Source organism: Mauremys mutica, chromosome 15 (assembly GCF_020497125.1).
Source record: "Mauremys mutica isolate MM-2020 ecotype Southern chromosome 15, ASM2049712v1, whole genome shotgun sequence".
In the NCBI taxonomy this organism is placed as follows: Eukaryota; Metazoa; Chordata; order Testudines; family Geoemydidae; genus Mauremys; species Mauremys mutica.
The window spans coordinates 3,439,103-3,718,265 of NC_059086.1; the positions used below are offsets into that span (position 1 = coordinate 3,439,103).

General features: G+C 56.6%; 7 protein-coding genes across 14 annotated transcripts; 4 read left to right on the forward strand and 3 right to left on the reverse strand.

Moving 5' to 3' along the window:
* The first annotated feature begins 4,135 nt into the window (after nt 1-4,135).
* Nucleotides 4,136-99,995, forward strand: PAK4 (p21 (RAC1) activated kinase 4). Of its 5 annotated transcripts, none has more exons than XM_044988693.1 (9): nt 4,136-4,259; nt 70,979-71,202; nt 85,805-86,500; nt 87,647-88,123; nt 90,421-90,554; nt 92,826-92,952; nt 95,662-95,787; nt 97,936-98,070; nt 99,508-99,995. In XM_044988693.1, the coding sequence occupies exons 2-9, from the start codon at nt 70,999-71,001 to the stop codon at nt 99,661-99,663; spliced, it is 2,055 nt and encodes a 684-aa protein (XP_044844628.1). In that variant the 5' UTR covers nt 4,136-4,259; nt 70,979-70,998; the 3' UTR covers nt 99,664-99,995. The 5 variants fall into 5 exon arrangements, with proteins under 5 accessions (XP_044844628.1, XP_044844629.1, XP_044844626.1 ...); XM_044988694.1 differs by lacking the exon at nt 4,136-4,259 and adding an exon at nt 26,822-26,843; XM_044988691.1 differs by lacking the exon at nt 4,136-4,259 and adding an exon at nt 46,062-46,258.
* Nucleotides 99,996-111,209: 11,214 nt separating this feature from the next.
* On the forward strand, nt 111,210-121,791 carry LOC123349902 (sushi domain-containing protein 6-like). 2 transcript variants are annotated; one of them, XM_044988177.1, is made up of 5 exons: nt 111,210-111,471; nt 114,758-114,902; nt 116,290-116,502; nt 118,472-118,619; nt 119,858-121,791. In XM_044988177.1, exons 2-5 carry the CDS (start codon nt 114,794-114,796, stop codon nt 120,165-120,167), a joined length of 780 nt encoding a protein of 259 aa, XP_044844112.1. In that variant the 5' UTR covers nt 111,210-111,471; nt 114,758-114,793; the 3' UTR covers nt 120,168-121,791. The 2 variants fall into 2 exon arrangements, with proteins under 2 accessions (XP_044844112.1, XP_044844111.1); XM_044988176.1 differs by lacking the exon at nt 111,210-111,471 and adding an exon at nt 112,828-112,985 and having other exon boundaries at nt 119,858-121,790.
* Nucleotides 121,792-123,021: 1,230 nt separating this feature from the next.
* On the forward strand, nt 123,022-129,082 carry NCCRP1 (NCCRP1, F-box associated domain containing). Its single transcript, XM_044989082.1, has 6 exons — nt 123,022-123,359; nt 125,371-125,439; nt 126,485-126,572; nt 127,428-127,523; nt 128,197-128,338; nt 128,711-129,082. The coding sequence occupies exons 1-6, from the start codon at nt 123,164-123,166 to the stop codon at nt 128,849-128,851; spliced, it is 732 nt and encodes a 243-aa protein (XP_044845017.1). The 5' UTR covers nt 123,022-123,163; the 3' UTR covers nt 128,852-129,082.
* Nucleotides 129,083-132,537: 3,455 nt separating this feature from the next.
* On the reverse strand, nt 132,538-133,305 carry SYCN (syncollin). Its single transcript, XM_044988883.1, has one exon. It carries the CDS (start codon nt 133,196-133,198, stop codon nt 132,800-132,802), a length of 399 nt encoding a protein of 132 aa, XP_044844818.1. The 5' UTR covers nt 133,199-133,305; the 3' UTR covers nt 132,538-132,799.
* A 17,736-nt stretch (nt 133,306-151,041) lies between these two features.
* Nucleotides 151,042-161,916, reverse strand: LOC123350381 (cytochrome P450 2C23-like). Its single transcript, XM_044988935.1, has 9 exons — nt 161,673-161,916; nt 160,763-160,925; nt 159,767-159,916; nt 159,144-159,304; nt 158,272-158,448; nt 156,373-156,514; nt 155,436-155,623; nt 154,429-154,570; nt 151,042-152,260 (listed from the first exon to the last, which is right to left on the reverse strand). Exons 1-9 carry the CDS (start codon nt 161,844-161,846, stop codon nt 152,073-152,075), a joined length of 1,485 nt encoding a protein of 494 aa, XP_044844870.1. The 5' UTR covers nt 161,847-161,916; the 3' UTR covers nt 151,042-152,072.
* Nucleotides 161,917-176,503: 14,587 nt separating this feature from the next.
* Nucleotides 176,504-188,936, forward strand: LOC123350682 (leucine-rich repeat and fibronectin type III domain-containing protein 1-like protein). Of its 2 annotated transcripts, none has more exons than XM_044989358.1 (6): nt 176,504-177,032; nt 181,355-182,741; nt 184,704-185,251; nt 187,389-187,508; nt 188,298-188,461; nt 188,688-188,936. In XM_044989358.1, the coding sequence occupies exons 2-4, from the start codon at nt 181,375-181,377 to the stop codon at nt 187,457-187,459; spliced, it is 1,986 nt and encodes a 661-aa protein (XP_044845293.1). In that variant the 5' UTR covers nt 176,504-177,032; nt 181,355-181,374; the 3' UTR covers nt 187,460-187,508; nt 188,298-188,461; nt 188,688-188,936. The 2 variants fall into 2 exon arrangements, with proteins under 2 accessions (XP_044845293.1, XP_044845292.1); XM_044989357.1 differs by having other exon boundaries at nt 176,504-177,028.
* A 34,674-nt stretch (nt 188,937-223,610) lies between these two features.
* Nucleotides 223,611-276,708, reverse strand: LRFN1 (leucine rich repeat and fibronectin type III domain containing 1). 2 transcript variants are annotated; one of them, XM_044987969.1, is made up of 4 exons: nt 276,301-276,708; nt 238,849-238,906; nt 227,985-229,393; nt 223,611-225,139 (listed from the first exon to the last, which is right to left on the reverse strand). In XM_044987969.1, exons 3-4 carry the CDS (start codon nt 229,358-229,360, stop codon nt 224,314-224,316), a joined length of 2,202 nt encoding a protein of 733 aa, XP_044843904.1. In that variant the 5' UTR covers nt 229,361-229,393; nt 238,849-238,906; nt 276,301-276,708; the 3' UTR covers nt 223,611-224,313. The 2 variants fall into 2 exon arrangements, with proteins under 2 accessions (XP_044843904.1, XP_044843905.1); XM_044987970.1 differs by lacking the exon at nt 238,849-238,906.
* Nucleotides 276,709-279,163: the final 2,455 nt, after the last annotated feature.

Sequence of the window (279,163 nt, forward strand, 5' to 3'; positions counted from 1 at the left end):
GGCACCACTGGGAGAGGGGCTTGGGGGAGGGCAGAGAGCAGAAAGTGGGTGGGGGTCTCAGGGAGGGGGCGGAACGGGGGTAGGAAGAGGCAGGGTGAGGGTGGGGCCTCGGGGGAGGGATGGAGTGGGGGCAGGACCCCTGGGGAAAAGAAAACGTCCGTGCGTATGCCTTTTTCACCCGTTAGCCAGTGGAACTCACTGTCACATGATCTCCTGGAGGCCAAGAGTTTAGCAGGATTCAAAGGGCGAGCGGGCATCTCGACTGAGAACCCAGCTCGCCAGCGGTAGCCTCGTTAATGCTGCACTTTAAAAAAGATCCCTAGGTAGGCTCTCGTCCAAACAGAAATGAATTCAGGGAAGTCCGATGGCCTGGGTTATGCAAGAGGTTAGCCTGGCCCCTTCTGGTTCACAATCTCTGAATGAGGCAGCTGAGTACAGAATGGCCCCAACATCAAATACATTAGATGGGAGGGTTGCATGGCTGTACAGGTACCTGGGCAGAATACAAGCAAATTCATTACTGCGAGGTCTGCAGATCGCCAGGGCTTGGTTTGCCCGTCTCTGGCAGAGAGATGGGAAGAGGAGCGAACACTCTGCGTAGGCAGTACAAGAGAGGCGCCTTCCTAGCTAAGGCCCGTGAACTCTTTAGGCTGCCGGTTTCCCCAGAGAGTTGAGTACAAGAGCTGGGCTTCAATTCTGCCTTTCCATGGGGTCCTTTGAGCTCGTTAGCACAGTTCTGTGTGGGGCCCTGATGAACAGGACGAATTAGGAAAGTATTCCTAGAGCTTTGGTTAGGTTTTGCCAGGGCTATAAACCCTCATGCTTCAGGGCATGAGCTGACCTCTAACTATCGGGGTCAGGAGGGGACTTCCCCTGGCTGCAGGTGACTCCAGAATTGTCCACTGGGTGGGGAAAGGTCTCTTGCACCTTCCTCTGAAGCAGCTGGGAGGAGGCGGAAGCCTGGGCTAGGGGTGGATCCGTGCTCCGAGCCAGCCTCTGTTCCCAGTAGGGTAGGAGCCGCACAGAGCTGGTCGGGAGAAGCTGGTCCCTGCTGCTGGGAGCAGTGTCCAAGGCCTGGCGGTGCTGAAATGAGGCCCCTCCTGCCCCCCCAATCTGGAAGGAAACTCCGGCATGGGGATGAGGAGCCTGTTCCACTGCCACCGCCGTCCCTGTGCCCTGCCTGCCCTGGGCTGCGGTGGCAACTCCTTCCTGGGGATTGGGGGAAGCAGGGCTCCATGTGGGACTGGGATGGGGAGGTCACGTTAACAGAGGTGAACCCAAAAGGGCATGAAAAAGTTTGGGGCCCACTGATCTAGGCTGGCCCCCTGCATAACACAGGCCTTTATGCAGTGACCCTGGTATAGACCCCAATGACGTGTGCTGTTCCCATCCGGGCTGCGAGGCGGGCTCCATCACTAGCTAAGATGTGCTGGATGATGCTACCGCTGTCTCCTGTCCTAACCCTAAACCCAGGACCTCCAGTCTCCAGGGCACTTTCACCAGCACTAACGCCAGCTATCGCTAGGTCAGGGGTAGGCAACCTATGGCCCGTGCGCTGAAGGTGGCATGTGAGCTGATTTTCAGTGGCACTCACACTGCCCGGGTCCTGGCCACCAGTCCGGGGGGTTCTGCATTTTAATTTAATTTTGAATGAAGCTTCTTAAACATTTTAAAACCCTTATTTACTTTACATACAACAATAGTTTAGTTCTATATTATAGACTTATAGAAAGAAATCTTCTAAAAACGTTACAATGTATTACCGGCACGCGAAACCTTAAATTAGAGTGAATAAATGAAGACTCGGCACAGCACTTCTGAAAGGTTGCCGACCCCTGCGCTAGGTTCTCCACATGGGGGCGGAATTTCTCTGCTGCTGAGCATCTCAGAGCGACCTTACGGAGCCCAGGAAATTCATCTGCAAAAGCCCCAGGACTTTGAAATCTGGCTGCCAGCGAAGGCACAAAGGTTGGCAGAGAGTTGGCAATGACCCACGCACACCTAGGAGAGAGGCATGGGCAGCGTGCCCCAGCCAGGGGGCTTTGGGGATTTTATTAATCAGTCATCTATTGCTGTAGGGTTTTCTTGCTAAAAACAGCTGTGCAATATGTCCAGTGAGGCATGGGTGGGGGAGAGGGGAGGGTGGATGATCCCCATAATATCTTGTTTCAGGGGGAGCCGTGTTAGTCGGTATCCACAAAAACAACAAGGAGTCCGGTGGCACCTTGAAGACTAACAGATTTATTTGGGCATCAGCTTTTGTGGGTAAAAAGCCTCATTTCTTCAGCTGCATAACTAGTCAGTGCATAATAATAATAATAATTAATAACTAGTTATTACCCAGCTCTTTTTATCCTGTGATCTCAAAGCACTTGCCAGTGGTGGGTCTAATTTATCACCCTCCCTCCCTGCAAAAAAACCCCACTCTGATTTTGCAGATGGGGAAATTGAGGCACAGAGAGGGGCATTGATCTGCCACAAGTCAGCAGCGGAGATGGGTATGGAACCCAGGCATCCTGCCTTGCAACACCCCCTCTCCATTCTTTTAATCATCCTGACTTGTAAGCCCCTTTCTAACCACCAGAGCCCACTCCCTCCTAGAGAGAACAGAACCCAGGAATTCGGATCCCCAGTCCTCCCCCCCCCCGCTCTAATAGCTAGGCCCTACTCCTCTCCCAGAGCTGGGCATAGAACCCAGGAGTCCTGGCTCGCGCCCCGCTCTCAACCACTAGCCATTTTGCAGCTCATTTATTTATGGTATAAGGCACCTATATCATTTGATTATTTATTTGTATTATGGGACCCTCTCGGTGCCCCAGTTGTGACCCAGGACCCCGTTGTGCTAGGTTGTCTGGATGCCCATAAAGCCCCATCTTCTCTCTCTCTGCTAGACAGAGTCCCTCCAGGACCCAGGCCGCACAGTACCTGCTCTGTGATTAAGCAGGGGCTGTCGCTCATCAGGGCTGCCAGGCTGGCACTGAATTAACTCCAGTGACAAGCAGATGACTATTATTAGCTGCCATATGGGTGGCTCATTCTTTGCCTTGCACTGTCAAAGTGCTTAATATAGCAAGTCGGTTAGGGCTGATTGCTGGCAGGAACTGCTGCTGGGAATGGCTGGGTTCTCAGGGGCAGTGCCGGCTGTGTTGGTCCTAAATACAGCCCAGGTGGCAATGCCCTTTGGATCGTGACTTTCCCTTCGCCCAATCAGCCTCATGACCCACCTGGGAAGTAGGTATTATCTCCACAGTTTACAGAAGGGGAAACTGAGGCACAGGCAGGTGAAATGACTTGACCAAGGCCACACATCCAGATTCCCAGTTCCCTCCTCTAATCTCTAGACTGCAGGACACCTGGGTTCCGTGTGTGCTGCTGGGAAGGAGTGTTGTCTATTGACTGGAGGAGGGTGGTGACTGGGATTCAGTGACTGGTCAAATACTATGATAACACCACAAGGGTTTGCAACCCCGGGGTCTCACATCTCAGCTCATGACGATGTATCATGGTGTCATGTTTCAGCCGGACCAAGTGACTTCAGGACCCCAGGTGATGCTGTCGTATCAAGCCACGAGGCCACGTTTCCAAGATGATGTTCTGGTGGGATCAAATGACCTCAGCAACAGCACCATCGCGCGCCGTGATGACAACCCCCTGTGGCTGGATGACGTCACGCCTTTTGGTGATGACCTCAAAGCACAACATGACGACACCCTGTCTTGCTCTGAGGACATGATTAGGGTGCCATGGCAACATCACATGCTCAAAATGGTGGCACTGCTGTCACAAGATGACCCCTGCCCCCCCCCCGTGGCAGTCTGGGAAAGGTCAGTAGGAGCCACCCTCCATGGCCATTCCCTCTTCCCGGACTGAACCCACACTCCACAGAATGGGGCGACGTCCCCTTTAAGAGAATGCACGCCCCCTTTTCCTCCTCCCATCAATCAGCCTCTGCTCCAGCTAATCAGAACGCACAACGCCGCGAGCTCTCTCTTCCCCCTCCCCCGAGTGGGCAGTGCCCGCAGAACGGCATCGGTTCTGGCCAATCAGAGGTGGAGATTGGGAGGCAGGGGCGGGTTTTCCTCCTCTCCCTCTCAGGAGGCGGTCCCTGTTGCCGGGGGAACGGGGCAGAGCAGAGGAAGGCGGAGGGGGGGGGGGTGTCCCCGGATGTTGGCTGGTTCCTAATATGGTGGCTGCGGCGGCGGAGTGACCAGGAGCTGGGGGGAGACAGCGCGCGAGCCCCCGCCCCCGCCCGAGAGCAGGTGTGTGTGGGGGCAGGGTTGGGACGGGGGGGGGGGAAGGGGGTTGAGATGGGGGCACAGTTGGGGGAGGGGGCATGTGGGGGGGAGCTGGGGGATTGGGGGCTCGGGAGGGGGATCAAGGTGGGAGGAGGGGGTGAGAGAGGAGGAGCTGAGGGGTATGTGGGAGATTGGGGGTTGGGGAGGGGGTGAGAGGAGGGGGAGCTGAGGAGTTGGGGTAGGGGATCAAAGTGGGGGAGGGGGTGCGAGAGAAGGGATTGGGGGCTGGGGAGGGGGATCAAGGTGGGGGAAGGGTTAAGAGGGGAGAGTGTGGGGGTTTGGGGGCTGGGGAGGGGTGAGAGAGGGGGAGCTGAGGGGAGTTTGGGGGCTGAGGAGAGGCTGAGAGAGGGGGAGCTGAGGGGAGTGTGGGGGTTTGGGGGCTGAGAGAGGGGGACCTGAGGGGAGTGTGGGGGTTTGGTGGCTGTTTAGAGGCTGAGAGAGGGGGAGCTGAGGGGAGTGTGGGGGTTTGGGGGCTGGGGAGAGGCTGAGAGAGGGGGAGCTGAGGGGAGTGTGGGGGTTTGGGGGCTGGGGAGGGGGATCAAGGTGGGGGGAAGGGGTAAGAGGGGGGAGCTGAGGGGAGTGTGGGGGTTTGGGGGCTGAGGAGAGGCTGAGAGAGGGGGAGCTGAGGGGAGTGTGGGGGTTTGGGGGCTGGGGAGGGGCTGAGAGAGGAGGGGCAGTTGAGGGGGATATGAAGGCATGGGGGTGGGGGAGCTGTGTGTGTGCACGTAGAACCCCACCAATCTGCGGATGTTTGTGGACCACGTTCGCGGATCGGCACCGGATACAATTTTTTGTGCTGGCGCAGGGCTGTGTGTGGGGCTGGGGGAAGGGGGCATGTGAGGGAAGTGGACATTTGAGAGGAAGGGAGAGTTGAGGGTGGGGGTGTAGAGGGGAGCTGGGGGCATGTATGAGGCGCATGTGACTGGAGGGGGCAGCTGGGGCAGAGAGGACTTGAGGGAGGTGAGAAGAGGTACGTGGGGGGTTGTGAGGCCACTGAAGGGGTAAGTGAGGGGACTGAGGCATGTGAGGGTACTAGAAGGGGCTGCATGTGTGTGTGGCTGGGCAGGGTGAGGGACTCGGGGGTTGTAGAGGGGGGAGATGAGGGTGTAGGTGAGTAGAGAAGAGGCCCCTGGATGCTCTGGCGGTGGGTGAGCTAGAAATGCTCATGGAGGATGGATGGGGGGAGGAATGGCAGAAAAGTCGGGGCTCTGTTATATGTGACATGCTGCTGCGAGGGGTGGGCAGGACTGTTCCAAGTGATGCATGACACCGTGTCAAAACCATATACCAAATATCTAGCATCTGTGGTCGCCACCGCTTGTGTGGCAGGGGACCTCGGAGAAAATTCCTGTGCAGTGCCTCTCATGTGAGGATCTCAAAATGCTTAGCAGAGTTGGGTGAGAAACTGAGATGCAGAGAGACAGCGACTGGCCTGTGTCAAATGGGTGCCGGAGCTCGGAGTACAGGAGTCCGGATTGCTGTTGCTGTGATAACACGTAGTGAATACAGTACTTTAAAGTACCCTCTGCAGCTTTGTATATTCCACCATAGCTACGCTTCCGAATGCAGTCAAACCTCACTTAGTTGAACGAGAAGAGGGAGATGTGGAAATGAATACGTAGGGGATTTTACTGTTGAGGGGTGTTACTTTGTTTCGGGCAAATGGGAATATTGGATAACCAAGGTCTCCGCAAAATGCGGCTTAGAGGGCAGACAGTGCTATTTATCCTGAAAGGTTATGCTGATATTTTTCTCTGGTGGGGAAAATCAAAGCAGGGGGAAATAGGGAAAATGGGACGGTTACTGCTACAGAAACACTCTATATAAAACTTTCCAAGCCCCCAGATGGCTTGTTGGAGTGTTCTTGCAGAAGTTGGCTCATTTCCTCTGTGTTTGGTAACTGTGCTGTGTATGAGAGTTGCTGGGAACAGCTGTCTCCGTTAGGAGATTCTAAGCTTCAATTAGCCTGAGTGGAGATGCCACTAATTGTTAGCAAGTGAAATGCAAGTGTAAATTAAACGTTAAGTGAGGCTCAGCCTGCAAACGCTGAAGGTATTTTATTTAGGAAATAAATATATAGACATCAGTATCCTAGAGTAACAAAGGGAGAGAGCTTAACCTTCCTGTATAGGCACATTGATCGGCAGATGTGCTCTTGGATATTTTTGCCGTCACTGTTGCTTTTTATGACTGACATTTCAAAGTGGACAGTGTCCTGGTTCGTAACTCAATCCACGCTGATAATTAATGCATTCAATATCTCTGGCTGGCAGGAGCTGCCACATACGGTGGATGCGTTGGGTTAGCAGTTACAGCCACTAGAAAGCGGGTCTGAGAATGAATCCAGCTCTGTACACTAGCTCCACGTAGCTGTTGCAGTTGGAAGGAGCAGATCATAAGAACACTTTTGAAATGTTAATTGGTTGCTTTTCCAATAGCTTTTATTTTTTCTAAATATTAGGTCTGTAAATGAATCCTGGTTAACTCATGCGATTAACTCAAATTAATCGTGATTAATTGTAGTTTTAATCGCACTGTTAAACAATAGAATACCAATTGAAATGTATTAAATATTTTGAATGTTTTTCTACATTTTCATATATATTTTACAGTATTCTGCATTGTAATTGAAATGAAAGTGTGTATTTTTTATTACAAATATTTACACTGTAAAAATTATAAACAAAAGAAATGAGATTTTTCAGTTCACCTCATACAAGTACTGTAGCGCAATCTCTTTGCTGTGAAAGTGCAACTTACAAATGTAGCTTTATTTTTTTGTTACATAACTGCACTCAAAAACAAAACAACGTAAAACTGCAGAGCCCACAAGTCCACTCAGTCCTACTTCTTGGTCAGCCATCCCTAAGACAAACAAGTTTGTTTACATTTACAGGAGATAATGCTGCCCTCTTCTTATTTACATTGTCACCAGAAAGTGAGAACAGGCATTTGTATCGCACTTTTGTAGCTGGCATTGCAAGATATTTATGTGCCAGATATGCTAAACATTTATATGCTCCTTCATGCTTCGGTCACCATTCCAGAGGGCATGCTTCCATGCTGATGACGCTCATTTAAAAAAAAAATGCATTAATTAAATTTGTGACTGAACTCCTTGGAGGACAATTGTATGTCCTCGGCTCTGTTTTTCCTGCATTCTGCCATATATTTCATGTTATAGCAGTCTCAGATGGTGACCCAGAACGTGTTCATTTTAAGAACGCTTTCACTGCAGATTTCACAAACGCAAAGAAAGTACCAATGCGAGATTTCTAAAGATAGCTACAGCACTCGACCCAAGGTTTAAGAATCTGAAGTGCTTTCCAAAATCTGAGAGGGGCGAGGTGTGGCACATGCTTTCAGAAGTCTTAAAAGAGCAACACTCCGATGCGGAAACTACAGAACCCGAACCACCAAAAAAGAAAATCAGTCTTCTGCCGGTGGCATCCGACTCAGATGATGAAAATGAAGATTCGTCGGTCCACACTGCTTTGGATTGTTATCGAGCAGAGTTTGTCGTCAGCATGAACGCATGTCCCCTAGAATGGTGGTTGAAGCATGAAGGGACATGTGAATCTTTAGTGCATCTGGCACATAAATATCTTGCGATTCCGGCTACAACAGTGCCATGAGAGTGCCTGTTCTCACTTTCAGGTGACTTTTTAAGCAAGAAGCGGGCAGCATTATCTCCTGCAAATGTAAATAAATTTGTTTGTCTGAGCGATTGGCTGAACAAGAAGTAGGACTGAGTGGACTTGCAGGCTCTAAAATTTGACAATGTTTTATTTTTGAATAGTTTTTTTGTGCATAATTCTACATTTATGCATATCATCGCTTTCATGATAAAGAGATTGCAATACAGGACTTGTATGAGGTGAACTGAAAAATACTATTTTGTTTTTTTCATTGCAGATACTTGTAATAAAAAATAAATATAAAGTGAGCACTGTACACTTTGTATTCTGTGTTGTAACTGAAATCAATATATTTGAAAATAAATGGTATTCTATTATTGTTTAACAGAGCGATTTAATTTTTTTAATTGCTTGACAGCCCTCCTAAATATTTATATTTTTAGTACTAATCCTGAGCACTTTCATTACTGAGCTCTTTGAGCATGAGCAATGCAAACCCCTGGGGTGGGTAGGTATGTAGGTAAGATGATGGTTGAGTTGACTCATGGAGCGCTTGAGGCCACCATTTTCCAAAGTGACATTTGGTTTTTGAGTGCCCCGGGGAGAGGCTTTGGGCTGGACTTTCAGAGGTGCTGAATTCAATGGGAGCTGTGACTACTCAGCGCCTCAAACTCAGGTCCAAAGTGTCTCAAAATTGAGCTTGTCACCAGCTTTGTACAGCAGAACACTAGAAAGCCTCATCTCCTGCCTCTGTCCTCTAACCACGATCTAATGTTACCTCTTAAATAAATCCAGTGCCAGGGCAAGGTGCTGCATTGACAGCCATGGGTGCTCCTCTTTATCCCTGGACAGCACAGGCAATAGCAGGGTAAGTCTTTCTTTTCTCTTCGGCTCGCATGCTCTGACCTGATGGCTAGAGCCCTGCAAATCTGCGGATATCTGCTTTATATCTGCATCCGTGGCTGCAGACGCAGTTGTATTGCTGGCCATCTTTGTGGATTGGCTGCTGAGCCAGATTTTTGTATCTGCACAGGGCCCTTCTGATGGCCCTTCTTCCACTAGGGATGGGAAATGCGCCCATGGGGCATCCTACCTTTGTAGGAGGGGGCAGCAGCCTCTGCTGAGATTGCCAGCAATGCAGATGGCCAGTGCCAACTATGGTGGCAGATCTTATGATGTGGGACCCACCCATTCATTTGAGTTTGTTTTCCGCAGGCCACCAGTCAGCCAGTGATGGCTGGGCTGGCGTTAAGCTGACGAATGGGATACAAAGAATCCTCTCTTCTCTGGGTCACCAGACTCTGAGGCCTAGAAAAAAGGTGACTTCCATTGGAAGTTAGGAACCTAAATACCTTTGAGGGTCTGGGACTCAGTTACTTGCCAGCCGAGAAGTGCCATACAAAACTTGAAAGACTTCAGGATACTTTTTACTTGCACTTAAAAATGGCTGAACTTGGCAAAAATCAGCTGGACGCTCTTCAGGGTTGCGAGTTGACACGGGCAGCATCTTTCACAATGGGCTAGTAAACAGGTGGACGTTGGTTTTTATTGGAAATAACCAGCTGTAAAGAGTGGCTAAAGGAGGATACAAAGGACCTTAGTAGCTTTTGAAAAATGCTTTTTATACAAAAGCCCTAAACACAGTCTGAGATGTCGCCAAGGAATTAGTCATCTGCTGCCAGTAAAAACATGAACTGATCCTGGCACCCTTGTAAGGAAAGTGCTTTCCTTTCTGATAAAGGAATAAACCTGGTAGCTGACTCTATTGATTGTCCTTCCCCCAACCAGATTTGCAAGATGCAAAGTTTTTTTCTTGAAACCATGACTAAATTGAATGGATAAACAGAAACATTATGCGAAGCACCAAAAAAACCCACAACCCTGTAAGGTTTGGATTTGTTGATGGATGAATATGTGGCTGGGACAACATCATGTTACTTACAACGTGGCTTTATAATCTGACTCAAGCAGGGGGTGGTTTACCCAGCCAGGTGCTTCCTTGCATTTGTCTGGTGTCTCTTCTCGAATGTTAGTTTCATGCTTGTTTTGACTTTGCCCTCGCACCTCCTCCCTGCCCTGAAAAGTAAAGCTGGTTTCAGTCATTGAAAGTAGGGTTTATAATGGGAACTGAAACTCAAATATATGATCATAAACCATTACTTGACCTCACACTGCTGCTCGGTTTCGTGTTTGGCATGAAACCAGCCACTGGAGGCAGATCGCAGGGAAGATACCAGTGTGATTATGATCAGTGTCCACTTGCATTACACTTTACTTCCACTGAGTGGAAATGTGGTCTCTGCTCTCCCCCCAAGCCCCCATATTTGTTCCAGCACCCAGATGTTTTCCAGATACCCAGTTAGTTTTGTATTTTATTTGCATGTGTTTGGATGACAGTTGTTTTTGCTAACACTTATCAGCACCACCAGAAGGAAACTCTTAAAAAATAAATAAATACAAATCACTAGGCTTTCTTCTTGCTCCACTGGTGGCCTCGTTTCATGCCTTTACTGCTGCTTTGGGGAACTGCTGATTGTCATGACTGGCTGCTCCCATGAATCTGCAGTTTTGTTTCTTTGCAGGTGTATCTCCAATGGCAAGATGGTGCAACTGACTTCTTTTATGTTTGCTTGTCAAAGAGGGCTCTGGCTGACTTCTTGTTCATTAGCCACATGTCTCGTTGTGACTGTCTCTTCTCTCTGGCCCGACCCTGACATGTAAACTTAGTGTAGATTTTGAGGCCAGTTGTGATCTCCTGCATATCCCAGGCCAGAGAATGTCACTCGGTGACTCCTGTATCTAATACAACAACTTGTGGTTGAACTACAGTATATCGTGGGGTGTCTTTCTAAATCTTGATATGAAGACTCTTAAGTGATGGAGAATTTACCACATCCTTTGGTAATCTGTTCCAGTGGTTAGCCGCCGCTGATGTTAATTTAAAAAAAAAAAAAAAAAAAGAAACCCAGGTTGAACTCTGCTGACTTAAGTTTCTAGCTGTTGGTTCTTCTTCTTTTGCCTTTATCTGCTGGATGAAAAAGCCCAGTATTGGATATCTTCTCTCCACGTAGGTACTTGTAGACGTGATCAAGTTGCCTCTTAACCGTCTCTCTGACTTTCCCGTCCCTCCCGATTGTTTTCAATGGTAATAAAGGTAGGCTCCTATCTGAGGGGAACTGCCACTTTCTCAGTTGGGAAGCATGAGGGAGAAGGAACCTTCCAACCACCCAACACTGTGATTATCACATTTATTTCTTTTTATTATTTTTAAATAGTAAAAAAGACTCTTAGTCACCCTGATGTTCCTTCAGTATAATAATCAGACAGGAATGAGGCCAGCCAGCTCTCTGCAGAAAAGCTCTCTTCCATCTCTTTGTTCCGGATATCACACCCTCAGCCTTCTCCAAAAGCCCTCTCTGGTTGAGTTCTGACCTGGGTTCATCTGCAGGCTGACAACGCTGAATAAAAACAATCACCCAGTAGCACCCACTCTAGATTCTGTTCCTACCCCCTTGGAGGGTTCGGGACCTGAACCGTGGACCTAGAAATGAAATCAGAAGCCCCACCCCACCTCAGTGCTGAAATCATACAGTGCTTTATGACCAGAGAGCCCTTGTCCTCTGCCCCGAACAGCTGAGGTACAAGATATGGGAGAGCAGGTGAGAGGAATTGTGAGATGGATGAGTATCTTGCACGAGTAGACTTAGAGGGGGAGAGGAGGCTCACATAAGCTTCTGTGGTCGTCCAACTAGATGATCCCAATGGTCCCTTCTGCCCTTGGAATGTCTGAATCTTATGAAGGTTGCTTCCTTGGCAAACAGGAAGCCCGAGGGGGTACCAGGCTGGGATGGGGAGGAGAGGATGAATAGTGATGTAACGATCAGGGCATAGACTGGATCAGAGACACAAGGTTCTTCTAGTCCAGTGTCATGTCTCTGATTATTGGCCAGCGCCAAATACTTAAGAGGAAGGTGTAAGAACCTCCCCAGTAGAGCAGATGTGTGATAATCTAACCCCTACATTGGGTCTTGCTCTGGTCTCCTAATGAAAATTGATTTAAGCCCTGAAGCAAAAGGTTTAATACCCTTTCAGTTTGTTAGCACTAACTATGAGAACTCTGGCTATTTTATCCTAAATGCCCATGTTTCTCTGAATCTTGGCAAGGTCCTGACCTCAGCGACTTCCTGTGGCAATGAGTTCCGCAGTCTAATGATTGGTTTTCAATTTGCCACCTTTTACATTTTATTCAGTGCCCCATGTTCACGTGTTACGAGAGGGAGAACAGAAGCTCCTGATATGCCTTTTCTATACAAAGGGAGTCATAAAGGCACAAGGGAGGGCAAGATTCTGAATTCCTCCGAAGGTGAGGACATGGAGGGGAGAGGGAAGATCACCATGACCAGGTAGATTGGAGCAGAAAGGGAGAAAGAGATAGCAATTAAGATGTGATTAGGATTACTAATAATGGAGCACTTTGAGGGACGAGTGGACTTCGGTGGTAGAGAAGCAAAGCAGCAGGACTTCATGAGAGACCAGTTAATGGGGGAGGTTGAGAGAGGAGTGAAATGATGGTTCATGCAAGGTTGAGTTTGGAAAGCCAGGCTGATGGTGGAAATGCCAGCATGGGTAGAGAAAGGAGGTGCAGGGGGGGGATCAGAAAGACTGAGGTAGAGAAGGTAACGGGTGCAGAATACACTCATGTAACGTACTTCTAATACTCTTCACTGTGAAATCAAAGGGAAGGGTTGATTCCTTGCTACTTGATTTTTTTTTCTCTTCAGATTAATAATTTAGGAGTCGGTGGGTGGCAGCAGGGTGGGGTGGGAGAGGAAGTTTATTTTAACATTGGAGTTGAGAGCTGTTTTCTGTAGAGCCTTCGGTTGCTAATTGAGCGCTCGAAGAACCATCTTTTTCTCCCCTCTTTGAACATCTTTGAGAGGAGAAGCTGTCAGTTCTCTGCACCATCTGGATTTGCAACTGGATCTGTCCTGTAGAGCAGTATTTCTCTGCATTGTACAATACATCTTTCTACTTACTGGGAATTTGGCAGCCTCAGTCCCCCTCCTTCAGGATTTAGATTTGGGGTTAGTTCCTCTGTTTCTTTTTTCAGCCAGATCGTTGCTCTGTTGGCTAAGGCCAAAGCACTGACCTCACTCCGTTGTTTCATGCTCAGTCTTTGTCTTTCCTTTTCATTCGAAGCCATAATTCTTTGACTGCTTCGGAGTTGAGGAACTTCCTGACCATGCTGCATAGTTTTAAGGCAACTTCTTCTAGGTCGATTGTGTTGCGAATCTGTGGTCAGCCTGCCTAGAGAGGAAGGAGTTAAATTTCGATCCTTAGTGAATCAAGACACAGGACCCTCCTGGATCACGTCGTATCCCAAACTTATCAAGGATGTTACCGCTGTGCGGCAGTTTTGTCTGTGCATGTCATCCAGGCACGTGAGTTTGGGCCTGATCTTGAAAGCAGCTGGACACCTTTAACTTCCACTGAGGACAGGGAGTGGCAGCTACTCCACACCCCTCCGAATCAGGCCCGGGACTTACTCTGAGCAGGGTTAGAGGGTAAAAATGGCAGAGCCCTGCCTGTACCTCCACTTTTATCACTGCTGTTACCGGTGATGATGCACTGGTGATGAATGAAGAGTTCTACATTTTCCTGCTTTAAATGAGGCCTTACTTCCATGCTCTGATTGTACAGCAAGATGAACAATAGGTTTCTGGGTATTGTTTCACTGCAGAGTTAGCGCGAATCATCAGTACATGAGTTAGCTTAGTGCAGGGATTGGCAACGTTTGGCACGCAGCACCCTGGCGGGCTGGGCCGGTTTGTTTACCTGCCGCGTCCGCAGGTTCGGCCAATGGCGGCTCCCAATGGCTGCGGTTCGTCGCTCCAGGCCGATGGGGGCTGCGGGAAGCCACGGGCAGCACATCCCTCGTCCTGTGCCGCTTCCTGCAGCCTTGATTGGCTGGAGCAGCGAACCGCGGCCAGTGGGAGCCGCCATCGGCCGAACGCAGCAAGTAAACAAACTGGCCTGGCCTGCCAAACGTTGCCGATCCCTGGCTTAGTGTGAATGAGAGCAAACGCTCGTGTAGCGCAGGGTGATCCTGAGCAGCAGTGCCCCATCGGCATTACTAGCGCTTGTTTCGGCAGCACTGGCGCTTCGACCCGGCCCCCTCATGGACCCTGGCTAGCTCGAGTTTAAAACAGGACCTAACTCGAGCCAGAGATTTCTGTGCCTGGATGAGAGTCAGGTTAGGGGCCACACTCGAGTCACGTTGGGCTAACGTTGCAGTGAAGACCAGTCCCGTGTGCCTATGAAAAGCTGAACGAGTGAGTCAGCTAGGACAGGACTGTGTGATTCTGATGCAAGCGGCATAATTAATGCTCGTTATGGGAGTCTTGCCAACCCTCACCCGATCCTGTCAAACCAGAGATACCTCTGCCCTCTGGGAAGTTGCGCTACTGAAATTGAATCTCCCAGGAACGGCTTCTCTTGTAACTGAAGTATTATTATTAGTAGTTCTTTGCACTGTGGGTATCGTAGAAGCTTCGTCTCCACGGTGCCAGGCACCGAGTATTCAAAGCCCCTTTGCCTGTTGGGGGAGTGGTAGCTTATGATCAATTACTTCAGGGCTGGAAGTGGCAGGTCCCTTTTCTGAATGAGCTGCTTTTCAGAAGGCCTTTATGGCTCAGCAAAACAACAGAATAGCAGGGTTGGAAGGGACCTCAGGAGGTATCTAGTCCAACCCCCTGCTCAAAGCAGGACCAATCCCCAGACAGATTTTTACCCCAGTTCCCTAAGTGGCCCCCTCAAGGATTGAACTCACAACCCTGGGTTTAGCAGGCCAGTGCTCAAACAGCACTGAGCTATCCCTCCCAAGGATGCCCTAGTGCTTCCATGAGGCCTAATTATGGCTGCATCGTTTGTTTTGTTTTTGTTTAATAAAAGCTGATTTCCCCTGCGCTTAGGAGAGAACTGGAGGGATAGTAGAAAAAAGTGTCCTGAATTGAGCTGCGGCAGCGTTTCAAAGACAGCTTTATACAGCACAGGTGCAGGCTGCATTGCAAACCAATTTTCTCAGCCAGCGCAATGTGTCTCAAGGGAGTTGCTTTTCCAAAGATTTAGGCAGTTGTTAAAATGGAAGCACCACTGTTCACTCCACACTCTATCCCCAGGCTTAATGGAAATCATCCATTGAGAAGAGTCAGGTGCTTTTGGAAACCGAAATAGCAGGTTGTTGGCCCGAAGAATTCCAGATTGCTAATTTCTTATGTGGGCCTGATGAGGCAGGATCATCTATTAGTCCGGGTCCGAGTGCCACATCAATGCTTTATGGTTTGGGGATGATTCTTTGTCTTTTTGTGAATTTTTTGCGGGGGGGTCGGGGAAGAAGGGAAGTCTGTCTGTTGTTGCTATTCAGCAGCTCCTGCATTCTTTCTGCAGCTTTGAACTGAATCCTTCAAAGCTCTCGCAAGAGTAAATAATTCAGCGTTTGAGTGTGAGTTTTGAGTTCAGTTTACGGGCAATTCTGTTGCAGGTAGACAGAGGTTGTGTGTTGCCTTTCAAGCATCTCCTGAACACGGTAGTGGGGATTTGACTCCGTGTCACGCTTCGGTGGCAGTGTCACCCTGTTTACTTGGCTGGTGCGGTTTGCTCGGTAGTAATTGGTGTTTTTAGGAATCCTTGGTCTCTCATGTAGCTTTCACGTGCTGGAATGTGCTTTCTGACATGTCACTTAATGGAAGAGGACAGGGAGAGAACCCATCACCGGACAGCGGCCGTATCAGGAGGGATGAGCTGGAGTGCCGATGAGATGCGCGTTCGGGAAACTAACTGAAATGCTTTCCTCATGTCCATTTAGAAAATAAATCCAACCTATCTAATTCTCAATTACTGACGGACAATCTCCACTCAACGATATATTTTGCTTTCCACAACCAAATCTCTGTACAACTTTTCACGAGTGATGTACTCGAGTATTCAGATGCTAATATCTAAACTATTGTTAAATCTATTCACCTCAGTTTGGGTTATTGTTGATTATGTACTCTATGTATCATATGACATTTAAAAACAAACTTTGTATTCGTGGCTAATCTAAGCACTATACCCAGATGTACAGACACTCCTTTTCTCAACCTATGTATTATAGAATTTTTTTAACATTAGCTTTAATAAAAATTTTAAATCTAATCCATCACACCACTCAAAGGATTATTTGGGGTCAGAGCGGCATAAGGAAAAAATGTGAAGTCTCCTTGCTAGAGCAGGAAATTGGGGAGAAGCGTGAGTCCACTCCGTCTCTTAGGCCTTGTCTTGCTCAGGGGTGTGAAAAAACACCCCGAGTGCTGCAAGTTTCAGTGCTGTAAAATGGCAGTGTAGACAGTGCACGGGTGCCGGGAGCCGCTCCCCTCATGGGGGGTGGCTTGGTTTTTGTTTACAGTGCTGGGAGAGCGCTCTCCCAGCGCTGCTGCCGTGACTACACAGCCATGTTAAAGACATACCCTTAGTCCTCCTCCTGCTCCCACCTCTGACCTTGATTTACACTGCACGTCACTTCGCTTTTCTGTGCCCTAGTTTTCCCCCTTTGTAAAGGATGGGTCATTCCTGCCCCATGGGGGACTGTGAGGCATCTTTAATTATTGCTTGCAATGCACATAGTGAAAGTGCTGTGGAAGGGCAGTGTAGGAATTACAATCCGTTCAACTGCCAAAAAGCAAAACTACGGACTGTTATGCCAACAAAATCCAGTCCTGCAGCTGCTGCTCTGCCCTGAACACATCCCGTTAAGGTCCTCCTCCGGGACTCCTCGGAAGAGTGAGCTAACTGCTATGTGGGCTGCAGTCAGTAGGAATGTTGCTGGGGGATTCAGGTCAGTGATCTTAAACTCTGAGTGTCCTGCCTCTTTATTTTGGCATAAGCCAGACTCGTGGATATTGCTGGTCTGTGTCCACTACCAACCCTTAGCGCTGGCCTAACACAAAACGCCGCATTGGCGCAGCGTAGAGTTACCGCCTCTCAGGGAGGTGGATTATCAGTGGGAGATGACATAGCCCTGTCTGAGTGTGGGGTGGGGGGGTGAGGTTGGTATAACTCTGTTGCTCAGGGGTGTGGATTTTTCACACTCGTGAGCAATGCAGTTATGATATAGGTCTGTAGCGTAGACCAGACCTATGTTCGATCCCAGGCGTAATCCATCTTCCTCTTTTGTGTGTGCAAGCAAATGAAGCCAGCCCTGCCCCTGGCTTCTTACAACGTACCATCCTGCAAATGGTTGGTGTGCAGAGAAGCAGTGAAGTCAACAGGCTTGTTGAATGGAGTTGTCTCCCTGGATCAAGAACGCAGCAGGAGCAGCAAAGGATTGTGAGTAAGATGTCTGCGTATCCAAAGTGGGGCAGAGACTGCTTATCCTTAGGGCCCTGCCAAATTCAGGCCGTGAAAAACTCGCCATGGGCCGTGAAATCTGATCTTTTGTGTGGTTTTACCCTATACCGTACAGATTTCACAGTGTGGGGCAAGTGTTTCTTAAACTGGGGGTCCTGACCCAAAAGGGAGCTCTGGGTGTGTGTGTGTGGGGGGTGTTGCAGGGTTATTGTGTGTGTGTGTGGGCGGGGGGGGAGAGTCACGATATTGCCACCCTTACTTCTGTGCTGCCTTCAGAGCTGGCTCACCGGAGAGCGGCGGCTGCTAGCCGAGGGCCCAGCTCTGAAGGCAGCAGCACAGACGTAAGGGTGGCAATACTGTGACCCCCTCCCCCTTACAATAACCTTGTGAGCCCCACTCACAACTCCCTTTTGGGTCAGGACCCCTGCAGTTACAACACTGTGAAATTTCAAATCTAAATATCTGAAATCATGAAATTTACCATTTTAAAAATCCTATGACCATGAAACTGACCAAAACGGGCCATGGATTTGTTAGGGCCCTGCTTATCCTGCACAGAGATCACGTTTTGCTAATTTGGCTTTGCCGGTTGGTCAGTCTATATTTTCTGCTTTTGGTAACTAATGTTAAGCGAGCGTTGTGGTGAGCAGACGTCACAGAAGATGGTTTTTAAGGACGGATTTCAGTGCCGGTGAGGCTTGCAGGGGCAGGGAGGGTGTTCCAAGCGGAAGAGGTGTCCAAGGACGCACATGGATCGACAAGGTGGGAAGGCTGGAGTGGAGCAAAGGGGGTGTCGGAGGCGGGCAGTGAAATAGACAGGCGGGGAGTTGGACAGGCTCTCGAAGGGGGGCATTGGGGGCTAACTGTGTGGACGCCTAGAGACGGGCTTTGAATGGGGATGTCGCCTGCTGAGCGCTTTGATGGACAAGTGGGTTCAGTATGGCCCCTGCTTTGCAGAAAGGAAAACCCACCCGCAGAAGGGCAGTATTTCTCCCACGGTCGCCCAGGGCGGTTACGTCCCATCTTTTCCTGTGCCCAGCCTGAGCTTTGCACAATGGGGTCCTGGGGTGCTACCGTAATACACCTAATAGCCAAGCTGGCAGTAGAACCCAGGAGTCCAGTTCCCTATCTGCAGGGCCATACAACCTTCCAAACACGTATAAGGAAGACGATTTGTATGTACCAAAGTGCGTATCTTTTTAATAAGAACGTGGAGTCAGAGACCAACTGACCTGGAGTGGACAAAGAAATGCTTAAATACTGCCTGTTTTCTAATGAAAATGAGCAGTGCTGTCATCGGCAACCTAGTGCCTTAGAATTGTATCCAACCTGCTCGCCCCCCTGCCTTCCCTGCACGCACAATTAGAGGGTGCGAATAAGCTATAATTTTAGTAAGTGATGTAAAGGGCTAATTAAAGGTTTTACTTGGCTAATCAGCTTGCAGTTTAATTAGCACCAAATGGTAATGACTTGCTGAAACATAAATTGACTTCTCGGCTGCTACCAGCTTGTTACGTTATCGGTAATCGCCCGCTTCGGAGGCGTGTGGGCCGCATGAAGAGATGCGCCCCCCCGTGCGGGCATGCTGCTCCTTCAGGGCTCTGTCACATCATTGGGGCGGGGGGGCTCCCGTCACTCTGGAGAAACTGCCTCCGGTGAGTCAGCCTGTTTCTGTTCTAGGAGGGTGGGTTTTAAATAGGTCTGGCTCCCCCTGACACAGTGCCGTGTTCAGGGGGTGATGAAAGCTGCAGGGGTGTGGGTGTTTGTCCGTAGCCTGTTGGACTGTGGAGCTTGCAGGGTGTGCTGTTTGTGAGCCCACCGCAGGGGAGCTGAACATGTGGCTTTGTGAAATGGGCTTGGGTCTCCACCCTGTTCCTGCTGGATGGGCGTGTGCATGTTGTATCAACAAGCATCGACGCTAACGGCCTCTCTCTCAGCGGGGCCGGGGGGCCTAGAACCAAACGCCCTTTTCACCCCCTGAACGGGTGAACAATGTGGGGTGAGGAACCTCCATTTTCTGTTCTACTCCCCTCCCCCAAATCCATTCAAAACACTGCTGCTAAGATTAGCTTCTGGCCTCGTCACTGTGACTGATCCCCTCCTAAGTCCATCCCTCCCACGACATCCAACACACACACGCCGTGTCTGTACTTCAGATCCCTCCGTGAACTAGAGCTCCCCACCTGTCTGACCTGTTATCCCATCACAAGGTCGACTCCTGCCTTTCCTCCGCCGGTGATTGCCGGCTTCGGTCACTTGACTCTTTGCTTCTCCAGCAAGCGCTAGTGTCCTCCCCCCCGGTAGGTTGCCCCTTATGCAGGGGAAAAGCTCCTAATCAAAATCCATAAAGCTGCTATCTTGTCCCGCCTTAAAATTTGCCTCTGCTGAAATGTATACAGAGAAGTGCAGTCTCATAAAGGCAAGGCAGGTTGTGATTGTGTCTACTGATTTGTGCACATCCTATTTTAATCCTCTCCCCACGGCAGCCCGCTGGTGGGGCTGGTCTAAGCTAGCGCTCCCAGCTGTGGATCTGCCCGGGTGGGGAGTTGGAAGGAGAAAGAGGCAGTGTGGAGACACCCACAGGGAATTGCAAAGGGTGTTGCTGACGGTTGAATTTAGAGATGAAGGCTAGTCCCGCGGTTAGGACTTGGAGGACCTGGCTTCAATTCCCTGCTCTGCCACAGACTCCCCATGTGACCTTGGGCAAGTCACTTCACTTCTGTCTCTTCCCCCACCTGTACAGTGGGAACGCTATCCTCCACATCCCACTGAGGCAAGGAAGTGTTAAATGCATTAAAGATTGTGAGGTTGATTGAATTGATGCCGCTGGATTTTACTCCTTTTTGGTTCAGTGCCCTGACTTGCTACTTAGCAATGTTGAAGCCTCATTGCTCCACCAGCATAATGGCTTGGGGAAAAGCTGAGTGCTAGTATATGTGCGTAATTAACGGGCTATTTAGGTGGCATAGCTGGAGATGCCTGTGTCAGATCTTCTTGCATTCTTTGCATGCCTGCCTTCCCCGCCCCTCTTCCTCCCCACAGGCCTGCCTGGCTTTTCCTTTCTGCTGCACAAGTCCAGCCACCGCACTGCTAGACTTGTGCAGCTCCTTGGATCCCGGTGGAGTCACTGGGCTGTGTCTTTCTTTATGAAGTTGTTAGTCACTGCCTCTCGTGTGCTGAGGAGCCAAGCTAGTTCTCTGGCGTTAGCTTTGTTTGGTGAAGTTTGTACTCCTGGTTTCTAGGTGGCCGAATCTCCTCCTGAGATGAAGTCATGAGCGCCTGGCCCCTAGGGAGAGGGCAAAGTGCGTGCTCTGTTTTCCTAACCCGGCCTTTCGGCAGGCTGCGCGACCGTGCTTTGAAACCCAGCTCTGTGTACGGATGCTGTTGTGTGCTCTGGCATCTGTGCAACAAATGTTGGGTGGGGTAAGAATAGCTCCACATCCTTCGTGTGCTGCTGTAAATAAGTCTCTTGCCGCCTGTTGTTGGCTGATTCCCTAATGTGCCATTAATAAGGAGTGTAGCCCTGGCTGAATACTTGGATTCTGGCAGAGGCTGCAGATCCGACTTGCCCTTGTGCTCAGTTCCTCTGCAAATGAGCCCCTCACCCAAATAGCATAATGGGGAAACCGCTCCGAGATGGATAAAACTTCTGTGATAAAAGGGGGAATACAAAGGGGCCAAATTACTCTGGTGCAAACCCTGTGGAATTCCACCAAGGATGAATTTGGCCTTATAGACATGAGGCCTTGAGATTCCACCTGTCTTTAAGAAAGGGAATGCAGCTCGCTCTCGCGCTCTTTCTAGAGCTATAAATAAGCTGTGTATTTATACAACGTTCCCTGTTGGGAGCGCCATTATTCAGGAGAATCCATGTTGCGGGACAGTGGAATTTCCAAGGTTGGGCATTTAGGACAGCCGGGACAACGGGATGGTTCGTAGCTAGAAATATAATGTTGCATTGGGCCTGTGAGGCTTCCGTTCTCCGTTCATTCTGGCCAGGGCTGCGTATGGGTAACGGCTAGAGCAGGACGAGAGCAAATCGGGTGATCGGTTTGTCTTTGGCTTACGTGTGTCTTTGCAATGGCCCACTGGTAAGAGGGGCAGAGCTGGCTGGCGTGGTGTGTAACTGGCGTTGGTGAAAGGGATTCTGTCTCTACCATAATCAGCATCTATCTCTACCCAGTCCTGGCCTTCGAAAAGTAATACTGTTCGGCAATCCCGTTCGGATGCTTTCCATCCCAGAAGGCTCTCAAAGCCCTAATGTTGGGAAGATTAAACCCTGTTTACTAGTAGGGCAACTGAGGCACAGAGCAGGGATGTGACTGGCCCGGGTTACGCAGCAGAGCCAGACGTCCTGATTCCCAGTCCTGTGGCTCACCCTCCTTCCTGTTCAGACACTGCAGCAATCCTGAACTAATCTGTTGCAGCTTTTTGCTTTGGAAAAAAAGTGTGTGATCACACATGGAGAAATGACTTGCTGTGTGTGTGTGTGTGTGTGCGTGTCCCCATCTCCCTTTTTCCTTGTCTCAGTCACCGTGCCAGTTGTGTGGGTGGTATCCGAAATAACCTCTTTGAACCTGCCTTTCTCTGGTTTCATGCCAAATGATGACTGGGACTCCCATCATTTTTTTTAATGAAGAATTTGGATCCTTTTGTATATGTGTCAATGGCTACGTAGCAGTACACGGGGGACTGCTTGAACAAGATCTGTGAAAGTGGTGCCATCTTATGAATATCTAAGAAGTCCTGGTTTTTGTATGTGGTTTGTGGGGGTTTTTTTTTTGCTTGTTTTGCTACAAATACTTCAGCTGATGATAAAAATGTTTGCTTGCCTTATAAAATCATTCAAAGATGATGCCTTTAAAAAGAAAGCTTTCTTGCTGGAAGCTATTTTTGCACAGATCTTTCTCCTGTGTATCTCCTGTAACAGTCTCTCTTGTTGTTGTGGATCATGGTGGTGGTCTTTATAAAACTCAGGAGGTGGTAATAATACGTAGCTCTGACATAATGCTTTTCATCAGAAGCCGAGATGTTAAAAAGGAACTGGTGAGATTGGCCCATCCAGCATGAGATGCCGTATGGGGGCACTCCTGGGTTCTGTTTCAAGTTTACCCAGGGGGCAGTGTCTACACTGGAGGTCGAGGTGTAATTCCCCACGTGGGTAGACGTACTCCTGATACAATAACTCCTCACTTAAGGTACGTCCATACTTACCGCCGGGTCGACGGGTAGCGTTCGACTTCTCGGAGTTCGAACTCCGAACGCGCTCCCGTCGGCTCCGGAACTCCACCACCGTGAACGGCGGTGGCGGAGTCGACGGGGGAGCCGTGGACTTCGATCCCGCGGCGTCTGGACAGGTAAGAAGTTCGAACTAAGGTAGTTCGACTTCAGCTACGCTATTCGCGTAGCTGAAGTCGCGTACCTTAGTTCGACCCCCCCCACCCTAGTGTAGACCAGGCCTTAAAGTCATCCCGGTTAACGTTGTTTTGTTGCTACGTTGCTGATCAGTTAGGGAACGTGCTCGTTTGAAGTTGTGCAATGCTCCCTTCTAACGGCGTTTGGCAGCCGCCTGCTTTGCCCACCGCTTGCAGGGAGAGCGGCCCGTTGCAGCGAGCTGGTGGGGGCTTGGAACCAGGGTGGACCGGCAGCCCCCCAATCAGCTCCCCACTCCCCTACATTCCCTGTGCAGCAGCTGCCCAGCAGGCTGGCAATTGCAGCTGTCCCTCCCCCACATGTGCTGCTCCTCCCCTCTGCCTTGGAGCTGCTCCCCGAGACTCCTGCTTGCTGGGGGGGGCTTAAAGACGCTGTTTTCAGGAACATAACTACAAAGTTAAGTGAGGAGTTACTGTGTCTCTGAGCTAGTGTGCTAAAAATAGAAACGTAGCCGTGGCTACATTGGATACGATTCCATCTGAGACCCCAGATCCATTCTTGAGGCGCTAGCCCCTCCCACCATTGTCCCATCATGGCTCCACTGCTATTTTGTAGCATGTTGGCTCAGGTGGAGCTAGCGCGGGTATGTCTGCCCGAGCTGGAAAAGCAGACCTGGGTTCAAAAAAGAATTGGAGAAGTTCATGGAGGACAGGCCCATCCGTGGGTATTAGCCAGGATAGCTATGCCTCTGACTGCCAGATGCTGGGAATGGACGACAGGGGATGGGAACACTTGATAATTGCCCTGTTCTCTTCATTTCCCCCTGAGGCATTTGGGGGAATGAACAGACAGGATGCTGGGCTCGATGGACTGTTGATCTGACCCAGTCTGGCCGTTCTTATGTCTACACTGGTGCTGGAGAAACATGTGCATTGGGACCGTCCAGTTGCCGTGCCTCAGTTTCCATGTTGTAAAAGAGCTTCCTATGTACTTGCCGCAGAATGGGTGGCGATGGGGTTTAGAACATACCTGCTAAGGTGCTTTGGAAAGGCCAAGTCGTGTTTTCAAGTGGGAGGATATTTGTCTGTGTGGTTAGAATGTGTGCGACATGGTTAACTGTCAGCATGGCTCTTTCCTTTGCCGTCCTTGACCTATGCTCCTGACGCTTCCCTGCCAAAAGCAAGGGCTCTCTGTGGACTTGACTGGAAGCTGATCGGTATATATTCCAATGACCCGGCACGCTGAACATACTGCATGAAGCCTGCGCTTCACTAGCGCTGTCCCTTGCACCAAAACCTCGTAGAGCTTTGACTCAAAAACGCTCCACGGGAGACCTTGAAAAATGCAGCATCTGACTGAATTGCTTTGAATGTGTTCCAGCTTATCTACTCCTGCCGGGAGAGTGGGATGGCTCGCCAGCACATGGAAAAACAGCTGAGCGAGAGGTGGTGGTGGGGAATTGGTTTCATTTATTTTTTTTAAAGTTGGAACAGTGGCTCTTCCTTTTCCATAGACAGTGATTGTGTTTGTTGCGTATCTCAAATCGCTTCATTAACCGTAACTTTCACTCTGTTAACTGTATTGTTTGTCATGGTTATTTGTTGAGTCCTGGTCTGTGTTAGGACACTAGGTTGGTATAATTATGTTGCTCAGGGGGGTGAGAAATCCACACCAGAACCGATGCAGTTAAACCAACCTAACCCCCGGCGTAGACACTGCTAGGTCGATGGCTAGAGCCCTCCGCGGCTACCAAATTTATAGCGCGGATATAAAGCAGGTATCTGAGGCGCTGCAGGGCTCTACTGGGAATGACAACCGCACGTCGGGCTTCCACTCGCAGGAGCCAGCGCCCCAGGCGGGCAGCGCCTCCGGCATGGCCGTACCACCCCCAGCCCTGCCCAGTGGGGTAGGCACCAGGCTCCGAGGCAGCTGTCCCTGGTCGCGCTACTCCGGGAGCATGCGAGCTGCTGGGGCTGGGGGTGGTACAGCCATGCCGGAGCGGGGCTGCGAGCAGGTTTCAGGGGGTCTGCCAGGGCTGGGGCCCAGGACAGAAAACCAAAGCCTGAGCCAACCTAGCTTCTCAGGGTCCCCTGTGGCGTGGGGCCCTGGGCAATTGCCCTGCTTGCTACCCCCCCATAACACCAGCCCTGGCTTGTAATCGACTAGATCTGCAGCAGAACAGTTGTTATGGGCCGTGGAACTTTTATCGGGGGCCTCAAAGAAAAAGGTTGCGAACCACTGTCGTAGCCAACAGGAGCTGCCGAGTAGCAGGCTCTTGCGCCACCGGGGTGTGACTGTGTGGAGGGACAGAGAAGAGGTCCGTGCCGGGTGCATACAGAGAATGAGGCTGTGAGGGCTTTCGTCACAGAGGGCAGTTTTTGAACTTGATCCTGAGATAGTGGGGGGAGGGGGGGTGACGGAGTCGGGAGGGTTGACCTGGGGGTGTTGCGGGGGAGTTTTGCAGGTGCTGGCTGCATGGGGGATGGGATATCCGAGTGCGACTTCACTTCACTGGAGGGATGATACCTGAGCCCAGGAGGGGGATGGGCCAGGTGACACTTCCGCTCAGGAAACTGGACAAAAGGCAGGAGGAGGCGGCTGGAGAGGGTGTCAGTTTGGAGCTGGCTGGGGAAGCGGAGGGAGACCCAGGGCCGGGGTCCAAGCTCCCTGCCCCCCAATATGGACCTGACTGGGGGGGTCCTGTTGTCTGTACCGGCAAGGCCCGTTTTGGACTGTGTTCCTGTCGTCCAGATAAACCTTCTGCTTTCCTGGCTGGCTGAGAGTCACGGCGAATTGCAGGAAGTGGGGGGCGCAGGGCCCTGTGTCCCCCACACTTCCTGACAAGGGGATTGGTAGGGAGGGGTTTCAGGATGATGGCCTGTGGTGATCTGCTCATGCTTTTGGGATACGCGGGAGAAGGCCAGCAGCAGCCTTTGGTCAGGCTGGCCTCTGGGGAGCTGACTTTGAAAGCCTGGGAGAAGGGAGCGAGTTAGATCTTTGGGACAATGTCTGTCATTTACCATATGTTTGTACACTTGGCGCAGTGGGACCCTGAGCCTGCTGGCGGCTCGGTGCCGACTTGTAAACGTTTAAAAGAAAATGCCCGGTGGCAAGTCAAGAAGCGAGGCAGGCTCTGATGAGGACTTCAGCAGCGACGAGTCAAGGCCCTGCTAGTTCTGCATGGGTGCCGTGCGCCGATACCAATGCAGTGGGCAGCCTCAGCGTTTCAAGAGGCGCCCCTGAACAGACGTGCAGCTGGGGCAGGAGGGAGGTTCTGTCTCGAATGGCACTTGAGGGAGTGATGGAACCAGTGGGCGGTTTGACTGGTGTGGCAGAAGATTCCAGCCAGAGACATTCATGCTCACGCACAGCAGTAGCTTTTTTTGGGGGGAGATTGTTGCCCTGCAGTTCATTACATCATCCTGGAGACCTTAAAATCCCCCCTGTCAAGCTCCAGTATACGCATGCAACGTACTGAGCTGTCTGGAGGCTAGCAGGTTCCCTCCGTCTTACCTGGGAAGAGCCTAATTAAGGACTTCGTTGTTAAGTCTGCCAGCCTTTTGCAATGGGAAATATCTCTCATCGGCGTAAGTTCATTGATTTCCATGGAGTTATTTGGATTGAGAGGCGAGTTGGCTCCATGATGGTATAGAAGGGGCGATAGGAGGAGGATACCACACGTCAGTAAAGAAGAAGGGTTGTTGGAAAAGCACTAGCATTTAGAAGTACAGTCTACTGACAGATTACATTAAAATCATCATTACAACATGTTTCGCCTTTGAGGCCGCTGGGAGTGTAGAATTGATTATGCATGAATGAAAGGGACTTTGACTTAATTTGTGATTTCCTGCCCCCCTTAATTTTTGTTGCCAGTGATCGTTTCCAGGCTGACGAGACCTCTCAGTGTAGTTCTGGGTGGATGTGCATGCTGCAGGTGGTTTGGGTTTTTTCGTTTTTTCCCCTTGTCGGTGTTGGTTTCTCTTTGAATGAAACTTGTGCTACCAAAAGGAAAAGGTTGGCTCTAGAGCCAATCAGCTACAATATATCCCTTCCTCCACAGCCGTCTAGATTCTAGAAGGAACGAGAAGCGTCGCCGTATTACACCGGGAAGACGTGGGTTTTCATTTGTGACGGCTTTCTCCTGGCTCAGGTGATGGTAATGCCAGTTTAAATGTATCCATTGCTACAAACCACAGAGTGAGGCTACGCACCAGAATTCCTAAGACGGTCTCTACTCTGGAGACTTTACAGTTCACAGAATGATGGATTTTTAAGGCAGAGGGAGGGGACTGTTGGATCATCTGATCTGACCTCCTGCACAGCACAAGGCGTAGAACCTCACAGAACAATTCCTGCCTCAAGCTCCTGACTTCTGATGGGGCTAGAGTGCGTCTTTTAGAAAGACATCCAGCTTTGAGTTAGAGTCCAAGAGATTAGGTTCTCCACCACATCCCTAGGCAAGTTGTTCCAATGGTTAATTACCCAGACTGTTAAACTGCTTGTTCTTTCTTTCTTTCTTTTTTTTTTTTAAAGAACTGTTTATTTAGGGAGTTTTAACAAGTTTACAAATCCTTGCCATGTAAGTATCAGAAACAGAGCCCTCCTTACAGCTGGTCGCTTTTGTTTTGAAGAGACATTCTACAGGAATATAGTCATCAGGCTTTTTTGTTTATCTGGGTGTTACTCATGCCATAAAATGGCATCCTTAGAACACCTGTCTCATTTCTAGTGATGTTTATTAAATTGAGTGAAATCGCAGTACACACATCTAACAGACCAGGCATGTCTATCCAATGTTAGTATTCAGTGAAGTTGGACAGATGCACTGTTTTTTGGGGGTGTTTTTTGCAGGAGAATGTACTTTGTCTGAGTATTGAATTAACGGTAATCAAATATCAGCCCTCTGTCTCTGCACCTTATTTCTGACCTGAGTTATCCAGCTTCAGCTTCCAGCCGTTGGTTCTCATTCTGCCTTTTCCCGCTCGATTAAAAGAGCTGTCAGAGATCTCTTCCCCGACAGGTACATCAAGTCCCTTCTTAGTCGTCTCCTGGCTAAACTAAATAGATTCAGCTTCTTGAGGTAACACATGGTTTTTCAGATACTGAATTATTCTCATAGCTCTCTTCTGAACCCCTTTGTTTTTGTCTTTGTGTTGTCAAGCTGTAAGTGACTTGCCAGGAAGTTTATGGCAGAGCAGAGATTTGAACCCAGGTCACTTCAGTCATATTTGTTGAGGTTCAGCGCTTATGGAAATCAAACCACATACCCGAATGCACATTTAGGAACCTGACTTTAGGCACCCAAGTATGAAAACTTGGCCTCTTTATAAATACAGGTCAGTTTCCAAAAGTGCATAGTATCTTTGAACCCGTCCATTTTTTGGGAGTCCCACTTGGAATGCTTTAAAGGGTCTGGATTTTCAGAAAACTTTCTGCTCCAACCCAGGCACCTTTCAGGGGTGTGAAGTTGAACAGCCAGAACTTGAAGCCTCCTTAAACCACTAGTCCTTTTTGGAAAAATCTTGGCCAGTGTAATAATTCTCCTGTTTGATTAGGTGCAGTGCAGCAAGAAACCTCTGAAGCTTCCCCAGACTTTGTGCTAGTCACATTCTTTGACCAGAGTTTACAACAGCAAGGCTGTTTTTATTTGGTTTGCCTTCAGAATGCAGCTGTATATAAACAACCCAGTAATTCTCTAATTAAGCCTCTTTGAAATATTAAATAAACTCGTAAACTTCTTTTAAAAAACAAAATTGAATGCATGTGTCCTCTTAAGCACTGGAAGAGACTTGGAAATATGCAGCAGAGGCTGCACTGAGTGTCCTTGGTTTCAGAGACTTGTCTTACCAGCCATGTGAAAGTTAAGGTAGCACACCACTCCACTGCAGCCTTCTAGGGTTTAAATACATCAGCTTCATTTAGGCATGTTGACTAGATCCATGCTTAATGTTAGTGCATGAATTATTTTCTAGAGCCTTGAGGTGCAACCTGTCACCCTTCCCCTGCCCAGGTAGTTAGTCTGACACTACAATACTGGCTTCATGGTATTAGAAGGATTAGGAATTTTACATCACCAGCCAGTTGGGGGATGCAGGGGGGGAGACATTGCTCAGGTATAATGGTGGGCAGGTCTGATGTTAAAAGGGGCAGAGATAGGCGTTATCAATTACGATATGGAGAGACTAGACTGTCTTTTTTTTATGCTGTCCAATAATGTGAAAGGGTCGTGTGACTGGAAATAATGGCCAGAAAACGATGAATAAATAGAAGAGGAAAATTCCTCTAGGCCGGGTGTAGCGAGCCTGTGGAATCCACTGCCAGAAGGAGGCAGTAATGCCCAGTGGAGAGAAGCACTGAAATGGGAGTCAGAAATCCTGGGTTCTGTTCCCAGCTGTGTCATTGACTTATGCTGTGACCTTGGGCGAGTCACCTGACCCTCCAGTCTTTTATCGCTGTACAATGAGGGTAGCCATATTTATTTATTCATCTTCTTTTAAGTGGTTGGCAATCTATGGTTTATAAAATGGTGCAAAAGCATTAATGCCTCATTCTCATATATGAAAACACGTTGGAATGCAAAACTTGACAGTGTTAATACTGATAGTGTCACTCTCGTACCATATTTCAGCCTTGCAAAATGATCATGAAAATTTACACTGCTGGCCCAAAAGCCAGTTGCCTGCTCTTACAACAGCGATGAAGAAAACCCCCCAATATTACTTGCTTCGGTGAAGCGAGGGAATGCGATTTTTGCAAGGTTGCTTTGTGTGTGTATCTGTCCGGGGGGCAGGGGGAAGCGAATACATTTTTAAAATATCCAGCTGCAGTATTTATATTTATCGCTGGGAGCCAAGATAAGGGTAATTGGAGCTCCTGCTTCAGGTTATATATTTGAGCGTCTCCAGGGTACAGAAGGAATCTCCCCACCTCTGGGCGGTATTGTCAAGTGGTATTTTAAGAAACAGGCTAAATATCGGGAAGGATTTCCTGGGAGATGAGAGATGGTGGGAGTAGTTTCCTTTGAGGAAGTAGCTGAAGTCCCAAGACTTAAGTCACTTAAAAGCCGGCTGGGTGAGCGTTGGAAAATGGAATGCAGGCCTGGCCCCCGTCTGACAACAGAAATTACCGCACGACCCCGGGAGGGGGGACCAAAGCCTGAGCCCACCTGAGCCCTACTGCACTGGGCTGAGGGTGGGGGTGGGGGAGTCCGAGTCCCGCTGTGCTGGATGGTGGGGGGTGGGGGGGTGGTCAAAGCAGAAGCCCCAGGAGGGGGGGCCTGTGACGTGAGTCTCGCCACCCAGAGCTTTGAATTTGGCCCTGGGCTTCAGTCCCAGGCCCCAGCAAGTCTTAACACCAGCCCTGGTGACCCCATTACAATGGGGTTGCGACCCCCGTTTAAAACCCCCTGGTTTAGATGTTACTCAATAATTTTTCTTTATCGCTAAAGCTTGTGAATTGGTCAGGTGTGTTACAGCTTTTATTTTATTTTGTACCGGGAGGTTGGCCAGCAGCCTGGGTTTGCTAGCCTAATTGCAAAGCTTGTATTCTTTGCAAACTTTTAAAAAAACACCCCCCCGCCCCAGGCCTTGCACACATGAGCAAACACTGCGATGGGTTGGCTGTTTCTTAGGAAACGACTGATTCTTCTTTGAATAACGTCCCCATGGGTGCTCCACTTCAGGTCTGCATGCGCCTCTCAAGCTGTTGATCAGAGTTTTTTCCATTAGCATCGATCATTCGGCCCATGCATGCGCCCTCTGCAGCCTCTGTGTCAGACACTGAGGGCTTGGCTACACTTACAAATTTGCAGCGCTGCAGCAGGGTGTGAAAACACACCCTCTCCAGCGCTGCAAATTGCGGCGCTGCAAAGCGCCAGTGTGGTCAAAGCCCCAGCGCTGGGAGCCGTGCTCCCAGCGCTGTCCGTTATTCCCCACAGGGAGGTGGAGTACGGACAGCGCTGGGAGAGCTTTCTCCCAGCGCTGGCGCTTTGACTACACTTAGCGCTTCAAAGCGCTGCCGCGGCAGCGCTTTGAAGTGTAAGTGTAGCCAAAGCCTTAGGCCGTATACGGATGTGCAGGCGAACTGCTCTCAGTTCTTTCTCTACTGCCTCGACTTGAGACTAAGCTTTAACCTGCCAGCCTTGAGGATGCCTTGGCTATTTTGTGTTCTTCTTTACCTATAGCTGTTCGTTAGGATTAATTAGTAGTTGTTGTTATAGTTCATTTTCCTCCTCCTTTCCCCTTGGGGAGCCTTGGCTTTCTGGCAGGAGATGCCTAGCTCGCCAGGTTTCAAATGCCGCCTCTCCTATGCCTGTGAGCGGTGTCCATTGCCTGGGGAAGTCCCACGTCTCTCAGAAGAGCAACTTCTGCCTGGCCCTCAAGTCTATGGCAAGGGAGAACAGGGAGATTAAGCTCAGCCTGTTAATGATGGAGCGCTCCCTTTGGTCAGCTGCTGAGTCAGGTCAGGAGATTCTGCCACCACAGCCACCCACCTCCTTTTGGGACAGATCCAGCACCCCTTCCACCTTGGCACAGGCTTCCCTTAAGAAAAAGGGAGGTTGTTGGAGGCTTCAGAGAAGACTTCCAAAAAGAGGAGCACGGTCTCTCATTTCAGGGTGCCTGCTCTGAGAGAGCCCAGGGCTATTGCAAGATCTGTGGTCTCTGAAGCCGCAACCTCTTGGCTCACTACTATTGAATTAAAGGTGCTGGTGGCGCCCGAAAGCCCTGAGCTCCAGAGAGAGAGACATGGCTCTGACAGGACTTTGGTGTTTAGGACAGCAAGTATGAGCACCCACTCTGGTACCGGATAGCTCAGTCCTGCCTTTGGCACCTACCCGCTCTGCCTTGAGCAAGCAATGGTGCCAGACTCTATCGGCACAGTAGCCCCAGCATTGATGGTACTGTCGGCTTCAGCTGCCGTGTTCTCAACTAACCCGTCGGTATCGATTTCCCTACTTGACACTGCAGGAGTTCAGATACACAAGGGCTGAGCCAGCATCCCTGCTCTTCATGGGTACTGAGCGTCTCTTGGTACCGAGACCTCAGTCTCCAGATTACTAGTGTATTATGGTGTCCTTCAAGGATAAGGTCTCTTCATATCCATACCCTAAATTCTTAACTAAGGTTCTTTCGGAGTTCTACCTTCACCAGTCCGTTCTTCTACCAGTGTTTTCCTCCCAAAGCTGCTTAACTCTCTGCCCGAGACCTGTTCTCATACCCTGGATGGTAGAAGGGCACTGGCCTTCTACTTGGATAGGACCAAGCAATTTTGAAAGTCATCCAGGCGGTTCATCTCCCTTGTGGATGGATCCAAAGGTGTCCACAATCTCTGCTCAGACTACAGAGATGGAGATCAGGTGTACGGTCACTTCTTACAAGGCTGCAGCCATTCACCCCCCATCCCTCCCCAGAAGGTAGCAGCACATTCTACTAGATCACCAATGACACCCACAGCATTGCTTAAGGACATACCAGTGTTTGAGATGTAAGGCTGCTGCGCAGCCTTCGGTATGTACGCTGTTTGAAACACTGCAGCTCGATCCACGCTGTCAGATCTGATGCGGCACTTGGTACAGCAGTTCTGTCTTCAGGTCTGGACTCCATGCCGAAGCTCCCTCTGGGGAAATTGCTTGGAAATCACCTGAAGTGGGTTACCCATAGGGATGCTACTGACCTTGTGCAGTAACTGCAGTTCATTGAGTTGTGTCCTCCTATGCAGGCTCTACTTCCTGCACTCCTCCCCCACCTGCTTTACATTGTTCTCTATGGGACATTAGGGGGGGAGAAGGAGCTGAGGGCAGTTCAAGGATATATAGGGATGTGCAGGCCATGTCCAGCATGAGGAGGCATAGGGCTCATGCACAGTCCAGTGAGCACTGATGATGGCCAAATCTCCAGTCAAGGGCTCGAGAGGGGTGTGCACGCCCAAAGTGAAGTATCCATAAAGACGCACATCTCGGAGAACCATAGTTACTGCACAGAGTGAGTAACCTCTTCTTTTCGGGTTTGGTAGTCACTTCTCTGTGCATGATATCTCTCGAGTTAATCCTGCTCCTAAAGTTGCTTTCCTGATGCAGTAACCAGACACTAAGGTCTCAAATCCTTTTCCCCCCAAGTATCACACACTTTTGGATAGTTGATACGGACTGTTTCTAGCATGTTTATCTAAGGATCTCAAAGTTTATTACAAATAGTGGCCTTTTGAGTTAGAGCCGTATTCATCCTGTTTTATACAACAGGAAACAAAAGTCCAGAAGTCAGATGTCCTGGCTGAGGTCACACAGTGAGTCAGTGGTAGAACCAGGAATTGGCCTTTGAAATCCTTTGACTCTACCAGCACTGTTTCAGTGTTGAGTGAGCCTCTGACAAACACAGCCAGAGTGTAGGCGTGTGGTTAGATGTAAATGAGGAAAGGTGAAGTCTAAGGCCAGGTCTACACTGCCACGTACTTTGGTATAACTTGCATCACTCAGGAGTGTGAATGAACCAGCCCCCTGAGCAAGGTCTGCTCCTAAGGGTGTTCTGTGCCAAAAAATTCTGCACACAAGATTTGTCAATAAATAAATGCAGAGGCTTCAGCATGGCAATAGGGAGCACAGACCACTGGCTGCACAAAGATGGGAGATCACCCTGCAGGCCCCCCCCCATCCCCAAGACACGGACTCAGTGGTGAGGCTGCACCTGACCCTGATGTAACACAAGGCCTTCCCCAGAAATACCCTGGGGCCATGCCCCTCTGTACCAGGTGTGGGGAAGGTAGGCTCCACCAGGCAGGATCTAAGTGTGGAGGGGCTCTGGGGGTGGGCTGAGAGGATCTCAGCTGGGGCTCTGGGGGTGGGTGAAGCTAGTTGGCAGTCAGTGGCATGGAGTCTGGTTGTGGGGGCTCAGGGTGGTGCAGCGGTGGGGCATCGGGGTGGAGGTTTGAGTGCAGGGAGCTCAATGGGAGGTGGTCTGGGTGCAGGATGGTGGTGCAGGGGGGCTCCAGATGTAGGGATTGAGGTTCAGTGGGGTGGGGTTTGGGTATGGAGGGCTAGGAGGGGTCTGGATGTACTAGGTGAAGCTTGGCAGGGGTGTCTGGGTATGCGAAGTCCAGATGCACAGGGGTTGGGTGGATGGGGGAGCAGCTGCCCATACAGTGACCCGTCCCCCCACAGCTAAGTAGTGATGGGGGCAGGAAGCAGGGGAGGTGGTTAAGCTTTTTGCAGCTGGGGGAGGTTTCTGGGAGTGGATCTGACACAGCCCCAGCCACTCCTTGCAGGGGAAGAGGCAGTCCCGTCCTTTCCTGTCCCCAGCCCTGCAGTGATTACCTCTCCGCTTGCTGCTCCGGGTGCCGGAAATGATGTACCTGCACTGCTAGGGAGGGGTGCATGACTTCTCCTGCAGCTTCCCTGTCAGAAAGTCATTTTTCTGCGGGGAAGCAAAGAAATCTCCGGGGGACATGAATTCAGCGCACGCACAGTGGTGCAAAATTCCCCCAGGAGTAAACGTAAGTTACACCAACCTAAGTGCCAGTGTGGACAGTGCTATGTCAGCTGGAGAGCCTCTCCCGCTGACACAGCTACCACCTCTCGTGGAGGTGGATTTATTATGCAGATGGGTGAGCTCTCTTGTCAGCATAGAGCCTCTTCACCAGACATGCTAGAGCGGAACAGCTGTACTGGTGCTAGTTTCTAGTGTAGACTAGCCCTAAATCGAAAAGGCTTTCTCTAGCCAAACGGGTACGCTTCAAAAGGCCCAGCTGATTTGGTTAGTCATTCTTCAGCCTTCATTGAGGGTGATGACTTAATGGCAGGTTTCTACTTCTGGGTTTCTCTGGTTTTGGGACCTCCCCCTTTATGTTGAGCGACTTGAAAAGAGGCAGGGCTAGCGAAAGAACAGGTTTCCCACACAGAAGCGATGTCCTTGATCTGCATGTGAGTCACTTGTGAAATCCTTTACTCCCCAGAGCTGTTTTCTAGAGGAGGGAGCAGCACACACTCCCTGGCTCCAGGAGCGTGAGAATCGGTGGAGCTGAGTGAGCTTTTATACAGGCTGTTCGCTGACAGTGTTTTACTGAAATGTGACTTTCTCAGTCTCTGGAAGCCTATAGGATCAGGAAGACCCAGCGGTTCCTGTCTGTGTACACAGTCCAGCAATTCAGACAGCCGCAGCGGATTGCAGCAGAGCTGATCACTTGGGGGAACTCTTAACTGTACGTTAATGCAAAGCCCTCCAGGAAGGGGCTTGTGTGTTTTCTGAGAGAGTCAGCAAGAAGCTTAGTTATTTAGCAGAGCAGGAGGCTGTGTAGATGATATTTGCCCCGAGGGAAAACTAGCAGTCTAGAAAGCACCAGGATAGTGAAATCGGTGCACGTTGCCAGATGACCCCAAAACAAGCTCTCACTTAATAAGCCCTGGTGCTGTTACAATTCCACACAGTACAGCGTTGCTCTTTGCTGTCAGTTTGTGGTTTGTCCGAGCTAATGAGTCTAACGAAGCTTTGCGTTTTATGTAGCTCTTTAAAATATTTTCCCTTTCATCTGAGGATCTGAAGGTGCAGGCAAATATCTATCCAGTCTTTCGCAATGCCCTTCTCAAGCCTCTTCTACACTAGGTATTCTTATACTGGCAAAATCCTCGAGTGTGGATGCAGTTATAGCCGTGTGAAAGTGCCTCTACACAGCTTACGTTGGTTCGGGGAACTGGCAGAAGCTGTACCGGTGTAAACACTTTGATGCTGATATAACTGGATCCACCCTAGGGCTTTTACCAGCATAGCTGTGTCAGTAAAATCCCCCCTCTCTGACATAGCTATGCTGATGAAACTGGGTGGTATAGACCATGCTGCAGTATAACTAGGACTTGGAGTAGGTAAGGCAGCGCTACATTTTTCAGAGGGGGAAACTGAGGCACAGAGGAGGTGTTGCAATGAGTCAGGAACAGAGCTGAGATAGGAACCTGGAAACTCCTGATGCCCTGCCCATTTGGCCATATGCCACATGATGTTCACTTCCTCCCCATGTCAAAGGAGGCCAAGTACTGAGCTAAACTAATTTATTGTCCTGTTTGCTTGCTTATTTATTTTTTTAAAAACCCCATAAATCCTCCTGAAGTCATTTTCCCTTTAGATTTGTCTGTGGAGGGTTCGATTGCTGTTTCTGGCTGCTGATAAAGTAACTCTTCGTTCAAATACATCCCCAGTCAGCATGCGTCTTTGGGGAGGGTTAGAAGCATACTTGCTACAGGCTCCGGCTTGTCGAAATCAGCAGGCTCTTGTGCAGAAAAGTTCTGTGCAAGCATATTCCCCGCACGAGGGCATTAGTGTCTCCTCGTGCGATACTGATGACCTCTTCAGTTAGGGTCGTATCCTCATGTGGGACATCAAGTCTGTGTAGGGACCCGTAGAACAACCTCAGCAGATTGCTCCCCAGCGGAGGTCGGGCATCCGTGGGAGTTACATGGTGCGTGGCCTGTTGTGAGCTCGCACGGACAGATCTGAATGCCGCTGGCTCTGCGCCGGTCCCTACTGGCAAGTGCGGAATGGGGAGGCAAGATGGGTCAGTGACTGTGTGTGGCAGTGAGAGGGTTCAAATGACTCCTGAACACTGGGCTGTCATCGCCACTACTGGGGAACTTCTTGGGCTGGCAAACACACTCGCCCTCGTTGGCCACTTGATGTTAGAGCCCAACGTTTATGTCCGACTGGCTAATATTGTACTTCTGCCCCTGCTTCAGTAGTGCCCTCGTGCCTGGGTAGCCCTTTCCATCAGAGGCGCTCAAAGCCCTTCACAACCGTGAAACCTCACTAGCCCCCTTAGAGATGGGGGGGGGGAGTATTATCCCAATTGCAGCCTTTGGTTGCTGCCCCAATCTAAATATTTACCAAAAGCAATTTTACAGAGCGGGAACTGCAGGCAAAGAGGTGAAGTGACTTGCCCATGGCAGGACTGCCACAGTGCTGCGTAGATCTGCTTTGAGCAGCAGGGTGGGAAAAACGCTTGTGCCTACCTGTGCCCCCTTCTCTCACTTCCTGCTCGGGGATGTCGGCTTGTGAAATTATCTGGGAGGCTCACTTAAGCCAGGGGCGGCCAGCCTGAGCAGGGGAAGGAGCCAGAATTTACCATGTACGTCGCCAAAGAGCCACACTAATATGTCAGCAGCTCCCCCCCACTCCAACCTGCAGCGCCTCCTGCCCGCCGGCAGCCCCACCAGTAAGTGCCTCCCTCCCCACGATCAGCTGCTCTGGTGGGGAGGGGGGAAGAGGGAGGGGGTGGAGTGGGGGCCGGGCCTGGGGCCGAGCAGGGGGTGGAGCACTCCCTGGCACGTTGGAAAGTTAGCACCTATAGCTCCAGGCCCGGAGTCGGTGCCTATGGAGGGAGCTGCACATTAACCTATGAAGAGCCACAGGTCGGCCACCCCCGACTTAGAGGATAATCCTTTTGACGTTATGATGCATCATTTAGGTCTCCACTGGGCACCCTTTGGGACAATTGCAGCTATTGCTTTAGCCACTAGCAGACACTCATGGACACCTGGTATCTACGACATCTGAATGCCTGGTCCTCACAGAAGCTTCTGTGATGGTGGGTCTCCTTGGTGTATCTTGGCACAGCAGGAGTGCAGGCTCTTGAGTTCTTGGAGTTCCTAGCTCAGCTTCCATCTCTTTGTTCCCATGTTTATCTGTCCATGGCTCAGATCTTAGCTGGGGTGGGTGTGGGCAGTCCTGGGATGGGAGATACCCAAAGAAATACCAGGCTTCTACTGAATTGCCAGTGCTGCTTCCAGTATGCAGCTATTTCTCCGTGAGTACTGGACCATTGTGATGCTAAGGGACACATTGCTGCTGGAAGTGTTCTCCATGGAGGTGTCCATGGCCCTCACCACTCAAATACTTGTTGATGGATGTCATTGAAGGCGAGGGTGGGAACAATGGGTTGGGGCTTTGACACTGGGAACGGGGGCAGGGGACTGCTGGGGGACGTATTACTGTGGCTCTTTGGCAATGCACATTGGTAAATTCTGGCTCCTGCTCAGGCTCAGGTTGGCCGCCCCTGCCTTATTAGCAACCACAGGCTGAGGCCAAACAATATTTCGGTCGTTAAATTGTGGTCCCCAGACTAAGGCTGTGTCTACACTGAAGACCATACAGCAGGCACAGTTGTACTGCTGCATCTGCTCCATTGCAAGGTCTCCCGTGCAGTCGCTCTGTGCCAACGGGGGAGAGCTCTCCCATCAGCACAGTTAAACCACCCTCAGCGAGCGGCGGGAGAGCATCTCGTGCCAATACAGCGCTGTCCACACCGGTGCTTCTGTCAGTCGGGGGTGTGGAAAAAACAGTTTTACCAACAAGTGTTAGTGTAGACGTGCCATATTGCAGCGCAGAAAGAATGGAACCTAGAATATCTGCGTTCTCTTTGGACTGACATACACAGTTCTGATCTGCAAAACGCAGCATTAGTGGGGTGAGAGTAAAGTGGAGTCTGATTAAGCCATGCTGGCTTAATGTTTTTATACGTTATTAGTGGATAGGACACTAGACTAGGTCAATTCTCTCCCTGGCTCTGCAGGTTACCTGCTGTCTGACCATGAGCAAGGCACTTTTCCTCTGTGCCGCTATTTCCTCTCCCACTCCTTGTTAAGAGGGTACGTTCTTCGGGACCTCTCAGGGTGTCTACACTGCTGTCATGGGGCGTGATCAGGGCTGGCGGGTGGGGGGGGCGGCGGCAAGTGAGGCAATTTGCCCCGCGAGCCCTGGCCGAGAATCCCTTCCCTGGCTACTCATCTGGTGGTGGTCCGGGGCTTCAGCGGCACTTCGGCAGCGGGTCCTTCAGTGCTGCCGAAGACGCGGAGCGAGTGAAGGACCCACTGCCGCCGCAGACTCAGAGCGCCGCCCGGTGAGTACAAGTGCCGCAGTGGGTGGCGTCTTTTTTTTTTATGGCCGCTTTGCCCCAGGCCCCCTGAATCCTCTGGGCGGCCCTGGGCGTGAGTTGCCGCTCCTGTAGACGTACGGCGCTAGCTTCAATCTAGCTAGCTTGGGGTACCGGCAGCAGCGGCGCCGTGACAGCGTGGCCTCCAGCATGGGCTGGCCGCCTGAGGAATTACCCGGCGTTGTGGGCGGATTCGCACAGCCTGGCTGCCCCAGCTTCACTGCCCCGGTACTCGAGCGAACTAAATTAAAGTTAGCTCGGGTGTGTGTACAGAGCCGCAGTCACACCCTGGGATTGCAGCGGAGACCCGGCCTTGCTCTGGCTATGCAGCGTAGCGCAACGTGGCCCTGAGATCAGGGTACGTCTTCGTAGCCCTTCTCTCAAGTGAGCCTAGCTCCAGTAAAAGGAGCTGCACTCCGGAATCCCGACCGATGCCGCACCCACCTGTGCGTGGCACGAAGACGCCTGGGGACCCCGCCGATGGCTCTCTGCATTGCAGTTAGCAGAGACGCGCCGTTTCTTTCCCGTGGAACTTTGGGAGAACTGGTCTCTTTTCTGGGCGCACAGGGGAATTGTGGGAAGGCATTGGGGGGGTTAGCAGCATAGGTGCCAACTTCCCCTCTTTCCCGTGGGTGCTCAACCCCCCCACCTTTGTCCCCAGCCCCGCCCCCACTCCACCCCTTCCATGAGGCCCCGCCCCTGCCCTGCCCCCATTCCAACCCCTTCCCCAAAGTCTCTGCCCCCTCCCTGCCCTGTTCTAACTCCTTTCCCAAATCTCCGCCTCTTCCCCTGAGCGTGCCACGTTCCTGCTTTCCCGGAGCGACCGACAGCGGTTGGGCAGAAAGCGCTGGGAGGTAGGCGGAGGAGCGGGGATGCGGCGCGCTCAGGTGAGGAGGGGGCGGGGGGACCTTGGCTGCCAGCGGGTGCAGAGCACCCACTAATTTTTCCCCGTGGCTGCTCCAGCCCTGAAGCACCCATGAAGTCAGCACCTATGGTTAGCAGCACTTGAGTGGAGCTAGCCCGCATCCACACTGCAGAGTGGCTGTAGTTTTAGCCTATGTCTCCTGAGGGGCCAGCCAGCTGCGTTCGGCTAAAGGGCTGGCGTGTGTGGCTGGTGTTGAGTTAAGGGCAACACTCGTTATAACCCAAGTTGTCTTCACAGCAGAGTTGGGGCCTCTAGGTGCTACCATGATACCTAATAATAAATAAAGGGAAAGGGGCCATCTAACGAGGTGATGAAGAGGAGAAATATTGTGGACGGTCCCTGGGACTGTCTTCAGAACACTAGGATCACTGGCAAATCTAGGACTTTTTGCAATTTTTTTTTACTAAGTTCATCAATCTTTTTAAGATCTTTGGGATCCGAGTATTTCTCTTGATGTGCTTTTATCTTTCTGTGAATTAATTAGTGGGTTTTTACTAGACTTCACTATGGATGCTGGATGGGTTGTGGGGTTGTTTTTTTTGCTATTGTCAACCAGAAAGAGCAGTTGCAGTGAATGTTTGTATTTATAGCAGCTTTTGAAGCCTTGTCAGCTGGAGACTGTGAATTGTTGTACTGACATAATAGAGAAATAACTTTCCAGGAGGGCAAAGGAGTGATGTAGCTTGTACCTCACTAAACCCATCACAAGCTGAGATACGTTGCCAGCTTGCTTTCTTGTCCTCTTGTATTTCTTTTAGTGGTAGCTTCAGCGAGAGAGAGAGATGCATATAAATATAAAAACCTGTTTTTTGGTAAGGGAAGAAAACAAATGATATGATGTATTCTCAAACCCGCCTGGTTCATGGGAACTTGGGTGGCTCTGGCCTGGAATGGTGCATTTCAATGACAATCTAGTGTTCTGATGGATGTACTGTCAGGCTCTTCAAGTTAACAGCATGTTTAGCTGAAGGCAGTGGCTCTGAATAATTGCCCTGTAAAAAGTGGTCAGCTTTATCCACAGTGCAGTTCTACTGACACGCTCTCCCTCTGTCCTTTCTGTGCCTTTTGGGGTATTACTCAATATTGAAAACAAGAAATCCGATTCCGACTGTACAGCTCTGCCGCTTGTGCCTTTATTTTTGTCTGTAGTCTGAGACTGTTCACAAACACCTCAGAGGGTCGTGAAGAATGAATTTGACACTGTTCAGCGCTGTATTTTAAATCGGCTTAGTGACAGCCCTGCAGATTGCAGTCCTCAGTTCCTAAACACAGCCGGTGGAGGTACAGCAGGGGCCGTGGTCATGCAAGTCTCCCTCCTGTTACACACACCAGCATAACGCAGGTTGTCATTCTCCCTGTGCCTTTCAGCTTGCGTCTTTCTCCTGAGAGCGCCAGCAGAAGGGTCACTGGCTGTGGGCTAGCCGCCCAGGTATGTACGTTGGATCTTGGAAGAGGTTGTACTTGGATGGCTAACCTGTGCCGCTGTGGCCATCCTGTTACTTTTTAGTGCTTCTCTTGAGTAGCGTGTACATCTACCTGACCTGGGAATGACGGCTCCCAGCTGCAGCGTACGTACCCTAATGGACGTGGACACCTGTCGCCTAAGAAATAGGCCCAAACCCACCTGTTTCCTTGATGTCTGCCTATGAACAGCCATTAGATTGCAACAACTTCCAGTCCCTGCTGATCCTTGCTGCATTTGATTTTGTAACATGGATATGAAAGGGATCTATGTCCCCTTGATTGCCTTCCCTTTCTAGGTCCCTGCTTGTACAATGCCAGCCTCCTTCCCGAAATACTTGTTCTTGGAGTATTCAGAGAGTGCTAGAGCATAAGCACATCTGCCTTAGCATCTCCTGGCAGGATGAGGTGTATCGCAAAGACAACCTGTTCAAATGTCCCTGGTATTTAAGTCTCTCAGGCTCAACAAGTAGTGCAGGCCTAGATTGGCTCCTAGTGGGGGTTTCTCCTCCCCTCTTGAAGTGCGGGAGGTTTGGTTTTCATTTGAAAATGATTTTTCTTGGATCCTCCCTCATCTTTCCAATGTGATTCTGGGAATGCTTCCAAGTAACAGTTAAAACAGTCCAAAGGTGGTGTGACCATGGAGGGATCAAAATATAGGAGGAGAGAAAATAAAAGAAGAGGAAAATTAGCACAAATGGGAAGGGACCTGTCCACTTGCAAATCATGACGGACGATTAACGTGCCCAAATATGTGTTAAAAACCAAAACCAAAACACACTTCTCATTTTTATAACATCAAAGGGTCCTGGCCTTGTAAGCTACAAGTTTAGGGTGTTGTCCATTATTCAAAGTACACTTTATTTTCAGTTTATCAAATGCAGTTGGCTGATTTTTAAGCTGCTTTAAAAATGTGGCATTTTTGTTGTTGAGATGGGACTGGAGCACCACTGAATAAGACTTTTTTTTTTTTGTACTGAAACAGTCCTGCTGTGTTTGCTGTTCAGGATTTCCTTAGAGTTCATTTTGTGCTGATAAGACCTCAATGCTGCCACTTTTTCCCTCCCATTCTGGACTTTCTAATGCATTTAAGGGAGGGTGAGGAATTGAAAGCTCAAACTCCTGCATGTTGCAGTGATTCTCTCATACGTGTTTCGCTACATGGATGGCTTGCACAGATGGACACAATGAATTTGCGGGGCTAAAGAATTGTCCGGGCTTTGTTTACAGGATACACCAGCTAATTGGGCCAATCCAGGGGCATTTCCTGTTAGCTCAAAAAAACCCAACAACCTGAATATGGACACAGACCTCATAACATTGAAACATTTTCACATTGGAAGCCTGGCATGCAGGCCTAGAGCCAGAGCTGGCAAGGACTCGAGCAGTTTCAGCTGCCCCTTCTCCCCCCAAGTCAATGGAAACAGTCAATACTCACCACCTCATAGGATTGGCCATTTAGGGCTTGTCTACAGTACCCGGATCGGTGAGCAGCAATCAATCCCGCGGGGGTCGATTTACCGCGTCTGGTATAGACACGATAAATCGACCACTGAGTGCTCTCCCGTCAACTCCGCCAGAACAAGGAGCGCAAGCGGAGTCGACGGGAGAGCGTCAGCTGTCGACTTACCGCAGCGTCTTCAGTGTGGTAAGTAGATCTAAGAACGTCGACTTTAGCTACGCTATTCATGTAGCTGAAGTTGTTTCTCTTAGATCGACCCCGCGCGGTAGTGTAGACAAGCCCTTAGATTGGCAGACAAAGCCATTCTTGGTTTGCTTCCTGTGTGCTGAAAGAAGCTTTAGACAGCCATGAAATCTAAGGCCAAGTGTTAGGCAAGTTCATTAAATATGGGCTTTACATTTCCTGGTTTTGGAGGCGGTTTAAATGACCTCGTTGGTCATCTGGCCCAGGTTTTATCATTTAAGCATCTTAACCTTGGGTTCCATCTCTTTCGTATTTTCAGATCATAAGCTAAAATCTGTGTAGAGCTTCATTTAAGGCCTTGTTTACACTTAGCTATATCAGCAAACCCTCCTAGTGTAGATGCCGTTTATACTGGCAAGAGGACTTTTATGCCGGTATAACTGTCTACACTAAGGCAGTTGGCTATCAGCAAAGGATCGCACACCTAACCAACAGCTATGCCAGCAAAACTTGTAAGTGTAGACAGATCCAAAGGAGACTTTAACCCACTGAGGAAAGAAAGGAGTGTGCTCTCGTGCAGAGGTTTCCAAACCAAGCTCCATGGCGAAACTGGCTGGTTTAGGGGTCCTGGGGAGTAGTGTTGCCTACTGGATCGTGCATTGGACTGGGACCCAGGAGACATGGTTCTGTTCATGGCTGTGCCACTGGCCTGCTGGGTGACCTTGGGCAAGTCACTTCCCCTTTCTGTGCCTCAGTTTCCCCATCTGTAAAATGAAGATGATGGTACTTAACTCCCTTGTAAAGCACCCTGAGAGCTATGGATTCAAAGTGCTATAAAAAGAGCAAAGTGACAATGGTCTCTTTTACAGTCGCTCCAGTTCAGAGAAACAAACCTAAAAATACAATAAACATCCTTCCATGGAAGCAAGTGCAGTCATCGCAACAGGGATAGTATCCCTGCTATCCTCGTACTAATGTGTGGCCGTCCAGGCTGCCGTAGCAGTACTGCCAATCCCCCATGCGTTCAGATATCATGTGTCTGACTTAATTTATTTGGCTGGATTTTTTTTTTTTGCTTTGTTTTCTGGTGTTGAGATCTCTAGGGGTCAGGTTTTTCAAGTTTTTCTCCTTAACCCTGAGGGTTGCTTGGTTGTTCTCTTCCTTCCCACCCCGGTGAAAGCTGTGATTCTTACACTCACTACTCCAGGAGCTGGGGCATTGAGGGGGAAAATGCATAAAATCGCGAGGGTTTGGAACACTGCTAGGTAGACAATTTGGGAACCCCTTGCTCTGATTCAAGCGGGGGCTTCTGGGTTCTGTTCCCAGACCATCCTCTGATTCCTTAGGGGAAGCGAATAAGGTAGTATCTATGAATACCTAGCATGGAAGGGACAAACCACTTCGCGGTTGTGCGGCTCAGTTTCCCTTGCTCTCAAATATCTACAATCCCTCTCTGTGGGTGTTCCGAGGTTTTCATGATTGATGCTGATAGTCTTTTGAGATCAGGTGAAATGTGCTAGAGGTGCCATAGTGAAAGTGTCAAGGATTGACCTGGGTTTTGCTGATTTTATTTTGGGGGCGAGATCCTTTAGAACGGCTGGGTTTTTTTTTTTTTTGTAAACCAGTTATGGGGGGGTCCATTTACTGAGTAGGGAAATACCCCACCAGTGACAGCTGTTGGGCGAGCAGCTGCTTGTGGTGCAGGTGGGGGGAACTTGCCAGCTTTTCCTGGAGGGATTTTCCCCTTCAGTGTTTTCAAGCTGGCCCCACATTGGGTTGCCCTTATCCTCTCCCTCCTTCCTCCTCTTTTGATCCTGATCCACTGGCTAGAGCACTTGACTGGCTGCTTTGTTTCAAACGTTGCTGTTTCATTGGCTGCAGGCTCAAATCTGCTCCACTTCTTGCTGCCTTTGCTTTTTAACCCTTGCCCTTCCAAATCCAGCGGACAGGGTGATGTGGGAACCCAGCTGACTTTCCCAATTTCTGTCAGATCTGGGTGTGCTTTCAGCCCCAGATAAGTGTTTAAAAAAAAATCCTATTAAATTGCTACCTGTCAGGTTATTGCATAGTCAAATGACTGCAGTTCATGCCTGGAACCATGTAGGCAGGTTTTCAAGGCCTGAGATAAAATGTGACTTGTTTTGTTTTCTGTTAAGCTGAAGGGAGAGTTTCCAGTTCTGAGAGGTGGCTGGCGACGTGGCGCCCAGTTAAGCGGGTTGCTGTGGGTATTGGAAGCCGTTCTGCCTTTCCACTCTGGTTCCTTGTGCTAAGGAGTTAATGCTATTCTCGTTCTCTGATTATTTTTTTTTTTTTTTGCCTTAGGTTCAGTTTCTGTTGCTGGCAGCCTAGTGAAGTGTAACTGCAAGATGATGAAGGGAAGGAAAGTCCGGTTTCATTGTGTCGATTGCAGGGAACAGACTCCCTGGGCTGCGAAATGGGCACTTTTATTTGTGTTGCTATGGGGAGCTGCCCATTTCTCTCATCTGATAAGAGGGGGTGGGACCGCAGAATAAGAGCGGAAAGTGAGAACTTGTGGGGGGTAGGGAACTGGAGGAAATACCCTGTTAAAACCCCATTCCACACTCTCTGTGTGTGCACAGATCATATCATGTAACTGTGTGACTGGACGAAGGGGTGAATTGGGTTAAACAATAAACAATTGTGGCTTGTTTTTAATCTTGTTAGGTAGGAAAACTAGAGGTAACTTGGGAGCTCAGTATACTATTAGAGGGATTTGGGGTGGGGTGGAGGATCAGGTCACATCTAAGTCTTCCCACTGTTTGTTTGTGGTTCTCAACCGTGGTCACAGACCTTGGGGCGGTCCGTGGACTCTGTCAAAGGGGTCTGCGAAAGGCTTAGACTAGAAACTGACTGAACAGAATTCAACGCTATATACAGACAATAGCTTTCCAAAGGGGTCCGCACCTGCCTTTGCAATTTTTTGTAGGGGGTTGCAAATGAAAACAGGCCGGGCACCACTGGCCTACAGGCTTTGTCCAGCACTTCCTCTGGAGGGAAATCTGAATGTTGCTGCTCTGTTAGCAGCAGCAGCAGGCAGGGCTGCCACTTGGGGTGGGTGTCTTTTGGGTTGAAAAGGTGGCTTGAGGGGCTGGTCTTGGCTGACTTGTTACACCAGCTACTGTGGCGATGGGTGCGCTATTAAATCCCGAAAGTTGGTCTAATAAAAGATATTACCTCATCCACCTCCTCGCTCATAAATCGGAACACACACAACCCCTGAGGGCTAGCAGAGAAACACAATCCCAGCTGCTCCTTCCCTGTCCTCTACTCCCAATGCAGCAGCTCCCTTGCCAAGAAGTGGGCGGTGCTGCCCCCCCCACACTCCCTTATCCCCAGTGCAGACCAATTGCCATGGATGTGGAGGGAGGTGCCTCAGAAATCTGGGTCTTGCTGAAACTGACGGCATGCATGCAAGCTGGGGTCAGGAGCAGCTGAGTTAGCGACCAAGCCATCAAGGAACAGAGCGAAGGAGGAAATCTAATCTCTTCTGGAGGGGGAGGAGGAATTGTTTGTGTTTATCAACCTTTTTTTTCCCCGGCATTATTTTTTGCTATGTTCTGAGTGAAGGCTCTTCCTGCCTGCCTTGCTCGTTAGCAGAAGGATGGTGAAGGTGAGTGGTTTGCTGCCTGGTTGCTTTATGCTGAGTTCAACACAGGGCGTTTTTTTCATAAGGGAGAGTTGACTCTGGACTGTCTCCTGCCTGACTGGAGCTGGGGGCGGCCGTGTTTCAGAAGAACAAGGAAAGTCTCTCCCCAGCTTGAAGACTGGGAGAAATGGACACCTGTTAGCAAGCTGGCTTTTGGGAGGTGTGTGTGTGTGGGGGTGACTTGTATCTACCCCTTTTTTCTGGAGAATATATTTCCTCTCTGCGATGTGGGTGGGGGTTCCATTTTCTTCCACGCTAAAGTAAAAAAAAAAATTAAAAAACCCACCTCCGCCTTACTTTTGAGACAATAGGCGTGCGTGTGTGTGGTTTTGTTTTTTTTGTTTTGTGTTTTATCCCTGATCAAATTGGGGATGGGGAAAGTTTTCCCTTTCCGTGTCCCCTCCTCAACAGCAATGGTAAAAACAAGAACTGCCCGCCTGATACAGGGCAAGGGTTTGAACTTTCAAAATGAACCCTCTAGTACTCACACTACATTCAGTGTCCGCTGCAACCTGCGTTTAGGTTGATTGTATAGGAAGGCTTGTTAGTGTGTCTGAGTCAATGATGGGAAGAATTTAGTGACTGCTCTTGGGATCAGCTTTTTTTTTTCCATTACACGACTTGGATCTATTTCCATATAATAACTATCCGTACACCTTTTGTCAACTGTCTGTAATTGACCATCTTGATTATCACTACAGAAGTTTTTTTTTCCTGCTGATAACAGGTTATCTTAATTAATTAGCCTCTTAGAGCTGGTATGGCATCTTCTCTGTATGTGTATATATACTCTTCTTATATGTTCCATTCTATGCATCCAATGAAGTGGGCTGTAGCCCATAAAAGCTTATGCTCAAATAAATTTGTTAGTCTCTACGGTGCCACAAGTGCTCCTGTTCTTTTTGTGGATGTCACAAAACATGAGCCTATGGAATCTAGTTGACAGCGATCATTGGGATCAACAGAGGAGAGCAGATTCAGGAGTGATATGTTTTGGGAGCATTGGGTGAAATTTGTGAAAATGGGGCTTTGAGATCCTTGGATGAAAGACTGCAGATGACCAAAGTGAGACCCTTAATTTTTGTCATTGCTCTCCAGAAAAATTAAAACTTCCATATTTTTGCCTGCAGCATAATAGAGTTTGAATGCCATTGAACTTAAGTAGACTGATATTTGGAGTGAAAATTTCCACGAACAAACTCAAGACAACTGGGTAGATCTTTTTGGTGCCAAATTCCTTTTGTGATTATTAAATACACCTCTACCCCGATATACCGCTGTCCTTGGGAGCCAAAAAATCTTACCGCTTATAGGTGAAACTGTTTTATATTGAACTTGCTTTGATCCACCGGAGTGAGCAGCCCCGCCCCCCCAGAGCACTGCTTTACCGCGTTCTATCCAAATTCGTGTTATATCGGGTCGCGTTATGTCAGGGTAGAGGTGTATATGAAGAGGCTGCAGAAGAATAAGGTTGAAATGTTGTGGTTTGCCCTGAATTACCTCGCTGTTCTGTGAAGAAATAACTTTCCCTTCTGAACACTGTTCTAAAATGAAATTTTCCTGGCCCTGAGATCAGGGAAAGGGGGGTGGCCTGTTTGAATTGTCATCCTTTGAATTGTCTGTGGTTTACAGAAGGCCATGTCTCAGAACTGATTAGCTGCTTGAGGGCTGTAGAATGGATGCTGAATCTTCAAAGTAACCCTCAGTGTAGTGACCGCCTTGCAAGGACTTGGTGCCAGGGCTTTTGAACAGCTGCACTGACGGGTGCTTAAGGTCTAGTTAAATTTTTGATAACTCAGCTCTTCTCATCAGCAGATTTCAAAATGCTTTGCAGAGGAGGTCGGTATCATTATCCCAATCTTACCAATGGAGAACTGAGGCACTGAGGGGTGAAGTGACTTGCCTAACATCACCCAGCAGGCCAGTGGAAGTACTGGGAACAGAACTCACGGCTCCAGAGTGACAGTCAAATGCTGTAGCCGCTGGGGCACACTAACAAGGCAGTTTTCCTCGTCAGCTTGTGGTAGAAGGGGGGTGTGTGGTGGGGTGTGGGGAGGTTGTATGTGCCTCTGATATAACATAACTTTTTATTTTGACATGATTTCAGTGAACCCTCTTTGCTATTCTGTCTTATCACTGCAAATGTAACGCGCATGTTGACTTTGTGTATGCTAGACCAGAGAAACTTACAAAGGGTTTCCTACCGGTTTAGCTGAGCTGGTGGAGAGCCATAGTGTGGACAGGGTTCTGGGGGTCAGACCTGGGTTTTTTGGTGTGTGGTGGAGGTTTTTTGTTTTGAATAACATTTAATTAGACAGGTTTCAGAGTAGCAGCCGTGTTAGTCTGTATCCGCAAGAAGAACAGGAGTCCTTGTGGCACCTTAGAGACTAACGTTTATTTGAGCATAAGCTTTCGTGGGCTACAGCTCACTTCATCAACATTTTATTTAATTAGACAGACTTCTCCGCAGGTTCAGCTAAAACTGGCTCCGGCCGCTAGAGCTTTGTCCTCTCTGAGGCACCTTCTGTCTATACTGGTTCTGCTGACCTGATGTTATGTCTGGTTGGATTTCTTGGTAAGCTCAATGGGGCAGAGATTGTCGGTCTTTTTGTTCTGTGTTTGTATGGTGCTTACCACAGTGGGTCTATGGTCCATGATTATCTCCTAGATGTTACTACAATACAAATAACAAATTTCCACAGCCATGAGAAGCAGCAGTAGTCAGGGTAAACTGAGATTACCTACTTCTCATATGGGGAACATGGGGTTTAGTTTAGGTTCGCTTACCCACTTTTTTCAGACGACTACACCATTGAGCACTGCTGATCTTTTCAGAAAACAGAACGTGTTTAAAAACCAAAGGCAAATGTTGCAAATTGCATAAAGTTTTTTTTTTTTTAGGGGTCGGGGGAAGAGAGAACTTACTCCGACCAGTGTGCCTAAATCAGGATAATGCGGATCTATTTTTGGAGTTGTTTTTTGAGCTTCATGGGGATCTGTTTATGATTTGTCCGTACTTATAGCAGAAAACTTACCTACCAATGTATAAGCCCCCAGAGCAGCCTGTTTCCAGGTTAGATCTGATCCTGAAGAACCAAGTTTTTTGTCAGCCCACTGTTTTTCTTGCAATCAAACTTTCTCCCTCTTGATTTTATTATTTTCTAGGTGAAGGTGGTGGTGAACTCTTAGCCAGGGGCAAAACTCTTAACTCTTGGGTGTATGCTGGCAGGAAGGAGTGCGCTGGCTGGTGATATTTATCCAGGGCTGCTAAAAGTGTTGGTTAATGGCTGACTAATTAAACAAGGCAGAGAGATAAAGGGAATGTGACCTGGGTTAGGAGAGCAGGCCGAGGAATGTAGCTCTCACTGGAGCACAATGGGAAAGCGGCTTCTTGGCAGGGTAGGGGAAGGTTTTGAGCAGTTCGGCAAAAATGGTCATGACAATTCAGCAGCTGAGGTACAAAATCTACTTACTGAACTTGACGATGGAGAAGCTAACCTTTCCCTGGCCTCGTCCAAAAAACAATTCCCCCTGGATTCATAGCCACAATGGGCCCTTCTGGCCTTGGAATCTAGGAATTACTTGGGGCAAATTCGATAAACCATAACCTTTTCGAAAAGCCGTGAGGTAGAAGTTTGCAAGGTTAGCTTATATTGCAAAGTTGAATAATTGGGTGGCAGTATCTTATCTTACGGCTCTTAAGAGAGATGCTGATGAAAAGCCCTGTATAAGAGCGTGGTGGTGTTATTAATATACTGTGTGTGTGTGTGTGTGTGTAAAAATACATCTCTGGTAACCTCCCATTTACTTCATTGGAAGCAGGCCTAAGGAGCGTTTTTGAAAATGCTACCCCAAAAGGATAGTGAACTGTGCCATTTGTCTAGGAGGTTTCTGCTTGTAAAAAGAAACTTGACCAAAGATAATAGCAAGAAGCTCTCTTGGGGAAGTGAAAGGAGGGTGTGAGGTGATCACGCTTCATTCAGTGCCTAGTTAGCATCTGAAACTTGTGATGCTGAGTCATTTTAGTGGAAGTGGTGTGAAACTGTTAATGCCCTGCAAAGGCAAGGCAGTTTTCCTGGGTGTTACAAAAGTTGGCCACATAAAACCAGTGTGACTAATAGGGAGGCATAGTTGTGGGTATTGACGCTTTTACTAGTCATTAGCACAGGTGACTCTAGTCAGCAGCCCAGCCGTTAGCCCAGGTTTCGCGGAGCCAGTACCCAGGTAGGTGACAGTAGTAGGTGGCTAGTGTCTGTGGATGCCGGGTCTCTAAAGAGAATGACTTGAGCGTGAGGGCTGGGCGCTCGGTTAAATTTGGGGCTCTTTAATAGGACAAAAGGACATGGTGAAAATCAAGGATTGGATACACAGAGGTTGTCTCCTGCTGCTGCTTTTATTAATCCTTATGTCTATTATGGTAGAGCCTAAGGGCGAGCCAAGATTGGGGCCTTCTAGTGCTTGGTGCTGTACAAACACAGAGTAATAGATGGTCCCTGCCCCAATGAAGGGGCAGTCTATGCTACTCCCTGTGAAGAAACTGGATGGAGGTAGAGGCGTCCGTGTGGGGAAAGATGTTCCCGGGACTCCACAAATACCATCCCGGCTTGCCCTGTGCTCCATGAATACCAGATGGCTTTGAGATTCATTAAAGGATGTGGTGGGTGGGAAGGAGAATCTCCAAGGTTATGGACGTTCTTGCAGGCTAGGAAGGAGGGTCTGTCCAGGTGCCTGAAATACACAAGCAGCTACTGATGCTTTCTCGCTTCAAGGGAGGGGTCAGGTGAGGGACTGCGACACATTGGGATGAATAAAAGTCTGGGAAGTGGGGACAGGGCAGCCGATAGTGGGAGCAAGTTATAGTAACGGAGGCCAAGGAAAGTGTTCACATTGGGCCAGCTGGCAGCAAGCTAGATCCTCCAGTCACGTTTGGGATGAGACACTGGCTATAATCTAGAGAGCACGTTCTGCCCTTTCCTCCCGTATTCTTGGCCCCGCACTTGCAATCTAATTTCAGTCACACCCCGTGAGGCCAGAACTCTGTCCCAAAGGATCAGTTTGGTAGCTTGTTCCTTGCGCTGGATGGGAACAAGAGGCCTTTCTCCAGGGGGGAGGGATAGCTCAGTGGTTTGAGCATTGGCCTGCTAAACCCAGGGTTGTGAGTTCAATCCTTGAGGAGGCCACTTAGGGATCTGGGGCAAAAATTGGTCCTGCTAGTGAAGGCAGGGGGCTGGACTCAATGACCTTTCAAGGTCCCTTCCAGTTCTAGGAGATTGGTATATCTCCTATTATTATTATTATTTTTGTGGTCACTAAAGGTCCGATGGCATGTTCGGGAAGAGCAGGGAACACTCTTGATAGTTTAGGAGATCTGTGTATTGTTCTTGGCTCTGCCCCTGATTCCCTGTATGACCCAGGCAAGTCACTTAATGGCTCTGTTCCTCAGTTTCCCTAGATGCAAAGCTGGGGGTAGTACTCATCTCAGCAGCCCCTGGGGTGGCATTAATGCATTAAGTATATAAAGCTCTTTGAGATCCTCTGACAAGGGTGTTATAAAAGTGCAGAGTATCATTTAACTCCTGTGTGAATTCAAATGTATGTAATTCCACTTACTGAAAATCCCCTGCAGTTTGATTAAGCTACAGGCTTATTCGCCTCCTCTTCTAAACTGTTGTGTAAGCTGCTGCGTGCTGTTCAGCAGCTGCCACGTTCCACCCAAGAGATGGCTGCATTTCAGTGATGAGGGGGAAATGGCTTGTATCCGTATGGGGTTTATAGAGCCGAGACACAATAGAATGTCTCTGCTTTTGTATGGTGGGTTTTTTTTGTCTTGGTACCTGACCTCTTTGTGGTGGGATTGGAAAAGTTTCCAGTGAAACTAGGAGAAGCAGATCCCAGTGGGAACGCGGGAAGGTTAAGTGCTGGAATTCAAGAATAGTGTGGGTGGGATCTCTGACTCCTGGCCTGGGTGGAGCAAGTGGGGCAGGCCAGCTGGTTGAGGCTGGAATGCGATTCAGTCTTGGAAGGGGGGAGGAAGCTTCAAACCAACCAACTGGCTTCAGTGGAAGGAGGAGCAATGAGACACTGAGGAGGAGGGGCCTAAAAGTAATAAATAAAGAACATCCCTGTTTGAAGTTGCTCCCTGTGGCTGCCGCAGAGCCTCCTGCAATACACCCGTGGAGATGAAGTCGGAGGAAGAATGGGCGTGTAAGTTTCTTTTGAATGCATCTTTGCTTTTTCCCTGGCTAACTGAGTCTTGTGCCAGCAATACCCAAAGCTTTTAGCTAGATTTCAAGGATGGGATTTTCTGTGTAATCTCCTTTCACCTGCATGTTCCTTCTAATGTAGCTTGGGGCCTTGTAAGTTGCACAGGTAAAGGCTCTGTGAGCCTTTCTGGCTTGCTCTGAGTACACCTCTCTAAGGCCTGGTGTCCTAGTGGTTGTATCTGTGATGGCCAGACGAATTCTGATTTTGTTAGTGGAGGTAAATGGGGCCTGAGATGTGGGGAACTCCAAACAAGTGACACAGAGACAAGTACAGCCAGGCATACTGCATCTTTGCAATGTGATAAATTGAAGTCTGTTTAAATGTTTCAGCCTGAGTTAGCGGAACGAGAGCCGATCGGACATGGGTGAAGTCAGTGGAGGGGTATCTATGGCACACAGCTTTGTTGGTAGGTGCTGTAATGCAAAGAGGTTTTTTTGGGAGGTGCTCTGTCAGCCTCCAGAGACTGATCAGGCTCTGTCCACGTCCCGGGCTTTGTGCAGAGCTTCTCCATTCTGTGGAAATTGTGGCTCTGATGTGCCTTTCCAGACCAGCCAACAGCTGGATGGGGGGAAAGGAGAATGTGGCTGTTGCATGAGGGCATCCGTCTCCATTTGGCCTCTCATGTAGCACTTTGAGAAACAAATCATTTAAAAAAAAACAAACAAAAATCCCCCAGACAAACAGGTAGTGGCCTGAAACACCAGGCTTCCTTTTGTTCGTTTTTAATCATCTGCTTCCATGTTCTTGATCTGTGTGTTAGTTGTTTGTGTCCGCTGAGTTGGCTGCTTTTATCAACAAACTGGCTTTTTTCCCTGCAGTCGGGCTCCAGCTGCTGCATCAGGGTTGGAACCCACTTTGGTGCTGCAGAGGGGGAGAAATCTGGCCATCAAACCGCTGCTGGTGTGATGGTCTGTCAGGATTATCTCAATTAGCTGCCCCACTAACGTAAAACTAGTTTTCATGCAACCAGGGTAAACTGAAGGATTATTATAGGATATGAAGTGTTCTGCAAAGGTACAGAGAGAAAAGGGTGGAGGACACTTTTTTGATGTTAAAAACCTTGAATGGCTTTAAAAATTAAGTATCAGAGGGGGAGCCGTGTTAGTCTGTATCCACAAAAACAACAAGGAGTCCAGTGGCATCTTAAAGACTAACCAATTTATTTGGACGTAAGCTTCCACTTCTTAAAAACCCACTTCTTAAGATGCATCTGAAGAAGTGGGTTTTTTACCCACGAAAGCTTATGTCCAAATAAATCGGTTAGTCTTTAGGATGCCACTGGACTCCTCGTTGTTTTTAAAAAAATGTAAATAATCTTCTTTTTGCTTTCAGATTTTGCCATTTTGTTTTTGGGCAAGTTAGGCACACGTATTTTGCAGATTTGCAGATTTCCAATGCTGTCACCTGGTCAGAGTGCTGGGAATTTTACCCAGCGATATGCTTCAGTCCAGTGTATCAGCTCGGATCCAGCTGAGAAGCCTCCAGTAATCCGATTAATACATAGAATTGTTGGGATCAACAAGCAGCGTAAGGATTGCTGCTATTTCTGGCTTGATGAGGGGTCTGGCTAGCTGTGGGGGACAGGTAATGGGTAAAGAACTTTTTGATTTGGTGACCTACAAATCCAGAACAGGTCAGTAGTGACCCAAACAACCTGATTGCTCAATGGTTTATGGGAGCTGGCAGCACTCAATGTAGTTCCTCGTGGACAGGTGCCAACATCATTCTTGGCAGGGTCATGGGGATGGAAATACTCTGTCACCATTTGTCCTTCCAGGTCATGGGTGAGGCTCTTGGCCAGAGGGGAGGTTTGCTGTGCTGCTGCCTGGATTATACCTGTTGTATGGATTAGAAGGACTTTCTGTGCCGTCTAGTGCACCGAGTTCCCAATCCATGCCTGGGTGCCTAGGTGCTACATTAACACAAATAATACACAATAATATTAGACTAGACTGGGATTTTTCAACTGCAGATTCAGCTGCCTAACCCCCTATGGGCTTTTGAAAATTCCATCCTTAGGCCTGGTCTGTGCTTAAAATTTAGATCCACCTAGCGACCTATAATAACAGTGAGAGATTCACCCTCCTGAACGCCATAGTTAAGATGACCTAACCCCCCAGTGTACATACAGCTGGGTCAATGGAAGAATTCTTAGATCAACTCAGCTACCGCTGCTCAGAGAGCTGGATTAACTGCTGCGACTGGAAAAAAAAACAAACAACCCTTTCTATCCCTGTAGGAAGAGTCTACATTAGAGTCCCCATAGCGTAGATGTGGCCTCAGTTTCCAGAAGTCTCTATCTCGCCTCTTTTTCACCACCACTAAATTCAGTCTAAAAGCTTTAAGGACCTGATCCGGTCCCGGGCCTGGCTGGTACTTGGATGGAAAACCACCTGGGGATCCCATTTTTACCATTTTTCTCCTTGTCTTGTCCGTCCCCCTGCTCCTTCCACCCCCACAAGTATTCCCTCTGGAGTTAGTGGCATTACCTGCAGGAGTAAAGTTTGCATGCTAGAGGCCTAAACTGTCTGTCAAGTCAGAAGGAGGAGAAGCTCGAGTCCTTATGCAGTTCTACTGCTTGACCAGTAAGTTTAACCGTGTTTCTGTGTGTTGCAGATGCAGATCCATACATACTCCTGGTGCCTCATGATTGCGAATCTGCTTTATGTTCACTGTTAACCCCCCTGACCTCTGTCAGCTAACTAAGACCGCTCTGCCCACCCACTGCTGCTTTGAGGAAGCCAGGATATTTGCAGATGTTTTTCTTTGTCAGGTTAATGCATTCAGCTGATAATTCACCAGTGTCAAGAGTTACACCAGGGACGAATGTGGCTCTGGATTTTTCCTAAGAAGGTGTAGATTTCCTCTTGCTTTCCCCCTTCCCCCCATTACAAACTTTGACCCACATCTGTTTTTTGAGTTAGCTTTTTGTTCAAAAGTGGAAATTCTTACTAGCGTGTTTGTTCATGCTGCAGACTTAACTTGCCTCTTAGAAATGTGCGCAATTGAATCTGGGGATTTTTTGATTGAAATAGATTGCTTTGACAAGCGCCTACATCTCGGTGTCTCTGAGAGACTTGGTAAAGGGGTTGCCGCATACGCTCGCCTACACCAGAGGAGCCAGCCAGATGACTGCACCAACCAGTTGCATTTAATAACTTTTGTATTATGGAATTGGCTAGGATGAGCCAGCTGATGGGTTGTCACCTGTTCTGTAGTTTATTAACTTCCCTCCATTCCTCTTAAGGTGACCAGATGTCCTGATTTTTCAGGGACAATCCTGATTTTTGGGTCTTTTTCTTATATAGGCTCCTATTACCTTCCCCCCCTCCCCATCCTGATTTTTCACATTTGCTGTCTGGTCACCCTAGTTCCTCTTCTGACCCGGGGGTGTGGTGGGGTGTGGGGTGGTGTTTGTTTGGTTAGTGTCCTTACTATGCATTCACTGGATGGTCCATATTGGCTTGAAGATGAGCAAGTGACTATAAGGCCACCAGCGCTGCCTATAAGACTAAGCTTGATAAGTTTATGGAGGGGATGGTATGCTGGGATAGCCTAATTTTGGCAATTAATTTGGCAACTGATCTTTGATTATTAGCAGGTAAATAGGCCCAATGGTCTGTGATGGGATGTTAGCTGGGGTGGGATCTGAGTTACTACAGAGAATTCTTTCCTGGGTGCTGGCTGGTGAGTCTTGCCCACATGCTCAGGGTTTAGCTGATCGCCATATTTGGGGTCGGGAAGGAATTTTCCTCCGGGGCAGATTGGCAGAGGCCTTGGAGGTTTTTCGCCTTCCTCTGCAGCATGGGGCACAGGTCACTTTCTGGAGGATTCTCTGCAGCTTGAGGTCTTCAAACCACAATTTGAGGACTTCAGTAACTCAGACATAGGTTAGGGGTTTGTTATAGAAGTGGATGGGTGAGATTGTGTGGCCTGCATTGTGCAGGAGGTCAGACTAGATGATCATAATGGTCCCTTCTGACCTTAAAGTCTATGAGTCTATAGTAGTGAGCAGAGGGAGTTGAAGCTCAGGTTTGTGTCGATGACCAGATATTTTCTTGTCTGACCAAGGTGGCTGGTGTAGGGAACACTGGATTACAAGGGCTGCGCATTTACCAGCTGCTAGAAGAGTCGCCTTTCAGACAGAGAAACGTATTGTTATACCGAGGGTTTCTTTCTTGTCCGTTTGTTGGATTAACTCCTCTAGGCATGCATGGATCATGATTTTTATCTTGTGTAGGGTTGGGGCCACACTTGGTACTTTTAACAAATGAGAGTTTGGAAAACAGAGTTGAAATCCATCCCCTCAGTCACATTATCAATGGCCAAGAAGATCTCTCTCGTGTGCTCACTTTCGTCTTTGCTCCAGAGTGTACTGTAGCTCATCGGGTTGGATTTCCGTTCCTCCAGATATAACTTGTCTGGTCCAAAGGAAGGAAGAGGATGGTGCTTGTCAGAATCATCTTGGATGGACAAACCCTTCATCTTCTCTGTGCCAGTTTCTGGAAGATTTTTGTTTCAGCAGCGATTTGCCAGCACTTTGAACTGCAACCGGGCAGGACCAAAGCTGTATCTTTGATTTTTAGGGGACACAGATGCTTAATGATGTAAACAGACTTTCATTGTTGCCTGGCTTTGTTTATACCAAAAAAAAACAAACCAAAAACCATTTGCGTCCACGCCATGGCCAGATTTCCTGTGTAATGCCAATCCAGAGCACAGCTCTAAGCTCTCCGTAAAACCCTCTTGAGTCTGCTTTGAACTTCGCGTAGTGGAGTTACTGAAACGGTAACAGACCCTCCAGTGTCAGATTCCTGAGCTGAATCTGTATTTTAAAACCCCCACCCAGAACACTGATCTGGAAACCTGACGCTCTGGTTTAAAAACGGTGCCTCCCCCCCACGTAAAGGGGAATCAGCAAAACTACACCCAAGTACAAGTGCTTTGTACTTCACTCCAAAGGAAGGGGATCAGGCTGTACGGCTCACAGCTGGAACCCCTGGGCTCCCTGGCACCGCGGTTCTGACCCCAGCTGAGTCAGCTCAGCCCCTTTCTTCTTTCGGAAGCAGATAAACTGAGGTCCAGGAAGGGAGTAAAGGGACATAGGACTGGAAGGGCAAGTCCAGTCCCTGCTATCACAGGCAACTCTGTGAGATCATCCCATTCGGAAACATACCAAGCGCCAACTTAGAACAAGTTTGGTGGTTTGCCTCCACTGCAACTGTTGCAAGGTTTATTCCAGAACCTCCCTCCTCTGATGGCTACAAACCACCTTCTCCAGCCTCCACTGATCCCTGAATAGTTTATCCCCATTTCTTCTTGTGCCAACGTCGTCCTGTAGCTTCAATAGCTCTTCTCTCTCCCTGGTGTTTTACCTCCCCCACACCCCCAGTGTATTCGTAGAGAGCCATCTGATCCACTCCCAGCCTTCATTTTGCCAGGGGATCCAGCCTAGCTCTTTTAGGCTGTTCGTTCCCCATATCATCCCAGTCGTCAGTCTCCGCACCTGTTCCCGTTTGGATTAATCTTTCGCGCCGGACGGGTGGGAGGAGTTGTCTCTTGAACAAATCACGCCCAAGCATCGGGAGTGAATATGAAAGATCCCATGGCGGCAGCACCCCTCGTGCGAGCAGTTTTCCCTTCTACTTGTGGCATAAACCTTCCCTCCGTGCTGCATGCAGTGTGTCATGTGCCTTCCTTGCTCAATGGCAGGCGCCTTGCAGTGTGCGTATAGCTTGCAAAGCCACTTCGGCATCCTTTCCGATTAAAGGCCCGTTGCGTTACTTCAGCTCAGTGATACTCAGACTTCAGTGGTCCAGGAGCCAAGAAAGAGTCACCGTAGTGTGAACTGATAGTAAATGAAACAATCTATGTACATACATACTGCGCATGTATGTATAATAATCTCACAGCAAAATGACTGACCAACTATTCCATAATTGGTTAAGAACATAGTAAAGGCACCCGGATTGGCCGGTAACTTGGATTGGTTGGTTGTTAATTGAATCACAGTGTTTTAATACGTGCCGCAAAGAGTCATTTGCGGCTCCCGAGCCTCAGGCTGAGTATCGCAGCTTTTGGGTGCAGTATGTGTGCCCGAAGCGTCAAAGGCCTGTAACTGTTCAACATTAAACTGTTCTAAACAAGGTTCAGGGTGTGCTAGACAGAGACCCCTGCCTGTTGAGTACCATGGTGCAAACGCCATTAGAAATCCGTTTGAACCTTGAAAAACAGATGCAGCATTTGAAATGTAAAGTACTAAATAAGGCTTTTATTTTCACGTCTTGTCCCTTTCTATCCACCCAGAGAGAGTTTTTTTTATTATTTTTTTTAGAAAGACCCCTCCACCCCCCATTTGGCTGTCTCTTAGATGGTTTTACACATGGTAATAACTGTCCTTGTGGGGAAAGGGAAGACATTTCGTTGAGATGGGCTGGAGCTGTTGCTGTTCATCTCTTCCTGTTTCCTAGAAGGCAAAACAAGACCATCACCCACCAGGGGAAAGAAAAGAACAGCAAAGATCGAAAATGCAGCTTCTGTCTCAGGTCCTGACTCTCACTTGCAACCTCGCTGGTGGAGGAGGAATAGGCCCAGCATATGGTCTGATCAGCCATTCTGAGACCTGGCAAGCTGCTGCCAGCATGGGACTGGGGAACAGCTGTTTCTGCAGAATCTATAGTCCTGGCCGGCTAAGCCACATACTAGACAGAAGGCAAAAGGATAGGGATAGGGTAGAGAAGAAATACAGCAAAGAAGGAAAAGAAACGCACCAGGGCAGGGGGTTTGGGGAGATGTGCCGGTCTTACATCCCAGGTGATGGTCAGGATTTAGCCCAGAGGCAGCACTGACATCTGGCTCCCTCTCTCTGGCCCAGTCTAGTCAGGACATCTCTCAGGATCAGGATGAAGACGGTCCATGGTCCTAGGAGGTGGGGGTGGGAGGGTGGCAGTCATATGATGGTGAAGCTCCCTTGTTCCTCTTCTCTTTTCTTTCCGTCAGCCAGCATCCTGGTAGCGTCTCTGCCCATCCATCTCCGTTAACTTCCCCCAAAGTCTGTTCTGTTTCAGAACCCAAAAGGGAACGATGGGTGGACTAGCCCTTCCCCTCATTATTTCGCTCACCCACTAGGCTGAGTTTCTGACACATCAGTTTTCATTCATTGACTTCTGGTCCCACCCCCTCTTGTTTGCCAGGCACAACTTTAACACAGTCCTTGAATTATATCTGTAGGCCTTTTTGTTTGGACTAACCTAGCTTCCCCCTCCCCCCTCTTTTTTGTAGATTTTTCTCATCAACACGTATTGTTAGAAGTCAGTGTGACACTTCATAAACTTTCTCACCGTTGAGCTCACAATTTAAGATAAATTTGTACGCCCGATTCTCACCACAGGCACCATATAAATATCATAGCCCCCTTTGGGAGGAATCTCGTTTTGTGGTGCTGTTTGGGTCATTACCACGTGGGCTTTCCCTTTTTTAGCAGCATCTCCGTGATCCCACAGCATGCGACGACGTGTACATCAGTCAGATCCATCACTGATTCAGTCCGCTAGTGGTGGAGCAGCATATACGTTACAGAAACTGATACTTATTCTTATCAGTTGACTGGGATTTGGAAAACTTTGAGAGCTAATCCTACAAACATGCGAGCCTGGAAGCCATTGGGGCCATTTTGTCTAACGACTGCTCATAGGAGGATTGGGTTCTTGGTTGCTTCAGTTGTCCCCATGCGGAGGAGCGCCCCATAAACATCTGCAAAGCTACCCCCATGTCCTCCTTTTGTTGTCATGCCTACGAACAGCTTGGCAGGAGAGGAACCTGGTGTGCTGTGACCGATACCGTCTCATAGTTTCCTTGTGCGCCTCTGTTTGTCTACCACCTGTTATCTCTTGTCTTATCGGTAGATTGACTCTCCCAGCCCTATAAAGATTACATTTTGGTCTCTCTGTACGTTACCTAGCACAGTCAGATCCTGGGCCATGATCGGGATTCCTAGGCACTACCACAGTAGAAGTAAGTTCTACCGCTGAAGCCTTTCTTACCTACTGTCCATATCTGTGTAGTGTGAGTGTCCCTCAGAAGTTATGTATCCCTTGCTGGTCCTCCCCTGCCAGCAGAGGTAGACATGGACAATCAATGGAATGTTTGCACGGGTTCGTGAGTAGCGTGTATGTTTGCAGAACTAGGCAACCCAAAGAGGGGATGATTTCTGCATTGAGTTCTGAGTACTGCAAAGCCAGTGGTCTCCTCTCCTCAAGGGGTGAGTTCCATAAGCCAGACTCTGTGAAGCTTCTGTCTGCTGCCCGTAGCAGCCGTCCTCCACTAGTCAAGACAGTAGAACCTCAGAATTCTGAACACCTCAGGAATGGAGGTTGTTCTTAACTCTGAACAAAACGTTACGGTTCTTTCTAAAGTTTACAACTAACATTGACTTAATGCAGCTTTGAAATTTTACTGTGCAGAAGAAAAATGCTGTTTCCCCTTCATTTTTTAATAGTTAATGTTTAACACAGAAGTGTACTGTATTTGCTGCTTTTGGGGTGTGTGTGTGTGTGTGTTTGTCTCCGCTGCTGTCTGTGTACTTCCGGTTCCAAATGAGGTGTGTGGTTGACTAGTCAGTTCGTAACTCTGAGGTTCTACTGTGGTTTCACTGCGGGGGAGGAATGGACCTGCCACCGGAGGCTGTAGTCATAGAGGATCCTTCAGTAACTAGGGCTAGGGTTATCAGTAACGTTTAAACTATTAAAATTGTACCGGTTAAACGTTTAACCATTAGGCTCCGCTGCCATCCTTCATGCCCAGGATCTCCTTCCTCTTAGTTAATCGTAATTTTTCACTTACCGGCACCCCCCATTCCTCCCACATGCCTCATAAAAAAGCTTTTACTGTCCTTCTATTTAGACACCTAAATATTTATTTATTTAGGCACCTAAACTTATTTTTATTTAAGGAGCAGAAGTTTGAAAACGTGGGCTGTAATTTTTTTCGCTGACAGTTTCTTGTCAAGTTTGCAAGCAGGTGACACATACAGGACATGAAGTATGTCTAATATCTTAAAGCATCTCTACTCTGGGAGATCCCAGGTGGTGGATACCCCTGGTTTTGTAGGGAAAGTTTAATTTGCTCAGTGGCAACGAGGTCCAGGGGCGCTTCGCTGTTCTAGACATTGTGGTATATTTATGACCGATCTAGTTTTAAATCTGTTTGGCCTTTTTCTCATCAACTATCGACTCCAGAGAGCCACGAACACAGTTCGGCTGGATGCTGCTCCCTGTGCCAGTTTGAGCGTTAAGGAGGACAGGTGTCGAAATGTCACCAGATCTTGGCACGCTTGGACCCGGGCTGTGAAAACATTAGGCAATGCTGCCTGAAGTTGTTCCTGTCACAAAGGAGCAATGCCATGCTCTGGTTTTAATCCAGAAGTCTATCTCCTTTCTTTATACAGCATTGCTCCTCCAGTGCCTGTAGCTACTGCAGAGTCCACTCATCTTCTCCGCTCTCCCCAGGGTCCGGGGCAGAGTGACCCCACCACCCAAGCTCAGCACGAGGAGCACTGAGCAAATGGTCTAGTGATGTGGAAACATCCAACAGCCACAGGAGGGAATAGCTTGTTGTAGGGAACCCCTGTAGGTGTCAGTAGCCATTTGGGGGGTCGGTATTGGGTGGGACTGAGTTGCAGTGCCTCAGAGCCGTCGCAGGGGGGCTGTTTCCTGTGGCAGTCTTGTTACTTGGCGTATGTTGCAATGGGGGGTCCTGGTCTGTCATTTATTCCTGGTGGCTCTCCATGACTCCCAGTTGATTTAAGAGGTTTCTTGAGGGTCAAGTCTTGGTGTGTTTTAGTGGGTAGTTCTAGAGAGTGGGGAGAAGGCAGCCGGGGCTCTGGTGGATTCTCTTTTAGAAGCACTAAAATACACAGACTATGTTGAAGGAGCAACATGCAGCATATCCTTTTGGGAAAGTTCCTCGGTGTCTAATCCTTCTCTTGCTCTTCTGCCAGGGCTGGAAGGTCGAACAGGACAGGGCAGAGGAGATTCCGTATGCTCCATCTGGGCTCAGGAGGCTGTTGCTTTCTGACCACGTTAGTGTCACGGTCTGATGGTTCACGCATACTGCAGACCATCTGCCTGGTACAGCCTGGAGGGAGAAGTGGGTTGTGTTTGCCAAAGATTAGATGGGGCGGATGCACTCTGAGTATCCAGTGCTGAAGACCCTTTTCTGCTTTTTCAATCTGGGACACGTTTTCTCGTGACACTGGGAGACTCCTCTCCTAAAACTCACAATTACGTTCTCCTCCCCGTCCCTTTAATGAGAAGCGAGTGTCCTGAACACCAGCATTCCCAGACTTCAGCTTGGTCTTGGGTGAACTCCCATGACTAGTAACGGAGGGATTCCTGCTCCTGTCTACATGTGGCCGAGATCTTCTCTGTTCTCTAAGCAGCCAGGATGAGAGCTGTGGGAAGAAGGCTTTTAAACGTAATGCTTTTGTGAACGCTTGTACCGAGCACCTTATTGATCCTGCCCCTCTAGGAGCCAGGTTGTAACAGAACGTGGTGCCAGCATCCTTCCGCATTCAGAGCATGTGCCTTTGCAGCTGATATCCAGCTCAATTTCCCAGTTGTGCTACGATGCAGTGGAAACCTGGGCTCAGCCTCAGGTTTGAGCCCCACCCCCATATTGTCCACACACACACACACCTGTCTGCCTTGGGTCAGCGAGCACTCGGGTCCCAGGGCCCATCCAGGGAGGATGGGGGTCTAAGCACAAGTCCTGCTGAGACTCTGGGCCAAACCCTATCGTTTTGCAGTGTGGACGCGGCTCACTCCGCAGAAGGTCTGTGTGGTTCAGTAGCGACAGGTTAGCCCTGTTGTAAGACCTGGCTCCAGCAATTATAAACCCAGGTTTACAACGCAGTGTGGATGCTCAAGTACGGGCTTAAAAATACCAAGTCCCCGTACCTTGGTCCCACAGATATGGGTCCATAATGCAGTGTAGACATACCCATAGAGCCTTTCATCTCTAGGCCACTGGTTCCAATCCAGATCAGGACTGAAACACTGGGGAGCTATCTGGTGGTGGCCTATGTGAAATGAGCTGCTGAGGCTCGGACCAGTTCCCATCAGACAGGTATCCGTATCATGAACAATGCCCACGGTTGACGCTAACGATGTCCCATTGTCAGCCCTCGTTAGAGCTGAGGATTGAGTAGGCCATGGAGACGACTCCCCCTCCCCCCCCCGACCTGTAGAATTGGTCCCTTATGCTCCTAGCTGATATCCTATGGCAGGGGTGGCCGGCTCCGGAGCCACATGCGGCTCTTCAGAAGTGAACATGCGGCTCCTTGTACAGGCACCGACTCCGGGGCTGGAGCTACAGGTGCCAACTTTCCAGTGTGCCGGGGGGGGTGCTCAACCCCTGGCTCTGCCACAAGCCCTGCCCCCACTGCACCCCTTCCAGTCCCATCCCCTGAGCCTGCCTTGTCCTCGCTCCTTCCCTCTCCCCCTCCCCCCCAGAGCCTGGCGGACCTCCCGCAGGCAAGTCGCCGAAGGCTGCCTGACTGCCGCCCTCACAGCGACCGGCAGGCCGCCCCCCCGCAGCTTGCCATCCCGGGCACGCGCTTGCCGCGCTGGTGCCTGAAGCTGCCCCTGCAGGTGGGTGGGAGGCACTGGGGGCGGGATGGGGCAGCTGATGTCTTACTGTGGCTCTTTGGCAATGTACATTGGTAAATTCTGGCTCCTTCTCAGGCTCAGGTTGGCCACCCCTGCACTATGGGCCGGGTTTGCAGGTCTTCCCAGAGGCGGGTGGGTTTTAGGCTTCTGGAATGTCGGATTGTGACTGACGTCAGTCTGACCGGAAACTGACATACTGCCTTCGGGGGCGAAAATCCAGCCTCATCGTTCTACATCACTGGGTGCTGGGCAAGAGCCTGGAGTGCCAAGGAAGTAATTTCCAGGAGCTGCTGTTAATGGCTTCAATATTAACTTATTGTACAGCGCCTAACTGCCCAGGGAAAGCCCAGTTCTCTTTCCGCTCAAGTGGGGGCAAACGTGGCCAGGTTTCAGTGGGAGCAGGAGCTGGCTCAGCGCTTACAGAAATCAGGGACGTGTAGGACTGGAAGGGACCTCTGTAGGTCGTCTAGCCCAGTCCCCTGCACCGAGGCAGCACGTGCGTCTTGCGAGGCAGATGGGATTAGAAACTGCTGCTGGTGAGCAGCTCTGTCCTCAGCCTGCGGTCTGCACATGGGAGGTGTGGCTCTGCTGCTGCCTTGCACCGGGTTCTGGCCCTGCGTCTAATCCTAGTTCCTTCTGGTCCTTTTTACTTAGCTGCTTGGAAGCCAGAAAAGGGGCAAACGGGACAGCGGGAAAGAGCCTGTTTTCTAAAGTTGGTTCCTCTTGGAAAACGCTTAAAGCCGTAAAGGGATTATTCTTGAATTGCTTGATTAGCTTCTAAACGTTGGCACTTTCAAATGTTGGAGATATTAAGTTCTCGCTCGAAATACAAGGTGCCTCGTGGCCCAAGTCCCAGGAATCCTTTTGCCTTTCTCGCTAGCACCTTTCATCCACGTGCTTTGCGACTGCCTCATTCTTGTGAGTTGGGCTAATTACAAGTAGGGAAACTGAGGCTGAACGGGGCAGTGGCTGACCTGAAGCCACATAGCGGCAGAGCAAGAAATAGAACCCACAATTGCTGACTCCAGTCTCTTGTTCCAACCACTAGACATTGTGCATCTGTGCTCCTGGGCTCTCTTCCCAGCTAGCCGCCCTCAGCAAGCGGGCGGCTGGACTCTCTCCCACAGGCAGGGGAGCTCATGCTCTCTGCTCTCTACTCTAAGCAGTGCCAGAGAGGAGGACAGCTCTGCGACGACCCAAGTACAAGCTATTTAATATTGGAAGCGGCGAGTAAATGAAGGAAGAAAACACAGGATCACTTTGACTGGGAATATATTTATCCTGTGCCTTTGAGATCTCAGGGCTCTAGAATAAGACTGGTCTTCTCTGTGCAGATCCAGAGCTGGCAGCCTTGGGATTCTGCTTCCATGTGAAAACGGGGAAGTGACTGGCCCAAGATAGCGCGGTGGGTTGGTGGTACAATTGCAAATGGAACCCAGTAACAAACCCAATATAGATATCAATATTGATCTATAGCTATATTCCCCTTGCAGGTTACTTTTAAGCTATCGGTAGCCTTAAGAAATGAAAATGAAAACGAACATAACGGGCTTCTAAGGGTCTGTCTTCACTGCAGAGTCGGCTTGAGTTAGCTTAGCTGCAGTGAGAGCAGCGACACTCTGAAATAACACCTGAGTTGCCGTGTACACACGGGTACTGCACTCGTTTATATGTGGCACTAGGATTTCTGAGGGCGCATCCATCCCACGATTCTTAGCGCTGCAGAAAGCTGAGCCGAACCAGGCATTCGCCCGCTGTGTGTGTGTGTGTGTGTTCTGGGCACGTGGTGGGGATAGTGGGAAGGCACTGGAGGACCAGCAGCAGTCAAGGGGCGCTCGCAGAGTGGCTGTGTTAGCTGGCAGGCTGTGCCCACTATACGCCTTCTCGGGCCAGCCAGCCCAAGTTAACAGCACTACCAGGGGTGAGTGAAGGGCTACCTGCATGGGGACGGAAACTGAGTTAAGGTCAACACTCCCTGCAAACAAGCCCTAGTCGGCAATCGCACGTGTGTTCATTGCACAGACTCGGCAATGAAGCTGAGCCCTGAGTTGGATGGGTGACACTGAACTCCCCGGTCACCCCGGCAGAGGGCCCTTCAGGTCAGGGTTGGGTGGAGGAAGCTTGCGGTGCCTTTTCCTGTGTACCTGCTCTCTAGATAAAGGCCTTCGCTCTCGGGGGCTGTCAATCCAGCACCATTCACTGGAGCCAGCTTAATTAGCTAAAAAAAAATGATTTTTTTTTTCCTTTGGAAGATTAATTAGTTTTACATTAGACACTGGAGCTGCATATGGTGGCTGGTTCCCATTAATTAAAAATGCTTATTTTTAAGCAGAAAATGATGAGGTGAGACGGGCCAGATTTTGTATCCTGCCGGATCAGCTCTGACTTGAGTTTTCTGGGTGCCCAGATTACATCGAGTATGTGTGCGCGCGCATGCGAGCTCTCTGGGATTGCCCTGGCTGTTTTCTCCTACCGTTGGGTTCGGTTCTATTTCCCAGTTGATTCAGGGCTGCGTGAGTCGTGCAGTCTCAAGGCAAATAGCATCTAGTACTGGAGACAGATCTAATGAGAACGGTCTTGGTGTAATTGCTGGTCCAGTGCACCACCTGAGTGACCATACATCAGAATCCTCTGACGGCAGCATGTCTCCCACCTCTAGCACTTTCCATCTGGGGGTCTCAAAGTTCCTTACAAACAGGACAAACTTTGGCCTCCTAAGATGTCCAGCCTAGAGGAGAATTATCCCTGTTCTGCAGACGGCTAAGCAAAGAAGTTGAGAGGCGAAGTGACTTCTTTAAAGCTGGCCTGCAAAGGGGTTGAAATTTTGGGTAGCCGGGACCTGGATTTCTAATGTGTTGGGGAGGCTGTTAGCTTGCGAGACCTGCTCTCATTCCAAGGCAGGTAGATAGAAGCACATGACCAAACTCCTAGTGCCCGGCAGCAGGGTTTGCGCGAACACTTAATGTGCGGCAGGCCAGCACGGGGCAGATTTACATGGCAGCTTGCTGCGAGCTGACAAATCTCTCCGCCTCCGTTACCCATCTGATGATAGCACTGTCCTACCTCACAAGGGAGGCGTTATGAGGATAAATGGGGAAGATTGTGGGCCGGTCAGGCACTACCATCATAGATATTATGGATGAGGATATAAAAAGAAGCCATCAGTCTGCCTTTGTACCTCGTATAGCAGCATGAAAAGGCACACTCCCTTTATTTAGATCAGTGGTTCTCAACCGGGGGTACAGAGGTCTTCTGGTGGTACATCAACTCCTCTAGATATTTGCCTGGCTTTAGTACAGGCTACATAAAAAGCACTAGTGAAGTCAGTGCACACTAAAATTTCATAGACAATGACTTGTTTATTCTGCTCTATAGGCTAGACACTGAAACGTCAGTACAATATTTATATTCCAATCTGTTCTAATTACACGGTTAAAAATGAGCGAGTCGGCCATTTGTCAGTAACAGTGGGACTGCAACACTTTTGTGTTACGACGTCTGATTTTGTAAGCAAGTCGTTTTTAAGGGAGGTGAAAGTTGGGGTGTGCGAGCCGAACCCGACTCCTGAAGGGCTCCAGTCTGGAAAGGTTGCGAATCACTGATTTAGACCACCTGGAAGATCCCATGGTAAGCAGCAGGAGTAGAGTGTAGACCTAGGAGATGCTGGTTTTTTTGTCGCAATAGCACCTAGAGGCTCAACAGTGCTGGACACTGTGGACATGTGAATCGCAAAGGTGCTGTCCCAGCCCCGTAGTAACCCAGCCAGCCCGCCGTCCTCTCCTGGGTTAGGTGACGTCTCTGTCCCCAATGGGTGGCCGGGGAGAATGATCGCTGCCCGGGACTTGTGTGCTGTGTTTGTTCGGTGTACCAGACAAAACAAGTTATTGGTTCCTCCCTTGTCCTATATGGTGTCTGTGCTCATTTGCCTCCCAGAAACTTCCTACTTGTTTAGAACCACTCCTGAATCAAAACTGGTTTGGTGTGGTCTCTCGGGGCAGCATGGAGGAAACAGGAAGAGCGATTGTCTTGAGCTGTGCTGAGCCTTAAGTGGAGAACTGGTTAAACAAACCAGCCAACCCAGGAGGAAGGAATGAGCTGTGACATGTCAGCAAAGCAGAACAATTGAGGTGGAGGTTCACTGTGTCGCTGTGCAACTAGGTGACCTTTAAATGTCTGCACAGCTGTTCTTATTGGTGCCAGAAGTGTGTGTGTGTGTGGGGGGGGGTACTTAACAGAAATAGATATGCCCCTCTCCTGAGAGAGTGAGCCTGTAAAAACCACACGTGAGAGGGGGTTTCCAGGATCTGCCTCCAAATTAGGCTGACATAGGAAGGAAGTGAGAGAGTTTGAGGGGAAACTAACGAAGATGATGGTGAAACATGCTTGGCGTAAAGCTTCGGAAAATCAGATTTTTAAGCTGGCACCCAGGACAAGAAAGAGAAGCAGGTGGCTGTAGAGGTGAGGCCATTGGAAAGTGAGAGGGTTTGAAGGTGGAAAGACACACGGGCAGGAATATTGTTCTGACCAGGAATGGCATATGAGAGATCCCAAAGGTGGAAGTGGTAGCAGGGACAGGATCAAGGTGAGAGATTTCACACTGTTCCTTCAGTATCAGCTGGTACAGGGGTACAAGTGAGCGGCCAGGAGCCCTGAAAAGCCCCATGTTGCTTTGGCGGTGTAGCAGTTGTCATGTGGCTGCATCATCTTGACTGTGGGATCAGGCAAATGGAGGGACCTTAAATGCGACTGTCTCTGGTGAGGATTGGCTTCGTGGCATCCTGTCTTTGGCAAACAACGCTGCCTTATCTGCCTGTGTGGGGATCGGAAACATGTGCTGCTCTGTCTCGTAAATCTCTCTCTTTCTGAGCTTTGGCAGGACAGACGTAGCACAGAAGGGTTGGATCTCTCCTGGGCATTTCCCATTCATCATCATCATCATCATCTGTCTCGTGCACGCAGCAGGCATCTCCGTCAAAGCAGAACCCTTCAGGCTGCTGAGATGTCTCATTCATGAAGCAGGAGCATGCTCGGGCTATGCTGCTCCCATCTGCCATGACACACACGCCATCTGCACAGCATGGCTCTGGTGGCTCAGTGGTGGGGCTCGTCTCCATTTCTTCTAGCTGGCTGACCAGGTGCTGTGGAGATGAAGTCCTGGCTGTTTGTTTCCTGTCTCCATGTGAGACACTGACCTTTTTGGTTAAGGGTGTGGGGGAGGGTGTATAGGGACGGGAGATGAGACTGTCTCTAAGGCCATGAGCCACGTGGGAGAATTTTAGCTGGTTTGTCCCAGATATTCTGACTTATTAGGCGGAGTGGAGCCCAGTTAGATATTTCCTCCAAGCCTTGGAAGGAGCATGAGGACCAATCCCATAATTGTCTCAGACACTTGTGCAAACCAGATGTATAGATCTGTCTAGCAGGGGGAACTCTGTGCAAGGAAACTTACTCCTCTCCCATGTCAATGGTGGTTTTGTTTGCTCCCTTGTGCTCGGACAAGCACAACACAGCGCCCAAAGAGCTCACAATCTAAGGAGACTTGTATGCCTTACGCTTTCCAAAGTGACTGATTTTTTGAGTGCCCAAGTCAGGGGACTCCTTTAAAGGAACCTGATTTTTGTCAGCAGCGCTTAGCTCAAATTCGGGCAGTATCTCAAGGTGGACACCCAAAAGAGCTAAATCATTTCTGGAAATGTGCCTATGGATCCGTTCTGGGAGATGTGGCGGTGGGGTAGTTCGGCAGCTAGATTGTTGCAAACACAGCAGCAAAACTGGAGACGGAGTACAAATCCACCCCTCACTCTTTTTAAACGAATGCGTGACTAGCTCCAGGCACTGGGAACGAGCGAGAGCCTTTTGCATCTGAGTTACCAGTTCAAATCCAGGCCAGGACTGTAGTGACTAAAAGTTGTTTGCTATCTGCGGACACTTGGACCTGTGTGAAGTGAGTTGGTGAGTCTCCATCCGGTTCGTAGTGGACATGCATCCCCATCTCAAACCTCCCCTGTAGCTGGTGCAAACTGGCCACCCCTGGCTGGCCATCTCAGCAGAGGCTAAGAATTGAATGAGCCTTCACCACTGAGCTCACAAGTTACCCCATCCCGGAATATGGTGGGGCAGTGACCTAAATCCATTCTCTACCTGATTGGTGGCCAAGTTATAACAACTTAGTGCTTAGGACTGTCCATCAAACTCCTTTCCCAAGCACTAAAAATCAGTTTAGGCTATATATAAAAACCCAAGCAAACTCCCTCCTCCTCCGTCTAGTCTGTCCATACATAACTGGGGCAGTGGGAGTCAGGAGATCTGGGTTGTTGTCCCAGGTCTGCCACTGACCTCTGTGTAAACTTGGGCGTGTCCGTTCAGGTCTCTGGGTGTCTCAGTTTGCTGCTCTGGGGATAGTATTTAATAGCCTCTTGAGGCTTAATACTCAAATGCTTTGTGATGTTCTGACGGAGGATGTGAAAGAGGTGGAAATTACCATCTCTGGTCTGTTGTAGAAGAGCATCCCTGTCCGGAAAGGGAGCTGGTAAAATGGTATCGAGTGCAATGGGGTGACACAATTCTAAATCCTGTCTGATTGTATTTAGCTTGCCACGTGGTCCCTGATGGGTGACTTGAGTATTCCACTATACAGTCACCTTCTCGTCTATAAAGGAGCTTGATTTTTGTAGCCTCCTGTGATTCTCAGGCCGTTCCATGATGGTACATGCTCCCCTTCCTCCTTGACGTTTATTTTTCATTCCCCTCTCAGGTCTTTTAGCCAACGTCACCATGTTCAGCAAGAAGAAGAAACGCGTTGAGATCTCTGCTCCCTCAAACTTCGAGCACCGGGTCCACACTGGGTATGACCAACAAGAGCAGAAGTTCACCGGGCTGCCGAGGCAATGGCAGGGCATCATCGAGGAGTCAGCAAAGAGACCTAAGCCACTGGTGGATCCTGTGTACATCACGGCTATTCAGCACGGCTCGCAGAAGGTAGGTGGCCTGGTGAACCTTCACGTGGGGTCTGGTGTCTGCAAGAGCGAGGGGAGTTCTGGTGAATGAGGTCAGGTCGAGAGACACTATAGTCCCTCCTTTCCCTAACAGATCATTGGGGTCTATCTAGGGGTTCATACTTGTAACACAGGAATAACACCCCTACAGGACCCAGGCACGTGCCCTCATAGCTTCAAGAAGTGCCATGTTGACAGCCCTGAAGGAGAAGGGCTTCTTACTAGGAACAGGACAGACCCCCACCAAATCGCCTCTTGCTAGTCACCGAGGGCCATCAGTGGTTCCCAACGTGGGTGGATTTAAGCTGTTAGGGCCAAAGGCTCCGTATTCCCTTCCCTGAGCCACTGGTCCTCCTGGTTCAATGGCGAGTTTAAAGATGTGTGAAGGGAAACACAAGTATTAAACGGCACTTCCCCCTCCTGCATCTCACTCATTTCCCGTTTCCCAGTGCTCGTCTCGTCCGTCAATCCTGTCCTTTAAACTTGGCCTGTGGCCTGTCCGTTTGCTTCAGTCAAGAAGACCCAGCATCTGGAGATCGCTGCTGCTTCCACGCTAACCCTAATTAATTCTTTCTAAACCTATCCAGGTGAACATGTCTAAATGAAGCATTAGTCCTTAGCGGGGAGAAGTTGCCTGCTGTGGCAGTGGCACGAAGGCTCTGGTATTTGGGTCCACTAGTCTTCTGCTGCGCGTTTTCATGCACTTCTCCTCCAGGCATATGATTGCTCATAAAACAGGAAAACCATTGAACTGGGTAAGGCACGGGAAACAAGCAATTTAAAGGCCCGCCTGAGAACCAGAAATAGCGACATCTCCGACTCAGAGGTGTGTGGGGGAGGGATGGAGAAAGCTTTGTCATCTTGAATCCCTCGATTTCCAGGAGTATACGGACGTCTCGCATCTCAAACCTGTGCGTGGGGAATTAGAAGTTCCCAAAGGCACACTGGAGAAGACTGATTGAGAGCCTGAAATGTCACGGAAGAGAATTTCCTATGGCGTATGGAACTGGATGTGCTACCAGTTCAGTCCCTAATGATGGGATGGGTAGTTGGGGGCGAGTGGGAATGCCAGGGGATAGGGGCCATTGTTGGCTAGTGGGTGCAGAGACGGACTGGGAGTCGGGGAGAGAAGTCGAGTCCCAGCTCTGCTCCTGACTTGCTGCGTGACCCTGTACTAGTCACTTAACGCTCTGTGCCTCAATTACAGGGAGGAGGCCTTAAAAAAAACAAAACGGGGGAGGTGGATCGACTCACCTATTTAAAGCACTTTAGACACGCAGGTTAAGAAGTGCCGAGTTCCAGCAATGAGGGAGGTTGCTGGTAAAGACAAGCCTGTCATTTAATGCTCTTCTTGGCTTTGTTTAAACAGCCCTCTGCGTATATTCATTACAGACGGCCAGACTGGTTTTTATGCTCTGTATGCGCCTTCCCTTCAGCAGCAGGGAGTGTGATGGCCGAGTCGAAGCAAGGACTAGGGAGCTCAACAGATGTCAACGTCCCGCCTCAAAGGAAGCCAGCTCCAGTGTGGAGGACAGAGAGTCTTGTGAGAGCATTAGCTGGGCTGTGAGAGACCTGAGTTCAATTCCTGCTCCGCCACAGCCGTCCTGTGTCATCTCTGTGCCTTGGTTTCACACCTGTAAAAGGGGGATCTTTGCAGATTCCTTCCTAGCATGAATGTTAGAGACTGAGAGGGGCTCACATATGGAGGTTAGAGGAGAACTGTAGGCCAAAGTTCTCACTACTTCCAAAAAGTTCTTACTCAAAAGACGGCATGAGCCACCTTGCGTTGCTTTGATATGACATGGTAGCTCCAAGTCCAGCGCCACTCAGGGACCCAGCGCTCAGTTATTCTCTCCAGCAGTTTGTGTGCTGGTTGCGATCTTCCCAGGAGCAGCCCTCGCTTGGAAGTAGAATTGTTTTAAAACCAGAGGCGATTTCTGGGATGGGAACAGTCGATGCTCAGCACTTTGCAGATTAGGCCCAGATGAATGAAGATGTGTTAATGGTATTAAATGGGACGCTTCCGAGAGGTACCCAGCATTGGGAGACACCTTGCTACCGCCGGCCCTGAGCGTGAGAGCTCACAGCACTTGGATAGGTTTATAGTGACCACACGTAAAAGTTTATTTAAGAAAGTCTAGAGATTCAAATGATCGCAAGTAGGAGGATTGGGAACAAATGTTCACATAGAAACTAAAACTGTAACATGCATTCTAGAGCGTAGACCGGGGTAAGCAACCTATGGCCCGTGTGCCGAAGGCGGCACGCGAGCTGATTTTCAGTGGCACTCACACTGCCCGGGTCCTGGCCGCCGGTCTGGGGGACTCTGCATTTTTAATTTAATTTTAAATGAAGCTTCTTAACCATTTTAAAAACCTTATTTACTTTACATACAACAATAGTTTAGTTCTATATTATAGACTTAGAGACCTTCTAAAAAGGTTAAAATGTATTACTGGCACCATGCGAAACCTTCAATCAGAGTGAATCAGAGTAAATGAAGACTCGGCACAGCACTTCTGAAAGGTTGCCGACCCCTGGCCTGGATGTACTTAGCAAGATACTCTCCTGTCTAATGAAGTATTGCTCGCGAGTGTTTTCCAGCCAGGCAGGCTGTGATCCCTTTTCCACGACACAAGCGATGCTCAGCTTGACTCTTCGGGGAAGAAGAACAGGAGTACTTGTGGCACCTTAAAGACTAACAAATTTATTTTAGCATATATCTTCGGGGAAGGATTCAGTTGGGTCTCTTTGCAACCGCCAATATATCAAACCAGTCCTTTGATCTTCCTTCATAAACCAGGGACCGTCCTGCTGCGTTCCTTTCTCTAGATTCTGCTGTCTCTTGTGGATTTAGCAGTTTAGATTAGCTGGTGGCTTAACATGAAAATAGACTTGCATTGTGAGAGAGACAATGACTAGCCAGAGAGAGAAGCGTCTACTATCCCCTGCCTGAACAGAACCTGAGGCATTTCACTACCTGGTGACCAGCCTTTAACATCAAGGCTCTAAGAACGTAACTTTTAGAATATTTGTGTACACACTTTGCAATGGCTATGACAACCGGTGGGCTAACGGCTCTTGGTAGAGAGCTCGCGTGCCACCCTGGGGTGAATTGCTGTCCATATACTTGACCCAGGGGATGCCTGTCCAGAGGGGGACCGGTGTTTGCCCTGCATGAGTTACTGTGGCAACAGGGGAAGAAAAAACAGGGATTATGAGACACAAACAGGTTGAGCTGAGCTAGTTTTGTGGTGGAAGCGAAGATCTCACTATAAACCTATCCAAGTGCTGTGAGCTCTCACGCTCAGGGCAGGCGGTAGCAAGGTGTCTCCCGATGCTGGGTACCCGATGGATCACTTGATGATGATTCCCTGTTCTGTTCATTCCCTCTGGGGCACCTGGCATTGGCCACCATCGGAAGACAGGATACTGGGCTAGGTGGACCTTTGGTCTGACCCAGTCTGGCCATTCTTGCATTCCTGCAGGGCTGGCCAGCCTCGTTCCCTCGGCTCGTCCAGTGAATAATGCTGTGGTGGAGCTGCTCCAAATGCTCTGCGAGTCTTCTGCTCGAGTGGCTTTTCCAACAGCCCTCGGCCTCCCAGCGCTGGCTCCATCCTAAGGGCTGAAAACGGGAGCTCGTTCTAGCCTGGCTCGTAGGTTTCTGTGTCTGCGTGAGGTCGAGTAGCAATGAACCTTCTTCCATCCTCTCAATCCTCCAAGCGCTTCGAGTGAGCCACAGACTCTGCGCAGGAATTGCGCTGCCCGCGTTGAGCACCCGAGCGGAGTCCTGCTGCTGCTTTCTGTGTTACTGTGACACCTAGGAGACCTCCTCGGCGCTATGCAAACAGAGCCAAAAGACAGTGCCTGCCCCGAGGAGCTTGCAATCTAAGGCAAGAGACAGACTGGGGAGCATGAGGAAACAAGGAGACAGTCTTGGTCAGGATGACTGGCTGTGGGCTCAGTGCTGGGACCGCTGGGTTGATGGATTTGCATCACCGTCGCTGCTTTCCAATAGCTTTCAGGGCCTGCCTCTCCCGCTGCCCTCCCCGCGAGTGCAGGTTGCTCAGCACATGGCAGGGTCAGGCCCGTGGAGACGGACTGTGAAGCGAGCTCTGGTATAATCCCTCGCCCAGGTGTCACGGGCTGAGACCCAAGGTAGGGCGGGCGCCTCTCCCTGCTGGGGAGGATCCGTACGGAATCTGTGCCGGCAAACCAGAACCCGAAGGGCAAGCGGGATCTCTTTCCACACATAGGTGCCGACTCCGTGGGTGCTCCGGGCTGGAGCACCCACGGGGAAAAATTGGTGGGTGCTCTGCACCCACTGGCAGCTCGTCCACCCCAACTCGCCTCCGCCTCCTCCCCTGAGTGTGCTGCCGGGTCCTGCTTCTCCCCCCTCCCTCCCAGCGCTTGTGCCGCGAAACAGCTGTTTCACGCGGCAAGCCTAGGAAGCGGGGGGAGAAGGGAGAACGCATTGTGCTTGCGGGAGGAGGCGGGGCTGGGGCTGGGATTTGGGGACAGGTCCAATAGGGGCAGGGGGGTGGAGTTAAGGCAGGGACTTTGGGGGAGGGGTGGAGTCGGGGCAGGCATGGGAGCACCCACGGGCGCAGAAGAAAGTTGGCACCTGTGTTTTCCCACACGCTCAGCTGGACTCTTGCAGCACTGGCTGAGCCAGCACTGGGAACTGCGGAGCCAGGGCTGTGACCGAGGGGAGGGAGGAAACAGCCTCCCTAGGGGAATCAATTGCAGAGACGGGTGGAGGGAGAATTGGTTGGACTGAGGAATTATTTGATCCCCTTCCACACCACACCCACCGGTGCGCCAGAGCCTTCTACCTGCTCTGATCTGCTGAGCTCAGCGGCATGGGAATCCGGTGTTTGCCCTGCATGAGTTACTGTGGCAACAGGGGAAGAAAAAGCCGGGATTGTGAGAGACAAACAGGTTGAGCTGAGCTAGTTTTGCGGCGAAAGCGAAGATCTTTTCCCTCCTCCCCTTCGTTTAATGGGACTGGGTGGAAAATGGGAGTTGCAGGAACCTGCCTTCCACTGAAATCCCTTCTCGGCTTTACAGGGGGGTCCCTCCACCCCGGGGTTAGCAGTGATCCCACCTCCTCAGTAGCATTGGAACATGATCTCTTTGTCCCCGGTTCAGCGGCCCCGACCTGGAGGGTCGTCTGTGATTCCTGCCCTGCTAACCTGCCGCTTAAATCAAGGAAAGTGGCCCGCGGTCTCCTAAAAAGGTAGCCGGTGGCTCCCCCTTCTCTGTAACTGCGTGGACAGCGGTGCTCAGTGGGAGCTTATTACGCAGCCCCAGCCAACGAGTAACGCAAGTCGGGCCAGCGCCAAGTACCAGCCGCTCTGGGTGCGAGCGTTTCGTTAGGGCTACGCCGCCAGCCCGTATACGTGCCAGCGGGGTGCTCCTGACGAGTTCTGAATAGGGCCCTCAACCGGCACTGAAACTGGTGCCACTCGGCGCAGGGATTCGAAAGGGGAAAGCAACAGGCGACCCATGAACCTGTGTGTCACCGAGCTCCGTTCCCACAAGCCCGCGGGAGCGCTGAGGGGGGGAGGAGGGTGGGCAGTGGCTGTGCGGTGTTGGGCTCCACCAGCCAAGCCCGTCTCCTCCTCCTGCCTCTCTCAGCGGCAGACCCCGCAGGGTGGGAGGAGAGGAATAGATCTATTGCAGAGCACCTCGCTACAGGGGTGTGGCACAGGGGAGGGAGCTGTGGGACTCTTTCTGTCCGCCGGAGCATTGTCTTTCCGCTCCAGGCGCCTTTGGAAATCCAGTTAAAACCTCACCCCCCGTGGAGCCCAGGTTTGCAAAAACATGCCTGGGTCAACGGGGGGCTAATGGTTTTTGTGGGTGCCCAACCAGAAGTTTAGTTTACACTTAAAACATATATTGGCCTAGCAACACCAGGCAGGTGCTCAACACTGCTGGAAAATGAGGGCCCTTTCACAGAGGCCCCAAATCCCTAATTACTTTAAAATTGTCTCTTGAGCCACCTGGTCTCAGCAAAACCCTTGGATCAGTCCGATGTTTCTCTTACATCGTTGGGTCCTCTCCACCCCCGTCCCCTTTCTCCTGCACCAGGCTGGGGGTGGTTTTCGTTTGTGGGCTGCAGGCATGAAAGCTCTGCCCTCCTTCATCTGCTGCCGACCGAGCTAAAAATAAAGCCCCATCCCAGACAGAAGAGAAAACAGCCCTGTTTTTTTCGGGTTGCAGAGGCTGCTCCATCTTATAATTTTTGCAAAGAAAATTGCCAGTTACCATGCAGGAAGAGGGTTTTTCGTGGCACCCTGGGCTTCTTTCCAGGGCAACGGAGAGCCGCATGGAAAGGGTGGGCATGGCTGCCATATCTTGGTGGCTCTGTGGACTTGGGGAGTGCTGTTTATCTGCCCCCGCTGAGATCTCAGCAGCCTCCTGGTCTGCTACGGCTCCGATTGCACGTGCTAAGCAAAGGCCTGCTGGGCCCGCAGCACGTGGACGGGAGACCTCCAAGGAAGCTGACCCTAGGGATTGCAGGAAGTGGCATCAGTGCTTTAAGGGAGCGACCTGTGGGAGTGTAATAGTAGCTGGGGCTCCCCCCTCTGGCTTGGTGCTGACCCCAGTGGCTTGGAAGAGTCTTAGAGTTTTTTTAATGTATTATTTATATTGTCACAGAGCTCCGGCATGGGCCAGGCACGAAATGGCTCTTAGATCGAACATTTGGGCGGTGTTATGCAGTTCTCCCACCCCAGGGTGGCTGCATTTCAGTGGTGGGTGAGGCACAAAGGATTGGGGACCAAAAGAGGATTGGGCCAAAAGAAACCTGATGAGGTTCAACAAGGACAAGTGCAGAGTCCTGCACTTAGGAAGGAAGAATCCCCTGCACTGCTACAGACTAGGGACCGACTGGCTAAGCAGCAGTTCTGCAGAAAAGGACCTAGGGGTTACAGTGGACGAGAAGCTGGATATGAGTCAGCAGTGTGCCCTTGTTGCCAAGTAATGGGCCAGTGACTTGACCAAGGCCGAGCAGTGGGTCAGTGGCAGAGCTAGCACTAGAATTCAGCTCTCCTGTTTCTGTTCCTGCAGTCTGATCCCTAGATATGCTGCTGCCATATTCCCTTATAGGGCTGGGATTTGCAACTTTCTTAAGTCTGTGACCAACAAATTAGCCAGAAACTTCTCCTGTGAGACCCACCATGTCCCACAATCCCTTGTACCCCCAACGCTTTGTGGGATTTGGGTCACAGTATGACTTTTGGGTGTGGTGGAAGGGCAAGGTGGGGACTTTGTGGGGTTTTTTTCTCTTGCTGTAGCCCAGTATAACACGGTGAGGTGGCCTGTTTTAGGACCCTGCCTTGGAATGCCAGGGTTCTTCTGCCAAGTCACCTTAATGTCAGGTGCTAAACACTTCGTGAAGATGCCGGGGGTCTTGTTAGCTCCGGCCTAGGATATCAGTGGGTTGGTGTGTCCCTCTCTGAGACAGAGGGAACTAAGGGCAGGAACGTGGGAGTCTGGCAGGGAAAACCCTTGGAGCAGCAGACCTTTAGGGAGGTTGCCTTTATTGTTAAAGATCAAGGCAAACTCCCTATAGGGGCTGAGTTTGGAGCAGGATGTCTTTGTGCACGCTCAGTTCGGAGCAGCGTGGGAACTCCGCCTGCTCACACTTCGCTACAAATTCCCTTTTTTTCTGCCTCCTTTCTAGTTCTCGCCCTGCTGTATTCCTGCTTTGGGTCACATGTGTCTGCCAGAGCTGTATTCCTGTGCTGACAGTCTAGGCTGCAGACCTAACCATGCCCTTGTGTGTCATGCCACTTTCAGCAGCTTTGTCAGCAGCTGTATGAAGCTGGGGATGGGGCATCCAGAAACCCGATACCAGCCAGCAGAAGCCCAAATTCTATTCCCGAGCCCACTAAGCCAGTCTGGCTGGAGCATCGATTTCCTCTGCCTCATCCCTGCTTTCCAGTGGCGCACATTTTCCATGTGCACCAGCAGGAAGCTCTGGTGCTGGCATTATGCGCTTACCCCTCCTCTGCTGGCTTAGAGGAGTGTGCATCCTCTTAACGAGGTGTGGGGGGGGGGGCAGTGATGTGCCCAAGGTTACGCCATTTTCAGCTTGGAAACTCACGAGTCAGTGGCAGAAGGGGGTTAGGTCTTGGGAGTCCAGATTCCCAGCATTTTCTGTGTAACCTCTGGGTCTTCCGCCCGCAGCGTTGCTGGTTTATATTCTCACGGAGCCACATGAAAACTGGCTGCATTGTATGTACAGAGCACAGGGTCACACGGCCTCTCGGTTTGGTTTCATTCAACTAGGCCTCTGGGTTTCCTCTGAACTTCTGGATTAGGTGTGAAGGGGCTTGGAACGCATTGGGTGATTTGCATTGAGCTGTCTCCCCCAAGAGGAATCATAGAATATCAGGGTTGGAAGGGATCTCAGGAGGTATCTAGTCCAACCCCCTGCTCAAAGCAGGGCCAATCCCCAGACAGATTTTTGCCCCAGATCCCTAAATGGCCCCCTCAAGGATTGAACTCACAACCCTGGGTTTAGCAGGCCAATGCTCAAACCACTGAGCTATCCCTCCCCCCAAAGGGAGGGAGAGCCTGCCCACATGAGGAAGCTGGGTGGATTTGTAGGCGCTGAAGAGTTGGATTTGGGGTAGCTTATGGGCTTGTTGATAAATACACTTGGGTATTGTTTGCTGGCTGAGTTCAACCTGCTCCGTTCCCGCGTGGGATGTGGTGAGGCTGGCTCTGATGTAGTGGCCGATTGCTGACTATCTGTGGCCTCTGTTGCCTGCCCTCATGTACGAAGCAACCGCCGCACTCCCATCCTCAAAGAGCTCCCCCCCCCGCAACTCCCCTTTGGCGTCGGATCCGGTGGGAAACTGCCATCCTTGGGTGTTCATAAAGTCCACCATGGACCTGCTCCAGTGCATCTTCGCTCATAGCCTCCCCTCTCTGCCCCTCCGTGCAGTCGCCCTGCTGGGGTACGGGAGAGCCTTCTCTGCAGCATCTGTGGATCGGCTTCCCTGGACTCATCTTATTTGAAATCTGTTGGAAGCCTGTTAGCTCTGATTCCCCTCTGGCTTAAACTGGTGTCAATTGATAGTAACGCCTTGATTTCATTAGAGGTGCACTGGCTGCTTACTCCTGTGAGTGGAGAGTTAAAGTCCTGCTGATGTTTGCAGTTCAGTCATAGCCCCCCTCTGGCCTTATAGTCTGAGATCAACTTGGCTGACCTCCCAAGCCAGAGACCTGCCCCAAATAATTCCTGCTTGAACTGGAGCAGGTCTCTTAGAAAAACAGCCATGATGGAGAGTCCACCACAAGCCTTGGTAAACTGTTCCGGTGGTTAACTACCCTCTCTGTTAAAAAATGTGCACCTCATTTCTGGGCTGAATTTCGCGCTTCAACTCCGAGCCACTGGATCTTATTTAGACCTTTGTCTGCAAGACTGAAGACCCCATTATCCATTTTTTGTCTCCCATATGTAGGTACGTGTAGACTGTGATCATGCCATTCCTTATCCTTTGTTAAGCTAACGCGATTGAGAGCCGAGAGTCTCACTGCAAGGCCGGTTTTCCAGTCCTTGAAATCATTCTTGTGGCTCTTTGGCCCTCTTCAGTCTATTAATGTCCTTCTTGAATTGTGGATGCCTGAACACACACTCCAGCAGCAGTCACACCAGGCCCACATACAGAGCCCTATAACTTCCCTGCTCCAGCTTGAGATTCCCTCTTTCTACATCCCTTTTGGCCACGGTATCACCCTAGGAGCTCGTGTGCAGCCAGTTATCCGCCGTGTCCTCCAAGTCTAGTCCGCTGATGCTAGTGGGATTCATCATCATGGCATGTCCCAGAGGGCCAGAGTCGTCTCGTTGCAAATCAGGCGCCCCCCTGGTTCGATCTCCAAGTAGGACCTTAAGGCGGCCTGACTGTCAGTTTGTCCATCGTTGGCAGTCTTATCTGAAGCGTTTGGCGCCCGTGTAACCGCTGGCCCCATGGCGGCATTCCTCTGTAAACCAGCTCTGGAATTCCTTGGCTTCCATCCTGATCTGTCCGAACCAAGAGCGCCGGTGAAACTGAACCAGTGTTGCTGGAAGTTGTTGCGGGGTTTGGCTGTGGGTATCCTCGTTGCTAATCTTGTCCTGCCACTTACCGTGGAGCGACAACGTCAATCCGGCGTTCCTCGGTGCCCACGGTTCACTGCCGTGCGATAGGGTTGGCATAACTGTGTGCGGTTCTGTAGGACTGTGGCTTTGCAGCTCGGTATCGCAGTGTCCCCACAGAGGCTGCTGACGGGCATGAAACATGACAGCAGCTGCTGCTCCTACATGAGCCTTCTCCACCAGTGCCATCAGGTATTGACGCTGTCAGAGGCTTGCTGGTAATCGTTAATATACAACACCATAAATGTCTGGCCTGCTGGGCCAGACGGATAATGGGTCTCTTCCCCGCAGGGCCTTTGAGCAGAAGGCATTGGTGCAGGCAGAGTAGAATGTAGCTATTGAGAACCTGTTCAGCCGTTTGAGGTTGGCCAGGGAAGGCCTGCTTGAGACGGGGCAAAGGGCCAGGCGTTTGGTCAGACTCGACTCTGTTCTTCATCGCCAGGGACCTCCTCTGAACCTTTCACCTCTGTTCCCCCAGCTGCCCACCAGCCTGGGATCCATCTGTTCACAGCGCAGCCCACAGCCCTTGGTCAGATCTCCTTGCTGTGGTGAAAGAGTCTTCCTAGGCCCGCGGCCACTTGGGGGGCAGGTTCTTCTTGCATCTGCATCCAAGGCCGCTTTCCCTGGCAGCGTGGGACTCGAGCTTCTGCAGACAGGGTTGCTTGGATGAGATTCAGCTGCTCTGGCCAGATTCTTTCCTGTCGGCCACTAGGCAACCGCGCGCTCTGCGTGAAAGACGCTACACGGTAGAAATCTGTGTGCTGTGCAAGCAGAGGCTTGGCGCAAACTCCTGCGTATTGATCTGGCTGGGGAGCAGCTTTGAGGATGGCCTGCAGTACTCTGGGGGTGCCGGCGACCGCGGGGCGGGGGACGGGAGGCGGATTGCCGCATTGCACTGCCATAGGGGCTTAAAAATAAACCCCGTTGTCATTCCGTGTGTGACGCCGCCCCCATAAATTACCCAGTGCTGTCAATCACCCTCCCCCGTCCCCACCCCAGTCGCTGAAAGCAGGGCTGGGGGAGGAGAGGGACGCCGGGAGCTGCCTGGGAGGGCCGTGGAGAGGACTGCAGCAGTGTGCAGTGAAGGCAGGAGCCAGAAGGAGGGAGCAGGCACCTTTGCAGGACATGACTCCACCACGCTGATCTGTTCCTTAAGTGCCTTTTGGATTCCGAGGCTATATAACCACTTGACTGGGGTCCTGGGGATATGATCTGGGTTACTAGAACTTAGAACCTCTCCCGTAACTTTGCTGCCTGTTCCACACCATAGCAGAGGCAGGTATGGCCAGGAGACTTGCAAGAAAAGACCGTACAATCTACAAATAGTCTCAATTTCTTTTGTGCCTCCTGCTTTGAGGTGGCACCTTCTTACGTTTCTGGAGACCAGCGGATCATCGCGGCCTGCGTCCGCCGCTGGGTGTGGGACACTGGTCTTCCAGATATCTAGATTCACAAGAGAAGGAAGTCCTAGGTGACTGGATAGAGCAGGGTCTGCGGTCGGACTCTCAAATATTCCTGGATTGAGGAGGAAGTGGTTAAAAGTCAGGACACCTGCGTTCTATTCCCTGGGTGCCCTTGGGCAAGTCTTACAATCTCGCTGTGCCTCACTTCCTAATCTAGGAAAAGGAGTGTCTGGCCTCAAAGCCTGTCCTGTTTGAAAGGCTTTCCCGGGAGTTATCAGCACCAAGTGGGCTCGCACCTGTGTTACAAGTGCAACAGTCACTGCATGAATTTCCAGTGCTCCCAGAGGCCCTGGCACGGGCAGGTTTCTGGAGGACATGGGCCTCGAAGCATGAAACGGCCTAAATATATTCCACCCCTCCTCTGACCTCTCTTAAATGGAGTTCGAGGCTTCCAACCAGTACCGGGGAGAAGGCAGAGTCCTGCGCAGAGCCTGCTGCAGCTGGATGTCGGCCAGCCTTCCCCTGGGAGAGAGAGGAGCTGCTGCTGCCTCTGCACATTTTGTTAATAGTAAACAAACGCCTCTCCGCGCTCGCGTCCGAGACCCGAGCCAAGGCCCTCAAATACAATCCCCAGAGTCTGCTGGGGCTGCAGCCCTGAGGCGGAGCGGCCCTCGGATCTTCCCTGATGAGTTGGGGATTTCTCTGGCGAGACTTATTCTGGCAGAAGGCCCGTTGGCCTTGCTGGGGAGTCTTGCCCCGCGGACTCAGGCCTTGTATTGTGCATGCAGGGTTTCGTGCGGTACAGAGATGGGGGGTGGGCAGGGGCGTAGGCCAGGAAGGAGGGAGTTGTATCCTTAGCTGAGACTTCAAATGGGAAGGCGAGGCGGAGAGATACAGGAAGGCCGCTCCTGGTAGCGGCTGCTGCAAGGAAGACGACTCCTGTGGCGAGGGGTTGGCCCGCCTGGGGCTGGTGAAGCCGCTGCCTGTAGGAAGCAGAGTTGGAGGCTGAGCTGGAGCTTTGCAGAGGCGGGAGAGCAGCTTGGCACAGGGCAGCCCAGGGAGTTGGCTGCGGAGGCGGTGTGTGCTCCCTGGGACACAGGAGAGTGAAGAAGTGTAAACAAGCCACGGGAGGGAGGGGCGAGGCTCCCTGCAGAGCAGCTTAAAACCCAATTGCTGGGAGGCTTTTATAATCCGTGATCCCAGGAATTTCTGGCCATGGGGCGGCTGGTGACTACAGTGCAAAGTGACTCTGCTTCTGGCTAGTAGGAGAAATTCTTTGCATTCCTCTTCCCTCGGAGGGTCATCCAGGGCTTGACAAATAGCTTCTCAGCACCCCCCTTTAATGAGCGGAGAGTGTCCCCATCCTGTAACCCAGCTCTCACACGGGGCTAGGGTGACAGTCCCGATTTTTGGGTCTTTTTCCTATATAGGCTCCTATTATCCCCCCCCCCCCCCCAAGTCTCCCCCATCCCCCGTCCCGATTTTTCACACTTGCTGTCTGGTCACTGTACACGGGCCACGCCGAGGCTCTGACTCCAGTCCCCTGCTCTAGCCGCTAGCAGAGCCGACATCTCAGCACGCCAGGCTGAGGCACAGTTGACAAGCAGGGATGCAAGTGCTCTGCTCCAGCTTCTGCATGAGGCTTCAGCTCCTCTCCCGCATAGGAGCGGCTGCTGACTGCAAGCCCTCGAAGCTGGCGGTGGGGTGAGATGAGCACCAGATGAGCCGTTGTGGAGACGGTTCTGACCTGAGCTCGAACGCGGCTGGCGGCTGTATTAACGCTGTCTCCATTACAGACCCTGCTCGCCTCTTTGGCCCCGTTTCTCTCCCCTCTCCCTTTCCCTAACTAGCTTCCTGGCAGGGGTCCTAGTGGTGCCAGGACGGGTCCCTCTGCTGCAGCCGCTAGCAGGATGGCTTTGTTTGGGATGACCTCGTGCCTGCACTGCTGTGTTGTTTCTGTTTCCCTATCACCTGCAGCCCTGTTGTGCTAGACACCTCAGAAGTATCTACAGCCCCTGCCACACATTGCGTACGGACCCAGTGATCTTTTCTCCTTTCTGCTGTAAAAGGTCGGGGCTCTGTCCTGCTTCCTCCCACAAGCCTGCTGCCACATTACACCTCTGCTGCTGCACCGCGATCCAGACCTGCGGCACAGCTCTGCTACGCCCTAGGGCGGCGCAACCAAATGGCACTCGGTCTGAGTTACGGGGTGCCTGTGGGTTGTTTTGGTGACGTTTTCGATGGGCACCGTCCCAGTTTGTTTTGTCAGCAAACTACAAACTCAGGTCGGGCCGAGGCACAGGCTGCGGTTTTGTAATGGCTGCGTGTCCCTGCGTGATCAGACAGGCGAGCGAGCCCTTCCGTTTCGTAACTGCACAAACCCGCAGCCCATGCAAAGCGTCTGCCTCTCCTGGCTGGAGTTGGTAAGACAGGGCAGCCAGGTGAGAAGGGGAGGCCGGTGCCATCATCAGACACAGCTGGAGGTGGGGAAAAGTCACGTCCTGCATAAATGGACAGAGATGACGCCGTTTAGATAAAACACGTTCCCATAGGAGGTGGGGTTGGGAGTGTTAAACGCCTCAGGCTTTTCTAACCTGCAGAGAAAAGACATCAAGGAAAGATGTAAAATCCCCCAGCCTAGCGACTGACTGGCTTGGAGGCCGGCTCAGATCTGTCCCAGGTTAGCAGCGAGCTCTGCGGTGACTCCTGCCTGAGATGAGCTGGTGGGGATCTCCTCTCGGTCCGTAGCAGGCACCATACCCATTAGCAGTGCCTCTGCTGGCAGAGAGGCCAGGTGGATAGGACTGGAGACTGTGTGCAGGCTGGGAGGGTGTGGAGGCGTGTGCTTGCACTGGTAGGTGTTAAGAACCTGCCTCTTGGTTGTCCCTGTTGGTGTCGCTCCCAGTTGAGCTGTGTGGCTGCCACCAGGCGTGTCATGTTCACCACCAGACGTTTCATTTTCCTTTTTTTTTTTTCTTTTCTGTGTGTCTGTTTTTTTTCTCCCCCCCCATCCCATGTCCTGCGCGAAGACCATCGTGCGGGGAAACAAAACCGCTAAGGACGGCTCCCTGACCTGGCTGCTGGATGAGTTTGAGAACATGTCGGTGTCCCGCTCCAACTCGCTGCGCCGGGACAGCCCCCCCCTCCAGCCCCGCCGCGACCAGCTCTTCCACCAGAACGGCCTCAACGAGGGGCCGGCCAAAGCCCAGCCCCTCGAGGACAGGAATAAGGACCACAGAGAGAGGACTCGCCATGAGGCCAGGAACGAGCTGGATCGGGACAGGGAGAGGAACCGGGACAGGGAGGAGAACCGGGCCCACCCACAGCAGCCTCGAGGGCAGGAGCCCGGCAGCAAATCCACCAAGCACCCTGGCGGCAGGCCGCCCCCTCCTGAGTACCACAAGCCCTCTAAGGAGGGCAGGCCCAGAGCCCAGGACCGGGATGGCAGGCGGGACTGCCCGGCGGAGAGGGACTACAGCCAGCCGGCCGACCGCGTGGTCAGGAGGGATCGCAACGACGCCTCCGACAAGAGACCCAAGTCCACGTACACCGGGGAGAAAAGCCCGCAGTCCCCGCGGGACAAACGCCCGCTCTCCGGGCCCAATATCCGGACTCCAAACATCCCTGTCTCCGAAGGGGTGATGAAGACAGCTCAGCAGACCGGCCGGCCTTTTAATACGTACCCACGAGCTGAGACTGACCCTGTCAGGGGCACAGGTTCTCAGGTAAAAGTTCCCCCACCCCTCGGGCCATGATCCTGACTATCCGGCAGCTAAGGCTGAGCCGTGTTCGCGCTCGGTTCACTCCCAACCTGCCAGCAGTGTCCCCAAAGCAGATGCACCCCCCCTCCTTTGCTTCAGGAGTTAATCCTCCGCTAAGGGGCTTCTTCCATAAGGCATATCCGCTCTTGATGGATTTAAGGCGTATCGAACCAGGTGTTTCTGGCAGGCTGCTGGCGTGGGTGGCGGGATGGTTTGGTGGCCACCTTCCTGCTTGTCTGGGCGCTTCTGTGCATTGTGGCGCTAAACGTCTAGCGTGCAGCGAAGATGGTTCGTTCCTCTCGAACAGCTGCACGCCCTGCGGCCGATGCTGCCTCCTGCAGGAGCTGGTTCCCTGGACCGCTGCCTCTGAGCCCTGTAGCAAGCCGATACCACCGCTACACTGGTTTCCTTCAGCGGCTGCATGCTCTGCATCACCACTGCCTTGGCTCCCTGTCCTCCTCTAGCAAGCCTGGCACTGCCGCACCGCGCTGTCATCCGGACGCAGCTTTGCTCCCTGTACTGTCTCCTGGAACAGCACCTGTCTCCTCTACACGTGCTGCGTTCTCGGTAGCTCTCCCGCACTGCGCTCCTGCACCTTTCCTGCGGCCGCCGCGCTCCCCGTAGCAATCCTGCACCACCGCTGCTCTGTCCTCCCGGCTGCAGCGCCGCGCTGTGCGTTAGGAATGCTGACGGATGCTTGAGGCCTCTCTCGCGAGGCCGTGTCCAGTAGAACCACCTGTAGATGCTGTCTGGATGTCTGGTTCTCTTTTTCCTTTCCTCGTACCTATTCCCTCTCCCCGCAGCCATCCCCGTGCAGATCTCTCGCTCTGTCTCTCTCGTGCAGCAATAGGTAAACTCTCCTCTCTAATCACTGCTGTCTCTCTTCAGACCCTGTCTCAGCAGCGCTTCCCTGGGAACCCCCTGGGAGGATGCCACACTGACCTCCTTTTCCTCTTCCTCCCTGTACCCTGTTGGCAGGGAAGATTTCAGAGCGGGAACGAAGGCAGTCGGCAGGTGGAGAGCCTGGGGTCGATGCTGCGGCTCCCGGCCCCTCTGGTCTAGGTTCAGCTGCTGATGGGCTGTTTCTTTTTCCTCTCTCTCTCCTTCCAGGCAGAGCCCAGGTCTGCGAGGCCCCAGGAAATGACGTCCAACGGGCCAGTAAGCGGGAGCAGTAGCTCCTCCAGGGTCCACCAGCCAGGCCAGCCGAGGTCCAAAAACCCAGAGCCGCCCCACCCGGGAATCTCCCCACACGCATCAGAGCCCCACTTAACTCGCATCCCCCAGCCAACCCCCCAGCCATCTTATTCCCAGCAGCAGCAGCCGCCGCCGCCTCCCCCCACGGCCTCCCAGCAGCCCCGCTCCCCGCAGCGCGAGCCCCAGCGGGTCTCCCACGAACAGTTCCGAGCCGCCCTGCAGATGGTGGTCGACCCGGGCGACCCCCGGACGTACCTGGACAACTTCATTAAAATCGGCGAAGGCTCCACGGGCATCGTCTGCATCGCCACGGTCAAGAGCACGGGGAAGCTGGTGGCCGTGAAGAAGATGGACCTGCGGAAGCAGCAAAGACGCGAGCTGCTGTTCAATGAGGTAGGTGGCATATCTAACCCACGGGAGCTTCTCCACATCTAGGTGGGAGCCCCACTGCTTCAGAGCCCAGCCCTTCCGGACAGGCGGCGGCGGGGACCGCAGTCCCCTTCGTTGGGTCTCAGGCTTGGAATCCTAAAGGAGAGCAGGCCGTTGGGCCAGGCTTTGCGGCCGCACTGACGCCAGGTGAGCTCTGTGTTCACCTGGAGGCCAGGAGCGCGCCAGGCGCTTGGCAGCACAGCTGGAAAAAGGCCGGGGGGGAGATTGTCAAAAGCGCTTGCGTGCCAAATTGAGAAGTGGCGTGGGATCAGCTTGGCAGTTCTGTTCTAGGTAGGGTCTCGTCCGGCGCTCATCTCCGTAGAGTCTGAGCGCCTTCCAGACGTGCCTTAAGCAAAGTGACTGACATCTGTATGTTGGTTCTGTCATGCTGCCCCCTGGGTGGAAAGTCTGGATTGGGCGGGGGCTGTTTTGGAACGTCCCGTACACACGTGCGCTGCTATCTGTTGGAGAAGGAATTCACCCTTCGTTCCTGAGGGAGTTCGTTCCGCAGTCTCAGAGCAGCCCCTGAAACGGCCTCGTCCCCTGGACAGATGAGCTTTACCCTTATTGCAGAAACTTGTTCATGGTGCCAGCGGGGTGTCGCCGATGACTGCGATCTTCATCGCTGAGTTTTAGTCTATCTTTTAGATACCCTGGGCCCAGGACATTGAGTGCCTTGAAGATAAAGGCAGAAAGGTCTTTGGCCAACTCAAGATGCAGACGGGCGTTCAGCAGGGTTTTCAGAAGCGCCTGAGCGAGTTAGGTGCCTGACCTGCTCAGATGATTTTGAAAAATCTCACTAGGCGCCCGTCTGCATCTTTAGGTGCATCAATTCCTTTACAGAGCCGGCCGATTCCCCCTGAAAGGTGACGAGACGAGATTCAGAAGTCAGTTCTGAAAATCGATGTAGGCTCCCCAGTTAGAGGGTCCCTGCCCCCTTCTCCCCATGAGCTTCCAGTCTGACATTGGCTGTGATGCAAGGAGTTGGTGTGCCAGGCCTTAGCAAAGGTTACGGCCGTAAAGTCACCCAGTGGCAGGTTACGGGTACAGGCACTTCTTGTCCGTTCAGGATAATGGGCTGGGTTATGGCAGCAGTGGGGAGAAGAGAAGGGCTCAGATAAACCTCCAGGCACTGGGAGGGCGAATTTAAAGGAGCAGGGAGCATCGTTTAGGATGATCCCAAGGGGATTAATTAGGAGGAATGGGATGCGGTTAAGCCATGGACTATTTAGGCTGAATCTCAGGAGATGCTTTAGCCTTGGACTCTGTTACCGCAGCTTCTCTCACACTGTGGTCCACACAGTACAGCCTGGTCCCGTGGCGATTGGCTCCTCTTTGTTTCCAGCTGTGAAACCATACGGAGCTAAAAATGCATCGGGCGCAGCTAATATCACTTCTCTGCGTGAGCAACTGCAGCAGGTGCCATTGGGAAACAGGGTGGCCTTGCCTGGAGGGGGGGTGAGGGACAGGGAATGGGAGGGGGCAGGAGGCCATGCTGTATGGAGCTGCAGAAATCGCCTCCCCTTGGGCAGCCCCATTGCCTGAATCTCTTGAATGTGGGCTGGAGAAAGCACCGCACAGTGCACCTCAGGGGAATGGAGCTGATCAAACAGGCCTGGTAATGCGGAGCTGTTAAGGGCCCTTGTTAACCCTGGGCCGTCTGTCTGACCCCGAGCTCCCCAAGTGCAGCCACCCGCTGCTTGAAGGCGCCGCGCGACGTTTCAGTTCGCTGCCTGGCAGAGCCCGTGCGCTCAGCACCAGCCCAAGCTAGCGTAGCGCGGGGGGAGGCAGGATCGATGCTGGCTGCTCGCTGGGCCCTCTCTGCACTACCCCGGCTCAACTGATGGGTTTGGATAGACGCTCCCCATGCGTGCCTAGCATGGGCTCGTTAGGGCAGGACCCCGTTAGCCTCGTTCCTCCCCAGTCGCCGAACCAGCAACGCCCAATCCTCCCCCAGTAGCACCTACTGTTACCTCTCCCTCTGGGACTTCCGTTGCCCACATGGCAAATGCCACAGGGATACAGTCTCCTTGTAGAGCGAGTGCCCCCCGAGCCGATCTCTAGCTAGGCCCTAGGGTGGCATTTCTGGTGGGGTGAACCCTGCCTTTTAGGGAACCACATTCAAGTCAGGTTTCTTTCCCCCTCCTTTCTGAAAAGGTTTTTCCTCTGTACGTCACGGAGCTGCGTCCTCGTTTGCATTGCCAGCCCCGTTCCTCTGCCGGCGCCGGCCGTAACGCCCCGCTCTGCACCCTGCTTTTCAGGTGGTGATTATGAGGGACTACCAGCACGAGAACGTGGTGGAGATGTACAACAGCTACCTGGTGGGGGACGAGCTGTGGGTGGTGATGGAGTTCCTAGAAGGCGGAGCGCTGACGGATATCGTAACGCACACCAGGTACGACGGGGGTGGGAAATCCTGCCCTGGGGCCTCATGCCTGGGCCAGCTGACCCCTCTGAAGCAAGGTCGGCAGCGGCGTGGAAGTCGTAGATAGAAGAGGAGCACTAGGAATGCCACGGGGTGAGCGTGTGTGTCAGGCTCCAGGCCTGTGCCCGGCAGTGCAGACGCCAGGGAAGCCAGGCCGGATGGGTCTCAGTAGCTCCAGCTGAGGAGTGTGAAAAGCTGGAGGGCAGGAGAGGGGAGCCCTGGGAACAGGCAGCTCAGAAGGGAGATGGAGGTTAGGTTCTATTTGCGGGTGTCTCTCCACCGCAGGGTTAACTCGGGTGCTGCCCCAATTCTCACCCGAGTTCAGCGGTGCTGGAAACCCAGGCTAGCTGGCCCCTGCGGACCCGAGCAAGGTTTTCGTGCAGGCTGGTAACCTGCCCACCTTGCAGTGAGGACACAGGCTAAATCCCCGAGCACGGACAATCCTCCAGTGCCTACCCACAGTCCTCTCTGTGCGCCCAGGACAGACACGTTCACTGGGAAAGAGGCCTAGAGCGACTCAGCTTCCTGCAGCATGAAGACCCATGGGATGTGCCCCCCGAAGCCCTAGCGACGCCCCTGGGGGGGAGCGCAGCACCTGAGACCTGAGTGTGGCTGCTTAGACCCGGGTGAAGCTAGCACGGGGACTGTATCGCTCTGCAGGGATGAGCCACCCAAAGAGACTAGCGGCAACCCCAGACAGGCTACATCTGCACTGCCCAGTCAGCCCGGATGGCTGGCCTGGACTCCCTGGGCTGGCCTGGCCCGGCCCGCGTGCGAGCAACCGCTCTGCAGGGCCCTACCCGAGTTACTGTCTGAGGACCCAGCCCATGGGTCTCTGGGAAATACTCCTGGTGTCTCAGCACAGTCCATGGTGGGAGCACTTGTCTCCCCTTCGGGGGAATTGTGGGAAGGGCATTGGAGGGTTATCAGGGCTCCCGCGGTTTAGCCGTTGTCCTCACTTTAGAACAAGAACAAATGGGTATAAACTGGACACTAGGAAGTTTAGATTTGAAATTAGACGAAGGTTTCTAACCATCAGAGCAGTGAAGTTCTGGACCAGCCTTCCAAGGGGAGCAGTGGGGGCAAAAGACACATCTGGCCTTTAAGTTTATGGAGGGGATGGTATGCTGGGATAGCCTAATTTTGGCAATTAATTTGGCAACTGATTTTTGATTGTCAGCAGATAAGTATGCCCAATGGTCTGGGATGGGATGTTAGCTGGGGTGGGATCTGAGTTACTACAGAGAATTCTTTCCTGGCTGCTGGCTGGTGAGTCTTGCCCACATGCTCAGGGTTTAGCTGATCGCCATATTTGGGGTCGGGAAGGAATTTTCCTCCAGGGCAGATTGGCAGAGGCCCTGGAGGTTTTTCGCCTTCCTCTGCAGCATGGGGCACAGGTCACTTTCTGGAGGATTCTCTGCAGCTTGAGGTCTTCAAACCACAATTTGAGGACTTCAGTAACTCAGACATAGGTTAGGGGTTTGTTATAGAAGTGGGTGGATGAGATTGTGTGGCCTGCATTGGGCAGAAGGTCAGACTAGATGATCATAACGGTCCCTTCTGACCTTAAAGTCTATGAGTCTAGAGTGCATGGTTCCAGCCCAAGTTAAAGCACAGCCTAAAATCTAGGGACAGAACCCAGGAGTCCTGACTCCCCAACCCCCACTCGAGCTGGAGACAGAACCCAGCAGACCTGACTCCCAGCCACGCTGCTGGGTCAGCTAGCTGGGCTTAAAACCCCTCCAAACCCAGGCCAGAGGTCTTCCTGTGCAGAGCCCAGGTTCCGGATGTAGCATAGCTGGACCCCACAGGCGAGTCTGAGGGTGCACATCCTGTCCTAGGAGCGGGGTGGGGACCCACCCACCCACCGTGAGGCTGCAGAGTCTGCCTGGCACCCCCGCCCCATTGTGCGTGGGTCTCCCTTGCTGGTCCGCAGTTCTCCGCGAGCCCATTGCGTTCAGGTAGTGATCATAGCTGGGAGCAGCTGCTAAAGGCAGGCTGGGACTTTCCGCCCCAGCTCCGCCAGACTCGCTGTGTGGCCGTGAGCAAGTCCTTCCTCGGTTTCCCCATTTACAAAGTGGTGATAATGCTTCCCCCACCTAGAGTGGGTGTGAGGAGAAACGAGAGCTGGCAAAGCACTTCCCGCCGGTCTGACGCCGGGTGCGACGCCAGGGCAGTTCCCCCTGTTACTGCAAAGCACCGGGAGGCTTGTCAGTGCTCTGAACCTTTCCCTGCTTCCAGGATGAACGAAGAGCAGATCGCCGCTGTCTGCCTGGCTGTCCTGAAAGCACTTTCTGTCCTCCACGCCCAGGGGGTCATCCACCGAGACATCAAGAGTGACTCCATCCTGCTCACCCATGACGGCAAGGTAAGTCAGTCAGTCTCTCTCTCTCACTCTCACACTCACACTCACCCCCTTAGCTGTGCTGGGGAGTCCTGCGTTAACAGAGGATTTCTGCTCTGCGTGGAGCTGGGTGAATCAGCCGTGCCCTCTCCTGTGGGGACGGCGACACCTAGGGGCACATTTTGGTATCTCTGCAACCGATAAATGGCTGCGTAAAGATAACAAGGAGTCCGGTGGCACCTTAAAGACTAAAAGATTTATTTGGGCATAAGCTTTTGTGGGGAAAAAACCCACTTCTTCAGATGCACAGAGTGAAAATTACAGATGCAGGCATTATATACTGGCACATGAAGAGAAGGGAGTTAGTTACCTTTCCAAGTGGAGAACCAGTGTTGACAAGGCCAATTCAGTCAGGGTGGATGTGGTCCACTCCCAATAATTGATGAGGCGGTGTCAATGCCAAGAGAGGGCAAATTGCTTTTGTAGTGAGCCAGCCACTCCCAGCCCCTGGTCCAGCCCAAATTGATGGTGTTAAATTTGCACATGAATTGTAGCTCTGCAGTTACTCTTTGAAGTCTGTTTTTGAAGTTTTTGTTGTTGAAGGATGGCTACTTTTAAATCTGTTACTGAGTGTCCAGGGAGATTGAAGTGTTCTCCTACTGGCTTCTGTCTGTTCCATTCCTGATGTCCGATTTGTGTCCATTTATTCTTTTGCGTAGAGACTGTCCGGTTTGGCCAATGTACATGGCAGAGGGGCATTGCTGGCACGTGATGGCATATATCACATTAGTAGATGTGCAGGTGAATGAGCCCCTGATGGTCTGGTTCGTGTGGTTGGGTCCTCTGGTGGTGTCGCTAGAGTAGATATGGGGACAGAGTAGGCAATGGGGTTTGTTACAGGAATGGGTTCATGGGTTGGTGTTTCTGTGGTGTGGTGTGTAGTTGCTGGTGAGTATTTGCTTCAGATTGGGGGGCTGTCTGTAAGTGAGGACTGGCCTGTCTTCCAAGGTCTGTGAGAGTTATGGATCATTTTCCGGGATAGGTTGTAGATCGTTGATGTGCTGGAGAGGTTTTAGCTGGGGGCTGTATGTGATGGCCAGCGGTGTTCTGTTGTTTTCCTTGTTGGGCCTGTCCTGTAGTAGGTGACTTCTGGGTATTCTTCTGGCTCTGTCAATCTGTTTCCTCACTTCACAAGGTGGGTATTATAGTTGTAAGAACGCTTGAGAGATATCTTGTAGGTGTTTGCCTCTGTCTGAGGAATTGGAGCAAATGCGGTGGTATCTTAGGGCTTGGCTGTAGACAATGGATTGTGTGATGTGTCCCGTCATCACAGCACTGTCTACACTGGGGGTTAGGTTGGTATAATTGTGTCGCTCAGGGGTGTGGATTTCTCCAAATTCTCCTACTTTTTTTACAACCTCCTTTCCTATTGATGTAGAATATGCTTTTCCCATTGTATGGGGAAGACGAGGGGAGCGGGCTGTGCAGGGGAAACCATGAAATTGACTGGGCCCTGCGAACAAATGTGGGGAAAGAAGCGGCGTTTTCTCTAATCTGGTTCAATTACCATCCGTTTACACACGGTTGTAAAAAGTAGGTTAAAAAAACCCTTCAGATAGTGTAAGCTGATTGTGTCCCCTTTAAAGCAGAACAAAAAAAGCTTTTTTTCACATCTACATCTTCAGAGCGTTGCAGAAATGAGCTAAATCTCAGACTGGTAATGGAATATCCATGTTTTCTCTTTAAATAACCCTTCCTTTTTAAAATCAAGCTGTTCGTCTTTTTAATTTCCTACCAGGCCCCAAGTAATTGGCTCTTTTTCCCTTTGTGGCTCATGGCGAGGCTCTGTTCTAGGTCTTAACAGCATGGTTACAAGTCTCTAGTTCACCTTCTTTCAGAACCGAACCCAGCCCACGAGAGCTAGAAACGACTGTGCAATGAAACAAACCAGTCTCTGTTTCCATATGGCACGAGTCTTGGCCTGTCCATGCCTTTCTGGGCAGTCCGTTCGATTCCCCTGGATGCAAATCTGACTTCCTCACGAGCGAATCATACGGAAGCGGCTTCAGTCCCTCGTGCAGATTTGCATTTGGCGTGCTTTAAATAAAAAAAAAAAGCCTGATTGATCTTTCCTTTGGCTCCATTTTCCATCTGACTATGCAAATCCGCCTCATTTCTCAGGGCGTTTGCCATCAGATGCCGTTCAATAGCAGGTTTTGAAATCTCAGTAGCTCCCTGTGTCTCTCCCCGCCCCCCTTCATCCAGAAGGCCCAAACCTATAATACCCTGGCTATTACGGATTCATTGCCTGCCAAGCTTGCTTTTGAATCCGAGCCATTTTGGAGTTCTACCGATGTGAAAAGGGTGTTTTGTTTACACTGGTAAACTCCTGTGAGGCTCTTACACTTCTGACTATGGGGATTGTAAATCTTGTACTTGGGAGATTCTGATCACAGCGGGTGGAGGCTGGGGCGGAATTATGTACTTAAAAACTGAACAACTTTGCCAACCAGAGTTGATCACTGAAATGCTGAGCAGCTTAGGCTGTTTTTAGAATTAAACTTTCTACTCCTCTATGTTGCTGCTTCATGGTTCTCACGTCAGTTGCATTTTTGGTGCCTCTTTCTCGGTGGGGTCAGGGATCGCTCTCTGTGGTGTTGCAGGCCGGTCTTGCAGCTGCCAGCCGTTGTCCCTGTGCTAACCCGCAACCCTCTTGCTTTCCTCTCTCCCTAGGTGAAGCTCTCTGATTTTGGGTTTTGCGCGCAAGTGAACAAAGAGGTCCCGCGGCGGAAGTCGCTGGTGGGAACCCCCTACTGGATGGCGCCAGAGCTCATCTCCCGACTACCTTACGGACCAGAGGTAAGGCCAGAGGGGCAGGGCCCTGGGGTCCACGGGGGAAGTTCATCCTGGCCCCTTCCTGAGAAGGCTCGTCAAAGGGAAGCCACTGCTAGAGAAGGGAGATGGGAGGGTAGCAATCAGGGGCGGCTCCAGGTACCGGCGCACCAAGCGCATGCCTGGGGCAGCAAGCCGGGGAGGGCGGCCTGCCAGTCGCCGTGGATTCGGCAGCATGGCCTGCGGGCGGTCCGCTGGTCCCATGGCTTTGGCTGCAATTTGGTGGCAGGTACGCCAAGGGCACGGGACCAGCGGACCTCCCACAGGCCATGCCGCCGAATCCACGTTCCCAGCAGCACGTTCCCGAAAGCCGCCTACCTGCCGTGCTTGGGACGGCAAAATACATAGAGCCGCCCCTGGTAGCAATGGAAAATGGAAATGACGGAGTGTCAGGGAAACGAACAACCAGGGCCTTGGGCGATCCCTAGTTTAGTGCCTGGGTAATAAACTGGCACCTCATGCTCCCCCCCCCACCCCCCCAAAATCGGGGATACAAACGGGGGCCTCGGCACAGCCAAGGGCGCTCTGATCCACCTGTCGACCCTGCAGGGCGATGCATAGATGGTAAAACCCCAGCAATGCTAAACCCTAGAGGCTGCGGGATGGAAAGGTGGATGCAGCCTTTTAGCTTCCCAGGCCGCAGAGCGGGGCAGCGAGTTCCCAGCAGCTCGTGTGGAATGACCTGGCAGGAGTCAGTCCACATCCCACTGACGCTAACTGGTCCTTGGATCGGCAGCCCCGTGAGGACGCCGGCGGGTCACTGGGTCGCCCGTGGGGCAGAATTTGGTGTGTCTTGTTCTGTGATTTTGATGATGATTGCGGTGTTTGCGCATTTTTTCTAATTTTTGTAGACCGAAAGGTTCACAGTTGTGGGAGAGGTTCAGAAAAGCGCAAGGGGGGGGGGGGGCGGTTCATTATTTAACGACTGTAGAGGTTGAGATTCAAAAAGTTAAAGCTTTATAGCTATTAACCTGCAAACTGCCAGCATCACATGTCAAAAGCGACAGAGTAAATAGCCTTCAGCCAGATTCTCTCATACGTTCTCAAGCAGCATTTTCCTGACTTTGCCTGCCTGTAAATTTCAGTGATCATCTGTGCAAATGTTTTCCCTTGGTTTGTGGGTGTGCAGTGAAATTGACGGTTACACCCTAAAGGGTGGGTGTGTTTTTCTCTCCATGCTCCCAAACCCTGGGGGCTTGTCTTGACTAGGAGAAGCTGATCCTGTAAGGCGGAGTTAAGTCAGGTGTGCTGACTAAGCCTGCTTGCAAGTCTGTCACTTTTCCTAGGCAGGACAAACCCTGCAGAGGCTTCTTGTCTGGTGGCCAGTTATTCCCGTAGCCGTGAAATCCGTCGTCTGCTCCTGGCACGTGTGTAGCGACAAAGGCCACTAGGTGGCGCTGTGTATAACTGCAAACTAGCAGGAAGTGCGTTTGGGTCCTAAAAAGGAAAGTGCTTATGCCGACAGGTGCGGACGCGGATCGTGGTCCCTGTCTTTGGAAGACTCATCTGCTTGCTTTCAATTCATGGCATTCGTTCCTGTTAATCTTAGACGCGTCTGTGTAGTAATAAAGCACTAGACACGCTTACGTCCCTGCTAATCAAGGGGCAGACTGTGTGGGAGGATTCCTGCGGTGACAGATTTAGAAACACACCAGTCATCTGGTGTAGCAGGCGAGGCCCTGGGTTTCGATACCAGATGACTGTTTTTTCTAACATGCAGCTGCCGTCTCTGTCGGATCCAGACTCCAGGCTGCCTTGCCTGGGGGAGTGTGGCCTTAATCGCTCTTTCAGTGAGGCCCTGTGGTGCTTTTCACCTCTGGCGAGGGTACCGGTCTTTCTGATTTAAATAGGACGCCGATGTGCTGCCCAGGGAGCATTGTCTAGCGACTCGAGCAGCATACTGGGCTGGGAGCAATTCCTGGACTGGGCACTTCCCCTCTGTGCTTCAGTTTCCCCTCCCTTTTGTCTGTTCATGCCGTAAGCTCTGGGGGCAGCGACTGTCCGTCACTCTGCGTCTTGCAGTGCCCGGCGCAATGAGGCAGGTTCCCACCCATCATTCCATCGCCAGTCGCTGGCCCTTGGCGTCCCTTTCGCCCATCTCTCCTCTCTTTGCAGGTGGATATCTGGTCCCTCGGCGTGATGGTGATCGAAATGGTCGATGGAGAGCCCCCTTATTTCAATGAGCCCCCCTTAAAGGCAATGAAGATGATCCGGGATAACCTGCCCCCCAAACTTAAAAATGTGCACAAGGTAATGAACGTGCTGGTCATCTCCTCTCCCGAGTTAAGCAGGGTCAGGAACCTGGATGGGAGACCCACAGGTGTGGTCAGCTTCTGCAGTGCGTGGGCCTGGGTCTCCCTCAGATGGGCTTCCATGCGGGGCTGGGTGTCCGCTCCAAACGCTTTAGCAAGCTGGCCTGGTGAACTGGGTTCCTTTGTATTTGGGAGGAGGGGGACACACAGACACAGCCCCTGAGGACGTTGATGTTTCACGGCGACTCTCTCACGTCCGGGAATGAGACGGTTGCAGATCCAGTCCCGTGTGCGAATGTGCCCCTGGTGGGAGTGGCAAGAGCCTGAGGGAGGCCGATTCCTGGCTCTGCCACTGTGCTGCCGAATGACCCTGGGCAAGTCCCTTCCCTCCCTGTTAGATTTCATGAAGCTGTCGGTACAGGGTGGGTGTGGAACAGGATAATGGCAGGACCTGTGGACGTGTAGCAAAACCCTCTGTCTGCATTGTGAGAGAATATGCAACTATGACGTTGTGAGGTCTCCATACACATCATGTACGTGATAGACGTGTGTGCTCGCACGCCTGCCGTTGGCTCTCCAAGTTAGAGCATGGGTGAACCATTGCCATGTCGAGACTCAGTTTCCCCTCCCACCTATTGTCCATTCTGAGCGCTTCGAGGCAGAGACTCCCTGTACGCACACAAGGGAGCATGATCTACCGAAGGGCTTCCCTTGGTCGTGGCCACAGCCGGGGGCTGAGCTCTACGGTTTTTGGCATGCTGAACCATGGAGCCTCCACTTTCTCACGGTGATTGTGCTGCTTTTGCAGCGAGCGAGGCATTAAGAGCAACCACCCGTTTTACAGACTCGCTTCCGGCCGGGGCGGGGAGAGCACCGTGCCCAAGAGAGCCGAGGCAGAGAGCTTTCTGCGTTGTTCTCCACCAGGGAACCCTGCCTCCATGTGCTCCGGCCCCCTCTGAAGTGTGTGTGTGTGGGGGAGAGGGCGCACGGATGCTATAAAACCCAAAGAGAGGAGTCACTTGTTAGCATGGGTCTCTGGTTGCGTGGGGGGCGGGGGGGTGTCTCGTGTGCACTCGGGTTTGCTGTCTGGGGCTGGATTGCTCTGTGGGTAGAGAGGTGTCTTCCAGGATCTGTACCATGTCTGTGACTCATTGCCATGTGACTTCAGAGGCCAGATGACTTGGCACTTAAGGCCTGGGGTGAAATAGGGTGAGCTCAAGAGACCTGTGCCCGGGGGATGGAGGTTGTGCCAGTCCATAACTTCCCCACCTCCAGCCCGTCCACTTCCTGCCTGCTGCAGGGTCCGGGTGGGTGGCCGACCCAGGGGAGCCTAGGGCTGATGTCATGCTCCTCCGGCAGTGGCTTCTCTAGCTCCCAGTGGCACTCGCTCGTCTCAGCCCCTGACTCATGGCTGCTCCTTCCTCCTCCTCTGCAGGTTTCTCCTTCCCTCAAAGGATTCCTGGACCGCTTGCTGGTGAGAGACCCGGTCCAGCGAGCCTCCGCCACCGAACTCTTGAAACACCCCTTCCTGACGAAGGCCGGGCCTCCTTCCAGCATCGTGCCGCTCATGCGGCAGAACCGGATGAGATGAGAGTGCCGGCTGCACCCGAGAGAGAGAGACGCGCACGCCGTCTGACCGCTCCCCACGGGGCCGCCCTGCCTCGGCCCCTGGCCCTCCGTTCTCCAGGGCGCTGCTGCCGTTCTCTTCGGCCGCCGCGGCAGGGACGGCGGCTCCCGACAGCCAGAGCAGCAGCAGGAGCGTCCGGCTCTCTCGGTCCCTCCGGGTTTCCGGCGACGGCCCGTTCCCGGCGGGGCCAGCGGTTCCGCTAACTGGATTTACAACTGTGCCACTACTGTCATGTCTGTGGCAGGAGCTCTCCTGCCCGTCGCACCATACTGCTGAGTGGAGGGGGGTGGGGGGCCCAGCTGGGGGTGGGGGGGAGGTTTTTTTAATGACTTTACAATTTCTGATCAAAACGGTAGTTTTTACACACACACAAAGCCGAGGCGGGGCCGGGAGCGACAGACACTAAGCAGCTCAACACTGGAACGTCCAGCCACGGCTAGAAGCGGCTTTGCCTGGTCCTCTGGCTGCAGGTTCAATCTTCCCTAGGCTGGGCCAGGAGCGGTCGGGGTTGGTAGGAGCGGTTTTGTGTAGCTCCGTAGCACTTGGGTTTCTTCAGTAGGGTGGGCGCCAGCGGCAGGGCCTCCTTCCCGGCGGGAGGGAGGATGCCTCTAGATGCAGTCGGGAAAGCAAACGGCTCCTGGTGCTGGGTTGTTGACAGCCCCAATGTCCCCCTGCCGTCTCCATCCCTGGTGCGTAACTGCTGAGATCAGCCCTGGTTGTGCTAGGTTTGGGGTCTCCACCGCACCGTCCCTCGCAGGAGACTAGAGGCGGTTTCTGCAGGGTCTCCATGCTGCCCCCGGCCCCCCCATGGCAGGCTCTTCCATGCTCGTTCTGCATTGAGGTCCAGACATGTGCTGCTGCTCAGTCCCTGGGATGGGGGGAGCAGTGACCAGGCCCCCGGCCTCTTTGCTTCACAGGTTCTTTTCCATCCAAGTAGCCCAAAGTGCCTGGCTCACCCGTCCCCCGGGGGCTCTAAAACGCAATCCACTCCGGCCCCCGCGGCTAGAACGCAGGAGCCTGGTGGGGAGAGACTCTGGTATCCCAGCATGCAATGCCCCTCCTCAATCTGTGCAGCCTTGCATGCTGGGATACCTGGAGTCTCTGCAGTGTGGGGGAGGGAGGCAGCCCGTGGGGTCAGAGAAACGAAGGGCCCAGCAGCCTGTGGGGACCAGAGCGTGTTGTAGCTCTCTGGTGTAGTCTGGCCTTTGGGGCTTGTTGGCTCAGCTGGGAGAGATCCTGCCCTCGGCGCGGCCCCTGCGTCCAGCTCAGCGTAGGGAGGAGGTGAGCGGGTCTGGTCATTGGGGGTGGGAAGGGAGCTCAGCATCGGTCGGGGGGTGGCCTCCTCTGGGAGCCCGGACTGAGCTGTGATCTCTGACACCAGCCAGGAAAGGGGGGCGGCTTCCCGACCCCTTAGAGAGACTCTTCCATGCGAGGCAGGCGGGCGGAGCGCTGGGGCCGGCGGGGCTGGCGGGCGGAGCGCTGGGGCTGGCGGGGCCCGCGGGCGGAGCGCTGGGGCCGGCGGGCAGCCGCTCTGTGCCAGGGCCAGGACACGGCTCCAAAGGAAGAATCGCCCCGAAGGTGGGCCAGCGTTTTGTTGCTTCTACTTTGCATTCTGCCAGGGGGGCCATGGGGGGGGCTGCTCGGGAGGGTCCTGCGTGTGGAAACTGAGCCATTTTGAGGAGGATCCCCCCCGCCCCCCGTGCACGCCATGCAATGAACATGCTGCACTGCACCGACTCCTCTGCGTGCTTTCTGGGGAGTGGGAGGGGCCCAGGGATGGGCTTTCTTTACCTGCTTTTAGATACTGCAGTTACAGCAACTGGGTCACTGCCTGTTTTCTCCTCTCCGGGAGCCCCCCCAGTGCAGCAGGAGTGGGTTGGTTACAGGCCCAAGGGGCGTCCGTGTTCGCAGTTTTTATCTGGTTTTCCTGGCCACTGGATTCTTCTCTCAGAACTGCACAGCAGTCGTGCTGCTCACTGCAAGAGGGAACTGCAGGGCAACCTGCCTCTAGAGACCGACAGGGGGAACGTGGCTCCCATCGGGTATTTTTATTTGCTGGGCCTGATTTTGCCATGGGTGGAAATTGGCTCCCGTAAGCTCACTGGGTCCGCTTGGGAGCCAGCCCCGCAGTGGTGAAAGTTGGCTAATGCGGGAGATCTTCCAACGCGCTCCGTGCCGGCCTAACGCTGCTCTTACTGAGCCGGTGTCTCGCCGGGGTTTCAGGGAGAGCAGGATTGAGCCAGGCTGCGGGCTCGGCCGGCCGGATGCGTGACCCGTTCTGGCTGCGTAGGGCAACTCAGGAGCTCTGTTTCCTGCGCTTTTCCCATTAGGCTTTAGCCTCACTGTTTTTAAACCTATAAACTAGTTCAGTAAAACACGCTTGCAGGGCCCGGCAGCGTGCCCAGGATGTGAGTATTCACACCCACCCACCCACCCATGACTGCCCGTGAGGCAAAGCTCTCTGCCCCCAAAGCCAGAGCTCCACACAGACGGGTTCTCGGGGTGGGGGTGGGTCTCGTTCGATACACCCCTCGGGCACCGCGCTGCCCCTAGGCTCTCCCCTCTCAGCCCGGGCCCTTCGCCCAACTCCTGCCTGGGGTTGTTCTCAGCTCTGACCCGTTGACACTTAAACTCCTGCCGTTTCTCAGGCTGCTTAAATTGTAGCGAAGCCCGGGGGTGTGAGACAGTCCCGCGCTGTGCAGGCCCCCCGGCCTTGCCACCTCTCACGCCCCTGGTCTGCTCTGACATAAACCACAGCGGCCGGCTCTGACTTCCTTCCTCCCCCTCGTAACCCACCCCCCCCCCGATCTCCCCACACGGGAAAGTTTAACCAATGTTTATCTTCACTGGGGTTTTCAGAGCAAGTACTCAGACCTTTGCCTGACCCGGTCACGGTGTGTTACCGGGGACCCTCGCAGCCCCGTCCTCTGCTGCTCAGCCCCCTAACCTCTCCCTGAGCTTCCCGGGGAGCGCGTGAGCTGGCGGGGGGGACACTTCAGGGCTCACGGACTGGAGCCAGAAGGGCTTTGTGGGTCACAGCCACCACTCAACGGCCCTCTGGGCTGGCTCAGGAGCCTGGGTCTCCTTTGAGCAATGGGACCTGGGGGTGTGGTCGAGCGTCCGCAGGGGGCACAAGGACTGGGGAGGGGTTGTCCTTCCACTGGCACCAGCGTCAGTCCCAGTTTATGCCACTGTAACATGCTGGGGCCCCATTGCCCCCCGAGGCTCCGCTCTGTTCGCTCGCCACTTCTCCGGGTGACCCCTGCCCCCGGCCGAAGAGCTGCTGCCCCTTTTCTGAATCAGTCCCTCGTGCGGGGTTTGTTCACTGACCCACCGGGCAGGCCTGCTTCCCCGCGCCACGGCAGCGCACGCCAGCCGTGGACTTGTGACAATCGGCACAGGCTGTTACGCAGCCATGTAAGACACTAGCTCCCTTCCCGGCCCACATCTTCCGCAGCCACCTTCCCTGTGCAGCAATCCCCTGAGCAACCAGGCTAGAGATGCTGGGGGAGGGCTCCTGGCAAAGCACTCAAAGGCGAAGCGAAGAACTGGTGAACTCTGTCTAGAAACAACTACTGATTTGTTTTCTTGTTACTATTTTTTTTAAAAGAAGCTATTTATAATGTCCTTTTGTAACACTACAGTATTCCTGATTGGGGGGGCGGGGGGTTGGGTTGGACAGATTTGCTGTGGCACTAAACGCTCCTGGCACTGACTCAGCCATGGACGGACTTGTATAAAAACGGAATTGGATCTTGTGCTGTGAGTTTGGGCTTGGGGGGGATTTTTTGTTTCTGGCGGGCCTCGGCCCGGCAAAACTTTTCAAAGAGTTTTGAGGTTCGTGTAACAATTACAGGCTTTCTTTTTTTGGAGGAAAACGAAACACTGGCCTGGTGTGGTTTCTTTGGAGGGGGGTGGGCGGCGTATGTGCAGTTTCACGTGCTGCGGGGGCTGGAGCTGGGGTGGTTAGACAGTGGGCGGGGGGGGGGGGGGAATGGTGCCCATTGCTTGCTCTCGATATGTTACATACCTTCCTGGGGAGAAAACATCGGCTACTCCAAGGCATTTTTAAGCTGGTGCAGCAAGACACAGCCCTGGCCTGGAGGTTGAGGCCAGAGTCCGATTAGAAAGAAGGCAGCGATTTTTAACCGGGCCGCGTGGTTAACCCTGGGACCGAACTGAGGGACGTGCTGTGTTCTCCATCTCTTGACACCTTCAAAGCCAGGCTGGGGCCCAGCCGCACCAAGCCTCTGAGCTGTCACTGATTTCAGTGGAAGCCGGGAGCTGGGCAGGGCTGGCTTTCGGGGGTGAGAGGCTCGGGCTCGCCCCCCAGGGGACAAGGGGGGAAGCCGTCAGCCTCTGATCTCCAGGTGATCCGACCCGGCTGCTCTTGGCCTGGATGGGGTCAGCATCCCAGGCTCCTTTCAAACAATACAAGTGTGTGTGTGTGGGGGAAATCACCCCCCCCCCCATGACCTTTTAAAGGCATCATCAAGCCCTCAGTGCCCGCAGGGTGCCCTTTTAGAACAGAAAGTAACAGTCATCTTCAGAAATACCCTCCAGCCGCCTGTTCCCCCACATGGCTGGGAGGAAGGAAGCTGCAGATTTCCCAACCGGCCTGGGCGGGGGGGTGTCTGCTAGAGGTCCCACCGCACCCAAAAGCGCACGGTGGGAAGCTGTAAATGTCTCCTGACCGGGGAGCCGAGCCTGCCGCTGCCGGGCTCCGACTACGATCTGGCTCTCGCCCGCGCCCGTGGGGCTGCCCTGCTCAGGCTGGGTCTGGAGCCCACAGGGAGCTTAGGGGCTGGGCCAGGCCCATCGCAAAGGCCGCAGGCGCCAGTCCAGCCGTCCCGGTTCAGGCTTGTTTCGGCTGGATGCCGCCGAAGCCCAAATAGCGGCCGGTCCGTGCAGCCTGGAAGCCGGCGCCGGCCGCGCTAACCCGCCTCCTAGAGAATCCGCTGCTCTGTCCTAGCTGCGCCGCCCGCTCTGGTGAGTGCAGGGCAACCAGCCACGGGGTGGAGTCACCCGGCGTTTCACCGGGACCGTGTCTAGGCACCGAGCTCCCAGCACCTGCCGATCGGCCGAACCTGCAGAGCAAGGGGGCCGCTGGGCAACGGAGCCCCCAGCGTCTGCTCCACACCTGGCTCAGAGAGGCTGCCCCAGTGGAGGGCAGGGGCTGGCAGTGGCTACAGCAGCCTCCCCCCACCACGCCTGGCCCCCCGTGTTACCATAACTCAGACATGTGGGGCAGGGGCCCAGGGTGAGATCTATTGACAGCCACCCCTGGAGTTCAAGCCACGCGGCTCTGTCCCTAGCCACAGGTCCCGTCTGCGCTGCAAAGGGCTGGCTTAGCTCCGGCGGCCGGGGCTGCGATCGCTGAGCGGGGCTGGCAAAACCCCCCAGCACCGACGCAGTTATCCCAGCTACCCTGGGCTTTTCCCGCGACAGCTCGTCTCGCTGGGCAGGACGCTAGAATAAGGCACCAGCCAGCGCTGGTATCCCTGGGGCTTTTCGCTGGCCTAATAGCCTGGTGCTGGCTCTGCAGGCAAAACACTCCTGGTGGAGACGGAGCAGCTGAAATTCAGTCACTGGGTCAGCGACCCCAGGGGTGGAGCCCTGGGCTGAAGGGGAGCGCGTTTGTGTGTAGACAAGGCCTCAGTGCTGCAACTTCTCCGTCTCGACCTGCACGTTTCACAACGGCAGCGCGGGTCGCCGCAGCCTCCCGGTCTAGACAGAAACTGAATTCTTGCGGGGAGAAAATCTGTCTCATGAGCGCTGCCCAGCCCCGGCGCAATCGGGGGGCCCTGATCTCCGTCGGGATTTGTACAGAACCTGGCTCCATGGAGGCCCTGAACTCCGCTGGGGCCAGGAGGTGCTGCCAGGATAGAACCATCGTCATCCGAAAGGAGAAAGGCCCTTCCCTGACCAGCGTTAACCACCGGCTTTCAAAGGGAGCCAGATACCACCATGATGGGCCCTGGCTATTGACCTCGTTTGACTAGAATAGACATAAATTAATGTTTGTAATAACCCACCCTGTCCTCACAGGGTGATTTTTAGCAGTAGGGTTATGGGGGAGCGGGGAGCCAGGGTCTGCTGGGTTCTGTCCCCAGGGCTGGGAGGGGAGTGCGGGGTGTACTGGGTTAGAGAGGGGAGCTGGAAGCCGGGACTCCTGGGTTCTGTCCCCAGGGCTGGGAGGGGTGTGGGGGTCTATTTGCTTAGAGCAGGGGAGCTGGAAGCCAGGACTCCTGGGTTCTGTCCCCAGGGCTGGGTGGGGTGTGGGGGTGTATTGGGTTAGAGAGGGGAGCTGGAAGCCAGGACTCCTGGCTTCTATTCCCAGGGCTGGGTGTGGTGTGGGGGTGTATTGGGTTAGAGAGGGGAGCTGGAAGCCAGGACTCCTGGGTTCTGTCCCCAGGGCTGGGTGGGGTGTGGGGGTGTATTGGGTTAGAGAGGGGAGCTGGAAGCCAGGACTCCTGGCTTCTATTCCCAGGGCTGGGTGGGGTGTGGGGGTCTATTTGCTTAGAGCAGGGGAGCTGGAAGCCAGGACTCCTGGGTTCTGTCCCCAGGGCTGGGTGGGGTGTGGGGGTGTATTGGGTTAGAGAGGGGAGCTGGAAGCCAGGACTCCTGGCTTCTATTCCCAGCTCTGTCAGACTGTGTAACTTGGAGGCCTGGAGAGGGGAAAATGACTTACCCAGTTTCCCCACGGTTGGGGTAATAATACTCCAGCTTGGGGACCCTGTGAGGATAAAGTCGCGCCTGGCTGGAGAACTCTGGCTTTGGCTGTAGCTCAGAGCTCCCCAGGAACCTGCGTGTTCTGGGTGGCAGCCGGAGGTACCCTAACATCCTGTGCTGGCCGGGCAGGGCCTCGCACTCGCCTCCTGCCCTGAAGCGAGCCCGAGCGAGGGGATTCCCTGCTGTGCTGCTGGGGGATTCACAGCAGGCAGGGTCCAGTAGCCCCTGACACACAGCGGGAGCCTTGAAAGCCCGGGGAATTTCTGACCACCTGAGGCTTCCCACATGCTAAGAAAAGCCCCTTTCTTTCCCCAGCAGCACCAGCAGCGCTGAGATCTCTCCCAGCCCCTCACTCGCTTTAACACGCTGGGTGCTGGCTGACCTGCAGGGCCGCGGGGCGATCCCGATCCCAACCCAGCTCCTGCCTCACCGAGGCCTTAGCTTGAAATCCCATTCTCCCCACTCGGGGGGTTCTGTAGTCCCCATAACCCCCTCCCCCTGTATCCGTGTCCCCCATTTCCCTTCCCACTAGTAGTAGTGATCTTGGCTGGTTGAGGTCTGTGCAGCGCCTGGCACAATGAGGGCCCTGATCTCGGTTGGGGTCCGGGCTGCACCCGGCACAACGGGGCCCCAATCTCGGGGACTTCAGGTACCACCGTAATGCATGTGCTGCCCAATATTTTCATCGCCTCAGGGAGCGTTGGGATCCTCCCCACATTCCGGTCCTGGCTGTAACAATCTGGGTTCAGGGTGGGAAAGGGGCCCCGTGTCCCAGTTCCTCCTGGGGAAGGCGCTGCTGCATGGGATGTCCCGGCTCTGCCCCCCTGATGCCTCCCAGACCGTGGAACTGCTGGGGCCCAGCTGGATTCAAGGCAGCAGGTTTCAGCTCCTTAGACTCGTGCCAGTGGAGTGGCCGATCATGGGGCGTGGAGCCCGGCCCCGGCATCGGCCACTCAGGAAATCGGCGCCGGGCTAAAGAATTCCAATTTCTTTTCCATATGAAATTTTGAAAAATTTGGGGGGTTCCCCCTTAAATTTCCCATGGAAAATTTTGGTGCTTTTTCAATCGCCTTCATTTTCAGTTTCCCCTAAACGTTGTCGGTAACCGCAGCCCTTTGAAACAAAAGCCCAAGGATTTCACCGGGAAATCGCCCCTGTTCAATGACATTAAACCACCAGAAAATCGTCAGCTGGGATGAACAATGGTCACCTCCAGCAAAAAGCCATTTAAAAAAAAAAATCCTCCGATGAACCAAACCTCCTGGGGCTCTAAGCAGGACTCATTGGCCGTGCCCGGGCTAGACAGCTGGACTGCTTTAATCATCCTGGGGTAACTTGAGGGTCTGTGCCCCACGTGTGGAGCTGTAAAGCACGCACACCTCGTTAGCATGAATTATATTACTGTTGTGCCAGGCGCTGTACGTTTGTATTGCTATTGGGTGTATTACGGTAGCACTTAGGAGCCAGTCATGGACCGGACCCCATCATGCCATGCGCTGTATATTATTATCACTATTTATTATATGTATTACGGTAGCACCTAGGAGTCACGGACATGGACCCCATTGTGCTAGGCAGGAGATACATTTTTACGGCTATTAGGTGAATTACAGTAGCAGCAGGGTGTCCCACTCATGGTCCAGGACCTCACAGGGCTAGGTGCTCCCGTAATACTCCTAATAGCAATACAAATGTACAGCGCCTGGCGCCTTAGGGTGCCTAGGTGCTATCGTAATAGACCTAAGAGCAATATCCCACCGCTGACACCCCGGACCCTGCCCACCCAGGGGCAAGGTGTAAACCCAGGTCAGTTCACACCCAGCGAGCTTTCCTAGAGCGGCCTGGCGGATCAGCCCCCCCTCGGGGCACTTCCCCATTGCCGCCCCATTCTTCGCTCACCAGAGCGATTCCTGAAGGTGACGAGGCAGCTCAAAATCCACCCTCCCCACCGCATCTCTGAGTCCTAGCCCAGATCTAAAAATAGCCAGGCAGATGGCGAGATCGGCTGTGACTGATGAAGGAGGAAACCACTGTCCTAGAGCTTGTGGAAAAAAGCTGTGAATCAGACGGCTGAACCACCCCTCCCCATAACATCCTGTTTCACCACAGTTAGAGTCGGAGCCTCTACCACATCCTTGCTCTGCAGCTTGGGCCAGGCACGTCACATTCCCATTCTCCATACGGGGAAACTGAGGCACACCACTGTCTAAAAACTCAAAAAATAGAACCAAACAAAACCAGAGCATCCAGAAAATTAAACGTCCCCCTGAGCTCTTTCCTTATCCCTCACCTTGCTTGAGATGTGACTCAACAATTCTCCTTGTTCTCGCGCAATGCATCAATTCTCTTCTTTTTAGGCCTTCTCTCAGTGGGGGACCTTGACTGACATCGGCTATTCCGGAATAACCTGACACCGTTTTGTAAAGAAGAAAACAATAGACCAGTGCTTCCCTGGTAGGAGATCAACCCGTTATTCCTCTCCCGGTTAAAACACGATTGTGGTTGGTTCAGAACTGCAGGAAATCCTCCGGTAGCATATTCACAGCCCATGCACCAATAAGCCCAGCTGCATGGCAGAAGTTCTCCCTACCGGATCCCTTGTCTAGGGATAAGAACGTAAGAACGGCCAGGTCCATCTAGCCCAGTATCCTGTCTGCCGACAGTGGCCAGTGCCAGGTGCCATGGAGGGAATGAACAGAACGAGGAATCATCAAGTGATCCATCCTGTCGCCCATTCCCAGCTTCTGGCAAACGGAGGCTGGGGACACCATCCCTGCCCATCCTGACTAATAGCCATTAATGGATCTATCCTCCATGAATTTATCTAGTTCTTTTTTGAACCCTGTTATGGTCTTGGCCTTCACAACATCCTGTGGCAAGGAGTTCCACGGGTTGATCGTGCATTGGGTGAAGAAATACTGCCTTTGATAGCATCAAAATGTGTCTGTTTATAGATGATTAGCAAGCGCTCAAAGAATGATCTGAGCTATACTTGGAAGTTGGCCTCCTAGAGTGATGTCTGTCAGGGGGATAATAGGTTTGACCAATCTAGCTCTACTAGTACAGCCTGCTAGTCTGTGGATGCAGTTATACCAGGATGTAGGTGCCTCCCGCCTGGAGAGCTTATTCCCCATCCCATATAGGAATAGTGCTAACTTGGTGGAGTTGCTTTAACTAGGCCAGAATAGTTCAAACGGTACAACTTTAAAGCGCAGTGAGGCATTCTGAGAACGGAGCTCTGTTATTAATAGCCCGAAACCCAGGTGGCACAGTTAGAAACAACTTACTAACCCACGAGGTCGAATTGATTGAAAAAAACAATTTTTTTTAACTAAGAAAAATTTGGGAGGAAATGAAAAATGTTCGGTTTCCATCAAAAAACTTCCCTAGACTTTTGTTGTGGTTTTGCCATTTTTTTTTCCTTTCAGTTTTTGGCCACCGAAAACTGAGGAGAGGGGTCAGTTGGAAGCCAAAGAGATGTTAGTTTTATTGCTAGTGAAAACCCTCAATTTTGTATTTTATGTATTTATTTATTTTGGGGTTTGGCTGATTGAAAAGTGACCTTTCTAAAGGGCCGGAAGCCAAAAGCGTCGTAGGTTTTTCTTCTAAAACCAAAACGCCCAAAAGATTTTGAGGGAAAAAGGACAATTTCAGGAAAACAAAAGTTTCTTCCCCCAAAAAGACATGTAGGGGTGAAAAAAAAAATGTGGGAAAGAAGGAACTAGCATGAAAGGTTCATAGACCCACTGTGATCATCTGGTCTGACCTGGATAACCCGGGTCCTAGGACTTCTCTGAATGAATCCCTGTTCGAACTAGGCGGCTCTTTTACGACAATGGGCCAAGTGGCGGGTCTTCTTTTGCTGAAGTGGGTCCCACCCCTGGTTGCACCTGGAGGTGTCCCGGCCAGCACTGTCACCAACCCCAAACCTGGATGGGTTATAACTTGCCCCAGGAGTTATAGGGGGCCTTTCCTGACCTATTGTCCCCATGGGAAGAGCTGAGCAGGGAGGGAGCCTTTTGCGGCGCTGCAGGTCGGGGCAGCTGGCACCTCCTGGACGAGTGCTCTGCCCGGGGAGTGGGTGAGGTGCAGACGGGCCCCAAGGGGTGGCGGGGGTGGGTGGGGGGAGCCAGGACACGGCTCTCCAGTGTCCTGCCACAGGGCCAGCCAGCCATCTGTCCTAGGTACCTCGCCATCGGCTCTGAATGCCTCCCGTCCCAGGCTTCCAGGGCTGCAGGGGACTCCGGGAACAGGACACCGGGGACAAGCAGGTGCCCCAGGGACTCTGGGTAACAAAGAATGGGACACTGGGGCTGGGCAGGGTTCCCAAGGGATACTGGGGCCCCAGAGGATTCAGGGTAACAGAGAATGGGGGATTGGGGATAGGCAAGGGCCCTGGGGGATTCCGGGTAACAGAGAATGGTCTGGTCTGGGTGGGCGGGGGCCATGGGGGATTCTGGGTAATGCAGGTGTTAGGGCCCTGGGGATTCTGGGTAACAGAGGCTGGGTGGGGTGGGCAGGGGCTGTGGGGAACTCTGGGTAACGTAGGTGCCTGGGCCCTGGGGGATTCTGGGTACAGAATCGGGTGCTGGGGCTGGGCTGGGTAGGAGCCCTGGGGGATTCTGGGTAATGGGGCTGTTAGGGCCCTGGGGGATTCTGGGTAAGAGAGGCTGGTCTGGTCTGGTCTGGGTGGGCAGAGGCCCCAGGGGATTCTGGGTAATGCAGGTATTAGGGCCCTGGAGGATTCTGGGTACAGAATGGGGTGCTGAGGCTGGGCTGGGCAGGGGCCCTCTGGGTAACTGAGCTGTTAGGGCCCTGGGGATTCTGGGTAACAGAGACTGGGGCTGGGTAGGGTGCACAGAGGACCCAGGGAACTCTGGGTAATGTAAGTGCTAGAGCCCTGGGGGATTCTGGGTACAGAATGGGGTGCTGGGAGCTCATTATGCCAAAGCAAAACTCTTCAGGGCTGGATGGGCAGAGTGATGCTGGGAGGCGGGTGAATGGGGAACAAAGGGAGAAGTGGGACCCTGCTTGGAGCAGGTGAGGATTAGGCTGGGGTGATGGGAGAGGGTGTGTGTGTGAGGGTGGGGGGCTGGCTCAGGCCGGGGGGTGCAGTGACCAGGCTGGGGGGGCAGTAGGGGGCTGGCTCAGGCCGGGGGGGTGCAGTGACCGGGCTGGGGGGCCGTAGGGGGCTGGCTCAGGCCGTGGGGCCGTAGGGGGGTGCAGTGACCGGGCTGGGGGGGCAGTAGGGGGCTGGCTCAGGCCAGGTGGGGTGAAGACACCAGGCTGGGGGGGCAGTAGGGGGCTGGCTCAGGCCGGGGGGTCGTAGGGGGGTGCAGTGACCGGGCTGGGGGGGCAGTAGGGGGCTGGCTCAGGCCGGGGGGTGCAGTGACCGGGCTGGGGGGGCAGTAGGGGGCTGGCTCAGGCCAGGGAGGTGCAGTGACCGGGCTGGGGGGGGCAGTAGGGGGCTGGCTCAGGCCGGGGGGTGCAGTGACCGGGCTGGGGGGCAGTAGGGGGCTGGCTCAGGCCGGGGGGTGCAGTGACCGGGCTGGGGGGGCAGTAGGGGGCTGGCTCAGGCGGGGGGGGGGCAGTAGGGGGCTGGCTCAGGTCGGGGGAGTGCAGGGGGTGCAGTGACCGGGCTGGGGGGCAGTAGGGGGCTGGCTCAGGCCGGGGGTCGTAGGGGGGTGCAGTGACCGGGCTGGGGGGGCAGTAGGGGGCTGGCTCAGGCCAGGGAGGTGCAGTGACCGGGCTGGGGGGCAGTAGGGGGCTGGCTCAGGGCCAGGGGGGTGCAGTGACCGGGCTGGGGGGGCAGTAGGGGGCTGGCTCTGGACGGGGAGTAGCAGTGACCTGGCGGGGGGGGCGGGGGGGGGCTGGCTCAGGCGGGGGGGGCAGTAGGGGGCTGGCTCAGGTCGGGGGAGTGCAGGGGGTGCAGTGACCGGGCTGGGGGGCAGTAGGGGGCTGGCTCAGGCCGGGGGGTCGTAGGGGGGTGCAGTGACCGGGCTGGGGGGGCAGTAGGGGGCTGGCTCAGGCCAGGGAGGTGCAGTGACCGGGCTGGGGGGCAGTAGGGGGCTGGCTCAGGCCGGGGAGTTGCAGTGACCGGGCTGGGGGGGCAGTAGGGGGCTGGCTCAGGCCGGGGGGTGCAGTGACCGGGCTGGGGGGGCAGTAGGGGGCTGGCTCAGGGCCAGGGGGGTGCAGTGACCGGGCTGGGGGGCAGTAGGGGGCTGGCTCAGGTCGGGGGGGTGCAGGGGGTGCAGTGACCGGGCTGGGGGGCCGTAGGGGGGAGGAGGAAATTGACTCGCGCTGGGAATTACCCCCCCGCCCGCCGCTACTCGGATTTTCCAGCCGGCCCCTAGGGCGGAGCCGGCAGCTTTAAAACCCGCCCCCGGGCCGGCTCCGGCTCCGGCTCCGCTTTGCAAGTTGCTCCTGCTGCCTGCTGGGCCCTGGAGCCGGAGCCGCCGGGGGGACTCGCCCAGCGCCCTGCGGGGTGACCCCGGCTCCGGAGCGCCCCGGCTGGGGGGAGACGGGGCCGCCGTGATCCGGAGCGCCAGGACCCGGTGAGGGAGGGGGTGGTCTATCCGGGGGGAGGGGGGACCCCTATGGGGAGCAGGCAGGGACCCCGGCTGGGGCAGAATCTCTAGGGGCGCGGGGACCCCGGGGTGGGGTCTCATGGGGGGCGAGGAGCCCTAGGGGGAGCAGACGGGGACCTCAGATGAGGTCGGGGTGCAGAAGTTGGAGAGGGGAAGAATCTCCAGGGGCGCAGGGACCCCGGGATGGAGGGTGGGGTCTCCAGGGGCGCAGGGACCCCGGGATGGAGGGTGGGGTCTCCAGGGGCGCAGGGACCCCGGGATGGAGGGTGGGGTCTCCAGGGGCGCAGGGACCCCGGGATGGAGGGTGGGGTCTCCAGGGGCGCAGGGATGGGGTTTACTGTCTCCCTTTCTCCAGGGGTGCAGGGATCTCTCCCTGTTTGAGGAGAAGTATCTGACCCCCTCCACTCCCCCGAGCAGCGGGCTGGGCCTGGGACCCTGGGCACATTGGGGTGTGTGGATGCCCCTTGACAGTGGGGTGGGGGAATCGCTTCAGCTATCGCTGTCTGGATCCCCCTTGAGATCCCTTGTCGGCCCGGGGCAGGGAGAGCCCCTCGAGTCCTGCCCTTAACTCTGGCACTGACGCTAAGTGGCTCCTGGCATGGCCAGGCCCTTTTTCGGGGGATCTGGGCGGGGGGGGGGTCCCTCCTGCTCCAGGTCGCTTTGAAAGCCAATAACCTGTGGAGCCCATGGCTGCCCCCCGTTCCCCTGCGTCTCAGAGCGCCAGCAGGCCGGGTGGGTGGCCAAGCCAAAGGGGAGATGCTTGGAGAGCGAGCGGCTTGGGATCTGGGGGCTCCCTGCCCCCCCCCAGGCTGCAGAGAAAGGAGCTGTGACTCTTACCAGGGCACAGGCTGGCGAATAGGGGGTGGCAAGTGGCCCCCCACATCCAAATCCAGCCCCAGCTGCTAGAGACCAGCGGTTATCAAACCCCTTTTATCTAAAGCATTTTTGATGAACCTCTAAACCAGGGGTGGGCCACATCTGGGTATGGAATTGTGTGGCGGGCCATGAATGCTCACGAAATTGGGGGGTTGGGGTGTGGGAGGGGGTGTGGGCTCTGGGGTGGGGCCAGAAATGAGGCGTGCGGGAGAGGGCTCGGGGATGGGATGGGGGCACGAGGGCTCTGGCTAACGATGCAGGCTCTGGGGTGCAGGAGGATAGGACTGAGGGGTTCGGAGGGTGGGAGGGTTATCAGGGCTGGGGCAGGGGGTTGGGGTGATGGAGGGGGTCAGGGGTGCAGGCTCCAGGTGGTGCTTACTTCAAGCTACTCCTGGAAATAGTGGCATGTCCTTCTCCGGCTCCTATGCAGAGGCATGGCCAGGCGGCACTGCGTACTGCCCCGTCCGCAGGTGCCACCCCTGCAGCTCCCATTGGCCGCAGTTGCCGGCCAATGGGAGCTATGGGGGCAGCATATGGAGCCCCCTGGCTGCCTCTATGTGTAGGAGCCGGAGGGTGGACATACTGCTGCTTCCAGGAGCCGCATCATGCGAAGAGTGGGGCAAAACCTGGACCCCAATCCCTGGCAGGAGCTCAAGGGCTGGATTAAAACATCTGAAGGGCCAGATGCGGCCCCCGGGCTGTAATTTGCCCATCCCTGAACTAAACCCATTTCTCCGAAGCCAGTGGGCGTCTCCCTCCAGGTTCTGACCCATAGCTTGGTCCTGGGAGGGAGAGGGGTGGTGCTCACTTTGTAAGGTGGGTTATCAAGTCATACAGGATGGTAACGTGTTGGCTTATTGCAGCTGGTTCTGCAGCTCCGGGCAGAGGCTACCGGTGAGATGGTGAAGGCGCCAGGATGTCTCGGGCTGCGCTGGCCCTCGGGTTACCTCCCCACGGCTCTGTTCTTCGCAGCGCTCTGCGGCTCTGGTGCTGTCCTCAGGAGGAAAGGTACTGTCTGGTTCTCACTTTCCAAACCTGCTCGTCTGCCTTTCCCTCCCCTCCTGAATGAAACCGTCCCATCAAAATATTTTTGATGGAAAATTGGGTATTCGACTATTCGATGATCAGGTATTCGACAATTTTTTGGCAAAAAAAAATCTGCTTCCCCCTGGAAAACTTGGATTTTTTTTTTTTAACTGAAGAACTGAGCACCTGAAAAGCAGAATATTTTCATTTGGCTTGGCAGCTGTGGGACCTCATGGGAGTTGTAGTCTGGGTGTCCCCTGCTCCTGTTCTCTTCTATAGGCCAGTTAGACTACGTTTCCCATGATGCAACATGCTATATGTTCTTGGACACTGGAGGTGGTGAATTATGGGCAATCCTGGCTGTGGTGTATCATGGGAGTTGTAGTCCGGTCAGGCAGCTCAGCGTATAGAGGAGAATGAGGAGCATGAGGCACATGAACTACAACTCCCATGAGGTGCAGCAGTAGCATTTCCGAATTGAAATATTTGGGTGCTTGAATTTTTGCTGAAAAATCAAAAATTTCCAGGTGGAAAAACCCATTTCCTGATCATCTCTGCAGCCTGCCCCATAGCTCTTGTCTTGGTCCCCAGTGCCTCAGCTCTAGGAATAGAGGGGTGGGAGCTAGGCTGGCTATGGGCTGGTCTCCCATCCCTCCTGCAGTAGATCTAGCCACCCCGGTAGCTAAGATGCCAGTAGCTGGTTGAAGTTAGGTGCAACGGCTGGTGCTGGGGGGAACCCTCGGGAGAGAGATTGATGGAGATGAGGAACGTAAAAGCCCAGCCAGCTTAGCCGTGGGTTTGCGGGCAGCGGGCATTTCGCTGTTGGTGAGTCACTACTTCTCCATCCCTTCCACGGAACCAGGAAGTCCCCCACCATGCTGGTCTTGAGGCCAGACTGAAATCTGGAGCGAAGCAGGGGCAGCTGGGGTGGGCATCCTTCCCAGAGCAGCCAGACGCCGCAGGAGCGGCATGGGGAACTCGGCTCCTCCGGATCTAACCTCTCTCTGCCCTGGGGGAAATTTGGGGTGAGGGGAGACGATCCAAGGGGAAGAGGGAGGAAAAAGAAGGGGCTGGAGGGAGGGGGGAGAGAAACCAGCACGCTGCCCTTTGCCATCTCTGCGAGATAAGAGATCCCCATCCTACAGAGGTCATAGATCACCGGTGACTCTGCTGGGGAGAGATGCTCTCCCACTGGACCCCACTTCCTGCCTAGAGCTGGGGGGAGAACCCAGGAGTTCTGGCTTCCAGCAACCCCCCTGCTCTAACCACTAGTCCGCATCATGCTTCACTGGCTTCTTACCCCACTGAGGGGCTTCTGGTCCCCTTTTCCCCCATGTGACCCTTCGATGTGCCTGTTCGTCCCTTCCAGATTGCCAGTTCCCGGACGCCTCTGATCACACTACCTACAAGTGCGTGTCCCCGGTGTGCAAGCTGTCTCTGGGCAGCGGCACGTTTAAGGCTGGCTCCATGGTGCAGCATTTCTGCGAAGCCGGCTACGTCCTGGCCGGCCACCCTGGGGTCTCTGTCTGCAAGGGCGGCCAGTGGAGCGTGCTGAAGCCGGTCGTCTGCAAGCCCCTGGCAGGTCAGTGCGTGCCCAGGCCGGCGGTCCCTCTCCTGCTGCGATGGGCAAGGGCCTCTGCCAGAGACATGGTACCCATTGGGACCCCCCGCAGCAGCTCGCAGGGCCTGTTTGCTCAGCCCGGCGGCAGCTGCTAGCATAGGCAGAAGTGGTGCTGTCCTAGTGCTGAGAAATGGGTGCTGGGGGAAATGCGACCTCTGTGTGCCGCTTCCTCGTCTGTATTATCATTGCATATTGCAGTCCCACCTAGGAGCTGCCATCCATGGCCCAGGCTCCCATTGTGCCAGGCACTGTACGTTTTTATTGCTATTAAGTATATTACGGCAGTGTGTGGGTGCCTCAGTCATAGACCACATTGTGCCAGGTGCTGTACAGTTTTATTGCTATTAGGTGTATTACGGTAGCGCCTAGGACCCCATGTCATGGCTTAGGTCCCCATTGTGCCAGGCGCTGTACGTTTTTATTGTTATTAGGTGTATTACGGCAGCGTGTGGGTGCACCAGTCATAGACCACGCTGTGCCAGGTGCTGTACAGTTTTATTGATATTAGGTGTATTACGGTAGTACCTAGGGCCCCGCATGGCCCAGGTCCGCGTTGTGCCAGGTGCTGTACAGACATGGAATAAAAAGAGGGCCCGACAAAGCCTAAAATCCAGGTATTAGCCCCATTCTGCAGCTGGGGAATGGAGGCCCAGGTTTACCAAGGTCCTTCAATGCCCAACTCCCATGAAAAGTCTGGGCCTTAGAGTGACTCGCCCCAGGCCAGCACCCTCCCCCCCGTGTCACGTCTCTGAACCTGGGCTGCCGGGTGCTAACCAGAGCTGTGGACACATTCAGGCTCCGGCGGGAGCTCTGGCTCCCGGGCCCATCGCCTCCCTCGGCTCCGGAGTCTGAGCCGTGACGGCTGCATTTCGCGTCGGAGCTCCAGGCCGGGTCGGAGTGGGGCTCTGAGACTCGCTGCCGGGGGGCTGGGTAGACGGACCCACCCAGGCGCTTGCCAGCGGTCGCTCCCAGGGGCGCCTTTGCCTTTGCTCAGGAAGCTGTGTCTTGCGGTGCGTGGGCGGCTCGCGTTTCCTCTCTGTTACGTTCCTCTTCCGGGGGTGTGACGCTGCCGGTGGAAACTTCCTCCTGCTCCGTGACGGGGGGCACGCAGCCCGTGTGACGCCTGCCGGGAAGGGTGCTGGTGGGGAGCGGGAGGGGGGGATGGTGGATGCACAGAGGAGACCCCCAGCCATCGCGGCCCCATCTGCCCCTGAGCTGCTCCCTCGCCCCCTGCCCTCGCTGGTATCCCCGTCTCTGGTCCAGGAGGAATTGGGGGGCCCTTTGCTCCCTCTTTTCCAGCACTGGTTGGGATGAGGCGGGTGAAACCCAGCCACGGTCAGTCATGTGAGAACCCCCCTGGTTAGTCCCCAGCCCATGGTGCTGTCCCTGCTCCAGACCACTAACCTATTAACTAAAGAGAGGCTGCGTGGCCTAGTGGATAGAGTGCTGGGACATGGGAGACCTGGTTTCTATTCCCTTGGCCAGCTGGATGACCTCGGACAAGTCACTTCCTCGCCCTGTGCCTCGGTTTCCCCACTCACCTTTTGTCTATTTAGACTGAGTTGTGTGAGACTGGGGGGGAGGGCAGTCTCTCACTCTGGGTCTGGGCGGCGCCTGGCACAAGAGGGGGGACCCCCATCTTGGCTGGATTCTGCAGTGAAGGTCCCCCGGGTCTTGGTGTTGCCAGGTGCCGTGGGAGGCACCTGCCTTCCTGGCACCTGAGCGCCATCTAGGGCCCGGAGGGCGCACGTCCCCCGTCTGCGTTTCGAGTCCCTCTGGCTGCTTGTTGTTTAATGCATCCCCTTGGGGGTCGGGCTCCAGTTTGGGGGGCTGGTACCTGAGATCTGGCCGCCCTGAGCTGCAGGTGGCTGTGAAATGTCCCAGCTGCTGTGTGTGACCTGCTGACCTTCCTCTCCCCCCCCGCCCCCAGGATCCCCGGTGCCTCGCCCCGGCTCCGTCATCGCTGTCTCCTCCATCCCCATGGTGGCTGCGGCCTCGGTGACGGCGTCCGCCCTGCTGCTGGTGGCCATGGTGTGTGTCCTGGTGGGGCCGAAACCCTGTAGCTACTGGTGCTGGAGGTGAGCTCTGCCGCCTTTCTGGGCGGGGGCCGGAGCAACGGTGCTGGGGGAGCAGGCGCAAACCTGTGCTCCCTTCTCCCATTGGTTGATGTCCCCGGGGGGGGTCCAGCCCCCACCCTCTGTCTCTCCCCTTCCTGCCCAGCCCCTTGGGGTGCGTGGGTCTGACTCACCCTCTGGCCTCCTCTCGTCTTTGCCCGGTCAGCCAGTGCTGACCCCAAGGCGGGACTAGGGGGCACCACGCTGCAGGGGAGGGGGCTGCGCAGAGGGTGCTGGGGAAACTGACGCCCAGCGAGAAGGGAAGTGGCTTGCGCTGGGTCAGTGTAAGGACCAGGGCACCCAGCCCCCCTGCGCTAACCACTAGCCCCCACACTCCTCCCAGAGCCCGGGAGAGAACCCAGGAGTCCTGGCTCCCAGCCCCCCTGTGCTAACCACTAGCCCCCACTCTCCTCCCAGAGCCAGGGAGAGAACCCAGGAGTCCTGGCTCCCAGCCCCCCTGTGCTAACCACTAGCCCCCACTCTCCTCCCAGAGCCAGGGAGAGAACCCAGGAGTCCTGGCTCCCAGCCCCCCTGCGCTAACCACTAGCCCCCATACTCCTCCCAGAGCCCAGGAGAGAACCCAGGAGTCCTGGCTCCCAGCCCCCCTGTGCTAACCACTAGCCCCCACTCTCCTCCCAGAGCCCGGGAGAGAACCCAGGAGTCCTGGCTCCCAGCCCCCCTGCGCTAACCACTAGCCCCCACACTCCTCCCAGAGCCCGGGAGAGAACCCAGGAGTCCTGGCTCCCAGCCCCCCTGTGCTAACTACTAGCCCCCACTCTCCTCCCAGAGCCAGGGAGAGAACCCAGGAGTCCTGGCTCCCAGCCCCCTGCGCTAACCACTAGCCCCCACACTCCTCCCAGAGCCAGGGAGAGAACCCAGGAGTCCTGGCTCCCAGCCCCCTGCTCTAACCACTAGCCCCCACACTCCTCCCAGAGCCAGGGAGAGAACCCAGTAGTCCTGGCTCCCAGCCCCCTGCTCTAACCACTAGCTCCCACACTCCTCCCAGAGCCCGGAGAGAACCCAGGAGTCCTGGCTCCCAGCCCCCTGCTCTAACCACTAGACCCCTTGCACCCCACCCCCACTACTCCCTGTTGTCATGGCGGTCCTACCCCCATTGTGGTGGGGCCCCGGGGTGGGGGGGGAAGGTCTGGGGCCCCAGGGCGCAGCCGTGAACTTGACGAGGTCTCCCCGTCCCCGAGCAGGTGGTACGAGCCCATGCAGGAGTCCGAGGTGAGCACCGTCGACAGCTGCCCGGTGCCGCTCCCGTCCTACGAGGAGGCCGTCTATGGCTCCCAGGGGGGGCCCGTGCCGCCCGCCCCCCCCGCGCCGACGCCCCTCGTCCTCTCCAGGGGCCTGGCCCCCCCATCGGAAGCAGCCGAGCCCTGTTGGAGTCCAGAGGCCGCCACCCCGCCCCCTTCCTACCAGGAGAGCCAAGCGGCAGCTGCGGCCCGGCCCACGGCGCCCCCTGCCCGGTTCCTATTCCCCGGGGCTGCAAAGGACCCGTGCAGGTAGCCGGGGGGCCAGGGGTCCCCTGGCAGGACCCCGACACTACAGCAGAGACTCCTCATTTGAAGCACACGCAGCCTGCTCCATCTTTCAACTTGCTGAGGGGAGAGGACCCCCCCCCCCCCAGTTACTCAGCAACTTGTGAAGCTGATGGGACTAAAGCAGCCCCCCTCAGAGGGGCGTCTGCAGCCGTCCGCCTGGATGGGGGCCCCCGGGGCTGAGGGACCCCCCCCACAAGCTAACGGCTCTGTCTTTGGGGCAGCCCCCAGGGGCCGATCTTTGCCAGCTGGCTGGTAGCCGCCCGCTCAGCGTGTTCTGATCTCTCTGCACGGCCACCCCATGGGATCCCAATTTTCCCTGCCTCCCACCAGGGTGTCAGTTCCCAGCAGAGCTGTCATGGGTTAACTCAGGGTACAGCTGCCACCTCCCTCCAGCTGTGAGGATCCAGGGGGCGGGGGGCAAATTTATCCCCCCCCCGAGTTCCTAATGCTCTGGCGAACATCCCCTGGGCCTGTTCCATTCTTGGGGGGCCTCCTGTGTGGTCAGCAACCACCCCCCACAAAGAGACCCTGCTCCCCCCAGCTTTCCTGACTCTTCCTATGCTCCCCACCCCCCCACCCCCCAATGCCACCGTCCGTGGGTCCCTGCTGGAAGGGATGAGCCCAGCCCCTCCCCCCGTGTCCGTCCCTCCGTCCAGCTCCATGCACTTTCTCCCCTTGTGTGTGCTGATTAAAATGACCCAGGCTGCTTTATCCCTGGGCCATACTGATGCCCCCGCCCCAGGCCGCAGGTGCTGCTCCGTGGCACTGGGGCTGGCTGGCAGGGGCAGTTGCACCTGGATCCCAGCAGGGGGTGCCGCGGGTGTGGTTTAAATAGCTGCACCCCGCCTCCCTAGCGCTCCCCTGGGTGGGTGGCTCTGGTCTCTTTCCCCCTTCCCACCCCCATCACCCAGGCTCTCTGGCTTGGCTACCGGGGGGTGAGCTGGCACCCCTGGCGGGGGGAGCAGAGCGCAGGGGGAAGCGGCTGCAGGTTCGAATCCCGGCTGGCCCCCGGACCCATCCCGCACAACCACCACTGGGTCCGCGGGCGGGGTGCTGGGCAGGGGCGAATCTTGGGCTATTCCTCGACAGTTGGGCCCGTGTGGCCAGTGGCCCAGGGGCCAGGTAGCCCCACGAAGCTCCTGTTGAAGCCGGGTCAGGTGCTCGGGCTGGCCTGGCTGCACGCGGGCACACGCCCGCCCCCCACGGGGCTGGTTTTGCACAAGGTTGATGGTTCTAGGTTTGTATTTAATGACTATGGGTTTGGTTTTCTTTGCTTTGATGTATTTATATGGGGGGGGTATTTCTCAACACCCCCCCCCAATTTGCGTGCCCCTCCCCCCCACCGCTCTGTGATGCTGGGACGGGGGTTGTGGTCCTGGGGGCTATTAAGGATCCGAGGTGCTAATTAAAACACTCACCCCACCCGCCCCTTGTCTCCCAGGTCTGGTTTTGTGCAGGGGAGGGGCCGTGTGTTAGAACTAGGAGTGTGTGTGGGGGGGAATAAGCCCCCATTTGTCCTTCTGATCGCCCCTCCCCCTTGGCTGCAGGAGGCAGGTGCTCGAAGTTCGGGGGGAGGCGTGTGTGTGTGTGGGGGGGCTTAACTTGGCCTCCTGCCTGGTTGTAGGTGCCGGAGGCTCAGAGAGGCAGGGCCTCCCCTCTCCACCCTCCCCCCCAATTCCAGTCAGTGCCGGTGGGAGCTGCAGCCCGTAGACCCCTGCTAGGCCTGTCACCCCTTCCCGGGGGGTGGAGTCCCCGCTGGCTCTGGCCCCGCTGCTGGGGGGCAATGGGGCTCCCAGCTGGATTCCCCAGCCCCACCTGCCCCCCTTTTGTGGCAGGATGGGGCCCTCAGGCCTCCCCCCTTGGGAGGAGGGGCAGGTCCCCTGTGCTTAGCGTCAGCCCTTTGATTTCATCCCAGCTGGTCCCTGCTCGGCCCCTCGCCTGGTGGGACACCCCCTTCGAAGGGCTGCTGACCCCCCTGGCTACAGGGAGTGGGGGGGTTAAATCGACCCTGGGCCTGCTCAGTCCAGCGGGGCCTGGCCCCCTCTCTGCCCTCCTGTATGTGGCCCAGTCGCTGTGGCTGCCGCAGGGGTCCAGCGGGGGACCCAAAGCCGGGGCCCCCACACCGGTGCTGCGGCCCCCCCGAGGGGGTGATTCCAGCTCCCGCCGTTGCGCCCGTGCCAGTCGCATGAAATCCCTTAGTGAGAAGGCTCAAGGGGTGAGGCCGGCCCTTAGCTCGCTGGGGCGTTGCTGTTAGCTGTGACGTTCTGCCCCAGCCCTGGCTGCATCTCTCGGCGAAGGGGCTGGAAGCTGCTAGAAACAAGGATGCTGCTGCTGGCCCTTTGTCTGCGTGGGAGGGAGCAGCTGCCAGGGCCCAGCCGGCCGCAGGAATCTGAGGTGTCAAGGAAGAGACAGTGGGAGGCGCCGGCCTGGCCTGTCCGGGCACCTGGCTTCCTTTGTTCTGTGGCAGCTGGGCCGACAGGTTCGGATCCCTGATCTGGTTTGTTTCAAACCGCTTCCTGGTGGAGGGTGCAGGGCCCTGCCCACACGGAGCTGGGGTTGGCCCAGGTCCCAGCGGCACCCCCCTCGGCCCTTTCCCTGCGGCTGGGGGAGGGGAGGGGCTAGGACTCCTGGGTTCCTGTCCCAGCTCTGGGAAGGGGGGGGTGTTGGGGGAGCGGGGTTGGGAGTGAGAGCCTCAGCCCAGTGGGGGAGCCTGGGCCGGGGCTAGCAGGGGGCTGTGGGTCAGGAGGGAGGGGCCCCGGCAGCTCTCCGTGGGGCTGCGCCTTTGCGGCTTGCACAACAAGTGTGTACGTGTCCCGCCTGCCCACAGCCCGTGTCATCGCCTCCCCACCCCCACCCCGGCTGGATCCCCCACCCCGCCGTTGCCCCACAAACCTTCCTGTTCCTCGTCCCGCCCTGGGCAGGCATCCCAGCTCCCCAGTCTCCCTCCTGCCACCCCTCGGGATGGCGTCCCAGCAGCTGCGGGCCCAGACGCTGCCCCTCTCCCCCAGGGCCCAGGAGCGCAGCTGGCAGCAGCAGTTCGAAGGGGCCTGGGAACTGGGCCGCAGGGGGGTCCCCCCGCCCAGGGACCCCAACTGGAAAGCCCTGGGCCAGCGCAAGCCCTTCGAGAGGAACCTGCTGCGGAGCCCCAACCCCGAAGGTAACGTCTGTCCCGCCGCGACCGCCCGATGCCAGCTGCTCCCTAGGGGCAGGGCCTGGCGCCTCGGCTGAGTCAGCCCCAGCTGGAGGGGGGAGGGGGGGATATGTACGGTGGTAACAGCCGGGGTCCTGGCGTGCCAGGTGCTGCACGTCCCGGCCCTGGAAAGCTCCCAGTCTCGCCAGCCAGGCTGGGCCGTGGGGAAGGGAAGGGGGAGGGGCATGACCCGGGGGGGCACCCTGGTTAATAAACCCCGGGGCGTGCCTGGAGAGGGGAGGGTCTGCACAGGACTTGGGGTGGGGGGTTCCCCTCCTATGGAGCTATTTCGAAAGGTCCCCAGATCTCCCCCCCCGTAGGGTGACCAGATGTCCCGATTTCATAGGGACAGTCCCGATTCTGGGGTCTTCTTATCTAGGCTCCTATTACCCCCCACCCCCTGTCCTGATTTTTCACACTTGCTGTCTGGTCACCCTGCCCCCCTCCCCCTGGGGCCTATCCGCCCGCTGGGCCGGAGCCAAGCGTGGGGGGGCTGGAATGCGGCTGGGGGAGCCTGACTAGCTGCACCCCCCGCCCGCGCGCCAGGCACCTGCTCCAGTAACCGGCCCAAACGCCGGCACTTGCCCCAGGGCCGCTCCAGTACCGTGCAGCACGGGAAGGGTTAATCAGGGCTGCTCCCTTCCCCCGCTCCGATGGAGGGGTCCTGGGTCAACAGCTGCCCCTCCCCAGAGGGCATGGGATTGCTGTGTAAACAGCGGCCCTGCCCCTCCCCAGAGGTGGCTGCATCTCCATGCCAGGGCACGGGAGTGCTGTGTAAACAGCGGCCCTGCCCCTCCCCAGAGATGGCTGCATCTCAGCACTGGGGAGGGATCTTTGTAAACAGCGGCCCTGCCCCTCCCCAGAGATGGCTGCATCTCCATGCCAGGGCACGGGATTGCTGTGTAAACAGCGGCCCTGCCCCTCCCCAGAGGTGGCTGCATCTCAGCACTGGGGAGGGATCTCTGTAAACAGTGGCCCTGCCCCTCCCCAGAGGTGGCTGCGTCTCAGCACTGGGGAGGGGTCTCTTTGTCAGTGGCTGCTGTGCTCCTCCCCAGAGGTGGCTGCAGTGTATGGTGTTTCTGTGCGGTTGATGGCCTGCTGCTGCACCCTACTCCAGAGGCAGCGGCACCCCAGTACTGGGTGAGGGATCCCTGTGTTAACAGCTACCACCTCCCACCCCAGAGGCAGCTGGTTGTCAGTGCAGGGTGAGGGATTTTGTATAAAGCCCCCCACGTCCCACCCCAGAGACAGCCGCATCTCACTGCTAGTTGAGGGATCCCTGTATAAACAGCTGCCGTGCCCCACCCCAGAGGCAGCCGCATCTCAGGCGATGCGATTCCCTGTTTGGGATGTGCTGTGGGATCCCTCGGGGGTGGAGGGGTTAACATCTCTCCTCATTCACGTGGCCCGAAGGCAGCCCCGTCTCCGGGGAGGTCTCTGCTGCAGGGAAGGAGGCTCGGGGGCCTGTCCCAGCTCGCCGGCTTGTCTCTGGAGGAAAGGGGATTTAGCTCCGACGCCAGTCCCAGCCTGCTGCCCGGGAGTGCCCCGGGTGCCGCCAGGGCTGTCGCTCTGGGACTGCTCCATCAGCTCGATGAATCAGCATCCCCCCACCCCCACCCTACTCTTACAAATAGTTCTCCCCCGTGGCGCCTTCCAGACCCCTCCCCGGCTACTCTCCGGGGGTGGGGGGGAAACTGAGGCACCGAGCAGGAAAGTGGCTTGGCCAAAGCCACGCAGAGAACCCAGGAGTCCGGGCTCCCAGCCCCTCCCCACCAACCCACTAGCCCCCTCTCTGTGATACAACCCAGGCGTCCTGACTCCGATGCTAACCACTGAGCCATGCTGCCTCCCTGGAAGAAGGGCGGAGGACGAGCGGGGACGGGGGCGCTGCTGGGGTGGGATTGTGGAGGGTTGGGGGGGTGTTGTGCTTAGGCTGGAGGGGTGACCGTGTTGTGTGTTTCGTTCCCCCCACCATCAGGTGTGAACATTTCGGAGCCAGCTCCCCGCCAGCCACCCAACAGCCCCCGGGGGCCGCTGGAGTCCTTGGGTAAGTGCAGGGAAAGGGAGCCTGGGAGGGGGGGGCTGGTTCCCCCTTCCCCCTCTGTCCTCCTATGGGGCACTGAGGAGCATAGGCATTGGGCCTGGCCCTGCTGGAAACCCGGGGGCTGGGAGCTGCCTTGTGTGTCCCGGGAGGGGCAGCATCAGGCAGGAAACCTGCCTCTGCGTACTTCACCTCTGCTTCACGGCCTCCCCACAGGGCTAAGCTGGGTGCCCTTCGATTTCCCTGGGGGCAGCTGCATCCCTATATAAACCGCTGCCACGTCCCACCCCAGAGTCAGCTGCATCGCAGCTCCGGGCGAGGGCTCCCTGTATAAACCGCTGCAACGTCCCACCCCAGCGTCAGCTGCATCGCAGCTCCGGGCGAGGGCTCCCTGTATAAACCGCTGCCACGTCCCACCCCAGCGTCAGCTGCATCGCAGCTCCGGGCGAGGGCTCCCTGTATAAACCGCTGCCACGTCCCACCCCAGCGTCAGCTGCATCGCAGCTCCGGGCGAGGGCTCCCTGTATAAACCGCTGCCACGTCCCACCCCAGCGTCAGCTGCATCGCAGCTCCGGGCGAGGGCTCCCTGTATAAACCGCTGCCACGTCCCATCCCAGAGTCAGCTGCATCGCAGCTCCGGGCGAGGGCTCCCTGTATAAACCGCTGCCACGTCCCACCCCAGAGTCAGCTGCATCGCAGCTCCGGGCGAGGGCTCCCTGTATAAACCGCTGCCACGTCCCACCCCAGCGTCAGCTGCATCGCAGCTCTGGGCGAGGGCTCCCTGTATAAACCGCTGCCATGTCCCACCCCAGAGTCAGCTGCATCGCAGCTCCGGGCGAGGGCTCCCTGTATACACCGCTGCCACGTCCCACCCCAGAGTCAGCTGCATCGCAGCTCTGGGTGAGGCATCCCTGTCTAAGCCGCTGGTCCTCCCTAGAGCCAGCTGCATCTCTTGTGCTCCTGGTACAAGCCTCCTCTGGCTCTGCAGACCCAGTTGCTGTCAGGGAGGCTTTTTTCTGCTGCATTTAACCCTCCTTGTTACCCTCCCAAGGTGATTTCAGCGGCTGGGCCATTAGCACCGAGGAGCTCCCTCCCCTGGCAGGCGGCACGAAGCCCGGCTCTGCGGCTCCGCGCTTCAGGTGAGCAGCTGTCCTGGGCCAGCCTGGGGATCAGGCGGCTACTCGTGACTGGGCCGTCGACGTGGTTTATGGCCCTGCTGTCGCCCCCTTGTGCCCACACAGCTCTAGCAGGAGATCCGAGCGCGTTGGGCACGTGCCTCCCTGGGCTGGATCCAAAGAGAGGGAGCTGGGCATGCGTCTGGCCGGCTAGTGCAGCCCCCCTGGGGGGCGCGGGGGGGGGGGGAGGCCTAATTCTGGAGCTGGTTGCTTTACTCACCTAGCCAGTGGCACCACCCAGGCTAGGTTAGGCCAGTGGCACCGCCCAGGCTAGGTTAGGCCAGGGTGTAGATCGCCCCGTGTGGCGACACTGGGTGGTGCAGGCTTGAGGCGACAGAAGGGAACCAGAGTCGGGGTCTGAGTCCAGCAGCCTCCATGAAGAATTGTGAGTGTTATTTATTAGCTGGCTTACCATGGCACCCAGGCACGCCAGTTATAGACCCGGCCTCTGCTGCGCCAGGTGCTGTACGTTGCCATTGTTATTAGGTGTATTACGGTAGCACCTCGGTGCCCCAGTTGTGGCCCAGGCCCCCACTGCGCCAGGTGCTGTACGTTGTTGTTGCTATTAGGTGTATTACAGTAGCACCTCGGCGCCCCAGTCATGGCCCAGGCCCCCACTGCGCCAGGCGCTGTACGTTGTCGTTGCTATTAGGTGTATTACGGTAGCACCTCGGCGCCCCAGTCGTGGCCCAGGCCCCCCACTGCGCCAGGTGCTGTACAGACACAGAACAGAAAGACGCCCCCTGCCCTGTACACCTGTCCCCTGCGGTTCCAACTGACCCGCTCCTCCCTGATCCTTTTCCTTCCCCCTCCTTGCAGCTGGTGCATCAAACAGCAGCGGGTCGACCTGCTGGCCGAGGGGCTGTGGGAAGAGCTCCTGGACTCCTACCAGCCGAACATCACCGTCATGGACTGGTACTGGCTCTTCTTTGAATGCCGCGGGGGGCGGGTCCCAATCGCTGCCTCCACATCTCCCCTCCCCCGGTACCTGGTCCAGCTCCCCAGGGCCAGATATGAGCCCTGTCTTGGATCCCATGGGGGTGCTGGCCAGGGTGTGGGGCACCGCGGTGCAGTGCCTTGGCTGGGCTGAAGGGGGCACATCGTCCTTTCCCACGCCCTGCACAGAGCCATGTCCAGGCTATGGGGCAGGAAGGACCGTTGGGCAGTGGGGGTGGCACTCGTCTGAGAATCAGGACACCTGGGTTCCATTCCTGGCGCCCGGCCCTTCTCTTGTGCCTCAGTTTCCCCATCTGTGATAATTTGGGAGTCCTGGCTCTCTATCCTCTCTGCTGTAACCGCTAGACCCTACTTCCCTCCCAGAGCTGCGGGGAGAACCCAGGAGTCCCCCCAACACTAACCACTAGACCCGCCCCCTGCCAGAACTGGGGACAGAACCCAGGAGTCCTGCCTCTCTCTAGCCTAAGCTTTGCCTCTAAAATGAGGATCATGGTACTGCCCCCTTCTGGGTCACAGCTGCAGCTTCGCATTGTCCCGGTAATGGGGACCAGCTCGCCCGGTTCACCCCAGGTTCTGGCAGCGGGGTGGGGGGCGGGATGGCTGCTGTTACCTGGCCTCTGTTCCGGTGCAGGTACGAAGACAGCCGGCTGGCGGAGACCGTGTACCAGCTGCACGTCCGGCTGCTGGCCGCCGACGGGCAGACGGCCCTGCAGGAATTCCACCACCAGGGCCCCGAGCACGGGGCGTCCCAGGAGAAGAAGAACTGGTGCCATGTAAGGGAGACGTGCCCCCCCCCCCGGGAAGGGAGGGGGGCGAGACAGCTCAGGAGTCGCAGGGGTAGGGGTGACTTGGATACACAATATCTGGGCTAGGTCCCAGTCTCCTGAGCGTGCCAGGCCCCAAGGACCCACTGGGGCAGGCCCACAACTGGAGGGAAACTGAGGCACGCATCGGCATCATGCAAATAGCTGCTTCCCACTTGGTCAGAGCGGGCTCGGGCCTTGCCAGTGCAGTGGGTGGCTGAGGGCAGAGGGAGACGGGGGCTGGGAAGGGGCACCAGGGGGTGGGGAAGACGCAGCGCTGGGTCGGGCTCGGTGTCTCTTTGGGCCGTGGGTTCAAGTCCCGATGGTCTCCCCGTTTCGAAGGTTTCCCACGTTTTCCACGGCTACGGCCCGGGAGTGCGCCACGTCCATTTCCAGCACCGGACCTTGGACGCCGAGACGCCGGGCGGGCTCCGCCGCACCAGAGCGACGGACAGCAGCGTCTCTGTGCAGCTGCGGGACTGACGGACGGGCCGGCAGCCGGGGGGCGGGGGAGGGCGCGGTTCGGTTTCTGGTCCCCCAGGGGCTGACGACAGTTCCCGGGCAAAAGCCGGTGCTGGATTCACTGGGAGCGGAGAGCCCTGCCCCCTCTCTGTGCCCTGGGGGCAAAGCTGGGGCTGGGTGAGGCCTGTCAGGTCAGTCTTGCCGCAGGGGTCTGGGAGCCAGGACTCCTGGGTTCTGTGCCCAGCTCTGGGAGGGGTGTGGGGTCTAGTGGGTTAGCGCAGGGCGGGTGGGGTGGGTGTCAGGACTCCTTGGTGTTATTCCCAATTCTGGGAGGGGAGTGGTGTCTAGTGGTTAGAGTCAGGGTGGGGCAGTCTGGGAACCAGGACTCCTGGGTTCTAGTCCCAGCTCTGAGAGGGGAGTGGTGTCTAGTGGTTAGAGCAGGGGTCTGGGAGCCAGGACTCCTGGGTTCTGTGCCCAGCTCTGGGAGGGGAGTGGGGTTTAGTGGTTAGAGCTGGGGGGGGGGCTGGGAGCCAGGCCTTCTGGGTTCCAGGTCTAGCTCTGGGAGGGGAGTGGGGTCTAGTGGGTTAGCGCAGGGGGGGGTGGGGTGGGTGTCAGGACTCCTTGGTGTTATTCCCAATTCTGGGAGGGGAGTGGGATCTAGTGGTTAGAGTCAGGGTGGGGCAGTCTGGGAACCAGGACTCCTGGGTTCTATTCCCAGCTCTGAGAGGGGAGTGGTGTCTAGTGGTTAGAGCAGGGGTCTGGGAGCCAGGACTCCTGGGTTCTAGTCCCAGCTCTGGGAGGGGAGTGGGGTCTAGTGGTTAGAGCAGGGGTCTGGGAGCCAGGACTCCTGGGTTCTATTCCCAGCTCTGGGAGGGGAGTGGGGTCTAGTGGTTAGCCCTCCTGGTTTGCACTTCTGATTCTGTCTGTGACACTGAGTCAAGGCGTGCCAGGTCTGCGCCTCAGTTTCCCCAGTTGCCCAGTGGGGTGATACTTGCCGGGGAGCTGTGAGGCTGCATTCAAGATGGGACCTGAGCAGTGGCATTAAAGAATTTCTGGTGCTTCCTGTGAGCCTACAGCCTGTCTTCTTGTTCTCAGCCCCCGCTGCTGCTTCCCCTGTGGTATACCAAAGCCAGTGTTTATTGAATGCTACCTAGCATCGGGCGAGGGTTCCCTGTATAAACAGCCGCTGCGCTCCACCCCAGAGGCAGCTGCATCTCAACTCCAGGCAAGGGATCCCTGTGTTAACTGCTGCTGTGCCTGCATCCCAGTGTCGGGTGGGAGATCCCTCTATGAACAGCTGCCACGCCCCACCCCAGAGACGGCTGCAACTGAGCAGCTGCTGGAGGATCCCTGTATAAACAGCCCCTGCCCCAGGTGTCCAGTGGTTTGGGCTCCCAAGCTCAATTTCTTTTACCAGCAGAATCCTGCCATAGCAGATAGAGCTAGTCCCAGTTCCCCAAGTGAAATCAGCTACCCCGGTGTGACACTCTGTACCTCAGGGGAGCGCCCTGTAAACCCCGGATTCATCATTTATAGATAACTGTGCTGTTTCACTACCAGGGGTCGGTAACCTTTCAGAAGTGCTGGGCCGAGTCTTCATTCATTCACTCTGATTTAAGGTTTCGTGGGCCGGTAATAATTTTAAAATTTTTAGAAGGTCTCTTTCTATAAGTCTATAATATAGAACTAAACTTTTGTTGTATGTAAAGTAAATAAGGTTTTTTCAAAATTTTTAAGAAGCTTCATTTAAAATTAAATTAAAATGCAGAGCCCCCCGGACCGGCGGCCAGGACCTGGGCAGTGTGAGTGCCACTGAAAACCAGCTCACGTGCCGCCTTTGGCACATGGGCCATAGGTTGCCTACCCCGATCTAAAGCAGCCTTGGAAGGGATCGCGGGAAGGTTACGCTCTGCTGAAAGCCACTGTTCTCTCTCAATACGTATCTCACCGGTGCCTATGAAGTTATGAGCTTGTGCAGTATGGTCGTCACTAAAATATGCCGCCAGCTGGGGAATCGCCCAGATATTAAACCCCCAGAGGTGCGAACAAGGCAAGTAACCAACGCCCGGGCGGGTGTCGAACAGCCATTGTCCAGCAAGGAAGCGACAATGCAGTGACTCACCTGCAGGGCTGGCTTTAGGCTGATTCGCCTGATTCTCCCGAATCGGCCCCACTCCTAAGAGGGCCCCGCACCGGCGCCTTTTTAATTTTTACTCACCCGGCGGCTCTTCAGCGGCATTTCAGCGACGGGCCCTTCATGCGCTCTAGGTCTTCGGCGGCATTTTGGCGGCGGGTCCGTGAGTGCTGTGGAAGACCCGCAGCGAGTGAGGGACCCACTGCCGAAGTGCCGCCGGAGACCCGGAGCGCCGCCGGATGAGTACAGATCAGGTCTCGTACTTGTTAAAGCCGGCCCTGCTCACCTGCACGAGGCCACCCCAGGGGAATTGCTCAACCTTGCCTGGAGATAGCGTGAGCAGATGTCCCGATTTTATAGGGACAGTCCTGATATTTGGGGCTTTTTCCTATATAGGCTCCTGTCCCGATTTTTCACATTTGCTGTCTGGTCACCCTTCCTGCAGCCTCAGCTTGAGCCACCCCAGGGATCCCCTCACACCCAGTAAAAGGGCATTTACGCTGATAGCGCTGCGTGGACATGAGAGCCTTTGCCACTATAGAAATCACACCCAGCCACCACTCTCCTCACCGGCATTGCCAAAACTTCCCGCCGCAGACCTGGCCTGAGTCGCTCTGTGCCTCAGTTTCCCCAGTTGTACAATAGTGATCTTAGACACCCAAGTACCGGCTGAGACAGCTAAACCCGGAGTGGGAAATGAGAGAGGCAGCGAGGCATGGCTGGATTCTATCCCTGGCTCCGCCTCTCACCAGCTGGGTGACCTTGGACAAGTTACCGCCCCGCTCTGTGCCTCAGTTTCCCCATGTGTGAAATGGGGATCGTGCTACCGCTCTCCTTGGTGCTGGAAGAGCTAGCAATTACTAGTATTGTCTCGTCAGCTCAGTTATGTTTATTGCAGGGGAAGGCGTGGAAAAGCCCAGGGGTGGGGGAGAGGTTTGATGAGACTCGGATCTAGGCGGTAAAACCAAGCTAGGCCTGCGTGCTCGAAGAGTACAGCTGCCGGGAAGTATTAAAGCAGAGCGTTGAACCTCTCTGGATGCTGAATTAGGTCGCTCGGACCCGCTAAAAGCTGAAGCTTGTGAGCTATTTGTTAATATCAGCTGATGGTTATTTGGTACCACCGAGAACGCGGTAGGTGCTGGATAAAGTTCAGATTAACACAGCCACCCCCCAAGGGGGTTTGATATTTAAAGGGGAATTTACCAGCTGCTCTGCACAGCTCCCTGATGCTGAGATGCTTTTCCAGTGATGTGTTCTTGCCGGAAAGTCACCCGGGTTTCAGCCAAACAGCACAGCTGCGAACGCTGGGCTAAAGCCATTCCAGAAACCTCAGCCCCAGAGGGGGCCCGAACCCATGGTGCTGTGAGCTGGCAGCAATCACTCAGGCGCTGTGGGGTAGCTGCTCCTGGAGGCGGATAGCATGGTGGTGTGTGGGCACTGAATACCGAAGCCGTCAGGGATGCAGGTTGCCCAGTTAGAGGTTTGGTGTGAGCAGTGGGATTAAGGATTGGCCCATCTGGAGTCAGCGGTGGCATTGAGGCTTGGGCCAGTGGAAGGTTTGGTGCTAGCGGTGGGATAAAGGCTTGGTCCGGCGGAAGGTTTGGCGTGTGCGGTGGGATAAAGGCTTGGTCCGGCGGAAGGTTTGGTGCAGGCGGTGGGATAATGGTTTGATCCGGCAGAAGATTTGGTGTTAGCAGTGGGATAAAGGCTTGGCCCGGCGGAAGGTTTGGTGGTGGGATAAAGGCTTGGCCCGGCGGAAGGTTTGGTGTGTGCAGTGGGATAAAGGTTGGGCCCGGCTGGAGGCCTGGTCTCACTGCTTCTCCCCTGGCCTCACCTCAGTTGCACTTGCAGTAGTAGGCGGAGATGGCGTTGTCCCAGTTCCCCAGGAGCCCCTTCTTGATCTCCTGCAGCCGATATACCACCCCCGCGTTGAACTTGCGGCTGTTGCCTTTCTTGCCCGTCCTGGACCAGACGCTGAGCTCGCACCGCGGCGCCACCACCAGGGAGGAGATCTTGTTGTTCCAGCCGAGGGGTATGTAGGGGACGTCGTCGCCGGGCTGCACCCGCAGCACGCTGCCCCCGCAGCACTGGGCGTAGTAGGGGCTGGCGTCGGTGTACAGCTGGGCGCAGATCTTGCTCTCGTCGGCGTTCTTCAGGTCCGCCGGCGCCGGGCACTGGGCCCAGGCCGAGGCCACGAGCAGGGGAAGGAGGAGCAGGGTGTGAGCGGCTGCCATGGTCCCGGTGCCGATGGGGGAGCCGCCGCAGCGGTTCTCGTTTATAGACACCCCCCCCCCCGTTCCGAGGCTGGGGCCCTGCCGGGGGCGGAGCCCAAGGACGCCGGGGGCGGGGGCGATAAGGGTGGGAAAAAGGAAAGCTGGTGGCACAGCGGAGCATGATGTGTCCTGCCAAGGGAGCTCCCCCAGCCGAGGCCTCACGCGGGCACCTGGGGGGGGTGGCAGCTAACCGGAGTGGGGGCTGCTCCCCCTGGAAAGGTGGAGTCACTCACCGCTGCCCCCCAATGGCCTTTACTGTCCTCCCCCTATTCTATAGCTAGGGAAACTGAGGCCTGGGAGGGCACGGAGGTCATCCAGGAGTCCTGACTCCCCAAACTGGTTGTGCTGTAACCACGAGATATCACTGGCAGTAGAACCCAGAAGTCCTGCCGCCGGCCTCCCCTTGCTCTAACCATTAGACCCCGCTCCCCTCCCAGAGCAGGGAAGAGAACCCAGGCATCCTGACCCCCAGTCCGTCCCTCCAGTCAGGTTCTGCTCCTGGTTGTCCCGCGCGACCTTGGGCCACAACTTGCTCCGTGCCTCAGTTTCCCTGTTTGTAAGGCAGAGCGGAAATGAGCAACGCGATCCCCTGGCCCCAGCGCAGGGCTGCTCCGGGGACCCCCCCCAAGCGGCCGCCACCTGCCTTCCCTGCAGCCCTAGGACGCCGGGGTTCCATTTTCACCCCACAGCGGGAGGGAGAGCAGTTCCCCCCACCCCTACCCCCACCAGCTGGAACGACACATGACGAGCTCCCCCCACGTCTGAGGCACTGACAGGTGTGTGCTTTCCCACGGGCAACCATCCCCCCTGGGTCACGGCCCCAAACCGAGTGGGGAGGAGGGAGTCTGAGCCTGTCATCCGCTTCCAGCCAAGCGCATTCCCAAGGACGTGGCCTTCTCCAGGCAGCTCCGCAAACATCTGCGAGATCGGCTCCCTGCCCGGGGACGCTGGGCCCTTTCCAGAGCCGAGCGGACGAAAGTTGGGGCCCGATCTCTGCCGGCAGGTGGGCCCCTAAGGACACCGGGGGGCGCCTAGGGGGATCCCCGTGAAGCGCCCAGCTGCTTTCTGTGCCTAAATCCCTTTGTAAAATCCAGCCTAATGCTCTCTGCTGGCGACCTGGTTTTAGAGGAGAGAAGTGGTGTTACTCATTAAACTTATTTCTGAAGCCCTTCAGCATGGAAGGAGGGACCAGCCTGGCGATTAGGATGCTGGCCTGGCTCTCTGGTGTCGCTGGTTCCAGTCCTCGCTTTTCCAGCAGTGACTTTGAGCAAGCCCTCGACGGGGGGTACACAGGGTGGCTTAGGGTGACCAGATGCCCTGATTTTATAGGGACAGTCCTGATATTTGGGGCTTTTTCTTATCTAAGCTCCTATTACCCCCACCCCCTGTCCCGATTTTTCACATTTGCTGTCTGGTCACCCTAGGGCGGCTAGTCGCTACTGTGAAAATCGACCCCCCCTCACAGTAAAATCTCTGGGGGTGTCTGTTTCCTTGGGAGACCAGCCCTGCCTTTGTCTATAGGGGCTGTCAATCCTGCAAACGTCCTTCAGGTGGGAGGAGCCTTGCAGGGTGGGGCGGGGCTTAGCCCCTCACTACCACCTGGGACTAATTAGCGGCTTCCCAGGTGATGGGTCTTGGGTAAGAGGCCTGGGGACGGGGAGCCAAGGCCACCCAGCCGCGCCCCCTCGCTTACACGGAGCTGCTCTGATTTGGAGAAATAAACCCGTCCCCGGAGAAAAGCTCCTGAAAAGTCTGGGAGTGCTGCAGGTGAGTCAACCCCACTGGTTTACAGGGTGCAGGTGGGGGCTTTGTGGAGAGGCCGAGGCGCCCGGTGGTCTGGAGCCGCTTGGGAGTTTCCAGCCACTTGAGAGCATGGGGCCCTGGGGCAGGGCAGGGGAGATCAGGATGGTGGGTTGTTTTTTTTTTTACAAGGATGCGCCCAGCCCTCGGTGTGGGGGAAAACCCTTGACTGTGCCCTGCCTGAGCCGAGCTGCTGCAATCCCAAGGCTGGGGGAGGGGACAGCCCACATGTGGGGTGTGTCATGGGCCCCGCATTGCCTTCGTTGGGCCCTGCTGGCCGGGATTACTGGCTGCTGAGTCGCTTAGAGGGGAGGCCGGTGCAGCTAAGTAGAGAGAGTCCGGGCGGAGGAAGGGAGGGAACAGCAGAGCCGGAATCCGTACCCTGAGCAAGCGTAACATTGACAGACGCCGGTTGTCAAGCTCAAACCTGGGACCGCTGGAGCTCAGTGCATGAGCTCAAAGCCACGTGGCGCTTAGCTAACGCTGTGCAGCAGCCTCGCCTGCGCTCTCTCTAAGTGGGCTCGGTGCCGCTAGCTGGGACACAGGTGTGTGGCTTACACAAGGTGCTTTGCTACCAGCTTCTGTGGGCCTCGGGCCCGGACCCTGGCTTGGGAGGCAGGACACCTGGGTTCTCTTCTTGTCGCTGGCCTGCGGCCGGGTCCAACTTTGTGCAAGTCGAGGCACGGAGAGACCCTACATGGTCATGCCTGAGCTCCCAGCCCCCGAATGCCCTGGGAATGGAACCCAGGAGTCCAGGGTCTGCCCCACCACACCTGTATTCAAGGACCCACATGTCTCTTCGCAGGCGGCTAAGGCAACATTAGCCAAGTGTCCCGGCAGGATGTGTGTATCTTATTCCTTCCCTCCCGTCTCAGCAGCGACTGTGCCGGGCGAACCTGGGACTCCAGGAGCCGGGGCTTTAAGGAAGCCCCCGAACGGGATGAGAGTTGGCAAGGTTAGAACTATGGGAAACCGCTCTGCTGCGCTTGCGTGCGTGGAAGGCCATCGCTTAGGGTGACCAGACAGCAAATGTGAAAAATCGGGACGGGGTGGGGGATAATAGGAGCCTATGTAAGAAAAAGCCCCAAAATCAGGACCGTCCCTATAAAATCGGGACATCTGGTCACCCTGCCAGTGCGAGGATATGGTAACGCAGCGGCTGCTGTTCCGGATGCCTGGGTTCAGTTCCTGGCTCTCGGCATGACTCTGGGCAAGTCGCTTTCCCTCCCTGGGCCTCAGTTTCCCCACCGTTTCCTGTAACGCGGGGATGATGATAATCCTGCTTTGTTCACTGGATGCTGTTTGTCTCTCCCCCTGGGTCTGTGCAGCGCGGGGGTGCTACCGTAATACACATAACGCTGGGTCCGTTTCCACAGGTTGTTTTGTTGTCTTCAACCCTGCTGCGTTCTGGCGGGGGCTCTGCCATGGGCTGTCGTTAGCTCTCCCTGGGTTCAGAGGGGATGAAAAGGCAAGTGAAAGCGAAACGGCGCCGGAGCCGGGAGGAATTCCCCGGTTGACGTAGCGCCCAGGTTCTCTCGCCTCAAGTCGAGATTGTACCAGAGTCCCAGGCCTGTGCTTCTCTGGACAGATCCCAGCAGCCGAGGTTGAGCAGTAGATGATTAATGAACCTGGGGCCCTCTTAGGAGTGGAATCTGTGTTCGCCCCTGGCAGCCCCCTGTCCCTTTCCTGTGGTGGCTGTAGCCTTGGCTACATTGCCGTGGCCTTGTGCTGTTAAATTCACGGGTTCGAGCCCCGTGGCTGGGCCTTGCTGTAGCGGTGGTGGGTTTGATCCCTGCTGTGGCTTGTACGACCATGTCTTATTCAAAGCTGCCCCGTGTCCTTTCCTTCAGCAGCTGCTTTTTGGACAGCGTTCGAAAGCCCCAAGAAATGATGCAAATGGAACTGTTCTCCCAGCCTGGCCCAAGCAGATGACAAGAAATATGTGGGCTTTTTTTATTTTGTAACCAGCCTTTTTATTAACACTGACATAAGGCACAACACAGTGATAGGAAAGGCTTGAGGACCAAGCGAATGCCTGCCATCATCACTCAAAATGGTACAGTGCAGAGAGCTCAGATTCTCCCCCCCATTCTAAAATCACAAGCTCCCTGCCACTCACATAATAAATAATTATTTTAAAAAAACCCTCCATTAGTAGTACAGGGCACATGACACATGTCTGAGCAATTCTCAATCCCCCCAGCAGAGGGCGGCATTGCATGTGTACACGCAAGTTGGCTCATTGCACCATGTCAGATGGAAGGTCTCTCTTAACAGACGATCTAAGTCATAGACGACGAACCATGAATAAATAAATATCTTATCAAACTCCAGTTTCAATAATTACCCTGCTGATTCCAGGGACTGAAAATAAATTACATAAATAAGACACACATCCTGTAACACTGCTGCAGCCAGGGATGGCAGATTGCACCTTAAAACACGAATGTAGAATTTCTTCTGCTGGAGTGAAATTCACCCCCTGGGTAGCCGTGCGCTCCTTCTACACAGGGTTGAATTTCTCTCACTAGTGAGCAGAAAGCAGCTGTGTTCTCTCACTAGTGAGCAGAAAGCAGCTGTGTTCTCTCACTAGTGAGCAGAAAGCAGCTGTGTTCTCTCACTAGTAAATCTCCGAGGAGGCCAGCAGGCTCCGTTAACTCACAGATGCAATCTGAGGGGTTGACATTGACCTGAGAAGGTGAGTCGGGAGAATGCTACATCGTGTGACTGTTTTCCAGCCAGGATCTTCGCCTGGTATGTAACAAATACAATACTTAAAAATATATAAGGTCCCACCCAGCCTTTCTCCCCCCCCTCCCCATTTCAGTTCTGTAGATGTCTGGTCTTGAGGCAGCGACAGGCTTTCAGTGGCAGGACTCGTTGAACTTGTGGGCAACATTCTGCAGCTCTTTCAGCAGGCGGAAGAGGTTGAAGATCACACCTCCCTCCAGGCATCTGGCAGACCCCTAGGACCAGAGAAATGGCAAGTGGGCGTTACAGCTTGTCACAGCCGCAGATTCAGAGCCCGGCACGGAGTGCTGGGAGGCTGCTGGCGGCGCCAGGGGATAGAACTCGGGTCACTTGGGCTAAAGGAGAATCGCTGTCAGCACTAGAAGGGATAGGACACAGGGTTGTGACTCGAGCCGGCATGTACAGCTGTGCACAGAGCTCACTACTATCCCAACCGTGTCTTTCCTGCTCAGCGGCTCAGGGTGCCCCTCCCCATCTCATCTTAACTGGCCCCAGTGCCCCAGGGTGCAACTGAACAGGGATTTATCTGCAGTGGCCTTAGGGTAGCACCTAAGAGCCTCAGTCATGGAGCAGGACCCTCCTGTGCCAGGTACTATATATTTGTATTGCTATTAGGTGGATTACGGTAGCACCTAGGCACCCCGGTCATGGAGCAGGACCCCCCCCCCTTTCCCCATGCCAGGTACTATATATTTGTACTGCTGTTAGGTGGATTATGGTAGCACCTAGGCACCCCGGTCATGGAGCAGAACCCCCCCCCCTTTCCCCGTGCAAGGTGCTGTACATTTGTATTGCTATTAGGTGCATTACAGTAGCACCTAGGCACCCCAGCCATGGAGCCGGACCCTCCTGTGCCAGGTACTATATATTTGTACTGCTATTAGGTGGATTATGGTAGCACCTAGGCACCCCGGCCATGGAGCAGGGCCCTCCTGTGCCAGGCGCTGTACAAACGCAGACCCATGGGGCAAAGGGCCGTGGCGCCATCCCACATCCTCACCTCACTTTTTCCGGCGTGGGGTTCCCGGAGCCATTTGGCGAGGATGGGGTGCCGCGCAGCAGCGTCGCCATCCGGGCCCTTCAGCTGGATCTGAAAGACGGTGCAGAAGGCGTTACAAACAGCCCCCTCTCTGGCGTGCCGAGGGCGGGCAGCAGCTCTGCTGGGCCTGCCGCTCGCTGGGTGGCACCAGCCTCCGGAAAAGCCCAACCACCGGCTTTCAATTCCCTCCCGGCTGGCTCGCGGCATGCTGGATTTCACTGGAAAAGAAGCGTCTGGGCCGGGGATGCAGCAGGTCGTGGGGTCGAAGCTGAGTGACAGCCCAGCTTGGAGGTTATTACATGGACAATGCAGAGACGTGTTGGGATATGTTTTAGCTACACCCATGTGATATAAAACCACCGCCACTTGCAGGAGTATATTAGAAGGGAGCAGCAGTTGTGAGTTGCTTTGTGTGTGTGTGTGTAAATATAATCCAGATACTCATTGCACTGAAAGAAGCTGCCTTCAGCTCACCTTAAACTGATCAAAAGAAATATGTTTTCATGTGATGGGCAATTGGCCTGTGGAACTCATTGCCACAGGAAGTTGGCGAGCTCAGTGTAACTGGGTGGCCTGCCCCTTTAAGAGCCTGGGGCCTGCCAGCCTGGTCTATGATCAGCCCCGGCTGGGAAGGGCAGGTGTTTTCTGGAAAAGCTCATGGGGGTGGGGAAACTGAGGCAGCAGCTAGCCTGAGGCCAGACTGGGGAAGGTGGTGATGTGCCTGGCAGGAATTCAGCAAGCTTTAGGAAGGGATGTTTCTACGGCGCACAAGAATCGACGGTGTTATAAGAGCTAATGCAAATTTTAAGATTTTTGGCAGGGAAACTGAGGCTTCTGCTTCCAGGTTTAAACTCAGCTCTAGGTATTAGTGATCAGGATGCTGTCAGAGAGGGGATACCGGGTTAGACCGTCCTCAGCTCTGATCCATCCTGGAAACTCAGATGTTCGTTACAAACCGGATTCTGTGCTCCGTTATGCACTTTGCTGTGATTGGGAGTGGAACCTAGCCCCGAGTTCAGGAAGCGACGAAACCCTCTGCAGAAATGCAGCAGCCTCTGAGGTGGGGATATCCCATCCAACTGCAGGGGCACATGGGGAGAGAGAGGGCAGCTAGGCTGGGACGGCCGTGTTAAAATCTCTGAACCAACGCAGCGGGCCTGCATCAGTGCCATGTGAGGGATCCTTGTATACGCAGCTCCTGTGTCCCACTTCAGAGGTGGCTGCATCTCAGTGCCGGGCAAGAAATCCCTGTATAAACAGCTGCCATATCCCACCCCAGAGGTGGCTGCATCCCCATGGTGGTCATCAGTGCTGGTACTCACACAGCTCCTCAGGTCCTCCCGGATACTCGCCAGGATCTGCAGCGGCCTGGACGCGTTCCTGACCAGCTCGGGCTCGGTGAGGTTCTGAATGACCCTGATGGTCAGATCCACTTTCTTCTCCAGCACCAGCAAGTTTTGACATTCCTGGGGGGCACAGCAGAGGGATGTCTGTGTGAGACCAGAGGGGGGCAGCAGGGGACCCTCAGGGCTGGGGTCAGAGGGCAGGTCCGGGGGATTGCCCAGGCATGGGGGGAGGGGAAGAGGGATGGAGGAGGTGTGGGAGAGGGAAGGGTGGGATGGGGCAGAGAGCGGGAGAGGGAGTTGGGTTGGGCATGTGTCTCTCACCGACAGCTTGTCCAGCTTGCGGCGGAAGATCCCAGCAGAACAGTCCGTGGCAGGGTCCTGGAGCATCTCCTCCTGCGGGGAAAGGCACCGCGGGCGGTTAGTCGTTCCTTGGGCCACGCAGCAAAACGTCTTCCATGCAGGCATCAGAGCAACGCAGGGTCGCACTTTACCCTAGAGTGACTCCATTCTCGGCAGCCACCCATGAGATGCAGCTGTCTCTGGGGTGGGACGGGGGACTGGGATCCTTCCCCCAGTGCTGAGCTGCAGCCACCTCTGTGGTGGGATGTGGCGGCTGTTTATACCACGATCCCTCACCTGGTGCTCAGATGCAGCCACCTCTAGGCAGTGGTGTGGGGATGTTTATGCAGGGCTCTGTCACCTGGTGCTGAGATGCAGCCACCTCTGGGGCAGAACAGTGGCTGGGCAGCCGCACAGCAGTGCTCGCACCACCCTTTAGGACAGGAAGTGGCAACCACTTCCTCCTGCATCCCACTGACACTGCCAGGGGCAGCATGAAATTCAGTTTGGCTCCAGTACTGAGGTTACCCCCACCCCTTGTGCTAACTCCTCAGAGCCTGAGGGATCGGGACAGCAGTTTTACATCTCACCCAAGAGGTGCCGCTACTCACGTATTTATTTCTGAAGTCCTTAAAGACTTGGTGATATGGCGGGTAAATTAATTTGTATTGGGAAAGTTGGCAATTCTTTACTGGAGCCCCTTCGGCAAAAGCTTCCACCAACACCAGCAGGAGAGCTGAGACTAGCAGCGTCCGGCTCATAGTGACTGCGCCTGGGGAAAAAAAACAGTCTCCTAAGTACGGTCTTTCCCCCACACGACATTAGGGCAGAGAGGAATTTTTCAGCCAAAACCTTTTGGGGTGGGGGGACCTGGTGACCCCAAAATGTTTTTGCCAATTTGAGTCAGTTTGGTCAAATCGATTTGGTCAAAAGAAATGAAAAGTTTTGAGGGTATTTTTGGTTTGGCCTGGCTTTGGTTTTCAAAAATCCTTCAGTTTTATTTCGAGAGCGATCGAAAAGGGTCACACTTGAAATGAAGCCTTTTGTTTGACCCTAAATTTAAAAAAAAAAATTTTTTAGACTTTTCAATAGGCTCCAAATTTTGAAAAATTTCCTTTTCAGTTCGACCTGAAACTATTTTTTTTCTTATTTTTAATTTTTCCCCCCCAACAAACCAAAAACTCCCCCCACCATTGTTCACACAAGGGAGCCCCTCTGTTAATCATGCTTGGACCCATCAGCCGCAGACTTTGGACCAGAACCGCCAGTCTGGATTGCTTTCACTTGAGCTATCTGCAGTCCTTCCGTGTCTGACTTTCCCATAGTATCTGAGCAGCACCCGCATTGATCCTCACGACACACGTGCGAGGTAGGGAAGTGCTGTTATCCCCTTTTATGGATGGGGAAACTGAGGCACAGAGTGGCAATGTGACTCCTCCAGGGTCACACTGGAAGGGGGTGGCAGATCAGGGAATTGCATTGCAGAGTACGCCTTAATCAGTCTCACACCCTTTTTCTGTACACGGCCTGCTAAGCTGAGTCTGCGGGACCCAGGCTTCTGGACTTGGGGATTTGAAGCCCACGCTGGCGTGTCCACACTGCATGGTAAACCTGGACTCGCAGTTGCTGGCCCCGGGTCTGGCCGCCGCAGTAACGCATTCACACTGCACTACACGGACCTTCTGAGCCGGGGCTGCAGTCTGAGCTGCGTCCGCACTGCAAAAGACCCGAGTCCCAGCAGAAATGAGCTTTGACCCACCCTCCTATCCAAGGGCCTGGAGCCTGCGTGTTTGCTGACCCGAGTCAGACGGGTTTGTGTGTGGACGGGAGGCGGGCGTGGGCTCCAACACGTGTCAGGGCTTGAGCTTCGCGAGCAGTGTAGACGTGCCCTGACGGAGTGACGTCATTAGCAACAGGTCGGTGTCCTCTAGCAGAACTAGCCACTAGAACAGGCAAGAGGTTCTCCTCCAGGGTGGAATTCGCCCCTGGGCAGAGCAGGAGAGCCAGACTCATGAAGCAAGAGCTGCTGGCCAGATTTTTCCACTGGCTCTGCACCGTCACCTGGGGCTGGCTTGTCTAACAAGCTCAGCCCCAGGTGGTCCGAGGGCTTTAGGCACCCGACGCCCAAGGACCTCAGCACCTGGCCTGAGACTCAAGTGGTGCCTAGGCCCGGGGGGGCTGAACTGCGGTGGGGGAGGGGGTGTACTTATCCCACACTGGGCCGGAGGGGGTTAACCCCATGCTGTGGGCCGAGGAAGCCGCACCCCCCCCCCCCCGCCCCTGCTGGGCATACTCCCATTGGGACCAGCGTATCAGAGGGAGCAGCCCAGCTCTGGCGTGGCAGCCAGTGAATGTGGATGTGGATAAGCAGCAAGGGCCCTGGGTGGAGACCCGGTGGAGAAGGGTGGGCCCGGGTCCCCCTGCCCCGTCCAACCTGCCGTGGACACTGCCGACGGGCAGGGAGGTGAATTGGGCTGCCGAAGGCCATTGCATAGGCTTTGCCCATTAGGCTGTATTGTCCTGAACTCTGGGACAGCCCTATTGGTTCTGGCCATTGGGCTGTACCACCCTGGGAAGGACGGCTACTTAGACTTCGGCCACTAGGCCTTACTGTTCCAAAGCCCAGGTTAGGGACTCACTCTATGAGGCCGGACTGCCCTAAGGGGCTGACGGGGTGAAGCTACCCTGCAGCAGGAGGGGAAATGTCACGATTACTTATTTATTTTGGATTCTCCTACCCCCAAGGAGCCCCAGGCTTGGACCAAGACCCCGCTGTGCTGGGGGCTGTACATTTTAGTGCTGTTAGGTGTATTACGGTAGCGCCCAGGTCCCCATTGTGCCAGGTGACCTAGGAACACGCAGAACAAGCCGGTCCCTGCCCCGGAGAGCAAGGATCTCAAAGCCACATCGTTCCCTTCTTGCACTGAGCATGAATATTCCTGTTCCGTAGTGATCTGCCGACTAGCTTCCCCTTGGCTTCGGGGTGTCTGGTTTCTCGTTCCTGAAATACGCCTGATCCCTAGCGTTATGTGATCTCACACATGCTGAATGCCAGGCCCAAAGCGAGAACGTTTCCCTGTGTGGCAAACCTCATACGTCTCTGGGATGTCTACGGAGAGCGTTAGCGTCACAGATGGGGGGGGGGGGGGCGACTCGTGTGAATAAGTCTCTGACGCCGGCGTAAATTTAAAATCCAGCAGGGTTCCATGGATCTTAAAGAACGCTTCCTCGGGAAAAGAAACAGTTTTGTCTTCATAAACACGCCGCTAAGTTTTGTTTCTAATTAATACCAACGAAGCGGGATTGCTTCACTCCTCGAGTTGCAGCAATTGAGTTGGCTGCTTGCCTTGTGTGTTACGGGCGTTCTCCATCCCGCTCGGCAGGCGTTTGGCAGCACAGAAATTGCGGGAGTACGATCACCCGGCTCTAGGAATAAAATGGTCATTTTTGCCCATGGACCTCATGATCGGAGTTGACTTCTATTGAACTCCAAGGAACCGGGAGGGGGGAAGGGGAGGGTACGTGGATGGATAGGTGGGTTTGTGGGGAGGGAGGGGTGGATAGATAGAAGGGAGTGTGTGGGGATGGATGGATGAATACGCCTTGAATCCTGCATGCAGCGCGGGTCGCCCCAGCTCAAAAAGATACCAGAATTGGAAAAAGACCAGAGAAGGGCAACAAGAATGATTAGGGGATGGAACAGCTTCCGTAGGAGGAGAGTATCAGAGGGGGGAGCCGTGTTAGTCTGGATCTGTAAAAAGCAACAGAGAGTCCTGTGGCACCTTACAGACTAACAGACATATTGGAGCATGAGCTTTCGTGGGTGAATACCCACTTCATCAGATGCATGTAGTCAGACGAGGAGAGATCCAAAAGACTGGGAGTTTTCAGCTTGGAAAAGAGACGCCGGGAGGGGGGTGGGATATGATAGTCTATAAAATCGTGAGTGGTGCGGAGAAAGTGAATACAGACGTGTTATTTATCCCTTCTCATAACACAAGAACCAGGGGTCACCCAAAGAAATGAACAGGCAGCAAGTTTGAAACAAACGAAAGGAAGGACTTTGTCACACAACGCACAGTCAACCTGTGGAACTCCTTGCCAGGGGATGTTGTGAAGGCCAAGACCATAACAGGGTTCAATAAGAATGAGCTCAGTTCCTGGAGGACAGGTCTATGAATGGCTATTAGCCAAGATGCTCAGGGATGCAACTCCACGCTCTGGGTGTCCCTAAACCTCTGACTGCCAGAAGCTGGGAAGGCAACAGGGGATGGGTCACTTGATGATTCCCTGTTCTGTTCATTCCCTCTGGAGCACCTGGCATTGGCCACTGTCGGAAGACAGGATACTGGGCTAGATGGACCGTGTGGACGTTCTTCTATTCTATGTTCTTATGATGAGTGTGTCCAGGGAAGGACGGAGGGAGCAAAGGAGGGGTGGCGTGGGGTGGATAGGAACAGAAGGAGCAGAACGAAGCTCCAGTTTTTCCAGGCTGTATTTGTGTTTACTCCCAGGCAGACATTAGGAGCGCTCGATGAGGGAGCTAATTGCATAATTACTGTATCGGGAAGCTCAGATAAATAAAATACTGGATGTGCTTGTGGCGAAAGCCTGATCCTTTTCAGAAATGCAAGAAGGTAATTATGGGACTTGCTGGAGTCTGCCAAGCGAAGTCGTTCATTGCCAGGCGCAGTTTGGATTTCAATTATTTTTTAACAACATTTACATCAGCAAATTGAGTAATGGGGTGATTAGCACAAGGCAGGAATCTGATCCGGGGCTCCAATGCTGCCAAAGGAATCATGATGGCTCAGTCCTATCTCAGTGCTACAACCGACTCACTGTGTTACTTGGGCTCTGAGTTGTGTCGCTGTTCAGTGCCTCAGTTTTCCCTTCTCTAAAATGGGTCAATACTGTCCTGACTTTGTAAGGCCAGATCACCAGCTGGTGGTAATTGGCTGTAACTCCATTGAAGTCAGTGAGGCCAGCTCCCCAGCTGGTATAAATTCAGCCTCTTCTCCACAACTTCAAGGACCAGAAACTTTCTTCAGTTGAAGTGAGAGAGACTTTTTCACCCAACGGCAACTGAAGCACCAAAAGTTGGCCAAAACATCTCAGCAGTGTATGTTTTCACCAGGTTGTAAACAACCTAAAGAGATCTATTAGCGCTGGCTGGAAAATAGAGGGTTTTTTTCCTGCAGAAAATTTGGACTTTTTTTTAAAGAGCAGAAACCCGAAATTTTCAGATAAAAAACTGGCGAAGGCCGAAAAGATTTAGGCCCAAAGCTGCCAACACCTGAAAAGTTTTAGCTGAAACTCTGAACGGTTTAGGCCCAAAACGGCCAAAAGCAAAATCATTCTAGACCAAAAGCAGATTTATTTTTTAGGGCAGAAATTAAAAAATTTAGGCCAAAACCCTGAACATGTTCAGAAGAAAATTAGAAAAGTTGAAGCCGAAAATGAAAAAACAATTGCAGCCCCGAAAAATCTGGTTTGGGTTTTCCTGAGAAAACGGGAACGTTTCTGCGGAAAGCAGGCACCTTCTGTGAAAACTTTCATCCAGGCAAACCCTTCCTCCCCCATTTTCCCATCACACTGAAGTTTTGACAGAAAACTTGGGCTTAGCCCTAAAGTCTGAAAAAGCCTTACCTGTGAGAGTGATTGCCAGGATGTCGGTTCGATTCCTCTGGATGCTGCGATCTCTTTCCACCCGCTTTTCGCTGCCGATTGTGTCTCTGCTGCTCCATTGCTGTGGCTTTTATGCCCCGGACGTTTTCTGTTTGTAACCTTGCAAAAAGAAAACGTGGTTTTGCTTTTGGTGCCCGTGGTGAATGCTCAATGCTCATGTTTGGAAAGGGAAAACGGAAAGGTTTGGCAGGTGTGTGCAAGCAGGCTGGGTTGCAGGGGAATGATCTTTGGCGGGGGAACACCAGGCGGGATCGTGGCTCAGTGACGTAAGGTTTGGAGAGGTTTTGTACAATGTTAGCATAAGCTTGCCCCTCTGTGCGTGAGGTCTCGACCGATAGGAAACCACGCCAGGAGGAGCGAAAAAGGACTTTCCCCGGCTCACAAAATCCCAGGTCGAGTTTGCTTTGCTGGGTGGTTTTCGCTCTGGCTTGCACAGAACCCCGGGGGGAGTCACGGGGGCTCAAGTCTGGTGCGGGGCGCACGAAAAAACTTTCTGCCGATGCCAAGGGGCAAAAGTCAGCAAGGTGCTGGAGGCAAGTTGGCCAGAGTCTGAGCCGCGGCAGCTGGGGCAGGGCCCACTCGTTTAGGCCAGAGGTGCCGGGAGAGCTGAGGTTCGGAGGGGTGGGGGTGGGTTTGGCCTCTGATAGAGGCCAGGAGTTGGACATGAAATTAGGATCCGGATGCCAGTTTGCCCCCAAAGTTTGGGGCCAGTTTAGTGCGTCAGGGTCCACTTTATACAGATCCAGGCGATGCTTTATATCAGGAAGAGGGGTGGAACAGGAGCCGGCACTGAAGGTTGAGAGCCAGGACTCCTGGGTTCTCCCAGCTCCAGGGGGCAGCAAGACCTAGTGGTCAGTGCAGAAGGTTGGGAGCTAGGACTGCTGGGCTCGAATTTCAGCTCTGGGAGAGAGCAGGGCCTAGTAGTTAAAGTGGGAGGGGTGGGGGCTCAGACTGCTGGGTTTATTCCCAGCCCTGGGAGGGGAGTAAGGTCCAGTGATTAGAGCAGGGGGGGAGGAGGGGGCTGGGTGCCAGGACTCCTGGGTTCTGTCCCCAGCTGTGGGAGGGGAGTGGGATCTAGTGGTTAGAGTGGGAGGGAGGCTGGGAGCCAGGACTCCTGGGTTCTACGGCAAGGACTGGGAAGCAGCACACTCACACCTCGCGCAGAGTTTCCAGCATGGATAGGTTTGGGTGCATTCCCTGGAGCTGAGTCTCTGTCACGCGTTATGTCCCACCCCACCACGCCTGTGTTATACAGTCCTTGGCCATTTCAACCCCAGACTCTCAGGCCCTGGCTCAAAGTGGCAGAAAATCCACTGCTGGGCCCTAGAACCAGTGCGGGATCTTCTGGAATCCGGGAAGTTTGGGAATATCTGAGTGATTTCAGATTATATTTTTCTGCATGTGGGATATAAATTATAGGAAGAACAAATATTGACTGATAGGTGTATTATGGTAGCTCTTAGGCACCCCGGTCATGGCCTAGGCCCACACTGTGCCAGGTGCTGTACATTTTTGTTGCTACTGGGCATATTACAGTAGCCAGGATCCTGCTGTATCAGATGCTGCACAAACCCAGACCAGAAAGACAGTCCCTGCCCCAGCGAGTTTCAGCCTCGGTTTGTGGCTCCTATAATGCATCAGCCTGGCCCCGTTTCGAATCGTCTAAAGCAGAAACCACCCAGCCAAGGACCCAGAGAACAGCTGGGTCCCTTTGTCACCTGTGCTGTGTCCCAAGCTGCAGGGTGTGGGAACCGCCAGCAGGGGGCCCTGCGGCACCCACCAAAAAGGCTTTTCAGTGGAATCGGAAACCATCTGGCAACTGAAGGGCAATCAAACGCCCAATCAAACAGGCCTGAGATGTAGATTTTTATTTTTGTGTGAACTTAAACAACAACCCACCCAACCCCAATGCCCCCAAAACCAAACCAAAACAGAACCCCCTAAAACCCCCAACCCCAGCCCCCAAACCAATAACATCCCAACAGAAATTAAGAAAAGAAAAAGGTGGCCAGATTGAAGTGGATGGAAGGAAGAGCTGTTTTGTTTTGGGTTTTTAAACACCAGGCCAAATTAGCCTGTGGAACTCCTGGCCACAGGCCGAGAGAGGGTCAGGATTCCTTTGAAGCTGCTGGGACCAGCCGCTGTCAGAGATGGGCCGTTGGACTGGCTGGGCCTGATGAATCGATTTGGAGGTTTGAAGGCCAGAAGGGACCCAAGGATTTGGGGGTATCATTTGGTTTAAAAAAGAAATGTCTCTAAATCACAGAGCAGGAAGGCAGGAAAAGGCACCTGATCCCAGGCGGGTACTTTCTAGGCAGGTAGATTTGTAAGGCCTGGAGGGACTGTTAGACTGCCTGACCCGTGTAGCAGATCAGAGACTTTCATTCCGATCCCTTGCGGCTGAGTTTGGCTAACGCGCCTCCTCCAGAAAGCTACCAGCCGGGAGCTGACTCCAGAGATGGAGAATTCACCCCTTCCCCACGGCGTTCGTTGCAATGGTTAATCGCCCGCACTGTGAAAAATTGCGGCTTGATTTCCAGTGGGAATCTGTCTGGGTTTGGCGTCCAGCCGTTGGCGCGTGTTCTGCCTTTCTCCGTGAGACTGAAGGGCGGTTTTAGGTTCTCCCAGTGGAGGTGTTTAGACACTGGGATTGACTTACCTCTCTGTCTCTTCTCTTTGACTAAGCTCCTGAAGTCTCTCCCTGCTGGGCATTTTCTCCCACCCTCAAAGAATTTTTGTGGCTCTGCTCTATCCCCTTAACCAGCTTTCAACGTCCATTTGAAAACATGCCCCCCCCAAGAGCTGGTCGCATTAGCCCAGTATTGGTCTCATCAAGGTTGTGCACAGAGGTGAAATCCCCTCTCTACCACCACGTCCCAGGACAGCATCAGCCCTGCTAGCCCAAGCACCACCCGGGGACCTCACACTGAGCTGCTTGTCTGCCATGATCACTAAACCTTTTCTAGGGTTCCTGCTTTCCAGGAGACAGCCCCCAATTCTGGAGGGACAGATGTCGGTTTCAAATCTTGCAAAACCTGCCTATAGGGTAGTTCTTGCCCAGCTAATAATAATCCCTCGCTCTTAGCAGCAAGGAGATCTCAAAGCGCTTTACAAAGGAGGCCGGTATCAATATCCCCATTTTACAGATGGGGAAAACTGAGGCACAGAGAGGGGTGCACGGGATTCTTCCTTCCTAAGTGCAGGACTCTGCACTTGTCCTTGTTGAACCTCATCAGGTTTCTTTTGGCCCAATCCTCTAATTTGTCTAGGTCCCTTTGTATCCTATCCCTACCCTCCCGCCAGGGACGGCTTTAGGAAGTGCGGGGCCCAATTCGTACTCACCCGGCGGCGCTCTGGGTCTTCGGCGGCACTTCGGCGGCGGGTCCTTCACTGGCTCTGAGTCTTCGGTGGCACTGAAGGACCCGCCACCGAAATGCCGCCGAAGACCTGGAGCGAGTGAAGGACCCGCCGCCAAAGTGCCGCCGAAGACCCGGACCGTCAGTGGGTGAGTAAAAATTAAAAAGTTAGTCGTTCTTCTTTAGGGCCCGGGGATCTCTTAGGCGCGGGGCCTGATTTGGGGGAATCAGGGGAATCGGGCTAAAGCCGGCCCTGCCTCCAGCGTATCTACCACTCCTCCCAGTTGAGTGTCATCTGCAAACTTGCTGAGGGTGCAATCCATGCCATCCTCCAGCTCATTAATTTCATCATAAATTTCTCTTGGCCGATCTCTGCTCCAGCTCCCGTCTCGCGGAGCCGAAGCAGGCTGGTGGGTGGGTGTGTGTGTACGGTCATGCTACGCCCACCCCTGTGATGCTAGCGTCAGTATCACTTTCAGCCACGCCGCGTGTCCCTCCGGCTTTCGCGCTGCCATCGAGCGGCTGCGTCGCGCCGAGCTGCCAGCGAGATCGTTTTCCCCGCACGCTCGCTCATTGAGAGCTCATCAGCTCGAACGCGAGGCTCCAATTGCCCTTTGCGATGAGCAGCCCCTCGCGTGCACTTCAGCAATCAATTCCCCGCCGGCATCTCTCAGCGCTCGCTAAAGTAAACATATCATTTCGTGTCACCCACTCGTTTGAGGCCGCGCCTTCCCTACATTGCTAATAAAAACCCGCAGCTGCCGCGGCCTCCCGGCAGATCCACAGGGCGGCCGACACTTAACCTTTCGCCATATTGAAAATTACCGGGCTCTGGCTCGAAGATGCCAGCTTCTGACCCAAGACGGGGCTTCGCTTCTCGGCCCTTTGGCAGGGAGCTATTTTCTTTCCTAGGCATGTGCTGTGCGGGGGACGGCGCTGGAACGTGGGTGACTTGCTTCCCCTGCTCGATGCCTCTGTTTCCCCACAGTCCTCCTTTGTAAAGCGCGTTGAGATCCACAGCTGACAAGCGCTAGGTGGTGGTGTTTATTAGGTGTCTTACGGTAGCACCTCCTGGCCCTGATTGAGAGTGGGGCCCAATCCTGCACAGGTACAGAGTGAGAGAGAGCCCCTGCCCCCCAAGAGCGTACAATCTCAATAGACAAAGGGTGGGAGGGGAAACAGGCACACAATGGGGCCTGGATGCGTCCAGTCGCTCAGTGACAGGAAGAGAACCCAGGTGTCCTGAGTCCCGTCCAGCATCCTACCCACTTCCCTGATCACTTGGTGCTGTGTTCCCACCTCCAAAAAACTGACGAGAGAGACGCAGGACAGGCAATGGGAAACTGAGGCCCAGAGACGAGAAGTGAGCTACCCAAAGTCTGACACCCCCTCCCCCCCATCCTTCCACATGCCTGATATTAACCGGTTTGTCTTTTCCCATTGTCTCACTGATGCGCACGAAACATACAAAGACGTGGCCAAGTATTCTGGTCTTTTCTTCCGTTTATTGTGTCAGTCGATTTTCTGGAAGCGCAGCGGGCTGCAATTCTGAGAAACACCCCCAGGGCATTTCTACAAGCGAGGTACAGGCAGACAGCGTGCGTGAGACAGAGAAACCATGGCCAAGCGCTGAGGACGGCTCTCGGGGAAACACATCCAGAAGAATTCAGCACTAGGCAAAGCAGGTTCAAACGCGCTGACCACAGCCCAGCAGTGCCAGGGTTAGTTATCATTGGGGTTAGTCAATTATTAAGGAGGGGAAACTGAGGCACAGAACCGAGATGTGACTTGCCCAAGCAGGCCAGTGGTAGGGTCAGGACTAGAACTCAGGGGTTCAGGCTCCAGCCCTGAACAGCTGGGCCCCACAGCGCTATGGCCCAGCTGCATGCTGGCTTGTGCATCATGGGTGTGTAGATCTGAATTCACAAAGGCAGATTCTGATCTCAGTCACTCCGGAGCGACTCCGCTGCCATCCAGGAAGGGGTTCCAGATTTACACTCGCTGTAACTGCAATTCCAGTCTGGCTCCTACTCCAGTGAAGTCAGCAGAGTATTTACCCCAAGTGTAAATGAGGTCAGGATCTGGCCCCAGGAGCAGTGGTGTGAAAGGAGAGAGAATTGGTGCGAATGGAAGTGACTCTGGATGTGCACCACAGTGTAAATGAGATCAGGATCTGGTCCAGAGAGCAATGGTGTGAAAGGAGAGAGAATTGGTGTGAATGGAAAGTGACTCTGGAGGTGCACCACAGTGTAAATGAAATCCGGATCTGGCCCCAGGAGCATTAATGTGAAAGGAGAGTGACTCTGGATGTGCACCACAGTGTAAATGAAATCCGGATCTGGCCCCAGGAGCATTGGTGTGAAAGGAGAGTGAATTGGTGTGAAAGGAGAGTGACTCTGGATGTGCACCACAGTGTAAATGAGATCAGGATCTGGCCCAGAGGGCACTGATGTGACTCCAGGTTGACCCCAGCATGGAAGACACCTGGGTCTGGCTCCTTCTCTCCCTGCCCCGCTCTACGCTGGGCGTGGGATGGCACGGAGCTCGTAGGAGAGGCCCTGGCCGCGGAAAGCCCTTCGCAGCAAGGCCAAGTCGATGGTCCCAGGGTCTGCGAGCAGCTCCAGGGTGAAGCTCTGCAGCAGGGTGGTTATAAACAGGAAGATCTCTGCCTTGGCCAGCCCTTCCCCGGGACACGCACGCTTCCCTGGAGCGGGGACAAGAGGACAAGCCCGTCACTGGGTCTGGTCGGGCCACTCGGGGGCCTGCCTCCAGCACGCAGCTGAGAACTGCAGCAGCCCCCGAGAAGGAGCTTCGAACGCCAGGGGCCAGTCGCCTCTTTCGGAGACGCTCAATCGCTTTCCAGCTCACCTTTTCTCCAGCCCGCGGCGCCTTTCAGGGGCTCTCCTTGGGGAAGCAGTTTTAGAAGGCAGCTCCTGCCCCAGCCAGCGCCCAGTTGAAACAGGCAACGGGGGGAGGGGAAACTGAGGCACAGAGTGGGGACGTGACTTGCCCCAGGCCACCTGGCAGAGCAGGGGATAGAACCCAGGTGTCCTGAGTCCCTGCCCCAGGGCGCAGCTGTGTTCTGTCGTACGCGCCCGGAGCAGGACCCAGTAGAATCATAGAATCATAGAATCTCAGGGTTGGAAGGGGCCTCAGGAGGTATCTAGTCCAACCCCCTGCTCAAAGCAGGGACCAATTCCCAACTAAATCATCCCAGCCAGGGCTTTGTCAAGCCAGGCCTTAAAAACCTCTAAGGAAGGAGATTCCACCACCTCCCTAGGGAACCCATTCCAGTGCGTCACCACCCTCCTAGTGAAATAGTGTTTCCTAATATCCAACCTAGACCTTCCCCACTGCAACTTGAGACCATTGCTCCTTGTTCTGTCACCTGCCACCACTGGGAACAGTCTAGATCCATCCTCTTTGGAACCCCCTTCAGGTAGTTGAAAGCAGCTATCAAATCCCCCCTCACTCTTCTCTTCTGCAGACTAAACAATCCCAGTTCCCTCAGCCTCTCCTCGTAAGTCATGTGTTCCAGCCCCCTGATCATTTTTGTTGCTCTATGCTGGACTCTCTCCAGGTTTTCCACATCCTTCTTGTAGTGTGGGGCCCAAAACTGGACACAGTTCTCCAGATGAGGCCTCACCAATGTCGAACAGAGGGGAATGATCACGTCCCTCGATCTGCTGGCAATGCCCCAACTTACACAGCCCAAAATGCCATTAGCCTTCTTGGCAACAAGGGCACCCTGCTGACTCATATCCAGCTTCTCGTCCACGGTAACCCCCAGGTCCTTTTCTGCAGAACTGCTGCTTAGCCAGTCGGTCCCCAGCCTGTAGCAGTGCAGGGGATTCTTCCGTCCTAAGTGCAGGACTCGATACTTGTCCTTGTTGAACGTCATCAGGTTTCTTTTGGTCCAATCCTCTAATGTGTCTAGGTCCCTCTGTATCCTATCCCTACCCTCCAGCATATCTACCACTCCTCCCAGTTTAGTGTCATTTGCAAACTTGCTGAGGGTGCAGCCCACGCCGTCCTTCGGATCATTAATGAAGATATTGAACAAAACCGGCCCCAGGGCCGACCCTTGGGCACTTCGCTTGATACCGGCTGCCATCTAGACATGGAGCCGTTGATCACTACCCATTGAGCCCAGGAGTAATGATCTCACCCGCTGAAATCCCCTGGCTGGTCCCCCTGGTCGTAGGTCAGGCGAGAGGCTGGCAAGGCCTTTGCATTGGTCTTTGTTCTGAACTGAAACAACCCCGAGCTTCTGCAATGTGTGTGTGTGTGTGTGTGTGTGTGTCACTGCTGCCCCCTGCTGGAGGGGCTGAGCCCTGCTCTGTGTGTGTGTGTGTGTGTGTGTGTGTGTGTCTCCCTGCTGCCCCCTGCTGGAGGGGCTGAGCCCTGCTCTGTGTGTGTGTGTGTGTCTCCCTGCTGCCCCCTGCTGGAGGGGCTGAGCCCTGCTCTGTGTGTGTGTGTGTGTGTGTGCCTCCCTGCTGCCTCCTGCTGGAGGGGCTGAGCCCTGGTGTGTGTGTGTGTCCCTGCTGCCCCCTGCTGTAGGGGCTGAGCCCTGCTGTGTTTGTGTGTGTGTGTGTGTGTGTGTGTGTCTCCCTGCTGCCCCCTGCTGGAGGGGCTGAGCCCTGCTGTGTGTGTGTGTGTGTGTGTGTGTCTCCCTGCTGCCCCCTGCTGGAGGGGCTGAGCCCTGCTCTGTGTGTGTGTGTGTGTCACTGCTGCCCCCTGCTGGAGGGGCTGAGCCCTGCTCTGTGTGTGTGTGTGTGTGTGTCACTGCTGCCCCCTGCTGGAGGGGCTGAGCCCTGCTCTGTGTGTGTGTGCACGTGAGAGAGATGGGAGACGAACCCGTGTCCACATTACCTGCAGAGAAGGGCATGGCTGTGTCTCTCTTCCTGAATGCTCCGTTCTCATCTAAGAAATGACCCGGGTTAAAATCCTCCGGGGTCTCCCAGCTGGCTGGGTCGAAGTGCACCGAGGCGAGGAGAGGGATGATGGTCGTTCCCTGGGGTTGGGGGAGGGGGACAAGACACGGACAGTGCATGGTTTTAGGCATTTTATGGCAATAGGACTGGAAAGAAAATAGCCCCGCGGGGTTGCTATGCCCTTTTCCCAAAGAGGGAAACTGAGGCACAGGGCAGTTACCGGATGGGCCCTAGGTCACACACTGGACAGCAGAGCAGGGAGGAGACGCCAGGATGTCCTGCTCCTATGCTGGCCGAGTAACATTTCATGGCCAAGCTGGGTAGGGGATCCCTTCTCCCACCACTGAAAGGCAGCCACCTCTGGGGTGGAACGGGGCAGCTGCTCGCCCAGGCGTCACTTGCTTGATGCTGAGATGCAGCCACCTCTGGGGTGGGACGGGGCAGCTGCTCGCCCAGGTGTCCCTTGCTTGGTGCTGAGATGCAGCCACCTCTGGGGTGGAATGGGGCAGCTGCTCACCCAGGCGTCCCTTGTTTGATGCTGAGATGCAGCCACCTCTGGGGTGGGACGGGGCAGCTGCTCGCCCAGGCGTCACTTGCTTGATGCTGAGATGCAGCCACCTCTGGGGTGGGACGGGGCAGCTGCTCGCCCAGGTGTCCCTTGCTTGGTGCTGAGATGCAGCCACCTCTGGGGTGGGACGGGGCAGCTGCTCGCCCAGGCGTCCCTTGCTCGGTGCTGAGATGCAGCCACCTCTGGGGTGGAACGGGGCAGCTGCTCGCCCAGGCGTCCCTTGCTTGGTGCTGAGATGCAGCCACCTCTGGGGTGGGACGCAGCCACAGTTTAGTGGCCCAGCAGCTTGGGGAAGTGAAAGCTATAAGGGGGAAGGGTGGCATTTCCTCAGCTCGACCTGGGCCAGTGAACTGGCTGTGTGTGGGGGGGGCTCTCACCTGCGGGATGAGGTACCCCCGGAAGGGGGTGGGGCGGGTGGTGGCGTGCGGCAGGCTCATGGGCACCATGTCGACGTAGCGCTGGATTTCATGCAGCACGGCGTTGGTGTAGGGCAGCCGTAGCCGGTCCTCCAGGGCGGGGGGCCGGGCCCTGCCCACCTCCCTGTCCAGCTCCCCATGTACCCGCGCTGCAAGGAGACACGTGTGGCCCTGGCATGTCAGGGAAGGGGGGGCTCCCCCCATGTATGTCCCCCCCACTTCCATCCTCCCCTTCTCACCCACCCCCAACGGCCAGCCCCCCCCTCCAGACAACAACACGTTTCCCAGGATCCTTTGCATCACATTTCCTGCCCTCCTCAGGGTTGGTTGGCCTCCCCATGATGGTTCGGGGTAGGGGGTGGGAGGGGGGAGAGCTCCTACCTGCTTCTACCCTCCCACCCGCCTGGCTGGGGGCTCTGCCCCTGCACCCCCTCCCCTATGCCTCCGTCTGGCTCCTTGGACCCTGTTCTTGTCTCCCCGCTTGCCCTTGGGACTGGGATGGGGGCGGGGGCTGTAAGGCCCCTTTGTTCTCCCCAGTGCCCGATGTAATGCAGAGCAACCTCAGGGCTGCTCTAATTCATAGGCCGCCCCCACGGGCCCTGGGGGAGCAGAGAATTGCCACAGCGCAGGGCGCGCTGGCCACGCCCCCGATCTGCCCCCTAGGGCCCCTGACTGGGAGCAGGGCCCTTGCATCTGCTTCACCCTGTCTGGGGTGGCCCCTCTATGTGAGGGAAGGAACGGTGGGATCCTCGGGGGGGGTGGTCCCCTTCCTTTTGAGACCCTTTAATTGCTGCCAGGAGCCCCCGCCTGCCTGAGGATGGAGCCGTCTGTCTGGTGCCAGCCGGGGGATTATCAGCACCCTGGGGATGGGCTGGGGGAAGGAGCCGCTCGCACCCACCTTGCGTGGCCGGGAACTTGCCGAGCAGCAGCAGGGCAAACTGGATGGTGTTGCTGGTGGTCTCCATGCCGGCGATGAACAGGGAGTTGACCAGCGCCATCAGGTTCTCATCCTTAAACTCCGTCTGCTCCTTCCCTCGCTCCTAGCACAGGGCCGGGGGGGGACGGACCCCAGTGAGGCACAATGCCACCCCGCCACCGCAACCCGGGGCAAGGGGCGCCCCTGCCAGCCACCGCTGCCCGGCTCCCGGTCCCCAGCCCTGGGGAGATGGAGGGACGGTCGGCCTGGCTCCAGGAAGCTGGGAGGAGCTGGCATCGGGGCAGGAATCTGAGCTGGAGGAGAGAGACCCTGAACCCACATAGCGGTAACAGGGTGCTGAGTGTAGAGTCAGTGGCTGGCTAGATAGCTTGAGGGGTGTGTCTGGGGATGGGTGGGGGGGATTGGTGGATAGAGGGGTGTCTGGGGATGTGGGGGTGGGTTGATTTAGGGGTGTCCATGGGGTTGAAGGGAAGGGTGCAGGAATGAGGGGTGTCTGAGTTGAGGGGTGTTCATGGGGATGGATGGAGGATGGGGGGAGGTGTGGAAGGAAGGGGGGGTGATTAAAAGGAAGGGGGAGCAGGGGGATGGGTGGGGCTGTGTGGGTTGAGAGGTGTCCATGGGAATGGGTGGGTTGAGGGGTGTCCTTGGGGATGGTTGGAGGATGGGTGGGTTGAGGGGTGTCCATGGAGATGGATGGGGGGATGGGTGGGGTGTCCATGGGGTTGGATGGGGGGGAGTGTGTTGTGGGGGATTGGTGCAGGTGTGTGGGTTGAGGGGTGTCTATGGGGATGGGTGGGGGGATCGATGTGGTGTGTGTAGGGGGATTGGTGGGACTGTGTGAGCTGAGGGGTGTTCATGGGGATGGATGGAGGATGGATGGATTGAGGGGTGTCCATGGGGATGGGTGGGTGGGAGGAGGCATGTGTGGGGAGGGGGGTGCAGGGGTATCTATGGGGATCTAGCTACAGGATCCCATCAACCCCCCTGTAGTGAGGCGGCCTGGCTCCCGGCCGCACCTGAGAGGGATGAGCCAGAACAGCCGCCACAGTGGATGAGAGCCGCCACCGCCACCTGTCCCTGCCCCCCCGGAAGTCAAGGGGTGGGACAGGAAGTATAAAGGCCCAGGGCCAGCGCTCAGTTGCTGCCCGGCGGCCGGAGAGGACAGACGCTCCTGACCAAGCTCCTGCTGGACCGAGCCTGCCCCGAGCCCGGTACCCCGAGGAGCTGCCCGAGCGTCCCCCTGACCCGAGTCCTGAGGAGCAGCCAGCCCTCAGCCTGCCGAGGAGCCCATGGTGTGGGACCCCGCGGCGGACACCGGCAGTGAGCCGGGACCCGTGGAGGGGGAGATGGGAAGTAGCCAGGCGGTAGCTGACCCCAGTCTGGCTACAGCAGATTTCGAGCCGATGTCGGTGTGTTGCGGTTAGGACCCCGCCGGCACAGCAGCAGACTGACTGCCGCTGCTAGGGCCCCGGGCTGGGACACAGTGGAGTGGGTGGGCCTGTGTCCCCCCTGCCACCCCACTCATGGGTGGCATCTCCCCCTCACCCCAGCGCTCAGACATAGGAGTCTGGACTTACCGGCTGTTGGCTCAGCCCCTGCCTGAGGGTCTGAGCCCAGAACTGCTGTCTATTGCCCCGCCCTGACCTAGGGCTTGGACTTCAGAGACTGAACTGATTACGTGGCCCCGCATAGTGAGGCGGCCTGGCTCCCGGCCGCACCTGAGAGGGCTGAGCCCCAACACCGGACGCTTACACCCCCCCAATCAATGGAAGTGAATTCCAGCTGCGGTCCCCTCCCCCGCCGTCTCCCCAGCAGCTCCCTTGGTGCTGACGCCTCCTGCCCCCCCGGGACGCCCCTCACCTTGGCCTGCTGCAGGAGGAAGCAGTCGATGAGGTCGCGGGGGGCGCTGGGGTCCAGGTTGTGCCGGTGGGACGCCACCTGGGCCTGGATGAAGGCTTTGAGGCGCTCCTGTTCCCTGAAGATCCGCTGGTGCTGGCCGGGCAGGAAGTGCATGATACCCGGGAAGGTATTGTACAGCTGGGGGGGTGCAGAGAGATGGGATGGAGCTGGTGGAGGGGGGGGCGTGACCGTTTAATAGCAGGCAGGGAGAAGGGAGGCTAAAAGCGCTGGGCTGGAATTCAGCAGCCCTGGGTTCTCATCCCTCCTCTGCTGGGTGTCCCGGTGCCCAGACACCGCCCCTCACTGCCTCAGTTTCCCCCCGGAGGCGGCTGAACAGAGCTGGCTGGGAAATGGCTTTCCCGTCTGCTGAGCAGCAGGAAAAATGTCCTGCCCTCAATCGGGACATCTCACAAATCCTCACAAACCCAAACCGGGGGGGGGCGAGAGGAATTCCGGCGCGGGGCCGTCGAAAGGTACATTTCACCACCTGCCTCGTCTGCGTTTGCTTTTGCCAAAAATGAACAGAAGCTTGGGAGCAAAAAGTCATTTGGACGCAAAACCCCGGAACTTTTTCCTTTCGAAAACCATCTGCGCCGGAGGGGGCACGTTTTTTGGAAGTGGGGAATTCACCAAAACGGGCCCTTTCCCTGCACCGGGGAATTGGCATTTTCCGAGGGGAAACCGGTTTGTCGAAGAATTCCCAGCCCGCTGAAGGTACGTCCTGGCCGCAGGAACGGACTCGCGGCTGGTCCCAGAGAGAGGGGCCTGCAGCCCAGCGGGCGACTGGTTTGGTGGTTTGGGACTGGGAGCGTTGGGTCCCCCCCGCCGGGTACCTGCGCCGGGAGGGAGCGGAAGTAGCACATGTAGGACAGGATGAGACGCTGGAGCTCCTGGAATGTCTTGTTGTCACTGCTGAATCGGGTCCCCATCACCATGGAGCAGATGATGTTGGCGACGGCCCGGGTGAGGTCGGGCACCGGGTCGAATGCGTGCCCTGTAACGTGTGCGGGGGGGGGGGGAAGCAGACAGCAGGGAACAAGCCCCACATGGGGAAACCAGAGAGTGCCCAGGAATCCTGGCTCTCAGCCCCCCAACCACTAGAGCCAACTCCCGTCCCAGAGCTGGGAGAGAACCCAGGAGTCCTGGCTCCGCCCCGCCCCAAGCTGGGGATAGAATCCAGGAGTCTGGAATGTGAGCTCAGCCAGTTCTAGCCACTGGACCCCACTCCCTTCCCGCAGCTGGGGACAGAACCCAGGAGTCCTGGCTCTGAGCCCCTCCTGCTCTAACCACTAGACCCCACTCCCCTTCTGCAGCTGGAGTCCTGACAGCTCCTGCTCTAACCACTCTCAGACTCTTCCCTTCCAGAGCCAGGGCTCCCAGGACTCGCCGTCGGGTGCCTCAGGCTCACTGTCGGGGGATGCTGCCCAGGGCCTGTGTCGGGCACGCCACTGCTCACCTTGTTTCTCAGCCACCGCTCGGGTGAGGTGCTGCGCCTCCTCCTGCACCCGCTGCTCCAGCAGCCTCTTACCCATGCCCAAGTTCCGGAGGGTGGTGAGGGTGAACCGATGCAGCTGCCTCCAGCGCTCGCCGTTGGTGTTAACTAATCCTGCCACAGCACCGTGGGGACGTCATCCAATGTCGTTAACAGAGGCCCTGGCTCCTCTCCCAGAGCTGGGAATAGAACCCAGGAGTCCAGGCTCCCAGCTCCCCCCCCCCCACTCTAACCACTAGACCCCGCTCCCTTCTCAGAGCTGGGAATAGAATCCAGGAGTCCAGGCTCCCAGCTCCCGCCCCCACTCTAACCACTAGACCCCGCTCCCCTCTCAGAGCTGGAAATAGAACCCAGGAGTCCAAGCTCCCAGCTCCCCCCGCCCCCCAACCACTAGACCCCGCTCCCCTCCCAAAGCTGGGGATAGAACCCAGGAGTCCTGGCTCCCAGACCCGCCCCCGCTCTAATCACTAGACCCCGCTCCCCTCCCAAAGCTGAGAATAGAACCCCGGAGTCCTGGCTCCCAGACCCGCCCCCGCTCTAACCACTAGACCCCGCTCCCCTCCCAAAGCTGGGGATAGAACCCAGGAGTCCTGGTTTCCATCCCCCCGTCTCCCCTCCCAGCTCTAACCATTAGACCCCCAACCACCACATTAGGTGAGCATGGGTTACACAAACAGACACTCCCTGGGGTTAGTTGGGAAATGTGTCCCCCCGGCCATGAAAATTTTGGACAGAAAGGGAAAACAAAAGAGGGGAAAAAAGCCACCATTTTCCTGTCCAATTATTTGAAGTTGTTCATCACCTCTTGTTCCCCACAAAAGGGCCAAAGAAGGTGGTGATAATCTCCAGTGGCAGGCAGTTCCACAGGTTAACAAAGCCACCGAGGCCGTGGAGCCGGTGTGATGCCACCAGGCAGGGGAGCAGGGCTTTGCAGAGAGACCCTCCCTGCCCCGCACTCACCATACCCCTGGTCCAGCTGCTTGAGCAAGGGGATGGGCGCCCGGCCGCTGAATTCCTCGCTGTGTTCCACCAAGGCATCGTGCACCACCTCGTACCCGCACAGCACCACCGTGGGCCTTGGGCCCAGCCAGACGGTGAAGATGGGGCCGTACTCCTGGCAGAGCTGGGGGTGGGAATCGCAGTGGGAGGGGGAGGGGTAAGACAGCAAAATGGGGTTTGGGAGGGAATTAATCAGGAACTAGGGGGCCCCCACTGTTTTTACCTTTGGCAGCTTTACCCTCAGTTTCCACTCAGGGCAGAGATGGGGGAAAGCAACTTTAAGCCTCTGTGTGCTGCTTGGACCCTGCCTGGCCCCCAGTGTAATTTAGAGCAGCCTCAGGGCTGCTGTAACTCATGATCCGCCGCCTAGGGGCCCTTGGGGGGCAGAGAACAGCCACAGCTCAGTGCGCTCTGGCCACGCCCCCGATCTGCCCCCTATGGGCCCTGTGGGGGCAGAGAACAGCCACAGCTCAGTGCGCTCTGGCCACGCCCCCCAATCCGCCCCCTGGGGGGCAGAGAATAGCCGCACAGTGCTTCAGCCACACACCCCGATTCACCCCCCCATAGGCCCCGGGGCTGCCAATTTTGGTTGGCTGTATTCCTGGAGGTCTCATCACGTGGCCTAATTAACCTTTAATTCCTGCGGACGCCAGGACAGTCCCGGAGCGTTTGCAATTTGAGGCTGGCTAGACCGAGGGGGCTGCCGGGGGGCGGGGAGCTAGATCGAGGTGGGGGGGAGGTGGGGATGGACAGAGGGGTGTGCAGGGCAATGGGTAGCTCCATTGCACCTGCAGAGAGGAAGCAGGACGCCTGCCAGACGGATGGACCCGCAGTGGGAGCCCTGGCACCCGGTCCCAGCCCCCTTCCTTACCCGGCGGTAGGATTGATAGAGCGGGAGGACGTTGTGGGTCAGGTTCCCCAGCACGGGCAGGGGGGTTGGCCCCGGGGGGAGGCGCCCGGGGCCCTGGCCCGCCGAGGCTCGGAAGAGGAGGAGGAAGAGGAGGAGAAGAAGGCAGCCCGTGATCAGCACGGCACCAGGCTCCATCCTCCTCGGCTGGGGTCAGCGCTGCCCGCACGGCCCGGCTGCCTCGGGAGGTGTCCGGCTGTGCCCAGCGGCTAATGACCCCCGGGCCTTATAGCCGGCCACAGGCTGCCCCCCGGTCACTGATTAACTTGCTGGGCGGGCCCCTGCCATGGCAGTTGTACATTGACCCTGGCAGCCAGGGCTGGCCCTCCGCAGCCATCAATGGACTGTAGCCCCCGCCCCCGGCAGCCTCCCCCCACCCATTCCTGCAGCAACTCCCCCGAAATGAACCTAACTCCCTCTGTCCCCGGCACCCCCCGGCTATGGCAGGGTCGGTCCCTGTGCCCTCGGCCCCACAGCACAGGGCCGGGATCAACGCACGTAGGGGTTTAGCCGAGCGGTCACGCCCCGGGGCCCCGCTCTGCCCGGAGGGGGTAGATTTGGCCCGGTCCCTCGCTGACCTTTGGGCTCTCGGCTTTCTCCACCCCCTGGGGGAACCCGGGGACGAACAGCTCCATAGCAGGGCTGCCCCTCCCCCTTCCCCTGCCCCCCCGGCATGCTGCCATCGCCCTAAAGAGGAGAAATCTCTCCCCAGGTGGGTTGGGGCGGACTGTCATCCCAGCCTCAGTGGTGCTGCCTAGTGGTTGGAACGTTAGCGTGGGTCTCAGGCGGCCCAGCGTCTCCTCCAGTTCTGGCACTGGTAGTGTCTGCTAGGGCAAGCCACTCCCCTCCCCCCCTGCCTTCGTGCCTCAGTTTCCCCATCTGCACAAGAGGGACCATGCCGCTGCGCTCCTCAGCCAAGCGCCTTGCGAGTGCTGGGGGAGAACAGCCGGGGATTGTTACTAACCGGGGATCGAGGCATGAGACTTGCAGAGGGCTCTGGACTTGCCAGGTGCCTTGAGGGGACTTGGCCAGCGGAGGGGGTGCTGGGACACCCCGCAAAACCACGGCTCTGCCCCGTGAGCCCAAGCATCCACTGAGGCCCTCGGGCAAGATTTGGATCCAGATCCTGGTTCTGCCCAGGAATCTGGCCAGGGGCTGACTGAGGCCTGGCGTGTTTGTGCGCTGGGCACCCTAAGAGGTGCCAGTCGGTCTCCAAGCGGGTTGCCCCCCAGTTGCTGGCCATGGGCCTAGTGACTGGCGGCACCAGCAGGAGAACAAGCAGCCCCCCCATCAGTGCTAACCCCCCACCCCCTCCGTTCCTGTGCTGGTGCTGGTGCTGGTGCTGCGGAGGCGGGTGCCTGCAGCTCCCCTTTCTGATCCCCTCCGGGTAGTGCACCGGGCTGGGGGAAATGGGGCCTGGGCACTGCCTGCCGGCCCCAGGGTCCCTCCCCCTTTTCCTCTGGCTTGGGGGGTGCGCGTGGGATTGCCCCCCCCCAACATCTACAATGGCGACGTCCACAATTAGCGTCAGAGCTGCAGCTGGGGGGCTGCTGGAGGGGTGATAAGCCGGGGTGTTGGAGGAGTGTGTGGAGGGGACAGGAGGCGGCTGCATCTCAACACCAGGTGAGGGATCCCTGTATAAACAGCCCCCGCGCCCCACCCCAGAGGCGGCTGCATCTCAGCACCAGGCGAGGGATCCCTGTATAAACAGCCCCCGCGCCCCACCCCAGAGACGGCTGCATCTCAGCACCAGGCGAGGGATCCCTGTATAAACAGCCCCCGCGCCCCGCCCCAGAGACGGCTGCATCTCAGCACCAGGCGAGGGATCCCTGTATAAACAGCCCCCGCGCCCCACCCCAGAGACGGCTGCATCTCAGCACCAGGCGAGGGATCCCTGTATAAACAGCCCCCGCGCCCCACCCCAGAGACGGCTGCATCTCTACACCAGGCGAGGGATCCCTGTATAAACAGTCCCCGCGTTCCACCCCAGGGACGGCTGCATCTCAGCAGCTGCTCTACACAGCGACGGCCGGGTGGCCTGACCTCCTTTGAGCAGCGAGCGATTATTTCTTCCCCACGCCTAGGCAAACCCACAAGCTGCCTCCTCCCCCTGGAAGACTCATGGCTTGATTCCCATGCCCCCCCCACAGCCCCATCCTCCTGGGCCCACTCCCAAGCGAAGCTGTTTGATTTTCCGACATAACAAATGCAGCTGTGAGTCCTCCTCCCGATCACCTGTCCCCCCACCCTCTGGGATGGGGTACATGGGCAGGGGGGCAGGGGACACCCTGACATCAGCACCCCTCCTCCCCCGTACAGCAAAAGGGAAGCTCTCAGGAGCAGCTGGCCAGGGGCGGCTCCCAGGCAGGGGGCAGAGGGCTGCAGGGAGAGGGGGCACCCCTGCTCCGGAGGTGCCCCTATGTAAGGCCGGCCCTGGCTGCGGACAGGGGCAGGGGCTCGGAGCTGAGTCTCTGCAGCTGACGCGCTCTGCCGTGAGTTCCCATTGCTCTTGCCGCCGGCTGGCAGGAGCAGCAAAGGCAAAGCCGATGCCAGAGGCCCGAGCCGTGGGCTTCGGGCCGGAGTGCTGGGCTGGCCTGTTTCACCCTGAGCAGACGCCAGAGAGCCTAGGACCTGGCACTATGGCCCATGTGTGTCATTAACGATGTGGGGGCCGGGGGTGGGGGCGGCCGGAGGGGTCAGGGGGATGTTAGAGAGAGGAGGAGGGCTGGGGATTTATGGGATCTGAGACAGGCCAGTGTAAACTGGAGCAACTCTGTGGGCTTTAAAGGGGCCAGGCCGGATTCTGATCTCAGCCCCCCGGAGTCAATCCGGAGTCACCCCTGACTGCAACAGGGCCAGGCCGGGTTCTGATCTCAGCCCCCCTGGGTCAATCTGGAGTCACCCCCTGACTGTAATGGGGCCAGGCCGGGTTCTGATCTCAGCCCCCCGGAGTCAATCCAGAGTCAGCCCCTGACTGCAATGGGGCCAGGCCGGGTTCTGATCTCAGCCCCCCGGAGTCAATCCGGAGTCACCCCTGACTGCAACGGGACCAGGCTGGGTTCTGATCTCAGCCTCCCACTGGGGTCAATCCAGAGTCACCCCCTGACAGCAACGGGGCCAGGCCGGATTCTGATCTCAGCCCCCCTGGGTCAATCTGGAGTCACCCCCTGACTGCAACGGGGCCAGGCCGGATTCTGATCTCAGCCCCCCGGAGTCAATCTGGAGTCACCCCCTGACTGCAACGGGGCCAGGCCGGATTCTGATCTCAGGCCCCCGGAGTCAATCCGGAGTCACCCCTGACTGCAACGGGGCCAGGCCGGATTCTGATCTCAGCCCCCTGGGTCAATCTAGAGTCACCCCCTGACTGCAACGGGGCCAGGCTGGATTCTGATCTCAGCCCCCCGGAGTCAATCCAGAGTCACCCCTGACTGCAACGGGGCCAGGCCGGATTCTGATCTCAGCCCCCCGGAGTCAATCCGGAGTCACCCCCTGACTGCAACAGGGCCAGGCCGGGTTCTGATCTCAGCCCCCCTGGGTCAATCTGGAGTCACCCCCTGACTGCAGTGGGGCCAGGCCGGGTTCTGATCTCAGGCCCCCGGGTCAATCTGGAGTCACCCCCTGACTGCAACGGGGCCAGGCCAGATTCTGATCTCAGCCCCCCGGAGTCAATCTGGAGTCACCCCCTGACTGCAACGGGGCCAGGCCGGGTTCTGATCTCAGCCCCCCCGGGGTCAATCTGGAGTCACCCCCTGACTGCAATGGGGCCGGGCCGGGTTCTGATCTCAGCCCCCCGGGGTCAATCTGGAGTCACCCCCTGACTGCAATGGGGCCAGGCCAGGTTCTGATCTCAGCCCCACTGGAGTCAATCTGGAGTCGCCCCCTGACTGCAATGGGGCCGGGCCGGGTTCAGGGGAGAAAGGCCCAGACTCTCAAGGGTAACTGGGCTCCTCATGTCTGTTGAAATCAAGGGGGGTCCTGGATTCTATCCCCAGCTCTGGGAGGGGAGTGGGGTCTAGTGGTTAGAGTGGGGGGGGTGCTGGGAGCCAGGACTCCTGGGTTCTCTTCGCTGCTTGTTCAGTGCCCTTGCGTGACTCAGGTCACCTGCCCTGCAGCTCCCGCTCTCGGCTATTTGAGGCCAAACTGGCGAATTTCCCTCCTCCCCTTTGCTATGGGGAGAGCCAGGAGACTCCCCGAGGAGCGAGTCCCGGCGTCTCCCCTGCCGCAGGGCGCGCGTGGCTTTTGGCTGGAAGAACTGGCCCAGTGACAGCTTAATTATATGTCAGAGCACAGAGGCGGAGGAAATTAGTGCTTCAGGAGAAGGAAAAGCCTCTGTGGTGCTGGGCTTCTCCTCGGGATTTCACCTCTCCCCCCGGCAGGGCTCCCCACTGACTCATTTGTTAGGATTATAATAATGAGTTTATATTTCACTGCTGCCTCGCAGCCAGAAAGAGTCCCAAGGCGCATGAGACGCTGCATGTAAAAGTAGCTAATGGATGAGATGCAGCTGCCTCTGGGGTGGGGTGTGGCAGCTGTTTATACAGAGGTCTCACACCCATTGCTGAGATGCAGCTACCTCTGGGGTGGGGTGTGACAGCTGTTTATACCGGGATCCTTTGCCCAGGGCTGAGATGCAGTCTCCTCTGGGGTATGGTGTGGCAGCTGTTTATATAGGGATCCCTTACCCAGGGCTGTGACGTACTGACCCCCAGCCCCTCCTGCTCTAACCACTAGCCCCCACTCCCCTCTCAGTGCTGGAGGTAGAACCCAGGCGTCAGGGGTCTGTGCAGCTCCCAGCCCTGGGCTCCCCCCACAGCTCTGCCGGTGCCCCGCAAGCCCAACCTGCAGCCCCACCTTCCTGTTTGCTCGGTTGTGGTGAACATTCCTGTCCCTTGTGAACGACTCGCACGCCTGGGGGTGCCCCCTAACCGGGAACAAGGTGGGTCCCGTGGTTAGGGCTGGGAACCCAGACTCCTGGGTTCAACTCCTGACTTTCCCATAGACTCCTTTTTGCTCTTCCGCCTCTCCATGCCTCAGTTTCCCCTCCCTCCCTTCTTCCCGCGGGCCCTGCCCAACAGGCAGGGAACTCTAGGGGGGAGGAAAGCTCCAAGGATTGGAACAAGGAAGGGATCAGAAGGGGGGAAAAGGGCCCATGAAATGACAGGCTAACTGAGGAGGGCAAGGAAAGGGTTAATCCCAGCCCCAGGCAGTGAGGGGCCCGCGGGCCCAGGACCGGGGCTGGGCCGTATAGTTCCTGACAGCCTGGTGCAGCCAGGGGACGAGGACTTGCTGAGAAGCTGCGAGTATTGAGGTCAGGTAGGAAAGGGGGTGGGGGGGAGCCTGGGGGAGCCAGAACCTGCCTTGGAAAGTAGGCCATGGAAATGCCAGCTCGGCACGTCGGGGGGGCGGGACGGTGGCGTCGGGGGCTCCGGGGAATGAGCTACAGGAGCAGGATGGTGCGGGGGGGGGGGGCGGGGGAGCAGAGTCTGGCAACAGGCAGAGGCAGAGGAGATTCTGGGCATGAAGGAGGAAGGATCCGTGGCTTCAGCTGGCATCACTTGGCCTGTGCATGACAGCTGGTCTGAGACCCAGCCCCCACTGTGCCAGGTGCTGCACAGACCCCGACCGAGATCAGGGCCCGTCGTCCCGGGCGCTGCACAGACCCCGACCGAGATCAGGGCCCCGTCGCGCCGGGCGCTGCACAGACCCCGACCGAGATCAGGGCCCCGTCGGGCCGGGCGCTGCTCAGACCCTGACCGAGATCAGGGCCCCGTCGCGCCGGGCGCTGCCCAGACCCCGACCGAGATCAGGGCCCCGTCAGGCCAGGCGCTGCCCAGACCCCGACCGACATCAGGGCCCCGTCGTGCCGGGCGCTGCCCAGACCCCGACCGAGATCAGGGCCCCGTCGTGCCGGGCGCTGCTCAGACCCTGACCGAGATCAGGGCCCCATTGCGCCGGGCGCTGCTCAGACCCTGACCGAGATCAGGGCCCCGTTGCGCCGGGCGCTGCTCAGACCCTGACCAAGATCAGGGCCCAGTCGTGCCAGACGCTGCACAGACCCCAATTGAGATCAGGCCCAGGGCATTGGCAGTATCCAGGAGTCCCAACTCTAACCACTGGACCCCACTCCCCTCCCAAAGCTGGGATAGAACCCAGGAGTCCTGGCTCCCTCCCCCCCGCACTCTAACCACTACACCCCACTTTCACACTTCCACATACATGCCTGACTCCCTGCTCTAACCACTAGCCCCCACGCCCCTCCCCGACTGAGATCGGGGGCCCCCACTGCTCCCGGCGCTGCACACGCACAAAGAGCAGGACGCTGCCCCTTCCCCAGATGGTTCATGCTCTAACCACGCAGCCGGGTTAACGTGTCCACTGAGGAACCCACAGACTCGTGTCCCAGGTGACCCCGGCCCAGCTTGCTGAGCACAGGGGCTGGCAGCTCTGATCATCTCACAGCAGCAGCAGGTTGCTGACCATCCCAGGCAGAGGCTGCCACAGCTAGATAGGCCCCTGCTGCCCTGTCACGGTCCTTCTCCGGCTCCTAGGGACGGGACCCAAGGGCTGATCTGACAGCATGGAGCCAGAGACAGGGAGTGAGTGGGGGAGCTGGGGGACGGATTGGCAGCGAGAGCAATGGACAAGGCCTGCGGGAAAAGAAAGAAAGAAAGAAAGAAAAGTCTGCTCAAAAAGAAAGAAGAAGAAAGGAAAGGAAAAGAGAAAGAAAAGAAAAAAGAAAGGAAAATCCAATCAGAAAGAAAGAAAGAAAGAAAGAAAGACCCACTGGCACTGCCCTTTCTCCTCAATCTCCCACCATCTCTCCCCTCCACACCTGCCTTTCCCACCCTCTGGCTTCCACCCCCACCCCATGGCGTGTGCGCATAGGGGTGTGCTCACTTGCACACGTGAGAGAGCCGTGCATCAGCGTAGGTGGCGTGGGCACTGGGGGGCGTGCGAGGCTGGGGGTACTGGTGAGCAGGGGGCTTTGCACGTATGTGCGTGCACATGCCGGGACTGTGTGCGTGGCTGTGTTCTCATGTGTATGCGGGGTGGGACACCCCCCAGCTGGGGGAGGGGGCTGGGAATTGGGAGCTGTGACTGGCTGTAGAGCCGGAGGGCGGGGCTGGAGAATTAGCACATTGGGCATCTCTGCACAGCACTCCTCGGGATAAGGGGGGCACTGGGGCTCCCCAAAGACCCTCCCCAGCACTGCGTGGCTGGCGGGGGGGGGCATGTGTCCATGGGTGAGAGAAAGAGGCAGCGTGGCCTAGTGGACCAACCACTGGACTGGGATCTAGGAGTCCTTTTGCAAGTCACTGCCTCGCCCCGTGCCTCAGTTTCCCCTCCTGCCTCTTTGGAGCGGGGACTGTGTGTCTTCAACGGAGCCACAGGCTTGGTTGCTAGTGTGATGCCCAAGAACAATCCCAGCTGGATGACTGAGGATGCGGCCAGGAAAGGGCCTTGGCCATCTAGCCGCATCCAGCCCTTTCATGAGGCTTCCCAGCCGGGGAGTGCTCAAATGCAGCCTCTTCTGGGGTGGAGCGGTGACAGGAGAGGGAGTGAAGGAGAATCCGGGGGCTTTCGGCTGCTGGAGCGTAACAAGGATTTGATGGTAACACCCTGCTCCAGGGACGAGGCCCACGCACCATTTGATGGCCAGAGATGGCGAGCACCCCAGTCTGGGGTTTCACGGGGATTGTGGGAACCTGAGATGCCCAGCACCCATGTGCAGCATGATGGGGCATTGGGGTCAGCCCTGATTACCAAGGAAGAGCGCCCCCTACTGGCCCCCTGCTCCCTGCAGCACAGCGCCCCCTAGTGCCCCACTGGGGTGGTGCAGTTAGAACAGTTTCAGAGGGGAGAGCGCCCCCTACTGAGCCCCTGCCCCACTTCCTGCAGCACAGGGCCCCCTAGTGCCGCAAAGCCATTAGGGCAGGTTCAGTGGGCGTCGCGCTACCATTTCAACCCGGCTCTGGCGCGAGGAGACCTCGTGGCCCCGGGGAGCCGCATGCGGCTGCGGCTCAGGCACTGATGTCTCCGCAGGCCCCGGAGCCTCTGACAAGGATAAATGTCTGCAACAAGAAAATAATGACTAAGCAGGATGTAGAGGTTAATTAAGCTGCAATCCCGGCAGCTGCGCGGACAGAGAACTGACCGGGGCTTGAGCTGCCGGCTCTGGGGGGAACCGGAGAGAAACATGAAACCTGTTATTTCCCAGTATAAACAGTCTGACTCAAGAGACATCGTTCATCCCCCTCCAGTCGCTCTGGGGGCTCGGCCGCTGGAGCGATTCCTGAATAACTGGCCCCTTTTACGTTCGCTCCTGACCTAGAATCTGAATCCGTTTCCCAGTGTAGACAAACCCTGTCCGCTTCAAATCACAATGACTAGGAACAAGGCCCCCTTGTCCCCGGAACATGAGCATCTCCCCGTGGCGTTAAGCAGGAACAGTTAATTGGCTTTAAATTCCCACCCCACCTTAATCCGGATTAATTTTCCTGTGTAGACAAACCCTAAATCTCTCTCCATTTTCCTCCAGCCATGCTCATTCGTTCTTAATTCTTCCTTCCCTATTCGAGTAGCACCATCTGCCTTTATCTGTTGGGCCAGTCCCTAGTTGCCATTAATTATCCATTATTCTCCTGGCAGAATCGTTTCTGGCCTTCGGATGTTACCCAGCAAATAACCACCCTGGGTGCTGCTTGAGAAATCTCTTCTTGCTCCTGCCTTCGCCATCCAAAGGGTGTCCTGGCTCAGGAATCCCTTCGCTCACCCCGGGAGTGACTGCGGCCTTCCACAGGCCACCCAGCTGCTCCAACCGGCCCTATCTCAGCCCTGATGAATGCTCCCTGACCCACTGACAGCTGCGGCGTGGGGCAGTGGGTCTAGCGTCAGGAGGCCTGGGTTCTATTTGTGGCTCTGATGCTGGGCGACCCTGGGCTAGTCCCGTCCCCCTCTCCGTGCCTCGGTTTCCCCCGTTACAGTACTGGGAGCCAGCTAGGCCTGGCTAGTAACTAACCAACCCCTAACAACTCCACCAGCCTCTCCCAGCGCTTCTCATTCCACCCTCTGCCTGTGCCTCGAGTGGCCTCAGGGGCCCATCTCCCCTGGCGTCTTACCTCCAGACGTCGCCCCCAGTGGGTGATGACACACAGGGTCCCTCCCACAGCTTCCAGCCGAACTAGGCAAGGGAAGGATCATTTCCCCTGTCTTCCAGAGGAGCCCCAGAGAGATGAAGTGACATGCCCAAGGGCACGCAAAGCTCGAGGAACGGACCCGAGATCTCTTCACTAGAGCCGCTTGTTTTGCTGGGAAATGGGGGTTTATCGAAATTGAGACGTTTCCCGGGAATGGGCCGTTTGCCGAGGCATTTTTTTTATTGGAAGCAAAAAAATAAAATCCACTTTGTCGGCTGGAAACAACTTTGTTCCTTAACAGTAATCAGAATAAATAACAACGGGCGAAACTGAAATGAACCAGCCGGGCCCGCAATCCATTTTTTTCAGTTCACAAACGTTTTTTGGCGCAGGGGATGGGAAAATCTTTTGCTGTGTTGAAAACTTTCCGCTGGATGGGAAAACCCAATTCCCGCCCAGCTCCGATCTAGACTCCCAGACCACCCTGCCTCCCATCTATGGAAACCTTGTGGCGGTGAGTTCCACTGGCGAGCGTGTGCCGAACTGGGACTGTTCTTACTGTGGTCTGTGAATGCTGAGTGGGGGGTGTTGGCCTGGGAGGACGGGCTGCACTGGGGGATGGGAGACTGGCCTTGAGGGAAGATGCCTGAGCAGGTAACGTGAGAACCCAGGAAGGGGTTAGAGGCCAGGTGCCCGGGAAGCTGAACAAAGGCTGGGGGAGGAGACGCTGGGGAGTGAGAGAGTTTCAGGGGAAGGCTGGGGAATGGAGGGAAGGACAGAGAGGGCTCTGACCCCCCAAGGGGGCTGTGGTGCTCCTGGGACCCCAAGATGGACCTAATTGGGGAGGATCCTGTTGTCTGTGCCGGCAAAACCTGTCTGGGACTGTGTTCCTGTCCTCTAAATAAATCTTCTGCTTTACTGGCTGGCTGAGAGTCACGGCGAATCGCAGGAAGCCGGGGGTGCAGGGCCCTGACTCCTCCACACTCCGTGACAACTCCATCTATGGGAACCTTGTGGCGGTGAGTTCCACCGGCGAGCGACATCACGCGGTGTCGCTTTGGCTTCGCGATTGGCCAGCGTGTGTAACTAGCTGGGCGGTGTCTGACCAAGTCTGGATCTGCGTTGGGATCAGCACGGGATAGCTCTGGAACAATTCACCCTCCCGCCCTGTTTCCAGCTCGGACCCGGAGCCAGCCAGTAGCACGCACCCAACGACGAGGAATGGCTTTTACCGAGCCAGCTTCTGGCACCGGAGGAGACCAACTTTTGAGTTCCACGGAGCCTGGAAAGCCCCACCAGCCCTGCAAAGAAATCTGCAGCTGGTTCAGGGTTGGGCGCTGCTTCCGCCTGGGGTTGGCTGGCAGTCGGGCCTGTTTACCCGTGTGGGTCTCCCAAGGAGAAATGTCAGGCCCCCTCCAGCCCTGCCTAGCACACAGTCGGACGTTTGCCTCCAGGCGGCCCCGTTTTTTGTTTTTAGTTGAAAGGGGAAACTCTTGGCATGGAGCTAGACTCTGCTGTGCGAGGCCTGAGGGTGAGGTTTGCTGGGGGACCGGGGCCTGCGTGGAGAATCTCTCTCTCTGGATCTATTGCTGCACCGTCCTTTGAGCAGCTGTGCATGGGACTGTCTGAGAGAGAAGGGGTGGGGGGAGGGCCCATTAAAACTGGCACCCTATCAGGACTCCTGGGTTCTATCCCTGGCTCTGGGAGAGGAGTGGGGTCTATATGGTGACCAGATGTTCCAATTTTATAGGGACAGTCCTGATTTTTGGGGCTTTTTCTTATATAGGCTCCTATTACCCCTCACCCCCATCCCTAGAGGCTAGAGCTGGCAGGTCTAGTGGTTAGAAATTGGGGAGCTGGGAGCCAGGACTCCTGGGTTCTATTCCTAGCACCGGGAGGGAAGTGTGGTCTACTAGTCAGAGCTGGGTGGGGCTGGGAGTCAGGATGCCTTGGTTCCATCCCTGGCTCGAGGAGGAGGGTGGGGTCTAGTGGTTTGAGATGGGGGACTGGGTGCCAGGACTCCTGGGTTCTATTCCCAGCTCTCCGAGGGAAGTTGGGTCTAGTGATTAGAGTGGAGGGCTGGGTGTCAGGATGCCTGGGTTCTATCCCTGGCTCTAGGAGAGGGGGTCTAGTGGTTAGACATGGGGGACTCAGACCCAGGGCTCCTGGGTGAAATCCCTGGCTCTGATTTTGCGGTGACCCCTTGTCCCCTCTGGCTGCCTCAGTTTCACCTTCTGCAAAACCCAGCCAATGGTAGCGACCCAGACCCACCCGAGGCTTACAAGGCTCCAGTCAGCACCGGCTGTAGGATTAGATGGGCCAGAGAGACCCAGCTCCCCTCAGCTGCTGACTAGCAGGGTTGCCCTGGGGCTGGCCCAGGGTCCTTCAGCTGTGCCAGGCAGGTGCGGGGGGACCGAGGGCCCAGACCCCTGCACCAGGGCACAGCCAGGTGGGGGAAGCTGCTGTCTGTGTGACACAGACATGCTGCCATCTTCTTCTCCTCCCCATCCCAGATCAGACTGGCAGGCCCATCTAGCCCAGCATCCTCGTCCCTGCCAGCCGGGGGCTGAGCCACGGGCCCATCTGCCCCGGCATCCTGCCTGCGGGAGCTCAGCGGGGAGGGGAAAGGGCGCAGAGAACCCGGAGCAGGGGGAGGGGGAGCAGAGAGAGGGAACCGCAGCTGGGTGATGAGAGTGAGACCCCCCTGCAGCTCAGCAGGCGCCCGACCCCCATCCCAAACCTCAGCTCTCCAGCACCCCCATCTCTGGCGGTGCCTCTGAGTCCCGGCCCACAGCCCCCTGCTAGCCCAGCCCTGGGCTCCCCCCAGTCTCAGCCCTTCTGGTGCCCCTGAATCCCAGCCCGTAGCCCCCTGCTAGCCCAGCCCTGGGCTCCCCCCAGTCTCAGCCCTGCCTGTTCCCCTCAATCCCGGCCCGTAGCCCCCTGCTAGCCCAGCCCTGGGCTCCCCCCAATCTCAGCCCTGCCTGTTCCCCTCAATCCCGGCCCGTAGCCCCCTGCTAGCCCAGCCCTGGGCTCCCCCCAATCTCAGCCCTGCCTGTTCCCCTCAATCCCGGCCCGTAGCCCCCTGCTAGCCCAGCCCTGGGCTCCCCCCATCTCCGGAGATATCCTTCAATCGCTGTATCTCCAGCCCCCGCTCTGCATGCGGCCAGCCCCGCTCCGCCCCCCCCGGCTGCGTGGGGGGGTTGGAAAGGCAGGTTAAAGCCCTGCTTAGACGGCTGGAGGCCCCCCAGTGCCTGCCCCTGTCTCTGCTGATCACATAAGGAGAGCGTGAGCCGTGCTGCAGCGCTGACCTTTAGAGACGCACCCAGCATGCGGAGCCAGGGAGACACCGGCAGCCTCCCACGCCCCAGCCCAATGCTGCCCCCCCTCCATCAGGGCCCGGGGCTTGCACATGCCTGGACGGTCGGTGTCGCCTCTCAGCAAGCCGGGCTGGGAGTGGGGACGCCTGGGTTCCATCCCCAGCTCTGGGAGGGAGCGGGGTCTACTGGTTAGAGTGTGTGTGTTGGGGGGCGGCAGGTGTCCTGTCCCGCAGCCCAGTGCCCCCTGGCTGAGCCCCAGCCCTGCTCCCCGCAGCACAGCGGCCCTGCTGAGCTCCCCGCCCTGCTCAATGTAGGCCAGTGCCCCCCTGCTGAGCCCCAGCCCCACTCCCCCCAGCCTGGGGCTCCCTTCTGAGCCCCCACCCTGCTCCCCGCAGCCCAGCACCCCCTGCTGAGCCCCCACCCCGCTCTCCGCAGCCCAGCACCCCCCGCCGAGCCCTCGCCCCACTCCCTGCAGCCTGGCACCCCCTGCTGAGCCCCTGCCCCACTCCCCGCAGCCCAGCACCCCTGTGCTGTGCTGAGACTAGTTCAGATCCTTCTTGCCAGAGCTTTGAGCAGTTCCCAGCTTACAGGCATGGATGAGAATTGGGGGCTTAGCTGCTCCCCCCCTCCCCAGCTCCCTGGTGTCCTGTCCCCCTCGGGGGTGAGGTGTGCCCCCTGTGAGGGGAGGGGGTCTTGCCTGCCTCAGCCCCCTGCTTTTGTGGGCTGCTGTGGGGTGAGGGGCTGATCCAGGGGTGGTGTTTCCCGGCAGGATGTTTCACTGGGACTCTGCCCCGGCCCAGCTGGGAGTTAGGGGAAGGCGGGGGATGGGGGGAGCGGCAAAATTTTGACTCAGCTCTATGGCCCCCTGGCATGGCTCCGTGCCAACGCTGGGAGCAGGGGCTGCTGCTCTAGCTACGGGCAAACTAGGGCTCTGCCTGAGGCGGCAGGGGAGGCCCGGCCAGACTGGAGGAGTGGCACTGCCACCCGGCGCGTGGGCCCCTCCAATTCGTCAGCAGACTGGCCATGCCCCTCTGCAAAGCCCGACACATTCGCCTTATGAATCAGGGGCGGCTCTAGGCGTTTTGCCGCCCCGAGCACGGCAGGCAGGCGGCCTTCGGCGGCGTGCCTGCGGAGGGGCCGCTGGTCCCAGCAGGGGGCTGGCACGCCTGCGGGAGGTCCGCCGAAGCCGCGGGACCAGCAGCCCCTCCGCAGGCATGCTGCCGAAGGCACCCTGCCTGCCGCCCTCGCGGCGACCGTGGCTTGCCGCCCCAAGCACTCACTCGGCGTGCTGGTGCCTGGAGCTGCCACTGTTATGAATGAGAACCTCTGTTCTAGAGGGTAGGAGTTGTTTTGCTGGGTGCTGGTCAGGTGGTACAACAGGAGGCTGGTTGCCAGGCACTGGTCACAGGGATACAGCAGCAAGGGGGCTGGTTGCTGGCACTGGTTGCCAGGTACTGGTCATGGCGATACCGCAGGGGACTGGTTGCCAGGCGCTGGTTGTCCAGCACTGGTCACGGGCATACAGCAGGAGGGAACTGGTTGCTGGTTGCCAGGTACTGGTCACTGGGATATAGCCGGGCACTGGTTGCCAGGCACTGGTCACTGGGATACAGCAGGGGGCTGGTTGCCAGGCACTGGTCACTGGGATGCAGCAGGGGGCTGGTTGCCAGGCACTGGTCACTGGAATACAGCAGGGGGCTGGTTGCTGGGCACTGGTTGCCAGGCACTGGTCACAGGGATACAGCAGGGGGCTGGTTGCCAGGCACTGGTTGCCAGGCACTGGTCACTGGGATGCAGCAGGGGGCTGGTTGCCAGGCACTGGTAACAGGGATACAGCAGAGGGCTGGTTGCTGGGCACTGGTTGCCAGGCACTGGTCACTGGGATACAGCAGGGGGCTGGTTGCTGGGCACTGGTTGCCAGGCACTGGTCACTGGGATACAGCAGGGGGCTGGTTGCCAGGCACTGGTCACTGGGTGCAGCAGGCAGCAGCGGGGGGCTGGTTGCTGGGCGCTGGCAAGACGCAGGGCGGGAGGGGAGCTGGCGCTGACGGAGGGGGACGCTGTGCCTTTAAGAGCGGGGCTGTGTGGGCCCTGCCCCCTGCTTTGCATATTCATGAGGCCCGGGGGCCGCTCCCAGCCTGGGCGAGCGGCCGTGCGGGGCTGCAGGGACCGGCCCGCCACCGCCCCGCGGCTCCCTGCACCGGCCCCTGCTGCATCCCGGCCCCCAGCGCCCGGCAACCGGCTGCATCCCGGCGCCGGGTACCAGCCTGGCCCCGGCTGGGAGGCCCCCGCCCGGACTGGATTCCCGAGCTGGGGGCGGGGCGGGGCGGGGGGGGGGGGGAATTGCATTCGCCATCTGGACCTTTAACCCCAGGGAGCGTGGGGGAGGGGTCTGACACCCCCCCCTCCCCCGTCCCAGGGAGATTTGGCCCGATCCTGAGCGGGCCCCCTCCCCGGGGGCAGAGCTGGGACCGTGGGGGGGTGTCCAGAACCGGTACCCGAGCCCGCCCCCCCCCCCCGATGGACGGCTGGCGGCTGTTGCTCCTGCGCAGCGACCTTCCCCGCTCCTGAACGACCCCCCCCCCCGCCCCTTCCCGTGCCAGACGCTGCTTTGGGGTCAGTCAGAAGGGGCAGCCCCCCCCCCCGCCCTTCCTGTATCAGCACCGAGCTAAAACCCTGGCGTGGCTCAGGTCCCCTGGCTCTGGGGAGACGCAGCTCCCCCCCTCCCCCATTGCCTGACCCTCCCCCCCCCAGCACTGCTTCGAAACTCAGCCCCTCTGACCTCCAGTCCAGCCTGGATGTTTTACGACCCCCGCCCAGCCGGACGCTCCTGAAGGTCTATGGCTTGCTGGAACTAAAGCGTCAGGTAGGTGAGCGCCTCCCTCTGGCTGTGACTCGTCGGGGCTGCCATCCCTGGGTGGGGGCCGGGCTGATGGGATGTGCGGGGTGGGGGCAAGGCCAACTTGGGGAAACATCAGAAAGGGGCACGAGGAGTCAGCTGGGAGCTTGGCCTCTTGTCGTTAGCCGGCGGAACTCACCGCCACAGGGTTTTGACTGGCGCAAAGGTGGTGGGAAATGGCTGTGGATGAGAGCAGCATCGTCTGGGGAGGGGGAGCCACCCCCAGGCGTCAGGGCACGGCTTTTTTTGAGGCGGGCGGGCAGCATTGAGAGACTAGGACTGTGGGGACATTGGGAGTGGAGGGGGTGGGGAACTGTCCTGACACGGTTCCCCCTCCCCCATTGCTGCAAAATTCAACTAAAATCACAAGCCTGTCACCCCACCCTGGCGGCGCCACCCCCCAAGCTGAACTGGGGGAGCAGGGTGGCCTGATGGTGGGGGGAGGAAGGGCCAGTCTGGCTGCCCATCCCCCCCATCTGCCCATCTCCCCCGCATCCTGCTGGGGTCTCATTGACTTCATGATTTGTCCGTCCCCAGCAGAGATTTGAGGGTGTGTGTGTGTGTGTGTGGATGTAGTCTGGGCCCCTCCCATCACCCATAATTCCATGGGGTTGGGGGGGCATCCCACAGAGCACATGTGGGTCATGCCTGATTTGCCCCACTGCCCTGAGGGGGGTGGGGCAGAGGATCTATCCTGGGAGCGGGAGGGGGGCGTTGCATTGGGACTCACTGATGCTTCCTCCCCTCTGGTGGGGGGCTGGGGGTGGGGCACAGGCCAGTGGTTAAATCCCACCACTGCACAGCCAGCTACGAATCCCATGCACGGGGGGCGGGGTGTGTCTATGACCAGGGGTCGTGCTCCGAATGCCCCCCCAGCATGGGGGGTGGGTGAAGTGTGTGGGGACAGGGCGGCTGGAAGGGGCTGTCAGAGGTGTGTGTGTGGGGGGGTAGAGGGCATGTGGGAGGGAGGCTGTCAGGGCAGGGGGTGCTAGAGGGCATGAGGGGGTGACAGTGGGCACGTGGGGGGCAGTAGATGGTGTGTTGGGGGAGGGGCAGAGGGGTGTGTCAGGGAGTTTATAGGGCATGTGTTGGGGGCATATGGGTGTCGGGGCATTGGCGGGTGTGGGGACCTGAGGGTGTTTGGGGGTGGGGCATGTTGGGGCAAGGGGCGGGGTCAGGCCTGCCTTGCCCCAGGTCCCTGGTGGAGCAGGCGGGATGGGAGAGCTACCTGAGTGGAGATGCAGCCGGGAGCCCCCCACACCCAGCTGGGCCCTGGGAGCTGGGCCAGACCCGGGAGGCACCATTGGGGGCTGCGGTGGCTTCAGGCTGTCGTTCACGGTTCTGATCTGGCGGGACCCAGCTTTCGGGGCTGGTTCCGGTGGGGTTTGGGTTGCCCCGAACAGCCAAGACTCCCAGCATCCTGGGCCAAAAGCACAAGGTATCCCCCAGAACCGGAACATCAGTCTGGGTCCGAGTCCGCCCCACAGCTGGACTGATGAGGGGCCAGCTGGGATCTCGGGACAGGAACCCAACCCAGATTGCAAGGGGGTCAGATATGAGGTTAGAGGAGCTCCCGGGAGTCAGGGTGCCCAAGGCCAGGATAGCAGGTGGCTGCGGGCCAGAATTGAGGGGCATTGGTAGAGCTGTGGGGCAGAGCCCAGGGCTGGGATACCTGGAGGCCGCGGGTCGGGATTGAGGGACATCGGTGTGAACAAAGAAGTATCACTGAGATGCAAGAGCAGGGAAGGGGTGTCAGGACTCCTGGGTTCTGTTCCCAGCCCCGGACAGATGTGCCATGGCCTGGGAATTAGGACTCCTGGGTTTCTGGCTGGGACACTGGGTGATGCCTCAGTTTTCCCATCTGTGAAATGGGGTGTGAGATACAGCTCCTCCCCTCCCCCTGCTGTGAAGGGCTCAGCCAGCCGCACCGGTGTCCCGCACACGCCTACAGTGCTGGGTGAGATCCCTGGCAGACCCTGCCGCCACCTTCCCCTATGTGGGCGGCGGGGCTGCATCAGGAGGCTAATCAGCTTGCTCAGCCCTGAGAGCCTTGGATTCCTGAATGAAACCCAGCGGGGGTGGGGGTGCTAGGGATCCAAACAAGCTGCAGGTTCCTGCAGGTGGGTGGGGGTGAAGTGGGGGACACAGGACAGACCAGAGGCAACAGACTGGCTCAGAGCCCAGGGCTCCCCTCAATCCTGACCCGCAGCCCCCTGCTAGCCCAGCCCTGGGCTCCCCCCACCCAGCTCTCCAGTCGTGTCCAGACTGACGCTGGCCGGGTTTAACTATCCTGGTCTGGTTACAGCAGCACCACTCATCCAGCGTGGCTGCGTTTAGAGGGGGTAAAGGTGCTTCTAGCAGTACGGCCGCTCCAGCGTGGGAAGGGGAATGGGCTCCCTTGAGCCGGATTGACCTGTGTCCACACTGGGGGATTAACGGCTCACGTCATCCAGCTTCCTTTCCCAAGCAGGAGCGCTAGACCCGTCTCCAGCGCTAGACAGAGCCGCGGGGGTCAGCCGGCCTCACGTGACCCCGAGCGATCGACGCTCCGGAGCCCGGCCTCCCCATAACCACGAGGCTGGGTTCAAAGAGAGCCCAGGAAAGGTTCGTTTCCTTTGCGTCTGAGCTGCCTCGGGGGCGAGTCAGCGCTTTTCTCTGCGGCCACGAGGGGGAGAACTGCGCTTTCTTTGAATCCCATGATTCCGGCAGCTGGGGCTTTGAGAAGAGACTGAAAAGCTGCAAGTGGCGCTGGTTGGCCGCCCTTTTGGCCCGAGCAAAGGAGTTAACCCCCCCCCCCCGAGCTCAACGCCCACATGGCTCCTTCGAATGAACTCCCGCGCTGACGCTTCCCCGCGCAGCGCCGCTCCGGAGCCGCTGTGAGACGGACTGTCCCTTGTTTGAACTTGTCAGAAACGCGGGTCCCTGTGCTGTTTAGCAAAGCCACATGCCTCCTAATTACATTGTTAATTTGTTAATTAGCAGGCGATGGCTCAAGGTTCTTTCTGTCCGCCCCCGGATTGCCAGACCCCCGCTTGGTGGTGGTCTTGAATGGAATGAAATTGCTTCAGAATTCAACCCCCCAAACTTTCAGGTTTTTCCTTCTGGAAATTTGTTTGTCTCCCGGACATGGGTGCAGGGGGTTTGTTATTGTAGGGTAGCTTGGGAGCTGTCGGGTTGCGGACATAGGTTTGTTAGAGTAGGGTCTCATGCGAAGGCTGGGCGGCATGGGTTTATTATGCCATGATTGTTATTGTAGGGTCGTGGTCAGGACCGGGCTGGTGTATTTTGATTTTTAAAACACAGGCCAGGCGGGGTAGATCCTGCTCTTCGCTGGGATAAGCCACAGTGGCTTCGGATTGACGCCGGAGGAGCCAGGCTCCGAATCTGGCCCATCCCAGGATGCACTTCCATGACCCCGACATTGAGTGAGGCTGGATGAGCTGCATGTGGTGGGGGGACGGGGGGAATGGCTGTGGCCTGTAGGGGAGGGGGTTGAGGAGAGGCACGTAGCCTGGTGCTGCCCCAGCTGCTCCTGCCTCTGCTGCCAGGCGGCCCCACTGCCCGGGTCACCCTGGGCCCCCCAGCTGCTGCCTCCCCCCCCAATCTGCATCAGGGCTGACTTGTCCCGGCTCTGCCAAGTCCTTGGTGCATCGGGGCAGGGGAGGGCTTTGGGCAGCTGCTTCCGGACCCCAGTCGCCTTCCTCACTTTGTTCCTGGGGGCTGCTGGGAGGGGCCTGTGTGTGTGTGTGTGCCCCGGGGGCTGCTGGGAAAGGTGGGAGGGGGGGTGTACCCTGGGGGCTGCTGGGAAGGGTCTGGGTGTGGGTGTGTGCCCTGGGGGCTTCTGGGAAAGGTGGGGGGGGAGGGCACAGGGGGAAGCATGTGTGCCCCTGGGCCTAAAGGGAAGGATCTGTGGATAAAGGGTTACTTGGCCCATTTTATAGGGTAGGAAACTGAGGCACAGAAAGGGCAGGTTAGTAGCTCAAAGCCACACTGAGAGTCAGTTCTAAAATGGGACATGGAACCCAGGAGTCCTGGCTCCCAGCTCTAACCATTAGCCCCTACTCCCCTCCCAGAGCCAGGGATAGAACCCAGGAGTCCTGGCTCCCAGCTCTCACCACTAGTCCCCACTCCCTTCCCAGAGCCAGGGATAGAACCCAGGAGTCCTGGCTCCCAGCCCCCCTGCTCTCCCCTCCAGGAGTTAGGAGTAGCGCAGGGCGCCCCCTGCTGGTGAAGGAGGATGCAGTCACGGTAAGAAAGGCTCCGCTGACACCTGGCCCGTCTCTCTCCCTGCAGCCGGGCCCCCTGACGGCGCCATGGAGCGCCTGCTGCTCTACGCCCTGGCCCTCTGCCTGGGCCCCTCCCGCGCCCAGCTGTGCCCCCCCCGCTGCACGTGCCAGAACCTGTCCCCCTCGCTGGCCGTGCTGTGCGCCCGCGCCGGGCTGCTCTTCGTGCCGGGGCTCCTCGACCGGCGCACGGCCGAGCTGCGGCTGACGGACAACTTCATCGCGGCCGTGCGGCGCCGGGACTTCGCCAACATGACGCGGCTGGTGCACCTGACCCTCTCCCGCAACGCCATCCGCCAGCTGGTGCCCTTCGCCTTCGCCGACCTGCGCGGCCTGCGGGCCCTCCACCTGGACGGCAACCGCCTGCCGGCCATCGGGGCCCAGCAGCTCCGAGGCCTGCCCAACCTGCGCCACCTCATCCTGGGCAACAACCAGCTGCAGGCCGTGGCGCCCGGCGCCTTCGACGACTTCGCCGGCACCCTGGAGGACCTGGACCTGTCCTACAACAACCTGGCCCGGCTGCCCTGGGAGACCGTCCGTCGCCTTAGCAACGTCAACTCCCTCAGCCTGGACCACAACCTCATCGCCCACGTGCCCCAAGGCGTCTTCGCCGACCTGCACAAGCTGGCCCGGCTGGACATGACCTCCAACCGGCTGAAGAAGATCCCCCCGGACCCGCTGTTCCTCCGCCTGCCCGTCTACGCCAAGTCGAAGGGCTCGCCCCTCTCCTCCCTGGTGCTCAGCTTCGGGGGGAACCCCTTGCACTGCAACTGCGAGCTGCTGTGGCTCCGGCGCCTGGCGCGCGAGGACGACCTGGAGACCTGCGCCTCGCCGCCCGAGCACCTGGGCAAGTCCTTCTGGAGCGTCCCCGAGGAGGAGTTTGTCTGCCAGCTGCCCGTCATCACCCACCACACGGGCCGGCTGGCGGTGACGGAGGGCCAGGCGGCCACCTTGCGCTGCCGCGGAGCGGGCGACCCCGAGCCGGCGGTGCACTGGCTCTCTCCGGAGGGGAAGCTGGTGGCCAACGGCTCCCGGACGCTGGCCTACGAGAACGGCAGCCTGGAGATCCTGGTGGCCGCCGTCCAGGATGCCGGCGCCTTCACCTGCGTGGCTTCCAACGCCGCCGGCGAGGCCTCCGCCTCCGTGGAGCTGCAGGTCAGCCCCTTGCCCCAGCTCGCCGACGGCACCCGCCCCCCGGCGCCCGGGCCCTCCGATATCCTCACCTCGGCCAAGGCGGGCGCCGATGGGAGCGCCGCCCCGCGGGACCGGGGGGTCCTGGCCTCTGAGCTCTCGGCGTCCTCTGCCCTCATTCGCTGGGTCCCGCCGCGGCCCGGGCCCGGCGTCCGCATGTACCAGATCCAGTACAACAGCTCCTCTGACGAGACCCTGGTGTACAGGTGAGCCCGTGCCGCTGGGCGGGGGGTGCCGGGCTCGGAGGGGGTGGGGGGGGTCTGAGTGGTTCTGGCCTGGGTCGGCCAATTTGTCTCACCTGGGTGGCTCTGGAGGTTTTTGGGGATTGGATTCCATCTCAGTGGCTCTTGGTCGAGGGGAGGTCTGTGCTAGCCAACATGGAGGAGGGTAGCAGGGTGGCCATGGGGCGGGGGGGTGGGGGGCTGGAGGAGGGTAGCAGGGTGGCCATGGGGCAGGGGGGGGCTGGAGGAGGGTAGCAGGGTGGCCGTGGGGCGGGGGGGGGTGCTGGAGGAGGGTAGCAGGGTGGCCGTGGGGTGTGGGGGGGTGCTGGAGGAGGGTAGCAGGGTGACCGTGGGGCGGGTGCGGGTGCTGGAGGAGGGTAGCAGGGTGGCTGTAGGGTGGTGGGGGTGCTGGAGGAGGGTAGCAGGGGGCCGTGGGATGGGAGTAGTGGTGGATAGATGGGCTGGGGGCTGGAAGAGGGTAGCAGGGTGGCCGTGGGGCGGGGTGTGTGCTGGAGGAGGGTAGCAAGGGGGCTGTGGGGCAGGGGGGGCTGGAGGAGGGTAGCAAGGGGGCCGTGGGGCGGGGGGGGGGCTGGAGGAGGGTAGCAAGGTGGCCATGGGGCGGTGGTGGTGCTGGAGGAGGGTAGCAGGGGGCTGTGGGGTGGGAGTAGTGGTGGATGGGGGTAGCAGGGGGCTGTGGGGCAGGGGGGTGCTGGAGGAGGGTAGCAGGGTGGGGTGTGTGGGGGGTGCTGGAGGAGGGTAGCAGGGTGGCCGTGGGGCGAGGGGGGTGCTGGAGGAGGGTAGCAGGGGGCCGTGGGGCAGGGGGGGCTGGAGGAGGATAGCAAGGTGGCCATGGGGCGGTGGGGGTGCTGGAGGAGGGTAGCAGGGGGCCGTGGGGTGGGAGTAGTGGTGGATGGGGGTAGCTGGGTGGCCGTGGGGCAGGGGCGGTGGAGGAGGGTAGCAGGGGGCCGTGGGGTGGGAGTAGTGGTGGATGGGGGTAGCAGGGTGGCCGTGGGGCAGGGGGGCTGGAGGAGGGTAGCAGGGGGCCGTGGGGTGGGAGTAGTGGTGGATGGGGGTAGAAGGGTGGCTGTGGGGCGGTGGGGGTGCTGGAGGAGGGTAGCAGGGGGCCATGGGGTGGGAGTAGTGGTGGATGGGGGTAGCAGGGTGGCCGTGGGGCAGGGGGGCTGGAGGAGGGTAGCAGGGGGCCGTGGGGTGGGAGTAGTGGTGGATGGGGGTAGAAGGGTGGCTGTGGGGTGGTGGGGGTGCTGGAGGAGGGTAGCAGGGGGCCATGGGGTGGGAGTAGTGGTGGATGGGGGTAGCAGGGTGGCCGTGGGGCGGGGGGGGGGCTGGAGGAGGGTAGCAGGGGGCCGTGGGGTGGGAGTAGTGGTGGATGGGGGTAGAAGGGTGGCCGTGGGGCGGTGGGGGTGCTGGAGGAGGGTAGCAGGGGGCCATGGGGTGGGAGTAGTGGTGGATGGGGGTAGCTTGGTGGCCGTGGGGCGGGGGGGGGCTGGAGGAGGGTAGCAGGGGGCCGTGGGGTGGGAGTAGTGGTGGATGGGGGTAGAAGGGTGGCTGTGGGGCGGGGGGGTGCTGGAGGAGGGTAGCAGGGGGCCATGGGGTGGGAGTAGTGGTGGATGGGGGTAGCAGGGTGGCCGTGGGGCGGGGGGGGCTGGAGGAGGGTAGCAGGGGGCCGTGGGGTGGGAGTAGTGGTGGATGGGGGTAGAAGGGTGGCTGTGGGCGGGGGGGGGGGTGTGGAGGAGGGTAGCAGGGGGCCGTGGGGTGGAGTAGTGGTGGATGGGGGTAGGCCGTGGGGTGGGAGTAGTGGTGGATGGGGGTAGCTGGGTGGCCGTGGGGCGGAGGCGAGGTCGGGGAGGGGCAGACGCGTTTGTGTGGGGTGAAGCTGAGATGGGGCGGGATCCGCACCGCTCACCACTCCCCCTCCCGCCCCCTCAGGATGATCCCCCCGCCCAGCAGGGCCTTCCTGGTGAAGGACCTGGCGGCGGGGCGGGCCTACGACCTGTGCGTGCTGGCCGTCTACGACGACGGGGCGACGGCGCTGACGGCCACCCGCCCCCTGGGCTGCGTCCACTTCAGCACCCAGCCCGGCTCCCCGCAGTGCCGCTCCCTGCACGCCCACTTCCTGGGGGGCACCATGATCATCATCATCGGCGGGATCATCGTCGCTTCCGTCCTGCTCTTCATCATCATCCTCATGATCCGCTACAAGGCCCACGACAGGAACAAGCAGGCCGAGGTCAGCAACGTCTATTCCCAGACCAACGGCGGGCAGCCCCCGGCTTCCCGGGCGCAGGACGGGGCCGACGACAGAGTCCGGGAACAAAACGGGGTGGCCCTGAGGAAGGACTGCGAGAAGGGGCTGGCCACCCGTGGCCAAGAGGCGGGCGTGGGGGAGACACCCTCTCCCAGGAGGAGGAAGTGGTCAAGGACTAACCTAGATCTCCGCCGCAAGTGCCCGACGCCCGGCCAAGCCGAGGAACAAGGTAACGGGGCCTTTCGGGCGTGGTGAGGATCTGCCCGGAGGAGGCAGGGTTTCGTGTCACGTGTGGTGCAGGACACTCCATGCGTCTTCCGTGGATGGTCCTTGCAAGCATCATAGCTGGAGGAGAACCATATCGGAGACTCCAGCAAGGGCCACCACAAGGTCCCATCGAGCTCAGCCCCACAGGCGCCTAGCCAGGGGCATTTCCTATGGGTCCTTCTCCAGGGTTGGGGCCTCTCTGAGCGCCACTGACCCTTGCGGCCCTGGGCAGGGGCCGGGGGATGGAAGCTAAGCACAGGGGTTGGAAGGCAAGGATTGGAGACGTGTGTAAAGAGTTTAAAAAGGAAGGGGAACAGGCACCTGGATCCTATGGGGATGGACGGATGGAGACTGGGTAGACGGAGGGATAGATCCCTGCTGTCCATGGAGAGGTGGGTAGATGGAAAGGTAGAAGAGGGGCAGATAGGTGCATACTGCCGGTGGCTGCATGGGTGGATGGATCGAAAGATAATGCGCATGGACGGATAGTTTGGGCGGAAGGACAAATGGGTAGACATAATGCAGATGGGTGGATGGGTAACATGGACAGATGGCTGGATAGTGTGTGTAGGGGGGAGGATGGGTAATGCAGGCGGGTGGGTGGATGGACGGATGGGTAATGCAGGCGGGTGGGTGGATGGACGGATGGGTAATGCAGGCGGGTGGGTGGATGGACGGATGGGTAATGCAGGCGGGTGGGTGGATGGATGGACTGACGGATGGGTAATGCAGGCGGGTGGGTGGATGGATGGACTGACGGATGGGTAATGCAGGCGGGTGGGTGGTTGGATGGACTGACGGGTGGGTAATGCAGACGGGTGGGTGGTTGGATGGACTGATGGGTGGTTGGATGGCTGGATGGGTAATGCAGACAGGTGGGTGGATGGATGGACTGATGGGTGGGTAATGCAGGCGGGTGGGTGGTTGGATGGCTGGATGGGTAATGCAGACGGGTGGATGGCTGGATGGACTGAGGGTGGGTGGATGGTTGGATGGGTAATGCAGACGGGTGGGTGGCTAGATGGACTGACGGGTGGGTAATGCAGACGGGTGGGTGGCTGGATGGACTGACGGGTGGGTAATGCAGACGGGTGGGTGGCTGGATGGACTGACGGGTGGGTAATGCAGACGGGTGGGTGGCTGGATGGACTGACGGGTGGGTAATGCAGACGGGTGGGTGGCTGGATGGGTAATGCAGACGGGTGGGTGGCTGGATGGACTGACGGGTGGGTAATGCAGACGGGTGGGTGGCTGGATGGACGGATGGATGGTTGGATGGACTGACAGTGGGTAATGCAGACAGGTGGGTGGGTGGATGGCTGGATGGGTAATGCAGACGGGTGGGTGGTTGGATGGACTGACGGGTGGGTAATGCAGACGGGTGGATGGCTGGATGGGTAATGCAGACGGGTGGGTGGTTGGATGGACTGACGGGTGGGTGGATGGCTGGATGGGTAATGCAGACGGGTGGGTGGTTGGATGGACTGATGGGTGGGTGGATGGCTGGATGGGTAATGCAGACGGGTGGGTGGTTGGATGGACTGATGGGTGGGTGGATGGCTGGATGGGTAATGCAGACGGGTGGGTGGTTGGATGGACTGATGGGTGGGTGGATGGCTGGATGGGTAATGCAGACGGGTGGGTGGTTGGATGGACTGACGGGTGGGTAATGCAGACGGGTGGGTGGTTGGATGGACTGATGGGTGGGTGGATGGCTGGATGGGTAATGCAGACGGGTGGGTGGTTGGATGGACTGACGGGTGGGTAATGCAGACGGGTGGGTGGTTGGATGGACTGATGGGTGGGTGGATGGCTGGATGGGTAATGCAGACGGGTGGGTGGTTGGATGGACTGATGGGTGGGTGGATGGCTGGATGGGTAATGCAGACGGGTGGGTGGTTGGATGGACTGATGGGTGGGTGGATGGCTGGATGGGTAATGCAGACGGGTGGGTGGCTGGATGGACTGACGGGTGGGTAATGCAGACGGGTGGATGGCTGGATGGACAGACAGACTTGTTCCAAGCAGCCTGAGTAGAGCCCGTCCCGTCACCGCTCCAGCACCCAACCAACCCGCCTTGTTTGTCCCCTTTTTGGCAGCGCCCCCGGAGGCCGTGCCCCCCCCGGGTGAGAGGAGACAGGCCGGCGAATGGACCGATGTGAAGATCTGAGCATCTCACCCAGCAGGAGTGTGGCCGAGCCATCGGGGCACCCTCAGGTGTGGGTGTCCCTCATCCAGGGAGGTCGGGGCGGGGGTGCCGGGAGCTGCTGTGCCTAGCATCTCCACTGGGGGCACTGTCACTCTTTTATCTGCATAGGGTGATGTGGGGGAGCCGGGGGCGTCACACTGACCCTCTGCCTGCACCTAAGAGCTGAGCAATGGGTGCCAAGATTGCCCACGGTGACTCCGGATTGACCCCACCGAGCTGAGATCAGAACCCAGCCCTGCCCCATTGCAGGCAGGGGGTGACTCCGGATTGACCCCACCGAGCTGAGATCAGAACCCAGCCCTGCCCCATTGCAGGCAGGGGGTGACTCCGGATTGACCCCACCGAGCTGAGATCAGAACCCAGCCCTGCCCCATTGCAGGCAGGGGGTGACTCCGGATTGACCCCACCGATTTGAGATCAGAACCCAGCCCTGCCCCATTGCAGGCAGGGGGTGACTCCGGATTGACCCCACCGAGCTGAGATCAGAACCCAGCCCTGCCCCATTGCAGGCAGGGGGTGACTCCGGATTGACCCCACCGAGCTGAGATCAGAACCTGGCCCTGCCCCATTGCAGTCAGGGGGTGACTCCGGATTGACCCCTGGGGGTGGGGCTGAGATCAGAACCCGGCCCTGCCCCATTGCAGTCAGTGGTTTCAGACCCATAGGCTGAGGGGATCAGAGTGGCAGGATCTGCTGGGGCCACTGGGGCTCCGTTGTGCCCCTCCCCAGCCCCTGCCTGCCCCACATCCTGAGGGTCCATCTCTCCCCAGCCTCACTCTCTTTCTTCTTCTCTCTCCAGATCCCCATGGTCACCGGAACCAGTGGGGCCCCCCTCCCTGCCCCCTCAGGGTTCCCGTTTCACGCCCCCCACCCAGCAGCCGGACCATATGGGACCCAGACTGTGCCCCTTCCCCCCCTCCCCCCACGGAGCGGGGCCTGTGAGGGGGTGTGCCCAGACAGGCGGTGAGTGTGGGCCCTGGTCGGGGTGGGGCGGGGGAGGCATCTCTTGCAAATCAGTTCCCCTCCCTGTGGACCCCCGCTTTGACCCCGACCCCAGGGCCACAGCCCCACAGGGGTGGGGAGGAGATGGGGGGTGGCTGTTCCCTTGCAGAGCCTGACTGCCTCTCTGCCCCCGCCCCCCAGTGCTCAGCCCCCAGGCACTGATGCCATCTCTCTCTCTCTGTTTCAGGGCTTTTGCAGGACCCCGTTTCTCCACGGGATGGCGCCGCCCACCCCTGCCCTGGCTCAGGGGTTTGTCCCGGGCCCATGTGGCTGGCCCCATGCTGGGGGAGGGGGCGCCTCCTGCTACCCTCCCGCCGAACTCCTGCTCTTGCCTGCAGCCCCAGCAGCTGTTTTTCTATGACACCCCCCACCACACACACACACTCACAAGTTTTCAAACGGTGTCTAATTTTCTAATAAACTCGCCTGCTCTGAGTGGGCCCTGGCTGGGAGCTGTCACTGGACTGGGGAGATTACTGGTGGGGGGGGGGGGGGTCATAGTCTGGGGGTTGTTATAGCAGGGGTGGGGATGGACCGCTATACGGGGGGCATTGTGGGAGGATCAGTGTCAGGGGGGTACCGCAGTGAGGAGCTGGGGGTGGTCGCTGCATGGGGGGGTGAACTGGGGGGGGTGTCACTGCTCTGGAGAATCATTGCAGCAAAGGAGGGCAACGTGTCACCTCTGGGGAGGTGGCCCTAGTGATGAAAGCGGGGGTGGGGGCTGGGAGCCAGGACTCCTGGGTTCCCCTCCCCTTTCCCCCCTCCCATATGGAATTGTGGGGCCTTCTCCCTAACCAGCAGTAGTCTCCTCCCAGCCCGGCCGCCTATCTCCAGCCAAACCCAGGGAGCATCTTACCCCCCGCCCCCTTGCACAGCGCTGGGTTCAGGCTCTCGGCAAACTCAGGCAGCGTCGGTCCCGCCCAGGGCAGTTTGCTCTGTTTCGCAGCAATAGGCTCAGGCTCTCCCCGAGACAGGCAGGCGGGAGAGGCGCCACAGGGCCTGGGAGGAGGCCCTGGGCAGCACTTCCTCGCCCGCCTTAATTTGGAGCGAAACAAAATGATTCTAAACACGGCCAGGCCTGGCGGATTCGCTGCCGCGGCCCCACCGGGGAGGAGGGATGTCGATCTCGTCTGACGCTGCGGCTGAAGGGAGCCCAAGTGATGCCAGCTCAGGTCTGGGGTGGTTGGGGGTTGGGATTGAGGGGCACCGGCGAAGCTGGGGGTGGGGAGCCATGGGCTGGAGTTACAGGGGGCTGCAGATCGGGAGTGAGGGGCACCAGCAGAGCTGGGGGAGGGGAGTCCTGCCTGCCTAGCCCCCACCTCTAGGCATCAGATCATGTCCCCAGACCCATCTGGTTTGAATGTGGGTAAGTGGAGCAGGGCGGAGCCAGCCAGGTGGGTGCCCAGATGGGAGCCCTGGGCTCTGACGGCCAGAGGTCCCCTCACTCGGCTCCAGGGGCCGTGTGGTGCCAGGCACCAGGCTCACCTGGCAGGTTAGCTCCTCTCCTGTACCCAGTGATGGATGGACCTGGGATGCTTGTCTGAACAGGGGAGTGGGGGCTAGTGGTTAGAGTGGGGGGGAGCTGGCAATCAGGACTCCTGGGTTCTAGCCTGGGAGGGGAGTGGGGGCTAGTGGTTAGAGTGGGGGGGGAGCTGGCAGTCAGGACTCCTGGGTTCTGCCCTGGCTCTGGACAGGGAGTGGGGTCTAATGCTTATAGCCACTCACTCCAAATGGGGGGTGGGGGGGTTCCTTGACTGCTGGGGGCAGGGAACACGGGGGTGGTGAATTCAGAGGGATGCGGGGGGGCTAACGTGAGCACAGGGGAAAGAAGCTGACAGAACTGCGGTGGCAGGGCTGGGCAATTAGCCATTCCCTGGGTGGGGGCTGCTCTGCTCACAGCCCCCCACTGCGCTGTGCCTTCCGGCCACTCCCCTGCCCCGAAAGCTTTCAGATCTGAGGGCTGGTTGCGCTTGGCCCAGGAGGCCCTGAATAATTTAGGCTGCCGCCTTGTTAAGTGGCTTTTGCTTTGAAAAATGCATGTGGGATTGTGTGTTTGTCTGGGGGGGGCGTGCGGGGAGCAGACAGGCACGGGGAGGATGTCTACACGGCCAGCGAAGCTGTAAGCATGGCATGGGATTTCGCGCCGAGCCAGCGCCGATTCCTCCAGCTGAACCAAACAACGGCGTCGTTTCAGAACAAGGGTGAAGCTGAACCGGACTCAGCCCAGAAGCGGCACGTCCACACTGGCATCTGCACCACTTCGGCTACAAGCCCATCTGGCTCTGCTGCAGAAAAAGGGGGTGTTTGTGCCTTGGGACGGTTCCTCGCTGTATAATCCCCAGGAGATGAGGGCTGGGTAAGCAAGAGGTGGCGGAGTGAGGTGGATGGACTGGTAAAGGGACAGACTGATGGAGGGGTGGATGGATGGATGGATGGACAGATCAGTGGATGGATGGGCAGCTGGATGGCTGGATCAGTGAATAGATGAGTGGATGGATGGATACATGGATGGATGATAGACAGAGGGATGAGTGGTTAGACGGATGGATGAGTGGAAAGACGGATGGATGGATGGATAGATGGATGGGTTGTAGACAGATGGATAAGTGGATAGATGGATGGATGGTAGATGGATAAATGAGTAGATGGATGAATGGTGGACAGATGGATGAGTGGAAAGATGAATGGCTGGATGGTGGACAGAGACGGATGAGTGGATGGATGGATGGATTGTAGACAGATGGATAAGCGGATGGATGGATGGTAGACTGATGGATGAGTGGATAAATGGATTGATGGAAGACAGACGGATGGATGAGTGGAAAGACAAATGGATGGATGAGAGGATGGATGGTGGACAGAGATGGATGGATTGTAGATAGATGGATAAGTGGATAGATGGATGGACGGTGGACAGAGACGGATGAGTGGATGGATTGTAGACAGATGGATAAGCGGATGGATGGATGGTAGACTGATGGATGAGTGGATAAATGGATTGATGGAAGACAGATGAGTGGATGAGTGGGTGGGTGGATGGATGGATGGACAGAAGGAACTGGTTCCACTGTCATTCTCCCTGTGGCTGTTGCTCCATCTGGTCCCCATGTGATGACAGCCAGACACATCATCTATGCCAAAAATGGACCTGGCAGGGAGCCGTGCCCCCTCAGCTACCCACCCAGCCATGCCATGGCCTGAGACATACCCCCCATACCCCCTCCCCAGGGGTCAAAGGTACCTCTGGCACTAACTGGCACCGGCAGCCTCAGCCGTGAATGGGCAACCATTGGGTGATGGGGGATGAGGGCCCCTCTGCCCACAGGCACTAGTCTGGGGCTCATGGGGGTGAGGGTGGGGTGGCATCTCCATGCCCTGCGCTGAGTAATCCAGGGGGCAGCACCGTTATCCCTCTGAGGGATTGTACCCCGAGTGCAGCAGCCAAGCGGGATGGCTCTGCCTGTGGATGAGGATGGGGGGAGACAAAGCCTCCGGCAGCATCTGCTCATCCCGCCGCGGAGCGCGTTGGCCTCGTTAATAGCCAGTATTTAGGACAAGATTTCCATGGCAACCGGGCCTTAAATTTTCCCCGTTGCCTTTATGGTTTGTTTTTTTGCTGCTGTGACAACTAGCCTGGGGGGTTGGGGGTCTTGGCGGGCAGAGGAGGGAAACAGGGAGTCATGTCTCACCCCAAAGCCTGGGGCAGAGAAGCCAAAGTCACCCCAGGAGCCCCAGCGGTGTTAATGCCAGCGGTGAGCTGAGATCAAGGAGGCAAAAGCGGGGGGGGGGGAGAGGTGCAGGAGACTGGGAATCAGGACTCCTGGGTTCTATCCCTGGCTCTGGGAAGGGAGTGGGGTCTAGTAGCTTAGAACAGGGGTTGGCAGTGAGGGGAATCAGGACTCCTGAGACCCCAGCTCTGCTACCGTTGGGTGACCTTGGCCGCTCAATAATTCTGCCTCAGTTTCCCCTCCCACCTTTTGTGCAATTAAACTGGAAGCCCTTTGGGGCAGGGACTGTCTCTCACTGTGGGTGAGCAGCGCCTGGCACGATGGGGGAGCCCTGATCTCGGTCAGGCTGTGAGCAGCGCCTGGCACGACGGGGGGCCCTGATCTCGGTCAGGCTGTGAGCAGCGCCTGGCACGACGGGGGGCCCTGATCTCGGTCAGGCTGTGAGCAGCGCCTGGCACGACGGGGGGCCCTGATCTCGGTCAGGGTGTGAGCAGCGCCTGGCACGACCGGGGGCCCTGATCTCGGTCAGGCTGTGAGCAGCGCCTGGCATGACGGGGGGCCCTGATCTCGGTCAGGCTGTGAGCAGCGCCTGGCACGACCGGGGGCCCTGATCTCAGTTGGGGTCTGTGCAGTGCCTGGCATGACAGCCTTGGTGCTGAGGCCTTCATAAGCAGTTTCTCCCACCTCCTCAGGGGTGGAGGAGGGAATTTTGCATTTACTGATTGGGAAATAGCTCCGGGAGCAGTGGGGTGTAGTGGTTAAAGTGTGTGTTGGGTGGGGGAGGGACAGGTGTCAGGACTCCTGGGTTCCATTGCCAGTTCTGCTGCCCCCACCCCATGCCTCAGTTTCCCCACACTGCAGAGAAGGGGGAATCATGCCGCCGGCTCCCTGTAATGCTGGCAACTGTGTCAGGGGAAATCGGTTGATTGCAACCAATGGGCTGTTTGTGCCTGGCCAGGGGCTGAAGCATTTGGGCCATGTGGCTAGTCCTGCATGTCCCTTCTTCAACACCCCCCCCCCCCCCCACAAGCCACCGCTGCCCCTCGTATGACCTAGCCCCCTGCAGCCCCCCCGCCCAGGACTGGATATGGCCCCAGTGAGAAGGTCAGACGCTGGCAGACCATGGCTGGGAAGGGCTCTGTACCCAGCCCCCATCTCAATGACTTGTGCCCCCTGCCCCTTGGAGTAAATTTCATCAGCCTGGGCATCTCATGTAACAAGCTGCCGTGATCCTCCCCAGAGGCGGCTGCATCTCAGCGCTGGGTGAGGGATCCCTGTGTAAACAGCCCCTGCAACTTGCCCCAGAAGCAACCGCATGATCTCAGTGCTGGGCGTATAAACAGCTGCCATATGTGTGTTCTTCCCCTCCCCCCATTTATACCGGGATCCCATGTGCAGCACTGAGATGCAGCCACCTCTGGGGTGGCTCACCGGGGCTGTTTATACTGGGACCTCTCGCTCAGCACTGAGATGCAGCCATTTCTCAGGAGGAACAGGGGCTGTTTATACAGAGACCCCCCCGTCACCCAGCGCCGAGGTGCAGCTGGCTCTGGGGTGAGTCACAGACCCCTCTCATTGCCTCTCACATGCACACACTCATGAAAACTCTTCCCCCGCCCACAGACGCCCACGCGCTCCCCCTCTGCTGTGGCTGATTCATCCCCGCACATGTGGGGGAGCGCCCCCCACTTTTATGGTCTGCTGTTGCCATGGAGATGGAGTGGGGGAGGGGCCTTCAGCTGGTGTTAGCCTGGCAAAGGCCTATCTCAGCGGACTGAGATAGATGGGGGTGGGGGGAGGGAGTGGAGTAGGAAGGGGACGGGGGAGCATAGAGCTGGGGGGGCAGGGAATGGAGGCATATGGGGAGGCCCAGCCAGGTCGAAGGGGTCTGCCCTCCAAAGAGACCCCATAAGTGGAGGCAGGAGGCCTTGCTGTTTTCCCCTCCCCCAACTGCAGCTAGGACAGAGGGCTCCTGGCGCACTTGGAGGGTTAAAGCGGGGAGCTGGGAGCCAGGACTCCTGGGTTCTATCCCCGGCTCTGGGAGGGGAGTGGGGTCTAGTGGTTAAAGCCGGGGACCTGGGAGCCAGGACTCCTGGGTTCTATCCCTGGCTCTGGGAGGGGACTTGGTGACAGATCAGAATCTGCCCCATTGCAGTCAGGGGGTGACTCCGGATTGACCCCGGGGGGCTGAGATCAGACCTGCCCCGTGTCTGTGGCCCGTCTCGCTAGAGCCGCCCACCCCCTGGTGCGGATCCGAGGCTCCAGCCGCCAGCCCAGAGAGACGGATGCCCCCCCCCACCCCTTTACCGCCCCCCCGCAGCCAGCCCTGGTATCAGAGCCGGCCCTGGGGAGCATTTGGTTGGTGCATGGCGCCACCTGCTGGGGACCTGGTGGAGCTACATGGGGTATCCCCCAAGTGGGCTCCCGGGTGTCAGGGCCCCATGGGTCAGTGTGTGGCCAGGCTTCAGGAGGGGTCAGAGCCCAGATGGGGCGCTGCTGGGGGTCACTGGGCCGAGACACTCCCGGGTGGTGTGGGGTTGTCAGGGCCTCCCAGCTAACCCCTGCTCTGGGGTGGGGTTGGGGGGTCCCTTTGTGGGGCTGGGGGGAGTGTCAGGCTGGAGTGACCCCCCAATATTGCCAGAGCCGTGGGGGGCAGGGTATCCATGGTAACCAACCCCCGCCAAGTGTGTGTGGCTACACCCCGACCTCCATGCCCCACCCCCACCATCAGCCTCACTGCCCTCTGGCCCCCACCTACCCTACTGTGCAGCCAGCCCCACTGTGTCCCTAACCCGTCCCTCACCCATTGTCCCCACCTACCCCCCCCCTCCCCCCACAGTGGGTGTTGCTGCTTCGGTTAGTCGGAGCCCTGCACAGCCTCAGTGGGGTGTTGCTGCTTCGGTTACAGTCGGAGCCCTGCATGGCCTCAGTGGGGTGTTGCTGCTTCGGTTACAGTCGGAGCCCTGCATGGCCTCAGTGGGGTGTTGCTGCTTCGGTTACAGTCGGAGCCCTGCATGGCCTCAGTGGGGTGTTGCTGCTTCGGTTACAGTCGGAGCCCTGTCTCAGGCTCTCTGCAGACTCAGTCTGCACTGGTTCCACTGGCATCACATTTTCAAGCTTTTTTTGGCCAACCACAAAGGTTGACAATGCCCCGGCGTGGGCAATATTCTGGTGCCGTCACATGGTTCCAGGTACCAGGCCTCAGGTATAGGCCTGTAGCGCCTGTCTGGGTCCCAAGTCCTACAATAACAAAAAAGTGGGCATCGCAGAGCACTCAGGAGAGACCCTACAATAACAAATGAGCGTAGGCAGTTCCGGTGGCCCTAATTAATGTGGTCTCTAGAGGAGAGAGGACTCCTGGGTTCTATCTCAGCTCTGGGAGGAGAGGAGAGGAGAGGGGATGGGGGGCTAAAGGATAGGGTAGGGGTGGGACTGAGAACCAGGACTCCTGGGTCATGTGCCCGGCTCTGGGAGGGGAGTGGGTTTTAGTGGTTAAAGCCGGGGACCTGGATTCTGTCCCCTGCTTTGGGAGGGGAGTGGGGTCTAGTGGTCCCACAGCCATTGCTCTGGTTCTCTCCCCCTCCCCCGTGTTCCTTCAGTCAGATCAGGAGCCAGCCTGGTTGTAATTGGAAAAAAGAGTTAATGGAGCTGAAGAAACGGATGGTTCTCCCATGCGCCCTCCCCAGCCCTCAGCCTGGGTTATTGATGTTGTTTTAACGGCTCATTTAATCTCCAGTCCCAGAAGGTTAAGGCACCACGCAGGGGAGAGGCGATGGCTAACCCAGCCGGGAGAGGAGAGGGAAAAACTCGGGCTGCCATCCCTGATTATTGGTGAGCTGTACTGTGGTAGTCATGGGCCAGGCCCCCAGTGCGCCAGGTGCTGTACATTTTTATGTCTATTATGTGTATTAATTTTTATGTCTATTAGGTGTATTATGGTAGTGCCTCAGAGGCCCAGTCATGGTCCAAGCCCTCTGTGCGCCAGGCGCTGTACAGACATGGAACAGACTGACGGTCCCTGCGTCCCAGCTTGACTCAGGCTCAGACCCGTCACCCCCGTGGGTCCTGGGCCCCTGAGTCTGGGCCTTGCGTTAGCAGGATTTGAGTGTAGACGGAAGGAGGCAGGGTTAGGCTGGAGCCTGAGTGCGAATCCTGAGCTGACATTGCAGTGCTGATGTAGCCTCAGTTTGCCCAGCTGTAGAACTGCCCCAGCGGGGTCCTAGCCCATGCATGTCACACGCTGATGAGTGAACAGAACAAGGGGAGTGCAGGTTTTAAAGACTTGTTTCCCAGATGCGGCCGAAACTCACATGTTGAGAGAGAGAGAGAGTGTGAGTGTGTGTGTGTGTAATAACCCCTAGCGCTTCGCAGCCGGTGAGCTCAAAGCCCTTTACAAAGGAGGGTGGTGTCATTACCCCCATTGTACAGATGGGGAAATTGAGGCACGGAGCAGGGAAATGACTTGCCCAAAGTCACCCAGCAGGCAGAGCTGGGCATAGAACCCAGGTGCCCTGTGCCCTGTCTGCCCACAGCTCATTTTTAGTACCTCTTCTTGGGCCAGGCCCACACGCCCCAAGCAAGGCAATGCGCCCCCACAGCTATATTCACACTCTGCAGAGGGGAGCCCTGGTGGTACAATAGCAAGTGGGTGGTGTCATATTTTGGCCCCGCCCCTTGGGTGGAGCTTATTTGGTGGGTGGAGCTGGGAGGACTCATCCCAGTTCTTATTAGTGAGCACCTAAGAGAGGCAGGCACAGACCAGCTACTCCAGCCCCAGCCTATGCCAGCAGGGGGCGCTGTGGGGCATGAGCAGGCCCGCTGGCTGTGGGGCAGCTCCTGTCTACGCCAGCCCCAGCCTCTCTCAGCAGGGGGCGCTGTGGGGAGCAGGGCAGAACCACCAGCTCTGTCAGGTTTCCCCACTGCGCTAGGTGCTGTACAAACAGAGCGCACAAATGCCTCCATTCAAGCCCTGGGTCCTTTGCAGACGGGATGTGACTCCCGGGGACAGGTTGGTGAAATACAGTTTACAAATCGCCCCTGTGGGTTTTTAATCCTGAGAGGAGGGGGGCAGAAAAAGGGAAAGAAAATTCACAGTGAAAGGGCCTTTAATTTTCCTGCCCATTACTGCATTGATTGTCGGTTAGTTTAGCCGGGGCAGATCAATAATTAATTAGTGCTGTTGGCCTGGCGAGCCGGCTGTTTAAAAGCAACTGGGATGGCAGGGTGAAGCCTGGACTGCTTAATTACCAGCGGAACTTCAGCCACAATTAAACTCCAGCTGATCAACCCCTGAGCTTAACTGCATCCCAGGCTGGGGCGGGGGCGGGGGGGGGGGCTAGCACGGTCCCAGCATGTACCAGAGCCTGTCGGTTCCTTGAAAAGGGCAGTAGGGTGAATGGACCTCTTAGCACCTCCAGTCCCGGCCTCGCCCAGCAGGGGGCGCTGTGGGGAGCAGGGCAGGACCTGGGTGTGGGCGGAGTTCCCGGCTACTCCAGTCCCAGCCTCTCCCAGCAGGGGGCGCTGTGGGGAGCAGGGCAGGGGCACTGGCTGTGGGGAGAGCGCCTGGCTACTCCAGTCCCGGCCTCTCCCAGCAGGGGGCGCTGTGGGGAGCAGGGCAGGACCTGGGTGTGGGCGGAGCGCCCGGCTACTCCAGTCCCAGCCTCTCCCAGCAGGGGGCGCTGTGGGGAGCAGGGCAGGAGCTGGGTGTGGGCGGAGCACCCGGCTACACCAGTCCCGGCCTCGCCCAGCAGGGGGCGCTGTGGGGAGCAGGGCAGGACCTGGATGTGGGCGGAGCTCCCGACTACTCCAGTCCCAGCCTCTCCCAGCAGGGGGCGCTGTGAGGAGCAGGGCAGGGGCACTGGCTGTGGGGAGAGCGCCTGGCTACTCCAGTCCCGGCCTCTCCCAGCAGGGGGCGCTGTGGGGAGCAGGGCAGGAGCTGGGTGTGGGCGGAGCGCCCGGCTACACCAGTCCTGGCCTCACCCAGCAGGGGGCACTGTGGGGAGCAGGGCAGGGGCACTGGCTGTGGGGAGAGCGCCTGGCTACTCCAGTCCCGGCTTCTCCCAGCAGGGGGTGCTGTGGGGAGCAGGGCAGGAGCTGGGTGTGGGCGGAGCACTGGCTACACCAGTCCCGGCCTCACCCAGCAGGGGGGGCTGTGCTGTGGGAAGTGGGGGAGGTGACTCAGCAGAGGGCCTTCCCCAGTCAGTGCTGACCCCAATGCCCCAGCATGGCACTAGGGGGCGCTGTGCTGCGGGGAGCAGGGTGAGAGGCGCAGCAGGGGGCACTCTGCTCTCTCAGGCAGTGCTGAGCCAGCCCTAGGGGGCGCCAGGCTGTCCCCGAATCAGCTGGTCTAGCCGAGATCCTGAGCACAGGCAGGCCGGCTAGTTGTGCAAGCAGACGTGAATTACACCTGTGCTGGCTCTGCCAACTGCCCCAGGAGAGGCATTTCCGCCCCGACTCTGCCCAGTTGTGCCACGCTGGAGAGGAGAAAGCTTGGGCAGTTGGTCTGGCTTGGGAGTGGACGGCACTAAGGCCCAGCTGCTCCAAGGTATTTAGGCACCTAACTCCTATGGGAGTTGCGGGCCAAGCTCCCTCAGCGGCTCAGGACCTAAGGGGCCATCCGGAGTCGTGTCCTGGAGCAACGTGGCTCAGTTTCCCCGCCCTGCCACGCCGTTCGCCACCTCCTCCAGTCTGGGAGCATGGCCCCCGACCGAGCGACTTGCTAATTTCCTGCACCCTGGGAATAGCCGCGCGTTTGGATTGTGTTGACAGTGGAGTAATTTTTAAATAGGATGTTAAGAGCCACGGAATGAATCACCGGTCCCTGGAGCGCCGCGCCGGAGAGGCTGTTCAGATTAACGAGAGGGAGCGAGCAAGAGAATTGCCACTAAATCAACCCCCTGACAAGGGCTCTCAGCTGTCGTTGGCTGAGTGTGTGTGTGTGTGTGTGTGTGCGCCGGCGTGGGGGGTGCAGATGTGCATGTGTGACTGCACAGATGTTTGGGGGTGTATGTGTCTGAATGAACGGGTAAGCACGCTGGGGGGCAGGGAATAGCCACAGGGCAGTGTGTTCTGGCCACGCCCCTGATCCGCCCCCTATGGCTCTGGTGGGCAGAGAATAGCCACAGGACAGTGCGCTCTGGCCACGCCCCCGATCTGCCCCCTATGGGTCCTGGCGGGCAGGGAATAGCCACAGGGCAGTGCGCTCTGGCCACGCCCCCGATCTGCCCCCTATGGGTCCTGGTGGGCAGGGAATAGCCACAGCGCAGTGTGCCCTGGCCACGCCCCCGATCTGCCCCCTATGGGTCCTGGTGGGCAGGGAATAGCCACAGCGCAGTGTGCCCTGGCCACGCCCCCGATCTGCCCCCTATGGGTCCTGGCGGGCAGGGAATAGCCACAACGCAGTGTGCCCTGGCCACACCCCCGATCCGCAGAGAACACACCTGAGCGAGTGTGGAATCAGTCCCCCTGACACAAGTGGAGTCACTCCTGATTCACGCTGCGGTGAGAGGTGAATCTCACCTTGGTGGAGCGTTTGCTCAGGCGAGTTCTGAACACGAGCGCACGGGACCGCGGCTCAGAGCTGGCCCGTTCATTCCCTCTCGGCCCCCTTTGTTGCCTTTGAACCCGCCACCTGCGTTTTGAGTGTTTGCCCCAGCGGAGACGCACCTCCCTCCCTAGGCGGCGGAGTTTGCTTTTGAGGGCGGCGTTAGTGTGGGCTCCTGGAGCCTGGCTGCAGTTCACTTTTGCTTTATTTACCAAGCCAGGGAAAAGCCAGAGGGGGAGAAATACAGTTTAACAAGCTCTGTTATTTCACTGCAGCAGCCTCGTTAAATAACCCAGGCGGCTGGAGCCAGGCTGCGCAGAGACAAACCAGAAGGAACAGGACGCAAAGGAGTAAGTGCCAGGGCCAGACCCAAGCCACTGTAAACTGGCCTTGCTCTGTTCTGGCCAAATCCCTGGCTGGTGTCAACCAGACAGAGCTCCCATTGGAGTTAACGGGGCCAGCTCCCCCACGGGTGCAAATTGACTTTGTTCCATTGGAGTCAATAGGGCCAAATCCCCAGCTGATTGGAATCATAGAAACAGAAATCATAGAAATCTCGGGCTGGAAGTCAGGGCCTGACAGGGGTTTGTCCAGCCTCATCCTAAAAACCTCCAGGGATGGGGACCCCACAACCTCCCTTGGGAGCCTGTTCCGGAGCTTCCCTCCCCGGAGAGTTAGAAAGTTTGTCCCAAGATCTCACCTAAATCTCCCTCGCTGCAGATGACACCCGTTACGTCCTGTCCTGCTGTCAGCGGACATGGAGAACAACCGCTCCCCGTCCTCTTTATAACAGCCCTTGGCGTAGTTGAAAACTGTTCTCAGATCCCCGCTCAGTCTGCTTTCCTCCAGGCTAAACAGGCCCAGGGGTTTTTTTTAGCCTTTCCTCTGAGGGCAAGTTTGCTAAACCTTTGATCCTTGTTGTTGCTCTGCAAAAGTGTGGTGTCCTTGGCCACCGTCCCCCAGCTGAGGCCTCACCAGTACCGAGTAGCAGGGGATTATTACCTCCTGTGTCTTACGCACGACGCACCTGTTAATACATCCCAGAACGATACTAGCCTTTGCTGCAGCTGCATCACCTTGTTGACTCACAGTTAGTTTGTGATCCACTCGAACGCCCAGATCCTGTCGCCCGTAGCCAGTTGTTCTCCATTTTGAGGTGCTGCGTTTGATTTTTCCTTCCCAAGTGACGTCCTTTGCACTTGCCTTTACTGAATTTCATCCTGTTGATTTCAGACCCAATTGGTCAAGGGGCTTTTGGAATTCCACTCCTGACCATCCCTCCCAGCTCAGCGTCAGCCGCAAATTGGAAAAGCACACGCTCCACTCCATTATCCAAGTCATTAAGGAAAATATTGAACAGTGCCAGCCCCGGGGGCTGACCCCTGCGGGACCCCACCAGCTACGCCCTCCCAACTGACAGCAAACCATTGATAACTACGCTCTGAGTAGGGGCTGTCAATCAGCTGGGCACCCACCTTACAGTCATTTCGTCTAGGCCGCATTCCCCTAGTTTGCTTAGGAGAATGTCAAACGCCTTGTTAAAATCAAGCTATATCCCGTCTACTGCTTCTCCCCCATCCACTAGGCCAGGAACCCTGTCAAAGAAGGAAATTAGGTTGGTTTGGGACGATTTGTTCTCGACAAAGCCATGCTGGCTATTCCTCATCACCCCATTATCCTCTAGGTGCTTGCAAATTGATTGTTTAATAATTGGTTCCAGCATCTTCCCAGGTATCAGAGTTAGGCTGGCTGGTCTGTAATTCGCTGGTTCCTCTTTGGTTCCCCTTTTTAAAGATAGGTGCTATGTTTGCCCTTCTCGGGTTCTCTGGGACCGCCTGTCTCCTCCAGCAGCTCTCAAAGATCGGTCCGAGATTGACTCAGCTGCACCAGCGTCACTCTACTGGCTGCAATGGGGCCGGATCGCCATCTGGTATAAACTGGTGTCACTCTACTGGCTGCAATGGGGCCGGATCGCCATCTGGTGTAAACTGGTGTCACTCCACTGGCTGCAATGGGGCCGGATCGCCATCTGGTATAAACTGGTGTCACTCTACTGGCTGCAATGGGGCCGGATCGCCATCTGGTGTAAACTGGTGTCACTCCACTGGCTGCAATGGGGCCGGATCGCCATCTGGTGTAAACTGGTGTCACTCTACTGGCTGCAATGGGGCCGGATCGCCATCTGGTGTAAACTGGTGTCACTCTACTGGCTGCAATGGGGCCGGATCGCCATCTGGTGTAAACTGGTGTCACTCCACTGGCTGCAATGGGGCCGGATCCCCACCTGGCGTAAGACAACTCCACTCCATCTAGGTCAGAGCAACGCCTGTTTATGCTGCTGGCAGTGTGGTCCAGTGGTTAGCGCACCGCTCTGCAAGTCAGCAGACCCTGAGTCAGAGCCAGAAAACAGAGCCAAGGGACGACAGGAACAGAGCTGGGTCGAAGGCAAGAGGGGACTGAAACAGGGCCAGAGCATGGCAGGGCCTGTCTCAGCCGCAGAGCAGGGACCTCCTCGCTCAGACAGCTTCCATCCTACTGGCCCCTCTGAGCTTAAATAGTGTGCCGGGACCAATCAGCGATGCTGGGAGCCCTGCCAATCAGGCCCTCTGTGGGCGGGACATCCTGTGATGCTTGGGTTGCAGCCTGTGTCTCTGCCATTCGGTGGCACCGGTGCAGCCATGGGTCAGCGGCCCTAGACCCATGGATGAAGCATGTAAATAATGAGGGGCCGGGAAGCGAATGGATACAATCTCCCCCCCCCCAGGAGCACCCAGATTGGAGCGGGGCGGCCGGGGAAGGCGTCCAGAGCCGGCGTCTTGTCTAGCCAGCGCATTTCTCGGCGGCAGTAAATTAAGTTCTAAGCCGAGCTCTCTCCTCCCCCGATGAAAGGCCAGCGGATATTGCCTGGCGAGACAGGAGCAGCTCCGGGGAGCCCCCTGTGAAATAATCAGCGCTCCCCGCAGGTGTCTCGGGGCCTGGGCTCGGAGATTTGTGAGCTTCCCTGTAATGAAGCCAGGAGAAAGCAAGAGTTCAGGAGACGTCCAGCATACTGATTGCTCCCGCGGCGCTGCAGTGAATGCAAAGCAGGTTCTGCCTGGAGGCACAGATGCGCCCAGGCGGGCTGTCGCTCTCCACATCTGCACCGCTGGCTGTCACCACCAGGGGTCACCCTGTTATTACCATAGCGCCTTGGTGCCCTAGTCATGGTCCCAGCCCACACTGTGCCAGGCGCTGTACATTTTTATTGCTATTAGGTGTATTACGGTAGCACCTGGGTGCCCCAGTCATGGCCCCAGGCCCCCTTTGTGCCAGGTGCTGTACATTTTTATTGCTATTAGGTGTATTACGGTAGCACTTGGGCACCCCAGTCATGGACACAGGCCCCCCTTGTGCCAGGTGCTGTACATTTTTAGTGCTATTAGGTGTATTGGCACCCCAGTCATGGCCCGGACTCCACAGAGCCATGACAACGCTTCGTGCTCCCCCAGTGCCTCCCATCCAGCTGCAGAGCTGCCAAAGGGTCAGGCTTGTGGCTACGGCACAGGTCTGCAAGTCAGGACTCCTGGGTTCCCTGCCCAGCTCTGGGAGGGGAGTGGGGCCCGGTGAGTGAAAACAGGGGGAGCTAGGAGGCAGAACTCCTGGATTCCACCCCCCAAATCCCCATGGTGCCATGTGATCTTGGGCAAAGCTCTCCCCCGCTCTGTGCCTCAGTTTCCCTCTCTGTGGTCCTGAGATGGAAGCACTTGCCAGCAGAGCTGTTTGTGCTCCCGGCGGGGCGAGGCGGGGCGGGATGTCCGTGCCACCGATAAGGAGGGTATAAACCATTCCAGCGAGAGCCGGAAACAACAAAATAAGGAGCCAACCTCCACTGAGTGTCTCTTCCCCTTCCTGTGTTTGGGGACAAGTGGCTTGAAGCCGCTGTATTCTGCACCCCGCCTTCAAGCTCAGGCTCCATCCACCCTGTATGGGCCCCAGGGTTGGGGGGGGCAGAGAATAGCCCCAGTCCAGTGCGCTTCGGCCACGCTGGTCACTCCACCCATTATAAAACAAGGGGGTATGGTACCGGGCTGGGAGCCAGCAGACCAGGGTTCTAATCATGGTGCTGCTGCTGGGTGTCACTTCTGCCCAGCTCCTCCAAGGGGTTTGGGGCCAGATTTCCCACTGCAATCAGGGGGGAGTTAGATGCCTAAATACCTTTGAGGATCTGGGCTGGAGCCACTCCGTTCCTCAGTTTCCCCCAGTCACATGGGGGCAGCGCAGACGGCCTTCCCTTCCGACTGAGGGCAGCGCCCTGGAAGAGCGAGGGGGCATCACTATAATTATCTGCAGCAGGTTGCTGTGTCGCTGCCACCCTCAAAATAATCAGGAGTGGGGTAAAGGGCTGGGCACTGAGGGGTCTACATACCCCTTTATCCATCCTCAGACACCCCCATCTATCTGTCTACACATCTCTTCATCCATCCATCCAGATCCATCCATCCTCAGACACTCCATCGATCTGTCTACACACCCCTTCATCCATCCATCCTCAGACACCCCATCTATCTGTCTACACACCCCTCCATCCATCCATCCAGATCCATCCAACCTCAGACACCCCCAGCTATCTGTCTACACACCCCTTCATCCCTCCATCCATCCTCAGACACTCCATCTATCTGTTTACACACCCCTTTATTTATCCATCCATCCATCCATCCGCTGACGCCCCCTCTGTCTACACACCCCTTCATCCATCCGCAGATACATCTAGCTATCCTCATACATACAACCTTATCTAATCTATCTATCTATCCCCAAACACCACCCTATCTATCTATCCCTATACACCCCCTCTATCTATCTATCTATCTATCTATCTATCCCTGTACACCCCCTCTATCTATCTATCTATCTATCCCTGTACACCCCCTCTATCTATCTATCTATCCCTGTACACCCCCTCTATCTATCTCTCTATCTATCTATCTATCCCTGTACACCCCCTCTATCTATCTATCTATCTATCTATCTATCTATCTATCTATCTATCTATCTATGCGCCCCGCCCCCCCGTCCATCCCTCCATCCCAGGGTTCGTTATTCAGGCTGCTGGCCTGAGCCAGCCCCGGTGGTTCTCCCACACCCGCCTGCGCTGCCCAGTGGGCCCGGCTGGGCTCTCCCTGTGTCCCCAGCTGGACTCTGGTGCCCGCGCTCGCAGTGGAGGCCCTGAGGTTGCCATGGCGATCCGGCAGCATTAAAAGAAGGCGCCCGGCTGCTTCCTCCTCGGTATTTACCCCTGCAGTCGGGGTCGGTGCAGGATCAGGGAGGCGGGAGGTAATAACGCCGGGCGGCGATCCCCACGGCGGGGCTGTGCCAGGGGCCAGCGCTCTGCAGAGAGTCCCTCTGCCCCGGCCCGGCAGCCGCGGGTTCCCGCAGCCAGGAGCATGGGCCTGTCACGAGAGCAGGGCTGGGGCCGCGGGCGGGAGGCGGTGCAGCGAACCCGGGCCTGGCCACGGGCACGAGTCAGGGTCGCTGGGACTCTGGGACGCACGTGGGTGGCTGGGTGCAAATGAACAGTGTTGAGCTCCCAGGGCGATGCTGTGACCCTTGTCTATGGATCTGGCCATCCCATCCCACCCCACTAGCTATGTCCAGCCCCCTTTGTCCTCACTCCATTGATCCATCCATCCCATCCCATCCCCCCGCTAGCTACATCACCCCCCATGTTCTCACCCCATCGATCCATCCGATCCCCCCCGCTAACTACATCCACCCCCTCCAATGTCCTCACCCCATCAATCCATCCCATCCCATCCCCCCTGCTAGGTACGTCCAGCCCCCCATGTCCTCACTCCATTGATCCATCCCATCCCATCCCATCCCATCCCCCCGCTAGCTACATCACCCCCCATGTTCTCACCCCATTGATCCATCCCATCCCATCTGGACGCCAATGTTCCGATTGCAGAAAACCGAACACCCCTGCCCTGCTCCTCCCAATGCCCTGCCCCCACTCACTCCATCCCCCCTCCCTCTGTCACTCATTCTCCCCCACCTTCACTCATTTTCACCAGGCTGGGCAGGGGATTGGGGTGCGGGACGGGACATGGAATGTGGGCTCTGGGAGGGAGTTAGGGTACAGGAGGGGGTTCCAATCTGAGGCAGGGGGTTGGTTTACAGGATGGGGTTCAGGGTGCAGGCTCCGGGTGGTGCTTGCTTCAGGCGGCTCCTGGAAGTGGCCAGCATTTCTCTCCGGCTCCTACACGGCGGCGTGGCCAGGCGGCTCTGCATGCTGCCCTCATCCACAGGCATCGCCCCACGGTTCCTGGCCAATGGGAGCTGCGGAGCCAGCGCTCAGGGCTGGGGCAGCACGTGGCACCCCCATGACCGTGCTTCCACCTAGGAGCCAGAGGGAAATGCCGGGGAGCCCCTCTGCGCCGCCAACCGGACTTTTAATGGCCCAGTCAGCAATGCTGACCAGAGCCGCCAGGGTCCCTTTTCGAGCGGGCGTTCCGGTTGAAAACCAGACACCTGGCAACCCTAATCTGGATGTAAGTGGGAGAAAGGTCCCGCTTTTGTGGGGAAACTTCCTGGTTTACACACCGCCCCGGTGGGATTGGCTAGTGAAAGGATCCGAGTCCTCGCTCCAGCTCCCTTTACCCAGAGCCCTGCCTGACCTCGAGGGCTCCCCTTCCTCCCGCCCGTGCAGCAGAGTCCTCGTAACTCCGGCAAGGCTGGGCCCAGGATTCCTGGGGGGCCGGATGCCCAACCTTGTCGTGGTCACTTAGGGCAGGGGCGAGGGTGTCCCCACTCCGGGGGCTCTCTCTGCAGTGGACACTTCCCTGACCCACTGATCATTGCACAGAGCTCAAACAAATACAATGGATCAAACAGCAACCCGGTTAAACAATAAGGGAAAAAATTGGAAAGGTGGCTGGGGGTGTTTCCCTGCGCTGGGCCCGCTGGCCAGGGTCCCCCTCGCTCTATCCAGCTGTTCACCGCACCCGGCTCCACCCCCAGCTCCAGCTCCCTGGGCTGCTCCTCTGGCCCCTCTGGCTCTGCTCCCCAGCTCACTTCAGCCTCCTGCTCTCCCCTTAACTCAGCCCAGCTCTGGCCCAAGCAATTCCAGCTCCCGTGGAGGATGGGACCCCCTTGGCCTCCTGACTCCCTCATTGGCCTGCCTGCCCTGTCAATCAGGCTGACCTGGGGCATTGGCCTCTCCCCATTAGCCGTGGGGACTGTCAGTCTCAGGGTTCTGATTTTCCATTGACCCTTCCCCTTACTTTTGGTCCTGGGAGGTAGCCAACCCCGCCCCCTCCCCGCCCCATTAACTTTTAGTAAGGGGCCAACAGGCCCCTTACATGGAGAAATAGGATGTTAATTATCCTTACTAACGAGGCTGAGGATCCAGGGCTGGGAGGAAGGAAGGGAGGGGGGAAATGCAGCAGTTTGGGGGCATTTTTCTTGGCGATAACAGCCTACTACTGCTGCCAGCAGAGGGGGCTGTTTCTTCAGCACAGGGCTGCGCTGTGGAGGGAAGGTGATGGGTTCTGTGCTGCACTGAGGGATGCTTGGAAAGGGAAGGGGGGAGATGCTGGGTGCCATGTGCCTGGGGGGTCAGCGGGCCAGGCCATGGGGGGGCCCAGGCTCAGATCCCATCTGGCACATCCCAGGGATGAAAAGCAGGGAAAGAGCTTGGGGGGGTGGAGCTTGGGCCGCTCACTGCTCCCCCGGCCCCCGGGAACGCTGATCAGCTGAGCCGGGTGGCTGCGGGGCGGTAACGCAGTGGGCGACACCCTATGGATGGAGCAGGAGATCCTCAATGCCGAGGGAGTCCCTGAGGGAAGGGGAGGGATTCAGCCAGAGAGGAAATGCGGCCACCTCTGGGGTGGGATGCTGCGGCCACCTCATACAACGCTATCAGAGGAGTAAAAGCACCTTGAAACTACAGAGGTCAGACAGGAGAGCGAGAGGGTCTGGGACTAGGCGGACGGACAGACAGACAAACTGCTTGAGATCTAAGATGGCAAGTGGTCCAGGCCTCAGTTTATGGCACCTTCAGCAGCACAGCCACCCCCTGCAATGGAGCATTGGGGTCAGCACTGACTCAGAAGGGAGAGTGGCCCCCTGCTGAGCACCCTGCCCCGATTTCTAGACCCTAAAACTGCCCACCTGGCTTTACCAGCATCTTTTTAAGGAGGCCCCCTCACACCCCAGAGCTGATCCACCTCGCGCTGCCCTCATCCTGACCGACAGAAAGAATAGGGCTGATTAGCAGATAACCTTGATTTCCAAGGGCTGCTTTTCCCCTGCAGCTGCCACCTCCGCTGCAAGCAGCAATCACCCTTACTGAATGCGGGAGGCACCCTGGTGACAGAGGATGTGGAAAAAGCTGAAGTGCTCCATGCTTCTTTTGCCTCCGTCTTCACAGACAAGATCAGCTCCCAGATGGCTGCACTGGGCAACACAGTATGGGGAGGAGGTGAGCAGCCCTCAGTGGTGAGAGAACAGGTTAAGGACTATTCAGAAAAGCTGGACACGCACAAGTCCATGGGGCCGGATGCCCTGCATCTGAGGGTGCTGAGGTTGTTGGCTGATTTGATTGCAGAGCCACTGGCCATTATCTCTGAAAACTTGTGGCGATTGGGGGAGGTCCCGGACGGTTGGAAAAAGGCAAATATAGTGCCCATCTTTAAAAAAGGGAAGAAGGATCCGGGGAACTACAGACCAGTCAGCATCACCTCAGTCCCTGGAAAAATCATGGAGCAGGTCCTCAAGAAATCCATTTTGAAGCACTTGGAGGAGAGGAAGGTGATCATGAAAAGTCAACATGGATTCACCAAGGGCAAGTCATGCCTGACCAACCTGATTGCCTTCTACGATGAGATCACTGGCTCTGTGGATATGGGGAAAGCGGTGGACGTGATATATCTTGACTTTAGCAAAGTTTTTGATATGGTCTCCCACAGTATTCCTGCCAGCAAGTTAAAGACGTATGGGCTGGATGAATGAACTATAAGGTGGATAGAAAGCTGGCTAGATCATCGGGCTCAGCGGGTAGTGATCAACGGCTCCATAACTAGTTGGCAGCTGGTATCAAGCGGGGTGCCCCAGAGGTTGTGCTGGGGCCGGTTTTGTTCAACAGCTTCATTAATGATCTGGATGATGGGATGAATTGCCCCCTCAGCAAGTTCACGGATGACACTACGCTGGGGGGAGAGGTAGATACGCCGGAGGGTAGGGATAGGGTCCAGAGTGACCTAGACAAATTAGAGGATTGGGCCAAAAGAAACCTGATGAGGTTCAACAAGGACAAGTGCAGAATCCTGCACTTAGGAGGGAAGAATCCCCTGCACTGCTACAGACTGGGGACAGACTGGCGAAGCAGCAGTTCTGCAGAAAAGGACCTGGGGGTTACAGTGGATGAGAAGCTGGATATGAGTCGGCAGTGTGTCTTTGTTGCCTAGAAGGCCAACGACATTTTGGGCTGCATTAGTAGGAGCATTGTCAGCAGATCGAGGGACGTGATTATTCCCCTCTATTCGGCACCGGTGAGGCCACATCTGGAGTATTGGGTCCAGTTTTGGGACCCCCACTACAAAAGGGATGTGGACAAATTGGAGAGAGTCCAGCGGAGGGCAACGAAAATGGTCAGGAGGTTGGGGCACATGACTTATGAGGAGAGGCTGAGGGAACCGGGATTGTTTAGTCTGCAGAAGAGAAGAATGAGGGGGGATTTGATAGCAGCCTTCAACTACCTGAAAGAGGGTTCCAAAGAGGATGGAGCTCGGCTGTTCTCAGTGGTGGCAGATGACAGAACAAGGAGCAATGGTCTCAAGTGGCAGTGGGGGAGGTCTAGGTTGGATATTAGGAAACACTATTGCACTAGGAGGGTGGTGAAGCACTGGGATGGGTTCCCTAGGGAGGTGGTGGAATCTCCTTCCTTAGAGGTTTTTAAGGTCAGGCTTGACAAAGCCCTGGTTGGGATGATTTAGTTGGGTTTGGTCCTGCTTTGAGCAGGGGGTTGGACTAGTTAGGGTGACCAGACAACAAGTGTGAAAAATCGGGACGGAGGTGGGGGTGTAATAGGAGCCTATATAAGAAAAAGACCCAAAAATCGGAACTGTCCCTATAAAATCAGGACATCTGGTCACCCTAGGACTAGATACCTCCTGAGGTCTCTTCCAACCCTGATCTTCTATGATTCCATGAGTTAAAACAGTCACAGGCCATTAGCATGGGGGGCTGGGGGGGGCTATACAAGGACTCCACTCCCAGCAAGTCTTCAAGCTACTATTCTGTGCCATACGGTATCTCAGCTGAGATCAGGGTCCCCCATTGTGCCAGCCGCTGCACAGACACAGAGTGAGCGACAAAGGACTAAAGAGCCAGACGGTAGGAGGGGAAACTGAGGCACGAGGTGAGGAAGTGACTTGCCCAAGATTGCGGAGGGTGGGGGGCAGATCTTGCCAGCTGTGTTGGGCACGGGGTTTGTGGGGTGCAATGCTGCCAGTGGGGAACTCGTCCTTGGGCTATGTGGGTTTTGACAGCGGGTCATGGAAATCCCCCATTTGTTTTTTTTGGGGGGGTGTTCCTATGTGTGCATGCACCAGTGCATGGGCTTGCACCAATAGTGTGTGAGCAGCAGTGCATGGGCTTGCACCAATTGCATGTGCGGGCACCAGCGTATGGGCTCAGGTAAACTGCGTGTGTGTGTGTGTGTGTGTGAACGTGCACCATCCCGTGCTCCACTCAGCACAGGAATGGCACCGCCTCCTGGCCGTTCTGGGGATTAGCTCCACGAGGCTGGCGCCCCTTCCAGCAGTTACACCCCATCTCCCGGTCAGCCGGCAGCCCCTCCCTCACTCCAAGCACCGCAGCGTCCTCTTTGTGACTCCAGCCAGGTCACTCAGTGTCCCCCCCCTTCAGGGGTAGAGTCTGTCAAAGTCTCTGCCCCTCCCACAGCGACCCAGGCAGTCTTCCAGCTCACTGCCCCACCCACACCACTTCCCCAGGGGCCGGTGGGGGCCCCAGGCTCACCCTCTACACAGGTGCCAGGCCAGGGACTTTACAACATGCAGCCAAGGGCTGTTCACGCCCTGGGCTGCTTCCTATCCAGCATCCCAGGCTCGCTTCTCCACCCTGCTCTGTTCAGGGCAAGCCCCCCTCGAGCTGGGGGCCCGGGGATCCCTCCCTCCTAAACAGAGCCTGATCACTAACTTCCTCCCCCACCCTTGCTGCTGCCAGCTCCCTGGGTTTATACCAGCTCTGCCCACCTCCACCAGGCGAGCTTCCTTCTCACCAAGGCTCTCGGCCCAGCCTGTAGCTTCCTCCTTCGCTGCTGAATAGGTTAACTGGCCCATCTGGCCTCCGTTAGTCCCTTCAGGGCAAGTGTGGGGTGGACACCTGGTCACAGAGCCAACCCCAATATTCTGTGTGTGGGGAGGCGGCCTCACGCTAATTGTGGGTGTGCATATAACAGTGTATGGGCTCACACTGATTCTGTATGTGTGTGTATGTGCTTGCACCAGTGTACAGACTCACACCGATTCTGTGTGTGTGTGCATGCACCAGTGTACAGACTCACACCGATTCTGCGTATGTGTGCTTGCACCAGTGTACAGACTCACACCGATTCTGTGTATGTGTGCTTGCACCAGTGTACAGACTCACACCGATTCTGTGTGTGTGTGCTTGCACCAGTGTACAGACTCACACCGATTCTGTGTGTGTGTGCTTGCACCAGTGTACAGACTCACACCGATTCTGTGTGTGTGTGCTTGCACCAGTGTACAGACTCACACCGATTCTGTGTATGTGTGCATGCACCAATGTATGGGCTCATGCAAACTGTACGTATGTGTGTGTGTATGTGAGAGAGAGAAAGAGAGAGAATGTGCATCAATGTCTGAGGGGGCTCAAACAAACTGTGTATGTGTGTGTACACCCAGCGTTTGGGCCTACACACTAATTGCGTGTATGGGTAAGTCTGTGCACCAACGTATGGGCCTGTGCCAATACTGTGTGTGCGCTTGTGCACGCACCTCTTTCTAGGCTCCCACAAACACTGAGTGTAGGGAGCAGCGCGTGTGCTGGCAGGGCCAGTGTCTGAATGCATGTGTTGTCAATGTGTGTGTGTATAGGTACAGCCAGTACATTGCTCTAGTGGGAGCCACCAGGTGGCACTGTTAATTTTGGAAGAGCATTTGCTTTGCAGCCGGACCACTTGGATGCACTACATTGATGTTAGTTTCACGATGTTCTTTTCACGGGGAGCTAATTAGAGCCAATTCCTGGGGCAAAAATGCTCGCTGGGACCTGGGCGTTGGTGTGGGGCTTAATGGGCTGAGATCCCTGACAGTGGGGGTTGCCTAGGTGCCATTTGTGACCACCTCTGTTCCAGGACTGGGGCATATAGTTAAACTAATCTGCATCACACATTTCTTTTCCAATGGGAAACTGCAAGGCCATGAAATCAGCTAGGGCTTGGCAAAGGGGTGATCACATTACGGGTGGTCTTGGAACAATTAGATTTTTCTCAGTAAATGTCAGTAAAGCAGTGAAAATATTTCCATTGATAATAACCGAAATTTACCAACAGGCACAGTAAGAAAAATATGCTTGAGAATTTAGGAGTCAAAATCCAGTGATTTACTTTTGCATTAGGCTTGTTACAGCCGGGCTAGCGAATGAATGGTGATACACAGGCCGAGTTTGTTGAGTTAAGCTATTTTCTTTGTACATTTGGACATGCAGTGTTGACAATTTGTGTTTATAAAGCGTCTCCTGTCATTAAATAAATGGCTGACCCCCCCAATTTTCTGCAACTGTGACTATTTAAAGTGATACAAATCTAAAAAAAGTTTGACACTCTACAGCGATATCAACTGTATATTATCTGTGTATCAGCAAGATTATAAAAAATAAACCGCAAATTCTGCCAAGTCTAATGATGTGTGGGGTGTTTGTGTATCACAAGATGTGGGCATAGCCGTGTGTGTATCAGTGTTTGGGCTTACAAGTTGTGTGTATCTCTGTGTGTTTGTGCTCACAAGGGTGTGCTTACAAGTTGTGTGTGTGCATGCATTTCTGTGTGCACACACTCATCCTAGTTGTGTGTATGGATATCTCTATGTGTGTGTGTGTGTGTGTATGTGTTGGTGTGTATACATGTTGAGTGTGTCTGCATCTATGTATGTGTGTGCTTACTAGTTGTGTGTGTGCGGCCCAGTATTTGTGATTACAAATTGTGCGTGCATCTCTGTTTGTCTGTGTGTGCATATCAGTGTATGTGTGTTAGTGTGCTGACAAGTTGAATGCGTGTGTGCATATCTGTGTGTATGTGTGCACGCAGGCTTACAAGTTGTGGCTATCCATGTGTGTCGGTGTACTTACAAGCTGTATGTGTGTGCATTTCTGTGTTTGTGTGGGCACAAGTTGTGTGCATATCTGGTTGTGTGTGTGGCGGTGTGTGTGCTTACAAGTTGTGTGTGTGCGCACAGCTGCATAAATATGTGTCAATCTCCAGTTCGCGGGGTTGAAACCAGCTCTCGCTGCTGAAACCACATCCAAGGAGAGACACAGATACTAGCTGCCGGCTCTTACGCGCTGGGAAAGACGTGTCAGAAAGAAACCCTCCCTGCAAAAGAGAGGCAGAGAGAAGGGAGCAGGACTGGACCTGGTGCAGCGTGGACCCTCCTGTCCTGGCCGATCCCTGCGACCGCTGCGGAAATTGAGCAGGGAGCAGCAGGGCTGGGCACTGCAGAGCTGGGAGAGGAAAGTGGGGGAGATGCGAGCGACTGCTGGCAGGGACCCAGAGACAAATGGGCAGTTGCAGGGGTTTTGCGGTTTCAGGAGGCTGGGTGGGTGTCAGGACTCCTGGGTTCTCTCCAGTGGTGTAGCCAGGTGGAAGGGAGCAGGGGGGAAAGGCATCACCCGCTGCAGCGCTTTTACTGACGGGGCAGCGCTCCGGGTCTTCGGCGATGAAGCTTCAGTGCCGCCGAAGACACCCGAAGCGAGTGAAGGTCCCGCCGCCGAAGACCCGGAGCACAGCCCCGTCAGTAAAAGCGCCGCAGCGGGTGATGCCTTTCCCCCCCCCGCTCCCTTCCACCTGGTTACGCCACTGGAGAGAACCCAGGAGTCCTGAACTTCTCTCCTGGGCACTGAGAGGGCAGTGGGGTCCAGTAGTTAGAGCAGGGGGGTGGTGCTGGGAATCAGGATTGCTGGGTTCTATTCCTGGCCCTGGAAGGGGAGTGGAGTCTTGTGGGTTATGGGGAGGGGGGGAGGAGAGGGGCTGGGACTCGGGACTCCTGGTTCTATCCTTGGCAGGCCCACAGAGTCCACATGTGACGGGCATCCTCCATGAAAGCCCCTTGCTCTTCATCCCGGCCTGGTTCTGGCCCCTGTCAACGGCAACACTCACGCCAGCCTCTCCTGGGGTCGTCCCACGTAACCGCCTGGGGGAATCCAAGCCTCAGCTACCTGGCGCTGACCCTGCAAAGGGAGTGAACTCGACGTCCTGTGTTGTAAGCGAGATAGAACCCAGGAGTCCTGACTCCCTGCTCTACCCAATAGCCCCCGCTCCCCTCCCAGAGCCAGGAGTAGAACTCAGGAGTCTTGATTCCCCAGGCCCCATCCTGCTCTAACCACTAAACCCCCTTACCTGCCCAGAGCCAGGAACAGAACCCAGGAGTCCTGACTCCCAGCCCCCCTGCTCTAACCACTAAACCCCCTTACCTGCCCAGAGCCAGGAACAGAACCCAGGAGTCCTGGCTCCCAGCCCCCATCCCCACTGCTCCAATGCACCCGAACTAATTTCCTTTAAAAATAGAAGCAAGAAACCTCCCCCCCCAACCCCTCCCCGTTCATTATTTCTGCCCCCAGGCTCCTCTCCCAACTGATTCAGAGCGGCCGAGTCCAGAAACGCCGGGAAAGATGATTAAGAAGCCTTAGAAATTAATCCCACAAGAAAGAAGGGCCCAGCGCGATTTCAAAGGGCACCGCTCGTTATATTGTTGTTCGGCACCCCCACCCCCCACGCTCCGTAAGATCTTGATTGACTCAGGGTGCACAGGGGACGGGGCGGGCGGTGGAAAGAGAGAAGGGGAGCTGGGATGAGAGAGGGGAGGGAAAGAAAGCAGTCTCATGACCCCCACCCCCCCTGGGACAAATGGGGAAACTGAGGCACGGAGCGGCCAGGTACGCGGCCCAAGGTCACTCAGCAGGGCAGTGGCAGAGCTGGGAACGGACTCAGTCCGCCTTTGGCCAGAATCCCCCAGGAAGATTTCCTCAGGCCACCTTTGACCCCCGCCATCGAGCTCCTCCAGCCCTGACCTGCTGGTCTCACCTGAGCCAGAGAATCCTGCCCGGCCGCCCCGGCCGCCATGCGACGGCCCGTCTATCCGTGCTAAGATGCCAGGTGATGGCGCCTCCACTGCGTCCCTAGGGCTGTTCTAACTCACCCTCCACCTCCTATGGGCCCTGGGGGGCAGAGAACAGCCACAGAATAGTGGGCTCCGGCCTCCCCCCCGATGCACCCCATACGCCAGGGACTGGGAGCAGGACCCTTACGCCAGCTCCCCATTGGTCACTGAGGTCTCCTGTGCTCGGGGGGGGATGTGTTTTCAGGGGGCCAGTCCCACCCCCTCTAGAGGGGCCCAAGCACTGCTCAGACTGGGGCCGGCCGGCTTCCTCGCGGTGACTCCCCCCAGCAGGTGTCTCAAGCCCCTGGGGGGGGGGGATTTCCCAGCAAAGGGGAGCAAGGGGGGGCAGAGCTTCTGGGATGCAGCCGGGGGTAGGGCTGCTCTCCAGCCCCCCCCCGGCCAGGTTCATGTGTGTGTGTGGGGGGGGGGAGGGTGTTGGCAGTCGACGCAGCAGTTAGGGGCGAAGGGGAGACAGGAGGAAGAACCATCGTCAAACACCCCAACCCAGATGGTTGCTGCTGCCATGGAAACGGCTCTGGAGCCGCAGCGCTGAAAGACGGAGCGTGACAGAGAGCCAGGAAGGGGGGGGGGCGCCCCCCCCCCACGTACCCGCTGGGGGCACGGCGGGAGAGACCCCAGAGCTCAGAGACCACAGCACCAGAGATTGCTGGGGAGCTGCCCCTGGACCCCCTCTTCCGGGAGAAACCCCCACAGCCGACACAGGCCAGCAACCTCCTCCCAGATCCCTACATACTGACCCCCAGATTTCCCACTCCCCTGCTCTAACCACTAGACCCCCCCTCCCTGAGCTGGGCATAGAACCCAGGAGTCCTGGCTCCCAGCCCTCCCCTGCTCTAGCCACTAGACCCCATTCCCCTTCCAGAGCTGGGGATAGAACCCAGGAGTCCTGGCTCCCAGCCCTCCCCTGCTCTAGCCACTAGACCCCACTCCCCTTCCAGAGCTGGGCATAGAACCCAGGAGTCCTAGCTCCCAGCCCTCCCCTGCTCTAACCACTAGACACCACTCCCCTCCCCTCTCCTCTCCTCTCCTCCCCTCCCTGAGCTGGGGTTAGAACCCAGGAGTCCTGGCTCCAAGCCCTCCCCTGCTCTAACCACTAGACCCCACTCCCCTTCCAGAGCTGGGGAGAGAACTCAGGAGTCCTGGCTCCAAGCCCCTCCTGCTCTAACCACTAGACCCCCCCCTCCCAGAGCTGGGCATAGAACCTAGGAGTCCTAGCTCCCAGCCCTCCTCTGCTCTAACCACTAGACACCACTCCCCTCTCCTCTCCTCCCCTCCCCGAGCTGGGGATAGAACCCAGGAGTCCTGGCTCCCAGCCCTCCCCTGCTCTAACCACTAGACCCCACTCCCCTCTCCTCGTGCAAGGGATAGAACCCTCCTGATGCCTAGTGCTGACTGTCCTGCTCATCCCCCCTTGGCTGCCCCCAGCTAGGCCCTGGTAAAAGTACAACTGCCGTGTCCACACTAGCTAAGGCCCCGTTCCCCGGGTACAGCCGGCCCCCGTCTGCCGGCTGTACGGCGCCTGGCCTGCCAGGGCCTTGGAGCGCCGACGGCAGCAATCCGCCTTTGCGGGCCAGGCGGCACCATTGCATCATCTTGTCTAATCTCCTTGGGAACCTGGGCCCGAGAATTCCCCCGCCCCTGTTCCCGCTGTGCTGAGCCCAGAGCCCCGGTGCAGGGCCAAAGCCGCCTCCTGTCGGAGTTTGATGGGCTCAAGACGCAGGATCCGTCGGTTACTCACCCTCACCGGTCAGACTGGCTTGAACTTCCGGCCGCTGGGGCCGACGAGAGAGGGGGTAAAGCCAGTACAAATGAGTGGGGCCCGGGGCCCGGCTTCCCCGGCTTAGCGGCCCTGTTTAGCCGGTCCGCCCTTGCTGGGGGGGCCCGAAAAAATTTTCAGCAGGGCCCGAACCCGATCTGAGCCTGGTCCAGCCCCCAGCCCCCTGGGTGATTAGCTCACGACATAGCAGCCCCGGCAGCAGACAATACCCCCCCAGCGTGCCAGCCAACCCAGCAGACGAGCTCTGGGCAAGCCGGGACACTCATCTCCTTCCCCGCCAGTCGCTGGGCCAGAAAGAGACATTGCCTCCCCCCAGCTTGTCTCTCTGCTTCCCTGGGGCTGACGACGCGGTGGCAACACTCCCACAGCACTGCAGGGGGCGCAGTAACCAGAGAGGTCGGAAGTGATGCATTGTGGGATAGCAGCAGGAGGACGGGGCGAGGGGTTGATTGTGGGACGGCATGGGAGGACGGTGAGAATCCCTGGCTCTTATTGTTAGAGCACCCGTAGCGCCTTACAATGGATCGTTAGCCACCTTTTATTGCTGGGGAAACTGAGGCACGGAGCGGGGCAGGGACAAGTTCACCCAGCAAGCCAGCGGCAGCGCTGGGAGCAGATGCTGCTGAGTCCCAGTGCAGTGCTCTGTCCGCTAGGCCCCACTGTAGCAGCCCTTGATTGTCAAGTCACTGGGCCAGCGGTTAGAGGGAGCAGCTCCGATGGGAAACCCCGGTGGTGCCAGATCTGTGACCACAGGGCGTTCCAGCCAGGCGCTGGGGGTTTGGGGCTGGATGGGGGTCAGGTGTCGCTGCTGGCGCATCGCCCCCGGGCATCCCCCCACACCAGCCTTTCCAAAGCTGCCTCGAGCTCCATGTCGTCGCCACCTCGCCCTAATCCAGCTGCAGCGCTGGGCTCCGCATGCGGCTTGTTCTCCGCAGCCGGTGTTCGCTCGCACCCCCAAGCCGACTACGCCCTATCTCTGCTCCCGCAGCCAGGAGGGACGGCTGGGCCCCCGGCTCATCAGGTACTGAGCCGGTTCTCCCAGGCAATGCGCCTGCCCAGAGGGGAACCCAGGAGTCCAGGATCCCACCGACCTGCCAGCTCCAGCACATGCTCCTCCCGGAGATGGGAATAGAACCCAGGAGTGTCGATTCCCGTCCCCTCCAGCCAGCGCCCCCTAGCGGGGAAAGGCCTCATATCCCATTCCCCGCCCCCCTGAGCCAGCCAATTATCTTTTGACGATTTTATACATTTCCAGCATGGTTTGACTATTGGTGGTAAGCGAATAATAATAATAATAACGAGCTTGTTTCCGTAATAAGTTAATTATCATGTAAAATCATTAACATAACAATGAGCCTCTTTACCATAACAAGCTAATTGCAACAAGGTGCTTACTGTAGCCCCTCATTAGCATAGCAACAAGCTAATTACCACAATAATGAGCTCATTATGGTGCATCATTAGCATACTAATTAGCTTATTTGCATGGAAGCATCTGATCTCTTTTACTGGCTTCTCACTGGTAATTTTTCTTGCCTTTCCCAAAATCGCCACGACATCCCAAACGTATAAAAGAACCAGACGGGGGTCCCACTGATTCCTGTATTACACTTCCTGGAAATTAGTCAAAGCCAGTTCATCAGGGATTAGTCATCTGTGCATAGAGCCAAAAAAAGTCACAGTGTTACATCACAACAGGGTGCCATCACGCTGAGATGCCAGAGGTGGCAACAGGTTGTGCTGACCCCAAAAAAAGACCAGACGCTGGGATCTTGTGACCTAAATATCTTACCAAGCTGGGCTTGCTTTTTAATTTTCCCAGTGAGATCTACCAGACAAGACAAGTTTGACATTTGTCCTCAGCCGCTTTTGAGTGAACCCAGGGAAGCTTTCCAGGGAGAGTGTGGGTGTTTGTTTATTTATTTTTGGTCAGGTCTCTCTTTAGACCAACTCAAAAGAAGCTGGGCTGATTGCCTGCAAACTTTCCACGCCTGGATGGAAAATGTTTGGGAAAGTTATGAGCAATTGGAAGAGAGAATTTGCAGCAAGAAAGGTTGTTAGCTGGGTGCATTGGACCAAAGTTAGGGGAAAGATGGGGCGGGCGGGGGGGGAGATTAAGGCCAGATCAGAGACTGACTCACATGCACATTGTAGGAGCTCTTCTTGCTGCATCTGCCAGTGGCTTCAGTGAACTGCTCAGCATCCCATAAAATACAAGCAGCCGGCTCTCCAGGGAGCTCCCGTGCCTTGCTCGTCCAGCTGCTCCGGCCGCTCAGCCTGCCATCCGGGCTCTGCGCCTAGCACTGCCCCGTGCAGCGACGCGGGGGAGAGAGACAGTCAGTAGTGCTGAGAGCTGGACAGGCTGGGCAGGCCGGGGGGCAGAACCTGGCTGGCTGACACGGCCCCCAGGACACACAGGAGCCGATCAGCTTCGTGCAGTGCATCCCCCACTGCGTGTGTGCAGGCAAACACGCAAACACTACTCCTAATACACACACACACACACACACACACACTGCCTCCAATCAGTACACACACACACACACAATCCCCAATCAGTACACACACACACACACACACACACACAAACACACTGCCTCCAACCAGTACACACACACACACACACTGTCCCTAATTGGTGTGCATGCACACAAACATACAAACGCTACTCATAATACACACACATTCACCATACAGCCGCACCGCAATGTGCGAGCGCCCCACACACACACACACACACACACACACACACACACACACACACACACACACACACACACACACACACACACACACACACACGCGCGCGCGTTGGCGCTGCCCTTCCCTGGCTGGATCTTCACAGAGCCTGTTTGTAATTTCACATGGTGTCTCCGGTGCCCCGCCCCGCTGCCGGCCCGGGGGAGGCTGCGTTCTGGGGTGGGCGCGCAGGCCAGGGGCACCTTCCTGGCCCTGCCTTCAACGCGGCGACCTCCCCCCGGCTCCGCCAATCTTCCGCCACCAGCTGCTTTCCTGCGCCCGGCGAGCGGCATCAGGGCCCAGTCACACAGCTGCGGGGGAGCTCCCGGCTACTGCAGTCCTGGCCCGTCCCAGCAGGGGCCGCTGTGGGGAGTGGGGTGGGAACTCGCTATGGGGGAGGTCCCACCTACTCCAGTTCTGGCCTGTCCCAGCAGGGGGCGCTGTGGGGAGTGGGGTGGGAACTCGCTATGGGGGAGGTCCCAGCTACTCCAGTTCTGGCCTCTCCCAGCAGGGGGCGCTGTGGGGAGTGGGGCGGGAGCTGGCTCTGGGGGGAGCTCCCAGCTACTCCAGTTCTGGCCTCTCCCAGCAGGGGGCGCTGTGGGGAGTGGGGCAGGAGCTCACTATGGAGGGGCTCCCAGCTACTCCAGTTCTGGCCTCTCCCAGCAGGGGGCGCTGTGGGGAATAGGGCGGGAGCTGGCTCTGGGGGGAGCTCCCAGCTACTCCAGTTCTGGCCTCTCCCAGCAGGGGGCGCTGTGGGGAATGGGGCGGGAGCTGGCTCTGGAGGGAGCTCCCAGCTACTCCAGTTCTGGCCTCTCCCAGCAGGGGGCGCTGTGGGGAGTGGGGCGGGAGCTGGCTCTGGAGGGAGCTCCCAGCTACTCCAGTTCTGGCCTCTCCCAGCAGGGGGCGCTGTGGGGGAGAGGGACAGGGGCACTGGCTATGTTGGGGGGCTCTTCTGGCTACTAATTCCGTGTTCATGGGTGTGCCCTTGTGGGCTCATCCTGTCTCCGCCAGGCGGGCAGGACGGGAGTGGAGCCGGTGGGTCGGGAGATGGGCAGCAAAGGACGTAGCCGACAGGGTCCAAAAGAACCGGCTCTCCCCTCCCCGCTTTGCTCGGCCCTTGGGCTTATTAATTAGTATGATCTGCATATAATCCCATAGCCCCAGCCTCAGTGCCTACCCGTAGCCCCCCAGCACCCACGTTGCCCCCTCCCCAACCTGCCTGGATCCCAGCTGGTCTCTCGTCACCCCCACATCACTGCTGGATTTGCCCTCAGACTCCTGCTCCCCGGCGCCCCCCTCTGTGTCCCCCCTGCACCCCCTCTGGGCACCACCCCCATCCCCTCCCCTGCCTCAATCTCTGCGCCTGCCCCCCTTGCTCAGCCCCCAGCCCCGACACGACAGACACAGGCCGGACCCCGCTGCAGTTCACACATAAAAGGTTTTAATCACCTCCTGAAAAGGGGGGGCCGTGCCCCAAAAGGGGACAGTAGGGGGGAGAGGGATCGGGGGGGGGATGAGGAAATAAGGAGGTTCCGGGGGGCGGAGGGCACAGGTTTTTAATGTAAAAACTTGTGTTCGACACTCAAACAGCGTTTTCCTTTTAAAAAGTCATGATGGGGGAAGGATGATGGGAAATGGGGTACAGTGGAGGGGTCGAGGGGAGGGATGGGGAATGGGATATTCTGGGGGGCTGGGGGATGGCTCTGGGGGTTGGGCAGATTGTGGGGGGATGCTGGGGGAATGGGGTACTGCTGTGGGGCTGGGAGGGATGGTGGGGGCTGGGAGATGGCTCTGGAGGTTGGGCAGATTGTGGAGGGATGGGGGGAATGGGGTACTGCTGGGGGGCTGGGGTGGATGGTGGGGGCTGGGGGATGGCTCTGGGGGTTGGACAGATTGTGGAGGGATGGGGGAATGGGGTACTGCTGGGGGGCTGGGGTGGATGGTGGGGGCTGGGGGATGGCTCTGGGGGTTGGGCAGATTGTGGAGGGATGGAGGGAATGGGGTACTGCTGTGGGGATGGGGTGGATGTTGGGGGCTGGGAGATGGCTCTGGGGGTTGGACAGATTGTGGGGGGTTGGTGGGGGAATGGGGTACTGCTGGGGGGCTGGGGTGGATGGTGGGGGCTGGGGGACGGCTCTGGGGGTTGGGCAGATTGTGGAGGGAGGGGGGGAATGGGGTATTGCTGGGGGGCTGGGGTGGATGGTGGGGGCTGGGGGACGGCTCTGGGGGTTGGGCAGATTGTGGAGGGATGGGGGGGAATGGGGTATTGCTGGGGGGCTGGGGTGGATGGTGGGGGCTGGGGGACGGCTCTGGGGGTTGGGCAGATTGTGGAGGGATGGGGGGAATGGGGTAATGCGGTGTGGCTGGGGTGGAGGGTGGGGGCTGGGGGACGGTTGTGGGGGTTGGGCAGATTGGGGAGGGATGGGGGGAATGGGGTATTGCTGGGGGGCTGGGAGGGATGGTGGGGGCTGGGGGTGGCTCTGGGGGTTGGGCAGATTGTGGGGGGGGGGGGGGTGGGGGGGGAACGGGGGATTGCTGGGGGGATGGGGGACGGCTGGGGGGGTTGGGCAGATAGGGGAGGGATGGGGGGAATGGGGTATTGCTGGGGGGCGGGGGTGGATGGTGGGGGCTGGGGGGTGGCTCTGGGGGTTGGGCAGATTGTGGAGGGATGGGGGGAATGGGGTATTGCTGGGGGGCTGGGGTGGATGGTGGGGGCTGGGGGATGGCTCTGGGGGTTGGGCAGATTGTGGAGGGATGGGGGGAATGGGGTACTGCTGGGGGGCTGGGGTGGATGGTGGGGGCTGGGGGACGGCTCTGGGGGTTGGGCAGATTGTGGAGGGATGGGGGGAATGGGGTACTGCTGGGGGGCTGGGGTGGATGGTGGGGGCTGGGGGATGGCTCTGGGGGTTGGGCAGATTGTGGGTGGATGGGGGGGAATGGGGTATTGCTGGGGGGCTGGGGTGGATGGTGGGGGCTGGGGGATGGCTCTGGGGGTTGGGCAGATTGTGGGGGGGGGTTGGTGGGGAATGGGGTACAGCTGGGGGGCTGGGGTGGATGGTGGGGGCTGGGGGATGGCTCTGGGGGTTGGGCAGATTGTGGAGAGATGGGGGGAATGGGGTATTGCTGGGGGGCTGGGGTGGATGGTGGGGGCTGGGGGACGGCTCTGGGGGTTGGGCAGATTGTGGAGGGATGGGGGGGAATGGGGTATTGCTGGGGGGATGGGGGGGATGGTGGGGGCTGGGGGATGGCTCTGGGGGTTGGGCAGATTGTGGGTGGATGGGGGAATGGGGTATTGCTGGGGGGCTGGGAGGGATGGTGGGGGCTGGGGGACGGCTCTGGGGGTTGGGCAGATTGTGGAGGGATGAGGGGAATGGGGTACTGCTGGGGGGCTGGGGGGTGGCTCTGGGGGTTGGGCAGAATGTGGAGGGATGGGGGGGAATGGGGTACTGCTGGGGGGCTGGGGTGGATGGTGGGGGGTGTGGGACGGCTCTGGGGGTTGGGCAGATTGTGGAGGGATGGGGGGAATGGGGTATTGCTGGGGGGCTGGGGTGGATGGTGGGGGCTGGGGGACGGCTCTGGGGGTTGGGCAGATTGTGGAGGGATGGGGGGAATGGGGTATTGCTGGGGGGCTGGGGTGGATGGTGGGGGCTGGGGGACGGCTCTGGGGGTTGGGCAGATTGTGGAGGGATGGGGGGAATGGGGTATTGCTGGGGGGCTGGGAGGGATGGTGGGGGCTGGGGGATGGCTCTGGGGGTTGGGCAGACTGTGGGTGGATGGGGGGGAATGGGGTACTGCTGGGGGGCTGGGGTGGATGGTGGGGGCTGGGGGGTGGCTCTGGGGGTTGGGCAGATTGTGGAGGGATGGGGGGGAATGGGGTACTGCTGGGGGGCTGGGAGGGAGGAAGGGGGGAGGGCCCGGGGTGCAGGGGGAGTTTGCTAGAGTGGGGCACAGTTTGGAATAACAGGGAAAAGGGGCGATGACTTTTTCAATACTGAATACACTGAACACAGAAAATGATCTAGACCAGCCAGATACAATAAATAGGCCCCCCCGCAGTCTGTGTCGGGGAGCGGGCGCCTGTCGTCCCCTTCCCAGAAACACTTGGGGGTGGGGCAGGGGGAAATAGGTTGATTTTGGAACTAAACTCTGCTCCGTCCCCCGTCCCGGACAGTTATTAATGCATAAAGATTTACTCAAGGTAAAAGGATCTTTGTAATTTCGTGTCATCTGTGCATGTGTCTTTGCTAGTCCTGCTCTGTCCTTCCCGCGCCGCCCAGCGCAGACGGGGTGGAGTGGGGGGGTCTCGAAACTCACCCCGTAGCCCCCCCACGCCCTTTCCTCTCCCTGCAGCCGGGCAGTCCCCTCCTGGCCCCAATGCTTGCCTTCGCGCCGTCCGTCGGGTGGTGTTTGTCATTTCTGTCCTCCGTCTCCACTCCTTAAGGCACCAGAGCCGGCGTCGGCGGGATCGGCGCAGGACCCCCGTCTGGGGCGGGTGGGTGAAACCGGAGCCGTCCCCTCCACGCCCCCGGGGGAGCCGGTCGTGCGCCCCGCGGGGCCCGACGAAATCGCCCCCCCCGCAGCCCGCCCCCCCGGGGCCCGTCTCAGACGGTGCTCTCCAGCATCCACTCGGTGCTGCTGAAGGTAACCCGGCGCTGGCTCAGCGGGCAGTCCTCCGCGTTCAGCTGGGACGTGGACATGTGCCTTTTTGTCCGTGCCCGGCGCGGGTAGCTGTGGCTCTGGAACAGAGCATAGTCCCCGTCGAAGGAGTGACGGTGGTGGTGAGTCCTCGAAAGCTCCCGGGGAAAGAGGCCCACGCTGCCCAGCATGGCCCGGTGCTGGCCGCCCGGCCCGCTCTCCCGGAGGAGACCCAAGGAGCCGGTCACGCTGCCCTGGGGCGGGCCCTCCTCTGAGGACAGCAGGGCCACAGTCTGGAGGTCGGCACCCGGCTTGGGGTCTCTCTTGTCCGGTTCGGGGGTGGCGGGTGTGTCCTTCTTGGGCTCCGCCTCCGTAGGCCCCGCCTCCGTAGGCCCCGCCTCCTGGAAGGTCTCGTACTTGTCCTCGGCGGGCTTGGCGGCCGGGGGCTGCCCGCCGTTGGTCTGGGAGTAGACGTTGCTGACCTTGGCTTTCTTGGGCCCCTCGTGCCCACTGTGCACCTTGTAGCGGATCATGAGGATGATGATGAAGACCAGGACGGAGGCGACGATGATCCCGCCGATGATGATGATCATGGTGCCGCCCAGGAACTGGGTGTGCAGGGCGTGGCACTGGGCGGTCTCCCCCTCCGTGGTGAACTGGACGCAGCCCACCACCCGGGTGGCTGTCAGCGCCGTCACCCCGTCGTCGTAGACGGCCAGCACGCACAGGTCGTAGGCCCGCCCCGCCGCCAGGTCGTTCACCAGGAAGGCCCTGCTGGACGGGGGGATCATCCTGGGGGGGGTGGGGGAGAGGGAAGACACTGGTTAATCACTGGGACAGCCCCGTAGCCCAGGCCCCAGCCCCCCGGCACATCCTAGGGATGTGCCCCTAACCCCATAAAGCTCTCTGGGGTAGGGACCATCTTCCTGCTCTGTGTTCATACAACACCTCGCGCCGTGGGGTCCTGGCCCCGAACTAAGGGCCCCAGGTGCTACTGTAACACCCCTAATAGCGATTAAATGTACAGCGCCTGCCACAACAGGACCCCTAGTTATGGGACAGGACCCCACTGTGCTAGGGGCTGTACATTTTATCGCTATTGGGGGTGTTACGGTAACACCTAGGCACTCTATTTATGGGGCAGGACCTTCTGTGTTGCCGTAATGTACATACTATTGCTATTAGGTGTATTACGGTAGACCCAAGGCTTCAACCCCATAACAAGAGTGCCTAAATGCTACCGTAATACTCCTAATAACAATAAAATGTACAGATCCTAGCACAATAGCATCCTGGCCCACAACTAGGGCTCCTACATGCTACCATAATACACCTAATAGCAATAAAATGTACAGCACCTGGCACAATGGGAGGCCTAGTTATGGGCTGGGACCCGCAGTGCTACCATAATACACCTAATAGGAATAAAAAAATCAGGTTCAGAGAAGTGCTAGATTTGGGCCAGTTTCGCCGACCTGTTTGTGTCATGAAAATCAGCCAAGGAGTAATAATAATTCTGAAGATGTCGTCAGTTTCTTTTCTTTTTTGACCTTTCACTTGGAAATTTCCGTCAAATTTAAAACATACAATAAAAATCCCTCACATTTGAAAGAAACTGATTTCTTTGACCTGACATGATTTTTTTGGTTTGCTGAAAAATTCAAAACACATTTTAATTTCATTTGGTCCAGAATCAATTTTTCCTCTCCCCACCACCAATTTTTTTAAAACTGCCAGCGAACCAAACAATCAGTTATTTGTACAGCTACTTCTGATCCGTGACAGCCCCCACACCTCACCCTAGAGGCAGCTGCGTCTCACTGCTGAGCACCCTGTGCTCCACCCCAGAGGTGGCTGCACCTCAGCACTGGGTGAGCGCTTCCTGTGTAAACAGCTGTGAGGCCCCACCCCAGAGGTGGCTGCATCTCAACACTGGGTGAGCGCTCCCTGTATAAACAGCTGTGAGGCCCCGCCCCAGAGGTGGCTGCACCTGAGCACTGGGTTAGCGCTCCCTGTATAAACAGCTGTGAGGCCCCGCACCAGAGGTGGCTGCATCTCAGCAAGAGAGTCACAACACATGTGTGCGCACAGTAGTTGCTCACACGCACGCACACACACACTGGGGAGCTCACGCACACACACAGGGTAATGGCTTATCTCACACACACACACAGGGCGGCTCTACAGTTTTGGCCGCCCCAAGCAGAGCACCGAATTGCTGCCGCAGGCGGTGGGGACAGTCCGTGTGCCCTTAGGGCGGCAGGCGCGTTTCCGCAGCGGCGGCAATTCGGCGGCAGCGTCTACGTTTAGCTGAAGTCGCCCCGGACAGCTAAACACAGAAGCTGCTGCAGAATTGCCGCCGCCGCAGAAACGCGCCTGCCGCCCTAAGGGCACAGGGGCTGCCCTCCCCCCCCCACCCGCCCGCGGCGGCAATTCGGCGCGCTGCTTGGGGGCAAAACAACACGGACTGCTGCCCTGAGCACCAGCTTGGAATGCTGGTGCCTGGAGCCGGCCCTGCACACACACACACACACTCTACTGTCTCTGTTTTCAAAGGATGCACAGGGAGCCATTAACCCTTTGTAAATCCCCTCCATCAACTCCCTGCCCTATGCCCCCCTCCCATGCTCCCACACCCTGCTGACCCAGCCGTTGCTAATCCCACCCAGGAGTGGAGTCACAGGGCCCGGATATGAGCAGTCCGCTGGACTGGAAACCCCTCCAGCCCCTGGAACAGATTCCAGCCGCGTGGCCGGGCTCGCCACCGGTGATAACCAAAGGGTTCGGTTGCCGTTCACCTCAAAGCTAGCCGGGATCGCGCCACCGGAATGCAGCCACCTCTGGGGTGGAGGGTGACAGCCAACTGGTGCACCCGGAAGGGGGAATCTTGGGCAGAGGGGTTTGGGCCTGAAGCAAAGCTGGGCCAGACCTTTAGCACCTTGTAAGCTGTGGAAATTGAGCCAGCGGTGGTGGGATTTGAACCTGTCACTCTGGGAAATCTAATCATACGGAGCCAGGTAACTGGAGTTCAAAGCCTTCTGCCCTGCCCCCACCCTGCCCGCAGCATTGCTGCTCCTGGCCCGGGTTTGCCCTGGCATTGGGGTGAGCCACAGCTCCCTCCCTCCATCTCCTGCCCACGGAAATTTACAGCCAGTGACGCTTCCCCTGCTTTCCACGGCTTTTCCCCAAGGGCAGAACTGAGAGAGACCCCCTGGTGGTGACACCGGGCAGCGCCGGCTGGGAGCTAGTGAGCAGAGTCTGTCTGTATCCGGCCCCTCTCCTACCCTTCCTCTGCCTCTGGCTGCACTGAGGTCAGTGGGGCTACCCGTGGACAAGAGAAGCCAGTTAGACCCGGCGCACCACCCACTTGTTCAATGGCGCATACAAGCTGGGGGTGCTAGTAAGAGGATAACAACCTACTACTGCCACCAGTGGCTCTTCTTTAGCACCCGCTTCTAATGCCCCTGGTTCCAGCCCTGCTGATGTGGACACCATCCACCATCAAGCTGGGGGTGCTAGTAAGAGGATAACAACCTACTACTGCCACCAGTGGCTCTTCTTTAGCACCCGCTTTTAATGCCCCTGGTTCCAGCCCTGCTGATGACCCATGGACCCCATCCGCCAGCCCAGCCCTCACCTGTACACCAGCGAGTCGTCCAGGGAGCTGTTATACTGAATCTGGTACATGCGGATGCCGGGAATGTGCCGCTCTGAGGGCCAGTGGATCACCACCGAGGTGGAGGTCAGCTCGGCCGCCACAATCTTCTTCTCCAGGTGGTTCTTGGTGTCGTTGGCGCCCGACTTGGCGGAGGTGGTGATGTCGGACGAGCCGGGGTCGGGCTCCTTCATGTGGCCCGTGTTGTTAACCAGCAGCGGCAGCGGCACGATGCAGACCTCCACGGGGGCCGTGGCCTCGCCGGCGGCGTTGGAGGCGATGCAGGTGAAGACCCCGTTGTCCTTGAGCGTGGTGATGTGCACCTCCAGCGTGCCGTTGTCGTAGACCGTGGCGCGCGTGGTGTTGTGGATCAGCTTGCCGTCGGGTGCGATCCAGTGGATGGAGGGGTCGGGGTCTCCCACCGCCTTGCACTTGAGGCTGACTCCCTGGCCCTCCACGATGAAGGCCTTGGTGGAGTACTGGCGTGTGATGAGGGGCGGCTCGCAGATGAACTCCTCCTCGGAGATGGACCAGAAGTACTTATCCATCAGGTGCTCGGGAGAGGCGCAGGTCTCCAGGTCGTCCTCCCGCGTCAGGCGCCGGAGCCAGAGCAGCTCGCAGTTGCAATGCAAGGGGTTGCCTCCGAAGCTGATGGTCAAGGTGGACGGGTGGGAGCCCCGGACGTTAGCCAGCACCTGAGCCCGGAGGAAGAGGTTGTCCGGGGGCAGCTTCTGCAGCCGGTTGGAGGTCATGTCCAAACGCACCAGCTTGTGGAGCTGGGAGAAGGTGCCCTCGGCGATGTGGTCGATGAGGTTGTGATCTAGGGTCAGGGTGTTCAGACTGACCATCTGCCCGACGGCCTCCCAGGGCAGCGTCTCCAGGTTGTTGTAGGACAAATCCAGGTCCTCCACGGTGGCCAGGAACTCGTCGAAGGAGGCCGGCTGGATGTTGCTGATCTGGTTGTTGCCCAGGATGAGGTGCCGGAGGTTGCCCAGGCCTTTGAAGTGTTCGTTGCGGAGGGAGGCCAGCCGGTTGCTGTTCATATGCAGGGCGCGCAGGGCGCGCAGGTCGGCGAAGGCATAGGGCATGACCTGGCTGATGGTGTTCCGGGAGAGCGTCAGGTGCACCAGGTTGGTCATGTTGGAGAAGTCCTTGCGCCGGATGACGGTGATGAAGTTGTCCGTCAGCCGCAGCTCCACCGTGCGCCGGTCGATGGATGGCGGCACGAAGAGCAGCCCCGTCTTGGCGCACAGCATGGTCAGGGTGGGCGAGATGTTCTGGCAGATGCAGCGGCCGGGGCAGTGCTGACCCTTCGCCATGGTGCCAAGCATCAAAAGGGGCAGGAGGAGTTTTTCCATGGTACTGGCCCTCGCTTCCTCCCGGCCCGGGCTCTGCAGGCAAGAGGCACAAAAATCAGTGGCGACAAACCTACAGCGGCAAATTGCTTCCCAAGCGCTGTTCCCCTCTACTGGCCAGTCTGAGTATTCAGGCGGCGGCAGCCCGTTCCCTAGAGGCAGCTGCGTCTCAGCGCTGGATGTATAAACAGCCTCTGTGTCCCGCCCCAGAGACAGCTGCATCTCACTGCCGAGCAAAGGATCTTTGTATAAAACAGCCCCTGTGCTCCACCCTGGATTCTAAAGTTCAGCTGGCAGAGGTCCCATCCAAGTGCCCCCCCAGCTTGTGGAGCTGTGAGACCTGCAGTTCAATTCCTGTGACTGACAGACCCCTCGGGGGTATTGTGTTTTTTAAAAAAAGTGGCGCCCAAGGAACACAACCTGGCTGGCCCCATCCCAGCATCACCAGGGGTGGAAAACCATGAGTCATGCCTCCAGAAAAATCGTGAGATCTTGCTTGAAAATCATGAGGGTTTACACTAAGCTAAGCTTCACAGCAGATTCTTTTTTTCAGTCGCCTCCTGGTTTTTGAGACGTTAGGGGTCCCGTTGCCAAGTTTTTCTCGGCCACCACCAACTTACTTATTTTTAAATGAAAGCGTAAATCCTTACAGGATCTCGTGGCTCTGGGAGCTGGTGATTGAAGGAAAAACACCAGGCTTGGGATAAAATCATGAGCGGTGACAACACGGTCAACACCCACTGGGTTGCTTCCTCACACTCGATTTGCTTGGGATTTTCCAACCCCCCCAAACCCTCCTCATTTCCCCTCCCCCCACCGAGAAGTTTGCTTTGGTTTGTTTTATTGGACAGTTGTTTGTGGTTTGCTGGGATTTTTTGTTTGTTTCTTTAATTTTGCATGGTTTGTCATTTTCCAAAAGGAGACATTTTCAAACAAGGGATTTAAAACCAAAAAAGAAACAAAGACACTTTTTTTATTGGTGGCAGGGGGAGAACATCCCATCATTTGATGAAAAAAATCATTTTTGGAAAATTTCTATCTTCAAAAAATGGGGGGGGGAGGAAACATTTTTGAGTCACTGCCCCCCCAGTGTAACATGTTTTTTTTTTAAAATCAGCCCCTCCCATCCCTCCCTTTTTCACAGATTTGAAAGTCAGAAAAGCCGGCTGTGAGAGTGTAGTTTGACCTGCTGTGAGAGTGTAGTTTGACCTGATCTAATACCCTGTCCCGGGGCATCAATCGTTCTGTACAGCGGGCGAAATTCCATGTCTAATCACGGCCTGTGGGTTGTACCTTTCAGGGTCTGTGTTCCCCCCAATTTACTGTTGGCAAAGACATTTGCTGATCTTTGTTACAAATGCAACCCCCCCACCCCACCCCCCGCCAGTGCCCAGAACAAACAGGGACCCCTCCAGTCTTGGTCAGGCCCTCTACGCACCACTGTCATCTTCCTAATAACAGAATTACCTTGAGACCAGTCCATGATCAGAGGTGAAGACGCCATTAAAAAAAAAAAAATCTCCCCTCCCCACCTTTTCAGAAAACCCTCAAACAGGAAAAACTGGGAAACCTTCAGATCCTTAAATACCAGGTTCCTTGTGGCCCAGACACAGTGCCTCAGTTTCCCCACTGTGCTCTTCAGCCATAGGTGTGACTTGATTCCTCCCACCAATCTGCTTCAGAGAGTGCTCCCCCTCCCCCCGATTCTGGGGCAATGGACTGTGACAAAGTGGGAATTTTCTGTCATATTTTTATGAAGCCGATGTGTGCCTCAGTTTCCCCTATTTTTCACAAGGCTATCGGGGTGGGGAAGGACTGTTGGCTCTCTGGGTAAGTACAGCCCTCCTGTCACACCGCTGCTCACATTTCTCTGAAGTAGATACCAACTCCGTCTGAGGCAGGAGGCGCCTCCCACGTGACGGATAAGAAGGGACAGGACAGACGGCTACCAAGCCACGAGGCGGGGAGGGAGAAGGGCGATCAGGAGCTTTGGCTCACCCCGTCTCGTCACCCAAGGGCGAAGGGATGTTGGGCAGAAAGTGGACAAATTCCAAGCCAAGTCCCTTTCCACACGCCACGCCATTGGCCTGTGGAACTCACAGCCACATGAATCCCGCCCAGGGCAGGAGTCAGGGATTGCGCATGGCTCGGCTATGAAGAATAGCCAGAGTTGGAACAGCTCATGCTGACGAGGATGAAAAAGCTGCTCCTGGGCTGACGCCAGTCTCTGGCTAATAGAGATTAGCGCGAGCCCGAATGTCCCCCATTTGCTACTGTGGGGTTCCTACCCTTCTTCTGGAGCCAGGCACACGCCCTCGCCCTGGGAGACCCCCCAAAAACATCCCAATCCACCCACACAAGCTCTCTCCAGTGACTTTCAGGCGCCCAGTAGGAGCATCAGGGGCTGATGCAAACCCTCAGGGCAATGAGAAGCAGCCGCACTCAGGCCCCTGGCTAGCCCCTCATCCTGTCTCCACGGGGGGAGGGCGGCTTTGACCCACCTGGATTCCCCACCCCACCCCGAAGCATCTAGTCACGGCCCTGCGCTCTGCTGTCAGCCTGCCCCCCCGGCAGGCAGGCTGGTGATGGGATCGCAGCTGACAGCTTCGATGAGACTTTTCTCCAGAGCAGCCGAGTGTGACGGCTCTGAACCGGGCCCAGGAGACGGAGACGACGCCAACCTGGCCCTGGCCCCCATTGGCCGCCCAGGGTCAGAGCCGGCGCCTCCTAGAGGGGAAAGGCCCCATGTTCCATTCCCTGATTCAGCCGGGCCCCTGCCCTGGACTGGATCAGAGTCAGTCAGCGCCCCCTCTTGGGAGAGGCCGGGACTGGGGTAGCTGGGAGCCCCTCCCAGCCAGTGCTTCTGTCCTGCTCCCCACAGCACCCCCTGCTGGGAGAGGTTGGGACTGTTTCCCCCACAGCTAGTGCTTCTGTCCTGCTCCTCACAGCGCCCCCTGCTGGGCAAGGCCAGGGCTGGAGTAGCCAGGAGCTCCCCCCACAGTGCCCTGCCACACACACCCCCACAGCGCCCCCTGCTGGGAGAGGTTGGGACTGTTTCCCCCACAGCTAGTGCTTCTGTCCTGCTCCCCACAGCGCCCCCTGCTGGCGAGACCAGGGCTGGAGTAGCCGGGAGCTCCCCCCACAGCCAGTGCTCCGCCCCGCTCCTCACAGTGCCCCCTGCTGGGAAAGGCCAGAACTGGAGTAGCTGGGGGACCCCACCCTCCAGGCACTATTACCCCACGGAGGCTGGTGAGATGGCTGCGAGCAGAGGGGCGGGTGGGGGAAGGAGCCTGTGGCTAGTATTGGGCCCCTCCCCCTTCTGCTGCAGCCCCAGCCCCGGCCCCCTGGCTGCTCCAGGTAGCTTGGAACCGGCTGGGCTCCAGCGTCCCCCTCCCCGTCCCCCCCACGCTCCACAAGGCAGAGGCCTGGAAACTCATCACAGAATCTCTGGCCATTTCAACTGGCTCCAGCCTGCCCCCTCCACCCTCTGGCTCCATCCGTCCCTCTAGGTCCTCAGCCCGGCCCCGCTGTCCCCGAGCACCCCCGTTCCCATGCCCCTACCCCCCAGCGCACCTTCCGGCCAGATGGCACCATGGCCAGGTAAAGGGGCACCTGACTCTCAGACCTGGTTGGCTGCGTCCCAGAAGGGCCCGCTCCCCACACTCCTGGCCAGGGAGATCCCAGGCACCCAGCTGCAGATCCCCGGCATGGGGAGGCCCCGTCATGTTACCAGCCTTTCCTTGGGGACGCAACGCTCGGGGGACAGGGGGTGTCTTTGCCAGCACCTAGCCTGGTGCATGGGGGTAGCTACGAACTCCCAGAGCCACCCCCACCAAACTAAGGGGAGCCCCACTGCGAACCATAGGCTCTCAACTGCTTGACCAAGGAGATTGCCACCAGCATCTCCATTTTGCATGTTAGGGAAACTGAGGCACAGAAAGAGTGTCGAGCAGCCGGTCAGCAGCAGAGCCAGCGCTAGAACCCAGGCGTCCTGAGTGCCTGTCCGGTGCTCTTCCCACTGGGCCAAGCAGCTGCTGTGAAGTAAGGTTACACTTGCGCGAAATTGTGACCCAGTGCAGAAGAGCTCAGTACACCCGGGTTCCAGTCATAGAATCAGAGAAGATTAGGGTTGGAAGAGACCTCAGGAGGTCATCTAAGTCCAACCCGCTGCTCAAAGCAGGACCAACCCCAACTAAATCAGTCCGGTCTCTGTCACTTCTCTGCTGGGTGAGCTTGGGCAGGTCATGATGCTGCTCTCTGCCTCAGTTTCCCCTCTCAGTCTTTAGTTGTCAAAACCGTGAGCTCTTTGGCAGCAGGGATTGTCTCTCACTTGGGGTCTGTGCAGCAGCCAGCCTGACAGGTCCTCGGCCGGGATCCGACGCAGCGCCGGCCCCGAAGGGGGACCCCACCACCCCCGCTCACAGCCGGGGTTTCTAGGTGCTACACTCAATAATAATCCAACACAGGTGATGGCGAAAGTTTCACCCCGCTCCAAATGGCTGCGATTTGAGATCTGGGGGGCAAATTCCTAGCCCCCGCTGGTTCTACTACGATCTTCGAGGGGCGGGGGGAATATGGCACCATCCGAACTGCAATGGAGGGAGGAGCCGGAGTCGTTATGGCTCGTTATACCCTACAATCCCACCACCTCATGTTTTTAACACCCCCCCCGGGGAGCTGCCATCCCAGGGCGTGAGTGAGAGCGTCTGCTCCTCATCATTGCAGTATCTGAGCACCTCCCAGGCTGCAGTGTATTTATTCACAGTACCTCACCCCCACAGGATCCCCATTGTATCGATGGGGAAACTGAGGTACAGAGCAGCTGCTTAAGGAGGCGCATCTGTGGGAGAGCCGAGATGCTAGCGCCCTAAGCCCGGCGCCATCCTGCCGCTCACATGCAGCTGCCCAACCCAGCTCCAGGAAAGCTCTTCAGCAGCTGCTTAATGTGGAGCAGTTTCAGGAAAGACCAGAATGCAACCCAGGAGTCCAGACAGACAGTTGGCTTGGCTCAAACCTCTACACACCACTCCCCTCCCGGAGCCAGGGATAGAACCCAGAAGTCCTGGCTTCCAACCCCCACAGCTCTAACCCACCAGACCCAATGCCCCTCCCAGAGCCAGGGATAGAACCCAGGAGTCCTGGCTCCCAGCCCCCGCCCCCAGTTCTAACCCACCAGACCCACGCCCCTCCCAGAGCCAGGAGTCCTGACTCCCAGCCCCAACCCACCAGAGCCCCCTCCTGCCTGCTCAAAACCAGGGATAGAACCCAGGCATCCTAGAGCCCAGCCCTCAGCTCTAACCACTAGACCCCACTCCCCTCCCAGAGCTGGGGATAGAACCCAGGAGCCCTGGCTCCCACCCACCCACTCCCTAGACCCCACTCCCCTCCCAGAGCTGGGGATAGAACCTAGGAGCCCTAGCTCCCAGCACCCCCCTGCTCTAACCACTAGACCCCACTCCCCTCCCAGAGCTGGGGAAAGAACCCAGGAGCCCTGGCTCCCAGCCTGCCCGTGAGCTGAACCCTAGAACACCGCTCCTGTGTGCGGACAAAAACAACCTCTGCTGTTGCCAGGCAGATGTGGATCGAAGTCAGCGGCCGGCTCTGAGCCTTTATCTCTCTTGCTCTCCCCAAGGAGAAGAGAATCAATTACACCGAGCGAGAGAGAAATGGAGGGGAAGAGAGAGAAACGGAGGGCGGGGGAACAGGCTACAGTCACTGCCCTGCTAAGCACAGCTGGTCAGTCACAGCCCCTCCCCACGGCTGGGAGCCAGACCCTCCCCCCGCTAACCCAAGTGCCCCCTCCCAGCACCTTATCATGGGGGAAGATAGGAGCTACAGAGGGCATTGCTGGGGCTTTTACTATGGCGGGGGGATCACAGGCTCAGCTGCCATGGAGCACCCACTGCTGGCCAAGCCTGGGGGTGCAGGCATGCCCTGCCTCAGTTTCCCCTCCCCCGGGTGTTTGGTCTTCCCCAGGTCACTCTCGGCGTGCGATCCCCTCCCAGGGCAACAGTTCAGCCAGCCCGTTCAGATTCCTCTTCATTCGCCTCCCACGCGCTGAGGGGCTCCCATTCAGCCTGGCCACAGGCCTGACTCCCAGCAGCCCTTCCCCCAGACCAGCGCCTCCTACTCCCCATAGCTCCTCCCCCCCCCCCACCTGCCTGCATTCTCCTGCCTTTGGTGAGGCCCAGGCATTTCTCAGGCTGGCTGAAATCCCAATTAGTCCTGGCTCTTAGGCTGGCAAGCAGCAAATTATGACACAGGCCGGGCTGATTGTTCCTGGCTGGCTACCCCAGCACACTGCCCCATTACGGGTGTGTGTGGGGGGTAGATACAGAAAGAGCATTAATGGGGCTTTTATTGTGGTGGTGGGGGGTATAAGTTGAAGAGAGCATTGCTGGCTGCTATTGTGGCGGGGGGGTTACAAATGCAGTGCTGGCCGGACTTGTATTCTGGCGGGGAGGTCTGAGTGTCAAACAAGAGCCATCCATGCCTTTCTGCTGGCATAACCCTGCCCTGGGCCCGCCAGTGCCGAGGGGCAGTGCCTCTACTGGGGTCCGGCCAGGTCCCCTTCTATCCCGCAGACACTTCCCAGACTGGGGTAGCTGTGCGGTGAATGGCACAGCAGGGACACCAGCCGCCACGCTGCACCCATGGGTGCTTCTTTAGACCCACATCTTAGCCGGCCCATGTTCACAGCCTGCCGCACTGACGCCTCTGTTTATGCGGGAGCTGGGACAGAAGCACTCGCCCGCTGTTCTCAGGGACTATAGTTAGGAACAGAACCCAGGTCTCCTGACTCCCAGCACCCCCTGCTCTACCTAGCCTGGCTTCCCGACCCTTCCATAGCTAGGGTGGGGTTCGCGGCTCTTTCCTGGAGTGCGCCCCCTCCTCAGCCCGTACAGCTGCCTGCAGCCCTGAGCCCCGGAGATAGGACAATTAATTTTTCATAAGGCCTAACGAGCTGGAAGCGGGAGCTAGCGGCTCCTCGCAGCGGCACTGGCACTAATCCTGTAAGCACGATAATGCAATCCCGTAAAATACCAACGAGCGGAGTAACGAGGCAGAGGAGGGAGTGGGTGCTGTCCCCTGATGGATGGAAGCGGATTGCGTGTCATAGCACCTATAACGCAGACATCATTGGGGGGGGGAGGGGATTCTCCATGATGGGACAAAAGGCTCCTCCCTGGGGAGCGGCTTTGGAATTGCATAAAGCTAAACAGATTGAAGGCCCCTTTCATTCTGAATCAGAGCGTCCACACAGGGGTGTAATACGGTTTAACTAATCTACTTTAAGAGTTAATTTGGATTAGTTTTCCCTGTAGACAAGCAAGGGTCTGTTGCAGTTTGCTGCCAATACAGCATTAGGATCCCCTTGGAACCTGGGCTGCCAGCCTGGGGAGGAGTCACCCATGCCAGCCAGGTCAGAGCCAGATAGGCAGCCACCACCCAACTGTTCTGGGGCCTGGGAAGTGGGTTACCCTGGGTGCCGTCTCTCTGCCATTGCTTCATTTCCTGTCGGCATTTCCCGCCGCAGCCCCCTTCAACGGGCCATCAGGCTGGTTAACATGGCACTGATCAGCCAGGGGGCAGAGGGTTCTCACAACAAACCTGCCACCCTCCTCCGTCCCAAGACACGGCCCTTGGGCTGTCTCATCGGCTTAGACGGGCAGCTCTCTGGGGCAGGGACCGGCTTTGTGTTCTGTGTCTGTACAGCACCTGGCGCCCTGGCCCAGGAGTGGGGGCGCCTGGGTACTACTGTAATATGCCTAAGAGCAACAAAAATGTACAGCTCCTGGCACCATGAGGATTTGGTGCACGCCTGGGGCTTCTAGGTGCTACCATAATACAACTAATACCAACACAAACGTACAGCATGTAGTACCATGGAAGCCGGGTCCGTGACCGGAGTGCCTAGGTATTACCATAATACACCTAATAGTAATAAAAAGGTACAGCTCCTGGCACAATAGGGTCCTGGTCCGTGCCTGCAACTGAACACTGCAAACCTGCTGTACCATCTCAAATTCTAAGTACTTATTTAAAATATTCTAAACCTATTGCTTGTGTCTATATGTGCTTAACTCTAATGAAGTATAATTTTAAATAAAAGCAGGCTTAGTCTTTCATCAGCCAAAAGCACTGCGTTCCCATTAATTTATTCCTAAGACAAAACAATTAAGGAACCGCTGCTCTGGGTTCTAAAAACCCCGGGTAACAGATCTGGCGAGACAGCCAGGAGTCAAACATAGAATCTGCTGATTCCGATAATCAATGAGGACAATGTTGTAAAGTATTGGCGAGATGCCCACCTCCGTGGCTGGCACCCCACTGAACTGGAGTCCTCCAGGGCTAACAGCACGAGTGGCTATGGCTTGAGTTAATGCTTCCAAGGGAGGGCCATCGCTGACCCACTTCTGTGCAGCTATGACACACACTTGCCAGTGGGTCACCCCAGAGTCTAGCCTAGCAGTGATGCAGCACGTTTCTCAGAAAGGCGTCTGGGCAGCTCCCAGCGCCATCGTGCCCTATACAGGTTCATCAGGACGTGCCCAGCGTTCAACTTTAGAATCATATATCAGGGTTGGAAGGGACCTCAGGAGGTATCTAGTCCAACCCCCTGCTCAAAGCAGGACCAATCCCCAACTAAATCATCCCAGCCAGGGCTTTGTCAAGCCGGGCCTTAAAAACCTCTAAGGAAGGAGATTCCACCACCTCCCTAGGGAACCCATCCCAGTGCTTCACCACCCTCCTAGTGAAATAGTGTTTCCTAATATCCAACCTAAACCTCCCCCACTGCAACTTGAGACCATTGCTCCTTGTTCTGACACCTGCCACCACTGAGAACAGTCTAGATCCACCCTCTTTGGAACCCTCTTTCAGGTAGTTGAAAGCAGCTATCAAATCCCCCCTCATTTTTCTCTTCTGCAGCCTAAACAAGCCCAGTTCCCTCAGACTCTCCTCGTAAGTCATGTGCTCCAGCCCCCTAATCATTTTTGTTGCCCTCCGCTGGACTCTCTCCAATTTTTCCACATCCTTCTTGTAGCGGGGGGCCCAAAACTGGACCCAATACTCCAGATGAGGCCTCACCAATGCCGACTAGAGGGGAATGATCACGTCCCTCGATCTGCTGCCAGTGCTCCTACGAATGCAGCCCAATGTGCCGTTGGCCTTCTTGGCAACAAGGGCACGCGGCTGACTCTTAACCTGCCTTCTCGGCACGGTGGCGGCTCTGCGCTCGCTCGGCGCTTCTCCTCGCTGCTCATCGCGCCGAACGCTCCTTCTGCCTGGCAAGCACAGAGCCTGTGAGGCCCGTGCCACACCTGCTCCCGGCCTGCGCCAGGCCCTGCGATGCCCTCACAAGCACAGCACAGCTGCCCTGGGCTCACCCTGTGCAACCCGGGCCCATCTCAGGCCACGCTCACACCCCAAATCTGGCTATGCCCCCCCTTGCCCTGCCCCCACCCAGCACATGGCACGTTGGCAATTACCTCTCCTCAGGAATTCATCCCGCCTCCCGCCGGGCATGCAGGCCTCCGCCGCCACTGCCTGGGGAGAGAGTGAGAGAGACGTCAGCAGCCATCCCGCCTGCCCCCATCGTCACCCTCCCCAAGCCCAGGGGCGGGGGGCATGCAGAGGTGGGCGGGGCCTGAGGGCGAGGTGGCCCGGCCCACCCCACGGGCATAGTGGCTCACAGCACCCAGTGCCACAGCTCGGCACTACTGTAATACACCTAATAGCCACAAACATGTACAGCACCTAGCGTCTTGGGGGCCTGGGCCACGACTCGGGTGCCTCAGCACTACCGTAATACCCCTAATAGCAGAAGAAAATATACAGCACCTTGCACAATGGGGGCCTGGGCCATGACTGGGGCACCTGGGTGCTAACCTGATCTCCAGTCCTTTCTTCCTGGGGACCCTGCTGGGCTCCTTCTGCCCCTGCCCTTTTGGTCCCTGGGAGATCTCATTCTGCTCATCTTCGGGGTCAGCTCCAGAGACCGTCCATGCTTTCCCCGTGTCCCCCTCTCCCATCAGGAGGGATCACGCCCACCCCTCAGCTGTGCGTTAGGACAGAGCCTTGAACAACGGGCCCTGACCCGGGCTCAGACCCCTAGGTGCTACCGTGACACGGACTACAAGCAACAGCAAGAATAAACCCACGTTTCCCTGGGCCCACTCACACCCCATCGTCACACTCTCGACAGCTCCTTCCCTGCCTGCTGTTTCTGGAGCCCATTCTTCAGTGGGTCTTACGTGTCTGCTCTTGGGTTGCTCTGCAGCGGATAAGAGCCTACTGCCGCAGGCGGCTGGAGGAGTCCCTCCCTTAGCCCAAGCAGTGACGGCTGGACCACTGAGCACTGGAAGGCTCAGGTTCTACCTGCCGCGGCAGCTTATGATGGTGGTTGTGTCATTTTCACCCTTCCAGTGCTTGTAGACATTGTCTGTCCTCGAATCTCTCCTTCTGTGCATCCAGCCAGGGCATCCACCCATCCCCAGTATCTCTCCATCCTTCTGTCTATGCAGCCATCTCCCTCCAACCAGCCACAATAGTTATCTATTGCTCTAACTAGCCATCCATCCATCTCTTTATCCTTATATCCAGCCTTCCATCCATCCCTCCCCAGTATCGCTCCATCCATCCATCCATCCAGTCCTCCTACCTCTCTCGCCTCCTATCCACCATTCTCTCCAGCCACAATGTTTATCCACCTCTCAACCTAGCCATCCATCCGTTCATCTCTCTATCTGTCTATCTCACCTTCCGTCCCTGGTATCTCTCCATCTTTCCATCCATCTCTGTCCAACACCCATGCCGGGTCGACCCCAGGTCCTGCAACACCAGCCAGGCCCTGCAATGCCCTCACAAGCACAGCCCAGCTGCCCTGGGCTCGCCCTGTGCAACCCGGGCCCATCTCATGCCACACTCACACCCCAAATCTGGCCAGGCCCCTCACTTGCCCTTTCCACTAGTTATCCATTGCTCTACCTACCCGTACATGCATCAGTCCATCGCTTCACCACCCTTCCATCCATCCTCAATACTTAACCATCTCGATCTATCCCTCCATCCTTCCATCCCTCTCTCTCTCTCCATTCATCCAGCTCTTTCCCGGCTCTACCTATCCGTCCATTCATCAGCTGCTCTATCCTTCTCCTCGATCTTCCATTCATGCACATTCACCTATCTCTCTTCCTATCCATTTATTTATAGTATCCGTCCATCTCTTTCTCCATCCATCCATCCACAGGATTTAACCATCTATCCATGCATCCTTCCACCATACTTCACAAACTCCCTTTTGTACTCCCCTAGCAAATCTTTCCCTTGCTGGCTATTTGTATTATGTAGCACCTAGGAACCACAGAATCAAAATATCTATCTAGCTATTTATCCATCCATCACCAGAAAGTTGCAGTTTCAAGGAAATTAATCAAAGCACTGTTGCCGTGAACTCACTGTCCTAGTCAGTGAGCTAACCCAGCATTATTTAGCTCAGTACAGTATCCCAGTGATTTGACAATACCGAAAATGTTCAGTTTTGCCCACTCCAGATGAAGCTGAAGGGTAGTGCAGGGGTTTCGGGGAGTGTGTGTATGTGTGTGTGGGGGGGGAGCGCTCAGCACATGGGGAAGAGGTTTAAGATAGGTACATCGGTTGGATGTTCTCACTAAAAGGCTCGGTGCTGAAATGGTTCATAAGATTCTAGTGAACATCACTAGGTTTCAGAGTTAACATCTAATTGACCTGCTTAAGGTCTGAGAGGTGAAACTCAGGGGGGCCTTCACTGCCAGCTTTGACCATCTTGGGTGATTTCCTGATTGACCCAGTCTATCTGATTGGGACCAGGGGGAATTGACACTGCTGAGAATCTGGGATTCCCTGCCCCAATGCTTTGACCTCTGGTGGGCATCTTAGACCTTTTCCCCCAGACCTTCCTCCGCCTCGCACACCCTGTGCGAATTGGGACCATCCAGAAGCGTCTCACGCCCACCTCGTACCCGTGCCAATGACGGCACGAGGGGGGCAGGTGACAGGGCTCTTTGGCTCACGTGGGGCAGGAGACATGGCAGGGAAGGACGGGCAGGCGGGTTGGCTTTCCCCGCTGGGAGAGGGCATCCAAAGCTCGGGCTGCTCACAAGCTCTCTCTGTGAGGTGCTTTGAAAGCCGCAGCTGGCACGTGCTGGAGAAGATTCCAAGCTGTGTTCCACCGTCACGTCACAGCCCCCGGCTGGCAGTGCCATGGCACAGCGCCGGAGATCCCGCATGGCTTAGCACAGCGGGCGCCGGCTGCAGGCACGTTTGAGCAGCGGCACCTAAAAGCGCTTGCTGGAGCCTGCAGCGCTGCCCGTCCCAGCGAGGGGCATCTAGTGAGCACAGGGACCCGCCGAGAGCCCGGGGACATGACAACCCCCCTCGGACCGGGTGATCTTGGTTTCAAAGGCTCTGGGAACAAGGGCGAGGGGAGGGGGAGCCGGCCTGCAAAGGCAGGGAGCTCCCACCTCACCTGCTCTAACCTGAGGCAAAGACAGAAAAGGAGCATTGGAGAACAGAGAGCAGGAGGAGATGGTTGACGTGAGTGTGGTTAGAGCCCGGGGGGCTGGGAGCTAGGACGCCTGGGTTCTGTGCCCAACTCTGGGAGGGGAGTGGGGTCTAGTGGTTAGAGCGGGGCGGCTGGGAGCCAGGACTCCTGGGTTCTCTCCCCAGCTCTGGGAGGGGAGTGGGGGCTGGTGGTTGGAGAGGGGGGAGCCGAGAGTCTGTCCTAGTGGGAGCTATTCCAACCTCTCCCGCCCTGTGCAAACGCAAGCAAGTCACTTCCCCCTCTCTGTGTGGGGCCGTGCCCCTTGGGCAGAGCACGGCATCAGTTTCCCTAGGAAGCGGCCCCCTTCCGGGGAGCCTGGCCACTCCTGGGTCAGGGAGGGGGCACAGCAGCTATATTTAACAGGCAAATTCCCCCCCTCACCCCATTCCAGAACAGGGCCTGAAAAAAAAACAACCCCATGGGGGGACTCGGGTGGGCAAATTGTGGTAACAGCGCCCCCTAGTGCCCTGCTGGGGCGTTGGGGGCTGCACTGACTGGGAGAGGAGAGCGCCCCCTACTGAGCCCCCCGCAGCACTGAATCTCTGGCAGAAGAGCCCTGTTCTTCTCCTGCAGCACGGCCAGCGGGGGCGACAGAGCTACTGGCTGCGGCTTTGTGCTTACGTCAGCCTGCAGCTCGGCAGCCGCCTGCTCTGGGCGCTGTGTGCCGATATCCAGGGCTCCCGCCCAGGGCCCTGAGCATCTCGGAGCTGAGGCCAGAACCCGGCCCTGACCCCCGCGTAGTCAGGGGTGACTTGGGACTGACCCCGGTGGAGCTGAGGCCAGAACCCGGCCCTGCTGCGCTGGCAAAGGGGCCCTGGGAATTGAAGGCAGGCTAGAAATAAAGGAACGCGTGACCCCAGCAGCTCTCCGCCGAACCCACGACAGCGGGAGGTAAATGCATCGGGCCCGAAACCAAAAGAAACAGGCAACAAACGGAATCAAGCGGGTTTCCGATTGCAGTCCCGCTGGGGACCTCTAGAGGGCGACATGACCCGCCCGATGTCAGAGCAGCCCTGGTCCCACCCAGCAGGGGGCGGTGGGGTGGGTCGAGACCTCGTCCTGGCCGCGGGAGCGGTGAGGCCGCACAGACAGAGCCGCGGGACTTGGACGGGGACTGTTGGGCCGAGGCTGGTCACGGGTGGGGACAGACCTAACCGGCGCCGGTGCAGTCCCTGGAGCCGCGGCCTGGGATCAGCGGGGGATAAAGCCGCTAAGCCCATGGGAAGGTGAACAGCCGGGGGGGCTTCAGCAGGCCCGAGATTTTACAGATTGTCCAAAAGAGGGGACGGCTGCCTGGTACCAACTACGAGAGCAGAGCGCTCGCTGCCGAGCCCCCGCCCTGCTCCCTGCCGCCCGGCATCCCCTGCCGAGCCCCCGCCCTGCTCCCTGCCGCCCGGCATCCCCTGCCGAGCCCCTGCCCTGCTCCCTGCCGCCCGGCATCCCCTGCCGAGCCCCCGCCCCACCACCCGGCACCCCCCGCCGAACCCCTGCCCCGCTCACCGCTGCCACCCGGTGCCCCCTGCCGAGCCCCCGCCCCGCTCCCCGCCACTCGGCACCTCCCGCCGAGCCCCCGCCCCGCGCACCGCCACCACCCGGTGCCCCCTGCCGAACCCCCACCCCGCTCCCCGCCACTCGGTGCCCCCCCAAACCCCCACCCTGCTCCCAACCACCCGGCACCCCCCGCCGAGCCCCAGGCCTGCTCAATGCAGCCCAGCGCCCCACACTGAGCCCCTGTTCTGCGCAACACAGCCCGGAGCCCCCCGCTCCGCTCCCCGCACACCGGTGCCCTCTGCCGAGCCCCCGCCCTGCAGCACAGAACCCCTTAGTGAGCCCCCACCCCGCTCCCCGCAGCCCAGGGACCCCTGCTGAGCCCCCACCCCGCCCCCTGCAGCCTAGTGCCCCCTGCAGAGCCCCCACCCCGCTCCCCACAGCCCAGCACCCCCTGCTGAGCCCCCGTCCCACTCCCCACAGCCCAGCACCCCCTGCCGAGCCCCCGTCCCGCTCCCCGCAGCCCAGCGTCCCCTGCCGAACCCCAGCCCCGCTCCCGGCAGCCCAGTGCCCCCTAGTGGCACCCTGGGGCACTGGGGCCAGCACTGAATGCCAGGGGAGAGGACCCCTAACTGAGCCCCCGCCCCACTCCGAGACACAGCGCCCCCTAGTGCCCGGAACCGCGCCGCCTACCAAGCCCCCCAGCCTTCCCCGCCACACGTGTCCCGGTCGCTCTCCAGCCGGGGTCCGGCCCCGCTTAGCAGGACGGCTGAACCCAGCGGCTGCCAGAGAACAAGGCCCTGCCAGAGCCAAACTCTACTCCCCCGCCCCCGCCCACGCTCCCAAAAGAACTGTCTGAACTCCCTTCGCTGGGACCTTCCAGCTGCCCGGGCTGGGCGGGGCGGGGGAACATTACAGCCTTATCTGCTGGGCTGGGAGGTGGATTTAATACCCTAATCCTTATTTAGCTTCCCGGCTCCCTCCCCGCCAGAGCCGCCGGCTCCAGGGCCCTCGGTCAAGCCGATGCGGCTAATGCGCCTTTTATTCAATTTCGGTGATAAGGCGACGCGATCGTGGGAGGGCGACGGGGGGGCCGGCAGAGAGGGGGAGCAAATGGGTTGTTTTTTTCCCTCCTATTGTCACCGATTCGCTCGCTCTCGCTGGCATCAGAAGCTCCTGATCTGCCTCATTCCCAGCAAGGCCCTTTTAGCCCAAAGCCTCTGAGCGCCAACTGGGGTGTCAGAGCCCTGCTCCCCCGCCCCATCCCGCCCGGGGTCAGCACTGGGATGTCCCGGGTTAACCCCCCACCCCCACCCCAGCCTGGGGAGGGATGGAGAGCGGGCATGGGGAGAAGGGGGTGCCTGTGGTTGCGGGGGCCGGGGCAGCGGGATCGGGGGAGGGGGGAGGAGTGGAGCCAGGCCCCGGTGCCCGTCAGACTGGGAGGGCAGGATTTCAGTGGGGAGAGCGCAAAGCGCGACTGGCCCGGGGAAGACAGCGCCCCCCTCTGGTGCGTGGCGGCGGCACGGCCAGGACCCAGCGGGTTCAGGCTGGAAGGAAGGAGCACAGGGGCCAGGAGGGCCCTGAGATGACCCCGAAGCGATAGGATCAGGACAGACCCTGTGAGCGCCCTGGCTGCCAGCCTGCCCTGCCCCGGGACCCCCAGGGGCTCCCTGCCACCCAGGGCTACGCTGGACAGGCCCCATGTCAAATTCAGAGCTGGGACTGAGGGGTTCGGAGGGTGGAGGGGGCTCAGGGCAGGGGGTTGGGGTGCAGGGGGGAGTGAGGGCTCTGGCTGGGGGTGCGGGCTCTGGCATGAGGGATTTGGGGGTACAGGAGGGGGCTCTGGGATGGGACTGAGGGGTTCGGAGGGTGGAGGGGGCTCAGGGCTGGGGCAGGGGGTTGGGGTGCAGGGGGGGAGTGAGGGCTCTGGCTGGGGGTGCGGGCTCTGGCATGAGGGATTTGGGGGTACAGGAGGGGGCTCTGGGATGGGACTGAGGGGTTCGGAGGGTGGGCGGGGGCTCAGGGCTGGGGCAGGGGGTTGGGGTGCAGGGGGGGAGTGAGGGCTCTGGCTGGGGGTGCGGGCTCTGGCATGAGGGATTTGGGGGTACAGGAGGGGGCTCTGGGATGGGACTGAGGGGTTCGGAGGGTGGGAGGGGGCTCAGGGCTGGGGCAGGGGGTTGGGGTGCAGGGGGGAGTGAGGGCTCTGGCGGGGGATGTGGCCTCTGGCATGAGGGATTTGGGGGTACAGGAGGGGGCTCTGGGATGGGACTGAGGGGTTCGGAGGGTGGAGGGGGCTCAGGGCTGGGGGTTGGGGTGCAGGGGGGAGTGAGGGCTCTGGCTGGGGGTGCGGGCTCTGGCATGAGGGATTTGGGGGTACAGGAGGGGGCTCTGGGATGGGACTGAGGGGTTCGGAGTGTGGGCGGGGGCTCAGGGCTGGGGGTTGGGGTGCAGGGGGGGAGTGAGGGCTCTGGCTGGGGGTGCGGGCTCTGGCATGAGGGATTTGGGGGTACAGGAGGGGGCTCTGGGATGGGACTGAGGGATTCGGAGGGTGGGAGGGGGCTCAGGGCTGGGACAGGGGGTTGAGTGCATGGGTGGGGTCTCAGGGGTGCAGGCTCTGCGTGGTGTTTACCTCAGACAGCTCCCAGAAGCAGCCAGCACATCCCCACTCCAGTTCCTACGTGGAGGCGCGGCCAGGAGGCTCTGCCCACTGCCCCGTCCACAGATGCCGCCCCCGCAGCTCCCATTGGCCACGGTTCCCGGCCAGTCAGAGCTGCAGGGGCAGCGCTTGGTGCGGGGGCAGCATGTGGAGCCCCCTGGCTGCCCCTACGCGTACAATCCGTCTGGGGGACGTGCCGGCTGCTTCCGGGAGCTGCGCAGCGCGGAGGCTAACAGGGAGCCCGCCAGCCCCGCTGACCGGCACCGCCAACCGGACAGTCAGCGGCCCGGTCAGCAGTGCTGACCGGATCCACCAGGATCCCTTTTCGACTGGGTCACCCTAGCACGGGCCCAGCCCACGCCCAGCCCCAGTTCTGAGAGCGGGGCCCCTCCCTCCACCTGGCACTGCCCACGGGGGTCCCAGCTTCCCTGCCACCAGGGAGAGGGGCTAAGCAACCCCACGAAACAGGCCGGGTACCAGGCTGCCGAGCATGACTCCCCCCCTGCAGGCCCAGATCCCCTGCCCTCTCCCCCCCCCGCTAGCCCAGACCCCCTGCCTCCCCTCCCTGCCCCGGCACCTCATCACCACTTCTCTCCTCACCCTCCTTCCCCATCCTCCTCCCAACCTCCCTTCCCTTCGATTTCATCCCTTTCTTCCACCCCCATCACCCTAGTCACTATCCTCCCCCTCCCCCCGGCACCGTTTTGGGCATCCCTCCGGGACAGGGGGGTCTCTTTCCTCCTGCTGGGATGGGAAGCCCAGAGCCACCAGCATCGAGGAACAAGCCAGCCCCGGTGGGTGAGATCCCAACCCTGGGTGATGACCCCTTGAGCCCTGCTCTCCCCTCCCCCCCACCATGGGCTGCCCCTTCTTCCTTTCCCCGCTGTTTCCAAGCGGGTGGGGGGACGGGACACACAGACGTGTTGGGAATAACGCAGTGGGCCCCGACTCCGCCTGACATGCTTTGACTCGCAATCAGCGCTTGATAAAAGTGAGATTGCTTGTCGACAAACAGAGCCGCCAGCTGCCGGAGCAGCCCCCCCCCCCCGCGCCGTGCACAGCCTGCTAATAACGCCGCCCCCGCAGCCAGCCACCCAGGTGGCCGCACTGGGGGGAAGGGAGGCCGGCTGGCTCCGAAGCCTGGATCACACAGCCCTGGCTAAGGAGCCAGCAGCATGCACAGCTAGGGCATGCTATGCTGCAGGGAACAGGGTGGGGGCGCTCTCCCCTGGTAGTGAGGTCTGCCCACACTGCCCCAGCGTGGCACTAGGGGGCGCTGTGCTGCAGGGGGGCTCAGTTTGGGCTCTAACCCCCAAACCAGCCAGGCAGCAGCGAGAGGGAGACGCCCCACAAGTCCGGCACAGAACCTGTAGCCCGCACACGACAATCCACCCATCCTGCTGCCGTGTCTCCATCCTCCTGCAGGAGCTTTCTCGCCATCCGCTGCAGGATCTATCTTTTGACCCTCTCATAGGATAGCAGGGCTGGAAGGGACCTCGGGAGGTCACCTTGTCCAACCCCCTGCTCAAAGCAGGACCAAGCCCCAGACAGATTTTTGCCCCAGCTCCCTCAGTGGCCCCTTCAAGGATTGAACTCACAAGCCTGGGTTTAGCAGGCCAGTGCTCAAACCACTGAGCTATCCCTCCCCCTCTCCCTGACGGCCACAGCAACTCGGCTCCCGCACTGAACTGCAGCCAGACGGACATCAGCTGGGAACCCGGCCCTGAGAGTAAAACGTTCCCACTGCTGTCATCCAGTTTGCCCAGGTGTAAATGATGGTACAAGGGCGATGGACAATCTTACCTTCATTATGTGACTCTTTGCCAGTTCCCCTAGAATAACTGGGGACCCCTGTATTTAGGTTGCCTAATTCTTTCCATTAAAAAGGAGGCCTGGGACCCTAAGCCCTCATTGTTTGCAGCAGGCCTATGAAATGAGGCAGGAAGAAAACCCATGGGCCAGGAAAGTGCCTTTTCTTTGTTGCAGCCACTTCCATTCAAGTTTAGCTGAAGCCATCACAAATCCCCCTTTCTCTTCCACCACTTGCATTGCTAAGGGAAGGGGTGGCAGCCTATCCGAAGCCGTAGGTCTCCAACCACTTTACAAAGGAGGCATTATCAGAGGGGGGAAACTGAGGCACGGGGTGGGGGCAGGGACAAGCCAGTCGCAGAACTGGGATTTGAACCCAGGTCGCCTGAGTCCTAGTTCAGGGCTCTGATCACTAAGTCCCCCAACAAAATAATACTTGACAAATTAACAACGGAACAGGAACGTTCTAAAGCCGGGCTGACGACACCAAAGAAGCAGCAGCAGACGCTGTGCTGGGAACGCACGGGAATCGCCAGCGCAACTGTGGGGGAAATAAGGGGTGGGGAGAGGTGAGCTGACTTCCCCCTGTACTCCCACCCCCAGCCCCGCCCCTCACTTTGGCCTCTCCCAACCACCCATGGAGCCAGCACAGGGTTGCCAACTTGGTAATATTTAAAAACTGGACACTCTCCTGCCCCGCCCCCTCCCCCCCCTCCGAGACCCCACCCCGTCCACTCCTCTTCCCCCTTCCCCATTGTCGCTTGCTGCATTTTTCCTCCCACTCCCCCGCCCGCCTGCAGAGCCGGGGGTGGGAGCTGCAGCCCTGGCTGAGAAGGGGCTGGCACAGGTGCTGACTCGGTGCCTTCCCCACCTGCCGTAACCAGACATTGTGTGTCCAGTCAGTCGATCTGACCGAACATGGACAGGTCCCCTTTTCGACTGGACTTTCCGGTCGAAAACCAGGCACCTGGCCACCCTAATAGCTTGTTCTGTAGCCCCAGGTGCAAAAAGCCTGTTACTGAAGAGTGAAGCTTGAGGCCGCAAGTCCTGCAAAGGGTGCGTAAGCCGCCTTCTTTTTACCTTTCACAAACAAAAAAGGTAGGAAATGCCATGCAGAAAACTCCGTTCAAACGGTATTTAGCGTGCAAGGTCCAGCGCTTGCAGCGCCGGGTTTACAGGGGCCGTGCCCCTGACCACTGTCCCTCCGTACGTGCACACGGGAATCTCACCTTTGGTTTCCTCCGGGCCCTGCCTCATTGCCGGTCGGGCACAGAATTGCACAAGCAATCGCAGCGCTGGCTTTTCCCATCTTTCTCCCAGGCCTCGACTTTGCAACCTACATAACGTTCTTTCAACCACAGGGGCTTTTTCATGTGTGTCTGTAATTATTTATTCAGTCCTCTGAATCATATAATGATGCTCCTGGAAACGCTGTCTGCCTGATGCCCTTCCACTGAGATCACGAGGGAACCACAGTGCTGACCTGAACCGCGATTCTCTAAGAACTGATATTAGCATCTGAGGTCGGCTATTTTCGTATTAAAGATAATTATACCACTGTGTGGCATTTGCCCCTTTCCTTAGCGCTCGATCTGATCTCCTCCCTCCTGACCGGGGCTGCAACGGGGGTAGAGGCTGGTGTAAACCTGCCAGGATGTCAGTAGAGCGATGCCAGTTTACGCCGGTGAGGATCTGGCCTCATCCGACGCTTTTTGCCACACAAGCAGCAGCCCTGCTGTGAAATGAGCCCAGAACATCAACTTTCCACCCCTAACAAACCCCGCAGTCCAGGCTGGATTCGAACCAGCGCCCCCGAGCCACAGCAGCTGCGAGAGGGCCCAAGCTCATCCAGGCTCCTTTCCTTCCCCTGTCGCATCCAGCCACCTCCCTGCCCGGGGAGTCAAGGGCCGTGCGCGTGGGGGTGACGCGGACGCTCGCAGTCCTAGTGAATTATCTTCCCCATTTCAACAGTTCCTTTCGGGCACGGCTTAATTAACCCATATGTCATCCACCTCGGGCTGCTTCCAATTAGGTTAGCAGAGGCAGCGAGACGTTGGCTGGCTTCTGGAGCCGGTGCGGGCAGCGGGGCAGGAAGGGCGAAGACCCAGGCCATTTCTTTCAGGATGGGTTTATATTCCTGTTACCCGGGCAGGCCTGCAACTACGTGACCCGGTGCTTGGTGCAACCGCCGGGCCAGATGCCGATGTGGCGGCTTTCCGCATGCATCCCCCTGGAGCTCTCCAGTTGTCCTGATGCCCATGCTCTGCCACGTGCCACCTGGGGCATCGATGCTGGATAGGGTGGCCAACCTGGTAATATTTAAAAAACGGACACTCCAGCATGAGTGCCGGAACCTCCCCTGCCGCCCAGGGCCCCACTTCGTCCCCTGAGGCCCCGGCCATCCGCTCCTCTTCCATCCTGCCGCCTTCAGTCACAAGGGACTTGCCCATGGAGCTGGGGCTGGGAGCTGCCCGAGGAAGGTAGGAGGTGGCCACGATTGAGTAGGGGCTAGCGCAGGTGATGACCTGGCGCCTCCCCCGCTGACAGTAACTGGACTTTGGGTGTCCAGTCAGTAGATCTGACCGGACACAGTCAGGTCCCCCTTATGACCCGACTTTCCGGTCAAAAACTGGGCATCTGGCCACCCTAATGCCAGGGGTCATAGTGGACCATAAGCTAAATATGAGTCAACAGTGAGACACTGTTGCAAAACAAGTGAATATCATTCTGGGCTGTATTAGAAGGAGTGTTGTAAGCAAGACACGAGAAGTGATTCTTCTGTTCTACTCCGTGCTGATGAGGCCTCAGCTGGAGGGTTGTGTCCATTTCTGGGAGCTACATTTCAGGAAGGATGTGGACAAACTGGAGAAAGTCCAGAGAAGAGCAACAAAAATGATTAACGGTCTAGAAAACATGAGCTATTGCGGAAGTAAAAAAAACTGGGTTTGTTTAGTCTGGAGAAGAGAAGACGGAGAGGGGACATGAGAACAGTTTTCAAGTGTGTAAAAGGTTGTTACAAGGAGGAGGGAGAAAAATTGTTCTTAACCTCTGAGGACAGGACAAGACACAATGGGCTTAAACTGCAGCAAGGGCAGTTTAGGTTGGACATTAGGAAAAAGTTCCTAACTGTCAGGGTGGTTAAACACTGGAATAAGTTGTCTAGGGAGGTGGTGGAATCTTCATCATTGGAGATTTTTAAGAGCAGGTTAGACAAACTCCTGTCAGGGCTGGTCGAGATAACACTTAGTCCTGCCAGGAGTGCAGGGGACTGGACTAGATACCTCTCAAGGTCCCTTCCAGTCCTATGATTCTAAGTACCACCCTGTGGAAGGCTGGACTGACAACTTCCCTTGTGGTTGTGTCCAGCCCAGTTTAAGCAGAGAACCCTGCGGGTGGAATCACCGCCCCGCTTAGCAATCCTGGAAGCTAGATGTCGTGTTCCCGGCAGACACCCAGGGAAGTTAGATAAAAACACGCAACACTTTTGTGGGAAGGTTGCAACTTAACACGACTTTATTTCTCACAATCCAGACCCTTAACACGCAGGAACCCCAAAACAGAGAGAGACAAAGCAGGCTGCTCACTAAGGCAGAGGGGCGTAATTCACTCCACCTTGCCGGAGGTGGCTCAGGGCAGATTGAATCTGATCACACACTTCCCTACAAAGCCCTCTAGCTTGCCAGCAGGATCCGGAAAGTCCCTTCACTCCTGTAATGACAGCTTTTAATTCCAACACAGTCCTCGATAGAATCATAGAACATCAGGGTTGGAAGGGACCTCAGGAGGTATCTAGTCCAATCCCCTGCTCAGAGCAGGACCAATCCCCAACTACATCATCCCAGCCAGGGCTTTGTCAAGCCGGGCCTTAAAAACCTCTAAGGAAGGAGATTCCACCACCTCCCTAGGGAACCCATCCCAGTGCTTCACCACCCTCCTAGTGCAATAGTGTTTCCTAATATCCAACCTAGGCCTCCCCCACTGCAACTTGAGACCATTGCTCCTTGTTCTGTCATCTGCCACCACTGAGACCAGCCGAGCTCCATCCTCTTTGGAACCCCCCTTCAGGTAGTTGAAAGCAGCTATCAAATCCCCCCTCACTCTTCTCTTCTGCAGACTAAACAACCCCAGTTCCCTCAGCCTCTCCTCATAAGTCATGTGCTCCAGCCCTCTGATCATTTTTGTTGCCCTCCGCTGCACTCAGCCCCAAGCTCTCCAACGAGGCCGCGCCGCCTCCCCCGTGCCAGCGCTCCCAGGGTGGGAGCAGGAATGCGAAGACTTGCGTTAAACTGTCCCTCGCTCACGGCTCTCTGGGCCTTCCTTGGAGATGCCCCAAGGCCGTGGCTGAGTGGACACACTGGTGGGGGCTGGTTAGCGAGCGCCGATTCGCCTGTGGGGGGACTGGCTAGCCACGCTGATTGGTGAGCACCGCGCGCTATCCTGCACACCAGCACAAACTGGGCGTGTGACACAACTGGATCCGAATGGGAGCGCTTCACACCCACGTTGGGCTGGTGTACGTGAGTGCACGGGGCCTCCGTGCAATGCACAAGCTGGGGGTCTTCGCTTGCAGCTCAGTCAAACTAGGTTTGCACCGGTGTGTTGGCAGTGGAGCGACTCCTGATTTACACCAGCAGAGAAACAGTGAAACCACCCCTCAGAATCCCCCCGTCTCTCTTCCTCTGCTCCTGGGAGCACACCCCTTACTCAACCCTCAGCTGCCGAAAGGCACCAGGACCCAATCCCCAGCTGGTGAAAACGGGGCGGGTCCCATGAAAGGCATTGCTGATTTACACCAGCTGAAGGCCTGACCCCCACACTCACTGTACGAGCCTTTCATGACATCCTGCATCTGGAAACCAGGCAAAGACTATCCAAGCAGTGACCTTATGTCACCGTGAATAGAAGATGCCTTAAAATTATCCGCCCATCCTCACGCACACCCATCTAGCTATCTTATCTCCATACACATTCCTCTCTCCATCCCCCCGCACCCTTCTATCCATCCATCCATCCCCCCACGCACCCCTCTATCCATCCATCCTCACATGCATCCCTCTATCCATCCATCCCCATGCACATCCATCTATCTTATTCTCATACACATTCCTCTATCCATCCCCACACGCACCCTTCTATCCATCCATCCATCCCCACACACACCCCTCTATCCATCCATCCTCACATGCATCCCTCTATCCATCCCCCCGCACCCTTCTATCCATCCATCCATCCCCACACACACCCCTCTATCCATCCATCCTCACATGCATCCCTCTATCCATCCATCCCCATGCACATCCATCTATCTTATTCTCATACACATTCCTCTATCCATCCCCACACGCACCCTTCTATCCATCCATCCATCCCCACACACACCCCTCTATCCATCCATCCTCATACACACGCCTCTATCCATCCATCCATCCCCACACGCACTCCTCTATCCATCCGTCCCCACGCACGCCCACCTATCAATCCACCCATCCGTCCCCATGCACACTCCTCAATCCATCCGTCCATCCCCACACACTCCCTTCTATCTATCTTATCCCCATACACATTCCACTATCCATCCATCCACCCATCCCCACACACACCCCTCCATCCATCCACCCACACACACACCTTTATCCATTCCTCCATCCCCATACACACCCCTCCATCCATCCACCCCCACACACACCCCTCCATCCCTCCACCCCCACACACCCTTCTATCCATCCCTCCATCCCCATACACACCCCTCTATCCATCCACCCATCCACCCCCCCACACACCCCTCTATCCATCCCTCCACCCCCCACCCACCCCTCTATCCATCCCTCCACCCCCCACACACCCTATCCATCCCTCCATCCCCATACACACCCCTCCATCCATCCACCCATCCACCCCCCCACACACCCCTCTATCCATCCCTCCACCCCCCACCCACCCCTCTATCCATCCCTCCACCCCCACACACACCCCTCTATCCATCCCTCCATCCCCATACACACCCCTCTATCCATCCCCATACACACCCCTCTATCCATCCCCATACACACCCCTCTATCCATCTGTTGATCCTCACACACCCTTCTATCCATTCATCTGTCCACATACACACCCCTCCATCCATCCATGCCCAAACACACCCCTTCATCTACATACACACCCCTCCATCCACCCATCCAGCCTCACACACAGCTCTATCCATCCGTCTCTCCCCACACAGACCTCTCTATCCATCCCTCCCCATACGCACCCCTCCATCCATCCATCCCTTCCCACACAGACCCCTCTATCCATCCATCTCTCCCTCCCCATACAGCCCTCTATCCATCCCTCCTTCCCCATAAACACCCATCTACCTATCCCCATTCACATACCTCTATCCATCCACCTATCGATTTACCTATTTATTTCAGGAACTCAAAGAAACTCAACCCAAAACCAAGTGACCCAACAAGCCAGGAAAATACTCACGAAAATGAAAATCTACCCAAATGGTATTAATTATGACGTAGTCATCATAAATAATGATTCATAATAAATAATAATTGGACAAAGGTTAAACCCTTGGAAAACAAACTCGACTCACTTTGCGTCTTTGTATAAACACAACTTTTTAAAGGGCAGCATGAGGCAGGAATCCAATTAAAAAATAAATTAAAAAAAAATCACCGAGCAGGAAAAGGGAATTTTAATGAGCTGATGTTTTAATATAAACATCGTTTGACAAACAGAAATACCAAAACAAGCAGAGAAATGGGGCGGGGGCATGATGGAGGGACGGGAGGCACCATCTGACCTCACTGCCTTCACCCTCCCATCACATCCTGTACCCCACTTCCAAAGCCTTTGTCTGTAATTAAATATTAGCATTCAGCAAATAGTGACTTAAGGCAAGTGTGGGTCGAGCCGGGGGGGAGGGGCGTGGAATCAGGACTCCTGGGTTCTATTCCTGGCTCTGGGAAAAAGCATTTGTCTAGTGGTCTGAGCAAAGAATTAGGGCTCAGGACTCCTGGGTTCCATTCCCAGCTCTGGGAGAAGAGTGGGGTCTAGTGGTTAGAGCAGGGCAGCCCGGGAACCAGGACTCCTGGGTTTGCTCCCCAGCTCTGGGCAGGAAGTGGGGCCTAGTGGTCAGAGCAGGGGGCCGTGAGCCAGGACTCCTGGGTTCTATCCCGAGCTCTGGGAGAGGAGTGGTGTCTAGTGGTTAGAGCAGGTGGGCAGGTGTCATGGCTCCCAGGATCTAGTCCCAGCTTTGGGAAGGGAGCGGGCTCTAGTGGTTGGAATGAGGTGCAATAAATCAGGCTAGCTGGGGCTCGAGCCCCAGCTTTGGGACTAACCTGCTGTTTGACTGGGCTCCAGAGGGATTCCCTCTGCCCCGGGGGGGAATTTCACCTTTCACGCTCCCTTCGGGTCCTGTTGCAGCCAGGGAAGGTCTCCGCAGAGCCTGGAGGAAGCAGACTGCAAAACAACCCGCCTGCTCTGCGGAGCGCAGGGGGAGCTGCCCAGTCACGTCACTGGCTTTTCCCAGGTGTGCAAGGAGCCAGCCCTCGGAAGCCAGAAACACAGGCCCAAACCCTCCGCCAAGGGCAAGCGGCAGCATCTGATTCACACCAGCTGGAGATCTGGCCTCGCTGACTCCAGCCGAGCTGCGCCCGATGACACAGCTGGGGATGCGGCCCGGGCTCCGGAGACCCTTGTTTTTAAAGGAATAAAAGTAACGGCCTCGTATTCGTCTTCAAACGGACCTTGACGGCCTCGACGCGGAGGCTCTCAAAGAATTAACGGCCAAGCCCCCAGTCAATGAGGCCACTTTCGGTGCCTGGAGGGAGAAAGCCATTTTCTTACCTCCAAGGGGAAAATGGCATGACCATGGTCACCCAGTCGCAGAAGTTGGAACTGAACCCAGGAGTCCTGACTCCCAGGCCTCTGCTCGATGGACAGAGGCCTGAGAGCTTGTTCTCCGGGCAGTACGAGTGCTCCCTGGGACCGTGCCTGGCTAGCCGCCGAAGCTCTGTACAAAGACAGAGCGAGATTATTAGCCCTACTTTTCAGATGGGGAAACTGAGGCACAGAGTGGGTGCGGGTAGAGAGACTTGCCCAAGGTCACACAGAGCTAGGAAAGACAAGCAGAAGGCCCGGCTCTGAATCCCCCCAGTTCAAACCCCTGGACCCCACTCCTTTCCCAGTGCTGGGAATAGAACCCAGGAGTCCTGGCTCCACCACTAGACCCCACTCCCCTGCCCAAGCTGGGGATACAACCCAGGAGGCCTGCCTGCCAGCCCACCTGGTTCTAACCACTAGACCCCACTGCCCCTACCCCTGAGCTGGGGCTAGAACCCAGGAGTCCTGACTCTGCCACCCTGCCCAGCAGAGCCCGCTGCCAGAGCGGGCCGGGGGAGAAGTGGGCAGCCTAGAAAGGCCCTAGTCCTGAGTGGAAAGTCCAGGGAGCCAGTGCCCATGAGTGCCATGCTGCTGGTGGCAGCATGGGGATGGGGGTTATAAAAGATTCCTGCATGATGCATGGGTCACCCAGGTAGCAGGTGGAGGACACAGTCAGGGCAGGTGAAGCCGGCACGGGCCGGTGCTGGAAGAGATTCACTGCAAGGAGACGATCTTGGCCCAGCAAGTGCTGCAAAAGGGTGAGGAACAACCACAGCCCGCCAGGGTGAGATCTCAGGCCGCACGGCGGGTGGATCGCCCCCCGTCCGGTTGTCATTCCTGGCAGCGCCCTGCCACCTCCCTCCCCACAGCTCCGGTGCCCGAGGCCCAGCGGGCACAGCCCGGCCTAACCTGGGATACAACCAACCCCAGGAGTTTTGCACAGAGAAGGGCTGCCCCATGCACGGCAGCCTTGCTCGGTGCCCGGCCCGCCAGCCCAGCGGTGGGCTGCAGCAGGCGGCCTCTGGGTGCCCCGGCAAAGCCGGGGAGGGGAGCAGGCGGGCGCAGAGCCAGCGGACGAGCGCCAACATCCATCCGTCAGCCAGGAAATGGAGCAGAAAATCCCCTTTGTTTGAGAGGCAGCCAGCTGTGGGTGGGGGCGCCCTGGCTGACCCCACTGTGCCCGCCCCCGAGCGCCAGGCATGGGGAGGGCAAGGGACTGAATCCACCTCGCCTGATCCCATTCCCCCAGCCACCAGCTCTCTCCTTGGGGGGGAGGGCGGCTCGCACCCCGATCTCTGCAGCTCGCAGCGGGACCGGACGGCCAGGTGATCTTGCAGCCTGGGCGTCCCCTGTCCCCCATTTCGCCCCCAAACCTCTGCCATGATAGCGGCACCAAAGCCAGCGCTTCCCCTGCTGCTCCAGCTCCTCGGTGGCTCCCGCCCTGGGCTGGGCTCTGAGTAACGCTTTGGGGATGGGAATGGACCCCTGAGATCCACCTCCCTGTGCAGGGTCCCCAGTCCTGGCACAAGGGCCCTGCCCCCAGCCTGGGGGGGGGATCGGGGGCGTGGCCGGAGCACCCTGCGCTGTGGCTATTCTCTGCCCCGCAGGGCCCATAAAGGCTGGACTGAGGGTATGGCTGGGGCACACTGTTCTGTGGGTTTTCTCTCCCCCCCAGCTTCCTTTGGGGGTGGATCCGGAGTTAGAGAATTGAGGGGGGGTTCTGAGTTTTCCATCTTGTGAATGTTTTTGAGAGCTCGAAAATTTGGACCCTCCCAACCAAGACGAAGAGTCGAAATCTCCGAAATGTTCACAAATCGAAAAACCCAAACAAAACCCCCTCAACGTTTCGGTTCCCGTCAATCGAAACGGCTGCATGGCCTCGTTTCAAAACGTTTTCTCTGGAGTTGGACCTCGCCCCTTCTTGTCCTCTTGGTTTCCAGCCTGAATTGCTTCCGAGTGGAACCAACCCGTCCTTTCGAGGCAGCATTTTTCATTTCCAAAACGTCCCAAGGCAGCGTCTCCAAGCTCTCAACCCTTTGCCTCCCCACAGAGTCGGCACAGCCCTCCAACCCAACCCCCTTTTGCAGACACTTCCCACTCAGACGCATCAGGATTTTCGATGGCATCGGAAACTTCCCGACCGGTTCTGCTCGGGTGAGCTCGAAGCTTGGGGAAGGGAGGCGGGTGGGTTCTGGTTCTGCTGCCGGCGGCCCTGGCAGGAAGACGGCTCCCGGGCAAGGTGCAGGGGGCAGCTGGCTCCATCACCACGCTCAGCGGCGCTGGGAGGATGGAAGCAAAGGCCGGGCTGAGGAAGGAGCTGGTTTCCGCAGGGTGATTTACGGGTCCCCTGCCCCGCCGTGGCTGGCGTTCCTGTTTCAAGCTCCTATCGATCCTGGAGCAGGGCTGGTGTTGGAGCCCTCAGGCCGGCTGCTGACGGCAGCTCAGGACGTCGCTAATGGACGCCAGGGGACGGAGGTGGCCGGACTTGCCACGCGGCCGCAGCCAGCGAGTGGGGGGCACAGGGCTTTGGGGGGGGAGAGGGAATGTGACTCTGAGGCGGCAACCTCTTCCCTCCCCCCCCCCCCCCAACGTGTATCTCAGCTGTAGCTTTGTTGCAATCTAGGGGCCAGATCCCCAGCTGGTATAAATCAGTGTCTCTCCATCCGAGTCAATGGGGCCAGGCCCCCAGCTGGTGTGAATGGGCGTCTCTCCATCGCAGTCAATGGGGCCAGGCCCCCTGCGGGTGTGAATGGGCGTCGCTCCATCCCAGTCAATGGGGCCAGGCCCCCTGCGGGTGTGAATGGGCCGTCGCTCCATCGGAGTCAATGGGGCCAGGTCCCCAGCGGGTGTGAATGGGCGTCGCTCCATCGCAGTCAATGGGGCCAGGCCCCCTGTGGGTGTGAATGGGCGTCTCTCCATCGCAGTCAATGGGGCCAGGTCCCCAGCGGGTGTGAATGGGCGTCGCTCCATCCCAGTCAATGGGGCCAGGCCCCCTGCGGGTGTGAATGGGCGTCGCTCCATCCCAGTCAATGGGGCCAGGTCCCCAGCGGGTGTGAATGGGCGTCGCTCCATCCCAGTCAATGAGGCCAGGCCCCCTGCTGGTGTGAATGGGCGTCGCTCCATCGGAGTCAATGGGGCCAGGTCCCCAGCGGGTGTGAATGGGCGTCGCTCCATCGGAGCCAATGGGGCCAGGTCCCCAGCGGGTGTGAATGGGCGTCGCTCCATCGGAGTCAATGGGGCCAGGTCCCCAGCGGGTGTGAATGGGCGTCGCTCCATCGGAGCCAATGGGGCCGACTGCCCTCTCACCCTGGCGTGGATCAGGAGGCAATGGGGATCCACTAGTGGAAGTGAGATCTGTGGGAGTGATTGGTCACTCAAGCCACATGGTCTCATTTCTGCTCCCTGACTGGACGCGCATAATAATAATAATCCTTCATAAATCTCCCTGGACGCGCTTCCCAGTCCAGGTTTTCCTTCCCACCGGATGCTTGTGGAAGCTGGGAACCCGCCGCGGTGGGGTGGCTCGTTGGGAGCACTGGCCAGCAGCACTTCCAGTTGGGAAAGGGTTAACAAACAGGCTTTGGCCTCATCCGGCGGGGCCTGCCCGGCCCCCTGCAGCAGCTATCCCACCCGGGCTCCAAAACGCCTCTGAGGGGCAGTGGAACAGCCTTAACCCCATTGCAGAGATGGGGAAACTGAGTCACAGAGCGGGCAAGGGACTTGCACGCGGTCATACAAAGGCAGAGCTGGGGATAGGACCCAGGAGTCCTGACTCCCCCGGCCCCTGCTCTAGCCACTAGACCCTGCTCTCTCCCAGCTCTCTAAATAGAACCCAGGAGTCCTGCCCCTCCAGCTTCCTGCTCTAATCACTAGACTCCACAGCTAGGAAAAGAACCCAGGAGTCCTGACGCCCACGGCCCCTGCTCTAACCACTAGACACCACTCTCTCCCAGTACTCTCAATAGAAACCAGAAGTCTTAACTCCTCCCTGCCAATTTCCTGCTCTAACCATTAGACCCCACTTCCCTTGCAGCCCTGGGGACAGAACTCAGGAATCCTAATTCCCACTGCTCCTGCCTTCACCCCCTAGACTCTATTCCCCTTCCTGAGCTGGGAATGGAACCCAGGAGTCCTGGTTTCCAGGACATACACACAAGCCCCATCCTTCTTTGAGATTTTCACAGGTATTATTTGGGGTTAATGTCCCAGATCAGAGCCACAGTCCAGCCTCCTGATCCCATTTCCATTCCCTGACGCTGGAAATAAAGCAAGGGGAGCGAATCTCACTTTATTCCTGGCCCATAAACGATTCCCCGGGCCCCTGAAAAATGCAACTGAATGCAAACCAAATCTGCTGCACTGTGCTAGTGTGACTGCCCGGGAAGCCTGCTATTTACTGCCCTGGATAAAAGATCTCCCGGGGTTGTGAAGCGAGCAGGATCTGGAGAGATGCCAGCGGAGAGAGAAAGCTTTGCTGGAACGCGGGCAGCTTTAAAGAGGTTGCATGAGCTAGTGGACAGAGTACAGGACTCAAGAGACCTGTGTTTTATTCCTGGCTCGGCCGCTGACCTTCCCCTCTCCGTGACTCAGTTTCCTCCTCTGTAAAGCGAAGATAATGAGACTGGCCTCCGATGGCAAGTGCTTTGAGATCTACGGATGGAAAGCGATAGGTGAAACTGAGGGATTCTCTGTGTGTGTCTGTCTGCCTGGCCAGGCCATTGTCACTGGTGGGGTTTGCGTAGGAGTGTGTCATTCTGACAGGCATATGACACAGTCAGCAAATGAAATGTCCACCCTCTGGGAACGTCCTACATGCTGACAGTCGTTTCCCTTCCGAACTGGGACCGGAAAGTCAAAACAAACTGAAAAAGTTTCACTGCACGAAAAGTCCTGGAAAACGTTGATTCAGAAACAAGCAAACAAAAAAACAGTCGACGTTTTGATGGCAACAGTTGGACATTTTTCATTTTGAAATGGTGAAGCCAAAGCAACCTAATAGCCATACAAACGTACCTCACCTGGCACGATGAAGGCCTGGGCCATGACTGGGATGCTGAGGTTCTACCATAATACACCTAATAGCAATACACATGCACAGTGCCTGATACAACGGGGGCTGGTCCATGACTGGAACGCTGAGGTGCTACTGTAATACACCTAATAGCAATACAAATGTACAGCACCTGACACAATGGGGGCTGGTCCATGACTGGGGCACCAAGGTGCTACCATAATACACCTAATAGCAATACAAATGCACAGCGCCCAACACAACGGGAGCTGGTCCATGACTGGTGCTCTGAGGTGCTACTGTAATACACCTAATAGCAATACAAATGTACAGCGCCTGACACAATGGGGGCTGCTCCATGACTGGGGTTCCAAGGTGCTACCATGATAAACAGGATTAATAATAATAATAGGTCTCTGCTGCAGGTGACATTTTACGTGGCGATACCAATTTGTGACAACATTTCCAGCCCAGATTGCCGCTGTCAGAAGGCGCATTCTGAAGTGAGTCGATTCCTGGCTATGTTTTTCCAGTCTGGCTTCCCAACAGAAAAGCAGAAAAATTTTGGCTTTGCCTCCACTACAAACAAAAGTGCATCTAAACAGCAGACTCATGATAGCTTCCCCCAATGCCAAATCCTCCTGGAGATAAGACACAGACCATCTTTAACCTCCATGGCGCATGTTAAGGCCAAATCTAGACCCTCTCCTCCACCTGCAGCTCAGTCAAAATCCACCTTTTCCCACCGGAGACTTTGATTTCGACCAACCCACGCTTGGCCTCCTGGAGAAACGTCGGCCCGCTCTCAAGAGGAGCATTTGAGTGTTCGCGCGATGGAATCCTGTGCCCAGTTCAGGGCACCTGTCCCCAAGGAAGATGAATTCCAGCCGGAGGAGGGGCAGCCCCGGGGTGCTCGGATGATCCGGGGACTGGAGGACTGTTCTGGGAAAGGAGGCTGAAAGATCTGGGCCTGCCCTGCCTAAGACACAGTCTGGGATCTGAAACGCATCCGGAGGGGAGACGCCAGGCAGGGGGAAGAGCTATCGGAGCTCAGGGCTGCCGCTGGCACAAGCACAATGGGAGATGAAGCAGCCAGGGTTCAGTGGAGGCTGAAGAGGACGGTTTCTAATGATCAGAGGAGGGAAGTTCCTGCCAGGAGGAGTGGGAGAAACGCAAAGCTTAAGAACTGCCACAGTGGGTCAGACCAAAGGTCCATCTAGCCCAGTGTCCTGTCTGCCGACAGTGGCCAGTGCCAGGTGCCCCAGAGGGAATGAACAGAACAGGTGATTATCAAGTGATCCATCCCGTCGCTCAGTCCCAGCTTCTGGCAAACAGAGGCTGGGGACACCATCCTGGCTAATAGCCATTGATGGACCTGTCCTCCATGAACGTATCTAGTTCTTTTTTTGAACCCTGTTATGGCCTTGATCCATTTATGAATGGGATGATTTCATAGGCCGGCTGTGATAGGGTGACCAGATGAGAGACATGAAATATCGGGCTGCTGGGGGGGGGGGGGTGCCGGAGGAGCAACAAAAACAAAAAACAAACACACACCCCCCAAAAAAAAACCCAAGAGCCGTCGGCAGAGGAAAAAACAAAAACAAAAGCAAAAAAACCCCCAAAAAACCCCAAGAGCCGCCGGAGCATAGGAAAAATTGATGGGGGCTGAGCCCCCACCGGCAGCTCCACCCCCCACACCGGCTTGCCTTCGCTCTGCCTCCACCTCCCCTGAGTGGGCTGCCGCGTCCTGCTTCTCCCCCCTCCCTCCAGTGCTTGCGCCGCCATACAGCTGATTAGCACAAGCCTGGGAGGGAGGGAGGGGGCAGGAGGAGGAACATGCCACGCTTGGGGAAGAGGCGGGGCCAGAGCAGGGATTTGGGGCGGTATCCAATAGGGCAGTGAGGGGGCGGGACTGGGGGCGGGGCCAGGGCAGGGATTTGGGGAGGAATCCAATGGGGGAGGGAGGGATGGCGTCGGGGCGGGGCCGGGGGGCGCGAGCCCCTTCCGCCTGTGCGCCGGAGGGCAAAATATCGGGACAATTAGTGTCCTGACCGAACTTCAGTCAGGACACGGGACAAACAAGTAAATATCGGGACAGTCCCGGTAAAATCGGGGCGTCTGGCCACCCTAGGCTGTGATAGCAGGGACTGGGCTCCAAGACCCAGGAGGTCTCTTCCAGTCCAATGTTCCCACGTAGCACCTAGCAGCCCCGGTCACAGATTGGGTGCTAGGAGCTGTACGAACACAGAGCATGCCCCAGGGATCTTACAATCAACGGGTGAGCCAAGGGACAGCAGATGGATCCAGACTGACAGCTGGGGAGCACCAGGGGACCATGAGGGGACAGCGATCAGCCCCCAGTGGCAGCAAACTCCTGTAACCACTTTGCCATCATAGGGTGTGTTCATAGATTCAGGGATTCCAAGGCCCGAAGGATCCACTGTGATCAACTAGTCAGACGTCCTGCACAGAACAGGCCAGTGAATGTCCACAAATTATTTCCTGTTTGAAGTGGGCAGATCTTTCACAAAAATCTCTCGCCTTGGCATAAAAACTGCCAGGGATGGAGAATCCACCACCCTGACCCTCGGTGAGTTGTTCCAACGGTTAATTTCCCTTCACTTAAAAATTGGCAACTTATTTCCAGTCTGAATTTGTCCTGCCTCAACTTGCAGCCAGTGGATCTTGTTAGACCTTTGCCTGCTAGACTGGAGAACCCATGATCAGTTGTCGGTTCCCCATCCAGACATCTATAGAGCAGGATCAAGTCATCCCTTTGACCTTCTGTGCTGTTGCGCTCTGTATGTTTTATGGAAGTTTGCTTATGAGCATGAATATGATGTAACTGGAATATGCTTCATGCAAAAAGTCTCTTGTAAGGTATCATTACAAAGCTTATCATCTACTGAGTGTGGTCATCCTATTTGTTTGTATGTATTATTTCTATGTCTAGAGTTAGGACAGTAAGATATAAATTTGTATTACTGATGTAAACATAGTAAGTGGAAGCCATTAAGGGTGCTTCAGAATTAATGACTTGTAAATGGCTCTGTTTACTTGCAAACCTTCCTGGGTATGTGTGGACCAGCCCTGGAAGAATGGCAGCTGGGGTCTCACCGGCCATGTGATCATGTCACATGATACTGGAACCCATCTTAAATCTGGTACTTTTCCATTTAGAAGGAGGGGCAGGAACCCAGAGAGACCAAAGATCCCTGCCTTGTGCCAAAGCCAGGAGAAAGGGGGCTGCCAGTCGTGAGAAGACCCCTGCTTACCAGCTGCGATGTCTGCTGGAACAAACCAGGGCTGTCCCAGGGGAAGGGATGGGCCCAGACTAGGAAGGAGTCTAGTCTGTGAAAGAAGCTTATTGGATCACCTCTGATGGGGGAGATATTACCGGTAATCGGTTTCTTAGTGTATTAGGCTTAGACTGGCGTGTTTTTGCTTTATTTTCCTTGGTGAATTACTTTGTTCTGTCTGTTATTTCTTGAAACCACTTAAATCCTGCTTTTTATACTGATTAATAAACCCAGAGTAAGTGATTAATTCCTGGGGGAGGAGACCACTGGGCATCTCTCTCGATCAGTGTATAAGCTTCATACAGAGTAAAATGGATCCCTTTGGGGTTTGGCGCCCACTGGGAGCTGGGTGTCTGGGTGCTGGAGACAGGTAACCTGCTGAGTGGTTTTCAGTTTAGCCTGCAGCTTTGGGGGCAGGGGGCAGACCCTGGGTCTGGGCTGCAGCAGGCTGGCGTGTCTGGCTCGACCAGGCAGGGTTCTGGAGTCCCAAGCTGGCAGGGGAAACGGGCTCAAGGGTAATTTCAGCACGTCGGGTGACAGTCCCAAGGGGGTCTCTCTGACCGAACCCGTCACACCTTCCCTTTGTCAAACTGGTATATATGGCCCTGTAGATGTGCGGACTCACCCCTGCGGCGCCTCCTGCGGGTGACTTCTGGGAATTAGCTCGGTTCCAGCTCTGGAGCGCCCTCTGCTGGCTGGTGATCCGCCTGTCCTCTGCCTCTTGGCCCCCGTGTCCCTCCCAGGACCCGGTGCCCCTTTCTCTGCGTGCTTCCCCCTGGCAGGAACCCCTCAGTCTTAGGGTCTCCCCTCCCCAGGGAACCTCCCAGCCCTGCTCCATTCAGGTACCCTGTGTCTAGCTTCCTGCAGCCAGGCCCATCTCCTTCTACAGACACAGAGAGACTGGCCGGGCTCCTGGCTCACTGCCTCTTACAGGGGCCAGCTGGGCCTGATTGGGGCATGGCCACAGCTGGGCCTGCTTTCTCCAATCAGCCCAGGCTTCTTGCCCCAGCCCCAGCCCTCTCCTGGGCTGTTTTACGCCCTTCAGGGCAGGAGCAGGGGACCCCCCCCCCGCTACAGGCCCATATCTATAGCCACATGATCCCTCCAGCTAGTCACCATGTTATCAACTGACCAATTCCTTAGCATGGTCTAGTAGCTAAGGGAGTCTGGAGACCCGGGTTCTAGCCTCACCTCTGCCATGAACGTCCTGGGTGACCTTGGGCCAGTCACAGCCCTGCTCCGTGCCTCAGTTTCCCCCCACTGTCTATCTAGACTCTTTGGGACAGGCCCCGTCTCTCACTCCGCATCCAAGGGTGTGTCTACACTGCCCAAAAAAAAAAAGGCAGGTCCTTAACTAAGGTTAAAATAGCAGTGAAGATGCAGCGACTTTGGTTGACATTTGTAGGGGAGTTGGGATTCTGGCCATGACTTCGGTGCTATTTTGAGCCAGGTTGGAATAACAGAATCATAGGAATGTCGGGCTGGAAGGGACCTGCAGGGTCCTCCCCTGCACTGAGGCAGGATAAAGTATCCCTAGACGACCCCAGAGAGAGGTTTGTCCAGCCTGTTCTTAAACACCTCCAATGACAGGGATCTCACAACCGCCTGCGGTCACCTGTCCCAGGGCTCCACTAGCCTGAGCGTTAGCAAGTTTCTCCTAATATCCATCCTAAATCTTCCCTGCTGCAGACTAAACCGGGATCTTCCTGCCCTCCCTTGGCAGAAGGGGAGAGGATCACTAAACTCAGTTACAGACACACCTTTGGTTTTACAAGGGGGGACTCTCCCTGGCTGCCGCCGATCGCCAAAGCTGACTCACACGCCCTTGAAATCAACGGGGACGCTCTGGCCCCTGTTCCACCCAACCCAGTGAGGCGGCACCAGTTTGCACCAGTGAGGCCAACTCCACCCGCTCCGAACCGAGCTGTTTGCTGGTGCACCTGTTCCTTCACAATCTGTTGGGTTTAGATTCCCCCTCCCCCACTCCCCGCCAGCGATCAAACGTGTCTGCTAGGGGACCGACAGCCTTTCCTGCCAAGCCCTGACTACAAAAGAGACTTCACCGAGAGCCCTTCAGCTACACATCAGCCTGTGGGTTAACTCAATTAAGAGCCCATGCTCCGAACCGGGGAGCAAGAGACATGTAGCAACATCAGGCCGCGCTTAAAACAAGAAACATTAAGCAGGAAATAATCACTGCAGAGTGGAGAGCTCTCATGCAAGGTAAATGTGCCTCTCAAGTAGCTTTCAGCCTATCTCCCTGGGTTTTTCAGCGTTATCAGGGATGTCTCGAGCAAGGTCTCCGCACAGGAGCAGCGCCAGCTCGCTGATATGAATAGCGACAGATCGGTTTGCTTGGGTTCTGTTCCCCCGATAACCACGCTTCCCTCCTGAAACACGCACGGCTCTTCCGAGGCGCGGTCCTTATCAGATGGCGGGGGAGCTGTCGCGCAAAATGTTTGGGGTTTTTTTTTTTTTGCTTCTGTTATGATTATGAGTCGGATTCATTTCTTCTTCCTCGGTGACATTCCCCGCTAGAGCTGACGGGACGACAGAAATGCCTGCGAAAAATGGCCCGGTTTGGAACGGAACGCGTGGTCCCGGGAAAAGGCCAATTTTGTCCCAGGAGGGAATGTCAAGAAAAACCCAGAGAAGCGACCGGGAATTGTTTGGCTGGGAGATAGTGACATTGACAAGAACCTTCCCGCGGCAGGAGCAGAACCAGACCACTTTGTGAGGCCGAGAATCAGGGGGCTGACCCCCGCCCCCGCCCCCGCCCAGCTTTTGTCAATTTCACTTTCTCCTGACCGTGAAATAGACATGAGCCTGGGCGGGGGGTGGGCAGCCAGGCCAGCAGAGTCTCAGTTTTCCCCACGGCAAATCGAATTTCTTCCGCAAAACTGGAATTTTCCCATGGAAAATGTCGGTTTTGTGAAAAGGGCGGTTTTTGCCATTGGAAAATGATTCTGATGACATTCTTCCAATCAGCTCTATTCGCCCCTCCCCCATTCCCTTCCCCCTATGTCTGGTTTTAAAGACTCCATCGGCCGGGTCCTCAGCTGGGCTAAACTGGCCTCGCTCCATGTAATGGAATTACGTTGATTTACACTCTCTGGGGATATGGCCAATTCGTGTTATGTCAGCATAAAACAGAGAGGAACCCAACCCAATTCCTCTTAAAACAAAATTAAATAGTAGTATAGAGTGACCCCAATGCAGATGAGGGCCCCCATTGTGCCAGGCGCTGCACAGACCTGGACCGAGATCAGGGCCCCGTCGGGCCGGGTGCTGCACAGACCCCGACCGAGAACAGGACCCCCTTTTTCACCAGGAACTGCACAGCCACAATGAAAGTCCCTGCCCTGAAAAGTTCACGATCTAAAAAGACAAAGGATCATTCTTCCCATAGTACAGAGGGGGAAACTGAGGCACAGAGGGTTTGGGATTTTTTAAGGGGCCTGCCCTTCCGAAGAGCTCGTCTCCTATTTCGGCGCCGAAGCAAGCGGCCAGGTTTTCAGAAGATCTCGGCGCTCTGGGTGCTCTATTTTATGGAAGCCATGGTCATAAGCATCAGGATGGGCATTTTGGGGGTGAAAAAACAGCAACACAGGGTCCCACCAGCACTGTCGGAAACTGCACCCATGGTTCCTGGGTCCCAAGTGAGTGCCTGAAGCACAAAGCCAGCTACGAACCTGCCCTGGGCAACAACCCCAGGCGGTAGCCTTGCAATGGCTTACGTGACTTTCCTCCAGCGAGGAGTTCCGCTGAGCCCCATGGAGCTGCTCAGGTGAGGAAAGCTACTCAGGTGTGTAAGTGTTTTCAGGATCGGGCCCCAGCTCCGCTAGGGTAACGCACAGGGAATATGCACTGCAGTTCACCCGCCATCAACCCAGAAGGAATCACCAGCCAACCAGATGGCCCCGTGTCTGCCAAGAATGAGCCTGGTTCAGGACAGGCCCATCCATTGGCGGACGTGCCACCTTTCTATGCAGCAAACTCTCCTGGGTGACTGGGGGCAAGCACCTTCCCCTCTCTGTGCCTCGGTTTCTCCATCGATGGGGATAATAATTCTATCTTGTCTATTTAGACAGGAAGCTCTTTCCAGCAGGGGCTGTCTCTCACGCTGAGTCTGCGCAGCGCCTGGCACAATGAGGCCTCGATCTCAGTCGGGGTCTGTGCAGCACCTGGCACAATGGGGTCCTGATCTCAGCTGGAGCCACTATGCTACCATATTACACCTACTAACAGGGCCAGGTGGTGCAATCTACCCATGGTACTGCTACAGGCCCTATTATCGTAACATCTGAGCACCCACAATCACCCCTCACACACCTCGGGAGGCGGGGTGAGGCTCGCACAGCCGGAGGCCTGAAGATTAAGCAATGTGCCCCAGGCCACCCAGGGAGTCACTGGCAAAGCTAAATCCCAGCTTAGCACCCAGCCCACTGCACCATCGCCCGAGCCCCACCTCCGTGCTCGTCTCCAGGGGAAATCACGGCGAAGACTCCCACCAGAGGTGAACTTCATCTCCTTCCAGCCACCCCTGGCCCTTCGCCAGCCCACCAGGGCTCTGCCCTCTGCGTGGGGGAAAGTCCTGGCCCCCTTCGCCAGCCTTTCTGCCGGGCACCTGTGGAAGAGGCCAACTGTCCCGCGCCCTTGACCTCGCATCCCTGACACCCTCTGGGTTCGAGCAGCAACGGGACCGACAATGGGCTGCGCTTTGACGTATTTTTAACCCTCCCTCGAGCTTTGGGCAGCCATTTTCCAAATGCCTCCCTGTCCCTCCCCCTCTCCCCCCCGCATCCCGCTGACAAGCTCCTTCCCCTGCTTTCGCTTGCCAAAGAAGACAAAAAAACCCAAAACAACAACAACAACAAAACCCAGCAACACACCCCTATGTGGCGGCTGAGTGCTGTTAAATCCAATTCGATAAATCCCCATGGTGGGCAGAAGCTGGACCGTTTCAATGACCTACGTGGCAGGTGGAGGAGCCGGGCCGGGATGAAAGAGGGAAGCAGGGATATTGCAGGGCCTGTGGGGGTTTTTTGTGTGTGTGTGTGGGGGGGGGGCTCTGAACCCTAGCTTGTGAAACTGATGCCACACTATGCAGGGAGCTCAGGTATGTCGGCCTTTGCCACAAGGCCCCTGCGCCATTCCCACGCCACCGCCCCCCCCCCCGTCATGGGCAAGGATTATTCAGCGCCCCCCTGCAGCTGAGCCCATTGTTGAGTTTGCCTCCACACTGCCCAGGTCTGGAGGGCATCAGCCTGTCATGGGGGGTCGGGAACAGTCACGCTTCAGACACGTTCACTCCCAAAAGTTTGCTCCAATCTATTTCATCCAAATGCCGTCTCCTGAGTGCACAGAGGGGCTCGTTCACTGGGATCCGCTTCTACCACTGGGCCAGTGCAGCCCTGCCAAAGCTGGATCATCTCCATCACACTGCCAATGCACCTCTTCCACTGCCCCAGTGCACCCCATTACACTGTCAATACAGCCCTGCCACTGCCCCAGTGCACCCCATTACACTGTCAATACAGCCCTGCCACTGCCCCAGTGCATCTCGTCACACTGCCAGTACAGCCCTGCCACCGCCCCAGTGCACCCCATCACACTGCCAGTGTATCTCTTCCACTGCCCCAGTGACCCCCATCACACTGCCAGTACAGCCCTGCCACTGCCCACTGCACCCCATTACACTGTCAATACAAGCCCTGCCACTGCCCCAGTGCAGCCCATCACACTGCCAATACAGCCCTGCCACTGCCCCAGTGCACCCCATTACACTGTCAATACAGCCCTGCCACTGCCCCAGTGTGCCCCATCACACTGCCAGTACAGCCCTTTCACTGCCCCAGTGAACCCTCATCACACTGCCAGTGCACCTCTTCCACTGTCCCAGTGCACCCCCATCACACTGCCAGTACAGCCCTTCCACTGCCCAGTACACCCCATCACACTGCCGGTACAACCCTTCCACTGTCCCAGTGCATCTCGTCACACTGCCAGTACAGCCCTTCCACTGCCCCAGTGTGCCCCATCACACTGCCAGTACAGCCCTTTCACTGCCCCAGTGAACCCTCATCACACTGCCAGTGCACCTCTTCCGCTGTCCCAGTGCACCCCCATCATACTGCCAGTACAGCCCTTCCACTGCCCAGTACACCCCATCACACTGCCGGTACAACCCTTCCACTGCCCCAGTGCATCTCGTCACACTGCCAGTACAGCCCTGCCACTGCCCCAGTGTGCCCCATCACACTGCCAGTACAGCCCTTTCACTGCCCCAGTGAACCCTCATCACACTGCCAGTGCACCTCTTTCACTGTCCCAGTGCACCCCCATCACACTGCCAGTACAGCCCTTCCACTGCCCAGTACACCCCATCACACTGCCGGTACAACCCTTCCACTGTCCCAGTGCATCTCGTCACACTGCCAGTACAGCCCTTCCACTGCCCCAGTGCACCCTATCACACTGCCAATGCACCTTTCATCATGCTGCTTCTCTCAGCGCCTCCCTCTGTGACCCCGGCTAGAGAAGCAGCCCGGCCTGTGATTAATTCCTTGCATTACCTGCACCTCTAATGACACTGCACGCTTCCAGCCAGTGCCCATGACGTGGCTGTCCTCTGCCCCCGACACTTATCCGCCAGCTCAGCCATGGCTGCCCATTTAGAGACATGATGTCTAGAGGAGCGTTTGCAGGGCACACCTTGTTATAGACATGAGGCTGCAGCATGGACTCCAGCCCTCCTCTGCACCTACCGCTGCACCGTCCCCCACCAGCCACCCAACAACAGAATGAAGTGGCAGGGAAAGAAAGAAAGATGTATGGGGCTGGGGGGATAGACAGTGATGTGTGCATGGGGACAGCAAGAGAGATGGTGTGTATAGGGATTGGGAGTGGGTATGGGGATAGAGAGAGATAGAGATGGGGTGTCTGGGGGCAGAGATGGGGTGTATGGGGATAGAGAGGGTGTCTGGGGGCAGATATGGGCTGCCTGGGGGCAGTGGGGGTATATGGGGATAGAGGGGGTGTATGGGGGTAGAGATGGGGTGTCTGGGGGCAGTGGGGGTATATGAGGATAGAGGGGTGTATGGGGGTAGAGATGGGATGTGTGGGGGTGTCTGGGGGCAGATATGAACTGCCTGGGGACAGTGGGGGTATATGGGGATAGAGGGGGTGTATGGGGGTAGAGATGGGATGTGTGGGGGTGTCTGGGGGCAGTGGGGGTGTCTGGGGGAAGAGATGGGGTGTCAGGGGGCAGATATGGGGTGTCTGGGGGCAGTGGGGGTATATGGGGATAGAGGGGGTGTATGGGGGTAGAGATGGGATGTCTGGGGGCAGTGGGAGTGTCTGGGGTAAGAGATGGGGTGTCAGGGGGCAGATATGGGGTGTCTGGGGGCAGTGGGGGTATATGGGGATAGAGGAGATGTATGGGGTAGAGATGGGATGTGTGGGGGTGTCTGGGGGCAGTGGGGGTGTCTGGGGGCAGAGATGGGGTGTCTGGGGATAGAGGGGGTATATGAGGCAGTGGAGGTGTATGGGGTTAGAGATGGGGTGTCTAGGGGCAGTGGGGGTGTATGGGGATAGAGGAGGTGTCTGGAGATAGAGGGGGTATATGGGGGTAGAGATGGGATGTCTGGAGGCAGTGGGGGTGTCTGGGGGCAGAGATGGGGTGTCTGGGGAAGTGGGGGTGTATGGGGACAGAGGGGGTGTATGGGAGTAGAAACAGGGGGTGTATATGGGAAAAGAGAGATGGGATGTGTGTGTGTATGGAGATAGCAACGGGGGTGTATGCAGATGATGGAGAGAGGAGGTATGGAGATGGATGGAGGGATGGCATGTATGGGGTGTATGGATTGATAGATGGGGTGCCTGGGTATGGATGCATGGGTGTGTACAAGGATGGATGGATGAACGGCTGGATGGGGTGTAGGAAGATGGATGGATGGATGGATGGATGGATGGATGGGGTGTAGGAAGATGGATGGGTGGATGGATGGATGGATGGATGGATGGGGTGTAGGAAGATGGATGGATGGATGGACGGATGGATGGATGGATGGATGGATGGGGTGTAGGAAGATGGATGGATGGATGGATGGATGGATGGACGGATGGGGTGTAGGAAGATGGATGGATGGATGGATGGATGGATGGATGGATGGATGGGGTGTAGGAAGGTGGATGGAGAGGATGGATGGATGGATGGACGGATGGGGTGTAGGAAGATGGATGGATGGACGGATGGATGGATGGATGGGGTGTAGGAAGATGGATGGATGGATGGATGGATGGATGGATGGATGGACGGATGGGGTGTAGGAAGATGGATGGATGGATGGATGGGGTGTAGGAAGATGGATGGATGGATGGATGGATGGATGGATGGATGGATGGATGGACGGATGGGGTGTAGGAAGATGGATGGATGGATGGATGGGGTGTAGGAAGGTGGATGGATGGATGGATGGATGCATGCATGAAGACCTAGATAGCTAGATGCAAGGGGAGGGGAGGGGAGGAGCAGATGGCTCTGGAAGGAACAGAGGGGTGCAGCAGACTGGAGGACTAGCAAGGCAGGGGGCCAGGCCATATGTCCTGAACATGCTACAGCCCTGCAGCCCTGTTGCTCTCACAAACGGGGCTGCTCATTTCCCTGGGAGCTGGGCAGGGGCAGACCCCAGGAGGTGAGACATGAGGCTCTTTGCTTTCCCCAAGGGCCTCCGTGACTGTCCCCATTGGGCCAGACCCTCCGCTGGGATCAGTCGCTGGGAGCTCCCTTCCTTCATCACCAGCTCACATCAACTGGGAGCCAGGCCTGCAGGGCTGCTGCTTTCTACCCAGGTAACGCACACTCGTCACACTCTCACACTGGGAATGACACAGCACGCACAGAGCTACAGATACATATGCACTGACACACACACAGAGAGACACATGCACTGATACACACCTGCACACACACTGACACACAAGCACTAACAAACACACACTGATACACACACTGATACACACAAACACACGGATACGTACAAACTAAAACACACACAAATACACACAGACATACATAAACACTAACAAACACACACAGAGACACACTGAAAAATACACACACTGACCCACACTGATGTGTAACAAACATACACAGACTCGCAGCTATACATGATTATACACAAACACAGAAACACACATACTAACAAACTAACACTGATATACACACAAACACATGGATACACACTAACAAACATCCACACACAGTCACGCACTGACACACACAAACTCCCACATCCACACACACGGGAAGGCTCAGGGGTCTGCCAGTGGAAGGAGAGGCAAGGAATGAAATACATGTATATATTGTAAGGGGAGGAGGGAAGGAGTAACCTCTCTGGGGCACCACACGTTTCTTCCTCCCCCGCCAAACCCCTCCAGCAGCCTGCATGCAACAGAGGGGAAATTTAGCCAAGCCGAGAGGCCTGGCTATTTCAAAGCCACTTTCTGGCCCGCTCCAGTGTGGAGCTGATCTGAGAGCGCCAGGCCAGAGCCAGCTCAGCAGCTGGTGTAAATCGGTGTCATTTCCCTGAAGGCGCTGGACTGTGCTGATCTACGCCAGCTGCGGCTCCGCCCCTCCCTGCCTGACACACTCCTTGCACGAGGACTGCTGTCCTGGGTGGTTAACACGCACGGCTGGCACTCATCCGAGGAGTGAAATGTGTGTGCGAGAGAGATTGGGCATGACAATGTACGTGTGTGCACCAGTCAGGATGTGTGGGAGTGAGTGTGTGTGTCAGTGCAGGCCCGAGTCTATATAGGAAAGTGTGTCAGTGTGTGTGTGAGTGTGTTTCAGTGTGTGTGTATGAATGTGTTTCAGTGTGTGTGCAAATGTGTCTATGTGTGAATGTAAATGTGTCCATGTGTGTCAGTGTGTATCATTGTTTTCATATCAACATGTGTCCGTGTGTGTGTGAATATGTGTCAGCATGAGCATGTCACCGTGTGTCCGTGTGTGTGTGTGAATGTGTGTGTCAGGATGAGCATGTCACCATGTGTCCATGTGTGTGTGAATATGTGTCAACGTGAGCATGTCACCATGTGTCCGTGTGTGTGTGAATGTCAGTGTGTCAGTGTGAGCATGTCACCATGTGTCCGTGTGTGTGTGAATGTCAGTGTGTCAGTGTGAACATGTCACCATGTGTCTGTGTGTGTGAATGTCAGTGTGTCAGTGTGAGCATGTCACCATGTGTCCGTGTGTGTGTGAATGTCAGTGTGTCAGTGTGAACATGTCACCATGTGTCTGTGTGTGTGAATGTCAGTGTGTCAGTGTGAGCATGTCACCATGTGTCCGTGTGTGTGAATGTCAGTGTGTCAGTGTGAGCATGTCACCATGTGTCCGTGTGTGTGAATGTCAGTGTGTCAGTGTGAACATGTCACCATGTGTCTGTGTGTGTGAATGTCAGTGTGTCAGTGTGAGCATGTCACCATGTGTCCGTGTGTGTGAATGTCAGTGTGTCAGCGTGAGCATGTCACCATTTGTCCGTGTGTGTGAATGTCAATGTGTCAGTGTGAGCATGTCACCATGTGTCCGTGTGTGTGAATGTCAGTGTGTCAGTGTGAGCATGTCACCATGTGTCTGTGTGTGTGTGAATGTCAGTGTGTCAGTGTGAACATGTCACCATGTGTCTGTGTGTGTGAATGTCAGTGTGTCAGTGTGAGCATGTCACCATTTGTCCGTGTGTGTGAATGTCAATGTGTCAGTGTGAGCATGTCACCATGTGTCCATGTGTGTGAATGTCAGTGTGTCAGTGTGAGCATGGCAATGCACCAATGTATGTGTGTGTGAATGTGTGTCAGTGTGCATGTCCCTGTGTGTGTCAGTGTGCAAATGTCAATGTGTGTCAGTGTATGTGTGTGTGTTTGTGTGTGTGTGTGTGCATGTGAATAGACAAGAGCGATCCACAATTTTAAAAAAACCAGGCCGCCGACACTGCGTGTGCTCCCCGGCCTCTGATCCTCCCTTCAGCCCCGGCTCCAAAAGCATCGTCCAGCAACCTTGGGGGCAGGAGAGAGAAACAAGCCAGTCTAGCAACAAGCTGAGGCTGGGCACAGGCACCCAGGGGCCAGGTCCGACCGGGTTCCGTGTGGATGCGCGTCTGGGGGGGGGGGTCACCCTCTCCACCCAGCTACCAATATGGTGACCGACACCCCCACCCGAGGGGCTGTGGAGGGGGCTGGGGTGGGAGCCGTCAGATCAAATCCGAAGCCTGGACAAGGTTTTCCAGGTATCGAGGCGCCGGCGCTGCAGCTTCCCGGGTGCAATGATTTTCCATCAGACTCTGCAGGGCTCCGATGGGAGAGGCAAATGCACCAGATCGAGGAGGGGGGGGTCTATGGACCAGCTCTGCCCTGATATTTGTCTGATAAGCCCCCTCCCCCCCCTCCCCGCCATCCCATGCACCAGGTGAGGAAATGTCTGTCTCCAGGCTGATGCACTCCCCAGAGAAGCTCTCTGCAGCTGAGCACCATGGACAGCAGCAGAGCAAAGATCCCACCCTGCGCTGGTTGGGTTGCGTTGGTGGGGGGTCTAAGACCCAGCTTCCCCGAGAGCTGGCAAGGATCTCACACACACACACACACACACACACACACACACACACACACACGCTTCGTAACCAGGTGCCACCCCAGTGTGTCTGGCAGCACCACCCAGCCCCTGCAGCGGATGAGAATCTGAGCCAGGCAGAGAACTGGCAGCGATGCCAGACAATGCCCCCTCCTTACCCCCACCCCCACCAAAAAAATCCCCCTACCACTTTACCAAATCCAAGTGCTGGTATAACGCAATACAACTCCCCCACCCCTTCCCTGCCACACACACACACCCCCCTCACCAACCCCCCCCCCCCGCATCCCTGGCACGATCCCACCCAACCCCCCCCCCAATTCCTGGAATGATCCCCCAACCCACCAACTCCCCATCCCTGGCACGACCCCCCCCCCAACCCACCACACACACAGCCCAGCCCTGGCAGGGTCTTACCCCCGCTCCCCCCACCGCACATGACCAACCCCCAGCCTTGGCATCACATCTCCAAACCTCCCCTCCCCCCCCCCGATAAAACCCAACCCCAGAAGCCCCCACCCCAAATCTTCCCCCCTCCCCCACCGCTGGCGAAGGGGAACCCGCCCCGCAGCCCAGGTTGCACGTACCTTTTCGGGGAGCAGCGGGGCTCGCTCAGCCTATGGGAGGTGCCATCCTGGATTTTTCTTTCTCTCCCCCGCCCCCCCCGGGGATGCCGGATGGATCCAGAGGGCTCCGTGCGCCCTGCTCGGAGCGGGGGCGGGGGGGCTCTCAAGGGGCCCCACCAGGCCGGTCCCCTGCAGGCTCCATCGGAGAAATCCACAAACAAAAGCAGGTCTCGGGGCTGGATCCGCAAAGGGAAGGCGGGGGGGGGCTGGCTGGGCCCCGACTCCCTCCTGAGCTGGGGCTGCCCCGGATGATCCTGCGCTTTGGAGAGGTGGGGGGGGGGAGGGGGGCTTTGGCCCGGCTCGGTTCCCCGGCGATCCGGATCCGGGAGGGGGGGGCGATCCGCCGCCGTTCGCGGCTTCTTCCTTGGCTTTTCCCAGCCCGCAGAGCCGGGGCTGGGCTGGGAAGGAGGAGGAGGGGGAGGCGGAGCGCAAAGGGGACGCGCCTCCCCGGAGCCGGGCGGAGAGGCCAGGGCGCACGGGCCAGGGCGCACGGCAGGATCGGGTCGCCTCGCAGCCCCCCCTCCACGCCGAGAAGCGGGGGGGGGGGTGAAGGGGAAAGCGGGAGGCTGGGGGGGCGGGGAGGGGAGGGAGGGAGGGAGGCGGGTCTGCCCCTTTCCTGCAGATGGAGAGGGAGGGATTTGGGGCGGGAGGGGCGCGCGGGGAGGCGGGGCGATACAACACCCATTGGAAATCTTTAGCACTGCAGCAGCTGCACGGAGGAGCCGGAGCCGGAGCCGGGAGGGAGCTGGGCGGCGGGGAGGGGGAAGGGCAGGGACAGACGCAGCTGGGAAGCTGCAGAGAGATGGGGGCAGCCAGGGGACAGGACGCTGCGGGGGGATGGGAGATGGAGGAACAGAGGGATGAGACAAGCAGGTGCAAGGGACGGGGGCAGAGAACAGAGGCTGGGCTGGGTGTGTCTGGGATGGACTGAGAGAGGCAGCCAGGCAGGAGGAGGTGGGGGGGGGCTGGACAGATGGCAGAGCCAGGCAGGCAGAGGGATGGGGAGGGGGCTAGGTAGGTATTTACCTCCCCGCAAAGGAACCCAGGTGAGGGCCGAAGGGCAGAGCACAGGAGGACACGGAGGGAGGGAGGATCTGCCAGAGAACTGAACAGAGGGATGGAAGGACATGGAGAAATCCGGTGGGGGCAGGGGAGGGCAGCTGGAGGGACAGATGACAACTGAATAAAGGGAACACATGGGTGGAGCAGGAGAAGCTTGCACGAGGGTGGGGCGGGAGCTTGCACGAGGGTGGGGCGGGAGCTTGCACGAGGGTGGGGCGGGAGCTCGCACGAGGGTGGGGCAGGAGCTCCCACGAGGGCAGAGTGGGAGCTCGCACGAGGGCCGGGCAGGAGTTCACACGAGGTCAGAGTGGGAGCTCGCACGAGGGCCGGGCAGGAGTTCACTTGAGGCCAAAGGAAGAGTTTGCACAAGTTCCCCCTCTGGCCTCAGCCCCCCCGCTGGTGTCTACCGCCCCACAGCTCGGGGCCCAATAGGCTTTTAGCAGGCCCAAGCTCCCCCCACCACACCAGGGACTTAGCCAGTACTCCAGACACCCTCCCTGCACAGCTGGGGCCAGCTGAGAGCCCCGAACCCCTCCCTGCCCATGAGGGCTCGGTCACTAGGGGGCTTCTTCCCAGGAGCCATTAGTGGCTACAGCCAGCAAGTGGGGACGGGCACATGGCCACGCGTGTCCCTAGTTTTGTTAACCCTTCCCCCACTCGGCACAGGCCCCACAGGCAGGGGTGCGACGTGGGGATCACAGGGACTGGCGCAGCGTTCACTTAATGACACACACCCCCCCAACCGCCCTGGGAGAGGGGATGGCGGGTTTGAGGCAACTTCCTCCACTGCTCCAGCGTCCCATCCAGCCTTGAAGCGCAATCGCCCAGGGTGCAAACGTGTGTGTGCGTGTGCACTTGGAAGGATTCAATTTTCACCAGTAGACGTCGATCCCTCTCGATTTCACCACAGATGCACTCAAACCGCCCCCAAAATATTCCCATCCCTCACAATCCCCATTTACAGACAGACACAGTGAGACAAGCGCGGGTGCGGGACGGCCCGTTCCCTGGCCGGCTTTGTCCTGGGAGCGTGCCCACCTGTGGTTTCACAGCTATCAAGGGTTCACTTTTTGAATCTCAGGGTCTGCTCTCATCTGACCCCTCCCCCCCACTGCCGTCTGACCCCCCCTTCCCCAAAATTTCCCCCAACATTTAAACGGGGAAATGCTTAAAAATAAACATTGAGATTATCAGCCAAAATTATAAAAAATAAAAATGAAATCTGCCAAGTTTATCTATGCCTAGTGAATCGATCTATCCATCCCCATGCACCCCATCTTATCCATCCATCCCCTTACACCCCCATCTATCCATCCCCTTACACCCCATCTTATCCATCCATCCCCTTACACCCTCCATCCATCCATCCCCTTACACCCCATCTTATCCATCCATCCCCTTACACCCCATCTTATCCATCCATCCCCATAAACCCCCATCTATCCATCCCCATGCACCCCATCTTATCCATCCATCCCCTTACACCCCATCTATCCATCCCCATGCACCCCATCTTATCCATCCATCCCCTTACACCCCATCTTATCCATCCATCCCCTTACACCCTCCATCCATCCATCCCCTTACACCCCATCTTATCCATCCATCCCCTTACACCCCATCTATCCATCCCCATGCACCCCATCTTATCCATCCATCCCCTTACACCCCCATCTATCCATCCCCATGCACCCCATCTTATCCATCCATCCCCTTACACCCCCATCTATCCATCCCCATGCACCCCATCTTATCCATCCAT

Excerpts from the sequence above, each read along its gene's own strand:
- PAK4 (XM_044988690.1), top strand. The coding sequence starts at position 52,474 with ATGAAGTCGGAGGAAGAATGGGCGT. Across the intron at positions 90,555-92,825 it reads GATATCGTAACGCACACCAG|GATGAACGAAGAGCAGATCG; the intron begins GTACGACGGGGG and ends CCCTGCTTCCAG. Across the intron at positions 98,071-99,507 it reads AACTTAAAAATGTGCACAAG|GTTTCTCCTTCCCTCAAAGG; the intron begins GTAATGAACGTG and ends CCTCCTCTGCAG.
- LOC123349902 (XM_044988177.1), top strand. The coding sequence starts at position 114,794 with ATGGTGAAGGCGCCAGGATGTCTCGGGCTGCGCTGGCCCTCGGGTTAC. Across the intron at positions 116,503-118,471 it reads CGTCTGCAAGCCCCTGGCAG|GATCCCCGGTGCCTCGCCCC; the intron begins GTCAGTGCGTGC and ends CCCCGCCCCCAG. Across the intron at positions 118,620-119,857 it reads TGTAGCTACTGGTGCTGGAG|GTGGTACGAGCCCATGCAGG; the intron begins GTGAGCTCTGCC and ends GTCCCCGAGCAG.
- NCCRP1 (XM_044989082.1), top strand. The coding sequence starts at position 123,164 with ATGGCGTCCCAGCAGCTGCGGGCCCAGACGCTGCCCCTCTCCCCCAGG. Across the intron at positions 126,573-127,427 it reads TCTGCGGCTCCGCGCTTCAG|CTGGTGCATCAAACAGCAGC; the intron begins GTGAGCAGCTGT and ends CCCTCCTTGCAG. Across the intron at positions 128,339-128,710 it reads AGAAGAAGAACTGGTGCCAT|GTTTCCCACGTTTTCCACGG; the intron begins GTAAGGGAGACG and ends CCCGTTTCGAAG.
- SYCN (XM_044988883.1), bottom strand. The coding sequence starts at position 133,198 with ATGGCAGCCGCTCACACCCTGCTCCTCCTTCCCCTGCTCGTGGCCTCG.
- LOC123350381 (XM_044988935.1), bottom strand. The coding sequence starts at position 161,846 with ATGGAGCCTGGTGCCGTGCTGATCACGGGCTGCCTTCTTCTCCTCCTC. Across the intron at positions 159,305-159,766 it reads AGCGGTGGCTGAGAAACAAG|GGCACGCATTCGACCCGGTG; the intron begins GTGAGCAGTGGC and ends CACACGTTACAG. Across the intron at positions 155,624-156,372 it reads CAAGTTCCCGGCCACGCAAG|CGCGGGTACATGGGGAGCTG; the intron begins GTGGGTGCGAGC and ends GTCTCCTTGCAG.
- LOC123350682 (XM_044989358.1), top strand. The coding sequence starts at position 181,375 with ATGGAGCGCCTGCTGCTCTACGCCCTGGCCCTCTGCCTGGGCCCCTCC. Across the intron at positions 182,742-184,703 it reads GACGAGACCCTGGTGTACAG|GATGATCCCCCCGCCCAGCA; the intron begins GTGAGCCCGTGC and ends CCGCCCCCTCAG. Across the intron at positions 185,252-187,388 it reads CGGCCAAGCCGAGGAACAAG|CGCCCCCGGAGGCCGTGCCC; the intron begins GTAACGGGGCCT and ends CCTTTTTGGCAG.
- LRFN1 (XM_044987970.1), bottom strand. The coding sequence starts at position 229,360 with ATGGAAAAACTCCTCCTGCCCCTTTTGATGCTTGGCACCATGGCGAAG. Across the intron at positions 225,140-227,984 it reads GACGACTCGCTGGTGTACAG|GATGATCCCCCCGTCCAGCA; the intron begins GTGAGGGCTGGG and ends CACCCCCCCCAG.